This window comes from Eretmochelys imbricata, chromosome 13, assembly GCF_965152235.1.
Source record: "Eretmochelys imbricata isolate rEreImb1 chromosome 13, rEreImb1.hap1, whole genome shotgun sequence".
NCBI lineage: Eukaryota > Metazoa > Chordata > Testudines > Cheloniidae > Eretmochelys > Eretmochelys imbricata.
The window spans coordinates 8,232,575-8,519,881 of NC_135584.1; the positions used below are offsets into that span (position 1 = coordinate 8,232,575).

Sequence of the window (287,307 nt, forward strand, 5' to 3'; positions counted from 1 at the left end):
TGTAAAAAGTCATTGCTCTTTGAAAGGAAGAAGCAGACAAAAATGTGCTCAGTGCTGAGATTGGGGTGAGTGGTGGGTCAGATAGCAACCCTCCTCACCAGGCTGGCCTGTGCTTCTGACATAAACACGGAGCCTGCGATCTTCCTTTCAAGTGGTCCCAGAGTCGTGTAATACAAAGTCCGCTGTGATATGCTGAGCTTCCTACCCGGTATCAAAACACACTGTGGGAAGAGAAGAAGAGGGGGTGTGCTATGGCTGGATATAGCCCTTTTTGCAGCCAGAAAGGGGCAGGAGCATAATAGTACACAAGAGAGGTGAGATGTGAAGAGATGTGGCCCAGTAGATGGGTAGAGGCCGGAGGCCTAATCCCCCTTGTGCTGCTGACTTGCTGCATGTCCTTGGACAAGTCACTTAACCAATCTGTGCCTCGGTTTCTCTATCTGTGACTTGAGAGATGATGCTCCACTTTTGTAGAAGTAGAAAAGCAGCAAAGATGGAAACATGCTTGCAGGCTAGTTTCTGGAGTGGAGGGGGAGGGGCGGTGATCTGTAGCATTGGAAACAGCTGTAGGCTAATTTCCAAGGAAGGCTATGCTGGGATCGGAGAGATGAATTGTTGCCTGCTGAAAGAGAGCCTGCCTATTGTGGGGAGTCCCTGGGAGGTGATGGAAGCTAGTTGGGAGAGTAGACTGGGGTGTAGGGGAATATAAGGACAGATGGAATGAGTTCATGGAGACTTTCAGAACCCTGTCAAGAAGGCAATTTTGAACATGGTTTGACTGTCACATCGCCACCCATCCCTGCGGGGAATCACCCCCGCAGTCCATCCCTGCTGTGATGATAGATTTGGAGGCTTGTAGGGACTGTTCTCTCCTCCCTCCTATTTCGTCCAGTTATCTCCTGGTCCCGAATGCAGTGAAAATGCCAGCTGTCTTGCCCAAGGCTGGCTGCCACTGATGGGGAGAATGCACCCTGGGTTTCCCAGCCATGGAGTACAGAGGGAGAAGGATGCTAGCCAGCTTTACAGACTGGCTGATGTTAAAGTGATCTCCATAGCTGCGTCCTCTGAAACCTGTCTTATGAAAGCTTTAGGTGTTTCCTACGCCAGTAGAATATTTATACTCTGTGGCCCAGACTTTTAGAACAGTGTGCAGGCAATTATGCAAGCACCAAGAGACGTGCACTTCCACCTGTAAATTGTAAATGCCACGCAATCATCATGAATGCGCATGAAATTCTGAACATCAGGGCCATCCTATTTCTTAATCTGAGCTCTCCAGCCGCAGTAGATTTCAAAGAACAAATCTCAGACTTAATGCATGAACTAAACCAACACAAAAGCCAAAGCAGCTGCTCTCAATGGATGTTGGAATCCCTTGGGTCAGATCTCCCATTCGGGACAACTGCCTATGGAGGTTAGTTTTAAGGCTTAACAGCCGAGCTAGTCAGAAAATGTCCAGTGCAGTGAAATGTCACTGCAAAACAGGGAGACAAGTTTTGTAAAATGATTATTGTTTTGGTTTGTTTTTTTCCAAGCAGCTCTAATTGGGCGTCTCTGTTAATAATGCAGGGAGCTCCTGAGGGACTGGCAGGCACAGACAGGAAGGAAAAGGAGTCATTCGGAGTCATCACAGCACTTTTTAATCTCCTCTCCTTTGTTGGAAAGGTTGGTTTTGTTTAATTGGCCCTAATAAACCCTAGTCACGGGAGTCCCTTCCCCAGGCATATTCTGATGTGATAAATCACCCAGTACGTGCCCCACAGCAGCAGTGGTGGGGAGAAGACCATTCCACAGTCTCCATGGGACCAGGAAACGTACGGGGGTCAGGAAGCGTTCCCTGGGATTAGGAATGGGCTGAACAACTCTGGAGGCAATTGGGGGAGAGAGGGGGTATGCTTCAACGTTATTTGGGCTGGACCCAAGCCTTTAGGTTTGCAAAAGTAACTCTGTTCCTCTAGCTGCCTCCCATCCACCCCTGCAAATCTTTCTTCCCTCCTCTGCTGAGATTTATCTTGGGGTCTTCACAGGCGTGACTATTTATGCCGGGCTTTTATCAAATGCTACAGGTTCTAGACCTGTCAGGGTTCCTTCCCCACTCTGATCTCTAGGGTACAGATGTGGGGACCTGCATGAAAGACCCCCTAAGCTTATTCTTACCAGCTTAGGTTAAAAACTTCCCCACGGTACAGACTTTGCCTTGTCCTTGAACAGTATGCTGCCACCACCAAGCGTTCTAAACAAACAGGGAAAAAGCCCACTTGAAGACATCTTCCCCCAAAATATCCCCCTAAGCCCTACACACCCCCTTTCCTGGGGAGGCTTGAGAATAATATCCTAACCATTTGGTTACAAAATCATCAAAGACCCAAACCCCTGGATCTTGGAACAATGGAAAAATCATTCAGGTTCTTAAAAGAAGGATTTTATTAAAAAAAAAAAAGAAGAAGAAAGAAAGGTAAAAATCATCTCTGTAAAATCAGGATGGAAAATACTTTACAGGGTATTCAGATTCAAAACAGAGAGGATCCCTCTCTGGGCAAAACCTTAAAGTTACAGAAAACAGGAATAAACCTCTCTCTTAACACAGGGAAAATTCACATAAAACAAAAGATAAACTAATCCGGCTTGCCTGGCTTACTTATACTGGTTGCAATATTGGAGACTTGGATTAGGATGGGTTGGAGAAGATGGATTTCTGTCTGGCCTCTCTCAGTCCCAAGAGAGAACAACCATGTAAACAAGGTTTCAGAGTAACAGCCGTGTTAGTCTGTATTCGCAAAAAGAAAAGGAGTACTTGTGGCACCTTAGAGACTAACCAATTTATTTGAGCATAAGCTTTTGTGAGCTACAGCTCACTTCATCGGATGCATACTGTGGAAAGTGTAGAAGATCTTATTATATACACACAAAGCATGAAAAAATACCTCCTCCCACCCCACTCTCCTGCTGGTAATAGCTTATCCAAAGTGACCACTCTCCTTACAATGTGTATGATAATCAAGGTGGGCCATTTCCAGCACAAATCCAGGGTTTAACAAGAACATCTGGGGCGGGGTAGGAAAGAACAAGGGGAAATAGGCTACCTTGCATAATGACTAAGCCACTCCCAGTCTCTATTCAAGCCTCAGTTAATTGTATCCAATTTGCAAATGAATTCCAGTTCAGCAGTTTCTCGCTGGAGTCTGGATTTGAAGTTTTTTTGCTGTAAAATAGCGACTTTCATGTCTGTAATCGCGTGACCAGAGAGATTGAAGTGTTCTCCGACTAGTTTATGAATGTTATAATTCTTGACATCTGATTTGTGTCCATTTACTCTTTTACGTAGAGACTGTCCAGTTTGACCAATGTACATGGCAGAGGGGCATTGCTGGCACATGATGACATATATCACATTGGTGGATGTGATATATGCCACACATCCACCAATGTGATATATGCCATCATGTGCCAGCTATGCCCCTCTGCCATGTACATTGGTCAAACTGGACAGTCTCTACGTAAAAGAATAAATGGACACAAATCAGATGTCAAGAATTATAACATTCATAAACCAGTCGGAGAACACTTCAATCTCTCTGGTCACGCAATCACAGACATGAAAGTCGCTATTTTACAACAAAAAAACTTCAAATCCAGACTCCAGCGAGAAACTGCTGAATTGGAATTCATTTGCAAATTGGATACAATTAACTGAGGCTTGAATAGAGACTGGGAGTGGCTTAGTCATTATGCAAGGTAGCCTATTTCCCCTTGTTTTTTCCTACCGCCCCCCCAGACGTTCTTGTTAAACCCTGGATTTGTGCTGGAAATGGCCCACCTTGATTATCATACACAGTGTAAGGAGAGTGGTCACTTTGGATAAGCTATTACCAGCAGGAGAGTGAGTTTGTGTGTGGGGGGGGGGAGGGTGAGAAAACCTGGATTATTTGTGTGTATATAATAAGATCTTCTACACTTTCCACAGTATGCATCCGATGAAGTGAGCTGTAGCTCACGAAAGCTTATGCTCAAATAAATTGGTTAGTCTCTAAGGTGCCACAAGTACTCCTTTTCTTCATGTAAAGAAAGAGCACAAACAAACCCCCCCACCCACCCACCAAGATTTGAAAGTATCTTGTCCCCTTATTGGTCCTTTGGGTCAGGGGCCAGCCAGGTTAGCTGAGCTTCTTAACCCTTTAAAGGTAACAGGATGTTGCCTCTGGCCAGGAGGGATTTTATAGCACTGTATACAGAAAGGTGGTTACCCTTCCCTTTATATTTATGACAAGGCCTTTTGCTAGCAATGTGTTCTGGGGCCTGCCATCCAGCCAGGGACCTGAAGTTGTGCAATTTGAAAATGACAAGTCAGAGTCCAGTGGAGATAGCACCAGCAATGAGATTCCCGCTGCTTGCTGGAGGTGTGACTGAGAAGGGGGTGTTTGATAGGGGCTCAGACCACCTGTAATATGTTAGGATGGTTACAGGTTACTGGCCGGTTCCCAGAAACCAACAGGGCCCATGAGGCATCCTGGGGCAGTGGATCTGTTGGGTCCCTGGGAGCAGAACTCCTGAAGGGTGGCTGGGTAGGAAGGAGTTCCTCCCTTGCCAGCTTTTCAGGGAAAATGGCTGAGTTTTTTGGGCAATTCATTTATGCTGGGCAGCGGGCCTTATTAGATGTCAATGTACGTACAATGTAAAGGAGACTTGACTGGATTTGGTAACAAGCAGAACACGGCCTCGTCTGAGAGGCTCCTAGAAGCTTGAGGAGGAAGCTCTGTGATTTATGGGGAACATTCTGGCAGTGTAGATGGTTGGGCTCAGGCTGGAGCCTGGGCTTTGAGACCCTGGAAGTGGGGAGGGTCCCAGAGCTTGGGGACCAGCCCAAGCCTGCTCATCTACACTGCAGTTTTATAGCCCTGCAGCTTCAGTCAGCTCACATGGGCCAGCCATGGGTGTTTTATTGCCGTGTAGGCATACCCTAAATGATTTGAGAAGCCAGTCCTGTGATGATAATTCTGGGTACAGTAACCTCTTCTCCATTAACCCCTGTAGTGGGTACACAGTAACACCTCTCCCTTTAGTCACCAGAAATGTCTTTCATCTCAGCCGAGCTCGGTGTGCCAGGAGCTCTTTGTTTATCCCATGTTGTGGAGTGCAGGGGTGGATTTCAATCTGAATCCAAAATTCCCCAGCACTGGGCTGTGTTCAGACACCTCGTTCTGGTTCAAGGCCTTTTGAGAGAGAAGTCTGAGCTTCAGAGCCTAACTTTCCCAAAGGTGGGGCTGTGAGGGGGATTGGCTCTGGTGACCCTGTGCGGACCATCTCCAGCTGAAGGGCTCTTTACCTGATAGTGTTAACAGCCAGCTAGCAGAGATCTCCATAATCCCTAGTACCGGGAAGGGAAGTGCTGCCAAGGTGGGTGTTATGGGAGCTGGAGGTAGCAGCCTGGGGGATGACTGTGGAGTGGAGGCCAGGCAGCTTCGGAACTGAGACAGAGAGGCTGAAAACTGGGCTGGGAAGCAGCCTCCTGCAGCAAGGTGATAGCTGGGAATGGCCTGCAAATAGGGGGACCATGTGGGTTGGCCTGAAGGAGATGGGTGCCAGCCAAAGGGACTGGACTCCTAGCCATGGGTCTGCACGCAGGCATGCTATGGCCTCTGGGGATGGGGTGGCTTAGTGTTTTTATCCCTGGCCCTAGGCCTGAAAAGCTCCACCTTCACAGGGGCTGCCCATAAATTACATCACACACTTTAGGGTGATATTCAAGACCCACCTCCCCTGGTAACACTGAAACAAATGCACAGAATTAAGGACCCACCGACCCCCTACTGCACAGTGTAATTTAGGAACAGCCCCTGCCTGGGCCTGCCCATAGGTTTGTTTATCCCTTCGATTAGTACCTTTGAAGCCACCCTGCTGAGGGTAATTCCAACCGTTAGTCAGTCATCCCCTTGAGAGCATTGCTGGGACCCCACTCAGGGCTAGCAGCAGAAGGGCCTAATGTATGGAGCACGCACAGCACAGCTTCTGAGCGTATGGTACGGCCAGCCCCATACCAGCCATCTAGGGGCCCAGTGTCCCATAGCCCTCGCAGCCTGTCCCTGCCGTGGGGTCGCTTACTCTATCAGCTCCTCAGATAGCACTATGGCACCTGCCCGGGACTCAGCCTAGACCCCAAAATCATGGGCTTTCCTATTGTTAGGGCCCTACCAAATTCACAGCCATGAAAAACGCACCATGGATTGTGAAATCTGGTCTTTTGTGTGCTTTTACCCTATACTATACGGATTTCATGGGGGAGACCAGCATTTCTCAAATTGGGGGTCCTGACCCAAAGGGGAGTTTCGGGGGGGTCACAAGGTTATTTTAGGGGGTCACGATATTGCCACCCTTACCTCTGCGCTGCCTTCAGAGCTGGGTGGCCGGAGAGCAGCGGCTGTTGGCCGGGCGCCCAGCTCTGAAGGCTCCACTGCCGCAGCAGCAGTGCAGAAGTAAGGGTCGCCGTACCGCAACCCCTGCCGCAATAACCTTGTGACCTGCCCAGAGCTGCTTTTTGGGTCAAGACCCCTAAAATTACAACACCATGACATTTCAGGTTTAAAGAGCTGAAATAGTGTAATTTACGAATTTTTTAATCCTATGACCGTGAAATTGACCAAAATGGACCATAAATTTGGTAGGGCCCTACCCATTGTATCCAAATATCAATTCCCCCTCTTCCCCCACCCTCCAAGTCCTTGCCAGGCTAATCTTGCTTCTCATGTCTCAACCGAACAAAGCACCTTAAAATGTCCCTCCCCACCCCAGCCATCCCTGCTCTCTTAAATAATTTGTACTTTTCTCTGATCCCTAAGGCCACAGTGTAACAACTTGAAAGAAGATGATTGTAATCAGTTAAAATCTAGAATTAAAAGAAAAAAGAAACAGACGGCTCTCCCTGAGGGGAGGGAAACAGAGAAAGGAAGAGTGAATGAAGGAGAAACACTATATATGTCCTGGCCAGGAGCCAAAGGCCCTATGGCCAAATCGGGTTTAATTTTTGGTGTGAGAGACCACTAGAGTGAATCCGTAGTGGGAAAAAAAGCTAATTCACAAGGAGGCTTAGCCTCAACTGATGAGCAGGGGAAGAGGGAGCAGCCTCCCAGGGGTGCCAATGCTCGTGATTTTATCACACATCTTGTGATATTTGGGATTTGTCTTTTTTTTTTTTTAAGCCCCAGCTCCTGGAGCCCCATGATTATATGAGATTCTCAGCTTCCATTTTTTAAAAGTAAGTTTCATGTCCTCACAGTTGTGGAGAAAAGCTTGAAAACGCGATCAGAGTGCACCCTAAAGCTCAAAACCCAAAAGGTAAATAAAAAGGCTCCAGAGTTTGTTTGTTTTTAATCTCATGATTCTTAAACCAATCTGATGACTTTTTGGGACTCAAGTCATGATTTTTTTAAACATTTTGGGGTGGCAGTTCTATGGGTTAGAGTGTGGTCCTGCACCTCGGACGTCATTTTTGAAGGGGTCCTATGATAATATTCACATTGTGTTCACCAACACCCCAGCTGCAAGGTTCTGCTAGAGACCATGACACCCACCTAGGATTGCCAGAGCAGAGCACTCCCTTCCATCCCCAGCCTGACAGGAATGCCCCGTAGGTGCTTACATAGACCAGGAGGGAACCAGATGATACAAAACCAGCTTTGGCAGCCTTACTTCACCCAGGGATTCCCCTACATGCAGGGGACTTGAGTGTTGCCAAGTACACATACCCAGTGCTAAGGACTCACCCACCCCTCCAAGGTCTCCTTTTGGCCATGTCAACAGGAGAGAGATTACTTCACAACTCCCAATGTTTCCAATAGAGGACATGGTTAGAATAGAGGCTTTCGAAGATCTAAAGGTGTTAGCTACTTGTTGCAATTGCGAAGGAGTGCTGTGGGCTAATTAAACAGGTTAGTGCATATTTATTGATGATTAGGATTTGTGTAATATGTTGCATTGTTATGGTCAACGAATGCTTAAACATTTCACAGCCTCAGTAATTAAGTATCTTCGGTACAAATGAAGGTGTCCTTTGAGATACTTCTAAGTGGGATGAATCTGTTCTGTGCCTCCTGCTAGGGACATGAGCTCACTATTCCCACAGGGCTCGGTGGTGTATTTTCCCATGATATTAACTGATTTTGAGTGTGGTTGTGTGTTTTGGAATTCTGCCCCTGTGCTGATATAGATCTCCATTGTGGGTTTTGGGATGCTGGTGATTCAGCCCACTCTGGGTTGCCTGAGGCCATTTGTAAAGCCAAGCCGAGGTTCAGAACCTGCTCCTCCAATCCCTGCTGCTTGAACTAAGATGATAAATCCTTTCTTTAAGTCTTGCCAAGAACTGGCCTGGGTCTGAGGAGCCATTGATATGTTTTGATGCTGGTGGCCTTTAATAGAGATTTGACAAGATGGCTGAATAAAATCATATAAAATTGTCTGTAGCACTTACGTAGAGCCCTTCATCTGCACATCTCAAAGCACATCCCAAAGGTGAGTAAGCATCAGATGGCAAAACTGAGGTGCAGGGAGCTGCAGTGACTTGCCCAAGAACTCTGCTTGGTTCGGTCTCCTCTGGACTGGAAGCTTTTTGGGTTCGGAGTGTACAGGACTGAGCCCACTGTAAGTGCTTAACAAATAATAAAGGCCTCCAGGCTCCTAGTATAGCGCTTAATCTGCAGGACTCCATGCCCCTGCTGTCATGGGCATATATTAGAGCAGGCATACAGAAGAAGGGTGGTTCACTGATTAGGGTACCAAAGTGTGACTCCGGAGTCCCAGGTTCAGTACCCTTCTTTGCCACAGACACCTTGTGTTGCCTTGGGCAGCTCAGTTCTCCCTGTGACTCCACACCCCATCTCTAAAATGGATCTAATAGCGCTTCCTTGGCATTTGACTACATTAAAGGCTATGAGACGTTACAGTAGTGTGGGCCATCTAAGTACTTTGGGTATCTGCAGCTTTTCTTAATAGCTCACGGTATAAGGGGCTCGACTTCACTGAAGTGAATGGAGCTGCAGCTTTGTCCCTTCACCAGGGAATGTGGCCTGGTACATGTGTCTGGAAGTGGGACAAGACACAGCTGCCAATAATGTATGCTGAGGGCCAAGTTATTCTCTCAGTTACACTGGTCTGGTGCAACTCTAATTGGAAGTAAATGAGAGGGGAGTTGGGCCCTAATTAGAGCACAGTAAATGCAAGTAGTGTTCACAGGGTGCCTGAATAATCTCTTCTACTTGCAGGGCTTCAGCAAAGGGGTTTGGTTTGCTTCTTATCTATGATTAACTAAATGCTGTGTCAAAGGAGTAACTAGCTGCATGGGGAGTGGAGAATAGGCTCTTTGCAGGACACTCTGCCCACAGCTACAGGACATGTGACTAGGGAATACTTTTTCTGTATTTGCACATGACAACGGTGCTCCCGGGATGCTTTTTTTTTGGACCCATTTTCATCCTGTCCTTGGATGTGGGACCTTCTGACACACACTTAAATTTTAAAAAGCCCCTTTGCTCAGACTCCTAGAAACCCTGTTAGGATGAATGTTCTAGGCTGGAGGATAATTATATTTTGAGGTATGACTGAAATATCTCCCACCACCTATTATTTGCAAGACCCATGTCTGAAGGAGCTGGTGTCGAAGAGAGAAGAGACTGATTTGTGAGTAATGGGAGGTGCTCAGGTACTACGCAAATGAGGGCTGCCTTTATCTGGAGGAGGCCAACTCTTTGCATGACCCATAGTGTAGAGACCCACCGAGCCTGGATAAAATAAGAGCTTCTCTTCGCCTGTATAAAAAACAAACAAACAAACCTTTGCCAAATTTTTAGACCTGAACTTATTCATATCAGTTACTTTTTCACTCTCCATGTTCTTTCGTCTCTGATCTCCTGGGGCCAGGACCAGATCTGCTAAAATATTACACGTAGCCATTCTTGCAGGATTGCCGGCCCAGCTTTGCAGGATGAAGAGGAATAGATAAGGACCCCAGAGTTTGTCATCTTAGCCATCTGAGCTGTTCTTTACTGTTCACCCTCCAAAGCTATTTTCATTACTTTAAATAAATAAATAAATAAACCCTAACAGCAAAGCAATCTGGGGCAGTCTCATTCCAACTGCCAAAGCTTTTGAAGATTTACAGGAGTGACACTTTGTCACATTCCAGTGCAGCATACCTCTCTTCTCAGCAGTTTGCATAAAAATGATATATCATGCTGAGTGCAGGTTTTATTTCACCTATGTCTGTATACTCAGAGTGGCAGCAGTCATTAGGAATGAACGATGCCAAAACTAGACAGATCCTGTGCTCTTAATTGTAGGGGTCCTTTGCTCTGCTGATGACAGATAGAGGCTGCCGGAGTACACCCACTTTATTCCCATTCACATGCCTGTGTGTTCATGCTGCAGTGACACGCACTCGGCACTAAGGCAAGTGGAAACATCCTGTTTGCAACATCTGTGATCATTTCAGTCCTGCCTTCTCAAAGACAACCCTGGGTGTTCTCTCTGTTTGAATACAAGTTACTGTCACAGAGCTAACCTGGGATGAAGGTACCCCCAAGAATTCCTGTCCAGATCAGTCCAATCTGGGGGACACCATTTTCAACTATCTGGGGTTCTCACACTCTCTTTCCAGTATAGGCCACAGCTTATTTGAGAGACTGTTGCCCAATGCACTATCCCTCCCTTTTGCAATTGCTTGTAGGAACTGCATATGCAGAAAAGCAACCATATGGTACAGATTCTTACACAGCTTATTGCTCAAGTACAATTCCACCGAAAAAGCTTGAAGTGATTCTAGTAGCAACAATGCTCTTTATTGCTTCATGGGCCTGATTCTGCACTTGCTTACACTAGTGTAAACCTGGAGGGACTGCACTGAAGCCAATGGACTTATACTGTAAAAGCAGCATCGCTGAGAGGAAAAATCAGGTCCATTATTTGTAACAGTTCTATTAAAGCATAATCAGGACAGTGGTGTTTATCTATTTCTTCATTGTTCTACATGCATATGATGGGTCATTATTTGCTTGCTGGTTGTTTTGCTTTGTTAAAGATGTTACTGTGTATGGCATCTGGCTTTTCCTGATTTCCTCCACTCCTAGATATTGCCCTAATAATCCTATGTAAAGTCATTCTGGTAGCTGTCTGACTAATCGTCCCCATTCATAAATGTCTCATAATACCTAATCCTCACAACCACTGCCAGCCAGGCAGATTCATTGTTGAAAAGATTAAACCAGGATCCTGTGGGGACAGAAACTCATTTTTAAACCTTGGGATAGAACTTCTCCAGTGGTGGGAGGTAACCAAGATCCTCTAATGCAAGCTGTGTTGTTCTTTGGGTTTTAGCCTCTTACGCATGTTTAAAACTGTTTGAAATAACTATAACTCACTCTATAAAGTGTCTCATTCTTTATTACTGCAGTGACATTTATAAAATGACCAAACTCATCTGGAACAAGCAGAGAACCAGGGTTTTTCCAAGACTATAAAGGACTTTGTTAAAATAACTACTCTTTACATAATCCCTGACCATATAATCCCTACTCAGGCAAAACTCCCTCCGTCTGCGTAAAGGACCTTTGAATAGGACCTATCCTTTGCCACGTTGACAATCAGTAAACAAGGCAAGCTTTCTTTATTCACTGCCACTGGGTTAACATAATCCAACCCTATTAGTTAACAAAACGGATACGTGTGTGATGGAATTATTTCCCATTTTGTGCTGTATTTTTATTTAAAGGGTAAAATGAGGTAAAAATCACAATTTTTTGCAAAATTCCTTGCCTATTCCTAGGAATACATTGAAAGTATTAAAATGGAAAGGCCTAAAAACCTAACTTCCTTTTCACTATTTATTCTGGAGATTTTGTTTGGATTGTGCTTCCCTCCATTTGGAGAGGAAAAAATAGACCAGTCAGTGTAATCTTCTGGTTCTCATGCCCTAACCAAAGGCTTTAATGTCTGGATGGGGGAATGTTTATATCCTAACAAGGGGGCAGATCCCCAGTTTTCACCAGTATCTCAACTGGAATCAGTGGAGCTACACCATTTATACCAGCTGAGCCTCTGGCCCTCTGTTTCAAGTTAAAACCTCCCAGGCTCTGAAAAGTTTATATAACAAAATCCAAATTAGCTGGTTCTTAAAATTATAATTTCAGGTCTAAAACTTGATTGCAGAAGACAAGTGTCTTGGTCATCAATGTATCTGAGCAGGACAGAGCAAATGCCACAATGACTCCCGTTAGCTTGCTTGCTCTTGAAGGGATTTAGGAGAACTTGTGTTTTCTCAGCAGCTGATAGAACTTGGCACAGGGTTCAGCCCTTCTCCGTTCCTATTCGTGTCACATACCTAAGGCATGAAAGCTCAGGATGAGGTACTAATGTACACAATTATGTATTTATATATACAGTACTTCAAGATGTTGACTCAATGGGTTTTTTCCCCCAATTAATTTTCATCTGTGCCCTAATGTGATGTCTTCCCAAGTGATGTCTCATTACACTCTTCTGTTTCCTGGAACCATCACAAAAACCCATGAATGCCAGGGAATCTGCTCTGTCCTGTATTTGTCTTATGGCGCCAGCTGTTATCTAAGCATACAGAATGCTGTTTTCTATAGGAAAACTTCTCTTTTCAATAACACTTTAAACTTTACTTAGTTAATCTAAAAGTGCTATCTCTACTTTATCAGCCATGACATTAAAACCTCTTATTTTATTATTTTTTAAAGTAATCCTAAAATTCTGCTTGAGTCATGAGCTAAAATTGTAGCCAGTTAGCATTCTCCTTACAACATGAGGGATTTTTATTGTGAGGGTTCACTGAAAACTGGCAGCACATTCAAATATCTTTGCCACTCTGTTTTGGAATGATTTAAACCCTTTCCCAAGAAGCACGATCAGAGATGTGATCTACACTAGCTGTGTTTTTGAATCCTATTTCCAGTGTCTTGCATGGTGGTTTCTTGCATTTAAGATAAACTGCCATGTACATAAGCAGTGGAAGAGGAGCAGAAGGACAATGGTTTCTATTCTCAGTATTTTTCGAAAGCCAAAGGTGGGCTTAGGCCCATCCAAGACCTGGGAGAACTCAACAAGTTCTTGAAGAAGATCAAATTCCACATGGTCTCTTCGGTTATCCCTTCATTGCATCCAGGAGACTGGTATGCTGCCCTCGTACTTTCACAAAGCAATAACTCTGTCCCACAGAAAATACCTTAGGTTTGTGGTGAACAACACCCACTACCAGTTCACAGTCCTCCCGTTCAGCCTGTCAGCAGCATCTCGAGTATTCACCAAGTGCATGGCAGTCGTGGCCGCATTCCTGCGCAGGTGACAGGTACAGGCTGATCAAGGGCCAATCCAGGACTCAAGTAGACCTGCAAGTTGCCTTCATAAGAGCTTCTTTCGATGAACTGGGCCTGCTACTGAACGAGGGGAAATCAATGGTGTCCCCGGTTCAGAGGATAGAATTTGTAGGGGCGGTACTCGACTCAACACATGACAGGGCATTCCTTCCCGAAGCGAGATTTCGAGCCCTGGATGACACTATTCGAGGTCTCAAACAGTTCCCTACCACCACAGCATGGAACTGCCTGAAACTTCTAGGACACATGGCAACTTGTACCTACATAGTACAGCATGCCAGACTCAGACTTTGACCTCTTCAATCATGGCTGGCGCATATCGACCAGCCCAGGACAGTTTGGACAGGATTGTAACCCTGTCTCGCTAGGTACTCAGCTCCCTCCTGTGGTGGCTTGACCCCCAGATAGTATGTGCAGGAGTCCCTTTCACCAACCCTCAGCCATCCCTCTCGCTAGTGACAGATGTGTCAGACTTGGGCTGCGGGGGCACATTTGGGAGACCTCAGAACACAAGGCCTCTGGTCTCAGTCAGATCTCGCTCTCCACGTCCATGTCAGAGAGCTGAGAGCGGTGCGCCTGGCATGCCAGACTTTCTGAGCACACCTAGCAGGGAGATGTGTATGACAGACGCCACCACGGTGATGTTTTATATCAACGGGGGGGGTGGACCCTCCTCTCTCCTGTGCCAGGAAGCCCTCATGCTGTGGGACTTCTGTGTAGAGCACTTGATACACCTGCAAGCATCGTACCTCCCTGGAGTATGGACCGAGCTGGTGGACCATCTCAGCAGGTCGTTCCACAGCCACAAGTGGTCCCTTCACCCAGACATCACAAACTCAGCCTTCTGTCAGTGTGGTTTTCCCCAGATAGACCTGTTCGCCACGCAACGCAACAGGAAGTGTGAGCAGTTTTGCTCCTTCCTGAATCACAGCCCGGGCTCCATCGCAGACGCATTCCTCCTCCCAGGGGGAGGCCATCTCCTATACACGTTTCCGCCCATCCAGGTTGTTCACAAGGTGCTCCTCAAGATTCAGAAGGAAGCAGCTTTGGTGAGTGATAGCTCGAGTCTGGCCCTGCCAGCGCTGGTACACATCACTCCTGGAAAAGTCCATGGAAGCTCCAGTCACCTTGACGCTCTTCCTGGACATACTAACTCAGGATCACGGCCGTCTCCAACACCTGAACCTCGAGTCGCTGCACCTCACAGCATGGAAGCTCCATGGCTGAACCCAATGGAGCTCTCCTACTCAAACTCGGTTAGGCAAGTCCTTCTGGGCAGTAGAAAGCCCTCCACCAGGGCTATCTACCTTGCTAAGTGGAAGAGATTTTCAGTCTGGTCAGTGCAGCATCATTTATCCCCGACGCTCACCTCTGTACCACTTATATTAGACTGTCTCCTCCATCTCAAGCAGCAGGGGCTGTCCATGTCAATAAGGGTTCACTTGGCCACTGTCTCTGCCTTTCATTCAGGTGCAGAGGGCCAGTCAGTCTTCGCCAGCCTTGTGGTCAGTCTTTTCCTTAAAGGGCTCAACAGGCTATACCCGCATGTCTGGCAGCCAGTTCTGACTTGGGACCTCAATCTGGTCCTTTCCAGACTCATGGGACCGCCCTTTGAACCTTTGGTGACATGCTCCCTGCTCCATCTCTCATACAAGGTGGCATTTCTGGTAATGATAACTTCAGCCAGGAAGGTGTCTGAGCTCAAGGCCCTGACTTAAGAGCCCCGGTACGCAGTGTTCCAAAGGGACAAGGTCCAACTCAAACCTCACCTGGCGTTTCTCCCGAAAGTTGTCTCCCAGTTTCACATCAAACAGGACATCTTCCTCCCTGTGCTCTGTCCTAAGTCGCACTCGAGCGGCAGAGACCAAAGGCTTCACTCATTGGATGTCTGCAGAGCACTAGCCTTCTACAGCGAGAGAACGAAACTGTTCTGAGTTCTGAAACTCGGAGCACTTATTCGTGGCTGTGGCAGACAGAATGAAAGGTCTTCCTGTCTCTTCTCAATGGATTTAGTTGTGTATCACGTCCTGCATCCGTGAGAGCTACAGCCTGTCAGGGGTGCCTGCTCCTTTGATCACTGCGCATTCCACCAGGGCTCAGACCTCTTCAACGGCATTCCTGGCACAGGTTCCCACCCAGGAAATCTGCAGAGTGGCCACGTGGTCCTCCATACACACTTTCACCATGCACTATGCAATCAGCAGGCCAGAGACGATGCAGCCTTCAGAGGAGCAGTGCTCCAAACAGTGGACGACTCCGAACCTGCCTCCTGAACTGGGGCTTGGGCGTCACCTGATTGGAATGGACATGAACAAGCACTCGAAGAAGAAAAAACGGTCACTCACCTGCTCGTAACTGTTGCTTTTCAAGATGTGTCGTTCATGTCCATTCTAATACCCACCCTCCTTCCCCTCTGTCGGAGCAGGCGGCAAGAAGGAACTGAAGGGGTGGCGGGTCGGCAGGGCTCTATATGGAGCGCCATGGAGGTGCGACTCCAGGGGGTGCCCAGACCGCCCCGACGGATGCTGCTAGGGGAAAATCTTCCGGCTCCCGTGCACACGGTGCGCGCACCTGATTGGAATGGACGCGAACAGCACATCTCGAAGAACAACCGTTATGAGACGGTTTGCTCAGGTTTAAAATAAGAATAATTCTGTGCCTCTGGGCCATATCTGCCCATTTTTCATCAAAAAGGGGCGCTCGGGGTGCTTAGCTCGTGAGGGGCTTCAGGATGGAAGATGACTGCAGACCAGCCGTTTGGGCCGAAGCCAAAAGCCACTGTGAAGTTATTGGAAGGACTCCTGCCGACATCAGTGGGCTCTGGATCAGGCCCCCTTCATTTTAAGCAAAGGGTACTTTACAATCTACAAATAGGCTCAGACGGGAGGTGACTCAGTGGTTCAGCCCTGCACGAGGTATGGGAATGTCTTCGCTGCAGTTTATGCTGGCATCCTTTACGCCACTCAAGGGGGTGAATAAACCACCCCCCAGAGCAACATGAATGATGCTGGCATACGCCCTTGTGTGAGCAGCGTGATGTCAGCAGGAGAGCGTCTCCTGCCGACATACCTTCTGCCACTTGCGGAGGGGCTGGAAAACTCTCTCCCTCGGCACAGAGCATCGTCACCACACGCACTGCAGCAGCATAGTACGTATAGACATGGCCTTGGGCTTTTGCAGCTCAGCTGTGCCAGGTGCTGACCCCTCCCTCTGCCTTTTTTGGGGACTGGAGGGTGCTCAGCAACCTGCAGGACTGAGTCCTCTGAGGTGTGTTTGAGGCAAAAAGAAAAGCTGTTTTCTCAGCTTTGCACAGGATCTGAAGGAAATGATTGTAGCGGTGACTAATTCTAGGGGCTCCTACTCCTACTTGACAAATTTAGTCCTTCTCCTGAATGACTATCTCATACTGCCATGAAATAGCTGGGAAAAGTGCCAGTCATCTGGGTGGGAAATAAGAAATTCCATGGTGAGTCTGATGCACCTTATCTTGGAGATATACCGAAAGCGAGGGCGGGAGGAGGTGTCCTTTCCTGATACCCCCGTCTTTACAATCTGGTTTATTAGGAAAACCTGAGTTCCAGGGCTATCAGTGGCAGCCAGGTTGGGGGAGTGATTTCAGAGCACAAAAATGCATGTGATTTTCATTGCTGCCCCCCAGGCAAAGGATCTGCCAGCCCTGATGGGGCAAGTCATTCATCAGTCTGTCACCTGAGGGCCTGGAGGCCTTTTTTGCTGACATCAGCTCTCGCGCTGGGAGGGGCGGAGGGGGAATATCAGGGCACACCTGTAACCTTTACACTGGAGAATTGTTTGCAGCTGTCCCCATTGCTTTCTTGCTACAAATGAAACAATAGCCTTTGGGGGGACTGGAGAGGGCTTTGTGGGCTGTAATAGCTGCTTATACCTGGAGGGGGGGGGGAGAAAATTTGGAAAAGAAAGCATGCTCTGAAATTTCTGTTCCCCTTTCTCTTCTCCATTGCCGCAGCTTTAATATCTAAGCAGCAGGGGTTGAAGACGGCGGCCTGTCTACACTGGGGCTCCTAGCACTGATTGAGCAGGACCTGTGTTACCAATGGCAGGAAATAGTTGAGAAATATACCTACTGTAGATACCTTCACCACGAGCAATTAATGCTAACCTGTTTGTTCTCAGCATTTGATTGGCCGAGCCATCCTAACCCACTGCTTTTAGACCGTAGAACACCTGAAGCTGACTGTATTATAAACAAACAGCTCTTGCCTAGTAGACATTGGACTGTTCAGTTTTATTTTAGTTTAACACTGTCCCCGTCAAACCAAGGAGCACTGTCTGATAAATCCAGAGATACAGGGTCTGATGTTTTAAAAATTAGTGTTTTTTCTATACACCACCCCAACTGTTTGAATGGCTTACGCAGTTATGTGGTGCAGCAAGGAAGAACAAAAGAAAAGCCTCCATAAGAGAGCACAGAGCATGTCTCCTCTCTAACATGCTGCATTCATTGTGCCTCACAAAATGGTAGCTGTCTCCAGCAGACTCCAAGCACTGGAAAGACGCTCTACATGGAGAGTACAGCCATATCAATTGTACCGTCATGGCAACTGTGCATCTGACTTCTTAAAACGCTGTAACTTAGCCCCCCTACATGCATGTAGAAAGTCTGTTCCTTAAGACTTCTCTCATCCATGGCACCAGATTACTCTTCAATGGCCCTGTTCCAGAAGAGTCAAGCTGGGACAATCCAAGACGTAATAAACACAGAGGGATCAGTGTGTGATGTTTTACAGTGTCCATCAGGAGCAGGTAGGATTCCAGGAGTCCTTTGATGTCATGTTAACAGTAGATTTACTGAGAGAATTCTCTTTAAAATCAAGGTCAAGACGTAACATAAACCAGTTTCAGAACAGGCCAAGGCCATATAACCAGCCAGACCCCCACCTTTTGTGGTTACTGTATAATTTATATACTGCTCTCAGCACTGTAGGGTGCTTTACAAACAGACATCAGGCCAGGATCCCCTGGTCTGGAAAGTTTAACCATATAAACTGGTTAATTTTAAATCCTACTTCCTGCCTTTTCACCATATCCTGGATTCCCCTCCTCTTCCAGAAAGTCGCCTGAACTCCTTTACATTCACTGCAGCAATTGCTTTGTTCACATTAAATGTATTTACAACTTTTTCTAGGCAGTTGTGCTGGGGTCTCTTCTCTCTGATCTTCAGCAAAATGCTTTGCTTTGCTTCTTGCACATTACCAGGAATGTACCCTTATACCTTTGTTACTGTCATGCATGCACTGCATTTTCTTACTTGGCAGCATTTTTTTTTCCCCCTAACAGAGGATCCAAAATGAACTGATTGCCTCCTTTGGGATGTCGCCCTTAGTATTTGTGGTTAATGAGACTCTCTCATTTGAGAGAGGAGCTGTAATATTTCTCTGAGAGCGCACGTTTCATCCTGGAGGATCCCAGTGGGCATTTTGGACTGTGTCATCTCACCACCACTGAACCATAGCTACCTCTAAATATATATTGCATCCAGTGTAACCTGCGAGGCAGATTAGGTAAACCAGATTAAATGATTTAAGATTATTGTGCCGTTAGTTAATCACTGGATGGGATGAGTAATGAAGAATCGGAAAACACTTCGAACTTAAGTGTAATTTAGAGCAGCCTTGTGGCTTCACTAAATGAGGCCTGCCAGGGATGACTGGGGCCTGGGGCTCTCTGGGCACTGCACGCCACACCCTGCAGCAGGGAAGGAGGAGAAGGGGGTATGATAGAACAGTGGTTCTCAAACTTTTGGGGCTCAGGACCTATTTGTAAATGTTGATGGCCTGTTACAACCCAGTAGAGAGGTCGGGGGGAGGGTCAAGAGGGGGAAAACACACAGGAAGAGGGGGTTGGGACCTGCCCCTAGGGTGGGGGATGGCCTGTTGCAATCCAGTAAATAGGTGGGATGGAGGTTTTGGGCCTGCATCCAGGGTAGTGGGAGATCCTGGAGTGGGAGTCGGGTCCCTCCCTGCCCCTTGGGAATGGGACGCCCTGGAGGCACTGCAGAGTCTGCCCCACACTCATCCCACAGTGGTGGCTCTGATCCCATGGGGCTGGCTGGGCTCTGCACCCTGCTCTGGGCGTGGTAACCTCCAGGGTTGCAGTGCTGCTCTGGTTTGGCTCCGTCCTCCTCACTGGGGGCAGCTGGGCCACATTTGTGTGAGTGGTGGTGCGACCTGTCACGTGGGATCGCCGGGCCACTCACTCAAATTGGGCCCGGTCGCCCCCATTGTCATGATGGAGGAGCAGCTGGGCCAAACCTGAGGTCGCAACACCTGGAGCAGGGACCGGAGCTGAGACACAACCCTTGGCAACATTCTGACAACGCAATTTTGGGTCACAACCCTGAGAAACCTTCTGTCAGAGCCACCAATGCAAATGAGAACATTAAGTACCAGGAAGAATGAAAGGGGTGGAGAAGTGAACTTATAGAAATATGTTTGCTGCCATAACTGCTCTTGGTTAATGATCTTCTTAATGGTGCTCTTAGTTTGAGGCTTCTTGTGACGTGAAGGACAGCACATAAATGCATTTTAGCGCAGGGCCATGCACTGACTTCCAGCATGCATGGTAAATGGTAGCGTGGGTGCCTGGGCTACAGCAGTTATGTGGTCACAGTGGGGGAGTGGCTCTGTTAGCTCAGATAAGCATAGGCCTTGTGTGAATAGCTCACAAACCTGGTTCTAATCCCCGCCTGATCTCTGGTCATAAATATGATATAGGGAATGTAAACTCCATAAAGATTAGTGAGCACCAGGGGGAGTGGGAAAATATTGGTAAGAATTGTAAAGATTTTCTGCATTCCTCAGGAACGCTGTGGGGTGCCTTTTATACCCTGTGGCTTGCACTGTTCCATAGTTCATCTCCTTTCTCGCTTATTGTCTGACTGTAAAGACAGCAGAGACGTTCACAGAGGACTGGCAATTATTTGAAGGGAGTACCTTATGTAAATGACACAGCTGCCCTTTGCCTCAGTTTCCCCAGTTGTAAACTGAGGACAATGAGCCTTGCCTACCTCTCAGGGAGTATGAAGGCTTTAGGGGTGGTTTGTAAGATGCTTGCGATCCTCTGATAGAAGGCAGCGTACAGGTAAAGTTAATTTGTTACACACAAAGAATGCCATCAGTGTGTGCAATAGACAAAGCAGCCACTTTTCACTCCTGCCATGTCTGATCCATTCTGTCCAGCTCTCTGTACAGCCTTTAATTTTTCAAAAGCAACCAGTGAGTTTGGGTGCCCAGCTTGACACAGCTTTAAAGGAGGCTGATTTTCAAAGGGTGGATGCTCAGCCCTTTTAAGGTGTCCCAAGCTAGGCACCCAGATCTTGAGGCTTCCCAAATCACTGCCACTCTTGGCACGTTTTATCTGTTACATAGTTAGTGACATCCTCTGGAATGGAAGGCAGGGGGCTAGATCTTCAAAAGAGCTGAGCATTCCTGGAAATCTGGTGCCAGTTGCGGATGCTAGGGACCTTTGAAAATCCGGCCCACAACATACATGACAAACGTTATTTGACAAAGGCTTCCCTCAAATATGACAATCGTAACAGCATCTGAGGAAGGGAAAGGGGACATGCTTACAAATTCTGTTGTTTTGCCCCAAACCTCCAGATCGGGACATTCCAAAGCTTGAGCTCCGTATTAGTAGGTTTATGTCTAACCATTAATGCAACAGCAGATGGTAGAGTGGGAGAGCTAAACTCCCATCTGGACCCTGGGCATGTCAGAGGCCAAGCAGCGCAGAGGTATTTGGCGAGTCGCCAGCACTAATTCACAAGGCTTGTCACTCCACAGCCCCCATTACCAGGAAGTGTGTTCAACAGCTCAACAAGAGAGCCATGCGTTCACCCTCCAGGATGGAGGGGGAGGTGAGTGCCAGGTCCCGATTACTAGGGGATTCCAGAGGTACAGCCGGGCAGGAAAGTCCCACTTGGAAAGAATAAATCGGTTAAGAGCTCTTCCCTGAAAACTGTCCTCCCTGCAAAACAATGGCCCGAATCTGCACTGACGTACTGCCCGTGCAACACCACAGAAGTCAGGGTCGAACTTGGCCCACAGTTGTAAAAATGCCTTCGCTCCTGTGGAGTGGCTTTGTCCATGCTTCGTCTTAGCACTTAAAGGATCCCACATAGCCTTTTGAGTCAATGCCTGTCTTGATGTGAACGAGATAGTGGGAGGTGGACATTTCAGGTTCGCTGTTGCAATTGTTTAACTGGACCCTATTTCCTTTATGCCGGGTTAGCCAAGCAGCCATACTTGGATCAGACTCTGAAGGCTCTTTGCGAAAAAAAAGTTGGAAACTTACTTTCTTCGGGGGCGGGGAAGAGGCCTTAAAATTACAGCCTCTGCAACTTTTCCTTTGTGCCTGTAATTTTTCCAGCACCCCTGGTAAATCGCTCAGAACAGCCGTGTCAGATAGTGCAACAAGCCGGACGGGTGAGGTTGAGCTTCATTCAGTAGGAAGGCGCTCGTGGTATGCTGTGGCTGCGGTGTTTTATTGCAGCGTTAACAGTACGAGCTGTATCCCAGACCACCCTGCTCTCTCTCTGGGAATGTAAACTGTACAGCCAGAATCTATCCCAACAATCCCCTTAATGTCCGTGTGTCCGTGATACTGCTTCCAGGGTGCTGCTCGTCAGGTGAGGCCTTAGCTCTTTTTGTCCAGGAGTTCACTCTCCACAGCAGGGCCATTAATTCTCTGATGCCTTAGGCACATGCTGGGCTGTCCTGTCCTTTCTGCATTTCTTCCCACCTGCAAAGCTGCACTGTGCACTCAGCAGGGGAAAGGTACTGCTGGGGTAATCTCTTCAATGAGCTGCCTGCACCCCAGCAATTCCAGGAGCAGGGTTCAGTCCGAACGGCATGTTTTGGATTCCCAGTAGGGTTCACCCATCTTCTCTATCCAAGATACCACACACCTCACAGTGTTTGTATTCATGCTCATGTCACCCTGGTGAGGTAGTGCAGGGCTATTAGTCCCATTTGACAGATGGGAACTGGGGCCCAGAGAGGCTAAATGACTTGCCCAGGATCACAAAGGAAGTCTGTGGCAGAGAAGGGAGTTGAATCCTGTCTCCCCATATGCCAGGCTAGCAGCCTACCCACTCATCATCTTGCCTCTCCTCTCTCTGCTGGTGCCTGAATAAAACAGGTTCAGCTTTTGAAAGGCCAAACCTACTGTCTATTAAGCAAAACTCCAGCTGAACTGGACTGGAAGCTCACTTTCGCAACCCTTCAGGATGCTGCCCTATTGAAGATGGCCAAGATTTTCAAGGTCTTGTTACTGTGGATGTTTTTTTCCAGGAAACGGGGGCTGTTAGCACACAGATGTGCAAGAAAGGTTCAGTTTCCTCTGCCTTTACCTAAGACACGTGTTCTACCCTTCCTCTGAAGTAGCTGGTACTGGTGGAGACAAGGATAGTGGGCAAGATGAACCACTGGAGTCTGGAAATATTCCACTCCTCAGTATGGCTCTTTATATTCGGAACAGCCTTTCTCTCCTAGTGTAACGAGAGCCAACCCTCTTCTCTTTCAGGTAGCTTCTGCTTACCTGTGTTCCAACCGCCCAAAAAGAAACAGCTGTGCACTTATATATCTGCCTCACATGCTCTCTCAGTGTTTTGTCTTGTGAGCCAGTACAGGCTCTGGGTTAAAGGGCTGTGAGTTGGGAGACCTGGGTTTCATTCCCAGCTCTTCCACTGACTCAGTCTGTAACTTGGAGCCAGTTGCTTACCCTTTGTGTGCCTCAGTTTCCCCACATGTAAAATGAGGATAATACCCACCTCTGTGAAGGGCTTTGAGAGCCTTGGCTGACAAGGGGTATGTAAAGACAAAATACTATTTTTCCCCATCGTCTTAGTCATCCCTTTGTGGGAGGGCGTATGTCTCCTCAGGTCCTGTACCGCACTAAGCGTGGGCAACACATAGGGAACAATCACTGTATGTTTCTTCTTACACATCAATCAAGTGCGTGGAGTAGGGAGAGTTTGGTAAAGACCTGATCTTTACTGCAGAATGTGGAAAAGCCTGCAAAACATAGTAAACACCCAAAACACAACAGATTGAAATTAACTGCAGAGCCTTGTGGTGCTGTGTATGGCAGGTTTATAGTGGAACAAAGTTCTGATCTTGGGTCGAGTCCATTCTTGTCCAAAGAAAAAGATCATGTGTCTTTATTAGCAAGCCAATCACATACCCCCTTTATTACACTCTTTCTCCTGTCCCTCCCTCTAAAGCGGTTTAATAGAAGCAAGCTGGAACTAATTAAATTCCTTTATGCCTCCCTCAGCCTTGCAGTGTAAAGCTCCAGGCAAGAATGCCAATGGGCACACACCCATTCCCTCTCTGCTTCCAGAAGGAGAGCAGCGTGTCTGACCTTCACCTCACTCGGGAAGAAATAAATCCCAAAGCATGAAGTTGAGGATGCCAGTCACTTTATATATAAAATCACTCAGGAATTTTCCAAATGGCTTTCATCTTCAGAATCCTTAAAGTTACGGGTTATGGATCAGTCCAGAGTGGATTCCTTTCATCATCTAATTCTGCATACATTGACGTGAATGGCTTTAATTACTGTAAAATTACTAGACAATGAATCCTTAATTTTAATCTTCCAATCCCCAAAGTACCTATTTCCCCCACTCCGCCTCTCTGAAGTAGGTAAAGTAGCTTTTGTTCCTTGCCAACTTTTCAATTAACTTTTATAATGTGGGTGGGGAACCTCCCACGAACAGCTCAACTGTAGTTCTGGGTATTTTAAGTGTAAATATTATTCTTCACGTTCACGCACAGTAATTAAATGCAGTAACAACATCAAGTAGGGGCAGATCAGTCATTTCAGGCTTTAAGAAGGGGTTGGGGTTTTTTTGGTTACGTGGTGGGAGATATCGTACGAGGTAATAAACCTTTCTTAAAGGCGCTAGGGAAACTGCAGGCTAAGGTAGGCAGAGATGAAATCCCAGGAGGAGAATCAAAGAATAAACTCCAGAGCTGGTCCCAGTGCACTGCCAGCTACCATAATGGAAGCCATATGTGCATACAGCACTGCCCTGGTTTTGTATAACACCTTTCACACCAAAGGATCCCAAAGTGTATAAACAGGGGTTGCTGTCCTCCAGCACTGCAACACACCAGCCATTTTGCAACACCACACAGTGGGGAGAGGAAGTGAAGAAGGATTTACCAGCTTGAAATGGCAGGGTTACATTTGGCAACAACCTGCCTTTAGCTACATGGATAAGACACAAGACTGGAAGACAGAAACAGGTGGGTTTTAATCTAGGCTTTGCCTCTGGCTCAGGTAAGCCATCCCACCATGCTGTGTCTGGCTTTCCCAGGTAATTACCCGATCTGTTATTGGGTCAGGACATACTTGAAAAGTGCTATTGGCCCCAAATGGCCAGTGGCTTGGTTTGATTTCTAATCAAAAGAACTGCACCTTGGGTAACACGGTGCCCTCCAGCACTATGGGAGGGCATTGGTTTTGAGCCAGATAGCCGGGAAGAGTGTCTCCTGGCTCAGTCATCAACACCACTTCTGGAGCACGTGGGATTTCCTTGTAGGGCTCATCCAGCTACAAGCCAGGTCTGGTCTTTTTTTATCTGCTGAAACCACAGCCTGAGGTTGCACTGCTGCAGACATGACAGCAGCACGTTGCATCCCCCAGGGGTGAGACAACTGAACACATCACTGATGTTCATGCAAAATGTACAGGATCATTTTTGTTGCTGTGTTCCCTCAGAGAACTGTATTGCAGTAATGGCCCTACACTCGCCAACTCACAGCTCTGACATTGCGCTGCTTAGTGCTAGGCCTGTGGAATACTGCAGTATTTTTTTTAAAACATTATCTCTATATACATATGGGTTCGAATCTCACACTCACTATGAAATATTCTTTTTGCATAAGAACTGATGATTTCATTGGACCGCATCTGAAATTGAGAGATCCCAACATCTCTGAACTCATCCAGATGCTGACAAACCAGTCAGTTTTGTGCCGGCCAAGAGTGGAAAGTACATCTGAGAGGCTGATGTGGACTGAGGTTTATTTGATTTACTGTCTAGGTCAGGGGTCGGCAACCTTTCAGAAGTGGCGTGCTGAGTCTTCATTTATTCACTCTAATTTAAGGGTTCATGTGCCAGTAATACATTTTAATGTTTTTAGAAGGTCTCTTTCTATAAATCTATAATATATAACTAAACCCTTATTGTATGTAAAGTAAATAAGGTTTTTAAAATGTTTAAGAAGCTTCATTTAAAATTAAATTAAAATGCAGATCTTATCAGTTTAGTGCGATCCTTGCCCTTGCTTTTCCTTGCTGAGTTTTCCAATGTCTGGCGCGTATTTGGATACTTTAAGTTGCCAACAGGCTTCTGAGTGATCTGTTGTTAACTGGCTCTGAGAGGGACAGAGGACAGATTTCATGTGTGAAAATTGCTGTTCACCCAGGTATGTGGATCCAAATGCTGAAAGCATTGCAAACGCAATGTTTTTCTGACAGTTAAATTTCACTGGCAGGGACGTCCAGCAGGTCAGAATAGAGGCCCCATGATCTCTCTCCGTAGCTTCAAAAGCACTCCGCAGATCTCCAAACTTTGATGCACACAATTCTGAGCTTTTTAACTGAATGAGCTGCATTTCGAAATCTTCAACACCCATCCACTGAAATACAGACAAATCCAAGTCACTTTCATTGAACTTTTCAGGTTTAATTAGAAAAGAAAGCACTGGGCCAAATTGCTGGAAATCTTGAAATCTGTCAGAAAATCCTGATTCCAGTTCTTGCGTGTGCATTCTAATCAGGACTTAAAAATATCCCAGCACACTGGCACTGGAACAATTTTTAAGGTGGGGGTGCTGAGCTCTTGCCCCTGTCTGCACCCTGTCTGCACCCCTCACTGCCCCAGGCTGGGGCCAGTGGGCCACAGCTGGGGGAGGCTGCAGAGCCCCGGGCTGGCAGCCAGGACCCCAGGCTGGCAGCAGAGCCCTCTCCCCGCCCCCCCGGACCGGTGGCTGGGACCCGGGGCTGGCAGCGGGCTGAGCGGGGCCAGCGGCCGGCACCCCAGCCGGCAGGGGGCCAGTGGCCTGTACCCCAGGCCAGCAGCGGAGCCCCTGGGACCAGTGGCCAGGACCCAGGCAGCGTGAGTGCCACTGAAAATCAGCTTGCTTGCTGCCTTTGGCACTTGTGCCATAGGTTGCCTACCCCTGGTCTAGGTTGAAGAGAACTGGGACTAGTTTCCATTCTGTTGAGATCTATTTTTGAACAGATTACGAATCTAGCTTAGGTCCTTACGTAACTCATTGTAGTATCTGAGCACCTCATAACCTCTAATGCATTTATTTTCACAAACCCCTGTGAGGCAGGGGAGTGCTGTTGTCTCCATTGTGTAAGTGGGAAACTGAGGCACAGGACGACTGATTTGGGGGTCTGTGGCGGAGCAGGGAATTGAATCCCAGTCCCAGGCTAGTGTTCTAACACTGGACCTTCCTTTCTCTTCATGTTCTCCTCTTGTAGCCACTGACCAATATCTCTTCTGCCCTAGGCAAAGATTCTATTTTCCAATTTTCTCTGGGTTTGTTTGTTCATTTATTTGGGTTATTTTTCCATACAGAACAGCTCTGCTGCTTCCCCAGGTAGGAAGTGATTTAGATTCACTTTAACTTTGTTGACACTAGAAATAAGTAAAATCCTTTCCTATTATGGAGACCAAATGCAGCTGGGGCTTATCACTTGACCAATACAAGGGAAAACTATGATGGCTCGACTCCTGGTGAATCTGGGAGAATGATGCTAATGGAGGGTGTAAGTCTTCATCCACCCAGAGGAGCCCCAAACTGTGCCAGAATTTAGTGGGCAGGTCACTTCAGGCTGGTCATGCTCTGAAATGAGGAGACTAAATGTGTGCTGCCTTCCTATGCCATTTGGAATAGACTGGGGTCTTGTCTACACTATCAGTGGTGCATCTGTGCCTCTGTAGCACTTAGTGAAGATGCTGCCTACCTGTTGGCATAAGTACTCCACCTCCCCGAGAGGCAGTAGCTGTGTCAACAGGCGAAGCCCTCCCATTGATACAGCGCTGTCTACACAGGAGTGAGGTCAGTATAATTGCATTGCTCAGGGGTGTAAATTTTCCACACATCTGAGCGACGCAATTATACTGACATAAGCTGGTAGTGTCGACCAAGCCTCCGGGGTGCAGTTGATGCGTCTGCTCAGCGGAGAGAGGGATATTCTCTTCTGTGATGTGGTATTTTTCCCGGGAGACTTACTGCAGTATAGAACCAAACTATCCAGCAAACTCTCCAACCTCAGAACCTGCTCTTGTTTTGTGGTCTGTGTTTGTTTCCTGGCCAAACAGCTTTGTTTCCTCATGACCCAAAAATCCCCAGCAGACTACAGGCAATGTGGTGTAGTCATGGATAGCACACTGGATGGGAGACAGGAGGCCTGGCTTCTGATCCCAGTTTTACCACTGACCTACTGTGTGAACTGGGGCAAGGTGCTTCCTCTCTCTGTGGCTTTTTTTTTTTCCATCTGTCCAATGGGGATCATGTTACTTACCTGCCTTTTGTAAAGCACTTTGAGATCTATGGCGAAGAGCGAAGGCTATTATTACAGTCCAGTCTGGGAAGGATTCACCAGGAAGGCAAGAAGTATCATGTTATGCATGTAATGTGTGACCTGTGCACTGCTAAGCCATGAGCTCAGCAGCATTGTCAGTAAGGTAAAGGCACTGACTGCCTTTGCCTCGCTCGGGACTATTGGCTAGTAGTGTTGGTGAGCTGCTGCTAGTGCAAACCAGTATTGCCAAGTGCAAATATTCAAAAATCACGTCGGACTCCCCAGAAATCATGAGATTGGCTTTCATATCGGGAGACTGTGTCAAAATAATAGATTGGGTGTTCTTTTTATTTGCCTTCTACTTTGTGAGCCTTTAGGGTGCACTGGGGTCCCATTTTGAAGCGCTCTCCACAGCCACGCAGGCTAGAAACTTACTTTTTCTTCAAGAATGAAGGCTGAAGTCATCACATCTCCACTTGACTCCAGGAGCTGGGACTTTAAGGAAAACAATGATCATGAGACTCAGGACAAAATCACGAGAACTGGAAACCTGGGATCCCTCTCTCCAGTCTGGCTCCCGGCTCCGTGGCTGGCAGGGATCAGAATGCCAGTCCTGAAATGAGAGCGTGCTTCACATCACGCCGCAGCTGCCCCACCTGCGGATTGAAGAGTAGTGGGAACGGGCTGCAAAGGGAGACCTGCTCAGTTCATTTCCCCCTCTGCTGGCAGCATCGGGGGGAGGATAGCAGGGAGGTTGAGGGAAGAGTCCTTTGGCCTCAGGGACACTAAGGATTGACCATTCCCCTTTGAATTTCCCCTTTCTTAAATTAAGCCACATGACAAAGTCTGAAGCAAATAAACTTAAAACAGGCTGAGATTTGCCTAAGGGATATATATGGACACCCAACCCTATTAAAATGAATGGGAACTGGGCATCCATATCTGGGAGATGGCTTTGAAAATCCCAGGCTGAATCTTGTCCCTTTCCATTACGATGCCACCGTGTGGATTCAACAAGAACAAGAACCCCTGGCGTGGATTCAGCAAGCACCACTTGGTACGAGAGAGGGTCCCAAGCCCTGCTGCTCCGAGGAGGATCTGAATGCTTCCCAAAGTTTGAGGGGGTTCAAACTTGGTGAGCTGCTTCAGCCCCATCTCTGCTTGGGATGAAGATATAAAAAACACCCACAGTATCTTTGCCCATGGTATCTTCAGCCTCTTTTATTACTTGCCAAGCTACAAAAAGACCTGTTCCTGAAGCACTTGGAGTCATGCAGATAACCCTGCAGTCTTGTAAATGTTGCATCACATTCCTCAGTATCTAGGAAGGAAGCAAATGACTGGAGGTGATGACTTTCCACATAGTGTCAGGAAATCCATCAAGCATTGCCCCAGCCTGATCCTTATCCTGGAACTTAGCACTGGAGATGAAGACAGGGTCCTTCTGGAAATAAACTTGGTGTTAGGTAGGAGGGTAGGACCAAGATGAAATGTGGTGTCTAGCTACAACGAGGAATGTGATAGCACCTGCTTATTAGCGACAGGGCTCATTTCAGGTAAGCAAGGGTTGATTACTCAGTATGTGTCAAGAGCAATGTCCCAGTTTTGAGAGAGGCAACCCTAAGGAGACAGAGAGCATCCAATTAGGAGTGCTGTGCCATTTTGCTTATGTCCACAAAGCAGGTGGATGCCACTGATGCACAAACAGCCATTTGCGTGGACTCCGTTCTGCTGGCTCAGTCAGTAAAATGGATGCTGGTTTCAGTTCCAGGCTGCACCATTGCCCCGAAAGAGGATATCTAATTCAAAGCCATAGGGCCAAACTCACCCTTAGGGGCACTCCATTGGGTTTCAGTGGAGTTGCAGTAGGGAATGGGTCAAACTGACTGATTATCTCTTCGATGTGGAGGACTACGGTTGCGACATACTCCTGAGACACTCACATCTAAGTATCTGCCTCTGGAAATGGAAGAAGGAAGTACATATTAACTCCTCACAGGAAGATGGCATGGCAGTGTTGGCAGTTCCAAATATTAAGTTGTATTCTCAGCTATGCCAGCCTGAAGCTCTAATTGACTGCGTGTGTTGGAAAGCACTGGCTCCAAACAGAGCAGCTAATATGTCCTGGCATTTGCCTGAAGATAATATGAATGCGCGTTCACACACACACACACACACACACACACACACAAAATGCAGACCACCTTAGATTTCCAAGCACCCTTTTACACAGCTTGCTTGACCGCTCTGAGACAAGAGGCCTTGTAAACCAAGCTCTTTCCCATCACTGATGACCCCAATATTAGAAAAACCCCTATTCTGATCCAAACAGAAGTCTCTGGAGCCTGGAGATCTGGGCTGAAAGAGGAGTTTGAATTATGAGCCAATTCTTTTTTTAAAGGAAATAATGTTATGAGTTTCCAAGAAGTTAAAAATAAACGTCCAATGTCTGATGTTGCCAGTAGTCCCATACTTGTGGGAACTATGCCATGCACCCCATCCAGAGGGAAGTGCTAAGTAGAAATCATACACCACTGGAAACAAGAGCTGGAGCGGGGAGAGTCTGGGGGACAGGGTCACTATCTCAGGGATCTATAAATCCTTAATCCTGGCAGTGATGAAAGAGAACTATGCTTTATAGGGGAGTAATGGGAACAGAACTTGTCTGGCCAAGCAGTGGGAGGCAGGGATTGGGACACAACATTATGAGTGATCTTGAGTTTGGAGCAATACTTAGCCCTTTTCATCTACAGATTCACGGATTCAAGGCCAGATGGGACAATGTGATCAGCTAGTCTGACCACCTGTATAACACAGGCCAGAGACCTGCCTTGAATTAACTCCTGTTTGAACTAGTGCAGATCTGTTAGAAAAACATCCAATCTTGATTTTACAATAGCAAATAATGAAGACTCCACCACAACCCTTGGTAAGTTGTTCCAATAGTTAATTACCCTTACTGTTAAAAATGTCTACCTTATTTCCAGTCTGAATTTGTCAAGCTTCAACTTATAGCCATTGGATCTTGTTATACCTTTGTCAGCTATACTGAAGAGACCATTATCAAATATGTGTTCCCCGGATAGGTATGTAACAAAGAAAAGATTAAGGGGTGTCTTGATCAGCATTTGAGCAGAAAGGCAATTTCTATTCTCTGTTAGCCTTAAACAGTAGGGGGCCTATGACACACACTTAAGCAATTCATATTCCATGCAGTAGAGGGCAGGCAGTCTCACACCACACACACACACATGGATGATTTAGTTGGGGATTGGTCCTGCTTTGAGCAGGGGTTGGACTAGATGACCTCCTGAGGTCCCTTCCAACCCTGATATTCTATGATCAGTTAATTTATTGCCATTTATATTAGAATAGCTAAGTAATGCTACTCATCTTGATCTCCTGGCTGCTTAAGATCATAATAGAATCTATGCCAACAGCCTTCCTTTTATCCTAATTCTGTACTTTTTCTGTTGTACAATGCTCCTTCAAGCTATTTTTTTTAGTTGCCCAGTTTGGATGTTGCTGTGGAGGAGCAGGTGGGACCTGCACATGGGAAGCCCTTTGCTTTGCATTATATAAGGGCCCTCAGCATTTCCCACCTGTTGCATTCACTGATGTGGTTAATAGGGTAAAGAAAATGTTGTCAAATGCATTTTAACAGATGACGCAGTTTGCGCTCAGCTGTTAGGCAGCCTTCTCCTTTGTCTTCTTTTTTTTTTAATGACTAGGAAATCTAGAATGTAAAATATTAACATGAATTATTGAGGGATCCAGGATGAAAGTAAACCAAGTGGTTGCAAAGTGGAAACTCTGTAGGTTTTTCTTCCCTCGGTCAATCTGTGAGATAATCAGATTAAGCCATAGCTGTATAAATGGAGCTTGAGTTTATTTGCCATGTTGGATTGGTCATGTATTCAGGACCTTCCGAGTGGTGTAACTATAGCCCAGGAGGTATTAGTCACGCTGGGAGGACCTCAGTGAAAATGAGAGGGCTTCATCTGTGCAGTTGCCAGGGCAACTCTCGCTAATATTTCACTACAAAGCTTTCACCCTCCCTTCACATCCCCGAGCTCAGAAGGAGCAGAAAGAGGAAAGAGGAGTTTATTGTCGTAAGGCACCTGGGTCGAGTGTGTCCCCGCAGACACAATCGGGCCTACTCCAAACCCCTGCTGCTATGAACTCAGGATATCATCCACCTTGCCGGAGTGCATCAAGGAGGGGCAGGCTTGGTTGGCAAACATTGTCTGTTTTTCCATCGGATGCAGATAACTGGAAGGTGACGCTTTCCCCAGTATAAAAAAAACAGGACAACTCTTAGAACTGAGTTTGTAACAGGTTACTGGCATGGATGGCTCTGAGTGACTTTGGAGCAGGCCTAACTAAGAAGCCAGCTCCCTCCCCACACTCGAATGCTGTGGTTGGGATCATTGCAGATACTGGCACAAGAGTCGCTATTTGTTTGTGTTAGGAAGGTGGCAGCTGGCTGGGTGTTCTCCCTGGGAGTCCCGACGATTTCCCCCTCCTTCTCAGGACACTTCAGGGGACACAGCAAAGCCTGCCTCTTTGAGAGAGGGTTCGAGGAGGGCTGAAGTGTTGCAGGGCTGTGGATTTCTTCGGGGTTGGAGACTTTTGTGGGCATGTTTTGTTTGTCTTTGCTGGCCTATTTTCTATGGGTCGGGGTGGGAAGGGAATGGCTGCTGGGCTGCAGTGGCATTGAAATGGACTGTGATTATCTGTCAGCTGAGAGGTGCTTTCATGTCTTCGAATGTGTTTGAACAGAAATAAACAATACCATCCACGCACAACCCAGTGACTATGGCAGCCAGCAGCGTGGTCACCCCTGCCAGAGACCTAGTCCTTAAGAAGCCACTTCCTCCATCTCCTTTCCTTGCATCAGCTCGCATTTGCCTTTGTTAAGCAGCTGTAGCTTATTCACGACCCAGAGGTCGAGCCCGGGTATAAAATTGCCTGCCTAGCATTTCCTGGCCAAGTCCCATTTCTGTGGCTCATAGAGTCTCCTGATCCAGATGAGCCAACCATACCTGAATTCACAACGCAATCTAAGACCCCATGGCATAACTACTATATGCCAACTCTAAACCAAACCCAATCACACAACCTTCTCTAGTCCTAGAGGATTTCCAAGCCGTGAGAGCTCGTGTCTGATCTGAGGAGACTTCCCTTCCTCCTCCCCATCCGCATCAGTGTTGGGTTTTCAACTGTGTTTAACCTCAGCAGCTTCCAGACTACTTTCTGCACCACGTCATGATAGGGCTGTGTGTTTAAGACTAAGACTCTTATTTACACATGGCCAAAACCAGCAACGCCTAGAGCATCCCACAGCTCTGCACTTGAGGTCACTTGTATCCAGCTACATTGCTCCCAGTGGGGGACTCTTTAAGTCTAAGAAATGTGGGCACAGGGATCTGGGTAACGTAATAATGGCACCATCTACCGAACATCACCTTCTATCAAAGCCTCCCTGAAACAAACATATCAACCAAAAAATACACAACCCGCAAACCCTAAGGTGAATGCCTAAGTTGAATGTTTATCTCCAAGGTTGAAAAGAGCCATAGGCTCAAGGAATAGGCCTTTGCTATTGATTTGTACAGGGAAAATACACACTCGGGTGGTTGGGAGGATATCCTAAGATAGATACGGGTAAAATGCTAGATGTGCTTGATATCTGCCTACCCTACTCCACCAGCTTTGTCAGCTGGAATCTCTTATGGGTGCCCTGTGTTCCTAACTCCTCCCATTTCTGCTGGCTGGAGAACATTTTCAGGCAGTGGGCCCTAGACATTCGTGTAGCAGTTCAGCCCAGGTCTCTGCCGCTCATCGTACATGTCCCGTACACGGGGAGCGAGTTATTTCCCACACTCACAGCCTACTCTGAAAGGGACGAGGGGGAAAAGCCTTCATTTTTAACATTGTTTAAACATTGCATCTAAGCTCTTTAGCAGCTGGAACGCTTCCTAAACCCCACAGCTCTCACTTCAACTGGGAAACATGTGCAGCACCCCAGAGAAGCTGCAGGGGAGCGGTAAACACTGACACTTTATATTTAGAACATGCGTATGCTTCATTTGCTGTTTCGCCCAATGATTTTTAAAAAAATAAAGCAAACCAGACTCCACATCAATGGCTACAAGCAAATTCCAACTGAAATATTCCTCCCATTGAGATCGACAGAGCGACTTGGCCAGGCTGCCGGATCTTTGAACCTCTCCCTCACTGAAATCCTTACGATTAGTTAGGGATTCATATTTTTTATTAATTAAAAAAAGATCTTTCCATTAAAACAAATGTTATATGGCTGTAAAACCATTTAAAAACTCAAAACCCCAAGAGAATCATCCCATTTTCTTTTGGTTGTTGGATTAGTTGCTGATGTGACTTTTAAGGATTTTTTTTTTTTCATAATTGCAAACAAACAGGACTGTCAGAACTACTTTTTCAAATGCAGTCTCTTAAAATTGGCCCTGCAATTTGTTGTACTCAAGCTTTGCATCCATGGTTGCATGCAGTCCACTTGAATTTGCACGCTCATGCTGTATTTTTACACACAATCTGAATTGTGTGAAGATTTGGGCATGGAAAAACTGCATAAGCACAAAATCGCAGGTCCAAGTTTAGAAGCCTGGTACCTTTAAAGAGGTGATTCTCCATTTATTTTTATTTGGTATTCAATTGGCAGACCCCACTTCAGCCATTGATAGGTTTCCTACTGTAGACAAAGCTAGTGTACGTGATGCATATACACATTGCCCCCAACTTGCAACAATTCACTTGCAAACTGAAGAACATGATTAGTCTGGAGCATTTCTGATAGGGTGGTAATGACTTTGTAGGTAGGGTTAGTTTTACCTTTGTAATGTTAGCCAGGTCAAGCAATAGACCCTAGTATGAGGAGTACAGTTGGTAGTAGACTCTATTCACAATTTTCTTACTTTAAAGAAACAGAAATTAAACCTTGATAGGAGTGCTGCAAATAGTCAGTCATATGCTGTGTGGAATATAAGCCAATGTCTGTATCAATGCCCATATAATGAAGGTTAGTTGTGAGATGACTGAAATCCATAACTCATTCCTGGTCTACACTTAAAAGTTTTGCCCGCTTCACTTTGGTAGTTAGGGAGTGTGAAAAAACATCACACCCATATCTGACATAGTTGTGCAGGCAAAAGCCCTAGTGATGATGCAGTTAGTGGCAAAAAAGACCTTTTGGTTATATAGCTTATTTTCTTTAGGCAACTAGTATAAACTATCCTGCCAAAAGAATTATTTTGCTAATATAAGCCGTGTCTCCATTAAAAGAGTTTGCTGGTATAGTTACACAGGTATAATGACAACTCAAGCAAACCTTTTCTAGTGTAGACAAGGCCTTAAGTCCTGGCCAGACAAGGGAAATTGGCACTGGAAACTAGTTTCACTGGGGCAAGCCACAATGCACCAATGGGAAGTGGTGCTTCCATCCGTATGATTTACTCCAGCAATTTACCAACCACAATAGTACAAGCCCCATTTTGCACCAGTGTAACTCCATCGATCTAAGGCCTAGTCTACACAAGGCCTTAGATTGCAAGCTGAACAGATTCATTTGCTGATGAAAATGCAGTGACAGACAGGATGTGTCGAGGGGACAGGGGACTGTATCACAGTCAATGTAGTCTCCTGACCTGTTGATGTAGAAGAGTTTGTTGTTTCAAGACTGGCTACTAGTTTCCTGTAGGACCTGCTATCTCTAGATTAGAGGTGATTGTGAACTTGATGCTTATGAATGACAAAAAGAAAACAAATTCTCCTAGGATGGAAATGGAATGGATAATTTTACCCAGAGCAGTCACTGTTTGCATGAATCACTAGAAACATAAGGTTTGTAGCAAAAAAACACTAACCCAGCTTTACGGGATTCCATTGTAAAATATCTGAACATTAATGCAATAAATCTTTGCTCTTGGATTTTGGATTATAGGATCTGGTCCAAAGTCCACAGAAGCCAATGGGAGTTTACATGAGCCAGAGGCCAAAGTGTGTGCGTGTGTGTGTACACCCCAGGGTGTGTGTGCAAATAGACACCTCCAGGGTGGAGCAAGTACTTTTGAAATCCCGCATAAGCAATTTATATAGGAACGTGGGTACCACAGTATTGAAAGGAGTGGATGATACATTCTGAGTCAGACTTGAGGCAGTCCGGAGCACGGTACTGCTGGATATATCACCTTTCAGACAAGATGTAAAAGCACAGCCCATCCACTTGTCATTAGCTATCCCATGGCACTTTACATGTAAAATGGTGCATTAACTCCAGTCTCCAGGCTAAATTCCAGCTATGGTAATTACATTCTCCCTTCCTCCGTGCTCTCTGTAGTTTCAATTTGATATGGTATTCTTCATTTTCTAGCCATGTTAAATGACTGCCATGCTTCACCCTAGAGGTGGCTGCACTTCACTGACAATTGAAGTGATCTCTACATATTGTTTATGTATCATCTTGTTAAATTTTGTGAGGCTATTTGTGATCCTTCAGCCAGAAGAGAGTTATATGGCATAAATGTAAATTATGATTATTAACATGAAAACAGCTGTTCCTGTTTGATTTGAGCAAAGAAAAACATGCCGCTAATGATGAGTGAGCTTTAAACATGCCTAGGAGACAGCACATGTGTACATTCTCAGTGTGTCTCAGAATAATATGAAGTTTAGGCTTTAAAGGAAAGTCTTTGGGTCCTTGCCAGGTAGACAGACAGCATGAATGAAACACCTGTTCTGGCTTTGTGGCGGTTTTGAAACCATTTGCTTATAGGGAAGGTACAGTCTGACCTTAAAGTTAACTGAATTCTCTGAAGTAGATAACATGTACTGCTCCTGCTGGATTACAAAAACTTGCAAAACTTTTGGTAAAAACGTCTTCCAAAAGCCAAAACAGGAGCTGATGTCTTTATAATTAAAAAAGTGCCGCCCAGGCATTGCAAACCCACCAGGAATTGCTGGACTAAATGGTCTTATTTTTATTGGAATGTACATTCAAGAAAGAAATTTATAGACTAAATAAAACCAAGATGTCTTTCAAAATAATCTTATAAAAAGAAAATCTAACAATTAATTTGTGACGATTTCTCCTTATTCTGCTTTCTGCACTGGCGCCCTGGGACTTGTGAATTAGGGGGAGTGCATTTCCAGGAACTGACGTGTGGTTCAACTCTGAAACATGTAAAAATGGCACCTTCTTACCTAGCAGGTCTACCTGTGGGTATTAGTATCACAGCTCCTTATGCTTTAGTGACTATATCTCTATTTATCTATCTATTACTCTATTCTTATTAACCCTGCAGACCCACTGCAGCTCTGAGAAAGTGAGGCAGATTCTGTTCAGACTCCTCAAGCCTTCAGCAAAATTCTTGTCAGTTCTGTTTATCTATATCCATACACTAGGTCCATCACCATGATGCCAGAGTAGGGTGGTACTCTGCCCTGAAGTACTGCAAGCTAATACAATAGCTTTTTTCACTGGACTCCCACTGGCTTTTTCTGTGTGAGGCCCATCCATCCCTCTCTCTCATATATAAATAAATAAAATATAGGCACCAATTCAGATCGACGACGTCAACACTATTATAATATGAAAATGGACAGAGATGTTGTTCATGGCAGGTCGCCTTCCAGAACTTGTCAGCACTATTGCTGAAATAGTTGATAGACACAATTTCTGCTTCTGAGAGTCGGAAGCTTCCTCTTCCCACCATGTTAAAGAGGGAAGGGGAGGGAAAGCGTTGACATTGTTTCTTGACTCTATGCCTAGATAAACTAGCTAGTGGCCATGCCAACTGGGGGAAAATACCAAGAAGCCCAAATGTCCAAATATTAAACCAAGGCTTCACCAGAGTCTCTCAGATTTCTGTAAAGCTAGAGAGCACATCATTATTTTGTTGCTGTCTAAATCTCGTTTATTAACAGTTTATTAAGACTTCAATGGGAGTAAAATGCATTTAAAGGCAGCAGGCTTAAGGAGGAGTAGATGGTGGTATGATTGAAAACCCAATTGTTGTTGTATATAGATTCAGAGACTGGATTTGAGCAAGACCACCAGAGGAGGGATTTTGCAGCACTTGACTACCTTTCTAGTAGTGGCATAGGTTCTAAACTGGAAGGCCCATCCTGCTTCAAGACCTCCTATCTAAGATAACGCCTGACCCCATGCTTCAGCTAATAGTTTCGTTAAGCCAAGAGGTGGTGTCATCCTAGTCAGAAACCTAGTAAAATTCAAAGAGGGATTAGATGTTTATATGAATAATGACCATATCCAGAGTTGTTATATCGAATGTTAAAAATGGAGTTTTGGAAGGGATATAAAACCTCAGGTTTCAAGGTTTAAACCTCTCTCTGTTATGGATTAGGATGAGACCTTCATGGGGGCAGATTATCCCATATCTGCCCTGTTTGGGGTTTCTTGCACCGTCCTCTGAAGCTTCTGGTACTGCCCACTCTCAGCAATGGGACAGTGGTGGACTCAATGGACCATGGGTCTGACCCAGTCTGGCAGTTCTTAAGTGTGGCTCACTGGGTAGGGTATCAAAGTGGGAGTCAGGAGACTCTGTCTCTATTCTTGGTCCTGCCACTGAATCTCTGTGTAGCCTGAGGCAAGTCATTTCACCTCCCTCTGCCTCAGCTTCATTGTTTGTAAAGTGGAGATTGTGATATTTACCCATAGTTATAAAGTACGCTGAAATCCTCAGATGAAATCTGCTGCGTATTGTAATAAATATAATGTGCATGTGGTGAAGAGGAATTCAGATCATAGAATATCAGGGTTGGAAGGGACCTCAGGAGGTTATCTAGTCCAACCCCCTGCTCAAAGCAGGACCAATCCCCAATTTTTGCCCCAGATCCCTAAATGGCCCCCTACAAGGATTGAATTCACAACCCTGGGTTTAGCAGGCCAATGCTCAAACCACTGAGCTATCATGCTTGTATCACACTTGGAGATGCTCAAATGAAAGGCATTATATAAGTGTGAAGTATACTGTCTTCATAGGCTGGGCAGCTGGGAATAATGTTCTGTACTAGTGCCTAATCCTACACATTGCTGAACTAGAACTGGACCATATAAGAGGCGGTCACCAGTTGCTAGGATTGGGCCCTTAGTGCAGAATTTTCAAAATCAGTATCTAATCTGGGTGCCTTTATTCTTCACCATCAAGATAAAGAGTGACCCAAAATTAGTTACTGCTCATGAAAATGTTTGGTCTTAGTGTATAGCATTTTCTTTTTTCTTGATGAAGAATAAGTAAAAAGCATTGGTTTACTTCTGTTTAATCTCAAAATAAAATGATCAACACTGTTATAAATCCTCTGCCTCTTACTACTACTTATACTTTCTGCAAATGGAAACTTTTCTTTAGCATAGTCTATTCCCATTGCTCAACTGTAAGCATTAGATATCCTATTTTTTGTCCTTAAATGTGCACTGCACGTCCTTACACAAAGCAGTTCCACAGTTAAATTGAAACTGTTCAAATTCAAGCATCACAGTTATCGTTGTACCCTATCCCGCTGCTCATGGAAACCTTGCAGCTAATACTACCATTACTAAATGTGTTAACTCTGATTTCACTCTTAATAAATAGTTCCTATTCTTAATTGCATTTTGGAGGGATGATTAATTATGTGACAGGAGGCTACCACTAGAGGGATTAAAATGATTGGATTTGCTATTGCTGTTTTGCCTCTAATTCCCCTGCGGGAGAAAGAGGTTATTTGCTAATCCATGCCCTGCTTTCACTATTAAATTTTTTATGTTCACAGATAATTAATTGTTTGAGTCCCATAACGAATGGGGCATTTAATATTGTTTAAGGAAGCTCATTTTAATTTTCCTGTCCATTGCAGTATTGGATTTCTCTACATAGGCTATGTTAATTAACTATTACTAAAAAAACAAAACAAAACATTTCAAACACTGCTATTAAACCTTACCAATGGGAAATGATCCTTTTTAGTGTTAATTTTAAGGAACAAACCCTGCTTCTTAGTCAGCTGAGTTAGAGTTAAATGGAGCTACTCCTGTAAGTAAGGTGAGCAGAATTTGGCCCGAAATGGGGGAAGCAGGGGAAAAAGGTTTCTGAATGCAACTACTACTTAGGGGATTTTCAAATCTTAATAAAGCTCCCTAAAGAGGAGGGGGTTAAAAGAAACTTGAAAGCATTACAGGAAGTCCCTGCTAATTGAATGGGCTTGGCTGCTGTGGTCTAATAATGCTTCCTTGCCAGGTAGAACTAGGCAGACTAAAGCACCCTTAGCCACTGTACCTTCACAAGTCATGATGTCATGCTAATACAATCTCATGATATGCAGTGCCAGCAGAGGAACAGCTGGCAGTGTAACAGTTTCCGGCTTGTGGTGGCGTGCCAGTTTGGATCTGCATGGTGAGTTTTCTAGTGACCTACCAGCTCTTCCAAGTGGCACACTAGTTAATCCAAGTGGAATGTCGGGGCTTCTAATGTCACACCAGTTGTAGCAAGGTGTCTTGCAGGGTCCTTGGAGTCATTCTGGCTTCCTCCAAGCACCATTTTCCGGTAGTTCCAATGGCATGCCATTGTTCCCATCCTGCTACGACTGGTGCTGCAATATAAATATTATTGTATTGTGCATTATTGTGTCAGACCTTTTACAAAAATTAGATCAAGTAAAAGTACAAAAGGCAAGGTGCACAAATGCACACTTGATCTGCATGCACAACTGCAGTAGCTAAATAGTCAAATTAAGCACATAGCTGTGTGGGCATTTAAAAAATTTAAGCCTAAAGCATGAATTTAGATTAAAAAACAAAGAAACAAACAAACAAATAAAAAAAAAAAAACCTGTCCAGAGGAATATCTCCTGATAGGCTATTCCACAAAGGAGGGGAAGGGGATAATGCGTGATAATTGGAAACTGCAAATGAAAGAGGAGAAACTTCCTAACAGTCTGTTAGTAGAGTGCAAGGGCTTAAGAAACAGAACCACTATGGCACAGTTAAGATCTTCTATTGCTTATGGCAAAATCAGATAGGGTGAGCAGACAACAAATGTGAAAAATCAGGACGGGGTGGAGCCTATATAAGAAAAAGATCCCAAAATCGGGACATCTGATCACCTTAAAGTCAGATCAAGTCTAGAGCAATGCAGCGGGCCCAGCATTCTAGACTTACCAGCATGAAACATAAAATGAGGGTATTAAATTTACTGTTATAGTTACAACCTTGCAAATGAGTCTGCCCGTGAGTACGTGACATCAATAGTACTACTTTGTACTTCAAGATAAATACATGCATAAGTGTTTGCAGGATCCAGGTCTTAGCGCCCCTGGGTCCTGCAAACATCATCAGTTAAATATGCTTAAATTAAAGAGACACCACCATGTAGTTTAGGCATAACTTTTATTTTATAAAAATATAAAATCTCCTGTTAGTATTTTTTGCTTGCATTTAAATTCCTGCCCCGCAGTGCTGGAGAGGCAAATACAACAGCATTTTGCTAAATCAATGCAGGAGAACCGGGAAATGAAATGACTCGAATAAGGTGACCATTCTGTTTTCAGTGTTTAAACTGAGTGAAATGGCGAAAAAGAAACGAACAAACAGGATGACTAGTGACAAGAAAAGTAGATTTTGCTTTTCCCCCCTCAGTGTTGTCAACCTAAGGCAATTAAACTTTTTAATCTGATTTTTAGTTACTAACTTTTTATTGAAGATTTTAAAATTGCGCTAATCCACGATGTTGTTTAACAAGTATCAAAAGAGGATGACAATACAAAAGGGGGCAGCTGAGTGCAGCAGGGCAGGACTTCCAGGAAGCAGACATATGGGGTCGGTAAAGGTTATATCAATCATTAAAAAAAAAAATTAGTACACCCCATTGGGCCCCTTCTCCTTCCAGTAGTTCAGCTGCTGACCTAATAGGGGCAGGTGATTTTTATCATGGCATTTAAATAGATTTGTCAGAAAATAGCTGTAAAAGGAAATATGATCCTGTACTAACTTTTCACATGCTATACTATATATTCTGCTTACTTTATTTGTCACTCCATGCATCTGATGAAGTGCATTTTGCCCAGGAAAGCTTAAAGCTCAAATAAATGTGTTAGTCTCTAAGACAAAAGAAAAGGAGTACTTGTAGCACCTTAGAGATGAAGTGAAGCGAGCTGCAGCTCAGGAAAGCTTATGCTGGAATACATTTGTTAGTCTCTAAGGTGCCACAAATCCTCCTGTTCTTTTTAGGGACACAGACTAACAGGGCTGCTCCTCTGAAATTAGTCTCTAAGGTGCCACAAGGACTCCTCCTTGTTTTTGCTGATACAGACTAACAGGGCTACCGCTCTGAAACCTGTACTAACTTTGTTTCTTGAGCGGGAGCACTGCTCTGCAGACATCTTTTTAACCTGGACGTTGGGTGGCTCCGGGGTCTCTCTGCAAAGAGAATTCTTCCTCTGGCAAGCGCGCGGGGGACCCGCTCCGGCGTAGGAAGGGGTTAAGCCAACCGCGCCAGGGCTGCCCAGACAATCCGCAGAACCGCATGAATACCCCCGCGGCCACTCCCCTCCCCTCGTCCCGGGGGGCGGCCGCCGCCGCCGCCGCCGAAGGAGTTTGCAAAGCCGCGGCGGGCGCGTTGGCGGGGCAGCAGCCGGCCCCGGGGAGGGGCAGGGAGGGCAGAGATTGATGTCTCATCACTTGACTAGGCAGCCCTGCCTCTGCGGCTGCAAACACCCAGCCTCGGCGGCGGCGTGCAGCCCGCTCCCCCGGCATCCCTCCCGGCAGCGATGAGCCCCGGCGGGCAGCGGCGCTAGGCTCGTCCCCGCCAACTTCCTCTCCCCCCCCCCCCCTTCTCCGTCCCTCTCGCTCGCAGCATCGGTGAAAATGGCGAGGAGGGAGATGGATGCGGACAGGCTCCCGGGGACGCTGGTGTCTCTGCAACTCCTGCTGCTGGCGGCGGCGCTGCCGGCCGGCGCGGCTCGCCCGCGGGTCCCCCTGCCCGGGGACGTGAACGGCCACAGCCTGCACCCGCCCTACTTCAACCTGGCCGAGAGCACCCGGATCTCCGCCTCCGCCACCTGCGGGGAAGAGCGCGGCGCGGCCGGCGGCCGCAGGAGCCCCCGCGCCGTGGAGGATCTCTACTGCAAGCTGGTCGGCGGGCCGGTGGCAGGAGGGGACCCCAACCAGACCATCCAGGTAGGGGGCAGCCCGGCGCGGGGCTCGGCGGCGCCGCTTGTCCCGGGGGCACCTGCCCCGAGCCCCCTCGCGCATCCCCCGGGCCGCTCCCGGGCTCCTGCCGCTCCTCCCTTGAGCCGAGGCGCTCGCCGGCCGGTGAATGGGGCCAGCCGCGCACAAAGCGAGCTGGGAAATGCCTGCTCAGGGCCGTGCCTGCTTCGCCCCAGGCGCCCTCGCCTCTGCCCTTCTCGCCACCCAGCGAAGGGGGGACGGGGACGGGGACATGTGGGTTTAGGAAACTTCTTCTTCTTGTTTTTGAGCCGCTGCATTGAATGGCCCGGGTCGCCTCCCAGCGGGATGGTTTGGAGCAGCCCCCTGGGCAGTTTTCGTCCTGTGCTTTAGCAGAGCGGAGCTGCACTAAATTCCCCTAGGAATACGCCTGGCCCTGGTGGGATTGTGTGATGCGTTTATTCTCCAGAATAGCTTTACTTCCCCCCCCCGTGTAAATCAAGATCTTGTTTTTCTTCCATCAGCGTGTGTTTGCAAAGGTAGATTTCAGCTCTACTGGCTGTGTGGAATTAGCTCAGAGGTTCCTTTTAGACAAGAAGGGTGCGAGCGAGGGAAATCCTGCAACACATTAGCTGGCCCATTTTAGGCCACCAGCTACCAGGAGAGCAATTCAGTGTTTCAGAAAACAGCAGGGCGACAATCTTTTCATTAGTACTTTCCCAGGTGTGGACCCCTGTGCTTGCACCCTGCAAATAGCAGTTGCACTTTTGCAGAGTGTTCATTTTCTTTAGCTCCACTAAAGGGTTGATTGTGGAAGATCATTTTTGAAGGGATGGTGAGGGGTGATTTGCTCCCCCCTCACTTTTCTTAAAAGCTTGTCACTTGGCTAGTTTTTTGGAGGCATCTTCTCTGAATTCTCCAAACGTGGTTTCTCTTGCAAAGGCTGCAGGGGAAAGGGAACACGTGTTCCTTTTCGAGGGTTGCTAGAAATGCTCCAGGGTTGCCAGAAAATTGCACAAACTAAACACAGCCTGTTAGGTTCCTATGGCATTATTTTTAAAGGTGTTGGTTTCTGTGCTGATGAAATCCAGGGCAAGTGGAGACTGCTGAATTGGTCTGAAAGAAAAGATCAGACATTGGTGATCATGCTAATATTTAATAATATGGGTGTGTAAGCCAGATACTGCTTGTGTTGAGATATTTTTTTTTGAGGGGGGGTATTGGTAATATTCACCTGACATCAGCTTGTAAAAACAGTTTACCTGTATCCCATGTGTCCCAGTGTAACCTGACAATAGGAACCTGTAGCCAGGAATCCCCTTGGAATGCAGACTGCAAAAATGCTGTAATACTCAAACAGGCTGCTACACAGGGATGACTAACAGCTATGGACATCTTGGAAGGCAGGGAGACCAATTGCAAGAGGATTTGTAAAATGGGAGCTTTAGTTCCATGAATCCCAGATCCGCTGTAATCCCATGAGAACAGCCAAAGTAGTGGGAAGCAAATAGAAGAATCTGAAACCCTCATGAGAAAAAAGCAATGACAAATCTAAGCAACACTATGTGCTGTTGGCCAGTAGCTTCTCCTGGGTAATTTAAGAGAGATGGTGCTATGTCACCTGGAGCAATAGGACCCTACTCAGCCTGTTAATAAGCAGAGGGAGAGTTTGGAAAACTGCTAGTGTGACATTGCTGTCCTCAAACAGGTCAGATAGGTTTTTTTAAAAGCAGTTATTCCATTTGGGCCACGTTCTCCTAAGTCTCCAATGCTTTAGCTGCTTGGAATTTTCTGGCTACGAAAGGGCAGAGTTCGATGTCAATATCCCACTCTGTCTTCCTTCCATTTTATTGCTTTACAGTTGTTAGCAGACGTGTGCGTCAGACCTGTATACTGCAACAGTCTAAAATAAAACACGACTGGGCAAATATTGCCTTATTCTGTCGTTGATGGATGTGGGTAAGGATTCCATGAATCCTGAACATAGCAGTTGTTGGAACTTCAGGGCTGCGCTTTTATTGTCAATGTAATGCTCAGGGAGGAAGATAACTGAGAAGTGTGTGCTGTTCTGTGTTCAGTTGCCACCAACATCTAAATACCTGATCAGTAAATCCAGTATAATGAGACTTATAAAAAATAAAGGTTAGCAACATGGAGGCTTATTACACACATTAAGGGCTGTGCATTTGACATGAAGTCAGTGGCCATTCTTGATGCTTCTGTGTGACTAGCCTGATTTATAACAGACTGCATTAAATAGTAGCTAAAATAAAGCATTTGGAGTCTAATGACTTGTGTGGAGCTCTCTGCAGTTGTGACTCATGCCCTTGCAAATACAGCCTTGCCCTAGCACTGTAGTTTCCTTACATCTTACCAGTTATTTCCAGTTAAACAAACATGGTTTCTTAGACTTTGAGATGCTATAGTGACCCCCTCCCGCTCCTTCGTGCAGCTTTGATAAGGGAGTGCTTTGATCTGAGCTCTACTTCCTAGGCTAAGATTCTTTGGTCAATCTGAAAGATTTAGAACAATCCTTTGTGGTGGCTCCTTTCCATGACTACAGGCAGCACCTGAAAGGAAGGGAAAAAAGAGGTATTAGTGCAAAGGTCAGAGTTCCCAATTCATCCCTGTTAAGGATTTCAACACCACCCAGTGACTAAAGCAGTGAGGGGGGAGGTGGGGGTGGTTTGGGGTGGGCGGGAAGTGTTCAATTTAAGCAGATTGAAGTGACCCTAATGAACTACAAATGTATGTCACTAGAAGAAAAGGAGGACTTGTGGCACCTTAGAGACTAACAAATTTATTAGAGCATAAGCTTTCGTGAGCTACAGCTCACTTCACTGGATGCATCCAATGAAGTGAGCTGTAGCTCACGAAAGCTTATGCTCTAATAAATTTTAGTCTCTAAGGTGCCACAAGTACTCCTTTTTCTTTTTGCGAATACAGACTAACACAGCTGCTACTCTGAAACCTGTCCATATGTCACTAGGATGCTCCACGTTTCACCAGTTACTCGCCTGACCCCTTCACCTGCTCTCTTGTACACTGTTCCACACAAAGTGCAGCCACTGTCAGGAGGGTTTTTGGGTGGGAGCTCTGCAAGATTCAGTTTTGATGGCTACTCAAGAAGTTTCAATGGGGCATGGTCGTTAAGAGGACAGACATTCGCTGGATTGGCTGCCTAACAAATATTGTAGCTTGTCAATCTAATGGGTTCAATCAATTCTCCCACCACTAACTGTTTTAGTTAATTAACACTGTAATAGAATTTTGGGGAAAGGGAAATCAACTTTTTTTGCCTCAGCGAATTCCTAAAAAACCCTGTTCTGTTTAATAATACTAGCTTTGAAACTCGCATAGTTTTAAACACCAGGCTCCAGACCTGTTTGGAATATGATGAAGTCAGAGTTCATTCTAGCCTCACAGATGGCTGCCAGCATTTTAACTGTGGTCGCTTTTGCGATCTGCAGGAGTTACACAGGTCAGAACTGAGTGGAAAGAACTGCATGGAGAAGTTTGTACAGTGCTTGCTACTATTCCAGTAGCTCTACCCACTGCTAGCGATCTCACTTTAATGAGCCGTGAATTTGCCCACTGGACTAAAGATGGGACAGAAGATGAACCACATTAGGTTTTTATCAGTAAAAAGCGACTTTCTGATTAAACTTCAGATGAAGACATGGCTGTCTGGGTTCCAAGACAGTGCGCTGCAAACATGTAATAAAATGCAGTGAGGGAAATGTTCTACCCTCACGCTTGCATTGAGTCCTGCTCCTAAGTAATTAGCTGCAGTGTTCCAAAAGCTTGCTCCCTAGAGAGCAATTTGGGGTGTAGAGATGTTGGCCTTCCCTGGGTAATTCGATTGCCCACTACTAGTTGCAATTTACGTGTATTTTGGGAATCACGTTCATTCTCAAAACAAAAGTAATACTTGATCAAATCCCGCCAACTTCACGTCTATTTAGGAGCCTGTATCTGTAGCCCCACTCACCCCCGTTTTGCCTTCACTTGACATACCTCTTCATTTAGGCCATGTCTATACGTACAGCGGCACATCTGCATCTGGTACAGCTGTGCTGCTACAGCACATGTGGTGAAGTCACTGTATGACGACTGGAGGGAGGTCTCCTATGGGCATAAAAAACCCACCTCCGTGACTGGTGTAAGCAAAGCTACGTCGGCAGGAGGAGCTCTCCTGCCAACATAGCTCTGTGCACATGACCGCTTCTGTCTGTGTAAGTTATGTCGGTAAGGGGGTGGAATACTCACGCTCCTGAGCGACACAAAGTTTTTGCCGACATAAACTGTAGCGTAGCTATAGGCCCCCTTCATGCAGACGCTTGCGCGTGTGTGTAAGGTTATTCGCGTAAGTGTTTGCAGGATCAGTGCTTGAGATTATAAACTCACGGGGTAGGATTTATGGGGCTGATTCTCTGCTCACGCTGGTGTAAGTGTGAGGTGAACCAGGCTCCTTACATGTCTGAACCTGGGAGTCTGATTCTCCATTTTACATCTGTACATCTCCATTGAATTAAGTGGAGTTTACTCCTGATTTATACTTCTGTCCAGTGGAAGCAGACTTGGCCCCTTTGTCTTGTTATCTGCTAAAAGAAAAGGAGTACTTGTGGCACCTTAGAGACTAACTTTAGAGACTAGCTTATGCTCAAATAAGTTGGTTAGTCTCTAAGGTGCCACAAGTACTCCTTTTCTTTTTGCGAATACAGACTAACACGGCTGCTACTCTGAAACCTGTTGTTATCTGCTATGTCTGTAAAGTGCCTATCGTGCTTTGTGTGTTATACAAATTATAAGTGGGAGATGGCTAATGTCAAAGACCTGTCCCTGGAAGTTTGGATGTTAGACTAAAATGGAAGGTTTCAGAGTAGCAGCCGTGTTAGTCTGTATTCGCAAAAAGAAAAGGAGTACTAGTGGCACCTTAGAGACTAACCAATTTATTTGAGCATAAGCTTTCGTGAGCTACAGCTCACTTCATCGGATGCATTCAGTGGAAAATACAGTGAGGAGATTTATATACATACAGAACATGAAAAAATGGGTGTTATCTGAATGTATCCGATGAAGTGAGCTGTAGCTCACGAAAGCTTATGCTCAAATAAATTGGTTAGTCTCTAAGGTGCCACTAGTCCTCCTTTTCTTTTTGTAAAATGGAAGGACTACTACTGTACTGTATTATTTCTACCTATGTCTTTTCCATGTTTCCTTTTATTAAGACACCAACATTTTAATGACTTAATTGGAATTGAAAACAAACCCTGTAATTTTGGGCAACAGGTTAGAGCTGCCTGCAAAACCAGACACCTGTTGCAACAACAGCCAAGCATGTGCCAATTTAGTGTGTGCAGTTACCAGATTTGTATGCACAGTTAATTGTGCAGCTGACTCATTTGAAAATGTCACCCAGGGCTTCCCTAGCCCCCCCAGTTTCTTATCCAAAGCCCTGGGATCTTGTCCCTCAGGGTTTCTGATAAATTAGGTGAGGATCACTGAGAATGGCAAAGCCAGATAAGCCAGGACAAAGCCAGTTGCCTTAAGGCTGCCAAGCTCAGCAGGGCTTCAGGGCTTGTTTCTGTGCTCTGAGGAGATTTGAGATTTCCCGTGTACTTCATTGGGAGCAGGAGCAGGCCAGTGATTCTTTGAAGGCTCCTCTTCCATTCAGTCGCTCTCCTTATCACTCCCCTTTGTTCTGATAGCAGCATTATTATGTTCCTTAAACCCTCTTGCAACTTCTGTCTTTCTTCCTCCATTTCAATAGTTCTTTCACCTTGTTGCTTATCTTGATAGGCATCTTCCTCCCTTTTGCTCTTGAGCTGAGAAAACTGCTGTCTGTTGTAGTTTCCACAAGTCACAGGGTTACACTTCTCAGACCTGCATTTTTCTTTTTAAAACAAAATCTTCAGATTCTGAGGTCCGAGCTCAGCTCTTTTTTATCTGAATCTCCAATGTAAGTGTGTAATCTGCCCTAAAATATGTTTGACTCCCTGAGTAGCTAGAAATGATCAATTTTGCTTGTGAGTCAGGTCATCTCTCTAGACAAATGAGCTATAAACTTTTGGGAATGGTAATATCAGGGGCCCAATTACACCATTTAATAGCAAGCTCAAGTAAGCCACTGAGATGTTTGCCTTTAATAGTGGCACTTGGCACCAGTAACAGAGAGAGGAACATCTGTAGCATCAATAAAGTACAGTAGCCTTTGTTAATTTTCAGTCCTATGGAAACTTCAGGTGGTGTCTGCATGTCATTCACACATGTCATTGTGTGAAACACTTGAAACAAAATTCAAGAACATCAGAGTTTGAGGATTTTGCATTTTGTTCCAAGTTTCTTTAACATCCCACTTTTGTGACAAGCTTCTGAATTTTGGGCTTGGCACTAGAAATCTAATTCTCCACACAGCCTGTTGCACAGGTTTCTTCTAGCAGGTCTGTTCTTTAATAGGTCAGTTTTGTTACCTGTTAGATGTTCACTGGGTGAACGAGTGTTCTTTGCTTGTCTGTGCCCTTGTTAGAAGTTTGTTTAAAAGGTCCTTGTTCTGACTCCCTGTGTTACAGCAAGGTCTCGGTGCACAGCAAACAGTGTTACACTGAGCAGCTCTGGCTGTCTCCATTCCTTGGCTTTGTACTTCACTGTCTGGTATTTTCATATCTCTAGCCGAGTTAATTAAAAGGTGGACTTGTTTGGAACAAGTTGTGTTGCACAATTGCCTGCAAATAACATACCACATGTCTGCAGGGAAGAATGCTGGGAATTTTCTGTTTCCTTTTTGGCTTGGAGTCTCATCCAGTCCTTTGAGTTTGTGGAAATGACAATGGCTATTCTGTGGGATGACTGTTTTACTGCAGCCCTGAAGGGGAGAGGGTTTGAAGTGCGAGGAAGCTGGAGGTTGTTCCTGGAGATCTGTACCACACCTGAACATAACCATTCTATGAACAACATACCCCCATATCTCAATGTCTGTACTTTGACCCATTAACCTTTTACCCCCAATCGGGGATATTGCAGATTATGTATTCCTTATGCCGCCTGATCCTAAACCAAACTTCGCACCTTATTCCCTGATAACCAGAAACTTCTCTGCTTAAACGCTATACCATTTTCTTTTTATTTTAACATCACCTTATTAAAACTACAAGGAGCCAGGACAGATGAGGCTGACGCACTATGCCCAGAGATAACCATCCCTTTTAAAGGGGAACTGTCAGATAAGTGAACTCCTTTGTGGGCTGTTCATAGCAGGGTGATTCAAGTGACAGGACAGAGGGACTAAGCTAATAACTCACCAATTCCCTGGACTATTTTCAGGACCCCTCAACATGGCCCAAATCCCTCCTTTTGGTGTAACCCGCCTTGCTGTTCTACAGAATAGAAGTGTCTTAAGCAGCTGGGCCCCTGCCCACCCCATGAGTTGCAGGGTTCTCCCCCTCCCTGGCTGCATGCCCAGGGGTCTGTTGGTACCATAGCAACCCACGCTGCACCAAGGAGACCATGAGTGACTCACAGCTAGAGGCCCTGTTGCTGCTGAAGAGATCACAAAGCTGGCTGGTCTGGCCAGGTATTGGATGTTGTTGGCTATTACTTTCAAGCAGGGCCATAGCTGAAAGGGTTTTACTTGTAAATTTCCTCTTCTGCCCCTGTTTTGTTTTGGGGTTTGATTTTCTGGTCCCTATTAGGATTATACATGTACAGAAGGGGAAGGGAACACATTTGCTTATTGGAAAAAACCCTCAGGTTTGGACCCCAAGCAATCCCCTCCTCCAGTGCTGTAGAATTTCCTGTTGTAAATGTGCTTCATATACCCTCAGTTTGGGGATGGTCCCAACGCAACAGCACAACTGTGTTGCCCGCAATAATGGCACTTGTGACATCCTGTCCGGCGAGATCCCCATTAAAAATGCTTGATGTGGGTTTAAAGAGAACACGTGTGGAGAGAATATGCATCTTTGAAGGGATACAGGTCGTCTTTGAGGAGAGGGTGGTGGTGCGGTTGCTAAACCACTTAGGTGCTGCATCCACTTCTTGATTGTTCTTTGCCTCTCCTTTTACGTGGCAAGCATATCCTCCCTCCCTGGTGTCTGGGCTTCTTATGAACCAAAAAAGTCTGCTGCTTGGAATGTGCCAGCCACTCTGGGATCGTGTTAATCTCTCCTGTTTGTGTCTTCCGGCAGGGGCAGTACTGTGACATTTGCACATCGATGAACAGCAACAAGGCTCACCCCATAACCAACGCCATTGATGGAACAGAGCGCTGGTGGCAGAGTCCGCCCCTCTCTCGCGGGCTGGAGTTCAACCAGGTCAACGTGACCTTGGACCTCGGACAGGTAACGGAAAAGTGGTGGTTTAGGTTGCAAACTGCTCTGGTCGGGGACCTGTCCTCTTGGGTGTCTTTAAAGAGCTTCAGTTATCCCCATGGTAGAGGTGAGACCGAAAGCTGCTGTGATGGCTGGCCGGGGAATTCTCCACTAAGGTCCCAGGGTGCAGATATGATCTTCTAGTTCTATCCAGCTCTCAAACAAAACCTAAATGCAATTTGTGCTGCGTAGCGTTACCCACCACACCATCTCCCTAAGCATTGGCTGCGGCAGTCACATGAGTCACGAAAACCTGTGGCACTGACTAAATAATAGTAGTGCCCACTTTGAAACTGTTCCCCTGAAGAGTGTTTGGCTAACTTGGCTACCATGTTGTATGTAAACTTCACCCCGGAATTCCTTGTTGCCTTGTCCAAAACATGAGCCATGGCTGGCCCAGAGTTGCTGAGATGTGTGCTGCAAAACATTAACTAGTGCATTTAAACCGTGGAGTTTTAAAACATGAAATCAACTTTAAAGGTCTTGTGACAAAACTGCCAATAGATCCTTGGTCTTTAATACTGTCCAGTGAAAAGAATTAGCAGTGTAGAAATGCTAGCTACCAACCCTCATGGCCGCTCATGTCTGTAGCACTGGTTCATTTGGAGAAAAATTCTTCTGGAAATGTCGGGTTATTTTATCAAACTTTCCTCAGTGGAGGGGAGGGGACCCCCCAGGAATAGACTGTTTCTAAAAACAACACTCGGCCATGTTGTAAACAAGAAACCACAAACTCGGCTTAGTGCTCCTGGGTTTTCTGCAGGCCGCCTCTTTTGTGTATAGACAGCACCTTGGCTGCGTGGCCAGTGTCTGCTGTATCCAGAGAACCCGTCAGTCTGCAGAAGCTTCCAAATAGGAGAGTGTGCAGGGGGCACGAGGGAAGACTCCTGCTTCCAGATGCCTCGTTCCTTGGTGTGCTGTATAGATAGTCTTTTACCTCAGGGTGCTAGTGATGCAGTAGAAGGGCTTTGCTTGTCTCAGGTCTCCCTTCTGAAAGGGACTGTTTGAGGGTCTCATAGGGGCCTGTTGCTTAGGCAGAAGGGAAGCATTTTTTAAGCAATCGCCTCATTTTGAAACCCGCCCTGTTCAATATTTAAATATCCCCAGTACATTAGGGAAGCAGCAGGGTAATAGCACACTCTTCTGAAGGGTCTGACGTGAAGCTACTTCCAGGCTTTTCATTTCAAGAGAGCGCCTGCAGTCTGCTGGGAGATCTCCTGGCTAATAGCCCTGGCTTCCCAGTTGCTTGAATAGAACAGGGGAAGGAGGCAGTCTGTGCTCTAAGCAGTTTACTCTTCAGAATTCAGTGAGCCGGGCATTCGCTCCAGAGCTTGTTTGTGATGAAGTAGCACTTCTAACTGGTGCAGCGCCCCAGTGGGCTGGCTGGGTGCAGACTTTCATCGCCAGCATTGGGATTTCTCTGGCCCTGCTAGTGGAAAAATGTGGTTTCCAAGCAGGTTGAGGGTGGGCTTGAGCAATGGGCCTTCTGCTAACAAAAGGTGGAGAGAGTGTTTGAAGCCTGTGTGACGGGTGAGCTGCACAATGTAAGCCTCTCACCTTATTTGTAGGCACATTGCTTTTTTGCTTGTGCAGATATGGGGCTTGGTGAATGAGGCCTTTGCATGGTTCCACTATTGTGTGGCTTTGATAGCATGGCCATTATGACGGCAATGGAGGAGTTATGTTGAGTGGGCAGAATTTCAGGTGTATGGACGGACTGTCACGTTATTTGTAGTCTGCTTGGTTTGGAGTTAAATAAAGTCGGGGGAGGGGCTGAGCATGCCCTAAAGATGTGTGCCTGAAGGGGGTTCTCTGCACTGAGATCTTTCCTCCTACATGGCTGTAGGGATCTAGTCAGTCTGTACCTCCGGATTTCTAGTAACACTCAAATATGTTAATTTCTGCTCATCCATTTGAGCTAAGTCTCCAGGATCCCCTATAAACATGTCCCTGCCATGTAACAGTGTTAGATTAGCTTTTCTGCGTGCTGTGGACAGAGATCTTTTTTTTTTCCGGAGACCCTTGATAACTAAGCTGTGCAATCCACGTTTTCCCCCCAAACATCCCCATAATGCCTTGATCAGAATCTCTAAAACAGATTTATAATCTGGCTCTTGGGAGGGTGAGAATCCTCACCCATGCTGGCCAAGGATGTTGTAGTATCTGGTAGCTGGTATCCACTGGGTCCCTCTGAAACGCTTCAAATGCAGGGGTTTTGTGAGGTGAGGAGAATACCAGAGCTTTGTCTCCTGACCCTGAGGATGTGGGTGGAACTTTGCTTGCTCCAACTGCTGTCTTTACCTGTGGGAGGGAGGGAAAGGAGAGAGGGTTCCAAAGCCCATCGAGGGAAAGGAGAGAGGGTTCCAAAGCCCATCAAGTCAAAGCAGACATTCTTCTCCCACCTTCATTCTCCAAGCAGCACCTTTGGCCCTAGGCAGGGATGCAGTCTGCAGAGCACACTGCTGGCAAGCTACTGAAGCTTTGATGGCTCAAATCTGCATCTGCCTCCTTCAGTTCCTTTCTAGACTGTAACACTGGGAGTGCGGGAGCGAAGATCCAGGGGGAAAGTTGGGACATTGGTAGGAAAAAATTCTGCCATGGTGAAATTTTTGGTCTTTGGGTTTTCTCTTTCTCACCCTGCACTCCCATGTTTCCTTGTTCATTTCCCACTCCCTCATTCTTTTGCTAGTGGGTGGGATTTCATCATTGTACCTGCTAGGTCATGAGCAAAATCCAATGTGACCACTGATAGTGACTGTTACTCCTCCTCGCCTTGTCCAAAGTTTGCATTCACTGGTTCTCCACAAATATCCAATGTAGGCCACTGCAAGAGCACATAGTCTGTTCTCAAACTAGCAGCCCATTTCTGACAGTTTCCTCATAACAGTAATTCTGTATTGGATGGACAAATGGACATTCCTTTCATGTATACTCTGGATATTGGCCCCCAGTTCTCGTCCCCCATTTGTTGGGGGTAGGTGATGGCAAGTGTTGGTGAAGGGTTACAGAATCCCACATAATTTCTTTCTGTTGACCTGGGGCTGTGGCTGAGGGAGAGGAAGGTAAAGAAAGGCCTGTCTGGGGTCCTGTTGTACCTGCAGGGCATGTGCCAGAAGAGCCTAATGTAATTGGCAGAGAAGTGTTGGAAATTCCTTGAATGCTTGTGGGACTGTGCAGGTAACCGCCTGAAAGGCAGGCTGAGCAATTTTACAGGCTGGAAAATAAGGCCTTTTATGCCTCCCAATGCCCTGCAGGGAGCCCTTTGTCCAGTTTAAATTTAATTGAGTGGATTGGCCAACGTCTGCCTCAGAAAATGTCTTACTCATTTTAGATGGTAACCAGCACTGTTTCCTTTTGAGCTGTGATGTTGGGGTACAGGGTGGATGTGTTTAGACGCATCGAAGGTTCTGGGATCACCGACACTTGATTTGCTGCAGAGATACTGGAGTGTCATAGGGTGGTTAGGGTCAGGAAAGGGGTTCTTTACAACACTGCCCTTTTGTCATGGCTCTTCTTTGCTGCCAATGTCTCTTCTGAGGCTTGGCCTTCACTTAAACCTTAGGTCGACATAGCTACCTCAGTCAGGGCTGTGGAGGGTGGGGGGGAAACACACACCTGGTTGACACAGCTATGCCGACCGCCCAGTGTAGATACAGCTGTGTTGATGGAAGAGGGCTTCCCTCAACAGAGCTACTGTCATTCAGGGAGGGAGCTGTTCCTACGCTGATGGGAAATACCGCATTCATTGCTGTAGATGGTGTCTTCACTGTGGGGGTATGCCAGCATAGCTGCATTGCCATAGCTATGCTGGTATAGCCTCTGCGTAGACCTACCCTGAGTCATGCCTGCTTAATTACTAACCAGAACCAAGTTTCTCCAGCACTTAACAGCACTATGGGGATAGGGGAGATGGTGGTGATTAATTTGTTCGTCAGCCTGTTGATCTCTGCTTTCAGTGGCTGTGTCCAGAGAACTTGCTCTCTTTCTTCACTGAGATGGTGAAATTGGAAGGGAAGAGGGAGAATATTCTTTGCAGACAACGAACAACGGTTTATAAAACGCAGATTGGCCACCCAGCTGGAATTATTATATTAAAGGCCCACATCATGTTGTCTTAGAGCCAGCAGCTGCTTAAACATTATGGTTTCATTGGTAGGGTAGATCAGAGAGGTCTCCTCCTAGAATGGGCAAAAGGTAATCAGATGCATAATCTGCTTGGGAGACATTGTTCCAGCCCCTTTGTATCTGCTCCCTCCTTGTCTGTGATACTAGAGCTCTGGTTTCGGAACTGCCATTGGCTGTTGATGCTGATAAAGCAGGGAAGAGGGAGGAGAAAAGCTATCTAGAATTCCGATACTTGGCTGAGATCTGGCAGCTAGAAACAAAAGAAGTTGCTCTATTTACAACTGGAAAAAAGAGAGCTGACTGGCACTGGAAGCTGCTGGTGGAGAATAAATAGAGAACAGGCTTTTTGTTGTTGTTTTTTTGTTTGCTGCTGTTGATCATAAACTCACTCTTAAAGCTTCCAAATGTTTTGACACTGGGGTACGTAGTCTGGTGACTCCTTGGGAGTGTCATGTTACAAAATGTAATGCTACAGAACCATGCTAGAACAAGGATTGGCTTTCCTGCGTGGATGGGGCTGGAGTGCATTAGCACTAAGTTTACAGCATCATTGCACAGTTTGGTCCCATCCACAGGTTGGACCAAGCCACGTGATCACGTTTCTGATGCTGAGGCTCCATGTTATAGTGCAGATGTGGGTGTTAGTGACGCTCCCCTATACTGTGTGGAAGACCATGATTCTCTTAAGTGAAAGGAAACTGAGCCTTGCTAGTAAAACTGCTTTGTCTGTGAGGGCATCTTTGCTGTAGAGTCAGCCTAGGTGCAAGGTGCCTGGGTGAGCAGGCACCCTGCCAAGCCCGTCCTGAGTTACTGTGTGCTGCGCTCGTCCGTGTGTGTCACCAGGGAGGCCCGTCTCATGGGTGGTTGCGCTGCAGTAAGCTGACCCACTCTGATTCTTGACTTGTCTGTCCTTCTGGGCACACGGGGGAGGAATTTTGGGAAAGCACTGGAGAATTGTCAGCACTCGAGTGGTTTAGCCTGGATCCTCACTGCAAAGTGGGTGGGTCACCAGCCTGGGTGAAAGCAGAACCTGGGCTCCAACCCTTTTCCCCCAGCTATGCCAGCTAGCCCATGTTCACAGCACCCCAGTGAAGTTTTTGCATGTGGACAGGAGCGGCACTGGGGTAGAAGCGTGGGCTAACTCTTCAGTGAAAGCCTCCGGAATGGGAGGGAGTCCAGGCCAGTATTCACCCGAGTGATGGTTGGAAAGGCAGCTTGCTGTAAGTGTACTGCAGTTGCCAATGGAAGTCAGTGGGTGCAGGGACACATTGGCTTTACCCAGTGAAATAATAGGGAACTGCTCCAAGGCACGTGCAGATTGATCTTCTTACTCAATGCACTGGGGAAGTGAAGGCTCGGTACGAGCACTGAGCAGGTCAGCTGGGGAAGGGGAAAGAGTCCAGCAGAAAAAGCTTTGGAGCCTTTGCCAGAACCAGCAGGTTACAAGAACAGAGCACAGGGAGGAGTGACTGTGAATCTACATGGTGTTTGCCTGCCATAGTTCTGCTGATTGCTACTTGCAGCAGGTGGAGGGAGGGACAGGGCGCGATAGAAGGTGTTTTAGTTGAGCAGACTCTTGGCGCGAGAGCCGTAATAAATCAGGTGGCTTTTTCAAGCAATATGAACGGCTGGCTCCCTGCCAGAGCCTGACATCTTCCTGACATGAAGGTGAACCAGGCTAAGCCTCTCCAGAGTGTGTTCTGTATTGTCCGTGTTTCATGGTACGTTGCGTGGGGAAGAACGCTTGCAGCCATGAAATGGAAGTACCTTCATGCCGGCGCTTGCCTAAGGTTAATTACTACACCACTGGTGGAGGTGGAGTGCCTAGCGTCCCTGGTTCCACAGAGCTGTTGCCAACCCTGGCTGATGCTGAAGTTGCCTTGACTCCCCCCCCCCCCCCGCCCCCCCCAACAGACAGTAGGTAAAACTTCAAATTGAAATTTTGCAGTGTGTCTTGATTCACACCCTCTCAGGGATTTATTTCCTTCTCTGAAGCCCACATTTCTTCCTATCTGGCAGCCTCCACTTGGGGGAAAAAATCCCAGGCCTGGAAGAGAAGGGTCTGACAGTGCCTCATACCTTCCGGCCACTATCTTATAGATTCCAAGGCCAAAAGTGACCATTATGATTAAGGCTACAATGTAATCACAGGTATTTTTAGTAAAAGTCATGAACAGGTCATGGGCAAGGAACAAAAAATCCCGGCCTGTGACCTATCCATGACTTACACCATAAATACCCATAATTGAATCTTGGGGGAAGCCCTGGCGGGGGGGAGAGTCCATGGCACCAGCTCCTTTCCTCTCCACTCCCCTTCCCCCCCCCCCAGGCTTCCAGCTGCTGCCCCCGGCACCACCTACTGGGAGCTGCCAAGCTGTGACAGCTCCTGCTGCCCCTGGCACCACTGCTCAGGCTGTCCCCAGGGCCAGCTGCATCCGCTGCTGCTGGGTGGTCCCTGGGACCGCTGCCAGGAGCCGTCGAGCTGCGGCTGCTCCCACCACCCCGGGACAGCTGCTCAAGCGGTCCCCGGGGCCACCAGAGCAGCAGCTGGTGTGGCTGGCTGCAGAGCCGCTCCAGCAGTGGCCCAGTGTGGCTGTCTCCAGGGCCCCCTGAACAGTGGGCTCTGGGGCCAGCTGTTTGGGCAGCCCTGGGTTCAGCCACACTGGCTGCTGCAGAAGTCACCGAGGTCGCAGGAAGTCATGGGATCCGTGACCTCAGAGACAAATACAGAGCCCTAATTATGATGCTCTAGTCTGACCTCGTGGATACCATAGGCCATAGAACAGGGTTTCCCATACTTTTGCCGGCATGACCCAAATTTAATTAAATCTTTCCTGCCAGGACCCCAGAGAGCATGGAGGACACAATTTAGAAGAGCAAAGTGGTGTACTCCACACAGCATGTGTGAGGAGTGGAGGATGCTTTTGTAGAGCAAAATGATGTCCTCCAGGTATCGTGACCTTGCATGTACAGTGCATGCGAGGTTACCCTGTGTGGCTCAAAATGGTGCCCTCGGCACAGCAGGGATCACTGCAACCCCATCTCCTGATAGCGTAACCCCGTTTGGGAACCACTGTCATAAAACTTCCCCAAAATAATTCCTAGAACACATCTTTTAGACAGGCATTCAATCTCAATATAAAAATTGTCAGGCTTGGAGAATGCACCATGACCCTTGGTAAATTGTCCAGTGGTTAATTACCCTTGCTGTTAAAAAAATTTACACCTTATTTCCAGTTTGACTTTGTCTATCTTCAACTTCCAGCCATTGCGTCACATTATACCTTTCTGAGCTAGACTGAAGGGCCTATTATCAAATATTTGTTCCCCACCTAGGTACTTACAGGCTGTAATCAATCACCCCTTAGTCTGGTGTGTTGTGGGACACTGCTCTAGGAGAAGAATGCTGCCTTCTCCATCTTTGACCTTCTGTACTGACAGTCCTATCCATTTGCCTCGGTCTCTTTAGAGGTGACAGTGTGCTTCATCCTTCTGAGAGCTCCAGGTAGTAACTTCTACCAGATGCACACACTCCAAATCCAGTTCAGCTTATTCAAAAGCTGCACACTGTAATAATTTACAGAAGACGGAGGAAAAGGATAGATGAACGCTAGGACTAGTTTGAAGGTCCTTTTGTTACGGATACTAAAAAAAAAAAAAGTGCATAAGCTACAGAACATGTGGACATAGGTGCTAGGGATGTAAATATCAATAAAGTTAACCGGTTAAACGATTATTTTGTTTAACTGGTTAACCGTTAACTGAGGTAGCTGGGGTGCCTGGCACAGTGGGGGGCTGGGGGCCCATCTTGTAGGGTCCAGTGTGCACGGCCGGGGCCTAGTGTGGCTGGGGCCAGCTCGCAGGTGTCTGGTGCCGGGGCTTGGTGGACGCGTCGGGCGGGGCTGTGGGCATGTCAGAGGCCCTGTACAGCCCTGGCTGGCCTGGCACAGCCGGGACTGAGGGCCTGCTCCGGCCAGGACTAGGATCCCACTGGCTCAGCTGGCATGGCTGGGGCTGGGGCCGCTTCACCCTGGTTGGGGCTGGAGTCCTTTCTGCCAACCCTCTACGGGTCTGCCGGGGTTAATGGTTAACTTTGGTTAACTGATAAGCAACTGTTTAACCTTTTACATCCCTAATAAGTGCTAGAAATAGGGGTGCTGCTGCACCCCCAGCCTGAAGTGGTTTCCATGAGATACAGGGTTTACAGTTGGTTCATTGGCTCTCAGCACTCCTGCTGTACAAATTGTTTCAGCACCATTGCAGGTGGATCACTGACCTTTTTCCTTGTGACGTAGATGTTTGCTGTGCTTTCGAAGAGCTGAAGTGGTGGGTCAAAGTTGCAGGCTCTGCAGAAAAGAGCCTCCTTAGAGTCTCAGTGGCCCAGCTAATTAAGCTTATTTTCTGAGCCCCTTTAGTTTAGAACTGAAGGTGTCAGTCATCGCAATACACAGTGGTTGCCTTTATCCCTGGATCAGACTAATTCTTATTAAGTGGGAAACTCATTCCAAAAGGAGGTGTGTTTTTTCCTGGAGTCTATTTCCTGTTCACAAGTCTCACTTCCTCTTTCTTATTGTACAGTGTAGACTGCTACTTGGGGCCTGTATTATTATGTAAAGGTTAACCATGCAGGGGGCGGACATAGAAGAGATGTCCTTGTGAGCCAGGCATGCAGTTGTGGACATAAGGCTTTGGCATGTGTTCTGCTTTTAACAAGCAGCCCTTAAGTGAACAATTAAATCCCTAGTCTCCATTGGCATCTGTGCATTCAGAGAAAGTTTTTAACATTTTCCATGGGTATGTAAACCACCTGGCCTTGTGCATTGTTAAAGGAGAGATGTGAAGGAAGAGCACAATTCACAGCTCTCTTTCTATCACCTCTGTCCAGTCCTCTCTAATTTTCCTTTAGAAATATCAGTTTATCCTTTAACCTGGTGGTTGTTAAAGGACTTCGGAGGACCTGCGCAGTAATAGCCAGTCTGCACTCCTCCCATCTCCAGTGAGACGTGGGTGGGTGGGTGGGGACTAGCATGCAGCCAAGTCCTAGTTATTCTAAAACAACAACAAAACCTGCCTTAATACACCCTGAGAGAAATGAGTAATAAAAGAAGCCCAGTCTGCTGGTGGTTGGCACAGTTCTCTGTTGCATTGCTGATGCTTGCTTGCTTGGGATGGGAACTGAGGTCCTCATTCCTTAGAACAAAACAGTGGTCTCCATAGTGATCCTAGAACAGAGTGTATCCACCCAAGCAAAAGAACCAAAGACCACAGGGATACAGACAAATGTAAGGCAATTCACCGTACCTGGTCACACTGAGGTACGTCTGGTGCTGCAGCTACGAAGGAGCCATAGCTATCAATTTAATGGTGCTCTGCAAAATATTTAATTAAAATAAATTAGGTTTGTGGGATTTTGAGCTCCTCTGATTATTTTGGATTTTTGACTAGGTCCTAGGGTGATGTAGCTGCTGCCTTGGTTTCCCGTTAGGGTGAACAGGTGTTTTAGCAACCCTGCCAAACTGAATTTCACCCCTGCTGGGTTAACAGACATCCATCATAAATGGACAACCTGGCCATAATACTTCAAGATACATCGCCTCCTCATTGGGATCTGTCTTTGCAGGCATTTGTCCCAAGGGCCTGATCTGTCCTAGGGGCTGGTGTACAAGATGTAAACGATAGAAGGTCCAGCTTAAATTGTAGCTGGCTGGATCGTCTGCTCTTCTAATCTGTGGTCTGGGTTATAGCAAGCTCATCACCCAGCTATGCTGGGGGTGGATGAAGGGGAGCACTCCTTCCCTCTACTGGGAACTCCAAACCTGGGCTTCTGAGAGGAAGCAGATTGTTGCCTCCTGCTTTCTGCAAGCTCCGCTTCCATGCATGCAGTCACTTCCTGCACCCAGAGAGAAGCTCTTTACACAAATTCTGCTGTCCGGGGTTTCTCCTTACCCACCTTCTCAGCTCTCTGCCAAGAAATCCTTAGTCCTCCCCAATGCTCTTTCTCAAGCCTGTTTTGGAGAAACCCAACAGCAGCTGAAAGGGAGGGGTTTCTATATCCCTGCCACCTCCCCCAGCATGCGTTGTTGCCATGGCTACAGTTCCGTCCCTCCTTCCTAAAGTACTAGTCACAAAATGCCTTGCTGCTTGAACAGGCTTATGAGCCAAGTGATCCCTTGCCTTAAAGGGCCCAGTATATCCTGCTACCGCGAGAGAAACAGAAGTCAGGACTTCTTTATACAATTTGTGTTTTGTTTTTTTACCTTTTAGAAATATCAGGACCATCAATAATCAATTATCTCTCTTCTTGTTGGAGGACCTCTGTGGGGAGGAGTAGTGGGGCTTAGGGATGTTTATTGTGAGCTCTTGCACCTCATTTGAAGGGGTGAGGGGTAAAACCCTTTAACAAAGGCATTCTTTCTCCAAAGTATGTGTTAGCCATTGGAGCTTGAGAAGAGTTAACACAAATAAAGCCTACTAAACAGCCTGATGAAACATCCCTTCCTCTCTTAAGTTGCTGAGGCTACAGTCTCTTGACTCTCATGATACGGTCACTGGCTCTTCAGCCACATAGTAGCTTTCAGAGTAGACAGGTCATGAATTTTGAATGCTTAAAAAAGACAAGCAAACCATCCCCCAATCTGAGCACTTCTGACAGCTTTTCCCTATTCCTAGGAAGGATGTCTTTGTCCATGGGATGGGGATTATTTATTTTTTGTTGTGGGTGGTTTTTTAAATATGGCAGCTGCTAAGCAGGTGGGAACATTTTTTTCACTTTTCTTGTTGCTCCAAAAACAAAGGAAGAAGGTGGGTGCGTGTGCGTGTGGCTGTGTGAGAGATTGGGGCGGGAGAGATCAAATGCTGATGTTTAGTTGGCACAATACCCTGTAATGAATATTCCTTTCTCTGCAAGTATTTGTGGTTTTTTTTTTCCCTGTTTGTTTTAAACATTGAAATACTTCTGCTTTTGAAGAACCCATTGAGTATTTCAAAGCTGCCATTCCCAATTCTTGTGCTGGCAGCTCTCCCTTTCTGCTGATAAGGAGAGAGGGGTTTTTTTTGGTCTGGAAGATCTAACACTCCACTTGCACCTTTGACCCATTAGTATGTACTGCCAACTCCTCCAGATTCCTAGCGCTGCAGCAGAGTGAGAGCTGGCTGGGCCTTAGATTGTGTATGTTGCCTCATTTTATCCCTTTTCTATTTCATTCTGGAATCCAGTTTCCATTTTTTTTTTCCTCGTGTCCATTGAATGTGGTGTTGTCTTCTGCTCTGCTCTCCATCTCTCTTCCTATCCTCTCCCACTCTCAATCTCTATAGCCCTTTTACGGGATGATGTGCCAAACCTATTCTGATCACCTCATGACAGTGTAAAAAAAAAGCAGAATTCCACTCCTTGAAGCAAAGCGGACCAATCAGGAGTTGTGGTTTTCTCTTTTTCTTTCCACCCTCATTATCCAATTATCATTATGATTGGTTGTTTGCTATAGGAAAAAGAATGCAAAGACTAGAATTTAAGTAAAACATGGCACATGTGGTTGTAATTTGTATGAAGTTTATTTACCATCTGAAGCGTGTTTAAGTAGCTGTCACTTAAAGCTTATAGCCTTATCCAGTGCTGACTGAGTTTTTCCACAAGCTTCAATGGGCTTTGCATCAGGCCATGAAAAGCATATCAAGATAGCAAATCACCAATAAAAAGAAACCCCCACGATAGAAGCTAAACGTGTCCTAGTTCATAGAAGCGTCTTCTCAGTAGTAGGTAGCCTAGGGTGAAATAGAGCATTCTGAGTTTTCAGGCTGAGGATGGAGGTAGGGGAGCTTCTAATATTCAGGGTTTGGAGAGATTTTTTTGCTTCAAAATTAGAGCAATAGCCAATATAAAACTTTGCCCATTATCACATGTGGCACCATTGCTAAGGCACTGCCTGTCTTTCCAATCAGAACCTTGCTTATCTGGAGGGTGATGTTTTACGCTTACCATAGTGCTTATCACCCTGAAGGGATTCCAAAGCACTTTACTACATCTAGTGTTGCTGAAATGCAGTCACCTCTGGGGTGGAAGGGTGGCAGCCCGCAGTGGAGGTGAAGTTCAGTTTTGGCTGAAGAAACTGAGGCAAGCCCTCTCTAAGGTGCTATGTTGTTGTCTGACAATAGACAAGATTTTGCTGTTGCTTTTGGTCTTTATTCAAAAGAGCCCCTGCTCAAAAACTGCCTAGTATTCAGAAAGGCTGAGTTGACCTTGCCTGGAGTTGACCCATGGTTCCAGGAAACCAGGCTGGCTTATACCATGCCCGATGGCAGCACTGTCTGTGCCACTGAAATGCTGGTGAATGTGCAATTTATTTTTTTTTTCACCAGAATTTTGCAAATTATATCTAGCTGCTTATTTTAGTTGCAGCCTGTGGAGAGAAATGAAGAGAAACTAGAAGCGTACCTGAGCCTCCTGCATAGCCATGTTACTCTACCGCCTCAGGCCAGCCACTTCTATTATGCTTACTGGGATTCTTCAGAGATCAGGAGAAAGCCCTAGGGTGAGCTCTAGCCAGAGAGGTCAGGCTGCTAGGAGCTGGGAATATCAGCAGGTTTGGCTTGTAATTAATAGCTGGAAGGCAGGCACTGTCATTTTCTTGCTGTTCTCCTGGAAAGTGCCTGATGGGAAGGGCAGCAGGTAAACAAGAGCTTCAGTTGAACTGGGTGCGAACATTTGTGCACCGGGGAGGGGGGCTGGATGCATTTGGTCTGTCTGAACAATTGCTAGTACTAGGCAAGTTAAAACAAACCGTAACTGTGCGGGTCACAGTTGCTGTTTACGAGAGAGATCTGTACTTTCCTAGCTCAAACAGATGGGAAGTGTGCCCTTGTAGTTAGCATGTAAGACTATGAGCCTGGAGAGAGTGGTTCTATTCCCAGTTCTGCCACTGACATGCTGTCTGATCTTGGACAAGTTGCTTAGCTTTTTCTGTGCCTCCATTTCCCTGTCTGTAAAATGGCAATAATACTCCCCTGCCTGACAGGGATCTTTGTGTGGCTTATAACGTAGGTCCTTGAACAAACTAGGTCCTTGAACAAACGTAGGTCCTTGAACAAAAGGCACCTTAAACTTGCAAAAGTATTACAATGATAAGAGAACAATGGCCATTCGTTTCACATGAATGTCATGTACTCTAGAACAGTTCTTGCCAGTGCTGCGTGCGCCTCTTCCTTTGCCTGGTGGCCGGGTTTTGTGGAGGTTTTTTTTTAATTCTTCTTTCTGCATGCTAACCGTGACACTCCCTGGTGAGTCACATTACCTTTCTCTGGCTCATGCGTTTGTTGGGTGTCCTTAGGATCATCCATTTGCGATGACCTCTGAGTGGGTTGTCAGTAGGAATCAAATTAGGAGCCTGAGTAAATACAGTAAAACTCACCCCAAAGATTGTGTGTTTGCTTCATTTCATCCCTTTTCTATTTCATTCTGGAATCCAGTTTCCATTTTTTTTCTCGTGTCCATTGAATGTGGTGTTGTCTTCTGCTCTGCTCTGCTCTCCATCTCTCTTCCTATCCTCTCCCACTCTCATTTCTCTACCCCTTCCCCATACTCTGGTCTCTCTTACATGTTCCTAATCTGTTCCATTCCCCTTTCCCTCCACCCCCTCTTTTTGCAACCCATTCTACCTGTACCTGAGCTCCTCTCAAGGGCTGCAGCATGTAGTTTATAAGCATGCTATGGGGCGGGGGGCTGGTCTGTGCTTGACCATCACATGCCCCTTACATCTTCCCCTGCCAATATTTAAATACTGAAGAGAGAGTTCTGATGAGTTTAGAGACTGTAAAATACATCTTCACTTGGAGTTAGATGTTGCCTTCCTAAAATATCTCCTGGAATTCCATTCTTCACTCCCTGTCTTGAATTGTTGTGTGGAGTGGCTGCTTACAGAGAGCTGCTATGTTCCACGCCAAAGGTGGCAGCATTTCAAAGTGGAGGAAGTGGGTCTTATGTATAGCCGTATGTCACTTTGTGAAGTGCTTCAGGATGAAGAATGCCATGCCAAGTAAGATGCTGGATGAGATTGGCAAAGGATTTTTAGGCGCACATCTGTGTGGCCCAAAAATGCACCTAAGGTGCTGGTCCAGTTAGTGTCATTGCAGGAGCAGATGGGGTAGCTGGGCATGCAAATCCCCTGAGTCCGATACCTGGGCACACAACGGCGATAATTGCACATTCATGTTGGGAGCATAGTCCTGTGCCCACCCTTTCAGCAAAGCAAGCTCATTGTTTCCAGCACTTACCTGTCACTTGTGAACATCAAAGGGCCTTTATTAACACGGCATTGTTGCCAATAGGGAGTGTGCTGCAGTATGCAAGCCTTCAGTTCACAAAGCAATTGCAGTTCTGGAAGCAGCAGTGCATGCTTCCTCCCAGTGTCCTGCTAGCTACTGTATCCAACCCTGATCTGGAGAAACTGCTTCTCTTCTTAGCCCTCTGCTGTGACTGCCCATTGTAATCGCGTAGGGTGCTGTGACGTGGACACCCGCTTACTAGGAAGGAGACTGAGACACCTCTCACCCAGGGAGAGAGCGTGCCTCCTGGTGCCTACCCAGATTGCCGGGAAATGCCTAGGGGTGCCTGATGCCAGGTTGCTACTTCCCCTTCTGCGCTCGTGGGTGGGTGGGTGGAGGGGCAGGAGTGAGCAGAGCTGGCCACTGTATCCTGCCATGCACTGGTCAGTGCAGCTGATGTGGCACAGAGGAGGAAGTAACCTGTGTCTGGGACGGGGCTGGTGTACAGTACCTCTCTCTGTCTCTCTCCTCTCCCAGAGTAAGGGGGAATCGAGGACCAGATTGTAGTTGTCCTCACTGAAAACAAGGTGACTAATGCCTGTTAGCCGTCCCTCTGTAAAGTCCCAGCCGAGGGAGACCAGGCACCTGTCCCTTTTACCACTATGTCCCCAGCCCCATGGCAGACCTCCCCGACTTGCCTTGTAAATTACTTAGTAGTAGAACGTCTGTGCCTGGCCTCCCCTAGGATTTATAGGGGACGTGTGTCAGTAATCCCATGGCAAAACTGCACTTTCTGTTGGCAGGGAAGACTCCCGGTCTCGTCCGTGGTTTGCTCTTGGGGCAGTGCAAGTACCCGTTACCCTTTGGCAAAGCCACGGTAGTGGAGCCCATCGTTAATGTGATCGCTGAGCAGCCAGACAGGAACGACTTACTCAGTTGGTCTCAAATGGAATCGTACAAACCTCTCCGTATGCGTGATGTGCCGGTGAGGTAGTTCCTTCACTGTAAGTGTGGTCCCTGCTACCAGGGCCTGCAGCCATTTGGGAACCTGTGTAAGGCACCTTTTATACAGTATAATTGCATCCACACGCTAGGGCTTTTACCTGCATAACTGGGAGCAAAAAAAAAAAAAAAAATCCACACCTCTGTCTAAGTAGTTATACTGCTAAACTTTAAGTGTACACCAGTTTGTATGCATTAAATCCTGCAGTCCCTTCCTCAAATTCAAGACACTTTGATTGAAAACATATTTACGTCTCCTGCTAGTGTGTTTGCTGCTGTGGTATTTGCACCATTCCTAGTCTGTGCAGTGATTAGTATCATTGCAGCAGAGCAGGTCATAAAAGAACCTAATTTGGTGGGTCACCACAATTTTTGACATAAGAATTAGTACCTGCCCTTTCCCCGTCTTTGTTTGCCTGCTTTGACATAAATCACTAGGGTCCCAGCGTATCGAAGCTCTGCTCAGATCTGTCAATTTAGATCCTTATGTGGCCCCATCATTGTGATATCAGTGTGCGGATATGGCCAAAAGCAACCAGCTTGCTGCTGTAGGCATCTCTTGGATTTGGTTAAATGTGTAACAGTGCTGAGCATTGATGGGGAAAGGCGCAAAGAATGGCTTTTTGGTATTTGCACATGGCCTCGAATTGTAAATACAAACTCAAGACTGCAAACATAGCTCTGTACCTCTGGCTTCATCATCACTTCACTGTTGTTGCTCCAACTGTTTGCAAAAGCTGTTGCTTAATGCTTTTTCAGTCTTTCAGAAAGCCTGCACCCACTCAGACTTGGTGAGTACTGAGGTCTTGGCTAAGCTCCAACATGGCTTTTAAGAACCATTTTACAGGTAGTTTTGTTCTGTCTACATTGCCAGCCAAACTACCCCGGAAAACATTTGATCTCTGATTGTGCTTCAGAGTTTAAAATCTTGGTTTTCTTGGTTCAGAGCCCTGTGTAGATGGGGCTATATAGAGAGGAGCTCTCTTTGCTTTGTGTGCTTGTGAAGACTTTTTGTGTTCTTGTGAGTCCCATTAGGCCCCGTCTACGCCATTGTTCAAATGTTAGCACCCAGTACCCAGGATTGTGTCTACGCTAGCAAAACTTTTGTAGCTGCAGTTTGCCGCTGCCTCTAGCAATGGGGGTGGGAGTGCGAATGCAGACCGTGCACAGGTATTTCTACCGCTGTCGGCTGAGCCTGCTCTGAAGGGTAATATAATAGTGGGGAAACTTGTTGAAAAATGCTATTGTAGAAACGGCCTGTGTCTGTCTGTAGCACAGTGTTTTAGAAGGATGTACTTGCCTACACATGTTGGGACTATGTCCTAGAAATCTAACAGCAGCTATGGCTTCAAACATAACATAGTCGGGGCCTTGACTGGCTGAGAGAAGAGAACTGCTTGTAAATTATTTATAGTACTCTAGCATCTAGAGGCTCAATTTAAACCAAGGTCCCATTGTGCTATGTACCATATATACCCATAATAAGTGACAGTCCCTGTCCTGAAGAGCTTAGTCTCTAACTAGACAAGACAGACAAAGGGTAGGGGAAAGGACGCAATATTCTTTCTTTTACAGCTGGGGAAATGAGGCACAGAGGGATTAAATGACTTGCCCAGGGTCATGCAGGAAGCCTGTTGCAGAGCTGGAATTTGAACTCAGATTTTTAGTCCTAGTCTAGTGCCTTAATAGCAAGACCCTCTCGTAAAACCCATGATGGCGAGGATTTGCTGACAGGTGTGTGGTTCATGGTACCTGTGAATACAAGATTCTTCTAAAGTTCAGGAGAGTTGCACAGCTCTTACCTTTGATCACCTGAAAACCTTGTATGGGTTTGGGGCATGCTGAGATCTCATATTGTGCCAGTTATTAGGTAATCTGTCAACCCTCCCTTTCCTTCCTCTTCCCCATCCTCCTACATTTGCAGGATAGCCACTCAGTTTAAGCAAGGGAGAGAAATATTTATGTTCTAGCTGTGGCCAATTGCCAAGGTTGCTTTGTTCTTCCAGGCTTCAAAAGGGCAGTCCAAGGAAACACTTGTAACTGATGTTGGCATCAGAATTTGCATGGATTTCCTGCAGCTCTGGAAGTGAAGCCCGACCAGCAGTATTTGGAGTTTTCCTTTGGCCCACTCCACACACGGAGAAGAACTGTGCTAGCTACAATCAGACAGGTTCCAAAGTCTTGTTGCTCCCAGAATTGCTGTGTTTGGGGGGTTGGTGTATACCCATAGTGCCCTAGCATAGATTCAGTTTTCAATGTGTAGATGTGGCTCAACTGTTATTAAATATGTTCCACGCCTGGACTTTCCAGCATGACTCAATAACTTGGTTCCAACACATTTCAGTTCCATCTGCACAAGTTTAACTGTGATAGTTGGGGACCCTCCTCACACGATAACTTTAAGCCTTTCCTACACTACAAAAGGTAGTCTTATCGGCTGTATCTACAGCGGTGAATTCAGACCTGTAAATCACTGTTAGTGGTAGCAACAGTGGTGCATTTGCATGTCTGATTTTTAACTAGTGCAGACAGGGCCATAGAGAGTGCAGTCCATGGCTTGGTTGTGATCAGCTGGTGACTGCCTACATAGAAAGCGCTAGAGAGAGCTGAATAACAAAGCAATGCTGTCAGCCTGTGGGCAGCAGCCTAGTGTGCTAATGCTGAGGGGAGCCAGGTTGACACATTTAACTTGCCATTTTGCCGACTGACTGAGAATGCCATAGCAAAAGACAGCATCCAACCCACCCTGCCAGAGGAGTGGCTCTTGTTGTCTGAGAGCTCTTCCAGGGGGAGTAGTGAGAAGTACCTTGGAGCCACATCACAGCTGGCTATGGTCTTGAGAGCTCTCTGGGCTGATCAGGATTGGATGGGGTCAGTGCTACCATGGGAAATGCAGCTTGCTGCAGGAAGAGGCATTGATTCAGCGGGTGGCATTTGTCTCTCACTCTGTCACTGCCAAGCTAGTACCCCAGACTGATGAGGGGGCATCCTACTTCGGGGAACTGCTGTCTTTGAGATGACATGTAAAACAGAAGTCTTGGCCATTGATGGTTAGGAATGATCCTGTGGCACTATTTGCAAGTATACGGATGTTAGCCCTGGTGTCCTAGCCGAATTCCAGCTAGGATAATCTCTATTCTGTTTCCTAAATTCTCCTGCAGTTTCACTTGAAGCAAATTCCTCTTCTCTTCCAATTACAGACCCCAGGCTTCATGCTGTAGTTGCCACGCTGCACCTGAGAGAGGGCAGCATTTTAGCCGGGGGGCAGGGAGGAGGCGGAGTATAGTGATTTTCCTGCATGGCTTGAGGGCCTTGGGATGAAAGGTGCTAATAAAAGGATGATTCATTATTCATTTAATGGAATGTCTTATGGTCAGGCAATAACTTAACGTAACTTCTGAACTACACCCTCTTTCTCACTGACTGTGGCTGCCTTCTCTCTCACGTATATAGTGAATGTGTGCAGAGACAGGGAGGATGGATGAAAGATCTTGTGGTTAAGGCAGTGGACTGGGATTCAGGAGATTTCTGTTCAGTTCCTGGCTCTGCCACAGACTTACTGTGTGACTCTGGGCAAGTCACTTAGCCCTTGCCTACACTAGAAAGGGTTTGCTGGTATAGATAAACTTAATGAAGATGCAGCTTACACTGGCAAAAGCACACTTTTGCTGGTATATCTTATACCAGTTCCCTCTTTTGCCAGCAGTGCCACCCAGAGGATGCAGGGGGCCTCGAGCAAAGCAATTTCGGGGGCCCCTTCCATAAAAAAAAGTTGCAATACAATAGTATAGTGTATTGCCTTGGGGCCTGGGGCAAATTGCACCCCCCCACCCCCACCCCCCGGCGGCTCTGTTTGCCAGTATAAATGCACTAGGACTATTTTTATTTTCTTTATTTGGTTGTCAATTTGTATTACCATAGTGCTTAGGATTCCTTGTCAAGGACCAGGACCCCATTGTGCTAGGTGCTGTGCAAACACAAGACAGAAAGCTGGGCCCTGCCCCAAGCGGCTTACGGTCCCGAACTGACATAGTTGTGCTGGCAAAACTTCTAAGTGTAGGCTAGGCCTTAATCTCTTTGCCTTCGTTCCTTAGCTGTAAAATGGAGACACTTCCTTTGTTTATTTTATCTATTTAGATTATAATCTGTTGGCTCCAAGGACTGTATTTCACTCTGTGTATTTGTTGCCTTATCGACCAGCCTTGATCAGCACTATTGTCACTTAAATAACACACACAAAATGTACAGTAAAGAAATGTTCTTTGTTCTGGGGCAGACGATAGGAATGTCCCATTGAATACGTCCCATAGTTCTGTGTGCATACTTCGCGGAGCAGAGCTTTTCCTCTGGATTTCGAAGGCCAACGTGTTGGAGCCACTTAAAACTGCCACGAGCACTATGCTGATAAGATACGCCAAAAATGTGTTTGAGTTACCATAGAAACCGAAGGAAAAATGTTTAAACTGCTTGCTTGCCCCCTGACAGTGAGAAAAATTAATATGCCTTGTTATGGAGCCTGGGGAGCTCTCTGTGCAGAATTAGTGCTAGAGTGGAATAGTTATTATTCCTGGCTTCATTTGTCTCCTAGGGTAGCAGCTGAAATGCCCACTTAGGAGCCCTGTTTCTTTGGATGATAAATTGCAGTTGGCCCTTGTTAGATGCCCGTCCTTATTATCCCTTTCTGGCAGGCCCCAGATTTCTACGGGTGTGCAGTAGACCTGGGATTCGTTCTATGTGAATGCAGTAACTCCCTTACTGTTTGGAGAGCTGAGGCTTTAAAGAAAAACGTGAAATGTCGTGAGACGAAGGATAAAATTGCGAGACTTGGCAATGCCGTACCAGAAGAAGTAGTTAGATGCTAGCCTTGGACTCTGGACATTTGAGTTCAGATCCCTGCGTTGCCACAGACTGCCTGTATGACCTTGGGCAAGTCACAGTGGCCCAGATTTTTAAAGGTATTTAACGCCTATGGGTGTAAGGTGCCAAAATACCTTTTTAAAAATTTGGGCCTTTGTGTTTCTGTGCTACAACAACACTGCATACGTATCTAGATAGATGTTTAACTAAGTCTATTTAAAAACACACCGTTAAGCCAGTGCATGTTGGTGCGTAGTGAAGGCATTAATTAATTCACAAGGTCAAGGAATTCCCAGTGGTTCTCAAGCCTTGGTGCAAATCCATTCCATGGTGTCCCACGTTGCATGGGGATTCCAGTGGGGTCCCCTGCTTTGGTTGCATTTGGCAACACTTCCTAATGCATTAGGCTGGAATTCCTCTGCCCTTCTCCAGCATGCCTCATAAAGACCACCCACGCTAATCAGGATTAATGGTATTACTCCAGCATACCAATGTGAACTGCCCAAATGCTGTTGGGGAGCGCGCAGTGGCTCTTTCAGATAAGAAGCAATTTGCTTCCAATCTTCCCCTGTTGTCTCATCTCCTCTCCTCTCGTCTCTTCTCTTCTCCCCCCTCCCCTCTCCACCAATATTTTAAATACTTGAGGGTTTTCTCTGAGGGGCCCTTTAGAGCATGCTGCTGTGCGGCCCCTCTGCCTGCTGTGCTGCAGCTGCCTTTACATGAGCTCATCAGCTCTCAGAGCCAGCTCCCTTATGTGTTCAGCTAGCAGCTTTTGAAATTCCGATTACACCTATTTTATCAGATTGCAGCCCGGATAAGGAAGCCAGTTCAGCTCTTGCTGCCCTGCTCCTCCTAGCACACTGCACGCTTTTTCTAACCACACCTTTCCTGAAGTTCTGGCTTTGTTCTTCCTGTGGGATCCCCTTCTCTGGGCTGAAGGGCTGGGCAGGGGGGTGGCAGGGGAGGACAGGTGTGCTAGTAAGTGTGTGCCCTTGTAAGGCACTATGTGCCTCTACAGTGGTGGTGTCAGAGAGCACTGAGAACAGTGATGGACAGGTCAGTCCCTCCCAGGGGCCTGGGCAGTTAGGTTCTTTGGAAGACAGCTCCTGTTTTCAAGCTGTTACATGCAACTGGGGAGGCCAAGTGCAGAGAGGGTGGCCTGAGGGATAAATCTGAGATTCCTACTGAATGCACCAACAAATGTAAAACACTGTGCATAAAGAACATGAGCAATAGAACCCTTCCATTTTGTCTCTACCCTCTCTCCTTTGCTCTTCATCTCTCCATTGGGGGTAAGGTTAGGAGGTGTCCTCATTATCACACCTTTCTTCTGGCGACCTCTGTGCACTTGGGCAAACATGCATTCAGTAACCTACTCAGCAGCACTGTGGGCTGGGTAGGTTCTCTGCTTCCTTTTGCACTGAGGTCATGACATACTCAGGGCTCAGCAAGTTCTGATTAAATGAAGGTTTCCATTGGCCTTGACAGGGAGGAGGTATCAAGTGCGGCCCAATGAGCAATAGGAGGCAACAAACTCTGCCCAACGAAGTGTGTGACTCCTTCCCCCTTTCCCCATTTATGGTTTTCTGAAGCACTGTTGCTGTACCGCTGGCTACATGCGGTGGTGGTGTCGGCCTCTCTCACCAACAGAGGTTGGTCCAGTAAAAGATATTACTTTACCCACCATGTCTCTCTAATTACCTCTTGCTAGGCAGGTTATAAATTAGGCTGTTTAAGGTCATGCTTTTTGGTTGGGCCAAGAGCTACTTGGTCTGTGTATTTAATACAACTGCTTTGGGGTATTGAATAAGTGTGTGTATGAAAGCGTCCCTGAGTTCTTCATGTGACAGATACTTTCTCCGCTCTGCCCTCCCCCACCAGAAATATAGTTTTCCTCTATATTGCTAGGTCAGGTTTTGCCGAAGACCACTAAAAGGCCGTCTTACTTTTTTCACCAAATAAGAGATTGTCTTTTCCCCCCAGGTATTTGCTGAGAATAATAAATTTGCTCTTCTCCAATGCCTTTTAATCTGAGAATCAGTGTGTACCTTGCAAACATTTAGCCTCTCAGCTCTTGTGTTACCTATGCTTGCTGGTGGAAGTATGCAGGAGAAAGTGAGGCACAAGGGAGTTTGTGATTTACCAAGGTTCAATCTTTGGGTAGGAGAGTCAGGACTAGAACCCAGATCTCAGGCTAGTGTGCTAACTGCTAGATTACACTCCTTCTTAACATGCCTTGTGGTCCCATACTTACCTCTGTGGCCCTATTTTCATCCTGCTGCTAGCACCTGCTTTAATGGGGAGTGCGGGTGTGTCTTTCATATTCATGTGGGTAAAATACCTGAATGTTGCTGGTGTACACAAACAGCAAGGAGCGCAAACCTGGGCTCCGGGCTCTATGGCATGCACATGATGATGTTTGCTCAGTTCTACTTGACGCTGCCTCTGAAGAAGGCATAGATGGATCTCCTGCCCTAGTAACTGAATGATTGTTTCTGCTTAGAAACACTACAGACCCCTCCCTGGGGCTTCCTCCTCCCTTCCTTTCCCTGTCCCCCCCTACATTAAACATTCAGTAGTCACTTTGCAGAAGTTTACACAAGATCCATGCTGCAGTGCACTGCCATTGTGTATGTGTCAGTGATTTTTGCCCTATAATGGTCAGGCTGCTGAAAGGAATATGGGTCCTGTTACTAGCCCCAGCAAAAAGGGGTGGAAGCCTGATTTTTGAGGTGCTAAAGGCCCAGGGTTCCAGTCTGACCTCCCTACTGTCTTTTCGGGTCAGTCACTGTGTGTGCGCGTTGTCTGTAGTGCTTTTGATTTGACCGTGACCAGCTCAACACTTCCGACCCACTCTGCAGGGGTGAGTTCCCCAGTGCAAGATTTGCAGCTCAAAGCTAGGGGAGTTCCCAGTTGTTTACTGAAAGGCTTGTGTGTTTGTGATCTACTGGTGGGAAATCCGGACTGCGGGGCTGCACCACGGTTTGGGCTGGTGCCCTGTGTACTGCAGGTAGACGTACTAGTGCACATCCCATTTGATGTGGTGGTATCACTCGTGCTTAGGTCAGAAGATGCCTTATAAACTTTCTTTTGCCAAGGCTTTCAAGAAGCCAATTACAATGGAGGCATGGACCACCCGGAGTCTAGGTTCCTGGCCAGCTCTGGGCGGGCAGGGGACGACGACTCTTCAGAGGTGAGGAGGTGAAGTTATTTCCCTGGCAGTGGATTCATTTAATGTACCGAGAGGTTCAGAGGCAGATTCCGGTCTGCTTTGCTCTGATCTTAGCAGAATCTGAGCCCTGTCCCTCAACAGCAGAGGCACAGAGACGATCTAATTTCTCAAAGCAGATTTGATTTCTGGCGGTTGTATGTGTGGTGGACCCTGAGACTGTAAATGGAGCTAGGGGGTGGGGGATTGGCTGCCTTTGTAAAACTGTAAATGTCCCCCTCCCCCCCGCCAACAACATTCAAAGGAGACTGGGGCCCCGGGGGCTAGTGTTGATTCAATGCAGCTCACCTGTTCTCCAGGTTCATGGGTTTGCCCTCCTGCTTTGAAGAAGATTCTGTCTAGAAATGGGACAGCAGGAACCTGGGCTCTGAAGAAAGGAGAGACAATGATTTTCTGTTTGCAGATTTAATGCTGGAAAATCTTTCAAGTATGCACACTGGTTTGCAGCATTATTGGAAGCAGGAGCTCCATCGTGGGGTGATCGCCTGCTGGCCATATGCTGTAATGTTACCGCCAGCCAACCAGAAATCCAGTATCCTCAGTATTGGGGGGTGAATTATTATTATTTTTTAAACTCTCTAAGGGTTATGTTTTCTGCTGGTCTCATAATAGCTGGCAAAGGGAGAAGGGGTTAGTTTTCCTTATGGACCCTCTACGTGTATGTCTGATGTCCATACATGTGCTGTATCTAGGCTAATTTACACTGCAAGCTCCTTGGGACAGGGCCCATGCCTACAACAGTTATACAGTACAACGCATGCACATGGTGCTCAGTGAATGATGGTGCAAGTCTGGCCTTGCAGCCTTCGTAAAGAGCAGCAACGGCTTGGTATAAATGCTGCCTAGCTCTTGCTAAGGGTGCTGGATCCCATTGCTGTCAATCTCATGCTTGCGCTGTTCCCAAAGTGACTGGCAATACCACGCCTGGTAAAGATGAATAATATGGATACAATAGCAGTTGTGCTGGGGAAACTCTTCTGTAGAGCTGGTCTCCCTAAATAAAGTTGGGTACTACACTGCCCTCTTGTCCTTGTCTAGGTGGTGGAGTGAAATACTGGAGCGCTCAGGAGGTGGGATGGACAATGTAGGTCACGAAGTGGGCTGCTCGCTGCTGTGCTGGTGGTCTCCCCGGTCTGTCCATTGAGGACACAGGCCAGCTGCTCCTGGCATGCTGAGTTTCTAATCCACCACTTACACTATATCCACAAGTGCTTGAATTGCTGTCCATTTTTCTTGTGTTTGAAGGGTAATAAATCCCCTGGTGTTGCCCTCCTCTGGGGAGGGGCAGGAGCTTGAATTTCCATTCTGCTAGGACGGATGCGTGGATCTGCTACCACGTACCTACTAAGCAGGGAATAGGAAGGCAGACCTGTCAGTTCTGTGCAGCACAGCCAGTTTGACCAGCTCTGTCTGTCCTGGTTTCGGTCAAGATGTTCGTATCCGCCCCGCTCCGATCTGTTCTTATCAGGAGACCCTATGCTGTTTAAATTTTGCATTCCACGTATTTCGGCCTCCTCTGGGGTTCAGAACCAGCTGAGCTACTGGACAGGATGTGAATGAATTCATGGCATAACTGCTAAAGATAAGGTTACTGAAAGGGAGAGTGGGTAACAGGTGCATTGTAAAAAGGATGGACACCCCAGCCGCCCTGAATCTGAACCCTGTGGTCCTCTGTGATTAGAAACTGGCTGCATTTAAAACTAGGTCAGAGACCTGAAACACTCTCCTCTGTCTGTTGACCGGGAGTTCACGGTATACCTGCTCTCAAAGTCTTAGAATATCAGGTTGGAAGGGACGTCAGAAGGTCACGTAGTCCAACTCCCTGCTCAAAGCAGGACCAATCCCCAATTTTTGCCCCAGATCCCTAAATGGCCCCCTCAAGGATTGAACTCGCAACCCTTGGTTTAGCAGGCAGCTATCCCTCCACTCCCCAGTCCCTGGGGTCTGGTGCCTTCTGCACTCCTTGTTATCCACTAATAGTCTTGAACCAAAACTAAAAACAGGCCTTTTATCATCCTCCTCCTTCATTTGGTTGCATGTGAGCTGCAAAACCAGTGTGAATGGAGCAGATGGCAAGATGCACTTTGCAGTCTGACCCTTCCCAGAGTGGTAACTGTGATTGACTGGCATGTGTAGGAGAGACACTGAAATTATTGGCCCTCTTATTTTAAGGAGATTTTCTCCTCCAGGCATTTGGGTTCTGTTCCGGTACAAAATAAAGTAGTGTCTGTCGGACAGTAACCGTATATATGCTTTAGAATGAAGTACTCAGCAGCGTGTGGCATAGATGACAGAAAAAAGTGGTTTAAAGAAATAGTTGGTGAATAAAGGCAAAGCTGCCAGTCATGGTTATCAGAGCTTTTGGAATGAAATGACTTGGCAAGGTACACAGTGCATTTTATCCTAGTGTGTGTCTTTATTTACGGTAAACCCAGATCACAGCTTTGCAATTCCTCCAGTTAGAACTCCTGGAAACAACCCAAACTGCTGGTTAACAGATACACTGTGACATCTGCTGGGTCGCCACCCTGCCCCTAAAACAGAGGATCTGGGGACTCCACAGTCATGTTCTATGGCTGTAAGCAAAGGGGCTAACCTTCGCACCCCTGCCTTCATCTGTAACAGGGAGATAGCGACCTGCAAAGGTGTAACGTGGCTTAGTTTGGAAACTGCTTTGAGATTGTGGAATAAAAAGAACTACGAAGGACATAATATTCTGTAAGGAAACTGGGGCCTTAAGCTGTAGAGGTGGAGGTAGGAGTGAATATAGGAAATCTGTCCCTGATGGCAGGAGTTGCAAAGCTTAGTTTGGGGATTTGTGCAGGGGGATGGTCCATACTTTCGGCAGCCCTCTGTCTGTCTATTTATTTTTGCAGGCTTTGGGCCCCAAGTCAGAGTTCTGCTGATGGTAGTCAGCAGCCTGCCCTAAGGGATTGATCTGCCTGACCGCTTACTTAGATGCTTCCTGTTATTAGTTACAATAACATGGGGCGTATTTAAAAAACAAAAAAAAAAACTAGCCCTGATTCTCCCTTTGAGGAATTTGAAGCTTGTCATAAAATTTAGGGGGAGAAAATGTTTTCTCGGGCTTTTTTTTTTTTTTTTTTTTTTTTTAAGTGGAGACTTCCTGTTGTTGTCAGCTCTTTGGATTTCTGGGAACAGCAAACTGCATGTGTATAGGCCGAAATTTCCGGGGAGTGCTGGAGAGTCGGTAGAGAGATGGCACCGTCCTGGAGAACACGGAGCTGGGGAGGGCTGCAGAGTCCTTCCCCATGGAAGGCACTTTAGTGCAGAGGGTTGGCACCTGCTGGGCTAAGCTTGGGGGGGCTGTAGCAGGTGGATGATGTGAGGTGCTGCCGCAGCTGTTGTGCTTATGAAGAGCCCTGATCTCAGCTGGGATTGCTGGGTGCTACTGGAATACAAATAATCCTAAAGGCTAGAAGTAAAAGATGTTTAAGAAAAGCCCACGAATACAAAGCCTGCAGTGGCTTCCTACCCATTCACAACTATACCCACATATAGGCATTGGTCACTAACAAGACTCTGAGCAACGGGCAGGTAAATTTTACAAGACTCCCTTTCTGCATTAGATCCTCCGTGGTCCTAAATGTACCTGAACACAGTTTTTAGATTACAGTGGCAGGTAGCAGTGCTCCCTTGTTAATGGCCTGCCTGGGAAGTGTTGGTAGGCTGTTCTGTCACAACTATGTATACACAGGCTGCGTGACAGTATAGACGTGTACTGGTGTCTAGGCAACGCTGCCCCTTGAATGGGTTTCTTCCCCCCACCCACACCCCACCCCATTGAACTAGGCTGTGTGCTGCCCTGAGCCAGCCAAGAGGATTTCTTTTGTACCCAAGACACTGAATTGGACCAAGCTAGGGGTTTGTATCATCTTCCCCAAGGGCAGTTGAATGAAATCCTGTTTAGTTCCCAGCTCCCCTGCAGGGTTAGGATCTGCAAGGATCTGTAGAAAGAGAGAGGTGTAGAGAAGCTCCGCATAAACCCTCTAGTGGCACAGGGAGGGGGGCAGTGGGGGATTCCTCTCTGTTGTTACACTCACTCCTGCACACAGAGTCCTTAGTGAGCCAGGCAGGTTGAATGGGGTGAGATGTGGTCCTGTGTCCTTAACACCTCCCAGGGGAGGTGTCCTCTTGGCCTGGCAGGTCATACCATGTGATCTTAAATTGGTTCCCATTCCCGTCATATCACATTATTAATATCTGAACTGGGACAGGTGCTAAAACTGCACCTCTGACACCCTGGACTCAGGGGAGAGTCCAGGTCAGACCCAAACACTGCAGCTTGGCACCATCTGTAATGCAGTGTGATTTGGACATGTCACGGTGCCTTCCAAGGTGAAACTTACTAAAGCCAACATAAGAAGCTCCATCTCCCAGGTATTAAACCATCCTGTCTAGCTCCTGGTTTGTGAGAGTACTGTAAGAGGAGAGGGGAAGTGTGTGGTGGGCTGAAGGTGTGGGCTTGGGCTCCTGCACAGACCTACCTTACTCCAACCTCCCTATACCTGTCTGGGATGGGTGTCCCACCTCCCCGTGATGTCCACATCCCCCTCCCCCTCTTCCTCATGCTAAAGAGAAACTGGGTGGGCAGAAGGGTGGAATGGGCATGGAGCGCCGAGTGGCTCCATGTTGAGGACAGCTGGTGGCTGAGGGCTCCTTTCTTTGCTTTCTGTGCAGAAGGTAGAGAAATTCTTCAGCAGCTGGGGGAGGGGTGTGTGGAGGAAGATCAGGGAGTGATGCAAGTAGGGTTGCCAATTGTCTAATCACACAAACACCCTGCTCACTCCACCGCCACCCCTCTGTTGCTCACTCTTCCTCACCCTCACTGGGCTGGGGCAGAGGATTGGGGTGCAGCCAGTAGTGCAGGCTCTGGGCTGAGGCTGAGGGGTTTGGAGTGTGGGAGGGGGCTCCGGGCTGAGCCTGTGGCAAGGGATTGGGATGCAGGAGGGGGTGAGGGGTGTGGGCTCTGGGAGGGAGTTCGGGTGCAGGACGGGGGTTCAGGACTGGGGCAGGGGATTGGAGTCTGGGCTCTGGCCAGGCGGCATGTACCTTGGGCAGCTCCCGGTCGGCGGTGCAGCAGGGCTAAAGCAGGCTCCCTGCCTGCTCTAGCCCCTTGCCGCTCCTGGAAGCGACTGGCATGATCTTGCGCACCCGCGGGGTGGGGTGGGGTGGGGGAGAGAGGGGGGTCTCCACATGCTGCCTGATCGCAGATTCCGCAGCTTCATTGGCTGGGAACTGTGGTTAATGGGAGCTGGGGGGGCAGAGCCTGTCTTAGCCCTGCTGTGCCACCGTCTGAGGTAAGCGGGGCCAGGGGGCTCCATGCGCCACTCCGAGAAGCAGCCAGCATATCCTTGTGGCCCTTGGGGGAAGGGGCAGGGGGCTTTGCGTACTGCCCCTGCCTGCAGGCACGGCCCCCATAACTCCCATTGGCTGCATTTCCCGACCAATGGGAGCTTCAGAGTTGGCGCTGGGGCGCGGTAGCACACGGAGACACCTGCCCCCACAGGGGCCGCAGGGATGTCAGCCAGGAGCAGCGTGCGGCCAGGGCAGGTAGGCCAGCCTGCCTTAGCCCCGCTGCGCTACCATACTTTTAGCGACCTAAAATCTCCTGGTTTGTCTTCAGTAGCCTCTGGGAGATAGGGCCTGATTCCGGGAGCCTCACGGCAAAACCCTAGAAGCAAGACCAGTTCTGGGGAGACAAGGTGAGAAATGGGATGGGAATCAAGGCATGGACATTGCAGTACAGTTCAGGGCAGGAGGTGAGGAATGCCAGATCCATTTAGAGAGCTGGAATGTGACTATTAGTCAAAATTTGGTCCGGACAAGTCAGCATCTTGTGTGCACACTTAACATTTGGGACTAGTGTTCTGTCCTTATCAACATCCATCTCAGGCTGTGTCTACACTACAGACCTTACAGTGGCACAGCTGTACCGCTGCAGCTGCATTGCTGTAAGGTCTCCCGTGTAGCTGCTCTATGCCGATGGGAGGGAGCTCTCTTGCCAGCATAATTAAACCACCCGCCACAACGAGCGGCGGTAGCTATGTCTGTCGGAGAGTGACTCCTGCCGACATAGCGCTGTCCACGCTGGTGCTTTGTTGGTGAAACTTATGTCGGTTGGAGGCGTGTATCTTTCTTCCCACCCTTGACTGACAAAAGTTTTGCTGACAAAAGTGCAAGTGTAGACATAGCCGGAGTGACCTGTGCAGGAGAGCTTGGCCCTCTGGAGAGCATTAAACTTGTATGATTGCTTCTGGTATGGAGGGTGAGCGAGTCAGCAGCTGGAATGTGCTGGGTATCTCGGTTAGAGAGGAGATGTGAGGCTGAGATTAGCGAAGCCCTATTATTCAAGTGGCTGACAGAAACCCTAATAAAACTCTGCCTGTGGGAGTTACTGGGTTTCATTAAATGAAAACAGCTTCTTTTCATCCTTATAAAGTCAAGCTGCCAGGACCAGATAGAAAACATGCTGTTGATATCACACCCATGATGTGATCTTATCAGCTCCTGCCCGCAAATTGTGACAGAGCATAATTGAAATTTTCCTTGTGTTGATTTGGAAAGGTTTACTTTCCACCTCTGAACGAGCTCTCCAGATGTTGACTTCTTATACTTTAGAAGTTTTCTTTGGCCATCCTTCCAGCTTCCAGCTGTTAAATACCAAAAATGTGGTATTCATTATGTCCAAGACAGAAATGTTTCATTCTTCCCATCGGGGCTGCAGTAAATATCTCCAAACATAATGTGCCATAGACAAGTGTGTCCATATCGTTTATCTCCATGGCTGTTCTGTGACACATTGAGCCTGCTGGCTGGAGCCACTGGTAGGCAGTGTGTGTAATACAGCCAAGATGGACTGGCGACTGAGCAATCATAGCCTTGCTCTGATTCCTGTCAGTGGTACCCATTCCACTTATAGATATTAAGGTCAGAAGGGACCATTATGATCATCTAGTCTGACCTCCTGCACAATGCAGGCCACCGAATCTCACCCACCCACTCCTGCAATAAACCTCTCACCTATGTCTGAGCTATTGAAGTCCTCAAATCATGGTTTAAAGACTTCAAGGTGCAGCGAATCCGCCAGCCGTGCCCCATGCTACAGAGGAAGGTGAAAAACCCCCAGGGCCTGTTCCAGTCTGCCCTGGAGGAAAATTTCTTCCGACCCCAAATATGGCGATCAGCTGAACCTTGAGCATGTGGGCAAGATTCACCAGCCAGATATCCAGGAAAGAATTCTCTATAGTAACTCAGATCCCACCCCATCTAACATCCCATTGGGCCTATTTACCATGAATAGTTAAAGATCAATTAATTGCCAAAATCATGTTATCCCATCATACCATCTCCTCCATAAACTTATCGAGTTTAATCTTGAAGCCAGATAAGTCTTTTGCCCCCACTGCTTCCTTTGGAAGGCTATTCCAGAACTTCACTCCTCTGATGGTTAGCAACCTTCATCTAATTTCAAGTCTAAACTTCCCGATGGCCAGCAGTACCCATTACACTTGCAGGAAGAGTCATCCTCCTTAGTAGTATGTAAATATAATAATGTAACCAAATGTCTCTCTTGGGTTCCAGGCAGCCTCACCAGGGTAGTACAACATAGTACAGGGTGGGAGGCAGTTCTGCAGATAGCAAGGTGCCAGGACATTTAGGGCTTTTTAGGTAAAAGTTAACCCCTTAAACTTTACCTAGAAGTAGTAAGCAGCCAGTGTGGATCCTTGAGCCCTGGAATAAAGTTTTCATGGCAAGATTAAACAGGTGGGTTACTGCATTCTGTTCTGGCTTCCAAATGGAGCCCCATGTACAGCAGCTTGCAGTAAAGGGGACAGATATGGATCACAATTAGGGTGACCAGATGTCCTGATAAAATCAGACTGTCCCGATTTTTAGTTCTTTGTCCCGTGTCCTAATATTGCAGCTTTGGCAGCTCTGGCCGCTTTTTTTTTTTTTTTTTTTTGCTTCGGCATCACCACTCCAGCTGCTTTTTGCTTCCCCCATGTGTCCCGATATTTTGTCCATTTCATCTGGTCACCCTAATCACACTAGCAAAGTCTGTTGCCTGCTCTAAACTTAAAACTTGCCTCATGTAGCTATGCGAGTTAGGGATGTGAGGTTTTTTTGTTTTGTTTTTAGCTGACACAGCTATTCCAGTCTGCAGTGTAGTTGTAGCTGTGTCGGTCCCAGGATATTAGAGACACAAAGTGTGTTGCTCGAAACCTTCTCTCTCCCACAGAAGTTGGCCCAATAAAAAATATTGCCTCACCCACCTTGCGTCTCTCATAGCTATGCCCATCTGAGCTCTAGTGTGGACACAATTTTAAAAGCACTTGGAAGCTGGTATAAACTGCATCCTCACTGGAAGGTTTGTAACAGTATAGTGAGAGTGGTATAGCTATTCTAGTGTAGGGGAGGCCTTTATCTGAGAGGAATGGTAACAACTTGCAGGCCAGATGCAGATTTGCGGGGGGGAGAGGAAGCTGTCATAGATAACCAAATAGCACCAGTGTCCAACAGCAGATGGCCATTGAACCACACACCCAAGTTGTGGACCATGATACAAGTGATTGATATTTATTCTCAGTCAGAGAAACTGATGTTACCATGACAATCTCCTTTGGTTACTGCAGCAGCCCCCCAGGCCATCATAGTCACCATGGTCTTCTCTTGATAGTCTTTGTCAACTTGCTCTCATTTGTGTCCCAGTTTTGGCCAGACACTGGACTGCAGTGGAGAAGCTGGAGAGAGGAAATTTAGGTGACATTAGCTTACTGAAATCATTTTGGCCCATTTAGCTGTCCTGACAGCCTCACTCATGCTTTGATTGAGAGTGAGGCGTATGGTACCCCATGTGAGAGAGCTCCCAGGGCAGAAGAGCAGTTTCCCAGTACTACCGTCTGGGATGATATTTCAGTGAGAAAGAAATAAAGCCATTAAGAGCAGCCTGGTCCATTTCCACCGTGACCTGCAGGTAGAATTTCCTAATCTCACAGGGGTGTTGTGAGGATAAATACATTGAATATTGTGAGATGCTCCGATACTGTGGTACTGGGGACCGAATTAAGTACCTGAAATAAGAATAGAAATGGGTGCAGTGCACATAGAGCCAAGGTAAATTTTGTAGGGCTGTGAAGCAATGAAAAAAATTAATCACGATTAATTCGCTATTAATAATAGAACACCATTTATTTAAATATTTTGGATGTTTTCTACATTTTCAAATATATTGACTTCAATTACAACACAGAATACGAAGTGTACAGTGCTCACTTTATATTTTTCATTACAAGTATTTGCACTGTAAAAAAACAAAAATAGTATTTTTCAGTTCACCTAATACAAGTACTGTAGTGCAATCTCTTTATCATGAAAGTTGAACTTACAAATGTAGAATTATGTACCAAAAAAAGGCATTCAAAAATAAAAAGTAAAATTTTAGAGCCTGCAAGTCCACTCAGTCCTACTTCTTGTTCAGCCAATTGCTCAGACAAGCAAGTTTGTTTACATTTTCAGGAGATAATGCTGTCTGCTTCTTGTCTACAATGTCACCTGAAAGTGAGAACAGGCATTCGCATGGCACTGTTGTAGCCGGCATCACAAGATATTTACATGCCATGAGTGTGAAAGATTCATATATCCCTTCATGCTTCAACCACCATTTCAGGGGACATGCATCCATGCTGGTGACTGGTTCTGCTCGATAACAGTCCAAAGCAGTGTGGACCAACGTGTTTTCATTATCTGAGTCAGATGCCACCAGCAGAAGGTTGATTTTCTTTTTTGATTCGGGTTCTGTAGTTTCCGCATTGGAGTGTTGCTCTTTTTAAGACTTCTGAAAGCATGCTCCACACCTCGTCCCTCTCGGATTTTTGGAAGGCACTTCAGATTCTTAAACTTTGGGTCGGGTGCTGTAGCTATTTTTGGAAATCTCACATTGGTACCTTCTTTGCATTTTGTCAAATCTGCAATGAAAATGTTCTTAAAATTAATGACATGTGCTTGGGTCATCATTCGAAACTGCTATAACATGAAATATATGGCAGAATGTGAGTAAAACAGTGCAGGGCACATACAATTCTCCCCCAAAGAGTTCAGTCACAAATTTAATTACATTATTTTTTTTAATGAGTTCTCATCAGCATGGAAGCATGTCCTCTGGACTGGTGGCCGAAGCATGAAGGGGCATATGAATGTTTAGCATATCTGGCACGTAAATACCTTGCAATGCCGGCTACAAAAGTGCCATGCAAAAGCCTGTTCTCGCTTTCTGGTGACATTGTAAATAAGAAGAGGGCAAGTTATCTCTTGTAAATGTAAACAAACTCGTTTGAGCAATTGGCTGAACAAGAAGTAGGACTAAGTGAACTTGTAGGCTCTCAAGCTTTACATTCTGTATGAGTGCAGTTGTGTAATAAAAAAAAAAAATCTACATTTGTAAATTGCACTTTCCTGACAGATTGCACTACAGTACTTGTATGAGGTGAACTGAAAAATACTATTTCCTTTGTTTATCATTTTTACAGTGCCAATATTTGTAATAAAAATAATATACACTTTGATTTCAATTACAACTCAGGATACAATATATATGAAAATGTGGGAAAACATGTAAAATATTTAATACATTTCATAGATACTAAGGTCAGAAGGGACCATTATGATCATCTAGTCCGACCTCCTGCACAACGCAGGCCACAGAATCTCACCCACCCACTCCTGTGAAAAACCTCTCGCCTATTTCAGTTGGTATTCTATTGTTTAACAGTGCAATTAAAACTGCAATTAATTGTGATTAACTTTTTTGAGTTAATTGCGTGAGTTAACTGTGATTAATCGGCAGCCCTAAAATTTTGCCTAAAATGCTGACAGAGAACTGCCTCTGCTAAAAACTTTAAAAGTGAGGCATAAATCCCATTTCACATTACCCCAAGAATATACAGTATTACTTTATGGACACTTATAATTTTATCCTTTCTTCCCTTCTCTTCCTTACAACCCCCCCAGTGCCAAGCACAGGGATTTGAATGAGCTTTCGGAAGCTCTAGAACTGAATTTTAGGAGCTGTTTCCTTGATGTGGAGTGAGACGTTACGTGGAGATAACCTTATTAACCAAGAAAGAACAGAGCTTAATAGTTTTTGCTTTGCTTTTAATCCTCTTTGCTTAGCAAAACACAAACAGAAAAGGCCCAAAATAAGACCCTGCAGGATATAAGGAGCCAATCTAATCTCTTGTGTTATGAGTAATTTGGTCTTGAACACTGGGGGGGAATTGAACTTGACTCGTAAGTCTTCCCGGATGTCCCTCCAGTATTTGGAGTCCTAAAAATAACACACAACTCCAATGGCCTTGACAACCTCTGAGTTGCTTTGCAAGAGATTGTAATGAAGCCAAAGTAGGTGAGTGGCCTGCAGTGCACTTACATTTCAGAATCCCCTGATGAAAACTGGGGATGGCTAATTAGCTCTTCGCCTTTGTTAATGTCGCGGTTTGATGGCTAAGACTCTCAAGTGTTCTTCTAGAACAAGTAAATAGCTAGGGAGGACAGTAGCCCCTTATGGCAATCTGAAATGAGTCAAAAGGGGCCAATTAACTGGGGTCCAGGGACAGCTATTTTCACAATAGCTGACTAAAGAAAAGTCTGTGCTCTATGGTTGGCCGAGTGCCCTAGGTAGTGATATATTCCTGGTCTCTGCCCTTAAATTGGCCTCTGGTCTGATGCAGAGGGTTTATGCAGTGTTCTTGTAGTCGCTTCAGTCCCAGGATATTAGAGAGACAAGGTGAGTGAGGTAATATCTTTTATTGGACCAACTTCTGTTTGAGAGAGAGACAGGCTTTCAAGCTACACAGAGCTAACTGTCTGTTCAACCTTGTATTTAGCTGTGACCCTCTGCAGAGTCACTTTACCAGACCTGAGGAAGAGCTCTGTGTAGTTGGTCCAGTAAAAGATATTACCACCCTCATGTTGTCCCTCTAACACCGTGTGTAGATTCTTAAAGGACCCAGGCCTATGCAGAATGGTGCTTACAGTGAAGACCGTTTGAGACAAAGGAGCTAACTTCCTATAGCTCCAGTCATCTCTTCATTGTGAAACTTCTATTTCTGTCCAGGATGGAACCTCTGCTGTCCTAACCACTTTTTTCCTCTATAGATAGATGCCTTTGTAGAAATCCTATAGCTGGAGCTTGAATCACGTGCGCTGCGGATAACACACACTGTGTGGAGGGGACCAGAGAATCTTGGGGGGGCATTAATACCTCTGAGAAGGTGTCACTGGTCAGCTGAATTCTGACAAGCCAGGGAGCCAGCTTTGGAGCCTTTTAAAGGCTTCAGCACCAGCAGAACTCAGTGTTATTTCACAGGTGCGGGTGATTTACTTGTCTTTTTGCCACAGCCTGAATAGCTCCTCAGGGCTTCCATTCCCACCTGCCCGTCCATATACACCCACCTCTCTCTGTGCCTTCATCTAGAGGGCATGGACTGTTCTGTCATGTAGGAATTCACCTGCCTCCAGATCACATTGTAGGATGACGTGGCTCAGGAGATGGTTGGAGCCTGTGTGAAGAACCTGAAAGGACAGTGTCTGGAAAATATTTCTGTAGGGGCATTTTAATTTGGGCCTAAAGAAGAAGGATACCAGCTCCAACTAGCAGGAATGAGTTTGGAAACCTGTGGCCTGGTCACTACCACAGATATGGCCAACTCAGGGAGCCCACTCACAGCACAGGTGTTAAAATACACTTGGAATATGTAATGCAGACAGGATGTTGATCATGTTCCATCACCAAGCTAAGTCCGGGTCATATATGTTGCAAACTGGAATTGATGTTGAATAAGATCCTAAACTTGGATATATCTGGAGTGTAAATGGGGCCTTAATTTGCCTTTCCTGCATTCCTTTCCACCAACCTGAGCTTATAGTCACCTGGTTTGAGATGCATGATGGGGAGTCAGCAAGTAAACTCTGGCTTTGGCTGACTTGAACAAGCTGCTTTAGGTACCTGGGGTCTGTGTGTAGCTAAAACAGGCACAAAAGTCCAGAAAGTGGCGCCAGATTCAAACAACCCAGCAGCCATCGCAGTTCTTCCTGTCCCCACCTTCTTCCCCACTGAGCCTTTGCAATGAATAACCAGGCTGGGTGGAGCCTAGGTCCTGGGCCTTTTCCACTTTGCACCATAATCACTGTTGCTAAATGAGCTTTTAGAGCTGAGGCAGAAAGGGGCTTGGAGCGAAGAGAATAAAAGCCTGAAGCTGCTCTGGTGCAAACTAGCAGGCTAGTTCAAGGAAGTCTTAACTTCCCCTTGAGCAGGGCACTTAAGTCTCCACCCCTCGCCATACAGCCAAGTTGGCTTGTGGCATACCTGAAATAACTTCCAATGTGTTTAGCTTGGAGCCGTGCTTTGTTGGATACAAATTCAGTAAGGTCAAAACCTTATGACATAATTCATATTACATCACTCTTTTTGGTTTTTAATTAAACTTCAGTCCATTTAAATTGATCCATCTCCACCCAGCCTTGGGTTAGTCACAAGGGCTCTCCTGTAACCTTCTTTGCCTTCTCTCCCCTGCGTTCTCATTCCACTAATCAGTCTTGTGATGTCTGATGTTGGATTCTTTCCCTTTGAAGAATTGATCAGTCTTCTGCTGTGCATTTCATCTTGATTTTTTTTCCCCCCTTCACTTGTTAGGAAGTTGGCTTTCTATCATTACGGGGATGTTAACCTGAAGGGAGAGGATTTTCATGCACGTTTGGACTGCAGTCTTCTCCTTCAATGTTACCACAATTCAGAAACTTTTAAAGAATGCAGGGTGGTGATGAGATGGAGGGAAGGGCTAAAGGGAGATTCATGGGTCAGTCTGGCTTTGGGGAGTTGCTTTAACAAACAGTCTCTAAACAAGTCTGTTGGGTGGGCTTAAGAAACATGCAAAACTGTAGTTACACTTCCCAGGTATTTCTGCGGATGCTTTCTTTGGATTTGAATGGGCCTGAGTTCATGAGCCATCTGAGAGCCCTTAACTGGGCATTCAGTTTGTAATGAAATCCAAACCCGGGCAGGCTTCATGTTCTCTCTGCCAATCTCTTGCCTGGCTTGTGGGGTTTCCCCTTTCTTCTATTGGGATGTTTTATGCACAGTGCTCCCATGGTGATCACTTCCCAATGCATGGGTGAGGGTGTGTGTTTTCCCCTTAAAGGTGTGACAGTTGTTCCTCTTAACTGCTCCCTTTCCCAAATCATTGCAGTCTGTGGCTTGCTCTTGCTTATCTCCTTCTCTTCAATGCTTCTCCTCTTCCCTTTTTCTTCTGGCCTGTTTTTAAACACTAACCTGATAACCTGGACTCCCTACAGCAAAACTCAGATATGCTGTGTTTGCTTAGCGTTGAGCGTGTACTCAGGGACTTTACAAGGTACACAAAAGACCCAGTCTCTGCCCCTCTAAGCTGAAGGACTAGATCCTCAGCTAGTGCTAATCAATGTTGATTGGCTGAGGATGTAGATAACCAGGCAGGGTGCCTGCAAGTTATTTTTGTTTTCCAATAGAAATAAAAGCCTGCTGGGAAATTGTCCAAGTATGTCTATATAGTTTATGAATACACTTTAAGTGCCAGTAGTTATACCAACTCACTTATTGGTTCTGCCATGCTGAGGAGACTGTTTAGCAGGCTGTGTTGTCTCCAGACTGGAGCTCTGCAAAAATAGATGACCATTATGTGTTTGTGGTGTGGGGTTTTTTTTTTTTATTGCAGTACAGAAAAATGGAACAGTATTAAAGGTCAGGCCAAATTTCTTCATTTGGGACCTTTTTATATTTGAAGGAAGCCCTGGAATTTTGGCCCTCTGCATTCTGAAATTCCTGCCTGATAATGTGGGAGCACTTAGCTTAGGGAAAACAGCTCTGTTTGTTTACATACCCATTGGGATGCTTTGAGATTTCCCCTGAACTTTATAAAACAGTTTGCATCTTGTGAATTACAGTAGTGTTTAGACCCTGGTCCTGCAAATTATGGTGCAAGCTGAAGTTAGTGGAGTTGTGTGCGAACCTGTGTGTTGTATATTGCCAGGTTGGGGCCTTAATCACCCCCACTAAAAATCCAGCTGTGGCTTCTTGAAATGGCCTGGCTGAAACACACATGAGGCTTGGATAATATAATGCAATGAAGTCCAGAACTCTGGCTGTTCAGGAAATGCAGGTCTGCAGCTTCAGACCTCCCGACAGTGCTGGGTTTTGCAAGACTGTCCTGCTTTGATCCACAAAACCCCCTGTCCTGGTTGAACTGGGACTGGCTGATCTCTGCTGCCTGCTCCAGGCATTGTAACCTGGCACTTAGGGTTGCAGCACTGCTTGCTCAAATTTGACCAGGCCACTCCCGCAATAGAGGGCCAGGCCACATCTAAGCGGCATTGGAACCTCGAGCATCAGAAGTCAGATTGCAGGGCCCACAGTGGGGAGCCGAACCCAGCCAAGCCCATGGGCCAGGAGCTGGCACTGCAGGGTGAATGCAGGGTGGGCTCGGGCTTGCTCTGTAGCTCCCCCTGGGTGAGCACCTGACTCCCCTCACCAACCACCCTCCTCCCGCCCACCCCCCCAGCAGCGTCTCACCCTCTGGGGGCAGAACCCCTCCTCCTTTACTAGCTAGAAATGTTGGGAGGTGTGCAGCTTATCGTGCCCACCTGTCTGCATTTTGAAATGCAAGATGTTTTAATGACAGGCTTTGTCATGGATGTGTAACGGATTCTATTATAAAAATCAGTGACTATTAACACCATATTCTCTGCCTGCCAGTGCACAGGCAGCTAGATATAAACAGCTGACCAAACACAATGGAGAGCTACTAAAATAAACTCCTGAGAAGTTAATAAAGAGCAGGAACAGCACTAAAGTCTGACCAGTGCACTCTGAGTGATACCCTCTTTTGGGGGATTGTATCCTTTGCTTGCAGGGAGATGGACTCAGTGATGTAACAGACGGTCTCTAGATTTGATTCTTGCTCCTATCCCAGGTCACTCTGTGCAATCTGTATAGCTTAATACTGTCGAGACCGGTTAGGTTCACAAAGGTTACTGCAGCTCCAATCTCAGTGGGGCTCAAACTTTTTTACTGGCGACCCCTTTCACACAGCAAGCCTTTGAGTGTGACCCCCTAATAAATTTAACACACTTTTTAATACATTTAACACCATTATAAATGCTGGAGGCAAGTGGGGTTTGGGGTGGAGGTTGACAGTTTGCAACCCCCCATGTAATAACCTTGCGACCCCCTGAGGGATCCCAGCCCCCAGTTTGAGAACCCCTGTCCTATCTTCAAAACTGCTTCTCTGTTCATGGGGTTTGTCCTAGGAATGGAGAAGTTAAAAAAATGTTTTATACCTTGATTTTCAGCTGCCATGACAATGTGCCAATGGCCGGGGCACTGGACTGTAAGACCCTGGTTCTATTCCTAGCTCTGCACTGACCTGCTGTTTAGAGCTGGTCAAAAAGTAGGGAAAATGTTCACAACTCGTGTGTGTGTGCGCTTTATTTTCCCCCAATCAAAAATGTTTAAAACTGGAGCCTTTCTGCCAGCTCTGCAGTTGTGTGATCCAGGACAAGTCACTTCATTTCTCTGTCCTCTGCCTCCCGTCACATGCTTTGTCTGTATGCGTTTGTGCAGTGCATAGCACAATGGGCACCCATCTCAGTTGGGGCTTCCAGGTGCTTCTGAAATAGAAAAAAATTATAATGTGTAATGCTGATAGACCCTGGTCATCGGTGGGCAGGATTGAACCTGGGACCTCTGGAGCTTAGTGTATGAGCCTCTACTGCAGTGGTCTCCAAACTGGAGTGCGCGAGATGATCCCAGGGGGTGCACGGCGGCAGGAGTGCCGCTGGATGGCATTCTGCCCTTTTCTTTTCTTCTTTGGCGGCAACTCTGCATGTCCACTGCAGGTGTTCCCCTCGGCGGCTTGTCTGCGGCAGGTCTTCCGGTCTTCACCCTGGGGGTGCGCGAGCCAAAAAGTATGGAGCCCACTGCTCTACTGCATGAGCTAAAAGCTACATGGCCCTTAGCTAAGACTGTAGCAGACTCATTAATCTCTAAGTGGTCTCTGTGCCACTAGAGGGGACAGAACACCACACCCAAGAGGTGTGTGGGTTACAAATGTATAGATCTTTGTGAGGATTTTGTTCTTATGGGAGGATTAGCTTGCAGTTTTATACTGTTTGTGACCTCTTCCTTTGCTAAGCAAAATGGGCCCAAGTCCTTTAATTGGGCGTGGGGGGGGAAGGACTGTTCCCTGGTCAGTGTTGGGATTCACATGAGCTCATTCTGAAGCTAGTTTGCATTTTGCATTGTAGTGTTGGGACCATCATGGACCTAGGGCCTCGTGGGCTTAAGGGCAGAACTGGTTTGTTTCCAGCTAGTGCCATCCTGAGGTTTGTTGGGAAGGGGTCTAAACCCTCATCCTGGAAATGGAGAATGTCCATCTGTGTCCTTCCAGTTCAGGGTTGTTCATCAGGCATTGAGCTCATGCTCTAAAATAAGCCAGCGTAGGCTGGAGCAGTTCAAGAAGCTAATGGAAAATCTACTTACAATCAAGTTGGCATTAAAATTGAGTCAATCCACTCTCAGTGGGAAAACTAGTCTCTGAAGCTTGCGGAGTCCAGATAAAACAGGATCTGCCCATAGAGCACTCAGCTGCTTTTCTTTCCTTGGATTATAAATTGTTTTTGGCTTCCAGTTGTTGCAGCAATATGGAAATAAATAAAATGGGTAGTTATCTATTAATAACCATTTTGAAGTAATAACTATAAAAGGATTTCCCTAGTGGAAATCTAATAAACCTTTAGAGTTCTTATCTTAGTCCCTAGTCTACATTTATTCTTACAAGTTCTGTGTGTAACATAAATAGCTGCCTTGAATTTTAACAGAACACCTTTTGGGTGCAAGGTGTCATTTTTGAAACAACTCTAAAAATCCTGTTTGCTCTTCTCCAGCCTGTTCTTTGTATAGCCAGTCATCAATTTGCAGAGTTCCTAGTTGGCTTTTGAACAAGATTGTCCACCAAAACTCAGTCCCATAGACAGGAGACTAACTGCTTGTTAAAAAAAGATGTAATCCTCTTGCTACTTCATATAATAGTTGCTATCGGATTGCAAATCCCAAGATATAAATTGACTGACACTTTAAACCATCCTTTCTGTTCTGTGGATGCAGGAGCTCCAGCTATAGTGGGCTGCTATAAACTTCCCGATGTGCCACTCAGAGGGATACATAGAGGGTTTTTTTTTTTTTTTAATGCTTTTGAAAATCCTGCCCAAAAAGTACTGGCTTATTTCTGCGTCTTCTGAAGTCAGTGGTAAACGTCCCATTGACTTCAAAGGGAGCAGAGTTAGGCCAATGCTGAAAGCTTTTGAAAATCTCACCTTTTGGCTCAAGAAAACAGCAAGTTTCTAACAAAAGCTTGATCTGGGCAGGTTGCACGGCAGTCCGGACTTCAGGGAGTTCTATTTAAACCTCTTATTTTATTCAGACTTTCTGTGGCACCAACTCATCTGTCTGTCCAAACGAAGATGCCTGTCTACTGCACTTCAGCAACCATTGCACTAACCGGATATTGGTCCATGGTGGTGAGCAGTTAGGTTAGGCTCGGTCTTATTTTTATGCCTCTTCTCTTACTAGGTAATGAAACTGATGTGTCCAAGCAAAATTCCTTCTCTTTCAGTTCCGTGCTTTCCCCAGGGGCATGTTTGAGTAGCTTCTTGGCCCTTTCTCTACGCTTGCCAGCAATGCTGTTCACACCTGTTTGCAGGGATGCCATCCGGAATGTTCCAAGCAAAAACAATCCTGTCAGAGACTACTGCTATGCAGTGTGCCCTAGAATATGAGAGTCCAAAAAGACGCAATGCTTCCTAGCAGACTTAAGGGTTAAAGGAAGCTGACAGCTCCAAGTGAAAGGCCGGAGAACTTGAAATTCCTTCTGCAGTCTCGGAGGAGTTACCTTAGTAAGTCGTCATCTGTGGCTTTAATTATGTCTGGAGGAGGAAGGGTTACTGCAGCTGCTGTTCTGGGGTAATGCTGATGTTTGCAAGAGGATTAAAGCAGCTGTTTCGTGTTGGGTGGGGAGGGGAGAGGAAGAGAAAAGGGGTCATGCCCTTTTAAAAGGGCTAGAGGTGCTTTGGGCTGGTGAGTGCAGCCATTGGAGAAATTGAAGGTTGTCCATTAGCAGTTGAAAAGCATTGTTCAGATTACAGCCTTTTCCAAACAGGGCTGACTCTGTCAGCAGAGACCACTGTCACCTGACATTCCTGGATTTGTAAATTGAACCTCTCATTTCCCTTTCAGACAGTTTAGACATAACACTTGGGAGCAGGAAGATTAGCAAGTCCCATTAACCCCTCCTGAGACGGAGGCCAGGAACTACAGTTTGAACAGCCTGTATTTAGCCTGCCCTGTTGCACTTGTGCGTGTAACACTATGACTGATAGCATAATCCACGATCTTCCTTAATTCAAAGGAACATGCATCCTCCTTAAAGGACACCTTTTAAGATGGAGCTCTGTGACACCCATGGAGAGCCATGTGTCACAGGTGTTGGTGTGACCATTATTTTTGCTATAAGTCGATTCGATGGTTGCACACTTGAGGTTCTGAACGGAGTGGCAGTTGCACCCCATAGCCTTTGGGGTCCCAACAGACCCCACATGTCAAAGCAAACCTCAGCTGTAACTGCATTTCACCCAGTTTCTTATGAAAACCACAGATTTCATGTTTTTGACATTCGATCCTGTTTAGTCTGTCTGGTTTGCTTTGATCTGGTCCCAGCTTCTACCTGGTATGCATTCCGAATGTATGGCAAACCTCCCGAGTTAGGGGGATTTCTGGTTTTGCTGTGAATCAGTTGAGCCCTGCCAGGGGTCTGGTCATGAGGCTTGGATTGAGCATGGCATGGGTGCTGTGGACTCGAGTTCTAATCCTGACTCTCCTGTGTTCTCAAGCAACTCACTTCATTGCTCTGCTCTTTCTCTCCATCTGTAAAATGGAGACATCACCACATACCTACTGGGGTGTGAGGAAACCTGATTCTATGTTGGGTTGTACATTGCGATACCACTGACACCTGTGCAAAGTGAGGGTAGAAAAGCTACCGCTTATGGGAGTAAGTGGAGTATGCTGACTGGTAGCATTTTAGCCCCACCTGGCACAAGTGTGACTATTTGCATAGGGTGCAGGGCAGTGGAGCGTCAGGCCTAGAATGTGCTCAGTGAGCCAAATTCCATCCTGGTGCATGGGTGTAAGTCCAGTGGACTCAAGTCAATGTGGCCTGCCCTTGTACAATGACTTACACCAGTGCAAAGTGTGTGTATAATGCTACCACATCAGACTGGTAACCCACTTCCGCACCAGTGTCTCTGTAGAAGATTAGACAGGATAGTTTCAGCCTAGCACCATGGGGTTACATTTTCCCTAGGTGACTGGTCAGCCCATGGGCTCTGGCTTCTAGACTGATATTACCTCTCAGACCAAGCTGCAGTCGGTGGATTTCTCCAGCAGTGGCCTATTCAGTATAAAAAGGGAGGAAGCAGCCAGCGCAGTGTTCTCCATGAGGAATTCTCAATTTTGCAGCTGTTTGATGTGATACAGCTTGAATTGGCAGGTTTAGGATACACCTAGGGCCCATCTCTTTTATGCTCCAGCCTTCTCCTTGGGCTGGGCTGCTCCTACGGCTCCTCCTTCTGACACCTCCGCCTGCACCCTAGATCCTCACTAGAGATCCTCCCTTATATCCTAGTGAGGTAAGGAGTCACCTGCCACAGCAAGTGAACAGGACCCACTTCGCCTTTCCACAGCGAGATGAAAACTTGTGTACATGTTTCAGGCTTACAGTGCCAATCTGATAAGGGATAGATATTGCTTGATTTTTGTCTTTACTCAGCTGTTTTCTGGCTTGAGGCTGGTAGGTGCAGTTTTGGTTCAGTCCATTTACGTGATTATATTGTTTATTTACAATGAAAGGCCCCTTGGGATAGGCATGTTTTTATGTATCTAAATAAATAAATAGGACATCTCACTACTGCCCTCCTTCTAAGTTGCATTGAAATAAACAATGTTTCTGAGCAGTGTATTTTTTTTTTCCGGAGTCCTGTTTAAAAGTGACTAGTTGTTTATGCCTCTGCCTTTGGTGCACACTTGCTTGGCTGCTGTCAGAGACTGACGTGGCCAGTGTTTGCCAAACAAAGACCATTTAATTTTGAGCTCAGCATAAGGCCTCCTGTATGTCAAGTTATGCACATGCTTCAGTGTCTGCAAGATCAGGGCATCCACCTCCCCTCCAGCTGGTGACTGTATAATAGACATGTAATTAAGCACCCATACGACACTCATTGCAACCTTACTCTTCGTGTGACAGCCACAAATCTAACCTATGCACTCCACTGGAGGTAGCAGCCTGTGTGGAGGCTATTCAGTGTTTTACACCTCCCTGTGTTCTCACAAGGGTCATCTGATTGACTGCACATCAAACACCCCTGCCAAACGTAGCCTGGGAAACTAAGCTTCCTACGGACTTGGAATGACTTAATGCTGTCCAGGCTTGCCCAGCCGAACTATGATGGCACCGATCTGTCCCAGCTCAGTCAGGTGCTGCAGATCTAGTTTTCAGACTATTTTTGGCCGGAAATGTACACTGCACTAATCTGTAGAAGAACGACTCTTATGGAGAGAAGCTGCTGTGAAGAACAGAAGCCTGTGTATGAAATCCACCATTCTCTTTGGAATTAATATATATATGCTCTTGCTGGGAAATGCTTTACCTTGTCTTAGGCTGGGTTCAGCTATTTATAGAAAAGGAATGGATCATTTTTTATGGCAAATGCTGTCCAGGCTTGCCCAGCCGAACTATGATGGCACCGATCTGTCCCAGCTCAGTCAGGTGCTGCAGATCTAGTTTTCAGACTATTTTTGGCCGGAAATGTACACTGCACTAATCTGTAGAAGAACGACTCTTATGGAGAGAAGCTGCTGTGAAGAACAGAAGCCTGTGTATGAAATCCACCATTCTCTTTGGAATTAATATATATATGCTCTTGCTGGGAAATGCTTTACCTTGTCTTAGGCTGGGTTCAGCTATTTATAGAAAAGGAATGGATCATTTTTTATGGCATAGGAAAATTAAAATACGGTATTCAGATCTGTGCTGCCAACTTGTGGTTTTTAGGCACACAAGTCTCGTGCTCTTAAGTGTTTTTCTTTTAAAGCCTCGGCTCCTAAAGCCATTTGGTTATGGGATAATCTCAATTTTCATTTTAAGAAAGAAAAAAGCTTCTAGGCCTCTGGGTGTTGAGGAAAGCTTGAAAATGGGATCCCTATAGGTTCGTTAACCAGAAGGCCAATAAAAACAGAACAGAAAAGGTTATTTGAAGCTTTGCAGAGTGGTCCCAACTCTATTCCCAGTTTATCCCAGACTCGGCATTGGTTAAGTACCTCACTTTTTCAGCTCCCAGGAGGGATCCTGCCCAATACTGACAAGGCTTTTGCCTGTGCTCTTTTCCCATCTCTTATCTGCTTCCCTCTTTCAGGCACTGGAGAGAAGCTTCTCACTTCAGAGCTCCCTGAGGACCAGGTGTTTGCGCTAATTAATTTTAAATTACAGAGCATGTATCTCCTGAATTTCTGCAAAGGCCATTACACCCCACTGTCCCTTCTCCCTGCTTGTGGTGCTTAAAAGACCATATTGTTAAGAGCACATGAAGCGTTCTTAAATTTCTGCAGGAGCAATAAAGGCTTCTTATTAAATATTAATTGCGGAAACAAAGTAAGTGCCTTGGGGCTCGTGGGCTGGGAAGAGCCTGGTACGGGTGCTGGGACCATTGTTCATATCACACCCTCTTCCCACTAATTTTAGGCAAAAGGCCTTGTTCCATTCGAGTGAAACAGTCCTTGTTAAACTGTGGACGTCTTTCCTCCCTGATCTGAGTGCTCTGTTTCTCTTGGGGAAGTGGCCATATCCCATTGTGCTCAAGAGGGAAAAGGAGCCATTGACTGCAGGGGGGTGATGGATTATACACGGTTTTGCCCCTGAACATGGCAGTAGCCTTGTATTTTTATGGAAGGGATTTTTGTCCCTATGGCATGTCGAATGAGCCCTAACCAAAACCCTAGCAGTAAAAAGACTCCTCTGCTCATGCTGAGCCATGGAAACAGTGACAGCAATATTCAGTATCGATAGGATCCCTAGCGCTCTCCTGGAAATAGAGGAAAAGAGATTTGACTGTATTTCAGTCCGGCTAGATTCCTCCATAATTAACCTACCATAGAAAGATAAGAAGTAGCTCACCTTCTCAGGAATGTTGTTCTGGTTTCTGTCTGGGAGGGATATGAGGTACATTAAAGGGTTTTGTGTGTATGGGCAGAAGGCAGGGCGAGCTACAGTGGACTTTGTAACCACCTTTAAAGAGTGTTTGTTGTTGCTTTGAAAAGTTTGCTCCTAAAAATCATTTAACTGGGGATAAATTTCTTTTACCTAAAAGCAAGCTACATATGCCACATCCTGTAACTGCTGTGCACTGATCCCTGCCTTCCAGATGGCAGAAGCCTCATTTTTTTCCTATCATGAGATTTGGACACACCTATAAATTTGAGAGGGACCATGTGTTCTGGGTAAGAGAAAGAAACAGTAGTGAGCGAGAGTGTGTGCACACGTGTGTTTACACAATAGGGTCCCGACCTTTCAAATACACACCTGAGTAGTCCTAATGGAACCATTTGCATGCACAAAGTTATTTGTGAGCAAGTGTTTGGTTGCGGGAACAGAGCCTAAATGTTTTCTCTTAAAAAGGACAAAAGCAAAAAATGACAAGGGGGAAAATGAGTTTTCACTAACCTGGAAAAACACACAATCTAGCCCTTCAGAAATATTTTCCTGTGTCAACGGAAACCATCTATGTGTATCTATCAGCAACAACTCCAGAAAATATTTTGAAAAAGGTCTGAGTCCTCTGGGGCAAAGAATAAATGAGGCTGCCTCTTGATGGTCCAATGACTGCAGGAAGTCAAGCAGATTGGTAAGGAGACTTTGCTGTGACAGATATGTAAACTGATCAATGAGAAGAAAGGATAAAAGGCCCAGGTACAAAGAGAGGGAGGAAGGGGGCACATTACTGAGCTAGAGAAAGTCAAATATAAAAAGAAAGGCAAATACGCTATGGCTTCACAGTACCTCTGCACCTGACCAATATATTTGTCTATGAGAGAAAGCTCAAGATCAGGCCAGTTTGGTTATGAATTGTTTGTATTTGCTACTATTTCTGTTGGAGGGTATATGTGCTGCAGCCTCTTTCCAGTGTTTTGGGGCCTGAAGAACCCCTCTTTGTCTGGGGTGCAGCCCCTTATAAGGCCGTAGCTGCAGGCTGCTGCTTCTCCTCCTCCCCCCAGTGGGTATGCACTTTGTGGACTCTCCAACCATGGTGTGGGCCTCTTCCTGCTGCGAGTGTCCGAGCTTGGTCTGTGTGGCCCTGTGCCCCATTATGGCTCTTCAGGGGGCCTTCTGCAGTCCCCATGGTGTTGCTGTGAGTGTAGAACAGGGTGGCTGAACTCTACTTTCTGTGGGCCTTTAAACAGGAGATGGGCCCTTTAAATAAGGAGGGGACAAAAGCCTCAGTCATTTTTTTTAAACACCCTTTAAGTGGCTCATTCTCTGTTGTGGCTCTTCAGAGGCTCTGGTCTGTAACAGTGTACGTCTGTGCATACCCCAAGAAGATCTAGCAACAGCAAGGCAGAAACCAGCCTGTTTTTTCCTGCAGGATGCTATTCTGTTAATTCATGGTAACAAATTCAGGTGCTGTGGAAAAACATACACAGCTACTACATAATCACAAGCAGTCGGAAGCTGGGATTAGAACCCTAATCTAGCTTCAGAACCAGAGCTCCTCTGGCAGTGATTTCTAGTAGTAGGTCTCTTGTCCTGTTTCTGAGCCAGCCATTAAAGTAAGTCTCTCTCAATTCCTCCCCTTTTGTGAGATGGTTTATGTGTAATAAGTGCAACTGAATAGATCTTTTGCTAATGCAAGTGCAGTATGGGTGTGTATTCAGGTCATTAATAAAACCAAATGTCACAAAAGAATTTCATTGTGTTTCTTGTTCCAGTTCATTGTGGCATTTTCCCATTCATCTTCAATGGCCGGGAAACTGAAGTCATGTTTTCGGGCTTGTCTACGCATGGAGATTAATCTGCAATAAGGCATTGGGTGAATTTAAAGGAGATTAACTGTTCCTGATGAACGCAGTGTGCAGATGCTCGTATTCTAGAATAAGAGCATTTTATTTTTAATTAGCTTAATCAGGAATAGCTATTACAAAATAACTCCCCATGTAGAGGCGAGGGGAATAAAAAGCAGTACAGACTTCTTATTAACGATTGCTATTTCTGAACACTCCTGTGCCTCTCCCTCATTTGAGGGACAAACAGGAAGTTGCTAATTCAGACCCAAGAATTTATGGTTCCAAAGTGGGTGGATTTGCTGCTGATTCATGGTGTGCTGGTTTCACTCATCAAAACCTCAGAGCTGTCAGGTGGAGGAGTAATTAGTTGGAATTATATTTCAGAGGGGTTCTAATCGCGGACAAGGCTGCTTGGCTCCTCCTCATCAGTATCTCATCCTCTGTAGGATGTTGAACTTGTTCCATCTTTTCAAGTATTTGAATGGCCTGTAAATGACTGTGATGCAGAGCTGATAACTGCAATCTCAGTCAGAGATAAAAATGTTACTATTTGGAAAGAGAATTGGTTGCTAATTAAAGTGCACCAGTGTCTGTCATGATTTCCTGGTCAAAGATTTCACAGAACTTCCCTTCCACCTACCAAACCTACGTAATGCTGCTCTTAATGATAACTTCATTGCTCTTAAAAAAAAATCTGTGCCATCCATCAAGAAGAAGCCCATCGGTGACAAATGTAGCGGGCACAACAGAGCATGAAAATGTCCCGCAGAAGTGTACTGCAGCTAGCCCAAGTGAGGTAGATCTACAGTAGAAATCTAAGGCTACCCTGAGTCAGTTGGTTCTATCATCACCTTATCCCATTTTCAATTTAGAGTTTCCTTGGGTGCAGCCTCTTCTTGAGTTCCCAGTTCCTATGGATTGAGCATCTTCCACCTCATTCACATCTTTCCTTAAAAACCAGCTGTTCATTTAGCCGTCCGTTGCTGATAGGAGCAGATAAGTCATAGTCTATCCTGAAGGCTACTCCTTTGGTCATATTGATTCTGTCCAATTTAGCTGGTAGTTTCTTTAGGTCAGGGACTAGTCTGAGCTGTGTTCTGCTAAGGACTGTGCACATGTCTGATGTGATCTAAATAACAATCTAACATTGTCCGGCATACTTGAATGGTCTGTCTCTAATAGACTTACCTGCTGCCGCAGCTGTATAGCACTGCATACAGACCCTTGCATTCTGTCTTGTTAGTAAATTAGCTGCTCCATCCAATAAGAGCCCCTCATCCATGCTACACATGATGCTCAGGCTTCATCCTGCACTCTGCCAGTAAACCTCCCATCCTCACCACTACTATCCTGGTCTGGGCACCTCACTGAGCAAAGACATCCATATAGTGTCAAGGTATATAGTGACTCTGTATTATGGACAAGTTGGTGGCCGCCTCCTAGTCCAAAAATATAATTCTTGCCTATGAACCCAAGCCAGATCTCCAGTGTGATTTTTCCAGACTGTACCCCATAGACTTCCTTCATCCTCCTTAAGGATTGTCCCAGTATTTTGGGGGTTAATCTTTAGCCAAGCTGTGATGAGACCAACTTCCTGAGCAGTGAGGTGCTTGAATAGGTGCATAATGTGACTGCATTTCAGTATTACTCATTTTGTTCTTTTTTTCCCTTGCTCCACCCCATGAGCAGAGCTGAGCGTAGAATTGTTTTCCTGGTTTGGAGCTGAACTGAAAAATCAGGGGGATGGTTCGTTTCAAACCAAAGCAGTTTTTTTTTTTTTTTCTCACTGAACTGAAAAACAAAAATTATCCTTTTTGGATTGAAAAGCACGCAAGACATTTCATCTTGAAAGGGTTGAAATGAACAGCTACAATTATTTTGGAAGAAAAATCTTTTTTTAAAAGCTAAACTATTTGCCCCGAACTTGCCAATAGTTTGTGTCTGAAAAATGCATTTTTTTAAAGCAAATTTAATATTTTCTGAAAAAAATGCACCCAGCTCTTCCCACAACAGCACCAATCGCCTAAGGGAGAGGATTGTGTGGATCAGTGTTTGCTATTGCTTGGACCACTGCTCTGCTGCTAACCTCATTCCGGTGTTGCAGGTCACCAAAGCTTCTACTCTAGGGTTGAATCTTTCCCCCCGACTCCATAAAACATGTGCCAGAATCAATGAGATCAGTGTGTGTGGGTTTTTTTGAGCATATGCACTAAACTTGGCACGGCAACCCCTTTCTCTATGGAGGAAAAAAATTGGCCAGGACTCTGGGAGTATAGAGGTTTTTATTCATCTGACTGATAATATGAGCTAAATAAAGCTTCTTGGAAAAACACTACTGAGTTTCTCTTTCTGTGGTGGTTGGGCAGAAATGTATTGGGACTAAATATGGAATTAAAAGGATTTTCTTGCCAGCTTTCTCTCTCCATTTTTAGGGCTACTGCACCATCTTTATAACTTTCTCAACATACGTACTTGATACAGTCATTTTGCCTTTCTTTTTCTCGGCAGCCTGTCATGTTCAGAAAAATAGGAGGGCCGAAATCCACCAGATTTAACAAGATGTCCCACCATTGCACTGAGCTGCATGTCACAGTTTAGTGTCTGGGTTTGCCAAGGTCACAGAATCCTGTAAGTTTTCTGTAACATGAGCAAGAATGGCTCCTGCAAGAGAGAGAGCTCTGATGATGAAGATGTTTAGAGATACTCAGATGCAAAATGTGCTATAAAAATTCAGTTAGCTTAATAAATGCTGATTAAGCCTCATAACACCTTGGGGTTGGTGAGGATTGGATATACAGCATAGGGACCACTACATCCTGCCACTAAAGTGCAGCCACTTCTGGTGGGGGAAAGCAGCAGTTTAATAGTGCACAACACTGCTACGCAATTGTTTAACTTGAGCAGTGGAAGAATGCTGTCATTTTGAAAGTGCAGGGGGGAACTTAGAGGTGGAATGTCAATACATGAACTGGGATTTTGCTAGGACACCATGGCTCATACTAAAAGAGGATCTTAGTGTTAGGACCTCAGTCTTACGTTTCATGTTTTGTTTTGTTTTTTAAAAATGTCAGGGGAGGCATAAGACATTATATGGTAAAATTCCCCTCGCCATAACAGCAGGTCCAGGCTCTGCTATATTGCTCTTCCTACGTGAGTGGGATTCTTGCTGGCATCTGAAAAAATTTGCCAGCAGTGTGGGCACAATAGTCCCAAATCTGTTTCTGTAGAAGAGAGAAATCGAGTGGTGGGTTTGTGCGTCATGCATGCAAAACTGCTGAGATGGCTTTTAATTGACTGAGACTAGTAAACCTTTTCCCCCACAAATGTAAGGGGTTGCTGTCAGAGATCACGGACCTCCTGACTTACTTACTTGTGACAGCTCCCATACTTCTGGAACAATACAGCTTGCAGCCAGGAGTGTTCTTTCATTTTCTGCTGTCATTTTCACTTTAAACAGGGCGTGGGATTGAGGGAGAGGGTGTTCTGAGTCAAGCTGTGTAACATTTGTGCGTAGTCACACACACAGAGACAGATTAGATTGCAGTGTAATCAACACCATCCAGGAGTGCGGAGCTTCGCATCTGTAACACTGGAGCAGGGAACAAGGATGACTTGTGAGTCAAGGATGGGTCTCTTGTGCCTGTAATTGCAAATTTTACTTTCCCAGTGTGAAACTGGAGAGCAGTGAATTGGCTTCTGTGGGGTGCTTGCAGGGTTCTGCTGCCTGTCACTGGCCACCTCTGGGGGTGGGAAGATAAATACCAAAGATACCAACATTGTCTGTTTTTAAAGTTTTGCTTCGGACCATTCTCCTTGAATGGAAGGACAGAAACACATACCTTGGTCTCAGAAAGACTATGCCTAGATAGTAAAAACAGCTGGCCCTTCGATAGCACCTTTCCTGGAAGGATCTCAAAGCAATTTGCAAACGCTCTGGGTGTGTCTATACTGCAGCATGTGGAGGCATATGCAAGGTAGCTTTGATTGCATCCTCACTTCCACTAGCAGCATGGCTTCAGCAGAACAGGCTTGCTGCTCCCAGGCTCCTGCTTGCAATACCAAGTCTCCTAAGAGTGAAACGTGTCAGCATCCCTGTGAGATGGATATTCTCTCTGTTTTACAAAGGGGGAAACTGAGGCAGGGAAAGGTTAAGGGAAGCTAAGCCTACATTTTCAAAAGTGGCCAGTGTTTTTGGGTGTCCCACAGGAGATACAGTGGATAATATACCTCAGGATTTCTAGGCCCGGTCTTTCAGACGGACACCCTTCTGAAAATGTGTGCTTTAAGCTAAAGCACGTTACTGAGCTAGTGCTCTGAGACCAGTGCCTGTCATGCTGATTGGTATCGTCTCGTTTCCTCGGGCTGCCCTGTCTGCCTGTATCCACCTATTGTCCCTCGTTGTTAATATGATGTACTATTTGTAGTATGTAGCACCTCGGAGCCCTGGTCATGGCCCAGGACCCCATTGTACTAGGGGCCATGCAGACATGGAACAAAAAGACAGTCCCTGCCCCAAGCGCTGACAGTCTGTGTCAGACAACAGGTGGCTACAGGTGGACTTGTACTTAAATCTTATCCTTACCTTGTTGTAAGCTATTTGAGGCAGGGACTCTTAGTTCTCTGTGTGCATAGCACCTATCACAATGGGGCTCACAGGTGCTACTATCAGAGAAATAACAGACTAATCCCTGTCATACCCCCAGTGAGGTGGGTATTATCCCCATTGGGTACATGTGGAAGCTAGTGCATTAGGAAGTTAAGGCTGTTATTTTTCACAGGCCGTGAGTATTTGCACCTCTCGTTGACCTCAGAGCTGTGGGTGCTCGCTAGCTGAAAATGAGACCCTGAGTGACTTGCCAAAGCTATGGCAATTCAGTATGAGATCTGGGTTTAGACCTGGGGAGTTCCTAGTTTCCAGCCTCAGGGCCAGGCTGCTACGTCACGCCTGTCTCACTTGCAGGAGGATACCGACTAAAGAGAACTTGGGCCCGTCTGTCTCTCTGAATTGCGAGGTGCACAGCTGCTTTCCTAGTGCTGCCGTCCAGCATGCTTCTGGATACCTTGGAACTCTACAGCCGATCTGGTCAAGCCAAAAGCCATGTTGCATTCCAGTGGGAACATTTAATTTATCCCCCGAAGAATAAAGCTGGAGACGGATTTATAACAGAGGGGAATGCATAACTTCATTGGCTGGTACTCAGCCATGTTTCCCATGCCAAGAAACAGATGTCAACCTGTGAGAACTGATCCTGGAGGGAAAGCAGCTGACTGAAAGCCTGGCCTTTGGGGCTTCACTAATAAATAACAGCTTGGTTACAAGAATTAGTGGTCAGAAAACGCTGTCCCTCGGTGCGATCTTAGTCTCACATACCCTCGAAATGCATGAACCACAGAGAGGAACTTGGGCCTGTATCTAAGTGAGGTTTTTGCTTTAGCCATGTGAAAAGTGTGTTTCATCTTTCAGCTTTGGCGCTGTTTTCACAGAGGTAACGTGCACCTGCGCTGGGTGGCCATTTATAAATCTTAGTTTGTCTGAGTCGTAACTTTGATTTAATTGGTGTGCGTTTCCCATGGGCCATTCCCTCAGCTCCCTCTGCTATTTGGGCTTTAGGGAGAACTTGGAGGGGTTTGTCTTAAACGAGGAGATACCAAGTTATGTTAGAGGTTTGTGGGGGAATGAGCTGGAGATTGCCATTGGGCTGTAGAGGGGCAGACACTCAGCTGGTATAAATTGTCTTCAGCAGAGGTGTAACGCTCTGTGCCAGCCGAGGATCTGCCCCAGAGTTTTTTACTTGTAGGCAGCAAGCTCAAATCCTGCCATGGGAAATGGATACGGTCCTCAGTCCGGTTGTCAGTGAGCAGGTATCCTTGTCCTCCAAAAGCACCATGGCAAGTATAGGGCTTGTTGGCCATCACCATGAGGGGACCTAGGACTGAAGGAACGTCAAGAGATGATGGGAGTATCCTCTTACCCATAGCAGCAGGCCGTCCAGGAGGCGGTCTAGGCAAGGGACAGAATGGCAAACCTTGTATATAGGAATGCAGGGCTCTTCTGAGGAGTAATCTGAAATTCAGGTGCTACCAGCCTACATTAAGGTTGCTGCGGTGGGTGGGGAGCAGTCATTCTCTGAGTCAGCGGGGGATCTTGACTGGAGCCCTAGGAAGAGGCAGGTTCAGGTGGAAGTTTATTTTGTGGTGATCTTTCCAAGCTCTCAATAAAGCCCAACCCCCAGGGAGGGGGCAAGCTTGGATGCTAACTCTAGCTTTGTGTGCTCAGTTGGGGGCAGGCTAGGGACTTGGCCAGCCCCAAGACCCGTTGCTGCGGAAGCTGGCACTGCCATGGCCCATGCTTCAATTTCCAGGGCTGTCTGTTAAGACCTGCATTACATTCCCGTTGTCATAAGGATGGTCGCGCCAGATCCCACCAAACCCTGGTCTCTCCCGAGGAAGTGTGTTTTATGAACAGCTTGGGAGACTTGGTTGCCTCTTCCCTGGCTCTGGTCTTTTTCTTTTCTCCCTTAAGAAACTACCTGTGGCAGGCTACTGCTGTTTTCAAAGCACGTGATGCTTGATACCAAGTGGCTGCTATGTGGCTTGGGGATGTGACTGGTGCTGGGACTTACCAGTGCACAGAAAATCGCAACTCGCTGGCTACCCCTTTGGGCCCCTTGCTGGTAGTCTCAGGAGAAGGACTAAATGGGTATGGAGTCTTCATTCTTCTCTCAGTCCTAGAGGAGGTGCCTCCTAGTCAAGTAGACACAGATTGGCATTGGCAGGTCAGCTTCCCATATTGTGCCAGCTCTCTGCCTGGAGGGACCCCAGAGCTGCAAATCAGCACCTCTTGCAAGCATGAGATGCCCTTTGTGGTGTGTTTGATGCTAAGAATTTTGCCTGACAAGAGATTTTCATCTGCCCGTAAATATCACCATTTGACAGGGTGATAGAGTGGGGATTCTTGGAGTGAGCTGGTGCCAGCTGGGGAGGGGAATTTCTACTTGAGCTTTTGTTTCTTTCTAGCACTGACATTTTAGCTGTCCAAAGAGTATATTTATTTCATTCTTGGCAAGGACGCAGCTGCATAAATCAGTGTCCGGACTAATTGGGAGTAGCCCAGTGCAATTAGGCAAGCTGAAACCAGAAAGGTCTTCTCTGCCTGCTCTCCTGAACCTGGTGTATGTGGAAGAGAAGCTGTTCTGGGCTTCGCTTGTACCCAGCTGTCTCTCTGGTTGGGTGGATGTAGGACTGACCGGAACGGTACAAGTCTCAAGGGCAGGGTTTTATGATATGGTCTCTGTCTAAGAAGCAGCTAAAAGGAATGATACTTACCAGATCGATATTTCCTAGCAGCCTGTGACAGCATCATGGATAGGGTAGAAGCTTCCCAGTCCCCCACAACCTTTCTTGAGCACATCTCAAAGCTCGTCTCTCATGGCCAAGCATTTGCCGGGCTCCAGGTTCAAGCCAAGATGGGCTTTCTCGGTGGGAGGTACAGGTGACCATGACTGTTAGCACTGCCTGTTTGTGAGCAGTACGGATTGGGGAGCTAAACGTCAGCCCAGTACTACCTTAGCTATGATTCAGCTCCTTTCGTCCCATGCCCCAGAGGCCTTTGCTCCATTTGTGCTCCGTTCACATTGAGTTGGGTGGGAGTTGTATGTGATTTAAGGACTGAGGGAAGATAAGTACTCAGGTCAATCCTCTAAATCTCTTTAGAGGATCTTTTGGTATCACAGGGTAGACTTGAGGAGCAACAGAGGGAAGAGAGATGTTCGTTTTTTTCTTTTCTTTTCTTTTTTTTTTTTGGAGGCTCTTTCTCACAGGGAAGGGAGTTGAATATTATGATCTCCTTTCATACTGAACATTATCAGACCCTCCGCCCCCAAGTAAATTCCAGCTGATTTATCAGACTGGGGAACATACGCTTTGCTGGAGTGTGTCCCTGTGGGTTTTTTTTATATATATTTTTTTATTTTTTATTATTTATGAGGATAATTACTGATTTAAGCCCCTGGGCTTTCCATCTTTGAGTTTTTGCCATTGTGAACTGCAGGAAACCCAATGAGAGCGCTAAGCATTCAATCAGGCTTGTAAAAGGTGGTGATTTGCAGCCCTGGAGAAGAAAGTCCTCTGAGCACTGAGCTGATACAGTATGGGTGGCTGTCCTGCTCATGCCTGTGTGTAATGCAGAAGCTGCCTTGGAGTGGTTATTTTGACAGGCAGATCTTTGAATTTTGATGGGGTGAATTTGGACTTTCTGAACTGTGTGCAGGATACTGCCCTGCTGCATTCAGTCCCATGTCCTTGAATGCTCCCCAGTGATAAATATAACCAGAATCTGACCCGTCCAATCTTGAGAACGTCTTGCCCTCGCCATGGCTCTGTCCAGCATCCACGTTGCATAGTGATCCACGTGGGAGCAGAGAGTTTTGCTCCACTCTTTATTTCCAAGGTGGGAAGGGATCAGGTGCCACCATGGGTCACACCAGTCCTCTCTTCTTTTAGTGCTGCCTTGAGCACCAACCTAACCACATGTTCGTCTCTTTCAGCTGTTCCACGTGGCATACGTCCTGATCAAATTTGCCAATTCCCCTCGTCCGGACCTCTGGGTGCTGGAGCGATCTACTGATTTTGGACTTACCTATGAGCCGTGGCAGTACTTTGCCTGTAAGTATGGCAATAGCAGCCACTGGAGGAGTTGGGTCTTAATTCATGCTGGCTTCGCTGTATGGGGCAATGAAGGACCAGGAGGAAAGTTTTTTGCATTGTTGAGTTGCTGTTTATATGGGAATTCACTCTGAACCTGGGTTTGGAGGAGCTGAATAAGTGGTATGCTCTAATACAGCAGGTGACCTGTAATTCTGCCTTTCCACAGAGAACTTATTGCTGCCAGAACTAAAGGTTGGATCGGAGCAGCGGGAAGTTTACCCAGTGGAACAGATGCTATTTTGGGTTATGGTAGATCTTTAATGCCAGTGAGAAGTTACCTCGCTCCTGCAGGCTGCCTTTCCTTCCCCTATCCCTGTCCACCACCACACCCTCACCAGCATGGCTGCTATTTAGAAATGCCCTGTTCAGCGCAGCACCAGCAAGGAACAAACATGTAGATCCCTGACAGAGGGCAAGAGAGCAAAGCCTTTAGCTACTCCATTTTGTAATGGCAGGCCTGACTCGCTTATCAGTGGCTGCCACAGCAGCGAGGTGTGAGGGTGGAGGATAATCACTGCTCCATTGTATCTAATCCAGTCTACGCCTGGAAGAAGAACCTGGTCTCTGCTGTTATGAGTAGGGCCTTGTCAAATTCATGGTCCATTTTGGTCAATTTCATAGAGGATTTTTTAAATGGTTAATTTCACAGTTTCAGGTATTTCAATCGGAAACTTCATGGTGTTGTAATCGTGGGGATCCCAACCCAAAAGGGGGTGGGGGCGATAGAGCATCTGGAGCAAGGCTATTGTGTGTGGGGTGGGGTTGTATTGCCACCCTTACTTTTATGCTGCTGCTGGCCGCGGCGCTCTGCAGGTGCGGGAGGTTCCCGGAGGTGGGTCTGACCCAGCTCTGGGAGTGCCCCATGCAGGGGAAGAGGGAGTCCCGTCCCTCCCCAACTCAGCCAGGACTAGCATCTGGAGTCTGGCGCATGGTAGAAACCCCCAGCTAGGGTGGCACTAGCCCTGCCTCTCCCCTACAATAGCCAGATTTCTCGGGGAGGCCAGATTTCATGGGGAACATCAGATTTCACAGTCTGTGACGTGCTTTTCACGGTCCATGAATTTGGTAGAGCCCTAGTTATGAGAGTACATGGGAAACAATTCTATCATCCTAAAACACATGCAGCTCGGCCAAGTCACCGGGAGTGCGATAACAGCTGGCCCCTCCTGAGAGCACTGGCAGTAATTGGTAAAAGATGTGAGCTAAGATCTACAGCTAGCGTTTAAAACCAATCCACATACCTGGTGAGAAAAGGTGCTTTTAAGTACACAGATGCCTGCCCCTGGGATTTCCTAGCGAGGCTCGCTGCCCTGGCATTTACTGGTCAGCGCGTGGGTTTCCCTCTCAGAGCAGAAGAGAGAAAAGCTTTATCCTAGGGTTTTTGTTTTGTTTTTTTAACATAGTAGATAAAACGGCCTGAAATTTCCTCCCTCGCTTGTCCTAGTTTTGTAAATACTCTGTAGTCCTGATTCACCTTCATGCTGTGCACAGTGGAGGAGACGCTCCTGTCAAATTGCCCTGTGTTTCACTCGGCGCGTTCTTTCCTAGCTACCATTTTTCTTGAGATCCCCTCTCCTCCCAAAGGCCTCTACCTGCTCCTCCGTTATGCGATGGTGGCAGCCAGTGCAACCAGTAGGAGTACAGGCTCCCGACCCGCTGCCCCCGGCTAGCCTGAGCCGCCACTGGAGCCCCAACATCCACGCTGCTATTTTTTAGCATGCTAGCTCGAGCCCCTACTAGTGCAAGTCTGTCTACCTAGCTTGGGATGCTTGCTCCCAGCTGGAGTGTAGACAGACCCTCAGAGCCTGGGCCCTAATTCTGGGCTGCGGCTTGCCCCTTTCTGCTGCTCTGGTTGTGTAAGGGGGCTGGAAACCAGCTTAATCTCCCCAGCAGAACTGGCAAAGGAGCCCTGTAGACTCCACACAAGGGCCTGCCTGGCAAAGGGAAGGTGTGGCCACATCGCTCTTCCCTCTGAATATTCTGGGTTACTAGAGGGTCTTTTGGGGTCCATTGCTGTCAGGATGTAAGTTAGAGCAGTCCTTGCCATCCCCAAATCAGCCCCTAGCACCCCCAGAATCCAGGGGTGAAAGGTGACAGAAAGCCACTATTGCTGTCTTGATGTCCGTGGAGCGCTGTGCTCACCCGCTTGCCCATCCAGCTTGCAGGAGCGAGGGCCGTGTGCTGTTCCCTCTCACTCAAGTGCTGCCTAAATCCCCGTTTGCTGAGAAGCTGGGGTGCCTCCGGCTGCTGGCAATAGAACAAGCTGCTAACCTGTGGAAAATTCCTGTAGAACGTAAGAGGGTTGACACACTAAACCTGATGGAATTCGATAGCAATTGAGATTCTTTCCACAGGCTTATTTTTGACCTAATCTGTGCAATTCCCTAAAAGAGAGACAAAATTTGGTATTAAATTCTATAGGATGATTAAAAAAGCCTGTAGAAAGATACTCATTTTCTGAGCAGGGGTTCTCCACCTTTTTCTTTCTGAGGTCCTCTCCCCCACCCCCCCCCCCACCCCCCGCCGTAGGCTATAAAAACTCCACGGCCCAGCTGTGTCACAACAACTGCTTTTCTGCATATAAAAGCCAAGTCCGCGTTAAGGGGTAACAAGCAGGGCAATTAATGGGACCCTTGCCACTGGGGATCCACGCCACAGGGGTCACCACAAAGCTAAAGTTGCTCAGGCTTTGGCTTCAGCCCTGGGTGGTGGGGCTCGGGGCCCCGGGGTGCAGTGCTGCATGCCGGGGCTTTGGCTTTCTGCCCTGGGCTTAGTGAGTCTAAGGCTGGGCATGCTTGGTGGACCCCCCTGAAACCTGCTCGCAGCCCCCCCCGGGGCCCTGGACCCCTGGTTGATAACCACTGCTCTATAGGACCTTTCCAAAGGGGACACCGATCTCCTCAAAGAGTTAACGGTGCAAATTGGCTCCTGCTTCCAAAAAGAGGAGCATCCAGATCTGGAGCTTGTTCCACCTTGCCAAGCCTGCACTCCCCACGAGGGGTTAAATTTCCCAGACTCTCTGGTGTCCCTGCAATACATTCCACTGAAATGCCAGGGAGGCTGATGGGTTTATCTCTCAAAGGGGAGGGAAAAAATGACTCAGTTGTAGAAAACTTCACTCAAGTAGGAAGAAGAGCACTGCAGGTTATGGCCAAAAGACACCATAGAAATGACAATTTTTCTCCTCTCCGTTGTGGGTCTGAGTGAGGAGCATGGAGAAAACTTTTTCCAGGCCAGTGGAGAAGTAAAATGAGAGCAGGATGGGGGCAAAGGGGATCTGTGGGGTGGTTGTAGTGTGAAGCTAGGTAAAAGGTTCATCGTTCGGTTTTTTTTAAACCCTGCGTTTGATGTAAGGACAGGACATCAAAGATGTGGGTGTGTTCTGGATTGGGATGTTAATCCAGACACACATTGTGCTACCCTGGCTGGCTAGCCATGTTATATGGAATCAGAATGAGGATTTAATCTGCTTCTCTCACTAGTAAAGGGAAGGGTGGGTGCAATACAGCACATGGCCTGCAGCATTGACTCTTCGGTCCCTCTGGTTGTCTTTAATCTGTCTGGGTTTTTTTTCTGTCCATCTGTGTCCCACAGGGCTGTGCTTTAAGAAGCATCAGTGGACAATGGGTTAAACTTGACCATGATGGACTCAGGTTGCCACAGGACCAGAGGAAGCTTTAAACAGCAGTGGCTATCCTAGGACATATGACTGCATGTACGCTTATAACCAGTTAGCCTCAGCCCACAATGCAATGAATATAAACAGCATTGATCCTTTCAACCCTGTGAAGCGGGAAAACAGTATTCTTCTCAAGTAACAGATGGGTTAACAGAGGCACAGAGAGAGTAAGTGACTTGCCTGAGGACACAGGGACAGCCAGTGTCAGAGCAGAACTGCGCAGTGGCTGTCTTCTAGCCCACACTTCCTTCCCTCTTCTCTGGTTCAAGCAGTTAGGGGTGGGACTGTCGGAGAGGAGGGGTACCAACGTTTAGGTGTTTGTGTAGCCCAAGTGGGTTTAATATCTTCCAGATAAACACCAATATTAGACTTGTGTTGCGGAGGGTCCCCCTTCCATTAGGTGTATCACAGTAATTGTTAAGTGTTATCTTCTGCTCCAGTCTCTCCCCCCACCACCAGAACACCCAACAAAATGGAGCCTTGGTTTTCCGCTAACCTTGCTGCAGCCCCTGCTGCTTTGGGTCCCTCTGGAAAATCTCTAGGTCCAGAGTCCAAGGCACTCACTTTATTCTGCCAGTGTGTTTCTTTCTCCCTACCACCAAAATATTCCCAGAGTGGCGGTGTCCTGAAATGGATCGGCGCCGACCTGCAGTGATGACAGGCCGCTGCCTGGGGTTCCAAGGGAAAGCAGCCTTTAATCAAAGTGGTGGGTTATTAAATCCAGTGCCGATACTGGAGACTTGACATTACACTTTGCAGCCCCATTCCTCCCATTGCTACTGCTGTGCTTCAGCTCGTTCCCTTGCCCAGGCGTTGTTTATAGACCAGGGCCACATTGTCAGGTGCTAGGTATCTCTGGGCACACACCAACATGGCTGCCGTGGATCAGAAGCGGGTGTGGGGTGAGGTTGGTTGAGTCTCTTCCCTCCTCTGACTATCCAGCCTGACTTAGTTTTCAAGGCTGCACGTGCTGTAAAGGGGGCACCTTCACACCAGGCACATGGTAACGAATTTCTGAGGATTATTCCGGTGAACTATGCTAACATTTCTCGGTTGAGTCTGAATTTGAGCTGAGCAGCCCTGCCAGGAACAGCTGAGAGGATCTGCCTTGCTCGTTTGCCTGGCTTTAACCCTTGTTTCTCCTGGTTAATCTCTGGATCAGGCCTTAGTTGCATTCTTGCGTGCACATTTACGTGTGTTGCTGAGTGCTTGGCACGTGTAGAACATGTGATGAGGAAACAATCAGTGACAGTAAACTTAAAGTTTAGAGAATGAGAGGCAGGGTGGTCCTGGATTGGACTTGGGAAACCTGGGATCTACTCCCACCTCTGCTACTGGCTTGCGGTGTGACTTTGGGTGATTTCTCCAGTCTGGGTGTCAGTTTGCCCATCTTTAAAATGGAGAGTATTGTGTTAAGTGGAGGAATGGATAAATAGATAAAAATGTGGGTGAGAATTTTTGCCCCCCCCCCCTTTTTTTTTTTTTTTGGACAAACTCTAATAACAATACTTCCTGTTCCCTGGCTAAACACTTTGAAACCATCAGATGAGATTCCCTGTGTAAGTGCTAAATATTATCAGATTAGTCAAATGCAAATGACCACCCTTCCATGAACAGAGGAACTGCCAGACTGGACCAGACCCAAGGTCCCTCTAGGCCAACATCCTGCTTCTGACAGTAGTCAGTGCGAGATGCTTCAGAGGAATGGGCAAGAAAGTTTCATGGTTCTTCCTCTATGGAGGTGGTTGGCTTGAGGGTGGTGTCATTTGATGTTTTATAGTAAATGGAAGATGACATAGTCAGCCCCTTAGTCACTGTATAGAACAAGTCTCCTGTAGCTTACTTGGTTTGAGATCTGATGAGCTGCCTGATCCTGAGTGTCCATGTTGGCGGAGTCTCTGCTACCGGAGCATTCAGGTACGTGACTAATTCCAAGGGAGTCCGAGGAAATGACCGTCTTGTTAATGGCAATAGTAAACAGTGTGGCTCTCTTCCCACTTACTCTGCAGACGATGGAATGTCAAGCGTCCCCTGGAGGACGCGAGGGCAGAAGACCTTCAGGAATGTATGCAGGACTTCTCCAGTCTGTGGCACGTGCTTGTTCAGTCGTGCAGTGGGAGGTTTGACGCTCCTACAGCTGCAAGGAAACGCTTGGCATCCTAGAGTTGTATCCTGGCTCCTGTAAACCCCATGCAAGGCTGTTGGCTTCCGTTCCAAAAGCATGTTCCATGACTGTGCGCGGCAATTGACCAGTTAATTTAATGACCAACTATGATTGTCCTCTAGCTTTTGGCCAGCCTTGCATTGCCACTTAGTGGCAGGAGCTCTGGATTGCTGTCACCAAGTGGGTTGTTCTGCATGATTTAAGTTTTCTGGTTTATTTACCAATAATCACAAGATTTAGGAATGGAAGATAAAACCACTGTGTGCAGTCATTTTTCTATTCATGGTATAGTTTAGTGCTTTGTACAGTCCTGTTTGAAGTGTATCCAGTGTTGAGGCTTCCACCATTTTCCTGGGAGGCTGTTCCACATGCTAGTCGTTTCATTAAGATTTTTTATTATATTTTTCTGTTCATCCTAAATACTTTTCGTCTTGATTTTTATCTCATTCCTCTTAGTTATGCCCCTTTGTAAACTGTTTGCCACCTTCTTTGCTATTTAAACAAACTCCAGGATTATTGTATTTCAGTGTTTTGTATAAAGGTGGTCTGCTGATGCATGAGCAGGAGGAATATCCGGTAGTAGCAGGGAGATGGTATTACCTCTATATATGGTAGAGATGATACCGTTGCTAGAATTCTGTGCCCAGTTCTGGCATCCTTGCTTCTAAAAAGTGTCAAAAATTGGAAAGGGTTGGTGAAAGAGCTACAAGAATGATATAAGGTCTGAAAAACATGCCTTATAGTGAGAGACTTAAGAAGCTTGATCTATTTAGTTTATCCAAGAGAAGGTTATGACATGACTTGATCCCAGCTTGCAAATACCTACAGGAGGTATTTCTGATAGTAACCAGCTCTTTAATCTGGCAGAAAAAGACCTCACAAGATCCAGTGGCTAGAAGCTGAAGCCAGACCAATTCAGATGAGAAATAAGATGTACGTTTTAAGTGAGGGTAATGAATCACTGGAACAATTAACCTAGGGATGTAGCAGATTCTTCATCACTTAAAGTCTTTAAATCATGACTGGGTATATTTCTAAACGGACTCCTGTAGCTCAAAAAGAAGTTATGGGCTTGATGCAGAAATTACTGGTGAGTTTTCCTGGCTTGTGTTATGCAGGTGGTCAGACTAGGTAATCATAATGGTAGTTCTCACCATAAAATCAATGAAACTATGAAACTCTGACTAGAATACACCGCAACGGGACTTTTCTCTGGTGATTTCTGGCATGACTTCAGTGTTTGTTCTCAAATTATGGCCCCATTCACTTCTCATTGTCTCTGCAGTTTTGACGAGGGGAGTAGTGTGGAGGAGTAGGGTCTAAGTGATGCAGAGCTGATGGCAGGAGAGGCAGTAGCTCAACTGTAATGAATTTTTAATGCAGAGTTAATTCTGTGTAGAGGTGACTCCCACCAGCATTTATTGGGAAGTGCTGGTTTAAACATCATCTGGGCCATACCTCTCACCTTACCTTATTGCTCTGGTCTCTCTTTGGTAAACAGCGTCCAAGAGGGACTGTATCGAGAAGTTTGGCCCGAATACTGTGGAACGTATTACCAAGGATGATGACGCCATCTGCACTACTGAATATTCCAGGATTGTACCTTTAGAAAACGGAGAGGTGAGCTATTGCTCTAGGCCTTTATTTCCCTGAGGAGCTGTCTTTCTCACGGTGGGGGAGGAATCAGGTGGCTGAAATAAATGAAAGGATCTCTGAGGAGCTCCAGGTACTCTTCTGGGGCTGGAAATGCTTCCACTTGTGTAGGGTGGGGAAAGAGCCTCGTGTAAGGCTCAGAGGATGCTCCTCACTCTTTCCTCAGGCGGAGGAGGACTGGCTGGGACTTGGTTGCTGACTGTCTCTGTATTACACTGCCAGGCACTTCTTCCTCCTATGGGCTAAGCAAGCATTTGGCCCTCCAGGGAACCAGACATCACGAGCAGAGCTGGACTTTTCTCTGTTGCAAGGGTCACCAGGCTGGCTTCAGACATCTGAGGATGATAATGCATCTTCCCTAGTGGTGGGGGAAACTGCATGACTTGTAGCCTGGTGATCCTTCAGAGCACATGTCAGTGTTGATAAATGGCTATGAGATGTGGTGGCCTGGGGAATCTGGTGCACCCTGTTGTCAAATTCTGTTGTACACATGGGGATCTGTTTCAGCTGTTCAGATACTACCGTAGTCTGTGTATCCACCCCCAGACTGTGCTGGAACCAGCAAGGGTCATAACAAAATGCAAGGAGTTCAGCAAACCGCAGACATTCTTGTTTATAAAACACACTGTTCTGCCCAGTTGGAGGACTTTGAGCTTGGCAGCAAGGGCTTAGATTTCAGAGAAAGGCAAAGTGGAATGGGTGGGCTGTCAAAACCCTGCCCTTTCACATGTAAACTTGGGATCTGTGGCCACGATGCAGGTGGTTTTTTGTAGGAGCATCTTGTTAATCCCCATTTAAGAATTCGGCTCCGAAGGCATCTGCATGACTTGGAGGCTGTGTTTGCTTAGGCTCTGCCAGTGCTATGTTTCTCCAACTTCACATGTGCTCTGCTGTAGTTAAAGTCTTTCTCCTGCCTTAGAGTTGCAGAAGAAAAACCTAAGTGAATATGGGCAGTTACTTGCACTGGAATGGACCCTTCAGAAGAACTGACCATAAAAGGGTCTGAGTTTAGAGGGGGAGAAACGTCTTCCATACAAATCCTGACTTGGTCATTGTCAAAGCCTGGGCCGACTGGCTTATGCTGTGTTTAATGTCTACCTATTAGTTTGGCCACAAGATTGGGTTGAAGGGGAGAGGATCTGTTTGTTTTTATGCTGCTGCCCATCGCTGTAGTATCTGAGCAGCTTCCATGTAAAATCTGTGGTGTTAGCCAAGTTCCTAGTGGACTTCATAGACTTTCTGGCACCTCTCCCTTTTTGGGATCAAAACTCTGGGGAGGGTTTTTTAGTGGGCGGTCTCTAGGAGCTAGGAATCAAAGGGGCTGTGAGGGTGGTATCATTCTTAAGGTTTTCTGGATGCTGGTAGGTGCTCTTCAGAAGTGGCTCCTTTTTGCAAGTTGTGTCCATGGACTGCAGTTGAATGTCAGCCATTTTTGGAAACACAACGTGTAACTAGTTGATTGAATCTACTGGGGTCGGAAAGAATTTGCGGTTATCAGAGGGAGGCGTTAATTTTCTGTCCGCCTGAAGGTTTGTGCTGTGTGTTTCTCATTCTGGATCTGCAGATTGTCGTCTCACTGGTAAACGGGCGCCCGGGAGCCATGAACTTCTCGTATTCACCTCTCCTGCGGAATTTCACCAAAGCCACTAACATCAGACTGCGCTTCCTGCAGACCAACACGCTGCTTGGGCACCTGATGGGCAAAGCCCTAAGGGACCCGACTGTGACCAGGAGGGTGAGATGCTTCGAGATGCTAATGAGGAAGGAGTAGGTTTGGTACCATGTGTCTTGGAAAATAGTTCATTTGTGATGTAGAACATGCGGCTCTGGTAACAAGTCAGTGCCTTGAGTCAAGGTTTTTTGTTAAGGGCTGCTGGGTAGGATTCAGCACAATGGGGAAACTATTTTGCAAGTGTTGTCCAAAAGGCAGACCTTTGTATGTTCTCCTTTTACAGTCTCTTTCAAACAGACTGATATACTTTGTCTGAATGAAAACAATGTGGAGTCCTTGTGGCACCTTAGAGACTAACAAATTTATTTGGGCATAAGCTCGTTACCACTACAAAAGTGACCTTTTTCTCCCTTGGTATTCTACTGTTAATTGAATTGTCTCGTTAGACTGACTCCCCCACTTGTAAGGCAGCTCCCATCTTTTCATGTACTATGTATATATACCTGCTACTGTATTTTCCACTCCATGCATCTGATGAAGTGGGTTCTAGCCCACGAAAGCTTATGCCCAAATAAATTTGTTAGTCTCTAAGGTGCCACAAGGACTCCGTGATCACTAACAGGTGTTACTGCAGCCCAGGGAAATGTTGGCCAGGAGTCTGAGAACATGCAGTGTAGTTTGCCAGTGGGAGGGTGAAAGCACCCGTGTGGCTTCTGCCTAATGATCTAAGGCCAGCTCTTTCTGTGCTCTCCCAGTATTACTACAGCATCAAAGATATCAGCATTGGAGGGCGCTGCGTCTGCCATGGCCATGCGGACGTCTGTGATGCCAAGGACCCTACTGACCCCTATAGGTAAGACCTTCAAAATTCCGTAATTCTGGTGTTTGTGTCGAGATATTAAAACTGACTGTGCTAGGAAAGAGGGAAGGCTTCTGCAATTAAGGAACTGGATCAGGAGCCAAGAGACCTGTATTCCAATACCAGTTCTGTCACAAATGTCCTGAGATAACCTCATACCACAGATCAGTCGCCGTGCGATATGCCAGTAACTTTCTTGTTCTTGCCTGTGTGATGGGGTAGTGGTTCTGCAATTGCATACAGCTGAGTCATTCAAAAGAGCGAGATTATTAGTGGACCCACATTGCCTTAGCTAGACCCCACTGTCTGGTTTTCAAAATGTTTCATTCTGCAGACACCCGAGAAGGCGTCTGTGGACCCACTGCCACAGGGAAATTTCTGCTACTTGGAGTCAAGTCAGGGTGTTGGATCTCTCAGTGATGTTCCCTAGAGCAATGGTTCTCAAACTTTTGTATTGGTGATCCCTTTCACACAGCAAGCTTCTGAGTGTGACCCCCCCCCCCATATAAATTAAAATGCATTTAAAAATATTTAACACTATTATAAATGCTGGAGGTGAAGCAGGATTTGGGGGTGGAGGCTGACAGCTCATGATAACCTCGCAACCCCCAATTTGGGAATCCCTGCCCTAGAGCTGTGGATTTCTGTTCTACAAATCAAACTTTGCACAAACTGTTTTTGTGGGATGCATATGAGGCAGCTAGGGAGAAGCCTTTTTTTAAACATTCTCAGCCTTACGTTTTTTCCTGAATTAAAGCCCTAAAATGTAAGCACATACTTAAAGCATGTGCTCAAGTGCTTTCCTGAATTGGGTCCTAGAGATGTCACAGGAGAAGTTCTCTTGTCCAGATCGTTTGACACACTGGTGGGATAAGAGGCTGTCTTCAGAGAAAGCACTCAAATAGCTATCTCCGTAATCTGTGGGAAGTTAGCTTGAACCAACAGTTTTGTCCTCTGCCCTCTTACTCGTCTTTAAAGAGGGGGGTGGGAAAACATTCTGCCGTGGCAATGCTAAAATCTTGCCAACCTATCTGTTTGTTTTGTGGTTGGTTCTTATCCCAAAAATAATTGAGATCTCTCTCTCATATCTCCTTTGCACAGCTGTCTATTGTCTAGTTGGGTATAACAAACAATTTACCTCATTACAGAAGAAGGCAAAAGTACAAGATTAAAAACTTAAAAAAACAAACAAAAAAAAACCAATCCAATCTTTGTGTTGGCAGGTTACTTATGTGTAGCAATTGCACAACTAAATAAATCCTTGACACCTGATGTTTAGATATAAGCATCAGAGATTCACTTAGTTGGGTTGCAACAGACAAAACATCATTTGGATCCAAAGTGTAGGTGGAAGGCAAAGCTCTCCAGTTTTGCGGGGAACATGTATGGTCCGTGTTCCAATATAATACAGTGTCAGGTTTTAAACAAAACATTCCATTGTCAAAGGGGGAGAAAAAGGCAAAATAAAAAGCAAGGCCTCGAAGTGCAAAGCGAGTAATGAACATGTGTGAGCTAGCAGGGGGAGGAGTTGGAGACTATTGCTTTAATTTAAAGAAAAAACTCTCACTAAACTGAGATTAAGAAACATGCCCCTTTAAAACTGGGCAACTTCAGTGCGTGAAGTCCAGTTCCTAGCAGACTGTGATCCATTACGCAAACCAGAGCCACCACAGTGGACACCCCAGTTTAGCAGCCTTAGCAGAGTGGCTGAGGACTGAACTCTCCCTCACTTCTAGCACTGGTCTCTCCCCATTAGGCTCAGAGCAGTTTGTTGGGGTCATGTAGGTAGGTGAGCAGACACAGTGCTGAGGCCTTCATTGTATCCTGGCACTTGCGTAGCCCCCATTGCTATAATATCCAAGTGCTAAACAGCTTTTCATACATTTATCCTCACAACACGCTGGTGAGGTGGGGATTGTGCTGATGGGAAACTGAGGGACAGTGGAGATGAAGGGTCTTTCCCAAGCTCACGCAAGAAACTTGTGGTCAAGCTGCGAATTTACCCCCTCGTCTCTGTAGTTCCAGACCAGGGGCTTATCCACGAGACCATCCTTCCATTCAGGATCATTGCCAAGAGTCTTTCATGAGTGGAAAATTCGCTACGAGCCCAGCGCCAACTCTTTGATGCACACTGAGAAATGCTTGACTCTATATTTGTCTCATAAAATCAGTGGGACTGCTCATGGGAATAAGGGGCTCACTGCTGGCCCCACTCATTGGTAGCACTGGCTATGCCAAATTCATCTTCTTCTTCTCCTTTTTTTTTTTTTTCCCTTCAATGAAATTGATATGAAGGCGTAAATGGCCAATCTTTACGAACCAGCAAGAACCACAAAGCTGTTACATTTCTGGCCTGCAGGACCCTCCTTGTCTGCGTTTCCAGCTAGAAACTCCACATAGTTCCTGATAACCATGAAAGCATTGAGTCTTAGCCATCTGTTTGCAGCCTGTGTTGCTGTCATGAATGGGCTGGGTAGGTTCAGCTGGACCTGATGAAGCTTGAGTTTCTTTCTCATACGGATCATGTAATGGTTTTGGATCTTGTAAAGTGAAATTCCAGCAGGTCCCAGCCAAGGTTAAAATCCGCTAAGAATTAAAACAAAGGAGGTATTGAAAAGCAAGTCTGCGTTGGGGTACTCGTCTCTCTCCTAACAAATAGTTCAGTAAAGATGTGAACTGGATAATTCCTTGATTTCATTTGAAAACTAGGTGTTGCTAGATGTGTTTGTTGTCTTCTGTCAGTGCTGCAAGAATAAAGCAGATGCACCAGTGCAGAGTGGTTGTTTAGCATAGAGCGACCTTGGTGTGTGTGACTACGTAGCTGGGGATGCTCCCGAGAGGAGGCTAAAGTGAGGGGAGGACAGACCTGCTGGATCCTGGCCAAACACCAGCTCTGCTCATTATTATATTCTGATTTCCAGAATCCCACTTTGGTTTCATTTGGATGCATTTGTTGTCTTCACTCCTTGTCCCAAATGGCTGGATAGCGTTGCAGCACGCTGTTTAAACAGCTGCCACATTTCACTCCAGAGTTGGCTGCTCTTGCCTAGTGGGGAAAGTGTTTCCTAGTTGTGTTCTTTGTATAGTCCGCGAGTAACGTCTGCAAGGCCCTTTGGGATATGTCTGCACTGTGTAAACGGAAGAATATAAAATGGAACCACTGTAAACTGATAGCAAACCAGACGATATAAACGCGGCACTGGAAGTGCAGCGAGAGAGGCAGCCAGCTGTAATTCAGCAGTAATTCTAGCATGGTTTAGCTTCCAGGGAGGAAGACATAGTCAGAATTGCAACCGCAAAGAAGAGATGGGAAGCAAGCTCCTCCTGCTTGCCTTGTCTGAGCTCCATGGGAATTGAGTTGGGTGGTTGGAGAGAAATAGGATTAATTTGAATTTTCAGTGGAGGAATAATCCCATTTTTCAAAGGCTTTGACAGCAGCAGTTCGTAGCCTCCCAGCAGAGCGGGTATGCAGAGATAATTAGGCTCAATAATGCAACGTCTCTGTGGCATGAAGACGTGGAGCTGGTGCACTGAGATACCTAGCTTGACGTTGCATGACGGGAGAGTGGTGAGGCTGTCAGCAGATGCAGCTGTGGGCTTTGAGCCTGACGGGGTTATCGTGTCATCTACGGCAGCTGTTAGGGCCTCATTGTTCCCTCATAAATCTGTGTGTAACCCTCCTGGCTGGGAAGCACAGTGTATCTGGCTGCATGTGTCCTACATCTTCAAATGCCAGGGCTTTGACAGCAGCAAGACAAGAAGATACAAATAGAGGGAAGCCTGGAATTTTCTTTTTGTTCTGGATGAATTAAAATCCTGATGGTATCTCAGCATTTACTATGCTGAACGTTGGGAGGTGGCTGTCTGGACAGGTTGTATTGATTTCCCAATTGGTTGGAATATACAAAAGTTTTGTGAAAACCACTCTCTGATGCTGTCCGGTGAGGATCCCTCTGGCACCGATTGGACTTGTAAATCTCCCACATGAAATCTGGGACCTTTGCGCTTAGTTAGGAGAACTGTTTCCTGCTCCCATAAGACTCCTGACCGTCTTGTGGTCTGAGAGCAGTGGAATCAAGGCTCACTTCGATTACAAGCCCTCTGGGGCAGGGATTGTCCTTTGTTCTGTATTTGTACAGCACCTTGCACAACGGCATTTGGTCTGTGACTGAGGGTTCAAGGTATCACCGCAATACAAATAATCACAGAAATATAGGGCTGGAAGGGACTTCAAGAGCTATCTAGTTCCTCCCTCCATGCTGAGACAGGATTAATTATACCTGGATTCAGTATAGTAAATGGTAAGTGTCCATTTCCTTCAGATACGAAGGCAATATAAAATCACATTGTTGGGATGTGGCATTTTGTTGGCTTTTGTCAACTGTTGGGCAGAAAGGCAGTTCGTGATTGAAATGCAAGCAGTCTGTTTTCAAGACGGTTTGGAGGGAAGAATTGTGCATTTCTGTCAATCTGCAGAAATCCCGTTTAGACTGGATTTGCTAGGTGGGACAGTCTAGTGGTTTTAGCACAGGGCATGATGGGGAAACGTTTGTTTTGGAAAGTTTCAGCAGAGACATGGGTGCATTTGGGGAGCTGTTGGTGAAGATTGAGACTGTATGTGGGAAGCCTGTATCACCCATGCCTGCACACAGTCTGTCACACAAAAGAGGGGTGGTAGGGTCTGGTCCAACTTCCACTGAAATCACTGTGGGAGTTGAGTGAGAATTGGTTTCTGGCTCTAAGTCTCCTAGCTTGATAGTTAGCAAGTATTTCAACCCCTTCTAAGGCGGCTGTCCCATTTGCACCATAAGGCGGCTGCTGCTGCCAGAATGCTCACATGCTCTTCAGTTTTCTTCCTGTTTCCATCTCGCTCCCCTCAGATGTGAATATGGGCCTTTCTTGGCTGCTAATGCTCCCCTTTCCTAGTGGACATGTATGGGGCCTTGGCTCCACGGTACCTGCCACTGGGCTTGTCCCTAGTGCGCACACCCATGCTTGCATGGCCTGGGCCAGCCCACCCCCCAGAATTTCAAAAGTGAAGTTGGGTGAGTTAAAGAGTTTGGCAAAGCTCCCATGTGTGATGAAGCACGTCTCCAATGCCAATCGTCGGTCTATAAATGGGAGTAGATGACATTGTTTATCTAGCTTACGTGGGTTTTCATTGAAGTCCCAAGATGCAGGGACAGCATCTTCCTCCTCACAAATTGGCACTACATAAATGTCTGAGCAGCGTGTTTTTCACAGGGCTTGGATTTAGTGTGTATGGAGTGTGGGAGGGGGAAGGCACAATTCCCTTTTTTCCCAGGGGTTCTGATCCTGCCCTTATTGAAGTCAATGGCAAAACTCCCAATTAGCTTCAGTGGGACCCAGCTGAAGCCCAAAGGCTCATACCAAATGGAATTGCACTGCATTAGGGACGTTCCTCTGGCTAAGGGTAACCTTCTCCTTCCACGTGCTGGAATGCAGCAGGGCCAGAAATAGTCCCTTCACCTGACAGAAGACAGGAGAGAAAAGATGAGCATCTCTGGGGCTCTGGCATGCTTCAGAGTGGGCCAGGCATGCAGACAAAGATTCCCAGGCAGGGATTCCCTGCTAACAAGCAGATACCAGGCCAGGATCAGAGGGCAGCAGCTCATTTACAATGGCAGATAGTCTTGTTGAAATGGCTTTGGAAGGACCCCAAGTATTGTCTGTATCTGTCTGATAAGAGCAACTGTTTTCTTTCAGGTCCCTGCCCCTGTCACAGATGCCGAAGCATTGGAGCGGGGTATGGGGGGGGGGACAGTGAGCCATCGGAAGGGCATCCCATCTGCTGCTGCTATAGAATAGCCAGCAAAATTCACTAGTCTTTTGGAGGCCTGGTCAGTCAGAAAACGATTGTGCCAGGGGATGAATTGTATGGGCGTTGCTACTATCAGGAGGTTCTGAAGGATAGTTTGTTCTGTCCCAGGCTGATTTCAGAAGGGAGGCCAACATTGTGTGGTGGCAGCTTTGTTCGGGCTGAGCTTTGGCTCCTTCAGTTGGCTGGCTCTCCCCTGGCACCCCCAGGGTCAGCAGAGTTTCGTGCAGCAATCAGGGCTCTTGACCGTTTCAGTTACCTGGGCTCCAGCCCAATCCAGATGCACCAGCACTTGAAGGTTTCAGACTGCATCCGGCCGCAGCTGCTCAGACTCCCCTTTGGCAATGTCACTGCCAAGGGAAAGGCTGTGGTTTTATTTCATGGCAGAACAACCAGGAAATGCGGGTGTGATAGGAGCACACCCCCAGCTCCCTCTCCTCCTTTGTATAGTCTTGATCAATGAAGTATGTAACTATTGTAACTCAAGTCCATTTGTCCATAATTCATTAGCAGAGCATATTCTGCCCAAGGTGCTGCTGAGCTTCAGTAACAAGTGAAGGTTTGCCAGCCTTAAACAGCAGGGCAAAATAGATATCTAGTTCTTACTCTGAAATACGCATTTTATGGGCAAGGGACCCCATCTTGGCTGACCCGGGAGTTGAACTAGGGACTTGTAGACGTATAAGCACAAGTCTCCAGAGCTTGAACTGAAGAGCCTGACTCTGTGGCTGGGGCTATAGCAGATTTTGGGTACGGGGGGGATGCAATATACCCATCCACCAGCAGGTTATGCAAGTTCTTTCACACAGGGATCATGTTTTCCTTGTGTGTGTTTTTGAATAGCTCCGAACCACAGTGGGGAGATGGGGCCTCTAGGTGTTACCTGAATACATGTAACAAATCGTGTCTTCTTTTAAGCAAATTGTAGGCAGGGGCCAGAAGGTTTGGAGTCTTGGGGTTGGTTCCTTGTGGAAAAGCACCCAAAAGATGGGGTATTTATATGATTTCGCTTCTGAGTCTGCAAAAGCTGATAAGAACAAGCTTTCTGGTGATGTCATTGCAGATGAGTTACCGCTGCTGTGCAGTGGGACAAGATTCCTCGCTTGACTAGTCGAGAATTCTTGCCTGGCGCCTTCTGGGCTGCCTGTCTAGTCAGCGCAAAGCTACTTATGCTAGCTACTAAAACCAGGAAATGCATTTCTTAGCATTGGTGGTTAGCCTCTAAGACTGAAAGATGCTGCTTTAATTTCAAGCTGCTCGCCCAGTATGTGTTCCTCTCTTCTTAGCGATCCATGTCTCTCCCGCAGTCCTGACTTCATGCTTTTTTTGTCAGCATTGCCCCTTATGCTCTAGGGGACAAGTTTCCACTCCCCATGCATCAAGAAACCTCACCCAGGCCAATTTCAGATCCCTCTGTTAATTCTTTAACTCCACCTTCCAGCACTGCATCCCTGTCATACGTGCTATCTTCTCCCTGCTGCCGTATTTCACCTCAGTCATTTTTGTAGAAATGGGTAGGAAAGGGGCAGTTCTGTTATTTATTTAAATTTTTGAAATTTTCTGGGGGGGGGGGGTTGGATGAAAAAAAGAGTTTGTGTTTTGTTTTTCTTCCCTTCTTTCTCCCCTTCCCCCCCCCCCCTCCCCGCTCCAGGGCAAAATGGGTCGGGAGGGAAGGAAATGAGAGAGAAAAATGTGATGGTGGGAGTGTTTTGTATTTGTCCAGAAATCAGTAAATTTAAAATACACAAAAACTTTTGTGTTTGAAAAAGGCCTTTTTTTGTTTTGAAAAGCTGTCTTGAATGAAAAGTGTTGATCATTTGTTTTGTGCCTGTCTAAATTGCAAAATCCTCCAGGCAGGGACCTAGTCCGGTGTGTTTGCAGAGAGCCCTGGGCATCAATAGCCTGGCATAAATGACCTGTTCTCACTTGTCCTCCCAAACCCGAACGCTTGCACAAAGAAGCATCTGTCCCCTAATCTGTGAATGCTGCCTGAAGAGAAGCAGCCCCTCTTGTGCTGTTACTTCTAGGGCTGGTCAGGAATTTTTCATCTGAATGAATAAAGTGTTTTCCCAAAATTGAAATTTTTTGTGGGAAAATTTCAGTTTTGCGGAAAATTTCATTTTCCACTGGGAAAATCGAAATGACAGCTCCCGATCTACCTGCCTGGAAGGCTCTTGTCGGTTTCGCTTTCAGTCTGAAGGATGTGGGCAGATGCTGAACACCATGGCTCTCTGCCTTCCCACCTCTCCCCCAGCTCTGGGGCCGGAGATGCAGAGAGCCCAGGCTGCTGTGTGGGTCTCCCAAAGTGGAATTGTTCTTGAAGTTGCTTCCCAGTAAAATTTTTGTGATTTTTAACTTTTCATTACAGTTCAAGACTTTTCACATTGTTGGGGGGAAAAAAATTATTTTTTCCTGGGAAGGCATTTCTGTTTTCTGGCCAGCTCTCATTATTTCCCCAGCCAAGTCCTGCCGTCAGTGGATTCCTCGGCATTCAGTGACCTGGCTTGGAAGTTACTCTGCTCACTCACCTTTCATTTTCCAGGCTGCAGTGCGATTGTCAACACAACACCTGTGGTGGCTCATGTGATCGTTGCTGCCCGGGCTTCAACCAGTTACCCTGGAAACCAGCTATGACTGACAGCGCTAATGAATGTCAACGTAGGTGGATGTGGGCTGGGTTTTTTCCTTTTTTTCCCTTTTTCCAGTTGTTTAGGTGGTTGCAAAACATGGAATGAACAAACTCCACTGCCCCCAGGCATGGGAAGCTTTGCAGTCGGCCCCAAAGCTCTGCCCTAGAATCCCATTCCTAAAGCTTTGTGGGCTTGAACTGGTTTTCTGGGGAGTGAGTTAAAATGTTACCTTTTCTGTGCTGGCTGGCCGTGGACGTGGTGCACCCAGCAAATATGCCTTAATGTAGCTTGCTCCCCCAGTGTTTCCCCATGCCTCTTGTCTACTGAGCTGCAGAGCTGACCAGCCACAGCAGGGGGAGCAGCATGCAGAGCCCCCTGCACTCCAGGGTGCTTGAGGAAGGAATCCATGGCACAGTCCCTCTTGGAGCCCCTGATGGGGCCTTGCATTAAATCTCCCTCTCCAGGCATTATGGGCAGTCTCTCTGTTGGTCCTTGGTGGGAATTCAATGTTCCTGTAAATGGCTGGATTGTCAGCGTTGGAAGGTAAAGTCCTTTATCCATAGAACGTCTAGCATGGCCAGGGAAGCTTCTAGTGACCCGTACGCTGCTCCACCAATGAACCACAATCCTGACCGGGAAGGATCCCCTGTAGAGGGGTGAGATTGCATTTCTTCTGGGGTGACTGGTAGCAAAGCTATTGATTGTAGTGTTGTTTTTTGTGACTTGTTCCTCTCTCCACTGGGGACTGGACTGAGCTCACTAAGCCACTTCAGACAAGCCCCTGGGTGGTGGTAACTTTTGCTCACTGCAGACCCTGATTGGGACTTGAATCGGTGATTTAGAAGTGAAAGTGGCCATAATTCCATTGAAAGGCTGTCTTGTACTGTTGCTGGGTTTTACAATCTCATTACCAGTCCTTCAGACCACCCCTATGGGCACCCTGCATTTTAGTACCAGACTTAGTGAACGTAACTAGAAGTATAGGAAGAGGAGCGGTCTGTGTTCTGGATTATTCTGTTCTGTGAAGGCTTCTACAATGATATCCGCTTAATCTGTACTGAGTGCTAATTCTGGTCCCCTTCCTGCCTCTGTCCTAAACTTTGTGCATCATCCTGATTGCTCAGTCCTGCTCTGAAGATAAATTGCATTCAGATCTACTTACATATTTATTTGTGTAGCCAGAACCCTTCAGTAGATGCCAACCCTGGAATTCATGCTGGGCTGGGAAAGTGAAGCATGAAGCTCAGTTAAATCACATGATCTCATAAATATAGGGACTCTGCAATGGGCTGTTGGATCTTGCTCCCATGGATTTAAAAAAAAAACCCACCCAACACTTTCTCACCATGTGTTTGAACTTCACAGCTCAGCCCCTCTCTAATTGGATAACATTGAGAACTGGCCTGTATGTATGCTCCAAACCAATTTGGGGGCCCAAAAGTTTGAATAACTTCCCTTTCTCCCCTCCCACCATGTTCGGGCTTGCCTCTTTTCAATTTGTGCCTCTGTGCTTTCTGGTTGCAGAAAATGCCAAAGCCCTGCTATAATGCCTGTTCTCCCTAGGTGTCCAGCCTTGATCTGCAGACTGGAGACATCTGAAAGCTTGAGTGATTAACTGGCCCTTCATCCCCTTTTGAGCTTCATTCCTCATTTGAATGCAATCCCCATGCAATACAGACTTATTCAACCCCTCTCAACCTTCATCAGGGAGTGGAGAAGAGGGAGCTGAAATACATCAGTTAACTGTTTCATCGGAGAATAGTGATCAGTAACCCAGAGGAGCATACCCACTGAGCTCCTGTCTCTTTATACTTTCAGCTTGCAATTGCAATGGTCATGCCTACGACTGCTACTATGATCCAGAGGTCGATCGACACAAGGCCAGCAAAAATTACGATGACCAGTATAAAGGGGGAGGTGTCTGCATAGAATGTCAGGTATGCCGGGGGCGGGGGGGGATTGCACATTGTTGCTGTAACATGATGGACTGTCAGGTGTCCTGTTTTCTGTGGCTGTATTGTTAACCTGAATTGTAGTTCTGCATGGTGGGCAACAAGCAAATCAGGAGTTCTCATGTTTTCTGTTAGTTTCCCAGGAAATCTGGGCTCTTGGCATCAGGATAAAGGATCATGCACCAGTGGCAGGAGTGGTGGGATAGTTCGTGGGCACCTGTCTGTTAGCGTAACCTTGGACATGCATGGCTAATGCATTAAGGGTGGGTGGGATCTTCATACGCCCTGGGCATCGGCCTTACTCCACTTCCATTGAACTCAATGGGAGTTTGACCACTGACTTCAAATGGGAGCAGAATTAGGCCAATTCTAGTGCTTTTGAAAAATCCCACCCTGATTTACAGGGCCCAAATACTATCACTTGTCTGTCACTTCTTAAGCATTAGTACCATGCTGCTCTTCCTACTCTCTCAGCACCTAACTAAAGTCTTACCATGGCGATGCAAAAGCCCTTTGACGGGTTAATTTCAGAGCAAGTACCATATAGGGGCATGGGACCTGTGTAGTACAGTACTAGCCGTGCTTTTACGAAATGGGTTACTTTTGTCTTCCTGAATGCAAGGCAACTGGGAAACTTTAATAACAAGCCCTGAAGCCAAAGTTTGCCTGGGTTCTGATATAGAGCTAAAACCCAGACCAGGCTTGTTTGGAAGATTCACAAGGACTGAGTTTCAACCCATCATGAGTGGAGTTTTGAGCAATCTTTGTTCTTTCCTTTATTTGCTTTCCTAATGTTACCCTGTCGTGAAGCTACCTGGTACTATAGTCTGGTCGATGACCATGGTTTCCTTCCTGATGGCAGAGTAACTGATGCCCTTCTACTCAACTGTTTTTCAGCATCATACAACTGGCATCAACTGTGAGAGGTGCATCCCTGGATACTATAAATCCCCTGACCATTCGATAGACTCGCCCTACATTTGCTACCGTGAGTATGGGCTGCCTTTCATTTAATAGCTAGAGGAGAGCAGCCCACACTGTCGAACGGTGGGGTGTTTGGTGCTGTGGACCATCAGGGGCTGATTGTCCAGCCAGCCTTAAAATGTGCATGGCCACCTGTCTTGCATGCACAAACTGCATGATCTCATAAAGGCTCATGCAGAAGGAGTGTGTGTCTGTTGTTGCAATCCGCTGTGGATGCACGTTCAAAGGCCTGAAAGGGGTGGAAATGTCTGACCCAATAGAGGATGACTTTCTGAAGCAGGAGATGCTTATGCATGTCTCTGTGGGAAATCCAGATCATTCTGGCAGTCTTGGTGGGTTTGGTTCTGCCACTTGGTTTGGTGGCTTTTTCCATCCTCAGCAGAGCCTGCCCTAGCTGTAATGCAGCCAGAATTGCCACCCTTTCAGAAGCAAGATCCTGAGGGGCAGAGCCCAGCTGTTCGCAGCCTCCCCTCAGATCCTGCAATGCAGCGATTCCAAGATGACTGCAGCAGCTCCACCAAGCTTGAACCGTTTTAAAGAGACAGACGCACCTTTTATTTTTGAAAGGGACTGCGCTGTATGTATCTCAAACTTTTTAGTTATGCTGCTAGCCTGGTTGTTGCTATTAGAAATCTCTTGTGTTGTGTGAACACAGACTGGGAAATGAGGGTCTCTCTCGGTAATGGGAGCTCCAAGTGACTTCTCCCTCTCCCTGTCCCTCTCCAGGTTGTAACTGTGACTTGGAGTTCACCGATGGCACCTGTGAGGACCTCACAGGTCGCTGTTACTGCAAGCCGAATTACACCGGGGAGCTCTGCAATGCATGTGCAGAGGGATACACCGACTTCCCACACTGCTATCGTAAGTGCCTTGTTCGCAAGGGAGGGCTGTATCAGCGGCACCTGCAATTGCAGACCAACCTGGCGCCTTGCTTTGGCAGGGAAGCTGGGAGTTAGTGGGCGGTGGAGTCCTTGGGCTAAATCGTGGATCTTCACCCCCGTTTTTCAAGTTGGGAAGAAGGTGACCTTTCGGGATCCAGAAGGAATGTTGCTCATGTGTTGATTATTTTTTTTTAAGTCGGTTTGGTTTTGGGCCAGATCCAATGTGGGGCTCGAACTGAGCACAGATGTAATGTTTGCAATGGCTCTGTCTCCCCACAGCTGTTCCAGCTTTCTCTCACAATGATACTGGAGAACAGGTGCTTCCGGCTGGACAGATAATACGTAAGTCCTACTGTTTTCCTTATCTCTTTTTGAGCTCATTCCATATACTGCAATTATTATTATTATTATTATTATTATTATTATTAGTGTTCATTATCATTGTAGCACATAGGCCCCAGCTGACATCAGGGTCCCTCTCTGGTAAGCCCCAAAGAGTCATGTTGGAAGAGACCATCCCTGGCTCAAAGAGTTTACAGTTGCCAATGACACAGCAAAGGGAGGGAGAAGGGAAATGATATTATTCCTATCTTACAGGCGGGTGAACAGAGGCACAGAACGGTTTTGGGCTTCATGCAGGAGTCTCTGGGGGGAAGTTCTTTGGCCTGTGTTACGCAGGAGGTCAGATCACACGTTTGCAATGGTCTCCTCTGGTCTTAAAATCTGTGATTGAGGGACCTGTCCAAGATCACAGGGAATCTGTGGCAGGGCTGGAAACTGAGCCAGGTGCTCCTTAGTCCCAGTCTCATGCCTTAGCCACGAGACCATCCTTTTCCCACATCTGCATGTACTCATTTTCTTAGGCATTGGGGGAACTTCTAAACCCTCTGCCAACACCTTCCACTGCTGCAAATCTGCCTTGCGGGGCATGTGCTTCTAGTCTGAATGTGACCATGGTAGTTTAATGCTTGGCAGCAAACTTTGTGTAAAATCACTTGCTGTCTCTCTCCCGTCCTTTCCCTTCCTCTCCCTCCAGCCTCTCTCTCATAGAATTCTAACCCTGCAAGCTCATGACTCATCTCCCCAGTCTTTTTGGGTCTCTTTGCTTTTCCCACAGACTTCTCCATTGTTTCACGTTTACTACAGATAACCTTTTTCTTCCCTCTGATATTTTAATCTCTGTTATTTTCCAGGCAGGTTTTTCTTTGCTGAGCTGGAATCTCTCTTTCCCTCTGTTTCCCACCCCTTCTGCCTTCCTCTCCCCATCTCTTCTCTTGCCCCACCCCCTTTTCATGGACCAGGGAGACCAAGGTGCCAAGAGAATCCAACTTGCCTGAGCTCTGCTGGGTTCGCGCTCTCGTGCATCCCAGCTCTGTGGATCTCTGAAGTGCTGTTCAGCCTTGGGGTAACCAGAGTACACCGTGTAACTGGGGGATGCTGCTGTGAGCCAGCCCTTGAGACCTGATGGAGCAGCTGCCTTGATTATCTGAAGGTTTAAGGTCTCCTCACAAGACCCTTGGGCAATGGGGCTGTCCTATAAGGAATCATCACAGCATCCTGTGAACAAAGCTTCATCCCCATTTACAGAAGGCATTCTAGCCAGAGCTCCTGCTGAGAGACATAGAGAGAGGAACTGACAGAGAGTTATTGGCAGAACTAGGGTTTGAAGCTAGGAGTTTCTGGTTCCCTGTCCTGTGCTTTGCCCATGGGCCCAGGCTGTCAGCTGGCGGAGATTTGTTAAGTGCCTTTTGTTCATGTCGCCCCCTTTGCAGACTGCGATTGCAACGCTGCCGGGACGGAAGGGAATGCCTGCCGCAAAGACTCTCGAAGGGGAATGTGTGTGTGCAAACCCAACTTTCAGGGAGCTCAGTGTGATCAGTGTGCACCTGGGCACTACGGACCTGGCTGTCAGCGTGAGTGACTGGGGCCTATCATGCCGGTTTTCTTGATGTTCTTGCAAATGTCTCTGGCGGCTGCTCTGAACCGCACTGCTAGAAGCACACACCCCTCTCCTTGCTGGAAAAGGAGAATTCCTCAGTCCTGCTTCAAGTGACAAATTCCCTTGACTTTAGCTGAGATTTGCCAGAACAGCCTTGACCCGGCTGGATTCCCTTCCCCTGGCTGGGGTACTCTGCAGGAATTCCCCATCAGTTCAACAGCGGGCTCGGATGCTCCGGCAGTACAGTGCATTACGGCCATTCCCACATGGTTTCTTCAACTGCTCAATGGATGAGGGGTCACTTTGGGTTACATTTCTCTCTCTCTCTCCCCTCCCCCCCCAATATTCCCCCATTCAAATGTCAGTTTATTTTATATCTGCTTCTCCTGCATCCTGAGAGGCACTGGGGCTGCTCGGGGTTTAACACTGTTAGCAAAGGCCTCTGGAGTCGACACCTAGTGAGCTCCCAGGACTAAAATCTTGGGCAGGGAGGGGGGCCTTTTAGCTGTAATTCTCGCACAGATGAGACTTTATTATTCTGGCCCAATCTTGGGAGATGAGTCCAATGAGGCCCCCAGGGCAGCCCTGCTCATCCAGTAGGCCGGTATACAGGACTTGGGTTCAGCCTGCACAGGGCTCCCTCGTCTCTGTCTGAGCCTCTGAGAAAGCACCTTGATCTCTCCCCACCCCCCCATGCGCACCTGAAGCTCCTGATCCTTTTCTTTCCATCCCCCAACCCCTATTGCCAGCCCGCTGCCTCCTCCGGATCCATGGGGGTCCTTCCACATGGTCCCTCTGTCACTGACCTTTCTGCTTCCACCCAGGCTGATGGCCTGTTAATGAGGAGGCAGGATGCCTGAGAGAGCACAGGCAGGCTGGGGAGGAAAAGTAGCTAAAGGCCTGGGCTTCCTTTCACTGCAGTGAGGAGATGCTTTCTGCTGGTTCCTAAAGGGGCTGAGAGTTTTAAGCCCAAGGATGGTGAATCTGGGGGCTTATTCCAGTGCAGAGCCCACAGCTGCTCCAGGCCGTGCCCACCCTGCAGAACTCCTCCTTGGGCTTTGGGGAACAGGCAGGCATTTCAGCTTCAGATTCTAATAAACCAGAGCTTTGGCCCCATGGCTTCACTGCTCTTCCTTGAAACACCCCCTCTCCCCCCAATTTCTGACCTTCCCCTGCCTGGCAAAGTGCCCCAGGATGGAGACGCACACACAGACACCCCTCTACCTCCCCGCCAGTTGCATTCGTCTCATGAAAACTCGGCTTGCTACCCCAAAGAGTTTGAATCTGGGTAGCCTCTAATAGGAGGCCTGATGCTGTGTTGGGATTAGCCAGGGCTGTGAAACAGCAAAGGTGCCTCCTGATTCCTCCAGCGCCGCAGGGACTAGCAGGCGCAGCAGGTCACGGGGCTCCATTATTCTTTTCCAGCTTGCCAGTGTTCAGGCTCTGGCCAGTACGATGGCACCTGCGACAGCGAGACCGGCCAGTGCCTGTGCCGAACTGGATTCGAAGGGTATTCATGTAACCAGTGTGCACCCGGCTACTTCAACTACCCTCTCTGCCAATGTGCGTAACTCTTCTTCCTTCTCAGATGGGCAGGATTCCCTGCTGTGGGGAGAGGTGGATGTTTACCCTCTGGACTTAGTATTATTTATTTGTGTTGTGGCAGAAAGCACAATATCTGTTTCTGCAATTGAGGGACCCCCCCACTGTCACAGGAGAGCAGGTGGGCAGTCTACTGAGAGCAAATCACTCCTGTCTAGTCACTTACTGTTAGTTATTATTTGTATTCCCAGAGTGCGTAGCAGCCCAGTCATAGCCCAGGACCTGTTGTGCTAGGCGCTTTGCAGATGCAGAACAACAACAACAACAACAACAAAAAAACCAGTCCCTGCCCTGAGGAGCTTACAGTCTAGGTATAAGACAGGACCAGTAGGTGGATACTGACAAAGTGGGGAGAACAAGGAAACAGAGACAATATTAGTGCAGTCATCTCAGCCCACCAGCGGCCTAACCGTGTAGGGATCACAGCACAGGAGGGTTTTGGAGAAGGCAAATGCATTAGTTGTACGGCAGTTTATGTCGAATTCCTCCCAAGGCTTGGGCAGCTGGGTGAAAATGTAACAAATGGGCAATGGATACATCGGGGGCCAACGGGGAGGTGGGAGTTGACATCTCACTAGGCTGTGCGAGATGGTAGATAGGGTGGGGAGAGGCCATAAAGGACCTTGAAAGTGAAGAGAAACAGTTTGCTGTGATGGAGAAAAGGGAGCTAGTGAAGGGATGCAAACACTCAGTATTCAAGCACTGAGCAGTGCACCCAACACTCGTCTTGGGCACTTAGTGCCAACGTTCTCACTCTGGCTTAAAAATTTCCTCCCTGTTGTACCTTGAGCTTTGCTCCGTGCTCTGGGTGACGTAGCTCCAGACCCCTTCCCCACGGGCTTTTCTCTGCTTTGCAGTGTGCGGATGCAGTGCTGTTGGGACGCTGCCAGGAGGCTGCGACTCAGGTGGGAGATGTTTCTGTAGGCCTGAGTTTGATGGGCCTCGCTGTGATCAGTGCAGCATGGGATATCATTCCTACCCTCGTTGCCAAGGTATGGTGGAAACGATGGGTTGCGGGGGCGGGGAAGAGATGCGGATGGGATTGAGTGTCAGCAGATGATTTTGAGGGCCTCGTTTTTTGGGTACTCGCCTTGAGACCCCTTAGTGGGACCTGACTTACAGGAAGTGCTGAGCTCCCACCCTCTGAAAGTCACGACCCTTTAGAGGTGCTGTAAAGTGGGCACCCAAAATCACTAGTCACTTTTAAAATCTCAGCTCAAACCCCCTTGATTTGCCTTATAAATGGTGCAGACTTGGATGTCCTTAATGGTGTCAGTGTTTGGAGCACAAAGCTGTCATTATCAGTCCGTCTTTCTCGATGGAACTCCTGTTCTGATACTGTTTCCAAGCATGTTTTTTTTTTTTTTTTTGTATTTACACATTAACCTACTGAACTTCCTCCTGTTGGTGAGCTTTGAATGGACTGTAAAATCCTGGAGGCTTTTTTCCTGGTTTGGATGTGACTTCAGGGAGAAGTGTCCCATGGTACTGTGATGGTTTTTTAAAAGGAAATTTAGTTCTGGGGAACAATACCGAAGAGATCCCTCGGAGCGGAATGACAGGTCTGCACAGATAATGCCAGTTACAAGTTTTACACTCTCGCCCTGCGCCATCTCTCAATCTCCGACTCTGCTCTAAAAGGACCGTTTCTGTGAGTGGTCAGCTTCCAGGTCCCACTGCAGATGCTAACAATGGGGCCAAATAAATGAAAACGGCAGTGAATTTTGTGTGTGTTTGTGAAGTGGGGATTTGTCCACTGAGAACTGAAGAGCGAGAACTGTCACTCGGTTCACCTTGATCGCTGAATAGCCATCCAGTGGGAATGCTTTGGGTTGCTACAAATCTGTGCTTGATTGACACAACTAGTGATGCAGAGATGAAAAGACTCGGGTCTGATTATTTGTCTCTGTGCTCGCTAGTCCCCCTTCTCAAACCTCTCTTTATTCGTGTGCCCTTCTTTTGCAGCTTGCTCCTGTGATCCCCGGGGCTCAGTGGATAACAACTGTAGCCCAGCTGGTCAGTGCCGGTGCCATTCTAACTACGCCGGGCACACCTGTAGCCAGTGTGCACCAGGATTCTATGGGTACCCCAGCTGCACACGTGAGTAACTCCCTTCACATGGAAGATTTTTCTTATGGTCTTGCAGAGTAGAAGCAGTGTGTTCCAGACAGGGAATGATACATGCTGCTACATGCTTTGCATTGCTTTGGCTTGACCCCACCCTGTTCTCTCATCTCCCCAGGGCCCAGCTTTATATTAGAATCCAGACTGGGTCTTTATTACTGGAGGAGTCAATTTTTATTACTTACTCTTCTCCTATTGGAATAAATACGTTCTCCCACAAAAGCGTTTTCTCTTGCAGTTTGTCTCAATTGCTAATGCTAATCCAAAGGCCATGGTGTCTGTCCCATAGAGTTCATTGGTAATTGTTAATTACAAGGGCCCAGGTCCGCCCATTCTGGTGTCCCAGCCCCCAGATACATGGAGTGTTTTAGGATTGGATTTGCAAAATACAGATCTGAATTTCCATGGGACATACCAAAAGCCAGAATTATAGCCCTCTCCCCCCAAAACCAGCACAGACTGAAGGAGAAATGCACACTGAATTACTCCAGTTTGTTCCAGTGTTTGACCATCTCTAGTCAAGTATCTTATTCAAGTAACATGTTTTGAGCTGTGCTGTGCTTTCAGAATAAAATGCCAAACTGTATGTTCAGATTTCACTTCAGAACCAAAGATTTAAGGCGGGATTCGCAAATATATATCACTCCACCTGGGCCAGGTTTCAGGTGCTGAGGAGGGATTTCTGGCCTCAAGCAGAAGCTGTGTAAAGCTCTGAGGTCTTGCATAATTTTGAGGTAAAGCCACCATTGCGGCTGAGTTCCCTGAGCAAAACTCGAGGGCGCAAACCCCAGCAGAATCAAAACACAGGGCCGTTCTGACAGAGCCAGCCTGATAGTTCTCATGGCTCGAGCGCATCAAAGCTGTTCTTAGCTGCTGACTGTGAATGCTGGAAAACCAAGAGACCGAACCCACCAGCCCAGTTGAGGAAACATAGGCCTCCCTGGGGATTGTACTGAACCGCCTCCAGCTTCAGACAGGCCAGGAAACGACCGGCTTGTAAAGCGTTTATAAAATGCGATGAAGATCTTCTTTTTAATTGCTCTGAAGGCAAAATGTTAATACTTGGTTTTTATCCCTTAGCCAAAAGGTTTAGTTGCAGCAAGTTTTAAATGCACACCTCTCATTAACACCCTGCTCTCCGGATTCCCCAGCTGTGACATCACTCGGATAGATCCTCTGCCAGGATCAGAATGCCCTCTGTGGGTACGTGTACACTGTGATAAAAGACCGAGGGCATGGCTGTGGCTAGCCTGGGTCAGCTGGCTTGGGCTCACAGGGCTTGGGCAGCGGAGCTATAAAATTGCAGTGTAAACGTTCAGAGCCTGAACTTCTACACTGCAATTTGTAACCCTCCTGCCTGAGCCCCATGAGCCTGAGTCAGCTGACCTGGGCTCTGAGGCAGTGCTGTGGGCTTTTTATTGCAGTGTAGATGTACCCAGAAAGCCCAGTGCTGCTGCCTGTACTCCACGAGTAGCCCCTTACTGTCTGTGCGAGCCCACTGTGTCTCACTCTGCTCTCAGTTACACCAGCCTAAATCCGCAGGAAGTCTGCTGAAGCCAGTGGGGCTACAGTAAGGGAAAAGAGGTGAGAATTAAATGAGAATCAGGCCTGTTAATTTCATGTAACTCCCCCATCCAACCCTGATTTTCAGTGGGTCTACTTGCGTGGGGCCCCATCCAAAGCCAATTGAAGTCTTTCCATTGACTTCAAAGGGCTTTGGATCAAGCACGTAGGGCGGTGCTATTCATATGAATCATGCCCCTGCATTAGTGCAGGTGGCTGCAGTGCAGTGTGTATTATTAACTATCCCTGTCATGCCCTGGGCAGAATCTCCCTCTCTGCCCCCGCCACCAATCAGACTGGAAAGCCAGATGTACACTTGTGCCTCCCAGCAAGAATTTACCGCTCATTAAAAAGATGTTCTGTGATACAATTTCCCTGAAGCAACAAAACAGCAGCATCGCGCCTTTTGCATGGTGCTAAATGTAGAAGCCTGGGTGGCAGCCAGCTGGCTTAGCGTTCGCAGCAAAAAGTGATGCCGGCACTATGCCCTTGAAGAGGCTGGAGGCTGGGATCAAATTGTGTCTCTGGGGTGCAGCAGCCTCTTTATTTCTTTAGATGAAAGAAATAACAGCTGAAGTGCAAATGGGATTTAAAAAATAGACGAACTGAGAGAGGGCAGTAAGCCGGAATTTGAAAATCCTCCATTGTTTTTCCAATACTAAGGATGTTTTGCTGTTGGAGGAGGCCAGTTAGGTGTCAAAGACATTGGCACACTTACTAGAAATACGTCCACAAGCATCTGAGAGGTGACTGGAAGCGAGAGGGCTGAATCTGTCTGGGACCAGGCTAGTTGACGACGGCTACACGTCTGCTGGGTGACATTTAAGTTGAAAGGGCAGTGAGATTTCGATATGCATTAGACAGAAGCAGGTTGTCCAGGAGCGTAAGAATGGCCCTACTGGGTCAGACCAATGGTCCATCTAGCCCCACAGTGCCCGGTGCCAGATGCTTCAGAGGGGACGAACAGGACAAGGGCAATTGTGAAGTGATCCATCTCCCTTTATCCAGTCCCAGCTCTTGGCAGGAAGCAGCACAATCATTTCCCAGCTCTTTTCCAGGACTTTTTGTTCTAAATTAGCAAATATTTTTGCATCTGTGCTACTAGCTCATTACTACACGCTGGCCCATCCCGGTGCGTCATGTTCCACGGGTGCTATTTGAGAACTCGTGGCCCCAGGCCTTGACAACTGAATGCTGCTCTCAGATGTTGGGTGTAATTGGCCCTCACCATGTATGTGATAAACTACATGGTTTTTGTTGTTCTCACTAGCCTGTGTGCTTTTGATTTTAATTGTCAAACGTTGAATGTGAGAGACATGTGTCCGCTGAAGTAAAACATTTGTTGTAATTAAACTTTATACGTCATGTCTGAGGAGGTTTATTAATTGGCTGGTCTAGCTATAGAGAGAGTCAGGCAGAGAGGGTAGCTTAGTGCCCCTGTTTTTCTTCTATGGGCCAGGTTCCCAGCAGGACTACATCTCCCAGGATGCACCATGGTGGGTCAGCAAGAGGGGGAGACTGGTGACTCATGGGAAATGTAGTCTAGCTGGGGAGCATAGCCCATAGAGGTGAGACTGGTAGCGTGAGGCAGTCTGAACTACAGTTTCCAGGAGGCGCTGTGGTGGCATTTCCTAATCAAGGGTTTCTGGAAAATAAATAAATAAATAAATGTTTGGTTTTTCACTGGAAAGTGGAAATTGGGAAATGTTGACAAATTATTTAAAAAAAAAAAAAAAGGAAAGAAAGATTGGGTAAAAATGTTATTGAGGGAGAGGAGGGAACATTTTCCGAGCCATTCTATGGACCACATATAAGTCACTTACCACCTTTGAGCTAACAGGGCTCAGTCTGGCTCTGGCAGTGGACCCTCATGCTTTCAGATTACTAGTCCTGAGTTCAGTTTCCGAGGCTGCTGACTCTGCGGGAAACTGCATTATGTTATCCCCACTTTGCGCCCTCTAGCCGAAATGCACCAAGCATGGTGGGGATGGGAGTGTTTAAAGAACTACGTTCCTGCTTTGTTTTCTGTTTAAAACAAATGCTTTTATTTTAATCTGGGCCGTGAGTCCCTGTTGCCTTGCAGCTCTCAGCCTGACTGCCCACCTTTCCCTGTTCACCTGCAGCTTGCCAGTGCTCCCCAGAGGGCTCTCTCCACGGCACATGTGATCAGGAAACTGGACAGTGCAGCTGTCGCCCCAAAGTGGCTGGACTGCGCTGTGACACCTGCATGCCAGGGGCATATGGATTTCCACATTGTGAAGGTAGCATTGTCTTCCTCCTCTTCCTGCATGACTTGGTACAGCACATTCGTCCAGGGCTTCTCACTACACCCTCAAGCCCAGCTGACTGTACCAGCCAACACTCGGAGCACTGTGTTTAAAAACACGCTAATAAATACGCAGGCCAGTCATCAACCCAGCGAAAGCTTAAACACAAAAGAAACCCCCCCCCCCCCAACAATCTGCTCCATGAACAGTTTCTCCGTGTACGCACAGGATGACTTGGAGCATTAAGGGATCTATTTTAAACCTGCTACAAGCTGTGCTTTTTCTTGCAGTGGGCTCCTGTAACCCAGCAGGGTTAGCAACTGCAGACCCTTCCCTGTCTCCGGTGAGTACTTCATGTGCCCCTCAGTCTCTGTGGGCTGCTTTGGGTTTCCTTTCCTGCAAACCTCACTTGTTTTTCTTCTCTGGTCTCAGAATTTCCTACTGTGTCACAGGCTCTGCTCCAGGTGCAATGCAGAGAACGGCAGCTTCCTGCTCTGCAGAGTAGTAGACCTCTCATTTGTCCCCTGAGCTGCAGGTTCTGTGATGCTGCTTGAGCCCCTGGCGTTCTCGCCTAATCCTTGTTTTTCCCCTCTTTTTTCAGGGTTCCTGTGCGTGTCGGGCATATGTCGAAGGTCCAGCTTGTGACCGGTGCAAACCGCTCTACTGGAACCTGACTCCAGATAACCCCCATGGATGCACAAGTAAGGAACTTACGTATAAGAGGAGTCTTTGGGAGGCAGTCTGTTCCTCTAGAGGTTTAAGGCCCAAACCTAGGCCTTGGGAGGCCATCTCCGAGTAGATATGATTCCCTTTTCTCCATTCCCATCATTTCCACCTTCAGTAATGACACGAAGAGTTAGCATCCCAAGTGACGGGACTGATTTTGTGATCCACATTTAACAGGGGGGATGGGCCCAACCTGGGACCCTTTAGAAAAGAATGGATCCAAGGATTTGTTTTGCCAGCTCTCTGCCAGGATCAGACTCAGCCTTTCCCTCAGACTTCACACCAATACAGGTTTTACGTGCGTAAAACAGGAATGTGCGCTTACAAACGTCCATGTGCAACATCCAGGGCAAGCTTGAGGCTGTCTGAAAATCCAGCCCTTAGTCTGTCCTACTCTGGTTAGTTTCCATCCATAGCAGAAGCCAAGAGCTGGTTTATTTCCTCTCTCCATCCTCTTGGCTTCTATCATGTCTGGTTTCCTCTGCTGCAAGGAACGTTGGTGTCAATCTGAGAGTTTTTAATAGTGTCTCTCTCTCTCTCTTCAGGCTGTCAGTGTGATACCAAGGGCACCATCAGTGGAGTTGCAGAATGTCAGCAAGTAAGATCACCCCCAAAGTTCCCTGTGTAGAACTAGATTCCCTCCCATTCCTTCTCCCCCACATGCTCCCTTTAGAGTTAGAAAAAAGCCCTTCATGTGTGTAACAGCTGGAGCTCTCCAAACCTGGCTCCCGCAGAACCACTCTCGGTTTACACAGTGTCCTGTCCTGACGCTGTCTGCTCAGAGGTTGCACCGGTGAGTTCTGGGTGCCCTTTGTCAAGCTGAAACTAGAGATCATTTATCCACATTGACCCCCTCGATCTTCTCCATCCTGTTGATGTGGTGCAGCAGCCTGGACTTGCATGAGGACCTGGGTTTAGAGCAGAGGTGGGCAAACTACAGCCCGTGGGCCACATCCGGCCCGCAGGACCGTCTTGCCCGGACCCTGACCTCCTGGCCGGGGAGGCTAGCCCCCGGGCCCTCCCCTGCTGTTCCCCCTCCCCCACAGCCTCACCTCGCAGTGCCGCTAACACTCTGCAGGGCAGCATGTCTGGCTCCGGCCGGGTGGCATGGCTGCCAGGCATGCTGCTCTGAGTAGCATGGTAAGGGGGCCGGGGGGTTGGATAAGGAGCAGGGAGCCCTGGGGGGCAGACAGGGAGCAGAGGGCATTTGCATGGGGCGGAGGTTTGTGGGGGGCGGGGGGCAGTCAGGGGAGGGAGCAAGGGGGCTGGATAGGCATGGGAGTCCTGGCGGGTATGGATAGGGGTTGAGGCAGTCAGGGGACAGGGAGCAGGGCAGGTTGGATGGAGGTGGGGTCCTGGGGGGGCGGTTAGGGCGTGGGGGTGTGGATAGGGATCGGGGCAGTCAGGAGACAGGGTGGGAGGTCCCGGGAGGGGGTGATCAGGGGACAAGGAGCAGGGGGGTTGGATGGGTCAGGGGTTCTGAGGGGGGCAGTCGGGGGGCGGGAAGTGGGAGGGGGTCGGATAGGGGGCAGGGGCCAGGCTGTTTGGGTAGGCACAGCCCTCCATACAGTTTTGCAACCCCTATGTGGCCCTTGGGCCAAAAAGTTTGCCCACCCCTGGTTTAGAGCCTACATCAGGATTGAGGGAAGAAGACATACGGTCATTCAGAGTTTGTGCTTTGGCCTACGAGAAATGGAAGAGTCCTATTATTGTGTGTGTATTGCAGTAGCACCTAAGGACCAGGGCCCTCTTGTGTTAGGTGCTGTACAACAAAAAGACAGTCTCTACCCCAAAGAATTTGCAATCTTACTATGTAGTAACCCACTCAGAGCCCAAGCTAGCTGGAAAATCTTTGGCAGAAGCCTTGGAGGGAGACTGCAGAGTTATTTGACAGGGGTGGCAGACGTGCAGTCTTCTCAGTAGCCATCACGGTCTTTGTTGTATCTGTGGGGCTGGGGAAAGATAAAGGTCTCTGAATAATATGGTGGACCTCAGCTACATCCTGCTGCCCATGGACTTGATGAAGACTGTGGTTTTCCTAAGGAATGTTCCATGGTAGCTTGTGTTAAGGGATTGTCACTAAAGTCTTGTCGAGAGTGGGAGTTATAGCCAGTGGTGGTGGTGCCCCGAGACAGCTCTACTAGTGCAAACCCCGGTGTAGACATGCTGCGCTTGTGTAAATCGTGATTTTGCTCTGGCCCCAGCCCCCTTTTACACCAGGGCAGTGCATCTGCATTGGGGGAAGGCCCCAGGGCAGTTACAATGGTGTAGCTGTAACAGCACAGACACTCCTCAGTGAGGCAAGGCCGAATTATCTCCCCAAGGCAGCTCGCATAGAATCGTAGAATATCAGGGTTGGAAGGGACCTCAGGAGGTCATCTAGTCCAACTCCCTGCTCAAAGCAGGACCCATCACCAATTTTTGCCCCAGATCCCTAAATGGCCCCCTCAGGGATTGAACTCACAACCCTGAGTTTAGCAGGCCAGTGCTCAAACCACTGATCTATCCCTCCCTACCCCATACTGCTTGCCTATCCTAGGTAAAATGGTATTGCTCTCCATTAAGTCTGTGGCAGTGGGCACATTATAACAAGGATTTAGCTGTTTGTAAGGGGAGTCAAGTGCTTCCTTTCTTGTATGTTCACCATGCTGTTAAATAGTCTAACCTTAGGTATTGATCTGGCCCCAGTACAGTATCATTTATTGGTTGCATTACGGGAGTGCTTACGAGCCCTACTCATGGACCAGGACCCACCCCATTGTGTTAGCGTCTGAGCACCCCGCAGTCGTTACTGGATTTCTCTTCACAACACCCGGTGAGGTAGGGCAGTGCTGTTAGCTCAGTGTACAAGCAGGGAACTTAGTCTCACGTTTTCCTAGGGAAGCTCTGACAGACCTGGGGATTGAACCTGGGTCTCCAGAGTGCCAGGCCTGTGCCTTGACTACTGCACCATCCTTCCTCTCTCGAATGCTGGCTTGGTTGTGCTGAGTGTTGAGGAGGGGCAGAGCCATGCCCATGGGGCGCTGACTAACCTGGTTGTCTCCTAGGACAATGGGCAGTGTTTCTGCAAACCCAGCGTCTGCGGCCAGTTGTGTTCTACGTGTAAGGATGGATCCTTCAACCTGGACCATGCAAATTACTTTGGCTGTCAAGGTGCGTACCCTTCTCTCTTTCATGAGGTGCTAGATCTGCCAGCTGGTGGAAAACCGAGCAGAGGAGCTACATGTCTGGGTTCTGTGGGACAGAGTACGGAGGCCTGGAAAACAAAGTGGGTGAGAGCAGAGGATTGGGCTGTTCTACCAGAAGTGATAGAATTTGAGCACCTGATTTTGACCGGAGTGGATCAAATGATCCACTCGTTCACTCACCTCCCACTAAGGATGGGAGGGGAACCAGATGAAGGTGGATGCCTGGACTTTACTACTTGCCTTACAAGCTTGTACTTCTGTTTCCCTGTGTGCACATTAATGCCGGTGATGAGGGGCGAAGCAGCAGAGGCTGCCGCTGCCTGTCGCCCTGCGCGATGCCGTCCCCCTCAGTGATGCGCTACAGCGGTGGCGATGCTGGGGGATCGGCGGTGAGCAGGGCTGCTGAAGGGGTTTGGGTTTAGAGGCCAGGTCGGAGCTTGGAGGGCTCACTGAGAGGATTGGCAGGCCTGTGTTCTTCTCAGCAGCCACCAGCAGTCTTGAAATAGCTCAGCGCTGCGCTGGAAGAGAAGCTGATCCAAGCAGGGTCCGAGCCAACATGAAAATGGATACAATGGAATAAAAATAGAGACCTCGGTGGCCCCACCCTTTGGCGTGCGACTTTGATTAGTGCTATTCGGAGCTCATTAATGTCTGTGGAATGTAAACACGTGTTTCCTGTCCACAGGCTGCCGGTGCGACGTTGGTGGGTCCATCGGGACGGCGTGCGAGGCGAGGACCGGAGCCTGTCACTGCAGGCAGAATACACAAGGCCCGACATGCACCCTGTAAGAGGCTGGCTGTCACTACAGAGCTGCTTGGTGTGTTCGCTCCTTGTTCCTTCAGCTGGAGACTTCTCCAGCGCCCCCTCCCCAGCTAGCGGGCCATGGCCTTGGAACTCTGGAGGCTGCGCACGCCTCCCACCCTCTGTCACCACAACTGCTGCCACACATCTACACCCTAGCGTGTTCACCCCTTGTTGGGGACCCTCCTTTCCTGCCCCTTCCATCCCTGAACAGCTGGAAAGAAGTAAACTCCACTCCAGCTTCTCTCCCCATTATTGGGAAGAGGGAGTCCCATACAGCATTGATATGGAGCTGACAGGTGCAGACACCATCCCATTTGCTGGCTTCTTGGGGGCCCTCCAGGATGCAGCCAATCGTGGGAGTAGTGTGAAGTGAGTTCCCTGGACTGTGGAAACCAGGCTTGTAATTATACCTATTGACTCTCTTTCTCCAGGCCTGCAAGGGACCATTATTTCCCTGATCTCCACCATCTGAAATTAGAGTTGGAAGAAGGCACCACGCTGGACGGCCGGGCCGTTCGCTTTGGCTACAACCCCCTGGAGTTTGAGAATTTCAGCTGGAGAGGATATGCTCAGATGTCTCCCATTCAGGTATGATTTACGGGCCTAGCCCCAGCCTGGGCTCCCTACCGGGAGAGGACGCAGAAGGCTAACCATTTGAAGCGCTGTAGACGTGCGTCTTATTTTAACCCAAAGAGCTGCTCTAAACCCAAGGTCATGTGGTGGCCAGAACAAACAGTGCAGTGTAAATATAGTCTGTTTGTGCAGATATTTCCTGTAGCATTAGAGACGGAATAGACTGATGAGAGGAGATATCCTAATTCAGGAAGCCCTGCTCAGGAGGTCAGACTAGAGGATCACAGTGGTCCCTTCTGGCTGTATGATCTATGTATCCTAATCCAGTTACTGGGAAGCCTCCTATGGGGCTTTCTCTATACAATGCCCGCAGGTTTCCTTAGGGCCCTTTCACCTGCTCTTCTCTTTCCTGCCACGCTCTACGTAACTCCCTCTCCCCGACCCCAAGAAGGAAGCCACTCCTTCCCTATTACCCTACGCAGCTTATGCCCTTTGTGGCTGCTTTGCCTGGACAGTTGTTGAGTGTAGATGATTTTCTACATGGTCCCTAGGGGCGAGGCTGTAACAGCCACTCACATTGCTCCCTCCAGCTTTTCCCTCTGCGAACCTTCCATCTGCACCGCCCCTATCAGAATGTTGAGTGTGTGTCGGAGGAGGGACAGGGCGGTTATATAGCAGCCATACAGGGTTGTCCTGTGTAGCAGGTTCTTTATCCTGACCCTTGCTCTCTCTCCACCTGCAGCTAGAAAATTCTTTGCTTTGCTTTGTTGCTAGGCTAGGCTGGGTTTTCAAAGGGGCTGAAGGGAGTTAGGCTCCAGATTCCCACAGAAGTCTGGTGGGGGCTGGACACCTAACTCCTCTGGGCTCCTTTTGAAAATCCCAGGCCGAGCAACCAAAGACTGTTAAGTGAGTTGTTCACTTTGCTGCTGGCTTTGTTTGGTATCCACTGGCTGCATTAGAGACTCCACTGGCGTTAAGTCAGGCAGGTGTGTGGCTTTTGCCCCTCTTCCGTGCAAGCTCATTCCAATGTGCCCTTGAGCAAGAAGCTCAGGCTGTGACCGTGGAGCTTTAACCCTAAAACCTAGTCTTTAGCGTCCCTTGCCAGTATATTTTCTCAAGGGAACAGCCCTCCTTTATCACAGCCAGTTTATCATGCCCATGGAGGGTTTGATTGGCAAACCTCCTCTTGGTCCCTTGAGCCCTGGCACAGGAAAGCACTTAAGCATGTGCTTAGAACCTGCGAAAGTCCATAGGACTTTAGCATGTGCTTAATGTTAAGCACATGCTTAAGTGTTTTCCGAGACAGGGATGCTTTTCTGAATCAAGGCCACGTGGCAGCTCTTGAATAAGTGGACACATCTCTCGGGGGTGTCTTCAGTCGGCATTGCTGGTTGGTAGTATTTCAAGTGTAGGAGAGAACTCTGTGATTTCCATTTGCAGCCTCTCTGCAGACATTTGGGTGGCGAACCCATGAGCACAGAGACAGATGGCCTTGGAGCCGCCTGTGGGCTGACTGTAGTACAAAGCACCAAACCCATGTTACGTTAAAAATGGAGTCAAACCTTTTGTTAAAGTAACCTCTTTCCCTAGCTTGGAATATGCCCCCCAAAATAGCCCCTCCACCAAACAGCACCCATCAGTGCTAGCCAGCTTCCATTCCAAAGCTGACAGCTAGGAACGCTCTCCAGTTAAACACTGTGGCCAAGCAACCTAAACGCTAGCGTGTGAGAGTGTCTCATAGGTGGAGCTGCTCTCCTGGTGCATGCCCCCTGCTCCGCCTCTCCCGCCCACCCACCCGTGAAAAGCATGGAGAGGGAGGAGGATAGGTAGGTGCTTGTAAAGTGCACTTTGTAGCACGTGTGCAACGCGTTCTCTTGCTGCCCTTTTCACCCTGTTAGGCTGCGTGGCTGCTTGACTCCTCCTGCGCTGTGGCATGTTGCTTAGGGAGCAGTCCCCCGAGCTGCTGCACTGGGGCTGGTGGCTGTTGGCGGTGGAGGTGATTTAAGGTGTTGCTCTGCTTCTCTCCCCTTTCTCTCTCCCACCAGCCCAAGGTAGTGGTGACTCTCAATGTGACCTCCCCTGACCTGTTCCGCATCGTCTTCCGCTACGTCAACCGGGGGCCGGCCGGTGTGGAAGGGAGGGTCTCGGTCCTTGAGGAAGGAAAGTTTAATGTTTGTGGCAACTGTAAGTGCGTTTCTCACTCTGAGACTAACCAAAACAACCCCGCTTTCTGCAACCCCTCCGAAACGCCGCCCATTGGGACTTCCTGAGCTCCTCCAGCGTGCCAGCCCTAGGCGACTTGGCAGCTGCTCCCCTGTGTCATGCAGAGGGGAGGGGGACTAGAGAGAGAAGCAGGCAGGCAGGCAGGCAGGCAGGTACCGCTCTCCCACAGGACGGGTGATGGGCCCAGTGCCGGCCCCACAGTGATGTGTGCCCAATGTGCTTGTGCTTTTTGCAGAGTAAAGTCAGAATCACGGTAGACGTGAAGGAGGCAGAGCTCTATCTATTCCATGTCATCCTGAGGTATATTAATTCAGGAGGTGCCACTGTGTATGGCAAAATTACAGCTTATCAGCCACGAAGGAGAGGTAAGGGTCCCGCACTGCTTCCCCACGCCACTGCTGCTTCCTCCCCTCCCCCCGCAGTCTCCTGTGGACATCACCGTATGGCTTCACTCTGGAACTCCTGCCCTCCAGAGCCGAGGGCTGGACTGAGGCGGCACTTCCCCCATTTAACAAGCCGGCTCCGCAGCAGCCACGGCCCCAAGGGGCGCGTGCTTGTCGACTTGGCCGGAGGCAGCATAACGTTCAGATGAGGCTTCCCTGCCTGGTGCCCCCGAAGAGACAGGATGGCCCGGAAGGCCCTTGCAGAGCCTGAGAGGAGTAGCTACGTGTCCAAGATGGGCCACACAGGTGGAACCAGGTCCGAACATCAGCATTCGGACCCGGGGTTTATTTTTTCGGTTCCATGTTTCACTGGCGGTTGGTGAATGAAGTACCAGGACATGCAGGAGAGGGGTGCGCTTCACCTGTCCGTACACTCCCTACAGCCGCCTTCTACCATCAGAGCACGTCGCCTTGCATTTTAAAGCCAGAGGCAGTAGCGGGAGACCAGACCCCCACTTTCTGATTCATAAGGACATGGCGGAAGAACCTGTTTTTTGGCCTTTGGGAAGTGCCAGGTGGCCTGGCCTGGCTGGTGTTTAACAGGGTTTCCCATTTGCATTTTGGCAGTGGCTCTAAGCTGGCTGCACAGGCTCCGATAACCCATCCTGTGCAGGCAGGGAAAGGAAGAGCCAGCAAAGACGGCTTGAAAGGCAGAGACCTACGTTTTGTATGTACCAGGAATCAGCAACGTGTAGGCAAGAGCACACGGGGACAGATGGTTTTGTTTTTTTGCGGAAGAGGATAAAAGGGCTTTACCTCCCTGCTAACTAACATGCACAGACGCGCACACAGCCTACTGCTAATGCCTCCTCTCAGCTAGGCCAGGAGATGGGATCTGGGGTTCGCGCCTGTCATTGGCTTTCTCTTTTCTGGCAGCTCAGAGCCCGTCTGCTTCTCCCCTGGGCTGTTACCCAAGCAGCAGCTTTCTCTTTTCTGGAGCTCACGCCCCAGGAATGAGCATTGCCATGCTTGACCTGAGTGCCAGTCCTCCTGGAGCTCTTTGCTTCACCAGAGCTGCCCTCTCTGTGAGACCTCACTGTCTGAGCCCCTGTGCTGCTCTCCCTTCTCCACAATGCACGATTTTGCTGGGTGGCTCCTCTCCCTCAGGCAGGGTGATTTGGCAGGTGCCTCGGAAGGGCTGCTAGCACTAGGCTGTCAGTGACAGCAGGAGACTGTAGGAGAGTAGCTGGGCATTGCCTCTGGCCCCCCTGCACTCCCAAGCTTGGCGTTTGAAACCTGCTGTCATACCCTCATGGCAGCATGCAACACTGCCACCAAGGTATTCCAGGCGGCCAGTGACTGATTGTGTCCCTTCTGGAACAGTCCCATAGGATGGCATAGACAAGGACTACTTTTTATAGGCTGGCTCAATAAACCCTATAGAAAAGTTGTCCCTTTCTATTAAATTCTGTCAGATTTTTAAGGGATTCCTATAGACCCATATTGGCATGGCCCCTATTAAACCCTATAGGTTGGTTTTCCACAAGGAATGACTTGGAACTGAGTCAAGCTTATCCCTGCCCACTCTACCCATGCCAGGATGGCGAAGTGACTCCTGGTTTCTGCAGCGTGGCAAGCGCTCAGCTTGGTGAGGAAAAGGAACAGTAAAATTATGCTCCAGTCTTCGTGCACAGCCACCTTTTGCATTTACTTTTCTGAAGAGCGAGTCTCTGCAACCACTTGATGCCACGTGTTTTTCTGGCAAAATTGTGTCTGCAGGTTTTTTTCCCATATGTGGGAACTCCAGTGTCCATTTGCAAAGTGCATTTGCTGGCAGAGGTTAGCTAAACTGTCTCTGCAGAGAAGTTCTTGAATTGCCACGTACGTAGAAAATTGCAGTCACTGTAGAGGGTGGTGTGAGGCCCCTTCGACAATCTGTACCATGAAAGCCAGCAAGTTTCAAAGCCAGCTGCAGCGATTTCTTCCTCAGGAGAACTAGCCCAGTGGGGCAGTTCTCACAGAGACCCTGCAAGAGAACGTCACTGCACCCACCCTAGCATGTCTTCCCATCTGCTACATTCAACCTCTACTCATTCATCGTCAGCTGAGTGCTGTTTCAAGGAGCTAGGTTGAGGATGGCTGGTGCTGAACAGTTTGGTACCTCCATGAGGATTTCCAGTCTAATGGATTAAAAAACAGGGCTGGGAGATACAAAACTGGTGTTCCCTGCCACTGACTCGCCAAGTGACCTGGAACAAATCACTTGACCTCTGTATCTCAGTTTCACAATCTGTACATAATAATGCTCCCGGCAAGGGAGGAGGTTCCTTAATTCTCTAATGTTGATGTCATGGTCTGAGATCCTGGGATGAAAGGTGACACTGAGTAGAAAATATTGTTGTTTATTTGGAACTACTGGGCTGGCACAGAAGAAAATGTTGCTTTACCTTGTAAAGTGAGCAGCTGGAGGATATATACAGGGCCTGACATGCCCAGATCTTGCTTTAAAAAAAGGAAGAAAGCAGCTGGATAATTATACGACCAGTTACGTTTCTACACAGGAAAGTTAAAAGAAGGGTCATCCACTCACATGCTGCTGGGCGTAATCTGATCACAACATAGGTCAGGAAGGATTACAGCTGGCTTGCTGTATAACGCTGTGGCTTTTTCCCCTTGGATGCTTCAAGTATTTGCTAGTGCAGGAGGCATATTCCCAGCCTGGTGGACCGATGAGTGGACCCAGCACAGCAGCCCTTTTGCTAAGCCATGTAATCTCCAAAACATCGAGCCATCCTCATTTCTGTGTGGAAGGGGCTGCCAGTGTTAAGACCAGGGGCCTAGAAGCAAGTTAGTCCCTTGCAGCGTTCGGTTTAGCAAGCTTTTAGCCCTTTCACTCCCTGACAGCTCCGAATGTAGGGCACGCTTTTCAAAAGGGACACGGCCTCTCTTTTGTGGGTATAATTTTCTCACACCATTTTGCTCCTGCTCTTTGGGGTGGTTTGTTTTTTTTGTTTGGGGTTTTTTTGCACCCGAAATAATTCCTATGGTTAGAGGTGCAAATTCTCTGAGCTGCCCCTTCACAAAGGCATCCAACACACATGCCTCCTTGTCCTCATTTTCAATGGTGCTGCACTCAAGTGCTATGGTTCAGGAATCTAGGGTCCAATCTTGAGTTAATTGCACTGTCCACACACTGGATGTGGCTAAACAGTCGTCATAGTAGCATGCTCCTTCGCCCTACCCTCGCTCGCCCCTGCTGCGTGCCATGCTATAAATGAACCACACAAAGACAGTCAGAGGAACACGTGTGTGAAATTCGCAGTCTCCTGCCTCAGCTCATCTGTGTTTTTTAAAAAAAACCCTGAACCTGCAAACTAGCCGGTGGCCATTCTGACACTAGGTGCTGTACTGTGATCACACTCGTAGTTAATTGATTTAAAACATCTATGGACGGTCAGTTTAGCCAAAAATATTTCAGTGGGAGAAGGATGGGGCCTGAAGTCTAGGGGAAGGCTGTTGCATTAAATTGCCCTCTTAAGTTCCAGCTGTGGAATGTCGGTAGGTGGGGAAAGGAAGGAGGCTCTCAGAGTTTGCAGCAAAACATTCTCCATTGTGTATGGTGTATCTGATTGATTCTTGTCACTCGTCTTTGAATAATTTCATAGTAAATAAGTTCTCTTTGTCTCTAGCTGGTGGGATGCTGGTGGGTATGGGCTATTCAGCGTTGGATGAGAGCTACAGATTAGCAATAGCAGTAGGGAAGTTAGTGTTGTTTTTTTTTCACTGAGCAGATTCTGCTCGGGGGTTATTTCTATCATTGTCTGATGTGGGACCCCAGCACATCCGCCGTGGACGCTGCTTGAGAGACTAAACCAGGTTCCCCCCAAGCCACGTTTACAGTCACTTCCCCGACTGTATCCTCCGCGCTTGCTGCCCATTGTGCGGTATCCCCTCAGGGCCGCCCTGAGCTTGTGCCCTCTCACGGTCTCCTGTCCTTCCCACCCCAGGTACTGAGCAGACCAAGCAGATCATCTTCGCTCCCAGCACTGAACCGGCTTTTGTCACCGTCCCTCAGAACAGCTTCGGGGAGCCCTTTGTGCTGAACCCCACTGTGTGGTCTCTAATCGTAGAGGCAGAGGGCATACTGCTGGTAAGGCCCTTTCCCTTCTCCCTCCTCCAAGGAAGACTCTGGCAGTTTCCCGAGGAACAGAGTCACACTCAACTTGTCCCCCTCCTTCTCCGCCCCCATTCCAGGACTATCTGGTTTTGCTCCCCAGTTCGTACTACGAAGCGCCTATCCTGCAGCTGAAGGTCACAGAGGCGTGTACCTACAGCCCAGCCCCTGAACAAGCCAGTCAGAAGTAAGGAACTCCATTCCTCTCTTTGTGATCTGTGTTATTTGGGGTCTGCCCAGCCCTCTTAACCCTCTGGTACTAATGAACCCGTAGACTGCCCCCTTCTGTGCAGGGCTGCATTCCCATTCAGTCAGCAGCTGCTCTCTGTGGGGGAGGCACCAGGGATCTCCCTTCACTAGGGGAGCCTGGGCAAACGGGGGTGGGCTTAGGCTCTTGGAAGAAGTCAGCCACAGCAGCTAACTACCCCGGGACCCTTGTGGTGCCTCTCGCCTGCCATTCAGGCCAATGGAGGAGTGTTGTGTTCGCAAGAGTCTGCAGGGCTCGGGGGTGAGGGTGGCTGGGTGGGGAGAGGTTTTGATTGTGGCAATGGAACATAACGAACAGGAGCAGCTAAAGTTTGAGGCTGAATGGCTTCCTCTACCTAATGGCAGGGCCCCACCCAATCTCACTGGGGACACAATAGGATTTTGGAGCCGGTGTTGCACTGGAGGGAGGGATGCCTAGGTCACTGGATTGCTCAAAGGGTTAGTACTGGGGGTGCTGCCCCGTTCCCCTCTAGCCTTGGTCGATAGCCCGGGAACGTTGTTAGCAATAAGCAGCGTTTGCTGGCCAACATGAAATGAACTGCCAGCCTCTTCAACTCCTAATGGGCAGGTGTCCATTTCTCATACACCACCGTCCCCCATGGTCCCCCTGCAGAGACTGCCAGCCAGGGCTGAACGGGCTGTGGAGACTGATTTCCCGGTGTGCCCCTAGAAGTGAACCCTCCCAGAGAGATCTGAGGCACTTGTAACAGCACAGCATGCGAGCGGGGGGGCTGCCGTGGCCAGTGAAACACAAACTCTTGCTCCGTCCAAGGCCAGGATGTTCTCGAGAGCAGCGGAGCCCTTGCTTTGCTCCCTGAGACCTGGACTCAATGCTCACAACAGAACTTCACAAATTCTTTCCTAACGCTTCTAGCTGCCTCTTGTACAAGTACCTGTCTGTGGACAGCTTCCCCTCTGCGGCTGGAGGAGACATGGTGTGCCGGCTGGACAACAGCTTACCCAGGCCCTGTCCCACTGTGCACATCACCCCATCGCACCCACAGATGGCGCTGTGCAGCGGCGGTGACGTGAGTAGCTTGTTTATTTCACCCTTCAGCCCTGTGAGACCAAAGGTGCCGGCTGTCCCCTTGAGAGAGCTTGTACTTTAAATATCTTGGGATGGCTATTCCAGAAACTTGCCCACACGTCCTTCTATTCCTCCTGCAGCTCATTAAGCTGCTCGTGTGAGTGTGTGTTTAGGTGCTGCTCACCCATGTAGTCACCCTGCAAACTCTGCCCTGGACGTGTAAATGGGCTGGGGGGTGGGGTATGTGCTCATTGTGCTGGGATTTTAAAACTTGGCCCACTGCCTTCTTAGCCTGTCCATACAGTAATATGTTGAAGCCTGTGCACCTAAGAACCTCACTGATGTAGCCCCCAGCGGGAAGATATGGTGTGGCTGGGGGGGGGGGGGGGAGGGTGGTATGCACCCACTGAGAGCTATCGCAATGCATCATTTTGGTCCCTGGAGTGTATTGGGTCAGGAAGAGGAAAGCTGGTACATAGCACTGGTAAGCTGTGTGTGTAGTAGAGGGAGGTGAGATGCAGTGTATCTCTGTCATATTTTCATTTCCCACCCAGGTGGAGGTCCAGCTGCAGCTTGCTGTTCCCCAGCCTGGGAGATACGTACTGCTGGTGGAGTATGCCAACAAGGATGCTGTGCAGAGGGCCAGCGTAGCAATGAGCTCCCTGCAGTTAGCCACCCAGCAGGGGTCACTCACCTTCCACACATGTGACTACAGGTACGAAGCCAGATCTGAACAAGAGGCTGAGTGAAGGGGCAGCTGTAGTGAATATGGTAACATCCCTCTCCTGCATTGCACAGTGAGGGGACAAGCTTCTCTGTTCAGTTGCTTCCTACTTTGTTGCACTAATAGAACGTTCAGCCTTGTGTCTCAGAATGAGAATATTGTATCTGGGCACATATGTTAGTGCAGTACCCACCGTGGGATCTTGGTAACAGCTTGAATCTCGCAACTCCCCATCACCCAAGGGTAGGCACATTGTCACTCCCATTTGATAGTGGGGAAAGTGGGACGCAGGCAGCCCAGATCTTCAGAACCCCTTTTCTGCGTGCTTGCTGCAGCTAGGGCCGATGCACTTGCAAATTTGATGCTTGCTTATCTCACATGCATTCCCAGTTCTGAAAATCTGGGCCTAAGTGACTTGACGGAATCCCAGCAAGAGAGAGCGGCTGGAAATAGAAGACGAATCCTGTACTTGAGTCACCTGCTCCAAGCACTAGACAATATTTATGTAATCCACAGACTGAGTGCCTTGTCTGGGAGCTGCTCTCATATTTGACTTCAAACTGTGACCTTAGCAGTAGGAAACAAAGGCTTGGGATATCCTTAGGAAATGCGCTCTTGTGACTACCCCAAGCGGGCATTCAAAGACTTACCTCAGCTCTATATAAATAACTTCAAGAATGTATATCTGGCAAGACAAGAAATAAATTATGGCTCTGCCCAGGGCCATCCTTGAATTCTGTTTTTGTCTTGCAGTTTCCTTTGCCGTGGGATGGTCTTAGATTCACAGAATCGCTTGGCAGCTTTTGAACTTACCACAGAGGGAACCGTTCGGTTCACTGCAGATCAAGCCCACTTCTTCCTGGTAAGACCTCACTACAAAGGACAGCTGTGTGGCTTCCCTCAGCTCCAGGTGGTGTGGAAGGAGGAGGCCGAGAACCAGTAGATTCAGGACTTAACCTGGAGAATAGGGTGATGTTCCTATGTTAGATCAGTCACGGTGTGTAACTCTGTCTATAACATGAGTGAGGCTGCGAGTCTGTCATGGAGGTCATAGAAGTAACGGAGTCCGTGATTTTCCAGGACCTCCGTGACTTCTGCAGCCTGCTGGCGCTCCTGCCCCAAGGCCGCTGGAGCAGCTGAGCTGGCTCCGGGGCCAGCCCCCACAGCAATAGTGGCGGTGTCTCCACCCAGTAGTGGCGGTGTCTCCTTCCCACCGCCCCCAGGCAGCAGTGGTGGTCCCGGTGTCTCCACCCAGCAACAGTGGAGGCCCCAAGCACCAGCAGGTGCCCTGGAGCGCTCACACACACACCCACGAACACCCAAGATGTAGTCAGGGGTATATAGTACAATTCATGGACAGGTCACCAGGCCATGAATTTTTGTTTGTTGCTCATGTGTCCGTGACTTTTACTAAAAATACCTATGACTAAATCTTAGCCTTAATCATGAGCAATCAGATATGGTCGGCTGCCAGCTGGGAGAAGAGGTGACAGGTCAACGATGTGGTAAAAAATGTGTCATGGGCATTTGGGACTGAAGGAGCGAGAGCAAAAGGAGTTCTCTTGCGGAACTCTCTTATGGGGTCTTCCAGTATGATAGTATGTCTCCTCCATTCTGTCTCATCAGAGCCTGTAGGCTCACTTTGCAGATCATAGAGGAATTCAATGTAGATGTTAGGTCCTAAGTGACCCTAAGGGATTGTCCACACAGTTAGTGAGTGCACAGCAAGCTGGAGTGTAAACCTCCAGGGTACTAGCTTGCCGTGCACTAACTGGCTGTGTGGACCCTCCTGCCGCTCACTGAAAGTTCTCTGTGTGCTTTGACAGCAATAGGTCAAAGTGCACTGCAGAATTTGTAATGCACAGCAGCAGGGTCCACACGCAACTTAGTGCATGGCTGGCTAGTGCGCTGTGGAGTCACGCTGGCTTGCTGTGCATTAAGGCTCTATATGGACAACCCTGAGACCCGTTTTCAGAAGAGATTTAAGCACTTGAGTCCCACTGATGTTCAGTAACAGTCCCATTTTCAAAAGAGGAGCCTAAGTGTCATTTCAAGTCAGTAGGACTCAGTGCCTTCTGAAAATGGGACTTAGTCACTTAGGAGCTAAAAGTTTACATTGAATTCCCCTATACTCTGCAAAGTGGGCCAACATGCTCTGATGAGATACCATGGAAGGGGACATACTGCCAAAGTCACTTCTGAAAATGGGATGTAAGCTCTGAATCACTGGTTCTCAACCAGGGGTACGCGAACCCGTGGGGGTTTGCAGAGGCCTTCCAGTGGGTACATCAGGTCATCTAGATATTTGCCTAGTTTTACAACAGGCTACATAAAAAGCACTAGCAAAGTCAGTACAAACTAAAATTTCATACAGGCAATGACTTGTCTATACTGCTCTATATACTATACACTGAAATGTAAGTACAATATTTACATTCCAATCGATTTATTTTAGAATATGGTAAAATTGAGAAAGTCAGCCATTTTTCTGTAATAGTGCACTGTGACACTTCTGTATTTTTATGTCTGGTTTTGTAAGCAAGTAGTTTTTAAATGAGGTGAAACTTGGGGGGTACGCAAGAAAATCAGACTCCTGAAAGGGGTACAGTAATCTGGAAAGGTTGAGAGCCACTGCTCTAAATCACTTTGAGGCATATACAAATCTTGCCTTAGAGCAGAGGTGGGCAAACTATGGCCCATGGGCCACATCTGGCTGGCGGGACTGTCCTGCCCGGCCCCTGAGCTCCTGGCCCGGGAGGCTTGCCCCTCCCCCGCTGTCCTCCCTCCCCCGTATCGTTGCCGCCATGCGGGCAGCAGGGCTGCGAGCTCCTGCTGCACTGAGCAGCATGGTAAGGGCCGGCGGTGGGAGGGTTGGGTAGGAGGTCCCAGCAGGCAGTCAGGGGACAGGGAGCAGTTGGATGGGGCGGAGGTTCTGGGGGGGTCAGGGAACAGGAGGGGTTGGATATGGGGTGGGAGTCCTGGGGGGGCCTGTTGGGGAGGTGTGAATATGGGGCTGGGGGGCAGTCAGGGGACAGGGAGCAGGCAGGGTTGGATGGGGGTGGGATCCCTGGGGGGGCAGTTTGGGGCGGGGGTCCTGGGAGGGAGTGGTGAGGGGAGAAGGAGCAGGGGGGTTGGATGGGTCGGGGGTTCTGAGGGGGGCAGTCAGGGGGCAGGAAGTGGGAGGGGATGGATGGGGACGGGGGCCAGGCTGTTTGGGGAGGCACAGCCTTCCCTACCCAGCCCTCCATACAGTTTCACACCCCAATGTGACCCTCGGGCCAAAAAGTTTACCCACCCCTGCCTTAGAGCAATTGAATTCAGACACATTTGGCTTCTGCCCTCCACCAAACACAGGGCCCTACAGCACTGGTCTGCAGCTACAGTAAAGTGTCTATGAGGGGGTCTTTAGAGTATTCAGCCTGATCTTTAGGGATCAGGGGTGAGGGTAAAGGAGCAAATCTAGGCTTCAAGTAGCAGAAGGTTTCATTTTACCACTCTTCTCTTTCCTTCCTGGTGCTGTAGTATAAAGTGTACCTGATACCTTATGGACAATTCACCATGGAATATGTTGAGCCAAAGGTTCATTGCATCAGCCTCCATGGAACCTTCTCACCCTCCAGGTAACGGAGTGCATGATTTCTCTAAGCACTTTACCTACGAGAGTGAATATTATCCCCATTTTAAAGATGGAGGCACAGAGAGGTGAAGTGACCTGCCCACTTGAGCCAGTAGCAGAGTTGGGATTAGAACCCAGCTCTCCAGCCCTGTGTTCTCACAACTAGACTAGATGGTCTCCCTTATGGGATGTACTCCGTGCATCACTCCAGTGAAATAGCCTTCCTGAGACTTGCTCACATTCTGTAACAGCAATTCAGTGTGTCCGAATTCCTACTCTGGTTCATCACTTACCACTAAGTTAGCCATACAGCATTTTTCTCCCTCCCTCAGTGCTACATATGGTAAAGGCCCCAAGGAATCCCTGTAAAGGCTCCTTCCTCGCCATGGGGTAATCTGGATTGATATTATAGGCAAGTCTCTCTCATGCCAGAGCTTATAGTTCTCTTTCCACTGCCAGTGATCCCATGTGTTGTGTTTTCTCCCTCTGGTGCAGTAGTTCTTGCATCCCATCAAGGTTTCTGAAGCTTTCTCAGTCCATTGTCCTGGAAGCAGGCCAGGCTCTGTCAATCCCTCCAGACTTTCCCCTGACTCACATCTTCACAGTGGCTCCAGCTGGCACTCCCACTGAGCCATCACCTCGGCCTCCGACTGCAGTGGACTCCTCAGCAGAGTTCATTCTCCTGCAGCCTTCCCAGGTAATGAGGACAGACTGCAGCTGGGCTGGGCTTTTCCTCTCAGTGGCAATGGGATTGTTGTGTCAGGTGGCTGCACCGTAGGCATGCACTTGCTCTGTGCAAGTCTTGGCAAAGTAGCAGAATGACTCACACGTGCACCTGTGGCCTTCCCTTCCATCTTCATTAACCACGACACAGTTGTGCTTTCATCTGGGCTTCTCCAGTATTTTATTCTGTGGATTGCTTCATAATCCACATGGACCCTCCTTGCCGCCCAATCCTGCTCTGATTGGTTCTCAAAGTCCCCTTCTGCAGGCTCCCAGCAAGGGCTCTGCAGGCTGGGCCCCATGGACTACAGCCTGAGAGCTTCTGCCTTAGAGTAACTGAGCTTGGTGGTTCCGGGAAGATGGAGGGGCTAACTGTGAATGTCACATACACAAGGGAGACGGAGTCCCCAGCGGTGCAAAGCAGAGAAACCACTCTCCTGCTGGCGTGTTGAAAGGGATGTGATACTGGTGCATTGGAGAGGGATGGGGATTGCACTGGAAGAGGAAAGTGTATGTCAACCCTGATTTCTTTACTCTTTGCTCCTGCCAGGCTGCTGCTGTGTTTAACAGCCGGATCCAGACGCTGGGTCGCTATGCTTTCGTTGTGCACTATTACCAGCCCAACCATCCCACGTTCCCTGTGGAAGTGTTAATCAATGGTGGGCGGATTTGGCAAGGTGAGCAGAGCTGGGAGTTAGGGATAGGCTCCTGGGACTGAGGGACATGGGGAAAGTGATCTGTAAACTCCTTTTGAACCCAGATCACTCGTAGGAAGTTCCTGGAGGAAGGCAGAGAGTCAAGGGCACCCAATCTGCCTCTTCCTCCTACCCAGGACCCTGGCAGCAGCTGTGTGAGAAATGTCCCAAAGGGGATAGAGATCTGATCTGGGTACTAAAGGGCTCTTTAATCTGGTGGAAACAGGTAGAATAAGAACCAGCGTCTGGAAGTTAAAGCCAGATACATTCAAATTAGAAGTGAGGCACAAACTTTTTAACAGTGAGGGTGATTAACCATTAAAACTAACTACCCAGGGGAGTGGTGGATTCTCCATCTCTTGAAGCCTTCAGATCCACCCTGGATGCCTTTCTGGAAAGTATGCTTTGGCCAAACTCAGGTTATTGGGCTCAGTACAGGAGTAACTGGGTGAAATTCTGTGATGGCCTGTGATACACAGGTCAGATTAGATAATCTAATGGTCCCTTTTGTCCTGAAAATCTGTAAATCTATGAATCTAGCTTTTCCATTGGACCGCCTGTAGAATTTATCTGTTTTCCCATATACGAGCTGGCTGCAGCAAAGGTAGAACCAATGGGCACTGGTGCTTTCAGTTACTGCAGCAGACTCTAGGAAGGTGAAACGAAGGCCCAACTGTTGAAACTTGGGTGTATAAAGTGAGGCACCTAAATCCACAGTTAGACACATCATTACAGTGGCCTGCCTTTCAGAGGTGCCGAGCTCCTGAAGGTCCCATTCACTTCAGTGGGAGCCATATGGGCTCAGCTATTTAGGGACCTAACTGTGAATTGACCTTGACCTTACACAGTGGGCCCCTGGGGAAGGAGATGGCTTCCAGCTGCGCACTGTTTCCATTTCCACCACCGAAAAGGATCGATTTCACAAAGTCCAGTGCAGAGGGGAAGATTTGCACTAGGTTTTGCACGATGCTTTACCTAGCAATGGAATGGCAAGCGAATGGCGCTCACACCAACACACACATCACACACTGGGCAGGCTCTTATGAAACTCAACCCCTTCCCTGCTGGCTGCCTTTATTCATCTTCCTCAGGGTCTTCACTCAGACCACAAAGCCCTGAAGCTGGACCCTGGAAGCTTTGACTTGGCTTGGGTTGCCTCCCAAGCTGGCCGAGTCAATGTCTGAGACATGAGGATCACAAAATGGGCCATTCGGGGGAGAGTTGGTGTGTGCTGCAGCTCACAGCTGGCTGCCTTGGCTTTGCTTTGGATGAACTTGAGTGGAGCAGGTTGGGGGTGGGATAGAGGCGGCTGAGGGGCTGACGTCTCTTTTGGCCTTTCAGGCGAGGCCAAGGCTGCTTTCTGCCCACATGGATACGGTTGTCGGAGTGTGGTGGTTGCCGAGAACCAGATCATCCTGGACCTTACGGATAACGAGCTGACGGTGATTGTTCGTGTGCCAGCAGGCCGGCAGCTGTGGCTGGTAAGTGTATAGCTGAAAGGCTCCCTCACCGCAAGACCTGGTTCCATCCCTGTGACAGCAATAGGAGCAGGGTTGTAACTGGATTTCTAGGGCATTTTCAGTAGGGTAGTGGCAGGGAATGTTTCACACCATTTCCCCCTTTCTGAGCCATCCTGCTAAGTTGCATCCACTGTCGGGAAATGTGGCATTGTAGCTTAGAGGGTAGGCTCTGTGGAACCCACCACTAATGGGCAACAGCCACCAGGAACTATGTTATGATATTACCCCTCTCTATGATAGTAGAGAGGGGAGGAGACTGAGCTTAGTCAAGCTGCTTCAGACAGTCCGATGACAGCCTGTGAAGGCCAGGAAGAAATTCCCTTCCTACCATGGATGCACATGTGCTGTCATGATCATATTTTGCACTTTTGCACAATCGGTTTCATGCACTATTGTGAAAATACTTTGGACTTGCACTGCCTCTTTCTTCCAAGGATCTCTAGAGACAGAGGCAGGTAAGCATTATTATCCCAATCGTCCAGATTGGGGAAACTAAGGCCCAGGGCTCTTAAAGGATTCACCAGAGGCCACAATGCCAGTCAGCAGCTGAGCTGGAAACAGAAATCCGGTGTCCTGACTCCGAGTCCTATAGGCTTACTGCCCTTGGTGGGTCTTTTGCTAGCCTCAATCACATGGGGTATTGGCTGTTGGCTGTGGCAGCATACTGGGCCACATGGACCAATTGTCTTTTCAAAAGACAAGCACTTGGAAGTGTTGCACCATATCCCAGTTGGTGAGACATCAATCATTTGTAAATACATGCTCAGGCAGCTGAGTGAGCTGACTGGCTGCATGTGCTTCTTGTGGTTCTCTTTGGTTTACCTAAGCCATTGCAGGGAGGAAGCACTGAACACCAGGGTGTGGCTGGTTGCTTTGTGTCTTGCTGCAGGATTACATCCTGGTGGTGCCTGAAGACAGCTACAGCTCCCATTATCTGCTGGAGGAACCCCTGGACAAATCCTACGAGTTTATCAGCAGCTGTGGGGTCAATAGTTTCTACATCAAGTGAGAACCTTGGTTTTAAAGTGACCCTGTTCTGCTGCCCAATGGCTTTGCAGTCTCTATGGAACAGAAATAGTAGAGTATAGGCCATTGCTGGGGAAATGCATCCACCTAGGATGCTGGAATTGTTTGCTTTAATTGCTTCCCTTCTCTTGGCCATGCCCAGTTAATTAATAAATTAATAAATCTGCTGGATTTTTCAGTACCTGGGTTTTGTTTTGCTCTGATTCACGCTGATTTGGGGTGGTTTGACTCCAGGGACCCTGGGGGACTTAAATGACACAACACCCAAGTTAATATTGGTTAAAATCTTGGTTTTAGCTTAAGCAGATGAGTCTCCTTGGCTGGTATCTAAAGGAGCATTCAGAGGTCCTTAATGTCCTAATATCGAACCTGAACCTGCACAGTATTGAGTGCCCTTGACTCCCACTGACTTCAGTAGTGGTTGAGGGTGCCCGGCACCTCTTGTGAGCAGCCTGTAGACCATCTGGGAAGGTAGCGGTGAGGTTGGGAGTGCCCTGGTGTTGAGGCATCTCATTTAAAGCAAGTCTGTCTTATGGAGATTTGTCATCACTTGGGAACCTAACCTTGCCTTGGAGAAAGTACCTGCAGGGGAAATCAGCCCTGAGGATGCTCTGAGGGGAGCGTGGTCTAAGAAAGCCCAGCCCAGGAATCTCTTCCTCCTTTCTTTGCAGTCCCACCACAGCATCCAAGTTCTGCAGGGACTCTGCCATCTCGCTCTCTCTGTTCTACAACAATGGAGCACAGCCCTGTCGTTGCCACGAGGCAGGGGCTGTCAGGGGCCAGTGCGAGCTCTTCGGTGGGCAGTGTGCTTGCAAATCCAACGTCATCGGCCGAGAGTGTTCCCGGTGTGCCACCGGTTACTGGGGCTTCCCCAACTGCAGGCGTGAGTTACCTGTTCTGTGTTTTGGGAGGAAGGCTCTGCTCCTCTCAGCTCTGAGGGCTTTGATGGCTGCTGGGGGCCAGATGCCTGTTCTGTAGGCCTTGAAAATGGCCGACGAGGATAACCCTGTTTTCTGCCTCCTTATGGGAGTTGAAGGTTCCAGGAGATTTTCCCTATGAAGTTTGTACTGGTGGGGGTGGGGGTGGGGGGGATGTTAAACAGCAGTGCAGCTCATATCATTGTGTACGTGCTCTGGAAGTGTGTGTGCTAAAGATCCTTTCCAGCAGGCACTTCCCCATCACCATTCCTCTCAAGTAACCTGAGGTTCCCAGTGTATTTGTGGTGTTTAAAGATTCACCTCATCCAGGACACCACTTCTTTGCTTGTCCCATGGGTTGTTAAGCTGGGTTTCACCGGGTTGTTTATGGACACTTTTACTGCCAGCCTCAAACCTGACTTAATGGTTTTCCATGCCCGCTTCTGCAGTTAGCAAATACAGATCAGCGTGCACATGCAAACTCCAAGTCTGGGGCTAAATGTGGTCCTAATTCTCTGCCCATCACTGGTGATTGTCAATATTTAGTTAAACAAAACAAAACCAGACTCCCCTGTGTCTTCTAGCTTTGCGTTTCAGTCAGTACCCTCCCAGTCCGTTCTCTGGGCAACAGCGGAACAAGCATCGCTGTCAATTTTGCCAAGTTCATTGGTGGGGCATATAATCCCCTGGTCGGGCACCCTGTGCAATGCAGACCAGTTGTCGTGAGATGGAAGAGCCGCCTGCTCTGCCACGCTGTCCCTCATGTGCAGGGTTCCTCTTAGACTCCAGAGCAGAAGAATCCGACTCCTCTCTGCACGCTGCCTTCCTTCCCTTCAATAAATTTGTAGTCGGGAAATGCCTCCCACTGCCACCCTATAACAGGCCTGAATGGTTCACCTTGCAGATGTCTGTTCAGAACTGATGACCTTGGCTTTTGTTGGCCCACTTAAATCCCTGTTCATAAACTCTATGACAAACACAGGGAAGCCCTGGCGCCAGTCACTTGATTGCCCTGGTGGATCCTACTGGGATTGGACATTGGTGTCTGAACAGGCAATGCCAAGGTGCTGTTCTGAGGCTGGTTCCAATGCCAGCCTTTCAGACAGTCTGGCATGCAGATGGGCAGAGCACAAGCTCCTCTGCACCCGCTTTTGTCGATTTGCAACCTTGGTGTTGCTTGGGCTTTGTTTTATCCCAGGGTTCTTACTGCTTCCACAGCGAACTCAGCTGCTTCCTTTCTCTTGCAGCTTGTGACTGTGGGACCCGCCTGTGCGATGAAGTGACGGGACAGTGCATCTGCCCACCGCATACCATCAAGCCTGAGTGTGTCGTCTGTGAACCCCAGACCTTTGGCTGCCACGCCTTGATTGGCTGTGAGGACTGCAATTGTTCTCGTACAGGAGTCCAAGAACTGGCGGAGCCAGGATGCGATGCGGACAGTGGACAGTGCAGGTGAGGAACAATGATGGGACCATGGTCGCATGGAGGAGATGTGCCAGGAGCAGCACTGGGATCATTAGCTTAGACATCTGGCTTTATGGAGCGCCATGGAGTATGTGAGCAGGTTGGGAAGGGAGGGTAAATTAATAACCCACTGGTGTCAGTGTTGTGTTCTTCGCATTGGGGCTGGTTAGGAATTAGAGATCAGCAGAAGGCCAAGTACCTTCATTCCATTGCTGCTGTGTCCCATGTAGGTGCAAACCCAATATAATAGGACGACGGTGTGATGTCTGCTCCCCTGGCTACTACCATTATCCGCACTGCCGGAGGTGTGACTGTCATCAGGCAGGGACGGAAGTGAGCGTGTGTGATCCGGTCACTGGGCAATGTCACTGCAAGGTCAGTCTAGTTACCACACTCCGGTGATGCTTGTCTGGCCAGTTTAATTCCCCTGCTCCGACAACGTGACCTGGCTGGCCCGTGGGAGAGAGGGCATGGAGAGATGGAGAACAGGTAGTGCCTAGCATGTGGCATCCTGTGTGCTCTGTAGGGAATGCCCCTCGGCTTCATGGCACACTTGGGTCATTCTCACCTTTGATTCCCAAGAGGCTCTGTCAACAGCAGAAATTGGATTGAAAGTGTCAGTGACGAGAAGGCCTTTTGCTGCAGCACCACTGGAGAATAACTCAGCTCTTCAGTGGCCAGATGGCAACCCGCTCCTCTGGGTGGTGATCCCAGCCCCGGCTGGGCACAGGAAAGCTTTGGCAAATGCGGGGGAGTTACATTTGGACAGTGAGCAGAGGTTAATGGCTGATGAGGGGTTTACCGAGCAAACCTGCTCATTAATTGAATAACAGCATCGTTTTACAGCCCCTCGGCAGCGTTTTGATAACTGCTGGCGCAGTCTGCCATCCTTTTCCATACTTCTGTAGCAATTGTAGGGGAAACTCGGCACACCCCATGGTTCATTTTTCTTCCAGGAAAACGTGGAGGGTGTGAGGTGTGACCAGTGCCGCCTGGGGACCTTCTCTTTGGATGCAAACAACCCCAAGGGCTGCACCAGGTGTTTCTGCTTTGGAGCAACCGATCGCTGCCACAGTGCTGAGAAATACCGAATGGAGGTGAATGGAGGGCTGGGGTTTGGGGACCTCGGTGGTCCTTTCCTCTCTGTTCAGTGGGATTCTGTTCCTCCCAGACCCCAGGTGGTTTCTTTCTCCTGCTCTGTGCTACGTCTGTGGGATATCCCGGAGCGCTGGGGGGTGACTTTAACCATTTTCATGCTTGTACATTCAGCCTCCTCAGCTGAGCCCCAGGATCCTTCGCCTTTGGGAGGTCTTGGTGCTTTACAGAAGGTGCCACAGGAATCCCTATGGGTTGGGAGTTCATGGGGGCAGTTCTGAGGTTGCAAATAACTTGAGCAAATCCACTTCTCTAGAAGCGAAGGAACAGGATTGGAGCATGATTGGGATCCCACTGGCCTCTTCTCAGTGCCCCGTTTTATAGAGCGTGAGCCCTGTATTGAGACTCTCTGTGTCCTGGAGTAACAGTAACCGAAATTCCAAGGACCGTTCCGCAGCCCCCACCCTGTCCCACGTGCCTGAAGGAGCACGAATGCAGAGACATTCCCTGCGCCGCACGTGAGGTGCTCTCGGAAAACAGGCATACAGCTCTCTTTCGCTCTCTCCTAGTTCCTCAACATGAAGGGGTGGGTGTTACTGAGCGGAGACCGCCAAGAAGTGGCCACCTCCCTGAGACTAGAGGAGGAACTTATTCACGCTGACCTGAAGAACATTCCCGAGGCCTATCAGGAGCTCTCCTGGCACGCACCCAGCTCTTACCTTGGAGACCGGGTAAGAGAGAACGCACCCGGCCAAAGTCCCTGCATGCTCGTCCCTCACATTTGTCAAGGTGATGAAGCAAACACTTGTCACATGCAGCCCTGATCTTCACTGAGCCTCAGCCCAATGGCCTGCTTTGTGCCATTGCCGGGCAATCTGATTTAGTGGGGGTGTGTCTGATTATGCTCACCAGCCATGAAGACCATAGTAGGTCACTTAGCTTAGTGGTGATAACAGCGTCTTCTGCCTGTGTTGTTTGGCTCTCCCTTAGGTGTCCTCCTATGGCGGATACCTGCGGTATGAGCTTCACTCAGACACCAGAAGGGGTGATGTGTTCATTCCCATGGATCCCCGCCCGGATGTCATCCTCAAGGTACAACCTCAGAAACCCCTTCTGATAGGGCATCAGGGATAAATGGTGCTTCCAGCCAGTGACTTACAGGACACCTTTGTACCTTCCCCAGGGAAACCAAATGAGCATCATGTTTCTGGAAGGCACTTACCCTTCCCCTGGAGATGTACATGAAGGCCGGCTGCAGCTCGTGGAGGTGAGTTTGGACACACTGTGCGCGTTCCCTGGAGTTTGAAGGAACAGACAGCGCTAGGCATAGAGCCTCGAGAACCGAATGTTGTTCCTCTGTACTGTGGCCTGCAGTCTTGGCAACTTTTTAACATGTCCTAGGAATTTGGTGCAGTCTGTGACTGCCTCAGAACCTGGAACACTTGTGTGTCGCTAGGGTCATCCCAGAGAGAGTGTCTCTGTGGAGATGTGTTGGAGAAACATTAGGGTGTGTGCTCCGGGAAAGCAGGAAGAGTAGCAAGATGGTCTAGAGGATGGGGCATCAGCCTAGGACTTGAGACTGGGGTTCAATTCCTAGCTCAGCCGCAGACTCCTAATGTGACCTTGGGTGAGTCACTTACTGAACCCTGAGCCTTGGTTCCCAAGGGGGATAGTACTTCCTGGTGGTGTGGTGAGGACAAATCCACTTATCCTTGTTTGGTGCTCAGATGCTACAGCTGGTAGAGGCCATTCAGACAGAAGAGAGGGTTGCCCTGAGTGCAGATGCTACAGGGCTAGTAGCTTTAAATGCTGCCTATTGCTGGTAATTTTCACTCTTAACACTTTCATTTTGTTTGAACGCTCAGAAGTTTCTGTTATAAATTCCATACAGTTCTGGGGCTTTCGTCTGAGACTTTAAGAGCCAGGTCCTGTCTGCCTTGTGGGGACGTTAAAGGGTTAAGTGTTCAGCCTATCATCCGTGTTTGCAGGTGCATTTTTTTGTGCCAACGTATTTGCATCCATATCTTTGAGCAGGAGGTGAATCACAGGAGTGCATGTTGGCCCTTGAATGCCAAAATGGGAGCACGAGTACAAACTGAGTTGGCAGTAGGGAGATGGACCTTGTGAAAATTCAGGCCTATTGCTCCCACGGCAGCCTTTGTTATGCTAAGCATTTGCATTGACATCCTGGACCAAACGTTCCCCTGCACAGATGCTGTTGTATTGTGCATCAAGTGGCTTCTGCCCTGCACCCAAGAGAAGCTGCATGTATGTGGCTTGTGAGGTTTGTGTGCATCTCTGGAGATGGAAGGCACTGTGTGAATGGGAGCTCTTCCTAATGGTGTGAAAGCATCACTCGGGCACATGGACAGATTTTTCACTATGCTTTTTGGGAATGGGCCATGGGCAGAGAATTGGCTTTGAATTTTCAGACAAACTTCCAGTGGAGATGGAAGGAGGAGGTCTCATAGCTGCAGACAAGTGAAGAGTTTTTGGGATATTGTATGGATAAGCCCCCCCCAGGGATGAGAGGGTTCATTTAGCTGGATGATTGACTGAAATATCTCCAAAGGGGCAGAATCAGCAACCCAGGGCTTGCACTTACTGCATGGTAACACTAGAGTTTCTCTCTTCACCAGGGTAACTTCAGACACACTCAGACGCACAACCCAGTGTCCAGGGAAGAGTTGATGATGGTGCTGGCTAACCTAGAGCAGCTGCAGATCAGAGCACTCTTCTCCCAGCTTGCCTCATCAGTATCTCTGCGTCGGGTGGTCCTAGAGACTCTGACGGAGACCAGCGTGGGCAACCGAGCCAGCAACGTCGAACTGTGCTTGTGTCCGGCAAATTACAGGGGAGATTCCTGCCAGGTAGGGGGAAGAGGTGAAGTGCTTTTGCCAGGCTCAAGTGAAATTATAGGAGCTCTGCTCATATGATGCACATGAGAGGCGAGCACTCCCCCTACGGCCGTTGCACTCAGCAGTTAGGTTTGGATGTGCCTCATTGTATGTTAGAATGCAGGGAAGATTCTCGAGTGCAAGTTTCCTCAGCCAATCCCTGGCGTGCGGCTCTTTAATGACAACTTGACTTGCACCTGCCGGTTTTGTAATGACGTCCCAAAATCGCAGCAAACTATACAGTACATGTGCTCCATCTCCTGCTATTGCCCACGTGCTCTGCTTTGTTTGCTGTGAGATTTGCATGAGCTAGAATTTTGGATAGTGGTAGTGGGCTACTGTGGGGCTTGCTCAGGGGTCCAATGCCAGCATTAGGTAAATATCTGAAAGCCTTAAATAAGTCCTTGTGCCTGTCTAGTTGGCTCATGTTGATTGTGGGGGGAAGATTTTAACTAAAAAAATCTTGACATTGTCCCTTTTAATCTATTCTGTGTCTTGAAACCCAGTGTCATTTATGGAAGGTAGTTACGCTAGTATACTAGCTCTGTCTAAGCATGTTTGGCTCATGTGTCACCACTACTTCTTCTCCTCTCATTAGGAATGTGCTCCAGGTTATTACAGAGACACCAAGGGCCTCTTCTTGGGAAAATGTGTTCCGTGTCATTGCAACGGCCACTCAGATCAGTGCCTCCCAGGGTCTGGAATATGCATCGTAAGTAGCTACCCATAAGTACAATGTGTGCTCGTCCTCACCAGCTGACTAAGAGGTTCCCTCCAAAACACAGTGACTGGGTTTAGTGGTTACCAAATTACTGTCTTGATCGCTGAAAATCTTCATGTGCCATTTCAAGGGGATTTATTGTCTTCAAGTCAGTTTAGGATGAGGAGACAGGGTGTGCTGGGGAAGAGGAAAGGATTTAGGCATCCAGATGTGTAATGGGGCATCGTCTGTTCTAACCCACCCCGTTGGAACAACAATCCATCGTAATCCTCCAGAAAACGGTGGTTTGAACGCTTCCCTGGAGAAATACCAAACGTGTTTTCTGTCTTGTCCTTGCAGAACTGCCAACACAACACGGAGGGAGATCGTTGTGAGCGATGCAAAGATGGTTATGTAGGCAACTTTTCCGTCGAGGGGCCACTGCAGTGCATGGGATGTCCATGTCCTCTTTCCGTTGCTTCCAACAAGTAAGCATCTTCTGTGAAGTTCTTTCTCCTGTTTTTTCTCATCCACAGAGTAGTCTGATTTCTTCCCCTGATCCTGATCCTGATTTCTTCCCCTGATCCTGATCTTCTGGCTGCCAGGAGAGATGCGCTGCCATGTCATTCCCAGTTCGTTCATTCCTGTTTTGGCTGTTTACCAAGGAAAGAGGACACTGCTCCCCTTTTTATTAATGCTAATAATGATGGGGTAGGCCATGGAGGGAGGAGAAAGGCCCACAGCTCTGATGTGACTAGTGCAGCCAGCAAGAGTTTTTTCTTTCTGAAGGAAATATTAGTAATTTCTACAGGTGTGAAAATATTAGCGACAAAATGTAAACATTGTTTTGTATTGATTTAGCAAATTTTGTACCTAAACCAGTTCAAAGTTCCGATATTAGCACCATTGCCCCCAAGTCAGCGTAGCTCATGTTGAGATTTCAAAATATCAAGTTTCAAGGTGATTTTGCGATTCCATTCTTGTGTGATTCTCTCAAGGGCTGGACGTTCTGCACTGGCATTTCACTCCTATAAACCAGGCTGTCCTTAGCCCCTGACTCTAACCGCATCTAACTTAACACTAGCCCGAGGGCAGTACCGACGCTAACTCTAGCCAAGGGCCACCTGCCAGGCCATATGCTGGAATCCCCCACGCCTGGTCCCAAGGCTAACCCTGCACCAATGCTTCCTACATCCCAGCCTTTGACCCTTCTGTAGGGACGAGAACTGGCCACCTCACTGACACTAGCCTGGGGGTACACACCAGTGAAACAATTACACATATCCCGAAGGCCACAACCCTAACTCGGGGAGCTCCACTGGTCCTAAACCTACCCTGTGGGGCCCTGTTAGCCTGAGGCCTAACTCTAGCCTGTGGAGGCCTATTGGCCTCAACCTGAACCCAAGCCAGGGGTGCATTATACACCCCAACCTTCACCTGGTACCTACTGCCAGCCCCAACCCTAACCTTCTACCATGGGGGTCCCTACTGGCCCCACCCTTCTGCCTATCCTGGAGAACCAGACCCGCCACAACCCTTGCCCTGTCCTTGCACCTGTTGCCGACACCAGCACTAAACATTTCCATAGCCTGTGTCACAAATCACTGTTGACACCAGCCCTTGCCCTGCTGCAGATCCAAACCCTGACAATAGCCCATGCCCATGAGCTGATCCCGACCCCATTCCCTTTTCTATGGCCACAAACCACTCCCAGCCCTCACACAACCCCTAAGTGAATGACAAGAGCCCCCTTTGCCCTGGTACCTTCAGAGTAAAATAACCTTTGACGTTTGCCCCGTGTTATTTCAGCTTTGCCATTGGATGTGTCCACAAGGGCTCCACCATGCAGTGTCTCTGCAAGCCAGGCTATGCTGGAGCCATGTGTGAACGGTAAGGGCCTGGTAATTACGGGAGGGCAGGACCATGGGGGTTTTTCTTCGTCAGAGTGCAGCTGTTGCTTTGACAGAAGAGAAGTTTCCATAGTGACGAAAATAAAATTAGAAGCCCCAGCTACGTTGGCACAGGAGACTGAGGAGAAAGCGATTGATTTGAGCTGTGAATCCTCTCTGTTGTGGGTTTGGCTTCCGTTATTTTGTGGAAGGGGCATAAAATTCCAGCTGCGATTGCAAGGCAACACCTCTACGAATCCAGCAGCGGGGCCTGGTGGCTCCCAGGACCAGCAGGAGTTGGGCCCACTTGATTGCTTATATGCTGTTCCTTTGTGCATCAGTGTGGGCTCAGCGTACCGCTGGGATGTGCCCTATTACTGTCTCCATTACTGGCATAGGGTGTCATCTTGGCCAAGTTCCCGCAGCATTCTTTGCCTTGATTACCCACCTGTAGAGCAAGAACAGGGACACTTCCTATGAGGCTTGATTAGTGACCATGATGTGCTTTGAGTGGAAGGTGCTGTGGGAGTCCAAAACATGAGGCTAATTAATAGCTGTAACTGCCCTGTAGTCAGTAGTTGTGCAGCGCTTCAGTGGGAGCTGGGGGGAGTGCGCGCGTGCACGGCTGTTGCTTTCGCTCCCTTTTAACCGGCTACATTTTTAAAGGTGTGCCCCAGGTTACTATGGCAACCCCTTAGTGATTGGCAGTTCCTGCCAGCCGTGCGACTGCAGCGAGAACACGGATCCCAACATGCTGTTCAGCGACTGCGACTCTCTGACGGGCACCTGCACAGGATGCATGCACAACACGGCCGGGCCCCGGTGCGAAGTGTGCGCCCCAGGGTACCATGGAGACGCGGTGGCAGCAAAGAACTGCACGAGTAAGTGCGGTACCGAGGCGGGGCCGGCTTGCAAATGCATTTCGGGGGTAGTGTGTCACGGGCACGTGCAGTTAGCCAGCCTGCGGGCACAGCTGTGGTCATCACCTGGGTAGGTTCTTACAAAGCCGCTAGCTTGGTCTCCTGGCTTTCAAAGGGTACGCTGGTTAAAAATAAGAGTGACAAAACAACCCTCTTTAGCAGGCATTTAAAAATTGCACCCAGGTGGTAAAGCTCTGACACTGTAGCAGCCTCGTCAGTAATAACCACTAGTGATATTAACCAAATTATTATTTCTGTGCTTGGGTGGGTTTGCATAGTACATTTCTAACCTTACAGGGCCCTGCCATGAGGAGCAAATGGTAAAATCCAAGGCGCTGGTCCTGCAAACTGCTGCTCACAGAGATAGGTCTTACTCCGGCAGATAATCATGTGAATAAGGGATGGCAGGATCAGTCCCCGTATATGAGAGAATGAAGACGACCAGTGAACTCCCACAGTTGACAGGATTTCCTCCCAACAAATTATCAAATCGCATTAAATCCACCAGAAACAGGATGGGTCAGAGTGCCTGGCTGATCTTTTTAAGTTGTCGGGTAAATGGGTGTGTTTCTTCCTGGCAGGATGTAACTGTTTGCCGTGCGGGACTGAGTCGTGTGACCCTAGAACTGGCCGATGTCTCTGTAAACCTGGAGTGACAGGTCAGCACTGCGACTGCTGTCAGGTAAAATGAATCGTGGGTTCCCCCCACACGCACTGTGAAGCCTCCATCACTATACGCTTGGCTGGTGCTGAGTCACTGCACGCCAGCTCCACTCTTCTGTAGCCTGCCCTCCCATTATGAGCGCACTGCGGTTCCTGGGCAGAGACAGGAGGATAATGGCTGCTGTGCCAGCAGATGGCTGAGCGATATGGATGCAGTTCCTGCCTACACCAGGCAGATACCTAACAATAAAGGTCAATGTCTAAAGAACCTGGTTCCGAAATGATGGGAGGAGGGGTGCTAACTGCAGCTTTGATGCTTGTAGGAAAAAGGCACTTAACCCTAGGGTGGATTTCGGGGATCCTAACTCCCCATCTGGAGTAAGCAGACACCAGGTGAGCTTACGGACACAATGCTGCCAGTGCATTTCTATCTCAGTCCTATTGTGCAACCTGCCCATTGGTCCAGCATTTTGCCGTATTGTGTGTTAATTTTATGCTCTGAAGAAATGCCTCTGGGAATTAAGTTCAGACTATGGATCACATTTCAGCGCTGGCCAGAGTGACTGTGGAGCTGTGTGTCTCTGGAGATGAAAGGCTAGCGTGTCCTCCCAATTGCCTCCCCTTCCTGTGTGTGATAGCATGCTAATTACCCACGTCTTTCCCTAGGATGGGTACTATGGCTACCATGGCTGCTCTGGCTGTCGAAAGTGTGACTGCGACATTGGATCCATAGACACAAGCTGCCACACTGAGACTGGTCAGTGTAGCTGCCAGCCCGGGGTGACTGGTCTTCGATGCCAGCAGTGCGCACCAGGCTACTGGGGGCTCAGCGGGCATGGCTGCACAAGTGAGTTTCTTCCCTGCTAGTAAATCTCCTAGAACAAATATCTGGACATCTCTGGGCTGCTTTGCTGCAGTGCCAAAGGGCTGTGTTAGTCACTTAGCATGAACCCGGTCCCTTCTCACCACAGATATGGGGATGTTGTGTTTTACGTCATCCCTGTGGTGCTACAACTGGAGAGCCCCCCAATAGCGTTCCAGTTTTGAGATCAAAGAAACCATCCTAATTCCATGGAGGCTTTTAATCGTTGTTTGGCATAGTTTATCTTTATTGTTATGATCTAAATGACAAAGTGTTGCGTGGGCACTTGGCATCACCTAGCAAAGGGCCTGATTTAAAAAAAAAAAAAAAAGTTAGGCTTCAAAAGCGCATTTGCCCTTTCCACCCCTTCCGTGTGCACCAGCAGTGATCACAGCTACTTGAGCAAAGCAGGTAAGTGCTCGAGTTGCTAACTAAAACCGCTTGCCTGTGAAGCAACCCATCCAGCTGAAGAAAACTCCCAGCGATTCCTGATGCAAGCTGGGTGTGCAATTGCAATCTGAAGGTTTTTTTTAAAACAAACCGTGACTCTAATGTACAGAACAACATGAAACTTCACTAGTCAAAGGGGAGGATTGACTCAGCTAATCTCGCCTGCCATTAAAAAAAGCATGTTCACAGACCCACGCATTGGCCCTTGTTCGTTCATTGATTCTTTTCTGTGGTGGTGGTTTGCCCTGTGATGGAATCCCAGCGTTCCCTCTTTCAGGGGGCTCACTAGGTCAGGGCAAACCTCCCTCAGCTGCCTCCTTTTCATTGGCAGAGTGTCAGTGTAAGGGGGGCTCCTGCGACCCCCGGACTGGGGAGTGCACCTGCTCCAATGGCCTGACGGGGAAGCAATGCGATACCTGCATAGAGAAGTATGAGATCCCTGTAGCAAACGGCCCGGACAGCATGAGGTGTGAAGGTTAGTAGCATCATGTTGTCTCTCCTCCCACTCTTCCTGCCCCCCCTCCCCCCCCCCCCCGGCTTTATTGCAGGAGTGAGGTAGAGCCGGCTGAAAAATGGGGGGTGGGAGGGTTTCACAGAAAATTTGACCTCTAAAACATTTGTTTTCATCTAAAAAAATTTCTATTTTTGGTGGAAATTCAAAAACTGAAAATGTTTTGGCCAGAACAAGAAATTGGCCATAACCCAAAATATTTTGATTTGGAAATGCTGCTGCAATGCACTGGGAATTGTAGTTAAGCTGCTTCATGTGCCAATTCTCCTCTATAAGCCGAGCTCCCTGGTAACCCTACAATCTCCTTTGAGTCACCCCAGGTTCCCCTCTTGGAGAGGGGAGAAGGTGCATCATGGGAGTCTCCTGGCCATGGTGCATTGTGGGAGATGTAGTCTGATCAGTACTTGCTAGAGAGTAACCTCTAGGAGGCAGATCCTAATTGTCAGTCAGATCCCTGCAGCGTGGTGGCCCCTGGCAATAATTAAAACATTGACGGTAAGCTTGGCAGATAGCACCCTGCCTTTTGGCTGGTTTCCTTTGTGCCCCTAGGGCAGATAACAGAGGAACAGTGTTAATCAGCCTAATAGTGGGCATGGCTCTGATCTCACCAATCAGGAGTAACTTCATCAGAGTTATGTGGGGTATGCTGGTGGGAAGCTGCTGTGAGACCAAGAGCAGGTCAGCTGACAGTTTACACTCCTTGGCACACCCCTAAAAGCACTTGGAAATCCTGACCCTTTGTGCAAAGGGATTGAAAGGTGACCAGGGGACCCCAAGTTAACACCTTCTTCAGAGGGGAATCCAATTCAAGAGGCAGGAATTTGGAGACGTGGTTCCCCCTTTGGGTGAAAAAACTGTCCTTACTATGGTCGTAAGGAAGGGGGAAATGGAAGGAGAAGCCCTGGGTGCTGAATAGCTGGTGTCGCATCAGAGCCATTTACTCACCACCCCTTGCTCTTGGCAGTCTGTGACAGCTGTGTGCTGCTTCTGCTGGAAGACCTCCAGAAGATCGAGGCCTCTTTCCCCATCATCAGGAACCAGTTGATCAACCTGAACGCCAGCTCCATCGCTTGGGCCCGACTGCATGGTCTGAACAGCTCTGTGAAAAACGTGTCTGTATGTGGAGGGCTTAACATGTTCTTCCCCCTGGCTTAGTCTCTACATGGGACTCTGGTCCTATTGCCTGATTTCCACCCCCACCTCTCTCTTTCAGAACCACCTGCGCGAATACCAGAGATCCATGAACAGGGTCAAGCAAAAGGCAGATGAGTTGGAAGACGAGAATGTGGAACTCACTCAGGATTTGAATGCACTGCAGCACAAGGCAGGGTGTTTCTCCTCCCCCTGCTGATAACACTGCACGCACAGAATCCCTTCCCTTGTTCATTTTCATAACAGTGAGTGTTAGGTGCCCATGGGAGGAGCCAACGGTGCTAGTTAGGGCCAGGCCCAGTTTGAGCAGCTGCTGGACACTTGACTCCTGCAGCACCCACTGCTAACCCAGTCCTGGGGTCACCCACCATGCATTCTGCCAGGGAACCTGATCCCCGATCTTCAACACCCCGCTTATCCAGGCAGGTTCCTTTCTCTGAGCCGAAACGGCCCATTGTGTGCATGTTAAGGAGACTTTTAGATGTGGTCAAATATCCAGCCCTCCTCCCCCCAAACCACCATTTCATTCTTCTGCAGTATTTAAACCCTACCCTTCGGAGGGGAAAGGTATCCCCTCTTGATTTAAGACGGTCCTGCCCCAAAGCGCCTATAGTTTACACAAGATTCAGGGGCTGATTTTTAATTGGGTACATAAAATGTGTGTACACTTGCATGTGCAAGTGATTTCTACACATTGGATAACTACCTGTGCAAATGGCCAGCATTTTCGTATGTGTGTAGTTACATGACCTGACTGCATTTTTGTACATCCACTTGCAAACTTTCAGAACCTCAAAGCTTGTACGTCTTCTGCATTCTCCCGATTAATATGCAGGCTGTGTTGGCACAAGTCATAATGTGTAACTGTGTTATGAGCATGAAAGATTTTTGTCGACGATGGATTTGTGATTTTTTTCCTCATCCATTTCATTATGAACACAATTGTTCACTAACTTCTGTGCACACATGAAGATAAATCTTAGCAGAGTACAGTACCCGTGCAAATCCCTGCAAAAAAGCTGACACTTTCAGCTCTGTGGTCCCAAAAGCTGCCCAATGCCCAACCTTGCATTACGGCTTATGTTGTATCTCACCAAATGCTTCAGCTAAACCAGTGATTTGTTTTGTAGGCAACAATGACTCATAGAAAAGCAAACCATCTGCAGGAGCAGACAAAAGAGACCTACCAGAGGGCAGAGCACCTGCCAATGAGTATCCAAGGTACCCTGGATAGCATTGCGGGTAAGTGACCAGGTGTAAGTGTAACTGTTGTGTTGATTTTTCTCCTGCCCCAAATCCCACGCTCTCGCTGTTTCAAGTTGCTCAGTGTTACCTTTGATAGTGTCTGTCAGGGGAGAAAGTAACTTAAGGGACTTACCGGTATACCAGAGTCCTGAGCAGGGGGTGGGCCTTTAAATGCCCAGGCCCTTTATATCGAGAGGCTCCGGCTGTGGTGGCGGCGGCTGGGAGCCCCGAGCCCTTTAAATCACCACAGGAGTGGTAGCTGTGGCAGCGGCTAGGAGCCCCGGGGCTCCGGCAGCGATTTAAAGCCCCGGGGCTCCCAGCCACTGCTACCACAGCGGAGCCTCTGGCCCTTTAAATAGCAGTCAGAGCCCCGCTGCCAGAGCCCTGGGGTAGCAACAGTGCCCCAGGGTTCCGACAGCAATTTAAATGGCCCGGTTAGTGTTAGTGGCGGCCGGGAGCGCCAGGCCCTTTAAATCACTGCCAGAGCCCCGGGGCTCCCAGCCACTGCTGCTACCCCGGGGCTCTGGCAGCGGGGCTCTGTGGCAATTTAAAAGACCCAGGGCTCCGGCCGCTGCCGGGAGCCCTGAGCCCTTTAAATCACCGGCCTGGGGAAGCTGCCCCCTGCCGGTGCAGTTGGCGGTATTACAGAGAATTCTGTGGCCAGTGAATCTCAGCTGTTTGGATAAATGCCATATTTGGTGAAGCACATTATATTTACACTTATGTGAGAAATAGGGGCTATCTGCAGTGCTTTTCCCAAGAGTGATTGAGCTACATGGAATCTTCCTTGCCCACACTGTCTGAAGTTTGCCCCAGTAAATCTAGAGGAGAAGGCAACCTACAAGATGGATTATTTGGGAAATAGTCCAGTCTAGTGGTTACAGCAGAGGGTCTAGAAACTTGTCTGAATTCCAGCTGGGTCATTCCCCCACTTCACGACTTGAAGCAAGTCACTCCATCTATCATTGGCCATCAGGACTCCAACAAAAACCAGATGCTGTTTTAGCTGAGTGGGAGCTTTTCGAAGTACTGGGGGAGGAGAGATGGCTTTCACAGCTGAGTACGGGGAGACTATGTGCTCAGCTGGTGGAGAACCACGGGTCGTGGCTTTCCCTGCAGATTTGGTGCACCAGATGGACAAGTTGGGGACTGCAGACATCAGCATGGCCTCCTCTGAGGAGTTCTGGCAAAAGATGGCTGAGGTGGAAAGGATGCTGAAGGAGATGAAGGAACGGGATTTCCTCAGCCAGAAAGGGGTGGCGGATCGTGAACATGAGAAGGCTCAGAAATGTAAGTCTAGCTCAGCAGACACAAGGGATGGGCAATGCCAAGGTGCAGGCTCAGTCTAGTGCTCCTTGGGCTCTTTTTCCACACTGTCCCAGCTTGAGGGCATTACTGCAAACATTATTTATTGGGCATGCCATTGCTGTTATCCAGTTGCTGTCACCAACAGTTGGAGAGTTACACTGTTGAACAGATTTCAGAGTAACAGCCGTGTTAGTCTGTCTTTGCAAAAAGAAAAGGAGTACTTGCGGCACCTTAGAGACTAACCAATTTATTTGAGCACGAGCTTTCGTGAGCTACAGCTCACTTGAACAGAATATGCCCATCTAGATTTTACAGGCTAGGAGTGTCCAGTACTGACCTCCTCAGCAGTCCAGCAATGAGGGGACAGTAATTGATAGTCCCGTTTTAGTCTCTTTTGCAAATTGCAAAGGTGCTAATATTTTTATTATAAATATAATTATATATATAATAAATATAATTATTTGCAAAGGTCCTAATAAGCGCCAGTGATTTTTAATGTTCATCCCAACAGAATTTAGCTCCTTTGTACAAGCAAGTTCATGTACAATCAGAAGGCTTAGTATTTGTTTAAGTGCATTTGAATTTCATTAACTTAATGGTTCTGTATGACAACACTTAAAAATGTAGTTAGTGTTTTAAGTGTGTGTGTGTGTGTATTTTTTTTCTCACATGCACCTATATATGCTCATAAGTCTTGTGTTCAGTTGGTTGAGTAAATTGTCCCAAATGGTGACAACAGAAGTGTGTCGTTCCTTGCTCAGAGAGACATGGAGCCTGTGATTCCCCAGGGAACCTCCATTGCAGTGCACCGCTCTAACCAAACGATACTCTGTTGCAAGAACCTCAGGGCCAAATTCTTCTCTCCGCTGGCATCACTGGAGTTACTCCAGAAGTGCACTACTGTAACTGTGGGAAGAGATTTCGGATAGCAAATGGATCTTTAATCTAGCAGAAAACAGCACAGTGAGATCCGATGACTGGAAGCTGGAACTAGATGCATCCAGATAAGGTGCAAATTTTTAACAGGGATGGTAATTAACCATTGGAACAACTTACCTCGGGATGTGGTGGATTCTCCATTACTTGGCAGCTTTAAATCAAGAGGGAATGTCTTTGTCTTTCTAAAAGATTTGCTGTAACTCAAACAGAAATTATGGGCTTCATGCAAAAATTACTGGATGAGGTTCTTTGGCTTGTGTGGTCAGAGGAGATAGTGATAACGGTCCCCTTCTAGCCTTAAAATCTGTGCTTTGAGACCAGAATTGGGCCCTAAGCCTTTCGAGCAGTTTCCACTGTGTACTCAGAACTCTTAAATGTTGGGGAAACAAGAGTTTCCAGGCAATCTCCTTGTGCTCTCTGTCGTCAGTGCTCCATCGTGTGAGGAGCGAGCTGTACAGCAAGTGGGAATCCAACCACGACCTGGTGAAGAGCATCAAAGACTTACTGGCTCAATATAGCTCAGAGCTGATGGATCTCCGAGATGCTCTCAATGAGGCTGTGAATAAAACCAGGCAGACAGAGGACTTGAACAGCCTAAATCGGAACAACCTTGAGGAGATCCAGGTACAAAGAGGGGTTTATTTGCATATAGGAATGCAAAGGAGCTGATGCCATTGGGTGGACGTGCATGGCTTTGGCAGCGGCTAAGAAATGTCTAGTATAATCTAGGTCTTGTGTCTGTTGCTTGATCCTGTGGCTCCTAACTAACGCTATCCATCTGTGTCTCAAGCGAAAGAGTGAGGAGTTGCAGAAGCAGTACGGGGTGGTGCAGGACACGCTGCAGATGGCTGAGGACTCCCTGGTCCAGGTCTCGGATCTTCTACAGATAATAGAGAATGCAAAGGAGGTGAGTGATGAAAACGCTCAGGCTTGTCTGGTGGATTCTGGGTTGAGGTGTGTCAGATGGGCTAAAATGTGCCACCAGTATCAAGAGGGACAAGGCAGTGGGGGTGGGGAAGGGTGTTGGTGGAGTTGGCAATAGCTGTGGGGAAGGGTGGAGGAAGAATGGTGGTGTGGATGAAGGGCATGGTGCTAGCAATGGAAAATCAGCCATGTGCTGGTCACCTGCCAGCCCCCCGAAATGTGTCTCTCCCTTCTGAGTGTGTGTCCAGCTGCAGAAGTGAGGAGCTGGCAAGGTTGGTGAATGCCCCTTGTGGGCGTGTCCTTCTGCAGGAGTACGAGAAGCTAGCTGCCCGGCTGGATGGAGCCAGATACCCCCTGACAGAGCGGGTGAAGAAGTTTTCTCCTGCCAGCAGTAAGATCCCAGTCGTCGAAGCCGCTGAGGAGCACGCTAGGCTCCTGGATGAACTCGCTCGGAACCTTTCCAGGTAACATCCCTCGCTGCCCCAGCTTCACCCCGGCCTGTGTGGGCCCGGAACTCTCGTAGTCTGCTCCACTTCTCCTTCCTGCCTGGATCAAGGATGCTGAGCCAGCCATCGGGTAACTCCACTGACTCTGCTCAGCATCCTGCTCTCCAGCACATTTGCTAGAGGGACTCCTGCTGCTTGTGTAAACAAGTGGTGATGTGTGGTCGATGGACCTCTCCGGGGCACTTGGAGGGATCTGAAGATTGCTGAAGTCCCTGCTTTGAAATTCATCTTGGGATAATGTTTACATGTAAGAATTGATGGATTACCTGTAGCCCAGCACTCGCCAACATCCCTCTGGTAGCAAACCAGTGTGTGATGGAGAAAGTATATGGGTAAGGACAGTGCTGGTACAGGATGTGGCGGTGACACCCATTAATGGGACGAATTTGAGTCTAGAACACGTCACGTCTTCAGGATGACCTCAGACCCAATCGATGTCCGAATGCTGCTTGTCATTCATTATTAGTGCTGTTTCATTGGTTCTCTATCTCTTCCACTCTGCACAGCAATAAGCAGAAGAGTGATCCTCCCTCACTCCCACCCCACTGTTTCCTGCTATGGATCATGGAAGGGCTTCTCTCTCAGAGCTGGTGTCAGCACTGACGGGGATTCAAAATGGACTGGGCACTGCAGATCTCTGGACCCAGGGGTGGGGCGGGCGGGAGCGGGAAATTTGGACCCCAAGATGGGGAAGCCAGTTGTGAGTGCATGCTGCTGTGAAAACCCCACATACAGGGGGTCTCCAAGTGGGGAGCCCAGGAGAGTGATGTGTGTTGCCTGTGCCTGGATCTGGCCCCTGGTGCTCTGCTGGGCTTCTGGCAGTGAACTTTATTTATTTGTCTTCAAATGCAGCAGTATCCAGGGCGCAAACCAGGATGGGTTTATCCAGCGAGCAATCAATGCCTCCAACGCATATGCCAGCATCATCAAGGCTGTGAAGAATGCTGAGAGGGCAGCCAAAGACGCCGATGAGGCAGCCGGTGAAGCTTTGACAGTATGCAATTTCCCTTCAGGGCCACACAAACCCTTGCAAAATCCTGGCTCCAATAAGCTGGCCCAGTGCCCTTTGCTTCCCTGGCCACACTGCAGCTCTTTCTGCTGATATACGACACTCCTGTCACCCCTTCCATCTGAGATCTTGGTGTTTTGCAAACACTAATGGGCTCAGCCTGACCTTACTGCAGTGAGACAGCTGTTGCTATCTCTACCTTGCCAGATGGGGAAACTGAGGCAGTGAGCCGTTAAGTGATGTGCCTTAATGACTTTGGCATCTGGTGTCTCAATTTCTCTTCTCTGTTACCCCTCCCCATGCATACGCACAAACACATGCCTCTTCCCAGCAAAATGCTTGCCTGAAGGTGGTGCAGATGCTTTCTGACCAACATTGGCTATTTGCCTATCATTTAGCCTTTGCTGAGACTGAGGAATGGGGACTTGAAGTCCTCTTCCAACTCTAGGGCTCAGCTGCTGAACCGCTTTGTGCCAGGCCCCCGACAGTTAGTGAGGAGGTGTCCTGTGTGTTTGTAGAGTGTTGTATCGGGAGATCTTGGTACCCTATCTAAAGAGCTGAAGAAGAACAGCAGTGCCCTGGAGCAAGCCGTGAAGAGGGAGCAGAGGAAACTCAATGAGGGTAAGAGAGGGGCCAGCAGTGGACACAAGTGTTCCAGGGAAATTCTTCTGTGTGGGAAAGATAGAAAGCACTCTGTGTGTCTGTGTGGGGGTGGGGGCGGAGGGGAGGGGGTTTTGGGTGGAAGTGATGGTGTGTGATGCGCTTTGGAGGAGTGATAGATGTACAAACATCTAACATGTTATATACATCTAATTCCAGTTATTAAAGGGACATTGCAGGCAGTCAAGGACAAACTGACCGATCTCCGAGAGAAGAAGGAGCAGCTCCTGAACCAGCTGCGATCTGTACAGAACATGCTGGACAAGGACCAAGGTTTGTCTGTAGGCAGTTTCTTCTAGACAAGAGCTCTGCACATCACAAGAGAAAAGCTTAGCTGTAGTCCCTTCTAACCCACAGGGCAGTCTATGATCATGGTAGGTAGCCAGTGGTTTGCCCATCCAGTGACCTTGCAGGTATATACCAGACCCTATATATTGGTTAAGTTTTTCTGACTCCAGCCATAAGCTAGTAGCTCTGCCCTCCCTCATGCTCTTTGCTGAGTTTACGAGACTTGTCTCCTTTCCTCTCAAAGATAACACCACGGCAATTATTCAGAATGCCAAGGCTGCAGCCGCAGCAGCCAACGACACGGTTGCCAGGGTGGAAGATGCATTGAGCAACATGAAGAAGAACCTGGATGAGTGGAAAGACCAGTATGGAGGCCTTAAAAATGAAGAGTTAAACCAGGCAGTTCAAGACGCCAAGAAGTCTGGTATGTAAAGAGGGGGGTTAGCTGTGGAAAGTGTGCTGGAGATAAGGGACAGGGACACTGCTGTCATCATGAAGCACTTCACTGTGGTATCTAAGTGCTGCTCTGTCTCTGTTGTTCCCTGCTGACAAGTTTAAAGGGAGGCTGTTGTGTGTCCCCCTCTTATTTCCTCTCTTCACAAAGTCCAGGTCATCCACTGAGGCAGGCTGTGGATGTTCTTACAAAGTGCTTGGATGCACTTTTCAGCTGTGTTTTTAAAAGCCACTTTTGTTAATGCTGCCAGCAAGTCCTGCAAGAGAGGTGTGCGCATCAGCCGCTGCTTCACTCCCTGTGACGGCTGCGCTGTGTCTGTTTCTTTGGCTTGCGCCCCCTGATAGCTGAGTGTTGGATCCCTTTGCACCCCGCTGATCATTGTCCCCTGCTCCCCTTTGCCTCCCTGAAACACGCCCGCCAGTGTCGAACCTGGAAAGCACCATTCCGCTGCTGCTGGGGAAGCTGAGTGGCCTGGAGAGCAGGAGGAATAAGAACTCCACTGTGTCCGAGAACATCGTGCGAATCCGCCAGCTGATCACGCAGGCCAGAAATGCTGCTAGCAAGGTAGGGGCTTGCGGGAGAGGGCTGTATATGTGAGAGTGCTGGCCTGCGGCGGCTCTAAAGGTGAACCCCTCGTGGCTCTAATTAGCACAGGCAGGCACTGAACAAACCTCCCTTAGGCTGCTTTTTGCAAGGCTTCATGGGAGCCCCTGAGTTTGGTTTGGGTCTTGATTGGCCAAAATAGGTTGACTGATTTTGTAGGAAGGCAAAGCATGCTGAAACTTTGTTCCTCTTTTGGCATCACGTAGGGCAGTTTTAAAAACTGATTTTCAAGGCTGTGGAAATGGGGGTTGAGCAGGGATTGCTCTGAAGTCCAGATATTGCGGGGGATCCATTTGAGGGGGTAGGGAAGAATGATTCAGAGTCTTGATTGTACACTTTGTGCTCTCCCCGGGCCCCTCCAAATCTGCAGCAGGCTCCACATGGTCTTTATGGATCTCCCCTTCAGAGCCTCCATAAAAGTACTTTGTCATGGTTAAATCTCGGCTTTCTAAGTACAGCTGGGCAAAAGATTTCAGGCAAAGCGCTTTTTTTTTATTTGCCAAACAATACAGATTCAGGTCGACTGAAACATTTTGCGAACTTGTCAAATTCACTGATCTAGTTCTGGGCCAAAGAGAAACAAACAAAAACAATCCCTCCAAAATCAAAATGTTTCATTTTGACAGTTTTGAAAGAAAACATTTCAATTTTTTTGTCTGACATTTGCATCAAAAAATCTCAAATGATTTTTAAATAAAATTTAAAAAGAAAAGTTTTGTTCTAATCTACATACAGGGGTCTTTTTCAACTTTTTGGTTCACCCAAAAATTCAACAATTTTTAGTTTTAGGTTGACTCAAAGTGAATTTTTTTTTCTTGATCTGTTCTGCAAGTGAACCAAAAAAATCACCTGCCCTCTGCATCTAAGCATCAGTCTACAGTGCAAGAAAAGACCCGTGGTTGGCCCGGGCTCGCAGGGCTTGGGCTGAGGGGGGCTGTAAAATTGCAGTGTAGATGTTTGGGCTCGGGCTGGAGCCCAGCGTTTGAGACCCCGCAACGAGGAAGGGTCTCAGAGTGCAGGCTCTCACCTGCCCATCTCCACTGAAGTTTTCAGCCCTGCTCCCTGAGGCCCGCAAGCCCAAGTCAGCTGACCTGGGCTCTGAGACTTGATGCTGCAGGTTTTTCATTGCAGTGCAGACATACCCTAAACGTGACTCTGCCTGGACCGGTAGCAAATACAGCCATCGTAAATGAGGGGTCAGGCTGCATGAGCTGCTTCTGTCAGCCTGGCTTTGATTTCTCCACCTCTAGGTGAAGGTACCAGTGAAGTTCAACGGCACCTCGGGCATCCAGGTCCGGACTCCCAGCGACCTGCAGGATTTGGCCGCCTACACCTCCCTCAAGTTCTACATCCAGAACCCGGAGCCCAAACCCAGGCAGCGGCGTCAGGATGGGGCCGACGCGGGACAGTTTGTCTTGTACCTGGGCAATAAAGAGGTAAGAGCTGCCCGTCCAAGCACAGGAGTGGGAGAGGGACCTGTGCAGCAGGCAGAGCTTGGGCTGAGTGATCCAGATGGGGAACAAGCGTGCGATGGATGGCCGTGCAGAGCTCTGGATGGGGTGGGAAAGTCTCGTATCAGGAAGGTCTTATATGCTGCATTCAGCCAGTGACTATCTAAGCCAGCTGTCTCCGTTCACCCAGCTTCTCCCTACTGCTTGTAAAGGTTTCAGGCACTGATAGTGGGAGCAGGGTGTCCACTGTTACTGTCAAACATTATTGAATTCAAACTGAGAGGCGAGGGGACAAAACCCTCCTCAGGGCAGAGCACGGGGGCTGCTGTCCCCTCACAGAGGCCCTGGCAGAGTATGGTAGGAGACAGCAATCGCCTGGGCCACGCCACCCCCAGGGCTAGATGCTGCTCATTTACAGGAGAGCCACTGGACTGTGTATGAAGGTAACAGTGAGCCTCCAGCCCACGCATGTTCCCGCTGCGACGTGAACACCACATTGCTTTGATCCTAGCCCTTGCAATGGCGCATCCCTCTGATGTGCAGGTGCTGGGCTCTGCACGCACTTGAGTGTTTGTTTTTTAAGGGATGAGAGTATCTGGTTTGTATGTTGTGTCCTTTGGTTGGAGCTAGGCCTCCAATAATCCCCTGGAAGACTTTGCACTCAGCTGTAAAACTCCTGAGAACTGACTTGCCCCTAGAGCATCACTTTAAATTCCCTCAGTGATTTCCCCTTTTTTGGATGGGTTCGCTGCAAACCCTTTGGATTGTTTGCTCTGTGCATTCAGGCCAAAGGAGACTACATGGGTATCGTGCTCAAAGACCGCAAGGTGCAGTGGATCTATAAACTTGGGGACGAAGAACCTACCTATTTAACAGTTGATGAAGAGATCGGAGAGCAGTTTGCTGCAATCAGCATCAACAGGTACAAAATCCACACAAGCCACTCGCATAGCCGGCTGAGCTAGAGAAGAAACTAAAGCAGCAGAGGGAGACTTTGCAAAGTGGAAGCGAGAGGGCGAGAGAGAGTAATTTTGCATTCGCATCTGTGACAGTTCTCGAAGTGAATCACCTTGTTACCCGCTCCGCCATCCCGGGCTCCAGCAAGAGGGACACTTCCTAGTGCTTAACTGGGTGCCAACTCCCTGACACCTCCTGTCCGTTGGCCATCCAAACAATCTTCCAACTATGCCAGCCTTTACTTTGCCTTCCAGGTTAACAATAGGTGCACCCCAGTCCCTGAGCCCCTTTGACGTGTTCCTCTGTAGTCCAGTCCCTTCTCCACTGAACACACTCAGAAATACCACTGAACAGCGTACACACCAGCTTGTATGATTCAGCTCAGGATCAACCCCGTGTACAGCCCCACAACACTGAAATATATTTGTAGTGAAAACAAGAATAAGTTTATTAACCGAGATTCAAATATTCCAGTGAGGAAGGTTAATGGAAACAGAAGTGTTACATGTAAAACAAAATCAACACACTCTTTCTAGAGACTAAATTTAACTTAACAGGTTAACCTCCTGTCTAAAGCAGTCTTCATCCCACCCAAAGCCTTGTGCAGCATTTCCAACCAAGGCTGGTTGTGGTCCCATTTTAATAAATGTAAATGCACTGTCTGTTTACTTCCTAGGTGCAGGATAAGAGGGTGTTCTCCTTTTCCCCCAGTTACAATCCAGTAAACCTTGGAAGTGCACCCCGAGAAAAGGCTCTCTTCTCCCTGCTGTTCTTCTCTTCCTGTTAAATCTCAGTCTTTCATCTGCATTTAGCTCAGGCTGGGGATTGGGAATGAGGCAATACTCGGTTTACATTTCAATGAATAGATGGGTAAACATCTCTGGTCTGACGGGACACCAGTTTCTCACCTGTGGTTGGTGACAGCCTGTCACAGTACATATACACAACTCCTTAAGTATCATCCACACATTCATGTCGCAACAGTTATGGGGATCAGTATGATACAAGCTTTTATTAGAGACCTCACATGGCCCTCTTTGGTGAACTAGAATGTATGAGCTGGACTCGGCAGATACCTGTAACCTCTCTGCATCCTCTCTCTGCCCCTTTGCCGGCGGACATTAGGAAGTTTTGGGTCACAGTATCTTTCACCCTTACAGTCACACATTACTTAAACTTCTCCTCTCCCTGGTGAGATGAGTAAAGGATACCGCAGGGCTCCCTTCATTAAAACGCAGCCATCTCCAGGGCGAAATGCAGCAGCTGGTTAGCAGCGTGCAGGAAGAGAAGAACAACCCCACATCCAGTGGACACAGAGGAAATGTTGGCGTGTGGCATTTAATGCAGAGTCAGGATTTAATCAGAGGGCAGGGTCCCAGTCTGCAGGTAACACTGTTACATACACGGCCTAGCAGTGCCATGGGACTTTGAAAGGTGGCCAGGACTTCAGGATAAAATCTCACCCGAAAGAACCAAAATGCAACCCCCCCATCTCTCTTCTCCCCCCACGTACACATGCCTAAGGGAGTGCTTGGCACTAATCAGATCCTGCAGGTGCTGGGGAAGGGAGAGCAGAGAAAGGCCTTCCTGGGCAGTGAGGCAACTCTTGTGCCTAGCTCCACTACGGGAGTCTGCCTCCCCCAGATGAGCATTTCACCTCATGGGTACAGGCTTTAAAGCCCATTGGAGCTGCTGTGATTTGCTGATTATGCTGAGATGCTCCAATTTAAGTGCACTGCAGTCCCTGGGCTCACCCAGGGAGAATTTAGCCCATTCTCTGTAGGGGCTCAGTATGGTGAGTCTCATGCTGTTGGATAGAGCTGCGGGGGAGGTTTGGGTGTGGAGAGGGACTCCCCGTCTGCCTGGCTCTCTCGTCCCCTTGTACTGACTGTGTGATCTGGGGGGGCAGGATCCTGCAGTATGGACACATGTCTGTGACCGTGGAGAAGCAAACCTTGCACGAGACGAAAGGAGACAGCATAGCCAAAGGAGAGCAGGGGCTGCTCAACCTCGAGCCGCACAACGTGGTCTTCTATGTGGGGGGCTACCCCGCCGGCTTCACGGTGAGATGGGCTAATGCAGCAGAGCGGGCGGAGACGGGGTTCCTGGATTCTTTGATCCTCAGTTGACTCAGTTTACACCTGTGGGCACATTTGTGTCTCCACTGGACCAGGATTTGCGATACCACAAAGAGCCTTTTCCCTCTGTTCCTCCCCCTTGCTCCCTGGCTTCACAGGCCTGGGTCTGTGTGGGTTTGTCCCCACTGAGCACTTGTTCCCTGGATCAGACACAGCTCTGGCTCCCTCTCCACCCCTTGTGAGTGGCACAAACCGCAGGGGGCTGCACTCATGTTTGGAAGGTAGCTATCAAATAAATGAACAGAGGTGGCCCTGCTGTACCGTTCTGTCCCGAGCCGCTCTGTGCCTGTCCTCTGTTGTGAAGTCCATCAGATTTCTTTCTCTAAATACAGTTGGATGGGGGGATTCTTTTGGCCAGCCCCTTGTACATGTTCCCCCAGCTGACCAGAAGCACATCTGCCATGGCAGGGCCTCTGGCTTCATCCTTATCACATGACCCAGGTGTTTCCATCTTTTCTGGATAATATTAGAGATAAGGGGTTGTTGAGCTCTCTGCTGAATCTTGGCATTTGTTATAAGCTCATTCCATTTAATACCTAGCATTGTTTGGAGGCATTTGCTTTCTTTGCCTGTTAGTTATTTGGTTCCCCTGCGTTTAAAGTGAGAGCTGAATGCTCAGGAAAGCAGGATCTGCCCCGCTGGATTAAACTAACCCTAAAAACGTGTAGCCGTAGACAGTGACATTCTTCTTCAGCCTCCAGGGACACTGCGCTACCCCAGCTACCGGGGCTGCATCGAGATGGATACACTGAATGAGGAGGTGGTGAGTCTATACAACTTCCAGCGCACCTTCCACCTGGACACAGCTGCTGACAAACCCTGTGCAAGGTACGAGAACTCACTGCACTGCCTTCAGCATGGTGGGAAAGTCTCCTGTCCCTCCAGAGCTTAGAAGGGTACCGAGATAGTCACCGGGAAGGGAATGACTTTCAGTTAAACCTTCGACTGTAGTAATTTTTGTTGAAAGTTCTTCCCCACCCCTAAAAGCCTGTAACCCCTTTTCTTTCTCTCGCCTTGTTCAGGTCCAAATCCACAGGAGATCCCTGGCTGACAGATGGCTCCTACTTTGATGGTACTGGCTACGCAGAAATCAAATTTGAGAGCCAGATCGGCTCGACCAAGCGCTTTGAACAGGAAATTCGTGTGGTCTCTTACAACGGGATTCTCTTCTTCTTGGAGCATCAGGCAGGTCCCCCTCCCGCATTTGTCCCTTTGTTCATCTCTGGGGGGTTTACATACACTGAGTGAGTCAATGGAACGGGGGTGGGCATCTGAATCTTATTATTCTGTCTAAGGCACGAGCCGATTCACTCTGTAGTCCACATGGTTTAGGAGCCCAGAAATGGTGCTAAAAAGACAAAGCCCTTGCTTGAAGGAGTCTGCAGCTCTGGCAGAAGTGACGTCATAGGACAGGCACTCGGCACAAGAAGGTGCAAAAGCACTGCAAGAGGACGAGGGTTTTCACAGGATTCGGAGTGAGGCAAAGGGCTTTTGGGGAGCCGTATGCTCGCAACGTGCTTCAAAAGCCACCGGAGGTTCCAGGCCCAACGCAGCCAGCTGGCAAAGGGGATGTTCTCATTTCAATCATAAAAAAAGCTGCTTTTAGGAGCAGAAAGCCTCTGGGAGCCCTGCCCAGGGAGCACTGAGCCCTGCCGCCCGTCTGTGCGCTGTACTGGACGGACTCCCCTTCTGAAGAGCCGGACCGTGTTTCCTCCTAGCCAGAGGCGGGGCTGGCTTTGCCGCTGGGAGGTGGGTGTTGCCAGCCCCGCCTGCCTTTCCGTTCTGTGCTTTGTGGGGACAAGGGTTGCTATGTGACGACAAAGTCCCTGAGATTCTGCTGCAGTTGCACAGTTACCTGCCCAACTCCCGACACACCCAAACGGATTTTTGGTGCAGACTCTGGCTATGGTGGTTTTCTCCCACAAATCCCAGGTGCTGAAAGGGAGGTTGGGCTCAGGATCGGGTCCTGGATCATTCCTGTCCTATCCGCACGGAGTGATGATGGCGCTCTGGTTCCAAACACTGTGATCCCTTGCTGGGGGAACTGTCACCTCGGTGCACCAAGAGACTGAGTTGGACTTGTCTTACCCTCCCCACAGGGCCAGTTCCTGTGTCTGGCTGTTCGGGATGGAAAGCTGGTGCTTTACTATGACTTCAAGGAGGGCCTTGAGATGGCAGCATCCAGCAGTGACCCCATGTCTCTCACCGTCAGCAGCACCACGAACAAAGCGGTAATTCAGGGCCGGAGATGCTCCACCCCAGGGTTGGTGTTTCCCTGGGCTCCTAGACGAGCGATCTCCGCTTGGGATCTAGAAGTGGGGGGGCCTGGCAGCAGCAGGAGGTGCCTGTCCTGATCTAGCTGGTACCACACCTGGCCGTTTGGAGGAGACCTTCTCAGTTCCACGGTGTCTGCTCACAGCAGAGCCTGCCGCTTGCTTTTCTCCCTCAGCGTTCACTGATGGTGCAGCGCTGGACAAGGGCTTGCGTGGGCTGCTCGTCCAGCCTCCTTGTATGAGGACGAGGGATGTAATCACAGGCTCCAGAAGGGGTAAACATGGTGAAGCTCGGGCTAGGGGATGCCCAAGGCACTGTCTGTCTCAGTGCAGACACTGCCTGCATTTGCAACCTTGTTGCAGGAAAGGCTGCAGCAGTGCAAAGCAGCTGGGTAGTGCAGCACAGGCTGGCTGTGCTAATCCATCCCCTTAGCAGGCATCTGGGAGCTCTGCTTGCCAGAGATTCTCTGCACCTTCCTGGGGCTGTCTCTCTCCGAGGGACTTGTCCCCGCCTTGCTGGCCAGCGCTTCACTATGGAAACCCAAAGCGTAAGCGTGGCACTTGTAGGCACTGTTTCTCCCATGGCGTGGACGGGGCTCCTGGTACATAGATGCTCGGTGCAGGACAGACCAAGTCCTGCAGGCTCTGGGACGCTGTCCTGGCGCTGTGGGGCTGACTCATTCTCATGCGCTGCTCCACTGGGGATAAACCCGTACCCCGAGGGTGCAGGAGTTTATTTATCATTTTCCTCTTCGACTCCAGATCCAGATTTTCCTCCTCACCATGAGTTCCAAGAAGCGCATCTTAGTGCGGCTGGAGCGACACACCATCTTCATGGTGGAGCATGAGAACTCCCTGGAGAATGCCGTTTCCTACTACCTGGGGGGCATGCCTGTGCTCCTGCTGCCCGAGAGGTGACAGTCCTAGCCTGCCGGGGGAGAGTCATTGAAGGGGGCAGGGTTGCTTTCTGAAGGGAGGAAAAGGTCTTTCTCCTGATTTGCTTCAGCATCCTTCCATGAAGATTCATGTGATGGGTACCATAATCTCCCCTGCCCCCTCCCCAAATACATATAACTGCTCAGCCCCACAGCCTAGGTGACTGCCTGCCCTGTCCGAGCCGTCAAGCCAGTGCTAAACCCAGGGTTGTGAGTTCAATCCTTGAGGGGGCCATTTAGGGATCTGGGGCAAAAAAAATTGGGGATGGTGCCTGCTTTGAGCAGGGGGTTGGACTAGATGATCTCCTGAGGTCCCTTCCAACTCTGATAGTCTATGAGCTCAGAGATTTGTATTCTTCTCCTGTAAATGAGGCAGAAGTCTCTTCCTGGTAATAGACAGGACCAGGGCTCCTTGCAGAGGGGAAGCAGGTTGGGCTCTTAGTTGCATCCTATTTATTTCCAGTGACTTAACTTCCCTGTTGCCCTTTGCACGAGGTCATCCATGGACATCTGGTCACCCTACTTGGAGCTGACACATGCTCCAGGCGCCATTTATCTCCCCGGCCCCAGAGTAAAACATTTCCCCTTGGAGCCAGGTCTGTTTGGTCATAGATATCAAGGCCGGAAGGAGCCATTAGTCTGAGCTCCTGCGTGACACAGGCCTGTTAACACAGCCCCTTCCCCCCTTTCAGCTTGAAGGCCATCTTCCCCAAAGGAGGTTCGATCCGGGGCTGCATGAAGGGCCTGAAGGCACTCGGCAAATACGTTGACCTAAAACGCATGAATACGGTTGGAGTGAGCTATGGCTGCACCTCGGACCTCCTGGTAAGTGGGGCACTTCTGTCCTGGTACTGCGCTGGGTAATTCTCTCCACTGCCCCTAGGGGTCAGGTGCGAGGCAGTGTGCGTCAATGCGTGCTGCCTGACCCTCTGACCCGGTATCTCCAGGAGGAGATACAGCCTGCAGCTGTAGAAAGGATCCAAAGGAAACGCTGCGGAGCCGTGATCTCAGAGCTGTCTGCCTCGCGGCATTAAAGGCCCAATTCTCCTCTCGCTTACATTGCCATAAAACAAGTACCCCACTGAGCGTTCAGTGCAGAGACCCAGCCCGGAGGCGAGTCAGAGCAGCTCTTTGCAGCTAGTACCAGTGCTGAGTAAACCATTAGGAAATGCACACCGCCATGTGTGACATACACACATCCCCCCCGTATCTGTGGTACTTGCCTGGCCCCCAGTGTCAGGAACACCACCTCCCAGAATGACGGATGCTATGCAATGGAAGGGTTCCATTGTCAACAGAGCTGTGTCTGCACTGGGGGTTAGGCCGGCATAGCTACGTCGGTGAGAGAGAGAAGGTTCTTCGCACCCCTGACTAGCGTAGCCAAGTCAAATAATGTTTACATGTAGACCAGGCCTGAGCACTGCACAGCCGTTACTGTATTTATCCTCACAACCCCCTTGGGAGGTAGGGCAGTGCTGTTATCCCCATTTTACTTAGTGGGAAACTGAGGCACGGATCGACTTGCTGTGGCTGCCTGGCTCACTTGTAAAATGGGGAAACGCCCTGTGATTGCGTTTTCCTTCTCTGCCTCCTGCAGGTGGCCCGCTCGGTTAAATTCCACGGCCATGGCTACCTGACGCTGTCTCTGAAGAATGTGCCCTCGTTGCAGGACTTCTACACAGGCTTCAGCTTCCGAACGAGCCAGAGCAACAGCCTGCTCTACTCCCACAGCACAGCGGTAGGACTGCAGTGCACTTCTGCTGCCCCCCTGCCCCCCATCACAGTGCGGCCTGTGCTTCACCTCGAAGGGGGCTGCACGTTTCTGAGCCCCAAGCTGCTTCTGTTTGAGGCTGTGGTTCGGCTGGCTCTTGCAAGCAGGGTTCATTGAGCAGGGCTGAGGAGGGGAGGGGGACGCTCTTGTGACAACAAAGCCTTCGGCATCCTGCTCACCCCAAAAGCCCCACCCTCAGCCCCAATTGCTGCCTCACCGGAGAGGCGTGACTGTAACAGGAATCCCAGCAGGGAGCAGGTGAGCTCTTGCATGAGTTCAAAGGTCTTTGGCTCGTAGTAACAGCTGAAGCAGGGAGTTCAGAATGGCGGATCATGTGAGCCGTATCTCCTGGGTGTACGGCAGGAGGTTTCTATTACTCTCTCAAAGAAAGAGAGGAGTTTGTTCCAGTGGTGAGTGAACAGTAAAGGGAAGGGGGCGGGGAAGGGTCTCTGTTTAGAAAAGCAATGTTAGTAGATCCTCTCTTGCCCCTTCCCGGTGCATCTTTGGGAGCCGCAAAATCCTCTCCAATCCCTTAGCATGGAAAGCTGGATTCTGGCACTTCTCCTGGAAATAGATCTCCCCAGGCATGAGGAACCCTCACTTCCCATTCTGCCTGGGGCCACGTCTTCCTGACTGGATGGAGGATCCCCCTTGCTGTGACATCACCCTGATAACTCTGAGCCTGGCTGGGTGTCCTGGGAGGGAAGTCACGCCAGGAGGGCAAATGGCCGTTGGTTTCCTTGTAGTCGTTCAGCTATGCCCAGCTCTTGTGCGAGGGGTTATTTTTACCTTTTCAGGAAGGGAGTTGTCAGGTGTCTCTGAAGAATGGCCGAGTAGCCGTGACAGTTCTGAAAACCGAACTCACCACAAAACATGCCTACGCGGATGATGCCAGCCACTACGTCGCCATCTACAGCGACGCCACGGGGTACGTTCCAGTCATCCGGTAGAGCAGCGCACTCGCCGCTGGTAGGCATTGCCTCGTCGCAGGGGGCACCTGGGCCGAACGAATCACTAGCCATGCTCCCATTGCAGGGTTCGGCTTTACATAGATGACCAGCTCCAAGGGCCCAAGCAAGGGGCCCATCGCTACAGGAGGCATAGGCGCCAGGAGGAGCAGATGCTGTTTCAACTGGGCGGTTTGCCAGGGGCTGGCGCTCTTAGCAACCTGACGGGCTGCATCGGGAATGTCTTTGTGAAGCGGTGAGTGCAGTGTGCTGCCAGGGTTGGTTAATTTGCACCTTTGGTCCCTTCCCCTCCCAAATCAATCTGCTCATTTAGCCTTTCCCCCAGTCCGTCTGTAACCCTGGTTCCCCCTGCGCCTTCCTGATGTGCTGAGGTGCCTGACGCACCTGGCGTTTGCTCACCTGCTCTGGATGTGCCACCCCAGGGCTCCCCCACAGTAATGGATGGAGACCTGTTTCCTTTGTGCAATAGGAAGTTGGACCCGCAGATGGTTGTGGACCTGCAGCAGAACACAGAGAGCTTCAACGTGACCATGAGTTGCCCATGGGACCGGCAGCCGCAGCAGTTGAGAGCGTCTCTGAAGGAGGACAGGCGGAAACTAAAGGTGTTGGATTCTCTTCCCACTCTTCAGCTCCCATCTCCTAGCCAAACTGTGGACTGGTGGCTTAAGGGTGCAGTCAGTTGATGGCTGGAAATGGGGCAGGGCCGGGGATAAGGAACCTCCCAACTCCTGCCTGCCATTGTAGTTGTGGTTGCTGTGGGTGAAACGTGACGCCGTACTCTGAGCTGACATTAACCGCCTGGGTGTGGACAGCAGAGGAGCTGCCTTGGAGCTGCACTCCCCGACCCATTCAGTCCATCTCCGCTCTTCCCTGCTCCTGGCTGTGTCCTCCAGCCCCGGGCACTGCACCCCCTGGCACTTGGGCTGCATGATGACTGGTGGGGCTCTGCATTCCCAGGAGCCCACTCTGCCTTCCCAGGCCCCAGTGTGTCCCATGGTCACCCAACGAGGGACACTGGTGTGGGGGACACTTCCAACTGGTCTGGGACTGTGCCCTGCAGAGTCAGTGCCACTCCGGGATTGGTGATTCTGTGTTCCCCAGGGGGACGCTCCCCAGCTGTGAGTTGGGTGACAGCAGTTTTAGGAAAGGGAGAGGGGGTAATTTGGGGTCTGCTATGAAGAGGCAGTAGAGAGACACTCAATGCACCTTTGGGCAAAACAGAAAAAAGCAAACCAGCTCTTCCCACTGTGAGCCCAGATAATCCTGAGCAGGGGTGGCTTTGGCCTATATGGGCACTAGATACAATGGTGGCAGGCACAGGGTCGATGCATTGGTCTTGTGTGTGTTGACAGACAGTGCCCAAGTCCTCCACAATGCAGCCGTAGCTTTTCTTACCCAGACCCTTTCTTTTCCAAATTGTTCTCTTGTAGGTGCCAAGCAAGGCTGCATTGAAAGACCACAGGCATTACCAGGACAGGACCTGCCAGTTACCTAGGCACCCCAAAGCTGCTAAAGGTGCCTTCTGGTTTGGAGGATCCTCCACGAGCCGTGTGGAATTCGATGACATCCCAGCGTCCTTCCGCGAAAGGTGTGTGTGCTGTGTCTGCCCTGTCTCCGTACACCCAAACCCTGCTCTACCAGCCGTTGCGGAGGAGCACGGGCTGGTGATGAAGACACCAGGCTAGGAGTCAGGAGTTCTGGGGGCTGGCCCTGGGTCCGCCATAGACTCCCTGAAGGGAATCAGTGGCAAGTCACTTTGGCCCAGATTGTTAAAGGTATTTAGGGGCCTAGGCACTTTTGAAAATGGCACTCGACAGTGGCACCCATCTGCATCTTTAGGCACCTAAATCCCTTTAATAATCGGGCCCTTAAACTCTCTGTGCCTCAGTTCTCTTGATAACAGGGATAATTCTTTACCCGCTCTGTGGGGTGTGTGAGGGTCGGGAAGCTCCTGGCAATCTCAGTTGGAAGGTGCTGTAGCAGGGGGCATGTTGGTGGTAAGCTCTAGTTGCAGAGGTGGGGTGGGGGGGACTGTGCCCCTGAACAGCCCCTCTTGTTCTGCAGGTCCCACTTCTCCATGGACGTCAGGCTGAACTCATCCAGTGGGCTGCTGTTCTACGTAGCCAGCAAACTGCAGGGCTCCTTCATGGCCCTCTTCGTCTCCAGTGGCCGCTTCGTGTTCCTGGCAGATCTCAATGGGAATAAACTGAGAATCCGGAGCAAAGACAAGTACCATGATGGCAGGTGGCACACAGTAAGCAGAGGGACAGCTGGGCGGGTACTTGGGAGGGCGAAATGCATGGCACGCAAAGCTCCCTTTTCTAGCCCTAAACTTTTCACTTGTTGCCCATTCTGCATCTCGGAGCAGTGCCACGGAGGGGCAGGAATTCCACCCATGATAGGGTGGCCAGCGGGAACGTATTTGTGGCAGCTTCTTTTTCTTGCGTTGTTGAAGCTAATGTTCTTTTTCAGGTGGCAGCTGTTTTGAGGCTGCCCATGTGGTTCTAATCCCCACCCGTCTGGCAGAGGCGTGGGGTGTCTGAAGAGAGCAAAGTGGGTGACGGGAGGGGTCATGTTTTCAAATAGACAGTCTCCCTTCCATCGCTGCGATTGGTGGCTATGGTCGTGCACCTCTGACGACCTGATGGGGGTGATAATCAGAGCCCTTCGGAATCATGGACCCCCATCGATTCTGAGGCCAGAAGGGTTTCATTGCCTGACCATTACATCCTCCAGCATGTCGGAGCCTTCCCTCCCTTCCCAAATTTAGTCTGATTCTTCTCCCTCGCCAGAGCTGGGTTCTCCAGCTGGACCATGGGCTTAGTAAACCATGTGTATGGGTAGAAACAAGCGGTTATTGCTCTGGACCCAGCTTACCACGCAGTGTGTAACTCTTGCTTGTTGCAGGTCTTCTTCGGCAGAGATGGGAGCAGGGCTCAACTGGTCATCGATGGCCTGAGAGCTCAGAACGGCGTGGTGGCTACTGCTGGAGACTTTCTGGTTCAAAGCCCGTTTTATGTGGGGGGAGCTCCTGCTGCGAAAGCCAAGGCTCACGTTCCAGTAAGGACTCCTGGACCCTGGTCACACCATCCCAGCTCACTGCAGGAATAGTTTTTATACCGGGTGTCCTCCCTCGTCTGGCAAGGGCAGGGGACCCCTGTTACACACCACTGCCTTCCCAGATGAGTCTGGCTGGCAGCCCTTGGAGTCTCTTGGCTTGTCTCGGCCTCTTCCCACTGCGACCGCATTGTGCAAAGTGGTAAAAGTTACCAGGCAAAAATTAAGCTAATGCAGCTGTGGGGAGAGTTGCCCAGATTCTCATTTGCACCCAGGCCCTGCTGCCCTGCTAGGGGCCAGACGGCGGGCACAGCACACACACCTGGAATCCCCAAACGAGCCCTTGTGCATCCAGATCTCCCACTGAGCCACCCGCACGCAGATTGCCCCACACCTGGATCCCCTCCACACTTGGATCCTGCTGGGCTGAGCCTGTCCACCCACACCCTAGTGCACCTGGTGCAGAGGGACAGGGCCTCAGGACCCCTTAGCTTAAGTCCCCTCTTCCCTGCCAGAACGGCATAAAGGGGCCTTAGTGCCAAGGAGTACCAGCCCAAGTGATGCCCAGGCATCCATGCTGTGCTGTTAGATTTGCCAGCTGCCTTCAGTGCCATGAATCACACACTGCTGAGTTTCCTGGAGACGCTCTTAGGTGCTGATGGAGCTGTTCTCTGGTGGCTTTGTTCCCCGCTCCAAGAGGTTGCAGAGGACAGTAGTGGGCTCTCTGTCCGCACGACTCAGTCTTACCACTGTTCCCTCCCCTCATTCCCCAGGCATAAGGGGCTCTTGGGAGGGCTGGGGCCTGACCAAAGCCAGGGCAGTCAGTAGAAGGGCTTCTCTGAGCATCACTGGGTGCTGGCTCCAGTCCTTAGCCAGGAGACCTGGGCTGTAGGGAATGGCCGACTGCTGTGATGGGGCGGGGGTCTCTGTCCAGCTGTGGGGTTGTTCCTTTGTCCTGTCAGGGAGCCTAGAGCTGCAGAAGAGGAGGCCGCAATAAAACTAATCCCAGGAGTGGCTGGTGGGTTGGAGGAGAAGCCCACCAGCCCATTTATTGGCCACATGCGTTTCCCACCCATGCCCTGTGCCGACAGGTAACGGGCCAGGCCCGCGAGCGCTCGTCAATCCTGGCCCTCTCCCTCTCTCTCCAGGATACTTCTGTCCCCAGCTTTAGCGGCTGCCTGAAGAACTTGAAACTGGATGGGAAACCCCTGGACTCCCCCTCTCGTGTCTTCGGAGTGACGCCCTGCTACGAGGGGCCTCTGGAGAGTGGCATCTTCTTTGCTGCAGAGGGTGGATACATGACTTTAGGTATCAGACTAGCTGGCTCCCTGATCCCTTGAACCCTCCCTCCCCATGATATGGCCCGGATGGGTGCTTTCCCAAGCAGTTTGGCCCTTCACCTTGGGAGGCACCCATAGCCTCTTCTTCCAGAATGGCACTGGGCACTCCCCATCCCTGATGGCTCCCGTTTCCCCTTCCAGCAGACTCTGTGGCGATGGGGCAGGACCTGGAGCTGAGACTGGATATCCGGCCCCGGAGTGCCTCTGCCTTGATTTTCCACATGGGCACACAGAGAAAGCACTACCTCACTCTGTACACAGATGACACAAAGGTACGTCAGCAGGGCGCGGCTGGCTGGTGGTGAGTGCTGGGGGCTGGTTGGTGCAGAGTCCCAAGGGCTGCAGATGTTCAGAGTGGCCCTTTGGTGCAGGGGGTGAGCCTAGATGCAGCTGATGGAAATCCTGCCCGACCGGCCAGTTCCTCCTGCCCATTTCTAGCTCAGATCCTCTGGTGCTGCCTGGAGGAGGCAGCCCGTTTGGCGCTGTCAGCGCACACGTGGAACGAGGGCTGGCTGATCACACCGCGGGGCCTTAAAACCTGAGCAGTTGATGCATTCCTCCCTTTGCCTGCCCCCGGCTGCGTCCCACTGCCCTCCTGACTGGGAAGCTTCTTGAGCAGGTCTCTTGTTGCTCTCATATCTCAGGAGAGATGTCCTGGGGCTCGTCTTCGGAAAAGCTTGTCCCCAGGAGAGCTCCTTAGCTGGGGTAAGGAATAAAATCAGCACTTAGCCTTCATCCCAGGGAGAGGGAGCCAGAGGGGAGATGTTCCAGTCACATTACTTAATGTCCTTCTGGAAGGTGCTCAGATACCACGGGGATGGGCCCTTCCCCCATCCCTCACATTCCACCGTTAAGCCCAAAACCGTCTAAACTTGGCTCTGTTGTTTCATTAGGTCACAGTGAAAGCAAACACTGGGGCTGGGGAGTTTTCCACGTCGGTGGCCCGTCCATCACTCTGTGATGGCCAGTGGCACAGCATAGCAGGTGAGATGGCAACCAGTAATCAGCCACTATTACTGTTGGGAGGGATTTTGCATTCCACGGGGCCGTAGGAATCTCTGATTTCCCTCTGCTGCCCCCCTGCAGGGTTGACTGCGGTCAAGGCTGCAGGTGCAGCTGGAAAGAGCTGTGTTCAAAACTTGCGACTGCTCCCTGTATTAAGAAATCGGTGGCTTTTTTAAGGCCTCTGACAACCGTTTCCGCTTCGCTAGTGCCCTTTATCTGAGGATCTCAAAGCCCTGTACAAACAGTAATTAAGGCTGTCGCTGGGAGGGAGGGATTAATTATTTGATATTATTAGCTCCATTTAACAGGTGAGGAAATAATGAGTTACAGCAAGTTCAGTGCTTTGCACCGTACACATTAATAACAGACTTGCATAGAAGAGAAGCAGGTGTCCGGATTCCCAGCTTCCTGCTCTAACCACTAGCTACACTGCCTGCCTTAGCAGTTAGCACTTCTAAACCCTCTCTTTTGTTATGGGGAGTTGCATGTAAACTGAGTCTCCGAATGCTGCAGTGAGACTCCATGGCCGGGGTTTTCAGAGGGGCTCAGAACTGGGGCCAGGTTTCCAGGGATCTCTGCTCCTCTTTAGCACTGTTCTGAGTGGTCAGAAGAGTTCAGCATGCCGGGCGGCTACAAGGAGCTGAAAATCTGGCCCTGTGTCTTGGTAGCCAGGGAGTGAGGCCGTCCAGAGCCATGTTGGTTCTCAGCTGATGGCACTCTGTGCACAGTCCTGGAGCATCTCTTCTCGGTGCCTCTCCTCTGCCCGTCAGCACGCCAGAGCGGGAGATGAATGCTGCACGTCTCATGAGTCCCATTGCATTTTGAGCTAAGAACTGCTCTCTGGAGCCTCGGCTGTCTCCTGTAGATAGGCCACTTGCTCCGAAGGCGGTGTGCCTGCTGGCCGGGGGCAGCACTGTTCTCTGCAGTGCTCTCGGTTCAGTCTCCCCACCTCTCCTGGCTGGCTCGAGTTGCAAGTAGAGCCGGTTGGAGCCTTTTTGGTGGAAATATGCTGCTTGGCTGGAGCCGGTGTGTTTTGCCGCCATGTATCCATTTCAATGATATTTTTGATGGGAGGGGCTCGCCAGTCACTTCCACGGAGGGGCGCTGACCCTTTTGAGCCAAAATCAGACCTTGCAGCACAATTCGGTGTCGCAAAATCATTTGAAAAGTTTTGGTTTCGTTTGGAACAAAAGCACGTTTCAAACCCTGAAAGCTGCTGCGACACAGCAGTGCCGCCCTCTGGCCAGCTCTAATGGGGAGATCGCGCCGCTGACTTTGGTTTCTCTCTAAGTCATCAAAGGCAAAAACGTGATCCAGCTGGACGTGGACACAGATCGAAACTACACAGTGGGACCCAGCCAGACTCGCTCAGCGGATACCAAAGAGACGCTCCATCTCGGGGGCGTGCCAGGTGAGTCAGGGGAGAATGGGAGAGCCGGCGGTGAGTCACTGGGGCTATAGAGTTCCTGTTGTCAGATCTTGGTCCTGAATTTCTCAATGCCCAGGGGCACGTACTCTGTTCCCGCCGTCGCCACGGGGCTGGTCGCTCCCCTACTGCGATGCACTTAGTTTGAGTTTGTCTGTTAGGCAATCTCCCAAAGAAGCGTCTGGTCCTCATAGAGCACTTGGCTGGGAGCTGCTAACCCCTCAAGCGCTCAGCTTGGGAGGAGGTAGCTATGTCTAGCTGTCCCCTCCCCGTGTTTAAGGCTGCAGGGGTGTATTCGGAGCCCCCACTCTTGGTATTTTGTGGGATTGAAGATTGTTACCCGTAGAGCTCCCAACAGCCTCACGATGAGAGCATGGGGCTTGCTTGGCCCCCAGCTGCTTTGGTTTACTCCAGAGGGAATTCTGCACGAAAAAATTAAAAATTATGTGGACAATATTTTAAAATTCTGCAAATTTTATTGGTCAATAAATAAATGTGGCTCCAGCATGGCAGTGGGGAGCACAGGCCACTGGCTGCATTGAGGTGGGAGATCACTCTGAAGACCCCACCTCCCCCAGGACAGAGACTCGGCAGTGAGGCTGCACCTGACCCTGACACAGAATAAGGGCTGAGCCTGCCCCAGAAACACCCTGGGGCCCTGTCCCTCTGTGCCAGGTGCACCAGGGTGTGGGTGGGCAGGCCCAGCCCAGCAGGATCCAAGTGTGGAAGGGGTTAGTGTGGAGGGGATCCAGGTGTGGGGCAATCTGGGTGCGGGTGGCTCAGTGGGAGATCTGGCTGTACAGGGGCTCGTTTGGTGGTTCCAGGTGCAGGGGCAAGGGGACCCTGCAAGGGATGCAGGTGAAGGTGGTTGGGGCTCGGAGGAGCTTAGTGGGGGCGGGTGGGGAGAGGTCCAGGTGCTGGGGAAGTGGGGCTTGGTGGGGTGGGGGTCCAGGTGCAGCTGGGTGGGGGTCTGGGTGTGGGGGGCTTGTCAGAGGGGTCTAGGTGTAGGAGGGTAGGGCTTGTCAGGGTGCGGGTTTGATGGGCCTGCTTAACGGGGGAGCCCCAGCTGCTGCCGAGGGGATCCCGCATGTCGGGCTCCTGCTTTGCCACGTGATTCCCCTATCCCCTTTTCTTCTCCATCCCCCTCCCCTCACTCTCACATTCCCCTTCCCTATTCCACCCCCACTGCCTCTTCCCCCCCACCCCCTTTCCTCAGTTCCCCCACACACCCTTTACCTAGCCTCACTCCGGGCACTCACTGTTTCACAGAATAGCAAACGGGAAGTCTCCCAGCACGCAGAAGGGGAGGGCAACTGGCACTAGGACCCAGAAGGCGGCATTCGGCTGCCTCACCGGGAGCCAGAGACACAGCCTCCTTCAGCTGGACAGCTCTGCGCTTGCAGAGTGAGGGGGAGCAGTGGCATGTAACCCCATGTGTGCCCCCCAAGGCCTTGCCTCTCTTTGGAGCGGGGCAATCCCCCCAAAACCTGTGCCCATGTTCACCCCTCCTCCTTCACCCCACCCGGCTTCCCTTTGCTTCGCTGCCGTCTTCTGCGGGGAAACACAGGAAATCTGCGGGGGGCTGTTTTCTGCGGGCACACAGTCCCGCAGAATCCCCCCAGGAGCATTTGGTTGCAATTAGGCACTGCTCTTGTTGCTGAGAACTTCCTGGGAGGGGACTTTCTGTTGGAGTCTGGGGAATAGCCCCTCTTGACAGCTGTGGTTAATTGGACCCAATTCATTTTAGGCTCCATCCCAATAGAAGCCAGTTAGACTGTGCCAGCAGCCTCTGGCAGTGAAGGTTTACTTCAGGGAAGAGGTGGGGCAGCACAGCTTCCCCCTCACCTTCAGGGTCCTGCCTCAGGTGACACGGGCGTGCATTGGTCCAGCACATCCTCTGAATAGACTCTACCCTTCAGGACTTCTACAAAGTCCCTTTCCAGGCCCACAACCTGCACAGAAGCAGGGCGATGCCACTCACATCAGCAGGCACGAATCTGGGCCCGGACGCTTGTTACTTATTTCATCTTGCTGTGGGGTTGGTTTGCTTTAAGTTCTTTGCTGGCCAAGGTTTGTGTTCAGGCTTAACTGGGCCTGCGTCCCACAGCTCCTGCCCCCTTTCTGCATTGCATTGCAACTAGGAGAAGCTGATCATGAAGACCCACTCTCTCTTCCTCCCCACCGCCACCCCAGAGAGAGCAAAATATGCCTCCCCCGATTACAGAGCCAAACCAGGCTCGCTCGTTGGCATCTCATCTCAGAGGAGATACCAGCCACTTCTGTGTGTTGAGCCAGGAGCGAGTCTGTTTCAAGTTGCCACTTGCCAGTGACTGAGCCTCGAGCCCTTCCCTCCTCGGTGACGGCGCTTCCCTTGCTAACCAGCCCCTTTGTGCCTCTCTGCAGGAACTGCCACGCTGGGGGCTGTTTCGCCGTCCCTGCTGACTCCTCTTCCCCATTACGTCGGCTGCGTAAGGAATCTGGTGATAAACCGGAACCCCGTGGACCTGCCACAAGCTGGGACTGTCGGGGGCTCAGTTGGCCTTACGGGTTGCCCCGTGATTTAAAGAGCGTAAAGCCTGAAGTATGAAAAGCTGCACTACCCGCCAGGTGCCTTGCTGGGACTAGACACTGAGCCTGCGCTCTCTTGTAGCCTTGCCTAACAGTTGCTAGAGACACATGAGCTCCAGCAACTACGGGGAAGCCATGGAGGTCCAAACCCAGAGAGGGGCCAAGCCTGCAGCTCCCCACTCTCCCTGTTGTCATCTTTTTATCTTCGATTGGTTTTGATTATTTGTGCCTCTAAGGATGCAGCCCTCCGTAAACCCCATCTCCAGCACGTAAGTGTTAGAGACAAACCCCTGTTGTCTGTGAACCATGGCTCTTGCTGCTTAGAAGAGCAGTGTAGAAGGAGAATGAGTAGAGTGCACAGCAGCTGTACATCACACCCAAACCCCCACCTCTGTTCATGTCACCTGACGCTTACGGGGCTTCCCTGCTGTGGGGGTGGGCTGGAGAGTTTAAGTTACAAACTCTCTTGTCAGAGAAATAAGAACAGCCTTTCCTAAACCTGGCTCTCAGCATAGTAGTTGGGCATGCTGTTATACTGTCTCTTTGCTGGAGTAAGGCGATTGGGATATGCTTCAAGAAAACACCCCTGAGAACTGGAAGTACACCAGTGTGTGTTGCCAACTTCAAACAGATAATGAACAATACAAAGATTTCTTTAGAGATAAGTATGAACAAGCTAAAGCTGACAGGTGTTCAACCCATAGTCACAGAGCATTATAAAACTCCTGGATCAAAGGCAAAACAGTCTTCTCATTCAAGGAAGAGAATCTTATGGTGTCCCAAAGTTTAAGAAGAGAATCAAGATTTGTATGCACACAGCCAGGGGAGGAGGAAATAGTGAGCTACTTCCACCCTCTCTGGCTCTGGACGTGATCCTGCAAAGTACTGATCACTATCAAATCCCTTTGCCTTCAGTCGGCGTGGAGGGCACACAGCACCTTGCAGGATCAAGTCTTCTGTGTGCAACTCCGAAAACTCCTCACTTGCCCCCAACCAAACCCTATCCTGCTCCTCTTCATCTGCTCCCTTGTGAGGGATCAGTAGCGGTGCAGCCCCTGTGGTCTTCACAGGATCCAGAGGGTAAGCCTAACATGAACATATGGGGATCTAAGGGGGTTTAAGGTCTTGTAGTGCTAAGATTGTGCCTGGGCATACCATCAGAAGAGACAAAATAAATACATTTTCGGTACTCCCCCTGTTTTCCTACAGAGTTCAACAATTCCTGGGTTTGCTTTGGATTGACTTGTTTGAATCTAATTGCTTGACATTCTACAACTAAGTTAGGAATTCTGCTTAGGGATTGGTTCATCTTTGCAAGTACAAGCTGTCTCTCTACATTTGTGAATAACACTGCCAAAATACCTACATGATAAAGCAATTGTCCTTTAAGGTGAGATGGGGGGGGTCAGTCCCCCTGTGCCATAATTAATTAGCCCTACCCTGTCAAGCTGGGAAGCAGCTAAGGGGTGAGCTGATGCTTTAATGCACGCTTGTGCCTTTTAGAAGAACAGAGAGAACTGAGTCTGAGGAAGGAGCAGCCGTGTAGACAGACAGACTGGGGTGGAAGGGAGCAGCGGATAGGCTTTGGCCATGCAGCTGAGAAGGGCTCTGTGTGTTTGGTAGGAAATGCAGTGAGGCTGAATGCTATGATTTGTCTGGTACCAAACAGATCCTGCAGAGCTTGACAGCTGAGGACCTTACAAAAAGGTACATGAGTAGAGTGTGATGCTAGCTTGTTTTACAGTGAATTAAATACTTGAGCAGACAATAGAGGCTATAAGACATTTTTCTGAGCCTAAGAGACAGAAAGGCCTGAAGCCATCAACCACTGCCTGACCAATCAATGCTGCTTACAGTTAGAGGCTGTTGGTGGGTTGTTCTGAATCATGTGGATTGGCCAAGTGAAAACACAACCGTGAGCCCTTCCAAGGTTAACAAGTCTATCTAAAAAGTCCCAGCAAACAAAAGGTTATGAAAGACGTGGTGTTCATGCCCATTCCACAACACCTCTTCCTGCCCCTCTAGGCATTAGCCAGCAAGGAGGAGCTCAGAGGGAGCTAGAGCCTGCCCAACAGATACCACTGAGGGAAAAAAAATCTCTGGCCACAACTTGTGCATGCACCTAATGTGGAATGGATGTGAGCAAACACTTGAAGAAAACTTCTGACTCTGAACCACTTTAAATGCCCCTTCTCCAAACATGCTTCATCGTGCCTGAACGGGACTGAGAACAGAGGCCAGGCAGAACACGTTACCGAAAGGTTAGTGCTTGCTCATGTCCATTCCCTTACAGGGCACACACACCTTGAGCTGCCCTGGCTTTAAGCCTTTCAGCTGGAGATGAGACAGCACAATCTCTCCCCCTGAGAGATGCACATGGCCTCTATAGCAAAACATCTCTGTGCATTTAGCTTGCTGCAGTGTTCTCAGTGCTGCCTGGGATTTCAGGAGGAAAACCCACCTCACACTAGTTGAAAGGAAGATGTCAGGTTTGAGGATCTCTGATTTTGGGGAAGGAGGGAAGCCCCAGGGATATGATATTCCTAGAAACTTTTAACCCTGTCCCCCAATGAAGACCTGTTGTATGACAACATTGTGTTTATTTCAGAAAAAAAGATTGGTCATAACCCTGCCAAGCTTTGCTGTATTTGTTACTTTGCCCTCTGACACTTCTCACCTGTGGCATCTTTATTTCTAACGTCCACTCTAGTGCAGCTTTCATTTAAGAACAAAACCATTTTTCCCCACTCCACCTATAGTTCACTTATATACGTCATATATATTTGTGTGTATATATCTAGTCACATGGGGACAAAATCTTGTTTCTGAAATGGATTTATAACTTATATCTGATTTTTTATGATGGGTAAATATTGTAAAATGGGCTTTTAACATGTCTTTATTATCTTTCAACAAATATGATTATGACCCATTTTTAAATTGTAGTATTAAAGATGGTCTTTGTAAATCACTGGTACATATTTTTGAGTCAAATAAAAGTTTATCTACTGTGTTTGAAGAGGAAGGATGAGATTTAAGCAGCAGCTGGATTCTTTTGAAGGGATTAGTCAGCAGGTGAAACAATCCTGTTGGTCTCACTAACCTAGAAGTAGGTGACTGCTGTGCTGTGGCATTTGTGCAACACTTGGGATAGCAGTCCCCAACTTGGACCCTGAATCAAGTTAGCTCCTAGGAAGATTCTTTAGTTGCTAAAATGGATCAGCAACCTTTGGCACACAGTCCATCAGTGAAATCCGCTGGCTGGCTGGGATGGTTTATTTACCTGTAGTGGCCACAAGTTTGCCCAATTGCAGCTGCCGCCAAATATCCCACAGCTATTTGACATTTTTGTTTTCTTCTAGGTCATTGATAAACTATCAATCCCCCAATTTTTGTGTAATCTACAATGAAGAGAACAAGTTACCAAGCAATCCAGTTGCTCTGAATCAGTAATGGGTACAAAGAATATAGGCCACACTGAGACACTCTCTCCTAGGAAGCAGTCATCCTGAGAAACAGGTGGTGGGGCATGGTGGATAAACATAGGCTCCCCACTGTGCTGCTGGGATGCAGAAACAGGAAATCTCAACTAGGAATACAGAGGTTATGTTACTTCTATATTTGGCAGACATATGAGCACCAGAACTGAGCACAGTACTTGAAGGATGTAAATAAATAATTCTCCTAGCTCTTCTCACAACCCTCCCCAATTCAAGGATTAAAATAATTGCTGAATAGGCTCAAGGAGCTCACTCTATTTAGCTTAATTAAGCAAAGGTTAAGGGGTGATTTCAAGTACTTACATGGGGAACAAATATTTCATAATGGGCTCTTCAGCCTAGCAGAGAAGGGTATAACACGGAGCTAGACAAATTCAGGCTTGTGAGTTGAATGGTAATTTACTACAGGGCATGATCTCTTCTTAATCGAGATTCGATTTTCTCCCCTAAAAGCTCTGCTCTAAGAATTTTGGGGATGTTCTCTGGCCTGTCCAATGCAAGCCATCAGACAAGATGATCACAATGCTCCCTTCAGGCCTGGGAATCAGAGAACCATGGCTCCTGCCAGGTGCTGTAATTTTGGACATACTTGCTGTAACTATGAGTTGTCTACTTTTAAAAAAAAACAAACAAAAACAAACAAACGGGAATTTTTCAAAGGCAAACATGGGTATCATTTGGTGCCTTTGAAGATCCCCCCCAAGCCCTATTCCAATCCAGAAGATTAGATGAGCTCTTTGCTTTTAAGTGATACCAATTTACCACTGTCTTTGACTGAAGAGTCAAAAGCACATAGTCAGCTGACTCACTGGCAAATAGACTAGCCTAATTACTTAAGGCTCTATGACTCCATGACCACAAAGTGATTTGGCAGATAAAAATCCTTTATTTGTAGATTTAGTGTAAGGATAATATGAAGTTAGCTAGTAATCCTACTAAAGTTGCTTAAATTAATGTCTAGGACTATTTGTAAGGGAGAGCAGATAATTTAATCTAAACTCATATCTTCCTCTTCATCTTTCTTTTCCTTTGATTCTCCCTCCTTTTGGTCTGACTTGACATTGTTCTGCATTGCTTTAGCAAATGCTTCTACATCTGAAAAGTAAAAGAAATGTATTAGTTAGGTTAGCTTTGCACCAAGAACATGATCATAAATTAGACTGAAGTTAAAACACAGGTCATTTAGCAGAGGAAACAGGGTTGAAAGTTTGAATAATGTTCCTAAACATACAAGCAGATTTTGACAATCAGTGGAACTTTACTACCTTACATATACACACTCTGCTCATAACAGATTTACCATACCAACATTTCCAGGCTTAGCAGAGTGGATAACGGTGCCTCTGACAGTGGGAGGACCTAAGAATTACTGATAACTTCATTTATTGCAGCCATGCCTTCAATTAAATATTCCCCCTAGAAAAACATTAGCAGCTGAGTGACTGCAACAGGAAAAATATTTTTAAGTCCCAACTGTCACTGCATGCTCTGCTGCATTTGGGTATTGTGCATAACTCCAGTACTCTCTCAGACTCTGGCCTCTAAATCAAGAAAGCAGCCTCAAAGCTACTTAGGCATCAATACTGTGCAATCTTAGATTAATAGAAACCTCAGGAGAGGTTGAGCAAACACAACATTTAGACTGTGTGTTGTGGAGAGGAGTTTAGTGATTTTATTTACTAAGTACATTTTTTCCAAAAGAGCCCAAAAGCTCTTAATCCCCTTGACTTTCAATGAGTTTAAGCACTTAAGTGATTTTTGAAAACATTACCCAGCATCTATTCCTATAACAGATTCAGACACTGCAGTCAGTCAGTTACAGGGCAACAGTGATGTAAATCCATGCTCTTTTAAGAGAAAAAAAACAACAACAAAAAAAACTTACCACCTTTATTTGCTGCATCTACTGCCTCAGCTGGTAAGCCAAACTGACTCATTAGTGGACCAAGTTGTCCTGAAGCTAAAGCAGCACTGAACATGCTCAATGCCTGTGAAACAGAGTCAACAATACCAAATAAAACTTGCTTTTTGTTTCTGCAATACTGTGTGGCCACTTTGAATAAATTACTCTTCACCTTGGTTTTGACATCGAATTCTATGTAATAGAATATGCTGACTACATCTGATCTATTGGGAGAGCAGAACTCACCAAAATCAAAGTAACACCTGCTGTGCAGCAGGTTTTAAAGAGTCACTCCTCAGGCCCCTGGTTCTTGGTGTACTGCACATCTCTCCTTAAGGCCTGGTCTGTGCGCACACGGTGTTAATGTAAACCACAGACTGTATGCACTGACTCTTTTCAATCAATTTAAATAGTGCAAACTAAACTGCTCTAAATCTAAACTGGTGCAACTTTGTCTTCAGACATGCCCAACGAGGAAGAGTGCAGTAGGAAAATCTCTCTTTCCTGCCAACTTAAACTTCAAGTGACTGGACATCTGCTAGCTTTAAGGAGGTTGCCTACCAGCCCTCCTATGAAGGGAGGTCCTGAGATTCAGTCATGAATACTATCCTTTCTGAGAGACTTCATTACAAAGAGAAGGGGGAAGCCCAGATCAAGGAAGTGAGGGGTCTTTAGACCGTATGTGGGACTAAGTCACTGCCATGGAAAAGTGAGCTCTTGGCATTTACTGAGTCCATCAATGGGGGAAAGCACAGAGACAAACAGACTTGGGGCACGTGTGTAGCTATTTTATACACAGAAAAAAATATAGTATGTCTAAAGAGAAATTTGATGCTAACACTTCCATAAAAAACCAACAGATGCCCGGTATTTGTTAGTTGCATGAAGCACAGTGAATTGAAGTAGTTTCTTAGGACTGGTCCACACTGAAAAGATAGGTCAACCAACCTGTGCTGCTCAGCGGTGCGAAAAATCCACACCCTTGAGTGCCACAATTAAACTGGACTAATCGCCCAGTGTAGACAGCGCTAGGTCGGTGGAAGAATGTGTTGTCAAATTGTGACATCTACCTGCTGAAACTGGGGAGATGTCAGAGTGTTCTGAATCTCTTCTGCTGTCTGCGGCAGTGATTCCCCAGATGGAAGATAAGGCAGCAACCGCTCTTGAACTTCAGCATTTGCCAGAATGGGAGCCATGATCTCAGGAGTCAGCACACTGGCCAAGTCAACTAGGATAGAACAAAGCTTTGTTAGACTGAACACAAAGCAAACTGGTTTACTTTAACTAGAGCCACTGGTGGTTGGAGTGAATACTGAGATGTGATACCACTGATTTCAGGGCACTCTTTGGGGCAGTCACAAGTACATCATTTATCTAAGTAGGTTAGGGCTCTAACAGAAAGGCTTCCAAACAGATTTAAAATTATACAGGTCAGTAAAACAGCTTTAAGGCACATCTGGTATCTAACAGCTGTCTGGTCAGAGTACTGTTACCTTGCTGTCCTCCTGCTCCAGCTGGCACATTCATAGTAGCTAAAATGTTCTGAAGGTCACTCAGCTGAATGGGTTGAGTTGGGCTTGTTGCTGTGCTGGTTCCATTGCCTGAACTCGGTGCAGGGCTGGGACTAGTTGCAGATGCAGCCGCAGGAGCAGACGGGGCTGGTGTTACACGTGTAGAGGAAGTAGTGGAAGATGGGGTTACAGCAGCTGATTGGCTGCGAGAACTGGAAGTGTAATAAATATAATTAACTCACTGCAGAAGCAGTTACTTTGCACTTTTATAAGCAGCTTTCAACCAACTTTGGCACCCCTGTGAGCATATATTACCCCCATTTTAAGAGGCAAGGAAGAGTCCTGATTCCTACCGTTCTGTTCTATTCACTAGACCAGTGGCTTTCAAACCGCAGGTCATGACCCAGGACTGGGTTGCAGCAGCTCTGGTCAGCACCACCGACCAGGCCATTAGAAGAGCCGGGCAGCACAGCCGACGGGAAAGGCAGGCTAGTCCGCCCTGGAAGCGGTGGCCAGCAGCAGGTCCATCTCCTAGGTGGTGGTGGGGGAGGCCTGCACCAACCACAGGGTCCACACTCCCAAGCGGGGGGGGTGGGGGGGGGTGTGCTTGTGGGCGAGAGCAACGCCGAGGCACATGCATGCTTCCACCTAGGAGCCGGACCTGCTGCTGGCTGTTTCCAGGGCGCAGTGCAGTCCGCAGTGCCAGGACAGGCAGGAAGCCCGCCTTAGCAGCACCGCTGTGCCGCTGACCGGGAGCTGCCTGAGGTAAGCCCGCGCCTCAACCCCACGCCCCAATCCACTGCCCCAGCCCTGAGCCCCACCCCAAACCTGGAGCCCCCTCCCTGTACCCCAAATCCCTTGTCCCTGGCTCCACCCCAGAGCCTGCACCCCCAACCAAGAGCCCTGACCGCTTCCTGCGCCCACCCCCCTGCCCCAGCCCAGAGCCCCCTCCCACACCCTGAACCCCTCATTCCCAGCCCCATCCCGCAGCCCTCACCCCTGAGCCCCTCCCACACCCCAAAGCCCTCATCCCTACCTCCGTTAGGTCACAGGCATCAATAATTTTCTTCAACTGGGTCACAGGAAAAAAAAGTTTGAAAACCACAGAACTAGACCCAGTTCCTCATAGTTCAATGGAACAATCACGCTAAGTGGGTGTATTTATATCTTACCTTGACGATGAGCTGCTGGTCGGGGGTCCCCCACTTCCCAGTAAGCTAGCCAGGCCAGGCCCTGTCAGTGCACCAAGCCCACCTTCCACAAATGATGGAAAGACATCTGTTTAGAAACTATTGTGTGTTCATTCCCTTTATAAAAGATATAGCTATTCAGGTTTGACTCAACTGCACTTACAGGCAGCATTCTTTTTGCTGTCTAGAAGAGAAGTCATTTTTACACCTGCAAGTTTTATTTCCTAAAATAATGGGGCGAGAAGAGGAGGTGGAAGAAAACAAGGCCATTCCTTTTTATGAAAATGCAGGTATTTTTCATTTTATAATTTTAAACCCCCATTAGAATAATTCCTGTCCAACAGATGCTTGTGCTTATTAAAAACTGCTCAGCTCCTAGCTATATCAAAAGATGAAGTGGCGTTGGTTTGTATAATACAAACAAAATCCCTTCACACAGCAAAACCCATTTTCTTGGATGAGAGGATGTGTGTCCCCCGATAGCCCTGCACTCCCTTCAGTTTCAACTCTAGTGCAGGCATACAGCACTAGACAGACAGCTCTGTGGTCAAACGCTCTATAGGCGGAGCAAAAGCAAGTAGGATGGTCCACTACTTCCAGCAGAAAACACAGCAAGGCATTAATGCATGGCAAAAGGCCAAAAAAATGATGAGGTAACTGTCTTGTACACAAGAATTTACAATCAAAGAATCCTCCACCCTGTTCCTAGTCATAGCTTCTCTAAGCTGGCAGCAGGAACAAGCTACACAGAACTAGAGGATGGTTTAAGAACTTTCAGTGATTTCTCCTTGTGATTCTTCTCCTGACCCATGTGATAACCACTTGCTCCATTTAGTACATATTCCCCTTGCAGCTGCTTCTTATTCCAAGTCTAATTGCTGTATGCCTGTCCACATGACCATCTGCATTCTGTTGTGCAGTCTTTTGGAAACTAATTCTGCCCTCTTGAGTTTGCAGCTAGAGTGCCCCATCAGCCTGTGCACAATGGACTGAAACTACAGAGGGAAAACATAGGAGAGGAATGAGCAAGTAACCAGCTACTTGTTTCTCTGTTCTTCTGTTCCCTCTTTTCTGCAGAGTTCCCCCATGTGGATCATGCCACATCCCTCAATAGCACATTACCTCCACTGCTCCCTGATCATTACCACTTCCACAGTAGGAGCAGGAGAGGTAAACTACAAGGCTAGTGTCACTTTTTACTATACTGCAGCAGTCCCTGCTGGGAAGCTCATGTATGAGCAGCAGTAAAAGGACACACCCCTTCAGGATCTGAGACATGCCATCCAAGGTCTGTCACTCCTAGTACTTGCAAAGGCCCAAGACCAGTGCAGAGACAGTATGATCAGCACCCACAGAAGGAAGCGCCTTGTTTCACTGAGCAGTAAGTTAACTGGTATCCCAAGGCCAGGACACTAAGGGAATGTGCACCTCGAATAATCTCAAGATGCCCTATGGCTCAATAAAAAAAAAGCCAGTGAGATACATATCATTGTCAATTTTTTGAGGAGATGAAGAAATCTGGAATCTCAGAAATCAACTACTGCCCTCAGAAGAAAGGAGAATGCTCTCCTCCAACTCCCTCCTAAGAGGTTAGACAGGTCTTCCACTCATTAGCCATCCTCCTGCTCCTTCAATCCTGGAATATAGCTCAATGCAAAATTACCACCACTAAATTTGTGGAGGAAAACCTACACACAACCAACATATGCCAAGCTGAACTACTGATCACTCTGCTTGCTGCATTCCTTTTTTCCAGTTTAGTTTCCCCATCTATTTATGGTTTTGTCTTTGAGAAAGGGACTGCCTTCTCACATGAAGGAAATGTCATTCAAATCAATAAGAAAATAAATCAACGTAAGGTAAGTTTTAACCCAGAAGGAAACACACCATTGTGGCATAAAGATATGAAAGCATTTTACCAAGTCCTCCTAAGCCCGTTGGTCCGATCAGCTGCATGAGCTGGTTATGGCTCATATTTCCAAGAAGACTTTGCAAGCCACCCTCACCTAAAAAGAAAAACAAAACATTCTGAAAAACAACATTCACAATTTTCATAACACTCTGTCTCAAGCAGCAGGAGATGAATTGACATATACTGCAAGGAAAAACTGTTTCAAGTGTTTTTTGGGGTTTTTTTTTGGCATCTTAAAATAGTAAAGTAGCTTAGCTTTAGAAAAAGGGAGGACACCAGAAAACCTAACAGATACAACAAAGTTTCTTCTCAGACTCATTTTTTAGCCTGCTCCTTCCTATTATAGCAACACAATTTATTTTGTTAAGAGTCTACATTTCTAGTATAATCCTTCTCCCCAGGTCACTCTCCAAAATAAGCAGGGATCTGGTTCCTAGAAAACTGCAAAGTATGTATAAAAAAAACCTCTCAAACTGAGAAGGAGTAGAGAATAGACTATACCTCCTAATGCTGAGAGCTCATGGCCGCCACTTCCACTCCCACCCAAAGCACCAGGTATTGGAGGATTGTTGAGATACTCATTCACTTTACGACAGTGCTCCTCATCTTTATCAGTCTTCGGTTCCTGTAAGAGAGTTGTTCTTAAGCCTCCAAGCATCTTCAAAACAGATTAGAAGTTGGATAATTCTTTAAAGTGTAGACCCCCGTCCATCCCCTCCTTGATTATTCCTCGCACATGTCTTGAAACAATGGAGTTCTAAATGTTATCATTTACTTGTCACAAACCTGCATCCAGAAGAAAAGTCGCTTTGATCCTGCCTTGAACTTCAGCACATACACACGACCAGTAGTACACTGAGGTACCCTCTTAAATTCACAGTCATCAGGAAAGATAATCAAGTCCTGGAAAAAAAAGAGAGGGGGGATAAAAAAAATATTAAGAAACACTTGGATACTTCTTTGATTACTCCTCACAAAAACAACTCTCTATGCCTGCTTCCATGTTGCCCCTTACACCAAGCATGTACTTCCAAAGCCTATTTGTAAAGACACCACCCGTCTTATTCAAATCTCTTCTTAAAAAGTCTTTCACTGTGGTTCACAATGCAGAGTACAAAAGAGCCATTACAAAATTCTTAAGATTGAAATAATGAAGTTATACTCACATCTTCAACATTTCCAGAAGTCCTGTCCTTCCAACAAAAGTGAATGAGGGAATCATCAGTTTGCTGGATGTAAACAAGGCCTTTTCGTTTATCTGGAGTTACAGTACTGCCTTTCAGAGACATCTTTCCTGCCCGAAATTCCACCAAATATTTGCTGGATGAACCACGGGAGCCTGGCACCAGGCTTGGAAACAACGCACCTGAAGACATCCTGAAAAGAGACAATGGACTAGAAAATATGACTATATAAATATCCCATTATTTCTCTCTTCTACACAATCTCATTAGAACCCCAACGAAGAACTCCACAAGAAAAAGTTGTCCACTGTTTCTAGAATTTGCAATGCACTGCCGAAGAGCTGGCATGCTAACTAAGCCCTAGCAATTACATGGAGGGGGCGCTAACCTTCCCAACTCCATTACTCTCTTGGCACTGATCCATTAAGATACTCAAAATGAAAATGACTTCTTCCTGAAACTCATTCTTTGATCCTAAGAAGCATGATACAGGCCAGACCAATTCCGTATGCTTCAGAGTACTACTGTCATTGACCCTCTCTTTCAAATACTGACAACATGGCTTACAAGGTTGGCTTACAGGGAATTAAAATCAACAAAGGGGGTGGCTTTGTGAGAAACAGAATGGCCCCCTCAAGGATAGAATTCAAAACCTCAAGGATAGAACTCAAAACTGGGTTTAGCAGGCCGTTGATTTCACGGAGGGAGGGAGGAGAAAATGAATACAAAACATATCTGGTCTATTTCTTGTTTTGAGCCATTTCATCTATCTTTATACATCTTGCTGGCAGCAGACTGTGCAGTACGACGGCTAGCCATCGTCATCTCCTGGGTGCTCGGCAGAAGACGGTGCAGTATGACCGCTGGCCATCGTCTTCTGCTGGCTGCAGATTAAAAGACAGAGCACTGCCAGTAGGACTGAATCGCCATGAAACGAAACTTAAAAGGGAAATGACTTGGCTGAATCACTCCCATGTTTGCCCAGGCACCCCGACCTCATCGAGGTCGGTTAAAAGAGCACCCTGGACTACGTCGATGACAGCTACCAGACACACTGCACTGTCTGCTGCCAAAAGGCAATAAACTGTTGCTGTGTAGCAATGCAGTACCGCATCTGCCAGCACCCAGGAGACATACTGTGATGGTTAACTGAGCAGGCTCCATGCTTGCCTTAGTATGGCGTCTGCACAGGTAACTCAAGAAAAAAGGCGCAAAATGATTGTCTGCTCTTGCTTTCACGGAGGGAAGGAGACAAGGAAGGGGGGCCTGACAATACGTACGCAGAACCACCCGCGACAATGTTTTAGCCCCATCAGGCACTGGGATTTCTACCCAGAATTCAAATGGGCGGTGGAGACTGCAGGAACTGTGGGATAGCTACCCACGGTGCAACGCTCCGGAAGTCGATGGTTGCCTCGGTACTGTGGACACACTCCGTCGACTACATGCACTTAGAGCGTTTGTGGGGACACACACACAATTGACTGTATAAAAACGCTTTCTACAAAACCGACTTCTATAAATTCGACCTAATTTCATAGTGTAGACGCACCCATAGAGAAGTTAAAAGATAAGACTGTGATAAACCTTGTCACACTGGCAAGCAGATGACTTTGCATTTGCTTCTGAGAAGCAGGTGCCATTGTTTGAACCAGTCATTCCACTACTTGTTCCAAGTTTAAGTGCCGTTAGCATTTGCACAGAACTTTACATCTTCAAAGTACTTCAAAAATTAATTCTCATATCATCCATGTAAGCTAAGAAACCATCTTCATTCTACAGAGGCACATAAACACAAGAGTTCTGTCACTGCCCTCAAGTTGCATATCAAAGTAATCAGTAGAAGTAGAACTCCCTGTCACATGCACTGGACCGGGGTAGGCAACCTATGACACACGTGTCAGAGGCAGTGTGTGAGCGGATTTTCAGTGGCACTCACACTGCCTGGGTCCTGGCCACCGGTACATTAGGCTCTGCATTTTAATTTAATTTTAAATGAAGCTTCTTGAACATTTTAAAAAAACCTTACTTACTTTATAATATATAACTAAACTATTGTTGTATGTAAACTTATAGAAAGAGACCTTCTAAAAACGTTAAAATGTATTACTGGCATGCAAAACCTTAAATTAGAGTGAACAAATGAAGACTCAGCACACCACTTCTGAAAGGTTGCCAACCCCAGCACTAGACCCAGCTGCCTGTTATATACACTGCATATGCATTCAGGAAATAGAGCAATGATCTTGAGCTATGTTTACTCAGGAGGCAGTGTCTATGCAGGACAGCTTTGGAAAGAAATTTTATGTAATTCACTCCACATGAACCATGTGACAGCATGCCTGAAGCCTGCCCAAGTCTCCAGACAGCCTGAAACAGCACCACCCAGGCATGAGGCACCCCCAATTCATCTCACATGCTAATGCTTGAACTGAATGATGAAAACTTAGGAAAGATAGCGTTAGCTAGTGGACAGAAGACTGGGCTGGGACTCAGGAGATCTGGCCCTATTTCCAGCTCCGCCACTGGGCTAGTAGGTGACCTTGGGCAAGTCCCTTCATCTCCCTGGTCCTCAGTTTCCCCACCTGTAAGACAGGAGTGATACTGACCTCCTTTGCAAGGCGCTTTCGCGGCTACTACGGAAGCGAGCCCGGTATTACCGGGAGCGCTACTTGACATAACTTAAGGGCGTGAGTTGCGCATCTAATTTGCGCCGACACGAAGTCAGGCGGCTGGACACACAAATGGCACCGAGCGCCACCGCATCGGCCAGCGCGCGAAGCCCAGAGCGACGGCGACGAGGTCAGTGAGCGGCTGAGTCGCTCCCGAGGGGCCCCAGGCCTGCGCTCGCTGTGCGGCCCCCAGGCCGTCCCCGGGCTGGGCGGCCCGCAGCAGGCCGCGGGGCCTGACTCCCAGCTGGGGGCGGGAGCCGGCGGAGAGCACGCCAGGCCCAGCGGCGCCTCCCACGGAGCAGAGCGCTCCCGCCGCCCAACGGCTCTTTCTCTCGGGGCCCAGCCCCGGCCCCCCGAGCCACCCCCCTGGCGTGGGGCCCATGCCCAGCCCCGAGTCCCCGCACTTACCTGCCGCCTTTCCTCAGTCACCTCACACACAACTCTTCCGGCTCCCTGTCCCCAGAGGAAACCCACCGGCCCCGCCCCTCTCCCCGCCAGCCATTGGGGCCGGCCTTCGCCGACGCACCCCGACGGGCTCTTATGCCCTTTCCATTGGCCGGCTCGTATGTCACTCAACGCCAGCCGGACCGACATGCACCGCGCCGGCCTTGCAGGGTTCGGTTGAGAGCGAGCTCCCCCGCCCACTCCGGCTATTGTGCTGTGTCATAACGGCCGAACCACCCACAAGCGATGGGGGGAGGCCTAAAGCGACCAACGGGACTGTGGAGCCGCTCATCTGTCCCTGCGGGTGGGGGCGGAATACATCAGCGCCCAATATGGAACTGACACTTGTGGCGCGGCCTATTCACCCGGTCCCTGGGGGGTTTGGGGACGCGGCCCCTAGTGACACCCAATGGAACAGTCTGGAGCGGTCTATCGATCCGAGGGGTGCGCGGAGGAGCAGCCCCTACTGGCACCGAATGGAACTGAGTGTGGAGTGGTTCATCTGCCCCTGGGGAAGACGGGGGGGAAGATCAGCCCCTAATACCACCCCATAGAAGTGTCTGTGGAGCAGCCTACTCACCCCTGCGGGGTTGGGGGAGCCCCCTCCCCCTAATGGAACTGCTTGGAGCAGCCCCTGCTGCCTGTGGACTGGCCCATCTGCCCTGGGGGACACGGTGGGGGCCCAAGGGAGAAGCTAGGGCCAGGCTGTCCTGCCCAGCTCCCCACTGGGCGAGAGTCGCCCCCCGGGACAGGGCAGGCCCTGGCTCTCACCCTGCCTCCACCTCCAGGCCTGGCGCCTCACCCGCAGGGGGCAGAGCCCAGCCACCAGCTGCCCGGGGGAGGAGCAGGCCCCTTGCCACGCGCGGCCGAGGCTGGGCGCTGGTTCCCGGCCAGGATCGCCCACAAGGAGGGCGGATGCTCTGGCCGCGATGGACGCGCAGCCAAGAGCAATGGAGTGCTCCAGCGCCGCGCGAGCACGCTCAGGCCCAGCACGACGGGCCCCCCGGGCGTCGACCAAGTGCCTTGACGGGGTGGCCTAGCCAAAGGCCTGCTTAGATTGTAAACGCTTTGGGCCTAGCACTCTGAGGCCTTGGGGCCTCGAGGCATTATCACAATACAACCACTAAACCACCGAGCAACATTTGTTAAAAGAAAAAAACACAGGCGCTTTGGACTAAGGCCCACATCATCTTCTTCCATCTGTTTGGTTTATCTCTGTGTCCATTAGAGGTAGGGATGCTAGGTTTTTTGACGCCTAAAGGAACATTTTACGCAGAAACTGCAACATCATTTGCTAACAGAACAGAGCCTTTGTACGTTACTCCTGCAGACGGTGCCCAACAAGGACTTGCGGCAAGGGAAGACATTACTGTGCAGGCAGTTCTGGGAGCTGTCTCCCTTCGCTCGTAGCCAACGCTGTTAATGGAGCAAGAGAACACACAATAAACTAGGCAATATTTGTTCCAGTGCAGAAAAGGAGAAGCCTGAGGAAGGGTGTGAAGAATCTCACCTAATAGGACTGAGTGCCCCAATTCCTGTTTTACTCCACCTCCAGGCTAAGTGCAGTTAACCATTATGGCCAAGATGAAGCATGAGGCACAGCTATCACTATGGCTAAGCTAGAGACAAGGTGGGTGAGGTGATGTTTTTACATAATACCTCACCTATTGATCTCCTTTACATTTCCTTTACTCGATCTTCCCATGCTCCTCAAGTATTTAAATGCTTATCCACTCCTTCAGGGTATTTCTCCATAAAAAGGCACTTTAAACTGAGGGTCAGAATTTCATGAAGCCAAAAAACAATTGAGTCAAATTGATTAGGAGGAGAATTTAAACAAAACAATGTGAATACAAATTGAGAGTTTTTAAAGAATATTTTGGTTCTGGAGGTGGGAGATCTGTAACAATACGAAATCACAAAGCAGGGTCATTCCATTTTTTAAAAAATGGTCCTGGTTAAGAGACATGAAAGCAGCAATAAAATAATAAGTGGAAAGGGAGAAAGTGATGGCAGTTTCACGATTGCTAACTTATAATCAATTGGGAACAATGACAAGGAAAGCTAAAGATATTGAAATCTATAGGCAACAGGCTTAAGAACAGGCCTCTTACTATTTCAGGAATAAGAAATACCTAGCATAGTATAGATTTGTCACTAGACAGGGACGGTAAAATTGTCAGTTATGATACACAAATGGCAGAAGTGTTAAATATTTCTGTTCTGTATTTGGAAAGGAGTAGATGTTTGCATGAAGTTTACAGTGATTAAATACTTTCTACTACAACTTGGGGGATGTTAATCAGTCCTGCAGGCGCTGCTAATATTTTGCCAATATTTTAAAAAGGGTAAACAGGACTACTTGCTGAATTATGGACCTGTTAACCTGACAGATCCCAGGCAAAAAAAAAAAAAAAAAAATCACAAAAAGGCTCATCTAGGACAGTTTTTAAAGGGTGGCCACATAATTAGTGACCTTCATTGTTTTATTGAACATAGGTCTCAAACTATTTTTTTTATGAGAAACATTTGCTTTGTAAAGGCAATTGTGATATATTAGACTTCTATAAAACATTTGATTTAGTACTGCATGCCATTTTGATTAAAAGTTTGATTTTTTTATGCTATGTAGCACATTTTAAGTGGATTTAAAAACTAGCTGATCAACCTCAAAGTAATTGTAAATGGGCAGTCATCATTGCGGGAGGGAGGCAGGGGTTTCTAGTGGACTCCTGCAGTGATCTGTTCCTGATTCATCTTAAGAGCACTAACATTTCTCCTATCAAAGCATCCATTTAACTCACTGAGAACTCAGTGAACAATACAAGGCAGCATGGGTTTGTGAAATATCTATGTGATACAAACAGTAGCTGTAATCAAGAGAAGAATGGAGACTTAAATCAAAGATGATGCAGTTGGAAACTCTTCCAGTGGGACAGTGCAGTTCCCTGCCCTGAGAAGTTCTCTGGTGAGACCTCCTGGGCTAAGACATAGTCACTCTTGCCACTACACAGATTTCAGGCATATTCTCAGCATATAAAACTATAGAAGGAAACAAACAATTTGCTAGGCAATAATTCTTGGGACAGTGTCACACTGCAGGTCAATTACTTGCACTAAATCAAGATTTTTTTGCTGACAGAAAAACATTTCAGACACTGAAAAAATATTTAATACCAAACATTGCATGTCTTCTTCAAAATGACCTTTATTCAAATTTACAGTTTAACATTTATGTCCACAAATCTGTACAGACTTCTCTGAAAAGCTAAATAGGATTGATTGTTATAGATGGGTATTGACTGTTATTAAATATTATAAAAATAAATCCATTTCACTAAATTATTTTTATTTGATATTTTCATGCAACATGGATAAGGCAAACACAGTGTGTAGATATTTAATCAATAGGAATACAGCAATTGAGTAACGCAAAAGAAAAGCAGCTTCGTAAAAGTATAGTCAAAGTATAAGCAAGTTTTAATTTTTTCATGCTACAAAACATACCAAAAATGAATTTTCTACGATAGAACCATTTAGATTTACATAAATTTAAATATTGCTTTATTATACAATTGACCCAAACTACAGGTGTGTTTTCAGAGAGGCAAAGTTACAGTATATTATCAAATTATGTAGTGTTTAGTCCACATATACTAAACAAACATGTTTATTTGTAACATTAAGATATATTGAGTACAGTGAACATGAGATGAAGACTACATTTATGAGGAAATACATCAGGCATATGTACTGTACAGATGGTTACAAATACACAGACTATTAGTATGTAAAAATCAGTGATCTGAAGTCTTTTATAACCATTCTAAATTTAGGAAAAATCCATGAAAAGAAAAAAGGAAAACCACCCCCCGATTTCAAAGCGTGGAGGCAGAAGAAAATATACCTCAGAGCCTTCGCCTCTTAATTTATAGAGAATTTTAAACTGTGTTCAAATGGGAAACCATTGCTAATCATTTCTGTGGTTTTTCTACTTAATTTGGAGTATAATTCCCCTCCCTATATAATCTGGGCCCCAGGAATTACAAGGGTCCACTATCCCAGTTGTCACAATCTACAGTATGGTGTATCGTCAAAATGACCAAGTTAGATGCTATGCAGTGGCTATAAACTTAGAGTTTCACTTCTGTTGGAATTTAAAATTTTACCAAAAGATTAATTTACCTTTTACTGAGAGTTCCATCCTGTCCATTCCACTTAGTGTTTGGGTTTTTTAAAACATGTAGTGGTGGGACTTCCACTGTGGAGAATAACATTCAAAACATATCTGATAGACCCACATCCTTTTTGGGGGGGTTGGGGGAGGAAGGGTTCCTGTTTGAGTTTCAAAAAAGTGTTTAAATAACTCATTTGTTCTTTTTCAGATCATTTCTTCCTACAGTAGCTTTCAGTATATTTGTGATAACTACATTATTGCCATCTATGTATTTTTCTAGCAAGAGCCTGATGTCAAAGAATTGAGTCTACTGCATGCTCAAGCAGAAGAAAAGCTGTGTTTATAAGGATGAAAGTTCTAATTCAAATCATATGTCTCCAATAAGTATCAAGGTAGATACAAAGGAAAATGACAAGCCAAGATAACGTGTAACTTTTCCTCCCCACAAAAATAGTTGCTCGATTGTGAAAGTCACACTTCAGACATCTTTTATACCATGTATAGGCCTGAAGTGTGTTTAGCATCTATTGTGGTTTCTTTAAAAAAAAAAAAATTCTATGTAAATGTATGAACACATACTAACACACAATTATTTTACATACAGTCAGTGTTTAATCAAGTTATAAAAGTGACATTCTTTTTAAAAGGTGCAAAGTTTAGTTAATGTGTCTTAAGAAGTAAAACTATATAGGTGCGGTTTTTTCATTTAAAAAGAGACATTAATGTTTTTCACTTGAGACAAATAATCAAACTGTAACATTAGGTATCAGATGGCTAGTGAAATGTACGCTAGCCGTGAGTAGCGAGGAAGCATTTTGTAAATACTTTTGATACAGCCTTAATAAGCCAAACAAAGAACAAAGAAAAAAGGGGAAAAAAGAAGTTTTTGGACTTTGCTTTAAAAGTAGGGAAAATGCCAAAGTAACAGATCTATGCAATGTAGGCAATAGTAATGGATAACATTTTGCTGGAGTCTTTTATTCTATAATGCAATTAAGTGTGCCTCCATAGCCTTTTTCAAATAAAAAACTGATTTTTGCATAATGGAAATATTTTTAGACCTACTGAACTTAGGCTGTGATTCAGAATTAAAAGATTTCCCACCTGTACACCTTATTTATAAATAGGATTTTTAAAAATCAGTTATAGCATTTTTTCATTCTAGTGCCTTTCTATTTATATGTATGTGTATTAAAGCAGCACTGTAACAATGAACAAACTTAAGTATTTAGTTTAAACAAGATTTATTCATGAAACATTACAAATATGGCTTAAAACTTGAATCCCTTCACTGTTTTCACTGATACCTTTGTACAGTGCTCCTTATGTTAACATCTACGAGCAAGAAAATTGAAGGGGCTTAAAGTATGTGAAATATTAATCTTTTAGGTTTAATTTTACAAAATAGCAGATCGAAAGTAGTTTAAGTTGCCATATGCATTAGTTATGCCTTATAAAAATCAGAATTGCCAATGTACTTAAATCAGGAGTAAATATTTTTTTCTCTAACTCACCAATATAAACAAGATCATCAAAACTAGCCTGGATGTCCAAGAGACTTGAAGGTCAACAAAGTTGATTGCTGACAACAGGATACAGTGACATGAATTTATTTCAGAGTTGTGCCTTAACTGCCTTGAACCTTCACAGCTTACCTTCTTCACTGGAAAGATGAACAAAATGTAACTAAAATGTAACAAATATCAAATATCTCCCATCTTTGGGTGCATAATTTCACATGAAAGAAATAGGTTTCTCTTGGATTTTGTTTATTTTTCATTTTTCTTCTGGCTGGTAAATGCACTTCAAAACCTAGTCTTTGGATGAAGTCACAATTACACATCCTCAAATGAATTTGGAAATCAGACTGATTCTTTCATGAATACGCAAAGAAATGCTGGTGTTTAATATCAGTAGCCTCTGAATTACTGTAAATTTATCAGCAACATAGCCAGTTTCTATTGGTTATTAAATTGAGGGCTTTCATAAAAGAATGAGCAACTATTAAAATTGGTTTAATTTCTAAACCTAATTGTTTAAGCCCCCTCCCATTCTCAGAAATGTACCACTTTGACAATTAACTCCATACATTTATAGATACCGTCAATGGATTCGCAGTTCAAATCGTTCCAACATTATATGGTTTGACAACAAAAATAAATCCATTTTCTATGACTGCAAGTGGTTACAGAGATTATACCTAATACCATTTTTAAAATAACTTTAGTTATGCCACTTAGCTTTAAACGGATTGGGGGTTTGTTTTTTTTTACAACATACAACCAGATGTTACCAGTAATGTTTCAGAACATGCACAAAAAACAAAATAAAAACACAAATAAGACCATCTGTGGATATATATTGAGTGCTTCCAAAGAAAAGTCAGTTTAGAAGCTTAAATAGTGCCTAAGATGCTTAAAGTAGTGCTGGAGACCCAAGCCTCCTAGTGGTAGCAAGCAATATCCTATATCTTATGCTGTAACCACAACGTCCATGTTTCTACAAATCTCTCTGAAGCTTTCTGTATTTTAAGAGTAATGTTTTACTTTAGAAAAGCAGATGTTTGTTAATGCACCCTTCTCATCCCCCAACACACACGGTGTTATGTAATTGTCATCATAGGTATATAGTTTAAGTAATGCTCACAGTGCCCAAAGACAGAGAATTCAGAATAGCAGTTTTTCAAACTGCAGTAAGCCTAATGTTTTTTTTCAATCTTTTAAATTACCGAATTGTACTGAGATAGACCAGGAGCGCCAATCTCTTCAGCTCTGCTTACCATTTGAAAACGTTGCATACATCTCTTCACAGGGAACGCTGACTCTGCCCGATTTGATCATGTTTGTACCGTACTAATTTACCATTGTTCCAAGTTCTGGACAGTTAGATTCTTTAATACTGTACTAAGTGAAGTAACAAGGATATCACTGCTATTTTTTTCTCAGTTATATAATTAAAAGGGTGCTGTAAACCCTATGGCTACAGCATACCTTTGACAGACCCAAAAAAGGACAAAAAAAGGCAACCAAAGTCCCTTTTAAAACTTAGAGAAAACATGATGATTTCAGATGAAAGCTTTATGGAAAGAATGTAATAGCATTTAAATATTTGGCAATCAAAATTAATTACAAATCCTTGATTGGTGAATGATACAATTTTCATTAAAATTTACTTTAGAAAAGCTGTTTTTTGCTATTAACAAAACCAGAATAACTGGCATAGATTGAAATTTAACAACTAGATGTCCAGATGAGATGGAGTGATGAGTTCAGAGATTTCAATATATATCTGGACAGTCTGAGAAATTTCTATCAAAGTATCCGCCTGAATATAACCAGTCTGACGTTCCAGTGTATGGGTTATTGCCTTGATGAAACCATCTGTGAAAAGCAAATGAAGTGGGTAAGGAAACATATATTAAAGGGAAAACATTTTTTTGCTTCTTTTACAAACAAGTGTAAAAAGGCACGTGAATTTTTCAATCTAACCTATTCTTTCCCGTTAGATATCTAGGGGGAAAAATCAAGTTCTTAAGTTACGTTTAGCAAAGACCTTACTCCATCCTTGTTTATATACCCCTTTCTTCTTGACCTTACAGTACTGGTTTTATCATTCCTGTCCCAGTTCATCAAAGGGAAAAAAATCTACACATCAACGTTCTTTATATTTTAAATTGGCAAGTCAGTTTTTGTCATAAAATGTTCTTCCTCTTAAACGTGTCCCCACACAGAGGAAAAACAGTTCTGTTCTGTATAGCTGCATTTTGTACTGCACATCAGTAGAAGCTCAAGTTTAAGCTGTTCTGTGTATTAACTGGTAGCAATAGTTGAAATCAATTGTATGTTCTCTAGAACAGTGGTTCTCAACCTGTGGTGTGCGGAGCTCAGGGGGGGTCCGCAGACTATGTCGAAGCGGTCCATCAAAGGTTGTCGTTACCAAGAACAGTGGTTTTCAACCTGTAGTCCAAGATTTCCGAAGGAGTCCGCACCGCCATTTGAACTTTTTTAGGGGTCTGCAAATGAATAGAGGTTGAGAACCACTGCTCTAGAGGAGATTTTCTAAGGTATGAATGGGAATTAGCCGCCCATTTCCCACTGAGTTTCAATGGGAGTTGGGTGCTTAACTACTCTTTCTGCCTTTGAGAATCTCCTCCTGTTGCTTCAGAATTTAATTTTATCTGCTTACTACAAAAACAAAACAAAAAATCATCATGTGCAAGAATAGCCCGGTTTCTTTTTCTGACGTGCCTGTAAGGCAAGATTGTGAATCAGACCAATGTTATAACAGATACACTGTATTTCAAAATGCTTCTATTTTTTGTTGTAATTTTTGACAAGTGTTCTTTTACTGAACAAGAACAAGGTGGTGCTGCACTTTCAATAGTTAGGTAAATCATTTTCCAATCTGAAAAGTAATACCTTTCCACAACTAAGACTTGATTGCGGGTTAACAGTAGGAAAAGTAAATACCACTGAAATCTTTCAGTGCTTATGCCTGTTACTACACTAATACATGCCTAAATAGTGATAAACATAATCCAAATGTTTCTTTTCTTCCTTACATAGATGTATTCTTAACCTTCGCGATCAGCTTCTTTTCTGTGACCATATAAAATCGTGGTTCTTTTTCAATTAAAGATTTTCCAGTGATTTTTGTTTAATATTTAAAAAGGTAACTGAAGTGTTTATGTATTACAAGGACATTAACAGTGTGAATTCATGAGTTGGAGCCAGGAGATCTCCATTCTGTTCCCAAGGACACCACAGACTCACTGTGTGACCTTCAGCAAGTTACTTAACCTCTCTGAGCCCTACTTACCCCACCTTTATAAAGTACTTTAAAGTTACCTAGGGATGAACACTGCTTCAGGAGTTTAAAAGAATTGTATTAGTATTTCTTAGGATTTGGTTATTTTAAGAGATAACCATTTGGGTTACATGTTCTTTAAAGCAATTTGTTTCCCCGTAACAATCTGCACCATTGGGTGATGTGTTGGACGCCATTTGGTTGGCCCCTTCTATCCTTGAGATGGCTGCTTTTTTTGGTGCTGGCAGTACTACACAGGGAAATATCCACTGAAGGCCACTTTCCACAAGAATCTCCCTCTATTAAAACAACTACTTTGGGATACTCCCAAGGTTTTATTTGTCCTGTAGTAAAAAGGCCAGCCCCTGGAGGCAAAATACTTCGGCACTCCCTTGGTGTTCCTACTACAAGTTTCAGCCTCAACTTATTTACAGCAGTATGGGTACTTTGGGATGAAATAATCTACAATTTTGGCTTCATGTTGCATTTTTCAAATGTTCCTTCCCCACAAGGGCTTTAAGTGACACTATAAAATTGTTCCATAGTGCAAAGAGGAATCAAACAGTAAAAACAAACTGTTCGCTAACCTTAACTACATGCCCAACTTTCTTCCCCACCTCTAAAAGTTACCTTGTCCTCCATTCCACTTCATCTTTTGCACGTTCCTTACGAGTGGCTCTTTGTTTCTCTTCTAGTCTCTCTTTTTCTTTACTAGCCAGGTCTAATAAACATTTAAATAGGAATTGGTTACATTGCAAAATAAAAGACAAAAAGAACAAAACATGGGAAAGGCTGGAGAAATAAAATTGAATTCACTTTAAGCACAGGAAAGCATTTGTTGTACACATTCTCTTTAAACCAAAACAGCCACCCCTTCTAGGCAGCAGCACACCAGAGGAGTGGATGATCCAAGCAAACATACTGGGAATCCTAAACTTGGTACTTCATTTGTCAGAAGGACTGTACTGGATGGGGTAAGGACTCAAAGTGGATACAGTCGGAAGTAGAACAGGATGCTTCCTTGTTATTCCACCCTACATATTTTTCCAAGCAAACTCCAGAGCAACAAAGAATCTTTCTGACCCGTTTCCCAATATGTGCTTCCAATTGTTCTGTAACATAGGATATCCATATTCAGAATCGACCTTGGCCTCTTACACAGCCAGACTCTGCTGGCAAGAACAGTCATGTACATTGTTCCGGAGGGAGTAACATTCATGATCGATCACACTGTGGTGATAAAGAAAAAGTTACCCTGGAAATACAGTTATTGCCCAGAATTAAGAAGTGGGTAAAAATCTGAGGACAGCCACCTCACCCCAAACCAGTTCTCTTCCATCTTCCCTATGGTCAGGGAAGTGGATGGGTGTCAAGAGACAGAATTAACAAATACCAAATCTCTAGCAAATACACGTACCCAGCTCTCCATTTTCCATGCCTCTGATATCTGGACGTAGACGACAATCAGTGGGAGCTAAAACTGCTTCCGTGCCCGTTTCCAGCTCATTGAGACTCACAGCAAAACTGGTGAAATTGTACATCTTAAGGCAGAATAAAGATATAGTATATAGTAAAGTTTTGGTTTTTTTTAAAAATCAGTGACATTTGATTCCCTTTCCTGGGCTGTCACAATGCGATTTTCAAAAGCACTTATTGAACCAAATCTGCTCTCACTGACTGTAGTAAGAGCAGGGTTGGCTAATGCTGAGCACTTTTGAAAATACCATTTTTAATTATGCTGTGGACTCTGGCAAATAAAAACATGATACTGCAGTGACTGAAGAGTCCTTGCTACAGAGGATCAAGAAAGCTTGTTGCTCATAGGTTCTCTGATTCTGAGCTGTCTCAAGGGGTTATCGTTTTTATAATTTATTGAAAAGGACACACAAAACAGACATGCTCTCTAAAAAAAACTGGCCTATTTTCCCCTGATATCAAAGGATGACACTCTGGGCGTTTTTCAAATCTACCTATAAGTAGGGCCCTACCAAATTCTCGGCCATAAAGAACATGTCATGGGCCATGAAATCTGGTCTTTTGTATGCTTTTACCCTACACTACAGGGATTTCATGGGGGAGACCAGTGTTTTTCAAATTGGGAGTCTTGACCCAAAAGGGAATTGCAGGGAGGGTCACAGAATTATTTTAGGGGGGGGGTCGTGGTATTGCCCCTCTTACTTTTGCGCTGCCTTCAGAGCTGGGTGGCTGGAGAGTGGCTGCTGCTGCTGACTGAGGGTAGTAAGGGTAGCAGTACCGCAACCCTCCCTGCTAACCCTGCAACCCTCCTCCCCACAACTCGTTTTTGGGTCAGGATTCCTACAATCACAACTCCCTGAAATTTCAGATTTAAATAGCTGAAATCATACAACTTATGATTTTTAAAATCTTATGATTGTGAAATTAATCAAAAACGGACCGTGAATTGGGTAGGGCCCTACCTATAAGATTACCATGTATCTAAGATGAGTTACCCTTGTCCAGTATGATAATGTTCTTGGCCAAGCCATTATGACCAGAGAGTTCTAATTTATTGAACTAGTCACCTGTGATGAGTTTGGTGGTCTAGAATTTATTCTCCAAAGCAGCTTACTGCCTGGTATGACTTGCACAGTCTCTTGGATCTCTGGCATATCATCAGCCTCATCGTTCCCAGCATCTTCGCTCTGAAACGAAAACACAATAATTGATAGTGGAATAGAGGGAAATGACATACAGCTCTTCTGCCTAGAGTTCTCTGGAGAGGACATTAAAAATCCTATCCAATTCAAGACATTCCATTATTTCACCCCACCTGTATCTCTGCTCTCCTTTCCTCCTCCTCTTCCTCATTTATGCTCTTCTTCATTATCCATACTTCATGCCTTCTTCCACACTACCTACTACGTTTGGAACAACTCCTAGTTTCTATCTAGAAAAAGCACCTTCTGTCATCATTCATGTCTTCCAGAAATCTTTTCTTTCTTGTTTACTTCACCCTCCCTTTTCTTGACTCATATCCTATTTTTCCTGTCTTCGATCAGTAGCTCTTCTGCTGTGGTAATGCGTCGATACCTATATCCACAATATACACCACTTTTGGCAGCATGTAGGGTATGTGTAGCTACAGGCCACAGTGATAAACTGCCTTCACACCACGGTGTGTAGCTACATGTGTCAGTGAAAGGCTCTAGCACAGGCGAGAGCGGTGGTGGGGGGGGCGGGCAGGGAGAGGCACCTAGGGTGACCAGATGTCCTGATTTTATAGGGACAGTCCTGATATTTGGGACTTTTTCTTACATAGGTGCCTATTACCCCCCACCCTCTGTCCTGATTTTTCACGCTTGCTATCTGGTCACCCTAGAGGCAGCAGAGAAAAGCTTCAGCAGCTACCACCTACCAGAACCTTTCACCACAGTGAGGAAAACTCTGGCAGCAGGAAGGCAGCAGCTGCCACAGTTCTTCCCTACGGTGTGGAAAGGCTCCAGCAGCAGGGAATTGGCAGAGCCCTTCCTCACACAAGAGCCTTTTCCTGCAGCAGGAAAAGGCTCCAGCCGCTGGGAGGCAGCAGGAATATGTCTACTACACTTGCTATTTAAAGCGCAAAATGTCCCTTTCTTCCGCTAAACCCGTGGGAGCGTCTACACTTGTTAATGACTTTTTGTGGTTAAACTCAGAAGTTTCACTGCAAAAAGAAAACCACCTTCACAAGAGGCTCTTTCCGCTGTTCTTTTTGTGCTGTTGTGAAAGTGAAGACACATTCTACCCGTTTAAACGCCTTTTTCCAAATTCCACAATTCCAAAAGTGACCACTCCGGCCAGCATCTCCGCTGCTCTGACGCCCCAGGTAAACAGACATCCACCCCACCACCTGAGAGCCCCAGGAAGTTTGAAATTCCCTTTCCTGTTGCGAGTGCTCATCTGCCCAGGTGACCATGGCTGCTCCACATAGCAAACAATCCCCTGCTTGGAGCAATGCCGAGCTACTGGACCTGATCAGTGTTTGGGGAAAGGAGGCCATGCCATGCCAGATGCGTTCCAGCCATAGGAATTTCCATACCTAGGAGCAGACTGCACGCAGCTTGCAGGAGAAGGGGCACAACAGAGACACCCTGCAGTGCAGAGCAAAGGTGAAGGAGCTGAGGAACGCATACCACAAGGCAAGGAAGGCAAACTGTCAGTCTGGTGCTGCACCCCAAAGCTGCTGTTTTTACAGTGAGTTGGATGCAATCCTAAGTGGTGACCCCACCTCCATTGCAAAGAGCCCACTGGATACTTCTTCATGTCTGGAGTCAGTGGAAAGTGGCCCTAGCCAGGAGGAGGAGGTCCCAGATGAAGAGGCAGCAGCTGAGAAAACTGTGGAGCCCGTTGCTGCGTGCACTCAGGACCCCTTCTCCGCTATGTGACTAAAAACAGCAGTGTAGACAGGATGACATGGCCTGGGCGAAGAGAGAACCATGCAGGGCATGTACCTGGGTACATACCCACACCCTCAGGCATGTTTGTACTCTATTTACCTAAGCCGGGCCTCACCATCTACATTAAATCCACGCATGGGGGCTACCTGAGTACCTACTGTACATGCCGCCAAAAGACGCGCGCCATGTAGATATAGCCTTACACTGTTATGTAAAGTGCTACATACATTGGCAGCACTAGGTAAGCAATAAGTCATAAGACATCTGTACTCCTGAATCTTGTGTAGTCACATACCAGATTCTGAGGGCTGGTTAGCAAGCTGATATGCTCATGTTCCTTAGGCTTCAGTGAAGCACACCAAGCACATAATTTCAAGAGTCAAACATTTTAGATCCTCTGATTGCTTCTTTACCTAAATCAATCCAAAATAAGCCATCATTTTACACCAGGACTCATGCCCCAGTACAGTGCAATACTGGTTCTTTCTGCCATCTTTGCTGGCTGCCTAGAGGTCATTAAAGATTTCATGATGCTTTTACAAAAAGGTTGAGAACTTTTCCAGGATTCTGACCAACATTCCCACTCTCCACACTAGTAAAATAGGTCCTGCTGAGGTGCATATAGCTGTCGCATATGCCTACACAGCCACTGCACTACCAGTATAAAACTGATTGAAGGGGTCCCTTCATCTCTTATGTTCTACAAAGAGGTGGTAAAAAAAATTAATACCAGTACCTTATTCCAGCAGAATTAAGGAACCTAATTTCAGATATTCTAGGAACAAAATGTAACAGTTCCCCTCAGGACGAGATTAGACAGACTGAAAAAAGAACCAGTCTTCACGAAGTGTAAAATACAGCAGAAAAGAAAAATTTTCTTAGTCTAAAGTGAAGCCGGAGCATCAGTTTTTCAATCGTTAAAAAACAGGGTGTACTGTATGTGCTGCTTGTGCATAAGCCCTACCAAATCTGGTAGCTTGATGGCTCCTAACAGTGACGATCCTTAAAGGATCCTTTCCTTTGGAGAAGGTGACATTGCATGGAATTTTGTTTCATTACCATAAAATACTTTTTTTTTTTTTTTTTAAAGCGAGAGTAAAATACAGAAAGACAGGTTGTTTCCTCCTTCCTTTGTCCAGATATTTTATTTTTTTCCATTTAAAATTGGAAATGGTATGATTGCAGGTTCCGGGAAACCACCAATCAGACAGACCTCATCTGCTGGCCAAACTGGAATTCAAATGCTCTACTGCCTTATAACATGAGAGAGGGGATAAGTTTGTGCTGTCAGAGGTAGTGCCATTATTTCAGTGTCCAACACTTGGAAATTGGAAACAGAGGAAATGCAAGAGGTATTTCAGAATCACTACAGTGAACTTTGGTACTACTGCTTAATGCTTTACTCTCAAGACATACAGAGGACAAAGACATTCAGGAATGGTATTATAAATTTTCACCCATTTTAAAAACTGTACGTAAGCCTCACAAGCCACCAGCGACAGTCAACCAAAAATTTACCACCAAGAAGAATCTGGCTACAAAAAATGTAACATTACAGCACTGCATCTTTCACACAATATGAGTGAAATTCACACTCCCAGGGTGACGTCTGAATAAATGGGCTTTGCAATCTGAGGTGAGGAAATATTCTTCCTCCCAAACCTGAAAACAGGATGTGTGCAATTTAACCACAGTCTCTGCCACCACCATCTTTTAGCCATAGATATAGCTCACCCAGTGTGACCTCGCCCCAGATACGGTCTGTATCCAGTAGATTTGCACAAGCCATTGATCATTTGGTCACCCTCCCTGCCATTCCTCCCCTGGCCCACCTTCAACCCTGCAACTCTGAACTCTCACTTCTTGCCACCAATCCCCTCTATAGGTGAATCACTGTGAATTGGGCCTTCCACAGTTAAATTGCAGAGAGGACAAGAGGATTTCATCCCTGAGAGACTACCTGAAAAATAATAATGACCATCAATAGGGAAGTCCAATACATTGACAACCTAGCTGAAAATGTCACACAATTAAAAAAAGAAACTGGGATAAGATAGATGATGTACATGTATTTAATCCAATTATGTCCTGTTTGGCTTGGTATGCTTTGTTTGTGGAATAGATGAGTAGTACTGTATTCTGAATTCAAATCAAGCTCAAGCTTACTTTTCAAGCTTCCTCTCAAAAAAAAAAAAAAATCCTTGTGAATGCTTTCCATTGGCTTCCTGTTAGGCAACTCCCCTTCTAAATGCAACTTTGTCAGAAAGGGAAGATTAATTTGATTTTTTAAAAAGCTTATAGCCCTCATTTTTAAGCTCTTCTCTGCAACATGAACCCTAAAGGCTCAAAACACTGAAGGGAAATAAAAAGCCAAACTTTTAAAATCTCATATTTTTAAGACAATCACATGATTTTTCGTGCACATTTTTAAAATGCCTGAGGTTGGCAATACTGCCATTTTCCTTACTAACAGACAGCAAGATGTAACCCAATCTCTGTAACAGTAGTCACCAAATATCAACTCCAATCTCCATGACCAATCCCTGTGAGATGCTGAATGCCCTCAACTTTCACTGAAGTCAATGGGAGTTCAGAGCAGTCATCAGTTCCTGGTATCAGGGCCCTAACTATGAAAAATATCCACTATTATAGCTATCAGTTCACCACAACCACATCAACAGATGTTCCTCTAACAAGTAATTTTTCCATTTCTGAAGATGCTTCCTTCAAATGGGAGAGAAACAGCAACACCAGCTCTCTCCTGAACAATTATACTAAAACCTTACCGGTTTCATTTTCTTCTGGTCACCACCTCTCTTTTCATTCTTTTTAGAAGTATCATATGTGGCAGGATTGATACACCACAAGCATTCTGTCCATTTGCCATAGATCACAGAGAGCTTCTTCTTGCTATTTATAGAGGAAAGGAGACTTATTTTTGCTGCCCAATTTCTATAACTTCCTAGCCTAAATTAAAATCAGCATGATTTACTGGTAATCCAGATTATATTCAGGTTTTCCAGTTTCTTTTTTTCCCTGATTACTACAAACTTCAGGGAAGCCATTTTATCAGAACCATTTATAAATGCAAAGATGAATATTTCAGTCTATCCCAACATTTATGGTATTCAGTCCTGTGCTTTGAATGCTCCCTCACTATTTAGCCATCAGCTGTGTGCTTGTTAAATGGATTATAGAAGCAATGAAGCTGATATTGTAGTGTATAAAGACCAAGAGCTATATAACAGGTTGCATTTGGGGAATACACCTGTTAGCATTTTTTGGTAAATATTTTAAAATGAAGACTAGAAGTCCAAGGAAAGGACACAGTTAACAATTGTCTTATTCTCTATGTTTTCTCTGGATACCTCTCCTTTAAATCCAGATTGCTGCACTTAAGTCCAAGGTGCAAATGGCACTAAAGTTTTGCTAATAGCGAATGAAATGCTCACTCTAAAACCTGTAAGTGTAATACTGACCCAGAAAATAGAAATGAATGAGAATGGGATGACTCTGTAGGAATGTAAAAAATTAGCAGTCACGTTGAGCATGTGTCAGTCCAACAAGCTAGCACTATACAGAAAGTACTAGGTGCCCATATAGTATAAGACAGACAGACAGACTTTCCACTTACTTTTTGTCCTGAACGTGACCCTCTACTCTGTGAAGCTCTTTCCCAAACAGTCCACATGGTTTAAAATTAAGGATACATTTATCTCCAGTACTGCAAAGGGAACAAGCGTACCATTTAGAAAGCCAGCATCTAAATGTCTGAAGTGCAGTGTTCACTAATGTATTTACTTTGCTAAAACGAAACTAACACTATTTAATGAAATCACTTAGACCTGTGTTTAATATTAGAAATCGGGTAGTAAAAGCCACTGGATTATTGGAAGTCCTTGTTGCTCTTTTTTATTCTAAGACAGGCATAAACGGTAACACCGAGAGCTTGTTAAAACCAAATGAAGACTTTAATGGGTGATTTCTGCAAAAAGTGTGCATATAAAACTCACTGGAGTCATTGGGAGTTAAAAGGAAAAGGAATATAGGACTGTCCCCTACCCAGGGTATTTCTTATTATATCACTATCAATACCTTTATGGTGAGCTAATCACATGAAGTTGACAAAGCTGCTAACGGTAGCTCACACTGTAAACGTGCACTCAAGTGCTACTGCCAAACTACGTTACAGCCAGACGTCAAGCCAGGATTCCTGGACTAAATTCAGAAAACTGAAATAAGCGTGCCCATTATTGACTAGCGTGATGGTGATTTATGCTGTGTTGCACATTACACATAATTCACTGCAGAGCCATTAAATGGCAATTCACTATCGACTGGGCGGGGTTTGAACGGGTGACCTGGAGTTGAAAGATTCTGTATCCCATCCAGTCTTCTACATAATCATATGTACTGTTAACACTGTTTTTGATATTTGTTTCAAACACAAAAAACTATTTAACCAGTTCAGAAGAAGAAATAATTTAAACAGAGTTTTCAGCAGATCAACAGGAAATAACATTTTGGACCTACAAGATCCATTACAAAGGGGAAAGCTTTTGGATCTGTGATTACCATTTATCAGTCTCTATAACGACCAATGCTCGTAGCTCCATAATTAGCAATATTACCTGTGATTTACAATTTCTATTGTTCCATACTGTTCTATCCACAGTTTACCTATAATTATGTTATGTACACAACAGGTTGGGTTTGTCCACGTGTAAGCTTCATTGTGTCTGTGAAAGAAGCCAGAAAAGTGAAGTCAGATGCCAGGAAACTAAATCCACTTCTTGAACTAAAGACAGAAGGTGAAACAGCATTAAACTCTAATTGCTCTGAATTTTGTAGTGGGGTGGAACACATAGTACCCTGCTGAACAGTATCTACCTCACTTAAAACAAAAACAAACAAACAAAAAACCACTTATGGATTTTCTTTATAACCAAGGCAGTGTGTTCTATCTGAATCTTACTAGACATTAATAGTGATTTAAAAAAAAAGAAAGAGAGGAAATTGCTTATGGAATCATCTACAAACGTGTGCCCTTTGATAACTTGAGCTCTGGAGCAGGGCATCAGTAGCAATCAAGACATTTTAACTATTTTAATTTGTCCTTTTAAAGTTGTGAGAGAATCTGATGCTCACAAGAGGATTTTGACTGACAGCCCTAGAGAATGAAGTCTTCTGTTCAGCCACAGGAAACTGCACTGTAACCTTCCCCAAGTAGTCCCACCACAGGCCACAACCATGACCCAGAGAGACCACTTTGAAAGAAAAGAAAGTAGTCCACTCTTCATGACTATTTCATATGAACATCTCTGCTGAGGCTGCCATCAAGGATGCTGGTCACGACCAGTTTTGATAGAGACATGGATGCCTCTCCACTAGGAACTAGGCAGACCAACCCACTCAGATAGGTTTTCACACAAGCATCTGATAGTAAATGCTTTTGGACCTTGTTTCAGAGATGTGGAAGTCAATGGGATCTGCGGTGCAGAGTACTGGGGGGCAAATCAGGCCCTTAATCTTAAGTGAGTTCTGGGGGAATGAACTGAAAAAAAAATTGTAATCTTCCCCCTAAAAAATAAATAAATAAATAAATAAATAAATAAGTCTTCACAACATGTAGGGACCCTTGAGACCTGCACTGCTTTCACAGAAGTCAGCAGGAGTTTTGTCATTAGTCACTAGAGTTCGTACCTCCCTGATTCTACAAGCTATGCAATTACTGACACCAGAAAAATAACCTTCTTGTGTAAGGTTTATACTTGAATAGAATGCCAGCTCTTTATCTGAAAAAAAAGATTTTTGTCACTGAATCCATGACACTATTTTCAGTCTTTTAAAAATATGTTCACAATCTAATTTAATCCTTAATTCCATCTTTCCACTTCATCCCTATTTTTTTTTTACTACGAGTTACTCTGAAGAAAAAAATCCTAGCACTAACATGCTCTGTAGCACCAACTTTACAGAGACAGTGTTTGTTGACAGTATGCATCCGATGAAGTGAGCTGTAGCTCACGAAAGCTTATGCTCAAATAAATTGGTTAGACTCTAAGGTGCCACAAGTACTCCTTTTCTTTTTGAGAATACCGACTAACACGGCTGTTACTCTGAAACCTGTTTGTTGACTGGAGTCCTCAAAAAAAATGTTTCTAAAAATGGTCAAACTGTTAATCTGTCAACAAACAGGATTCCTAATTTCACTGGTTTGGCCAAGTCATATTTCTGCCATGAAGTCATCTTTTATCCCTCTTTCAACGCTGATGAAGCAAATACTGTCTGGATTTAGCACACTAAGCAACTAAGACATTTTAGTAATACTGTAAATCAAACTTTTCTCTCTCAATTCTGATTACACAGAGAACACAAGAAAAAAATAAATATTTTGATATAATGGCAGGAAGAACAAACAATTAAAGCACCAACCACTTTCTAACCTTCACCTTATATCAAGAAGTGACTGAACGAAACTTTGCTTAATGTATCTGACTGGTCTGTCATTTTCCAGTACTGCATAGACACAGCCTTAAAGTTTGAATCCTTTAGTGACAAACTGTCTCACACTGAACTTTAGAACAATAGTTGCATTTTCATACAAGGCTCATGTGGCGTAAGAAATTAGAGCACTTTAATATTTCTATTCATCCTGCAGTTTTGGGGATGGCAACATTTGTATGGCCCACAAATATAACAAGTTGAAGCAGCACCCACCTGTCCTAGTTTACCACTTGAAATGTAATTTAATATTTCAGTTGGCGAAAGGTGGCTAGTAATCAAACTACGGATGTTTTGAAAGTGCAGTCATGACAAACACAAAAGCAGCACGTGTATTCACTTACAGCCTAGCTTATTAAACACATTTGTTTCTAATCAATTCTTGCCCAATACTGCTAGTATACTTACAGGTCTAGTTAGATCAATAGAGAGCCTAGTGTGTTCACAAGAGAACTACAGCACTGAACAGTTCAGAACCCTAACACACCTTGAAGTGAATAGCACAAAACCTCAACTTGCTCTTTTCTGAATAATCTCTTGTGGCTTGATCAGTCAAAAGTGTTTCATTAAAGGCAATTTTTCCATTACTAACTTTTATTTTGGTTGAATGTTTGTAGTCTATATTTAAAAATGTATTAAAATAATTTATCTACATACCAAGGAATTGGGGCATAGAGGCAAGCTGCCCAATTACTCTGTTTTCATCACAACACAGTTCAGATACCAAGCAGCTCATGTTTTATATTCCCCAGAAAGATCAGATATCATGGTGTATATCAGAAATTCAACTAAGAGCATCAAGTTACTTGTATAAGTATCTCCAATAGAAGTTAACCCGTTATAAGGTAAGCAAGTCACCACCTTATTGAAACCAAATGTCTATTTAAAGGTTTCACAAAAGCAGGAGATTTCAGAACCACTTCTCTAAATCTACATCTGTTTAAGAGCTCTTATGAAACCACCTCAAAGTGCTCAATTCCAGAATGACTTACTTCACTATCATCCTGAGTGCACTCATTAATTCCTTACAGAAAAGTCTAGGGAGGCTTTTTAATTTGATTATAGCTCGGCCATGCTACAAAACAATTTATGAAATCACTTTCTTCGTAAAATATGCTCTCAGTCAGACATGAGCCTGCGAATAACCTGGAAATAGAGATTTGGTTTCAACGAAGAGGCCTCTGTACACAAGTAGGTGAGTCATGTCTAACTGTAGGTAGAAATTTATCTGAATTCCTGGGGTTTACCATGGCATACAGTACCTGTCCTGGAGAAGTTATATATAGTTTACACATACACATGTTTAACATTATCAAAACCACCTGTGGGATTTAGAGGCAAAATTCCCAATGAAATTAATGTGGCACCGATTATCTCAGCCAAAGTATTTTTAGTTCTCTCTTTTTTAAAATTTATTTATTAAAGGCACCTAACAAAACGTAAAGAACAAGTAATTTTAAATAGCATTTGGTTTCAAGAAATGCCAGTTGCCTTTGCAGTAAAATCAGGCCAAATTGTTACAGCTGCAAGACCATGGCATCCTTCCAACAAAACCCTGGAATTAACCGATGAGCAATAGTCCATGCTTAAATCCCGAGTATCTCTTCCTTCCACCCACTCCAAGAAAAGTTTCATTATTAGTTGAATGATTCTTCAAGGTAGTCGTGGCCCAGATATATATATATATATTATGGTCCTTTACCTTTTTTTTAATATAGTTAAGGGATATATGTCCAATAGAGAAAAAAGTTTTTTGGTTATACTTACTTTAGAAGCTCCAAAGTAATTGTTCCACGGGGCTCTGCTTCTATACTCTTCCCCCAGAACTTTAATTTGGGGTAGATTGATCCATGAAAAACAAAGTCCTTATTGAGGCCTTCAGAATAAAATGCACTAACAGGTGGGTGGTGACTGACCTGTTCAGATATAAACCTAAAGCCTAAATCTTCCCTAGAGGGGGGGAAAAAAAAAGTCAGGTAGTCAACCTTTATCAAAAAGGGACTTTTATTAAAATTGCAATAAAAGTCAGATCACACATTTTTTAAAACATGTCTGAGGATTTTTAGACCAAACCTGAACTCAGATCCCATGGTCTCCGTAGTTAATGTATGGCGATCAATAAATGCTTATACACGTCCCCCACCATAAAAACTGCATCACAAACTGAACACTACCAATCCGGGAATGCATATGAAGTAATTTCAACTGGGCAACTCCTGGCAATTCCAAAGCTTGCTGGGCAATAGTAGTCCACCTCTGGGAAACTGGGTTCAAATATGATTTACAGGACAAGTGACCAGATGAAAGGGTCTCAATCTACTCTGACACTAGGTCATCAATAAGGTACTTGCTACAGTAATTACGAGTCTCTAGTTAGAAGTGGCTCTTCGGAAGAATATAATATACACTTCGCTGCCCTTGTACAATGCAGAAAATATGAGTCAACAGGTAGAAATAAAGTTCTTCTAAAATCAGTATCTTCTCAGATTTCATATTGATCACTGGGGTTTTCAGCTAATTGTGGCTATAGCGTTTAGATATATGACTGATCAGAGTGAACCGATTTTATCTTGGGGAATAAACTATTTTCCAGTTTGCCATGAAGTCAGTTTAATTCACTGACCATCAACCACCCTCCTCTTCAACGACATTTAAAAGAATTCAGTGTCACCTGATTAATTCATAGGTTTCTCCTAGTAGAGGGTTAAATGGTTTGCCAGTTCTCTCCCACTGAGAAGCTACTGCAGAAACTGCAAAAGCAGCTACAGCCTGTAAACAAACACAGCAGGATGTAGTCTTCAGAGAGAGCTCCACTGAAACAGCAGTATCTTACAATACATTTGCATGTGCTATAGCAATTTTTAAAAACCCTCTATGTCCAGGAACTCTACCAACTTCTTGTACCCCTGAGATTCCCCCCTTTCTCCACATGCACCCAAACACACCAACACTCTGGAGAGTGTGACATTTTTTAAATCAGCCAGAGAAGTTGCTGTGTTTAAGGTTAACACATTCACAGATCCTGACAGACCCAAACTAGGAATAATGATCCATGATAAGTAATACATATATGTGTGTGAGATGAAGAATATTTCACTTCCAAAAAGCAATCATTTTTTCTGGCAAACTTTGCCAGATCACACTGACTACTCTCCGTTCCTCTTCAGTCCCGGTCTTTCTTAGACCTGCGTGTTCTTTTCTGCCCATCTTCCCCTTCTTTTGCCCAGTGACTGTGCAGTGGAATCTAGTTTAACATAACAGCAGTCAGGTATTATTTCCAGTGTCACTATGGAGAGGTCACTTTCACCAGTGTTCCTTGCAAAGCAGCAGAGTTTTTATTTTGTTATATTTCATACATCCTGCTGCCAGGAATAAAGGACAACTGTAGCATCACACAGATTGAGCCTAAACTGCATGTATTTGTCATACACAGTTTACCATGTGCTTCTTGTTCTCTATATTTCTTTTAAGTAGAAATAGAGTTCCAGAGGAACACTTAAACCCGGATGTACACTAGTTTAGGCCCACCATCAACAAGTCTTTGAGCATGTGACTAACCAGATACTTACTCTGCTCTCTCCAAGGTACGTAGGGTTTGGGGTGAGAGGGAAGAATTGGAAATAAAGTCTGGCTCTACCAGACCATTCTTAAAAACTCTCAAAATGCCAGTTAGCAAATGGATTTGTTTGAGGCAGTTCAAAGCCATAATCTGATCTTCACTAAAAATAATGGGTTTGTGCAATTTTAAAAACAGTGATTAAAAAGATGATGGGCCTGGAATTGTTCAGCTCCTGACTGTACTCTCCTCCTCTTCCTCCCACTGCAGTGACCCCTTCAACCATCTCAAGGTGATGTATATACCTACTGCTGGGGTGTTTTCATCCTCCTCCATCGCATGTGGTACTGGCCACTGTCAGAGACAAGAGACTGGACTAGATGGACCACAAGTCTGATCCTGTATGGCAATTCTTGTGTTTCCTATAACCAGTCCACAGAGTGCCATACCCATCTCTCATCAGATAGGATGTCATCTTAAAGAGAGAGTTTGAGGACACGAGGAATCCTTTCTAAAGCCAAAGCGGAGGTGGAAAGTGTCACTTGCCTGCATTCTTTCCAGGGGGTTCGCATGACTGCTAGCTTTATGAATGAGGTATATGTGTTCCATGTATTCGGTTATCCGCTGGAGGAAGCTCAGTGGCTCATTGAAGACAATAGGCATTGTAATTTTAGACAGCTCCTAGATGATAAAAGGAGAAGTCATTCCCTTTGACACACTTCTAGGTTACCAACAGGCCAGAACAAGTTTCCAAGATGATCTCTCGGGTGGGTTGGCAACAGTAGTCTTCACTGACACACGATATGGCCAGCTCAGACCCCTGGTTCTGGTCACTAACTACCATGGCTGGAAGGGATTAGAAGCAGAGCAAAGGCCTAAAAAGGAGTGTTGATAAAGGGCTCCAAATGGAATCTTATCTAGCACTGCAGCCAAGAAAAGATGGTAACTGCAACTCAGTGGCTTGTGATGGTGCAGAATAGATTAAACTTTCCTTCCAACAGATGACGCATTAGCCAGTCATTCACAGCATAATGAACTGGATCCCTTGAAAAATCATCCCTGATCATCTAAACAGTATTATTGCTGTAACCACCAACACATTCTTTACTGTACTTTGAAACACCTTCAAGTTTGTGACGGGAACAGGATTTAAGATGTTTTCACAGATTTTAAGTGACCCTATTTGTATCCATGCCCTACAAACAAAGCTAAACAGTGTTTCTTATTCTACCACCTAGTTAGAGCTGAGCAAACCATTGATTTTTCTCTTCAGTGGCCAAATTTTTTTGGTTCCGCTTATTTCAAACCAAAAAAAATTTTTTTCCTGTTTTTTCCTCAATGAAACTAAAATGAAAAAAAAATGGTTTAGAAAATGTTCAGTCAAAACGTTGAAACAGACTATTCTAACATTTTTGCAAAATTTTCAGGGTGGTTTTTTTTTTTTGACCGAAACGATTCAATAAATTTGAGCTGAATTCGCAAATAGTTTCGATACCCTGAAAAATGCATTTTTCAGATCATTTAGTATTCGCCAAATAAGTTTCACCCTGCTCTACTGCTGATATGAAGAGAACCATTGCTTGAGCTTCAAACAAGCGGATGTATCAAGCCTCAGACTCTTTTGCTGTCCAAAGCTTCTTTCTAGCCAAACAAACACAGGCCATTTTTGAAAAAAAGGTACATCGATAAGACAGGGATTCTCTCCTCCCATTAAGATACAAGCACTGCAATAGGTGACTGCAAATTTTTGAAAGGATTAAAGAAAATGTTAGTGACTGACCATTAAGATTGGAGACCAAGTGTCCTTTACGTTGGTATCTACTGCTAATGAGAGTTCTTTAATTCTTGGTGTCATGAATAATCAGGTGACCTAATTCAGATCATGCCCACTAGCCTGAGTTTACACCATGAACTCTCTCAATAGAGAAACAGGGCATAGGATAGATTACAAATTCCCTTATTCCATCATTCAGTTGAAAGTGAAATTTCCTGGTGTATCACATCCCTTTAAGCTATGTGAAAGCCAAAATAAAGCCCCAAATTATATTTTGACAACTATGTAATTTTATATTCTTCAACCCACGTTTGAAGAATGTAAGTTTGAAGAAGTCTTTTAGGGCATTACTTGTAAAATAGTAAGAAATTATCAGTTCGACATACGCAACTACTGGGTCAGATAATGAAAATAATTCTTTAATCAATCTATTCAAGCCAGTATGAATAGCTCTGACAAAATGTCAAATACTATATTATTCAGAAATTGTGTTTATCAATCCTCAGTTTACTAAAGGACCCTAAGATTAAAAGTTAGAAGTTAAAAAGAGTTCTGAAATAAGTTGTTAACACCATCTTACTTTACAGAGAATTATAAATTTGTAATTTATGCCGCTTACTTTTGGCATTTCTCAGCTTGAGCAATAAAACTAGTCAATTTCACTTTTGTCTACCATCACTTTCAAGTTCTTCAGCACCAGCAGAATACTCCATTGTCTGGGTGCCTTTGGTTTTGCATTTTTGTACTTCCAAACTTAATCTTCCTCCCTTTAAGATAAACATTTTGCTAAGAACACTGGGGAATCAAAGCTGGGTCTCCTCTGACTGCAGAGAGTGACTTACCAGTCCAATGCATTTTTTTAATATACTCCACACACTGAAATCACTCCTAGAAAACATTGGTGCAGGTAACGATGTTCTGTAGGGGGAAAAGGCCATTAGAATAATTAACAAAGACCCTGTATATAGCAAATTTTTCATCTACAGATCTCAAAGCATCTTACAAAGGAAGGTAAGCCTCATCTTGCAGAAGATGCAAGGGAGGCAGCAAGGTGTAGTGACTTACCAAAGGTCACAAAGTGACTGAGCTGGGAGTAGAAATCAGGTATCCTGCCTTGCAGCACATTGAACTATTCAGTGGACTAAATAGCCTCCTTAGCTAGTATATTGAATTTGTAGCATGTATACACATGCAAACAGAATCCTCCTTTCAAACACAAAGGACAGACTGTGTTCCCTTAAAGTTCCTCCCCTTAAATCAGGATGATCCAGGCAGAAGAGAAAGGGAAGGGATGGGACCCAATGATAATGCGTTCAGTTACCAGGTTAATGAACATGATACAAATACCAGGAAGCTATGCCCTGATTAAAATAATAAATTAGATTCCATCTTTCACTGGCCAGGTCATCCCCACCCCCTTCCATAGAAAAGACCTGCAGGATATCTCGGAGAGTCTCCATGAAGATCCCCAGATCCTTCATATTGTCCTGCAGCCCCCCCATATAATCCCCAGAGATCAACAGGATGCCCCACAACTCCGCAATGGTTAAGTTCCGGACTCACCTCCCCAAATCCTGGCAACACAACTCCACTATCAGAGACACCTCAAGATCACAGCAACCTCCACATCAGGAGAGAATCTGCGAAAGCACTACGATCTAGGACTGTAGCATATTTTCTAGGTATTCCTGACTGGGCCAGCTAAAAGGTAACATACATCCTCCCTAGCCCACACAGCTGCCACCCCCTTGCCCAGAACGGATCCTGAAGTGGGGAGCGACCGGGGGGAGGGGGGTGCGGGGGGGATGGAATGATGCTGCAGGCACATCTGACCTGACTTCCAGAAAGGAGCATACATGGCTCAAGCATGGACCTTGGGAAGGGGACAATCAAAGCCATTATTATATGGGCTGAAGTGTACTCTGAAAAAGCTCTGGAGTCTGTCAATTTTTATTTTCTTTTAAGGGATGATGAGTAAGAGGGACGCACACTGAGGATCCAGTCTGCCTAATGGAAAGGCTCTTGTACCAGCTGGTTACATTCAGGCAAGGTGCTCTGTGAAATGCTGCACTTGAGCCAAGAAGTTAAGCTTTCGAAAGGCAGCTATTTAACATGATCAAAGGACTTCCTTCTCCTTCCTTAACCACCTCCTGCAGGATGGGGAATGCAAATGTTTGCCAATACCTATTGTGTCTATTTATTTTCAGAAGGCTACTTGGGGCAAATAGGAATGGGAAGTGGTCCAGGATAATCAATTTGAACACAGGAGAGCAAACTTGTTTCCAGAGCCATGAGAGAAAAGGGAGATCTCTCTCTGGACAAAAAAGGAAGGCGGGGGGGGGACCAGGAAATGGTCAGAGATGGGACTGGTTTCAAGAAATGCAAGACTTTCTTTTCTCTGTAACTCAGCTAAGGGGCACCCCTACCTTATTGGGCTTTGCAAGATATTCAGATGAGGTATGTTATATAAACAGTTTATTTTGTTTTATTAAATTTAAAGACTGACTTATGGATAATTTCACACAGACCACCCCAAAGATACCTATCAGCACTTCTACACAGAGGTTCTGATAACTAAGGCCTGGTCTACACTGAGAAATCAATCTAAGTTACACAACTTTAGCTACGTGAATAATGTAGCTGAAGTCGGCATACTTAGATCTACTCACCGCGGCATCTTCATTGCGTTGAGTGGACTGCTGATGCTCCCTCATCAACTCCACCTGCGCCTCTCACTCCGGTGGAGTACAGGAGTCGAAGGGAGAGAGCTCGGGGGTCGATTTACCCTGCCTAGACTAGACCCGATACATCGACCCCCGCTGGATCAATCGCTGCCCACCAATCCCGCGGGTAGTATAGACAAGCCCTTAGTGCCTAACATTCCACTCAGTCTTGAGCAACAGGCATGGCCAGAGGTGTCCTCTTTCACTGAAGTGTGTTGCAAAGGGCTGGAGGTCAGATGCACGCAAGGGGAGAAAACCAAAGATGCCAAGAGTTGGCAGGGGTGCAGGTGACAGGTTCTCTGGGAGAGTTCTCAACAACAGCAGACACTGTGATTAGCATCTGTCAGAGATACTGTATGGCAAAGTCCTACAATATCATTGAAAAACCTTACTGTATTAAATTTATATATTACTGTGGGCTTGGATTGTATGTAACTTCTCTAGGTGGGAGATGTGACAGATGTAAGACCTGGGAGTTGAAAAGTCTATACTGAAGATGTGCCAGACAAGTATGGACTTTTGGAACAATAAGGGTTAAGTGGATTTCTTGGGGAATCCCTAGGGAGAAGTTAATGCAAAGTCCATAACTCTGGTGATGCAAAAAGCTAGCTTTTTGAAACTATATACTAAGGAAAGAGCCATTGTCTGCTGATTACCTATTACAGAAGGCCAAGGTCAAAGACTGGAGCTGTATAAAGCAGCAGCTGACCTATCCAATCTGAGTTCTTGTTCTGGATCTAAGACGGATATGAACTTGTAACAATGGGAAAACCCAGCTGTGGGTTTTGAAGAACTAACCTATCAGGCCCTATGTTGGACTTGGGGGTGACCTCTGGTAAGTTTTTTAGCATGCTTGTAGGAATTTTTGTTTTATTAGGTTTTCTCTGTAATGCTTAAGAATAGAAGTGCTTGCTTAGAAGGAGCTGAGTGGTAACTTGTAAGTGCAGGCAAAACACTGGTCATAGCCTTCACAGAGAAAGAAACACCCAGGCATAGGCCTGTTTAGGCAGTCTGGCTTACTGGGGATATCACAGTGTAAGGCAGGGAGCTGTACAGCCTTAAAATCCCCAGTGAGAAGGGAGTGAGATGCAGGTCTCCGCACAAGCGAGGTGACAGCTGGGAGCCAGGAACCTTTAAGTGGGTGCCCTAAAGCAACCACATAAGGGGAAAATACAGGTACAGTTACCCTGAAATTGTGACTGCATCTACTGGATAGGTTTCCTTTACTGGTTAGCATGCACGTGGACATGCCTACCTGTGTTTCTTAATTCCATTCTCTTGGAGCTGCCTCTCTCCATTATGTCTTCCAGTCCTATTGCTTTGGGGTGGATCCAGATCAAGCATTTCTGCAACTTTATGATTGGTTTCTGAAAAGTCTCCTGAAGAATTGTCGGAATCGAAGCCTGTATACAACAAGTACAAGTCAGTAACTTTCTCAAGAACTTTATGACTCTACATACAGCACCTGCTTACACTGCACACCTGTTAGTAATATCCTAGCAGTATATACACTTACCTTAAAAATGGAGACCTACACAATGCAGTTTACTATGAAATATCACCGAGTCCAGAACCTTGGTTATATGACCTAGTTTCCAAGAGCACATAGAGCCAAGTGTGACTTTAGTATAGGTCCCCTTCAACCAATTTTTTCATCCTACCAAACATGTGACATTAATTTGTAATACTGTGAATTGCTCAATAGTGTCTAATCTGATTAAGTCTACCGTCTTCTCTACTTCAGAGCTGAAATTTAAATGCAATTATAATAATTGTGTTCAACTGCATGATCCATTGATCCACACTCTACAAACATAAGTCAGATAAAAATACCCAAAATGGAACTCCTGAATTTGTATGACAGCCTGTTCGACAAGAAGTTTGCCAGCAGAAATGCTTCACTTATCAAGACTTTTACTTCCTTCAACTCACTAACCGATATTTAGGGGATCAGTATTAACAGAACCTCTCACACGAGCCAAATGCTTTCAAGATTAAAGCATCTGTCTTTTTCAGTGACTAGAAAAGCACACTTAACTGATCAAGTGCCCTTCACCAGTTAGGGCCACCAGAACAGGAGCTCACTGGGGATGAAAACAAATCATGAAAACTAGAACCTGTCTCCTTTCACCTGCCATGCTGTCTAGGATATAAAACCTGCATGGAGGAGTCAGCCAGAGACAGAATTTGGCAGGAGCAGCTGCAGAAGCAGCGCACTGATGCCAGAGTACTTTCTGCAGGTTTCCCCCTTGGCCCACTCTCCCCTATGCCGAATGGCTATTCATTCCTAGCCTCTCTCATGTTCCCCTCCCACATTTGTCTCTTTTAGGTAGTCATATCCTAACACAATTCCACCCACAAAATTTAAAAACAACAACAACAAGGGAACTAATATGACATTGGCAAGTTTCACTCTGCTTGCATGAAAAAGAGTCCCATTAACTTTAGATCAGGTTTTTGGAGTAAGAATCAGGTTCTGATGAGAGTAATTCAGCTTTTAACTTGATCTGAGTTTAGTCCAACATTAAAGGGTTTTAATACTAATAAACTACGGGAGAGCTATTATTTTGATATTATTAAAAGCAGAAATTGTATTTTTAGCTCCCAGGAAGTGCCTTTGTTCTATTAGTGCAATTCCTTTCAGAAAGCTATACAATTCTGACACAAAAAATTACATTCCCAGCATGATAATTTTAAGCAATCTCAGAAGCAGAGGGAAGTATTAGTGGTGTGATATTATTTTATTATTTTAAAATTAGCATAAGGCACAGAGGATGAGGTCACTCATTAATCCCTTCTGCTACACCCCAAACTCCCAGGTGTGCAATTATGTAATGACAAACACATCCCAATGGGATTTAACACTTAACTGGGAACAATAACAGACGTAACACATAGATGATTAAAATAAACACTACTTTGAAACACCTGTCTCAAACACATGCTTATCATTAACCAATCCACAGTAAAAGGGACATTCATTTAGAATAAAAAAAGTGTAGTTAAATCTCATGGAATACTATCATTCTTACCAGCTACTTCCAATGGAGTTAAACATGCCTTTAAAAAAAAAACAACCTGAAAGTTCCATAAAAGGCCAAGTCAGTCGACAAGGGCATGATTCTCAGACAAGCATCTCACTGTGGAATTATAACCCTTTGATTGTGCCTAGAACCTTGCAATTTCTTTGAGGGAATAATTATTTCAGAATAACTGAAAAAGTGTCCCAGTGTCTACATACCAGTCATTCTGTTTCACCTCAGTAAATGAGTCACTCATGCTGTTCTCATACGTCAACATGTATTTAGTTCAGATGGAAAGGGTGATTACACACAGAACAAAACATAATTTCATCCGGTCATCATCAATGACTATACAATTCCAAAACAAATATATTCAAATTTTGAGGACAGGCAAAAAACCTTGAACCCCAACTCCGGTAGAACCTATCTTAAATACATCAGAAATAGGCAAATCTGCTCTGTCAGAGTTTATTTTCACTGAATTTTATCTACATTTTAAAATAGGAAGCACAGATAGGTAATCACTAACTATGGCAACAACTCCACGTGCTCACTCTAAGCCAGTTCTCAGAGCTGTTAAGCTTATCTACTGCCAAGTCAGCTGAGAAAGTTTTAAAATTGTTAGTTGGCCAAATTTTGTCTCTGCATGTAATTCTGAATTTTAAAAAGGGAGAAGACGACTCTGTAGGACTGCTTAGAAAAGCTAAAAGAAGTGGCTTTTAAAAAAAATCCAGAACATGTTACTGAGAGGGTGATGATAACACTGGAGTGGGACTTTTTGAAAGAATACAGTCTTCTAGGAAATCTTTCTTCTTTGGACATCACTAATTAACGCCTCCAAAATACAGAGGCATTCACCAGATAAACATTAGTTACAGGATAGTCACACTGTAGTAAAAAGGTGTGAGGTATAACCAGGTGTGGGCTTTTGGAGGCGGGGAAAATAATAAGATTGTGAAGGCAGCAATGGCAAAGGATCAACTTAATCCTCTCACACAACTCCCAAACTATACGTTTTAAAGGTGAACCAAAATGCTTTTAAAAAAGTGTAGATCCAAAATCATTCAAACAACATACATTTAGACGTGGTCATAAATTAATCCATTTCAAGAGTTTAAAGAAAAATGACTTACCAGTAATTCTGTTTTTCATAGTTTTCTTCTTCCCCATCCTGCAAAGGAAAATCAGCCCATTCAAACGATGTTATACCTCTACCTACCAGGAAGCAAGGAGGCAAAGTATTCCATGAGTCAGAGTACATACGACATAAGACCTCCCCTTTTATCAGTCATCAGCTTCCTAAGCTTAAACTCCAGGTACTAGTCACTAGACAGGAAGAAAATCAAATTCATGATGTAACCTATCAAGAGCCTTCAGACCCGGAGAGGGCTGGTGGGAGAGAACCCGAATGGTAAACCATGATAAATACAATTTATGGTAATTGTATTTAGTCAGAGGTCACCACTCCCCCATCCTTTGAAAATAAACCAGTTTTGGTTTGGTTTGGTTTGTTGTTTTTTTTTGTTTTGTTTTGTTTTTTTAAACAGACTGCAGTTATATTGAGCCACTTTCAACAGAAGGCAGGGCTTACCTTTCACAAGACAATTTGAAGGCAAAATCAGAAGCAGAAAGTGCTGATAGAGTCAGATCCAGATGGTAAAAACAAACAGTCATGAATTAACCAGCAACTGAACAGCTGATGCTTCAGTCTCTCCCGCCCCCAAAGAGAAATGACCTAAGTTGAACAAAAATTAATAGTAAGAGGGGAAGAGCAACCTGCTCAGGTACATGCCAGGTTGAGAGGTTAGTACTTGCATGACAGCTGAAGGAGATTTCATGGTATTCAGGGTTAACCTTTGGAACAAAGGTAAGAGGACATCAACAAGACCATTCTTTTTGGCAAAGATGGAATCACTGCAGCAACTAGCCAGGAACTCTCCTCTTTCTGTGGCAGTTCTTCCACTCAACACATCTGATCCATTCACCTGAAGTCTGGCAGAACTGATGAAGGAAACAGAGTCTCACCACATCAGGTCCAGATGGCACAGAAGTCTTTAATGAGTACAAGACAAGCTTGACAGAGCCAAGCAGCGCAGTAACCTGGGCAAGAAGTGAGCGATCAAAGTAACCTGTTCCCTGATCTGCATAATTTTCCTGAAGAATCTCTGGGGTTGCTTTAGTTTGCACGAGCAGGAGTGTAAATTCTAATGCGCACCAGTGTGTTGTGCACTAACTTTCCCACGTACATCCTACTGGTAAGCATAAAAGTTCCCTAATGTAGTCCCTGAATGCAAGGAAACTAGTCGCCACCCAGAAACACAAGATAGAAGATTTGTGCCTCAAGTAACAAGCTCTGGGTTCCTTGATGCTTGCTCACATGTGCAATAACCATTCACTTAGTGAGGATGAATCAGGACACAGGTGCCACGAAGAGGAATTCTCAAAATATGCAAGGACAAGTGAGCAACACGCAGGTCTATCACACAGGTCCTTGGTGAAGTGTCTGTTCCACACTGAAAAAGCCTAGACAGAGAAGTAGATTCCCCACCCCAGCAGATTGGCATCCATTCTTGCACAGAACAAGTGTCCACAGGGGAGAGAGTCGGATACAAGCACAGGCAGGATGTCACAGTAACCACTGCTTCCTGTGAGTTTGGAACTATAAGGAGGACAGACAACATAACTTGGGCTATTGAGGAACTCAAGTGTATCCTGGTCCTCACAGACAGCACAGTGGTCTACAAGATGGGCACCTGTACGTTTGAAGGTCACATCTGCCCTTTCAGTGGAAAGATCAGTAGAGAAAGAGAGCATATCCATGGAAAGAGCAAACTGCTGGTTCTGCTAAGAGCATCCAGCTTTGATTCAAGATTTGGGGGCCTCAGGTCCTACAGAATCCAGAAGTGATTATTTTGAACTCCTCTCAGACTGGACACTCCACAGAATGATCAAGATCCAGAGTCTGACCATGCACTCCTTGGAATATAGATCTAAATCAGCGACACGTGGACCAACCAAGAACGTAGATAGGTTGGCTAGAATCAGGACCCACCAGAACCTAGAGGCCCAACAAGAGAAGTCTGTGGCAGGTGCATACTCTGCAGGGCTGGGAGCAGCAAAAAGAAGAGCACAAACAACAAGGTGAGGTAGACAACTGCAGAAAGACCTTAGGGCCTGTTCCAAACACTGGTGAGACACCACCACACCAGCAGGTGGGTCTAAATAGAAGTTCTGGGATTCACTCCAATGCGCTACAGCAGTGGTTCTCAACCTATTTACCATTGTGGGTCACATATGCAGATCTTGATGTGTTATGGGGACCGCATCCACCCAATATACATACAATCTGTATGGTCCCGAGGATGTCACTTGGGCCACAGCTCTGTGCTGATTGGGCCACAAATGGCCTGCAGGCTGAGAACCACTGCTCTACAGGGTTTGGACAGGTAGTCCAGACTAGCAAGCTGGAAGGTTGCCCTTAGAGGGCAGCAGGCTACAAACCACATGGCTAGATAGGAGAGAGGACAGCAAGGGGAGGACAGTCTCTACTGGTAAGATAACACAGTGGAGGAGATGGAGCAGGAAAACCTACCACAGAAAGTCAACACTGAACGTGGCTCCCCATCTAAACCATGCCAGAAGTCTAAGGACAGGGAACTTACACCAGAACAGTGTGCTGGAGGGAAAGACAGCAGCCAGTGGGAGAAGAGGTCTGGGAGCAGCAAAACCCACAATAGGAAAAGTGATGCAGCCCCAGCTCCCTAAATCAAGAGAGGCCAACTTTGAAAGCACTATGATTCAAAGTCCACACAAAAAAGTAGTTGGATTTGGAATGGGATCTCATCCCTTTAAAGGACCTAGGCCTGGCCTTCGCTTAAAAATTAGATTGACCTAGCTATATCACTCAGGGCTGTGAAAAGTTTCATGACCTGTACAATGCAGTTGGGTCGACCTAATTCCTGGTGCAGACATGGCTAGGTCAACAGAAAAATTATTCCGTTGATTTAGCTACCATTCCTCAGAGAGATGGATTAACTACATAGATGGAAAAACCCTTTTGACTGATGTAGGCAGCATCTACACCACAGCTGTGTTGCTGTATTGTAGACATATCCTAAGACCTGGAGCTTCCTTTGCCGAGACTTTTTCCTTTTCCTCCCTCCCATCATCTTTCTTTTTGCATAAGAATAAGAGAAGCACAGGGTTCGAGGGGTTCTCAGGTCCAATACATGACTCCACACTTCCAGCAAGGAGGGAGCAAATCACCTGAGTCAGCCAGCTTCTAATATTTCCCATTCCTAACATTTGAAAAACCATTCAGGAAGTAGGAGGTTAATAACTTGGGATCTTTAAAAGTTTTTTTTAAACATAAATTTATTTTTGAAAAGCATTTCAGTTCACCTTTAAAACCATGTAAGGCTATTACAAGCAACCAGTGTTCCTCATTAGTTCAAAGGAAAGTACTGTGACAATACTCAGGTCTCAAGAGGTTTATGTTTGCTTTTCTGAGGGCAACACAGGACAGCAAAGATTTTGGCTCCTTACACAGAAGCGTTGTTTTATATTAATGAATTTCTAACTAGAAAATACTTTCCACTTCAAACACCACGGAGAAAGTTCTCGACTGAAGTTAAAACAACACTCAGCAATTATGTAACAGTTTTCATTTTCAAAATGCTTTACAAACATTAAGCCTCACCAGTCTAGTGAGTTTATCCCCATTTTAAAGATCATGAAGCTGAGGCAGAGGGGCTAAACGATTTATTCAAGGCTATAGGGAGAACCAGCATTAAGGAGTTCCTGGCCCAGGCTCAAACCAGCAATAAAAGTATTCCCTTTTCTTCAAAAGGTTTTCATCACAGATTGTAATAATGGTGCTTGATTTCCTAACAGATTTTACATTCTGGCTCGCCACAAGCACATACAAACTGTAATTTTATTTTGCAGTTTGGCTTTTACTCACCCGTAACGGCATCAAAGAACTCCTCTTCACTATTCATCCTTCAGTATGAAATCTTTGAACCGCCAACTTGGCTTCCTCTAATGCATCATTTTGCTGGATTTAAAGATTAAACATTTTTGTGGAATGCAATCTTCCCTCATAAATACCAAGTCACTTTAGGTGATCTATTTGAGAAGATGGGGGGGAAGAGGGGGAACAGAATATTAGTGCTTTCACGTTGCTTATTTTGGGGGAAAAAACCTTTAAAAACCCATATCCTCCAGTTTCCCCATCCCTGACAAGTGAAAACCTAGGCACTTGAATCCTTATGTTTATATCCACTGGCATTTAATAACACTATTGGTGGGAGGGGGGCGAAGAGTTAATTAATATAAATTCAAAATAGGTTTCTTTAATAAAAAAATAAATTCTGAAGATGGGCAATACAGCATCATCTACTACTGTAAGGAATGGCAGAACTATTTATCCACACTATCATTTTCTCTATATTTATACCATATACTGCCCACTGGCTTTAATTTTTAAAGCTCTTGGGGATTACAGTCTATACTGGAGACTTTATACTAAAAAAAAATAATTGTGAAACACTATTTTTGAATTTACTTATATTTAAAATGAGGCTAACAGCAAAGGTAGCTCTCATACAGCAGATGGAAGCCAGGGCAGTCAAGTAGCAGCAAATGGAGAAAGTGTTTGGTAGAGGAAAACTTGCCTTCTTAGAGGGCAAAACAGATTACCAGCACATTTACCACCCAGGATCAACTCTGTATGGAGCCAGGGAGGGAAAGTGACTATCAACCCCGAATGTCACCTCTGCAGAAAAGCATGGCACCACGTAGCTATTTTTATTCTGGGGACCTGGAAAGTCATTTGCAGTGCAGGCAGTCAGTTGTGTCAGCCACTGCCAGACTCAACTCTTGCACCAACTGGCTGCAAGTCCAGATAAAGCCAGCTGGTGGTTTTGTTTTTGGCAAGAGTGAATTAGGAAGAGAGAGAGTGCAGCTTTCTCACATACACTGCAGCTAAATGCACTGTAAACAAGCCACAGGTGCATGAAATCCACCAGGTAAGCTTGATGCACAGGCTAGATTTGATTTATTTCAGTTGCTTGGCATTTATGTATCCAAAACATTTACACTTGGCTCAGTTTCAATTTAGCCAAAGCAGAAAAATCAGATACTTAGTACTATATGCAGTTTTCATAATACTGAAGGCTTAAAGATTCAATAATTAATCAACCATGCACTAAGTTAATACATTACATTAGCATTGAACAACAACAACATAATACAAGTAAGACAGAACTAGAAGTCCTGACTATTCACAGTCACTAAAGATCCCACTTCACCTGCAAGAGGAGCAGTTTTCTGGGGGGAAACTAACTCTGGTACTTCTACGTGGATTAACGAAAACCACTGCCATTCTAGCCTTGACCTGTAATGCCTTGGGATAGCTCTGTTTTTCTCATCCAGTTTAGCTTCTTGCTGAAGTGACTCCAGCTGTATTTCAAACCCCTTTAATTTTTCCTCCAGAACAAAAACCACGCGACTCCCGATACAAATGAAACCTTCCTGCTCTTCATTCAGACAGAGGAACTTGAACAGTGGAACATTTCAGTTCTTTTAGTACCATTCTATAGCCCACTTAAGTTATTACTTCAAGGCAGGCAGCTAAGTCACAATCGGTCAAGTACATCTACACAGCCAATGGCTGCCCACGATAGCAAGCCTCCGAGCCCACGTCCACAGACGCAGGCTTGCACTACCATGCTGAACACAGGTGTGTATACAGCACTTTTCAGTTATGGCTCAGGCTGGAGCACAGGCTGTGACACCCACCCCTAGGCTTCAGAACCTGAACGGCAAGATTGACAGCACTATTTTTAGAGCCCTAGACAAGACCGGCAATGCAAGTCTATTGACCTGGGCTTGGAGGCTCAGTGCTGCGGGTTGTGTAGGCATGCCCTCAAAGACCAGGAACTTAAGTCTCTCCCTCCCAGAACTCCCTCAGAACTCCCCTTCTTTTTGCTGAGTTATTTGCCTTGGTATTGGTCTCAGCACCACCCCTTGTTTATAATCATTGCTCAGAGCCTCCGCTCAGAGCCTCCACTCAGCCCTTAAGAGTAACACACCTATAGCAACAGTTCTTATTTACAGTCCCTCACCCCTAAGTCTAGAATTATTTGCCGCTGCTGCTCTTGATATGTTGCTACATTCCTGTAGACCAGTGGTTCCCAAACTTGTTCCGCCGCTTGTGCAGGGGAAGCCCCTGGCGGGCTGGGCCAGTTTGTTTACCTGCCGTGTCCACAGGTTCGGCCGATCGCGGCTCCCAGTGGCCGCGGTTCGCTGCTCCAGGCCAATGGGAGTGGCTGGAGGCGGCGCCGGCCGAGGGACTTACTGGCCGCCACTGGGAGCCGCGATCAGCCAAACCTGCAGACGTGGCAGGGGCTTTCCCCACACAAGCGGCGGAACAAGTTTGGGAACCACTGCTGTAGACAAACTCAGTTGGTTAATGTTTCCTTCCTTTTTTCATGTGCGCTACTCAGAATCTGTGCAGTTATAGACTTTATACCTGATTCAGCTCCACTAGTTATCAATTGCTCACAGCTGCCAGCTTGCTCACCTGCCTCACACACTTTTCAAACAAAGACACCCCACCACCAGCAACTGTTCCCACTTTCAGTGTGGTAGAGGTGCAAGAAGGTACATGGAGGAACAAGACAGCTAGAAATATTAACATAAAAAAATCATTAATAAGTGCTCTGCCCTAGAGGAGGGGACAAATGAGTAGCAGGCTAGCATAAGCCAAATATGGGCATTTGTCCCTGATACCATTCAGGATTACTTTCTAGTGTAACTTCATGGGTCAAGATGAAGAACCAGTTCAGCTATTTTTGGCCCAGCTAATGAAAACAGGATCGTATGCTCCCCCTCCTGAGCCCATGGCAGAGCTACCACAATTTCAGGAATACCCTGGCCACAATTCACTACCAGCAGAAGCAAGATGGGAAGCAGTAGCACAAACAGTGCCACACAGTTCAGGGCAACTGCACCTGAATTTCCCCTCTATGGTCCAGCAAAGGCACTCACTCCAGGCTCCCAGCTTCTCAGCCCACAGCTCTCCTGGGTGGAGACCCGCATCTCTCTCCCCCCTCTGAGCAGGGTATTTCTAGGCAACATAGTTCCCCGACTATACTGTGATAGTCTCAGCGAAAGATTGTCTGCCTAAAAGCAGGCCTTGCTTCATTTCTCTCCTCAAAGATGGTACACATTATTACAGCCACAGTCACAAATTACCACACAGTTCTTTCTAAGGAAGAACTTTTATTCTTAAGATAAAAACATTACAAAGAAAATATATTAAAAACAATAAAATAACCTACATGCATGCTAATAAGCTTAACAGAGATCACTCCCCTACTCCAACAAGGGCTTTGGTTCATGATTAGTCCTTCAAACTCCACACAGGGTTTTCTCCTGTGGTCAAGTTCACCACTGCTTCAGCTCAGAACCTGAGATTAAAAAAAAAAAATCTAGGCATGTTTAGTCTTGAGACAAGACCACCAAGGGGGGACATGCTAACAGTTTACACAGAAATTAAGGGCTGTTATAAAAAGGAAGTGATTAGTTGGTCTCCATGTCCACTGAAGGCAGGACAATAAATTATGGTTTTAATCTGCAGCAAGAGAGATTTAGGGTCCATATTAGGAAAAACTTCCTAATATAAGGGAGTTAAGATCTGGAATAGGCTTCCAAGGAAGAAAGGGATGAGGAATCCCCGTCATTGGCCAACGTGTTTTTAAAAACCTCCAAACACCTAACAGGGGAGGTCTAGATTTCCTTGGTCCTGGCAGAACACAAAGGGCTTAACTTGATGACTTTGAGGTCCCTTCCAGGCCCATATTTCTAAGATTTGCATTTTGAATGCAATGAATGCCTAAAAATACAAGATTTAACTTAATTCAATAAAGTTTGTCCAGCATGTTGTAGGATATTGTCACATCTGTCACAGCCAGGTGTCAACGTATTTACCATTGTCATCTAACCCTTAGACAACCCAACTGAAAACATGCCTTGAGTCTACTAATGAAACACACAACCACATTGCATCAAGGCAGCCTGCAACACAGGAGTTTTTCTGAACTGTTCAACACCGACTGTTGACATAGTCATATCTGCAAGTAACAACTTCTGCCATCTCCAGCTGGCTAGAATGCCCTTGTGAATGACCCACCATCTGTCCTCTGTGAAACATGCCTTTGTTGCTTCGCACCTAGTCTGCAGCAATGTAGGCCACTTGAACTTGAAAGCATCTGCCTTGAATCACAACTGGTTAAAAGAAGAAAAGGAGGACTTGTGGCACCTTAGAGACTAACAAATTTATCTGAGCATAAGCTTTTGTGAGCTACAGCTCACTTCAACTGGTTGAGCCACCCCTCAGGGTCCTAGAGCCTGAGCTGCAGCCCCAAAGTGGAAGTCTACACAGTAATGAAACAGTCCCACAGCCCGAACCCAGCAAGCCCGTCAGCTGGCATGGGCCCACTGCAGGTTTTTCTTTGCTGTGTAGTCATACCCAATCAATCACCCTAAGGGTTCCTTTGGTTTTTCTGAGGGTAAGGGGATGCGCTAAGAGAGAATATATTTCTTTGCTGTAAACCTAGCAGTCTGTTATTTAGTGTGGTTTACACTGAATAATCTTTCTCTGTAGCTGAATATATAGTGTTTGCAGAAGATATATCTCATAGACCACGGGTTGGCACCCTTTCAGAAGTGGTGTGCCGAGACTTCATTTATTCACTCAGAATTTAAGGTTTTGCGTGCCAGTAATACATTTTAACGTTTTTAGAAGGTCACTTTCTATAAGTCTATAATATATAACTAAACTATTGTTGTATGTAAAGTAAATAAGTTTTTTAAAATGTTTAAGAAGCTTCATTTAAAATTAAATTAAAATGTAGAGCCCCCCGTACCGGGGGCCAGGACCCAGGCAGTGTGAATCAGCTTGCCATAGGTTGCCTACCCCATCATAGACTATTCTCCTGCTTTTCCATGTTGACAATATCTAAAAAAGTTTTGCATTACATTCCTAACTTAAGAAGTTACCTACATTCATTAAACACAGAAATATTCAAAAGGCCAAAAAGATTTTATAAAAAACACTGTTAAGAAAGTTTATTGAATTAGTTATTTCACACTGTGTGGCCTACTCAGGTTTCACTAAAACCAATGTTTATTATATATATGCACACACCAGGGGGGCCAAGAGCAGAAAAGAAAGGAAAAAAAAATCTGAATTTCAAACTAAATATTCTGTATGTCATGTCCACACCTTGTTTATGATGACCTACTGAAAGCAGAGTTGTACATGTCATTGTGCTAAACACATTAAAAGTATGTGCTGGTTTACACAGAAACAAAATCTGCGTACCGAGAACGGTGATTGCAAACACACAGTATAATATGCCAGTTCTAAATAGCATGCAGTTGTGCATCTAAATTGTGCTCATTTTCACGTGCAAGACAGGGCTTCTACCCACTAAAAACACGGCACGTCCACCTCTTCCCTTTACCCACTCCCAGTTTGTGTTCTGTTGAAGGGGCAAGAAGGCGAATTCTATTATTTAGAGCCAATATAGAAGTTGTAGTGATGTGTATTTCAACATAAATGTCAGTGTGTAAAAAAATCGTGAGCCATCAAAGTTTTTTCCATCTTGTTGCATTCATAAGCAGGAGCAACGGTTGGACCAGTTTTCACTCATTGTTCAAGTAACGGACTGAAGTTTTATGTAACACTTTATGAAAAGCAGACTCACTTTAAAAAGCAGTCTTGTGTATTAACAATGTTGAAAGTCTGAAGTATCCCTCAGTTGTAAGCTTGAGACAAAATTACTGTTTACCTGGAATAAAACAAGATAGAGAGATCATCATTTGCACTTCATACAGGACTTTCAAGTACAGCAAGCTCTCCTACTGTGCAACCAAAAACAAAGACTTTAATAAAAAGAGCTGCAAAAGAAAAATACAAAAATGTTGTGAGAAAGGACTGGATGGCTCAAGATACTGGTTTAGTACCTTTTAACTCCAGGTCAAAAGTATGCATCCAGTTCAGAGGTATAATCACTGGAAGTTGTGGTCATTGGATTTATTTGCGATCAATTATTAGCAATTTAGACAACTGTCCACTAAGAACCAGAGTGAGATCACAATCCTTGCTGACAATCAAGCATGGAATGGAAACAAAGGGTGAGCTACATGCCACAGAGGAAACAGAAAGGCCAAGACTTTGACAGGAAGCAGTGTATGCAAGTTTGCACAGCCTGTGCTCTACCTGTTCTGAGTAGATAGGATCTCAGCCCCCAGGGCTGTCCAACTAAAACTTAAAAGTAGCAAGAAAGTTTTTGGTTTCACTACTCCACTGCATTCTCTCATCCACTGAACTCTAGGACATTTTGAATTGTTCTGCCCAGGCTCCCTCTTGACAGTGTTCTGCAGGGTCTTAACCTTATGTTTAATCTTGATTATACAAAGCAAAAGAAGATTAAGCAACTTGTCCAGGGTCACACAAGAAGCCATTCAAATCCCTGTTCTCCTCAGCTCCCAGCGGTCTCATTTTTGTGATGCCATAATTAACAGTCAAATGTGTTGTTGGGGTTAAACTGGTGAAAACAAATTTCTGGGATACAGCTTGATAACGAGTAAGTGAACTGGAGCCCAGATATGTAGGAAAGAGGTTTGGTCAGTTTTGAAATAGAAAACAGATAAGACAAGACAACAAGGCCATTTGGGCACTAATGGTTTGATACAGTGTTACTCTCTCAAAAATCAAAAGGTGATCCTTCAGAACAAAGCCTGCAAGCTGAAGCCAAAGCACAGTGTAATGTAGCCTCTTATTCAGATACAACATGTAAAGGAGAGGTAACCCCTAATGAGGTCAACGGAATTACATCAGGACAAATGAGGAGCAGGTCCAAGAATAGGGCAAAACACGAATGTTAACCTGATAAAAGTTATTTAAGAAAAAAAAAAAAAGAGAAAAGAAAAGTTCAGAGCCCAAAGAGCTAGAACTACCCATGGCTGGACTGAAGTTACAAATCCTTTTGGAAGGCATTGCCCTCTTCGGTTACCTGCCAAAGCCAAATCCTGGGTTCTGCTTCCCATGCAGCAGCTAGTGACATCACAAACACCTATACAGTGCTGGAATGTGCTTCCTGTTCTATTACAGGAAGCAGACTTTACCTAGTGCAAGGCTAAAGGCTGCAAAAACTAAAACTATTCAGAGCCAAAAGCTGAAGCTAAGCAGGTTGGCAACTGGTGATTGGAAGGACCTCACAAAAGAATTTAGAGACACTTTAGAAACAAAGGTTTTAAACATAGGGTTTTCACCAGTATCATATGTTAATATTTCCCCTCCCCCACTGTGTTCAGTGACTGAGCTTATTTCTGCTGTCTACTCCCAATAGTGGCTGAATGAGGTAGCATAAGTATGTACCGTAGTTCTAAAACACTTTGGGAGCCTTTCAATTGAAAGGTTCAATAGCAATATTAAATATTGCATGTTCCAATAACCCATATGTAGCAGCGAATTTTGGCCTTTCGGCACCTTTGTGCATTTAGCTGAGACTCTTACTACTTTTAAATGATCTGTGATTTAGTTCCTCTTTGTTCCTATCCTCATTACATTGTGATGGGCTAGTTGTTCAGAACATCTCAACGGTATATTTCCCAAATCAGCGTGGGAATAATTTGATGCTGGTGTCACTTTTTACAAGACCAGGCTAGCAACAGTCATGTGGTCTCTCCCATAGAAACCATCATAGTATAGAATGGATTCCATCTCTGTTTGCCAGAAGTTGACAGGATGTTACAGTTATCTTCTGATCAGAAGATTACCATTTTGGTCCCACTTAAATAAGCCTTGTGCTTTGATGGTGTTGTAAAACCAACTACAAACAAGTTAAACAAGGTATCACAAATATCAAACTGCCCTAGAGCACGGTTTAGTAATGCAAACACCAATCTTGAAATAAGAATTCTAGTGCCAAGTGACTAAAAAAAATTAGAACACTTAAGGGACTGAAATCAAATTCCAAACACCAGTCATGTGATCACAAACTCCACTCAGTATTAAATTTTCAAAGGTTGACACAGGGTTTAAGCTACCCAACCCCACTGATCAAAGCAAGTTACACAACTGAAATGACAATGCAACTCCAGCAATTTATCTGGGAGTTTGTACACTTTAGCATAGCCAGGCAACTGTGGACGTTCCTCTGGGAAAAGCAGTGTAAAGCCATTAAACAACATGTAGCAATGTTCACAATAGAGTGGACATTTCAAATTATTTGTTGCAGTATGCGCTGCACAAAAGCACCAATAGGTACCCGAGCCAAAAAGGCACACGCAGAAATTTACTCAACAGAAACTACAGATACTAATACTTCCATATCTCCTGTAAGGAAGGAAAGTTTTAAAAAGAAAAAAACACCTCATCAGTAGAATAAGCGATATGACTGGAAGGAAAGCCTTTGAAAGGCTTGTTTACAAAAGTAAAACGACAAAAAAAAAGCAAATAATATCTGAATATGGTACTCAACTTTTACTATTGCTATTGTACAATAGGAGACTTCCAGCTTTAATTTAGTTTCTTTAAACACTGCAAGGCAAAGGATCTGGAGAAGAAGACATCCTGATTTTTACTTAAAACACTTGATATGGCAAATAATAGTTTATAATCAGCAGGACAGAAACAGTAAGACGCAGCAATAGGTACAGTACTGTATGCATTAGTTATTCTATCTGTATATTCTTTTGTGCATTAGACTACTATGTATTCTGTCTCAATCATACAAAAGGCTTGGCTCCTTGGCTTTCTAATTTCATCCTCAGGTTTTCAGATTACCATAACTGTCTCCCAATTTTCCCCTTTTCATGGTAAACTCAAGGCATTGGGTTTCCCCCACTCTACCAGTAGCACTCTACTTGAATTCTTAGCCAAAGCATGAATATCTAGCAGATAGAACCTAAAAAAGCAGTGCAAACACTGCAACTTGTTCCAAGAGGCCAGGCCACTGAAATCAACTGGCATAAGTGAACGTGCAGGGCTCTGCCCATGCAAAAGAAGTTGCGAGATCAGGGCCTTACTCTTTTCTAGGGGATAGCGTCACATTTATTTAATCCCAAATTTGGTTAATGTACTTTTTTCCTTTTTAGAAAAAAGGATCAAACCACTTTTAAAGAAAATAAAAAAGTTTAAAAAGTCACATTAAATCCTAGACAGGTATTTTTTCTTATTCAACTTTTTGAGTTAGAACATAATCGTGGTGTGCTCTTTGTAGAGCATATCACATAAGGAAAACAGACCCCTAAAAAAAACCCTAAAGACACTCTACATACCAGAAACACAATATTTAAGAAGTTAATTTTGTACTTCATAGATGTACCAAAGTTAGCTAAAAAGAAGTAGAAACAGAACTGTCAACACTTCTCCCAAGTGTCCACACACTGAATAGTTTTCCCCCACATACATCTTACATTTCATTTGTTATTGAAACTTACTGCATATTTAATTCTTCATAGAACCAACGGCCATTTTCCACCTATCTTACCCACGAGCGTTTAAATAAATCCCACTTTACAGCCAAGTTAAAATCCTAAAAACAAGGTCTCAGTGTTTTCTTTTTGCTACACTAGCAGCACTATTGTTCCTGTACATACTTGCACATACCCCTTGCACTTGCAAACACTTCCACATATGTGTTCGCATTAGCACTCAAACGGCCAACTGTTTTTAAACTTCTTTCTCCCTTTGTTAATGCAGCAAAAAGCCACCACGGTAACAAACTGATAATTTAACAGAAATAGTTTGGTCAGGTTTTAAAGTTACACATAGCTTTGGCCAAACTAAACATGCCACGAGAGTTACACTGCTCTTTAAAAGCATCTTTTCCACCACAGACAGACAACCCATATTTATAAAGTGCAACTGCAAGGGACATTTTTCGTGTTAATATAAAGGCTGCCAGGAGAACAAAGAATACGAGTCATTCAAGAGGATTCCTGGAAAGACAGCCAGGGTTCAAATTCCTGCAGATTCCACTTCAACCAAAGCATACCAGTTGCATTTCAAGGAACAGAAATAAATATTCATGTCTGTTTCTTACAGCTCTCCTGAAAGTGTCAATACCTAGTGTTTTCTTCTCTAAATGAAAGCTTCAATAACTATTACTCTTAGTTAACTGATTTACGAAATTAGGTTATCAACAATAGGTCTAAAACAGCATTACAGATTTACCAATTAAAACTGCCTATTTCAATACCTGCTGCTATCATCATGCACTCATTCCTTCAACCAGAAAACAGCAATGCAGATATCTAGAGAAACACAAAAGAGGAATTATTCAGCAAGTTAGACTTGTTTCCTCTCAAAGTCTGACTGCAACAACATTCCCAATCAAAATCTGCACTGGAGAAACTAAACTCCCTCAACAGGAAAGTCCAACATGGAGAGCAATGCAGAGTGCTTCTCTGTGTTCTCTATGTGTGCTGCAGAAAAGAAAGGTTTAGGTGAAGCCCAGCTGAAATTTTGGCCCTCTGCCATTTTTTAATCTTTTCTGAAGGCTGCATTTATTTCTATTATAAAACCTAATCTTCAAATCGGATTTGTTATGATTTTTGATTAGGTGCTCCAGGCCCTTCATTTTTGAATGCCATACAAATGGAGCATGTTATTAAACTGATAATTTAGTTCACAATCTCCTCATTTCTTGAATGATTGATGTGGTAGGTGGCGGTGACACTGCTAATACATCTCTGAAAGTTTGGCTTACAACATGTCAGCCAAATATCTCTACAAACACACACATTACCAAATTCTCCTTGCAAATATCCTTCCTCCAACCATCTGGTGAGAGATGGCTACAATGCACAAGCGCAAGAAAGCTCTTGCTAACCAAAAGCTCCCACTCCACAATAACCTTGTTCACCCATGTCACGCTCATCTTAAGTCCCGCTGACCATTCTGAGCAGCTAGAGAAGCTCTTCTTCAACCCAGAAGACACCTGGGAGATACTATGGGCAGGCTCTGATGTAAACAAGCACCTCATGGGTTTCAGAGTAGCAGCTGTGTTAGTCTGTGTTTGCAAAAAAAAAAAAAAAGGAGTACTTGTGACACCTTAGAGACTAACAAATTTATTTGAGCATAAGCTTTCGTGAGCTACAGCTCAATTCGTCGGATGATGACCCCTCTGTCGAACTAGCTGGTTTCTTGCACCATCAAAGACAGCCGACAACCATCAACCATGTTAGGACGTTACATGGAAGATGCATGCACTCGATCCACAAATGGAGAATCAAGGATTTGCCACAGTGCAAAAGCAGAGACCTCCAAACCATAAAACACACTGACCAAGCTTTTCATTTCCAGAAGGTATACCAAAGGTGCACTTCTGCATCCCCTGAAGCCCTCCAATGCATTTCAAATCTTTCTATCAACTTTTAAATGTTGCTATTTCCATACAAAAGATGATCAAATTTTCCTCTCCTAGGTATGCAGACCTTCAGTAATGTTTCATCAGAAGACGCTGCTGTCCTGTTGCTTTTGAACATTACATTCACCTTTATTCCTTTGCCATTTGAGTTCATCTGAAGCCATGCTGGTTTAGGATTATGCTAACTTTAACCTTACCCTATGGGTTTCCCTTGAGAAATAATCTAGTGTTGTACTGCCCTCCTCAATAAACGTTAAAGCCCATGAAGTTACTTTATTTCTTTTTTATATTCACAAGACCCCAGTGAACATTATTTTCAAGGTATACAATGCTACACTTATAGCAACAAGACAGATAAACCAATCCATCATTACTGATCCTGTAAAAAAAGAAATTCACATTTTTTCTCTAAATTGTAAAATTCATTGTCCCTTATTGGTTCCTAGAGGAAATTATCTTGTTCATCACCCTTTAGGGGAAAATTGTTGCTAATGGGTTAATAGTAAAATGAGAGTTGGCTAGTAAATTTCATTAGAACAAGCCTAGTGTCTGTACATGTGGCGTTATCTTTGAGCCACTTGCAGGTCATATTAATAAAGAATTTCCCTAGTATGGCAGTAGTGAATCTTAATTTGATATCTTTTCTTCCCAGTTCTACTGACAAAACTTGTAATTTAGATTTGTTTTATCCTGTGGCAAATCATGCAATTCTTTGGTTGAAGGTAAATACCTAGGAAAATCTTGTAATGAATGTATTTAGTTCACAAATCCATAGCCAAATTACTCCCCCACATAACCTTTACAGCAAGAAATGTTCATTTGTTCCTTATAAAGCAATGAATAGAGTCCATGATCTTTATCTTGAAGGCTTTGCATGGTCTAGTGCTAGCTCTTGTCTGACTGCCTTACTTATGAAAGCATTCATACTACCCTTCCCCTTTGTAGAGACTCTTTAGGAAACACTAGAAATGTTGTTGGCATTGTTATACAATGCCTTCCTCCCATTCCCACCTCATCAAGGGGATTTAAATGCTGGAAGATCTGTTTAAAAGCAATGGCTATAATTAAGGTTAAGATTTCGTCACAGTTTCTTTCAGCAAAAGTCACGGACAGGTCGCAGGCAATAAACAAGAGGTGACCTGTATGACTTTTACTAAAAATAATTTGGAGGAGGAGAACGACAGCTGGAGCCCCATGGAAGGCGGGGGAGGAGAAATGACAGCCCCATCACTGGGGAGCAGCAGAGACCCAGCTCCAGCGGCACACAGCCCCAGCCACAGCTGCTGACAGCCGAAGCTGAAGAAGTCACGGAGGTCTGGTAAAGTCACGGAATCCGTGACTTCCATGGATCGTATCCTTAACTATAATATTATCCTACAGCCTGAAATGAGCCCTGATCATGGTCTTTTCCCCAAATAGTTGTTTAAGAAAAAAACAGAAATAGAATTAATTCACTGACTGTCAAGGATTCTGGATTGTTGTGAACAGAGATGGAAGCAAGTGACAAAGCACAGTCAGTGGCACTGAAAGTTTCACCAACACACTCGTGATGTCATCAGTGTGATTCAACGCTGATTTGCAGAGACCATATCTGATGTGAGAGAGCAGTTCAGTCTCAATGCCATCCTGCCCTAGATTTACATACCTTTACTAATCTCATATGCCATTGAGTCCCTCCTTTAAGATTTTTTTAAACACACTGCAACACAATATTTTTAAATGCACCAAAATGTACAAAAAAACCCTCCAAGTTTGCCAACCCCTCCTCCGCATCAACTAAAACTCCCTAAGAGTCATATAAATAAATAAAATAAATAAAGCAAGCTATATTTTCATAATGACCATTTTGGGGGCAATTTGTTTATAGAGTTTATTAAAAAAAGAAAAAAAAGAAAAAAGAAAACAAATCTTTTATCCTAAACAGAACAGCATTAAGCAATTGGTGCATAAGGTACAGTGACAGGATTACCCACCCATTTTGCTGCAGTACGTAAGCACCACACTGTAAGCCTAAAGAATCCTGAGCTCTTAGCAACAGGCAAATAATCCACGGGATGGTTTTGAATTCTGATCGCTTGCCTACCACTCACTCTAGCATGTTCAGTAAAAGAGAAAAGCAACATATCCACTTGCTCACATATTTTGCTAGCATGGTACCATGCCTAATCATACTTAACATTTTGTGACCAATGCCATTAAGTTTAAGGATTATAGGAACAGGTACTGTATATAACAGCAAGGCAGAAAACAACACAGAACAGTAAAGGACAGTTACAGGTTAAATTTATAGAAATCTTACCAAGCATAATGCCACTACTCATCAATTCCCTTCATACATATCCAATCATACATTTGCTCTGTACAAGTTACCCCACTATCAGCCATTTCTATGGAGACCTACTCTTGAAGTGTCATGAAAATAGCCACGATACAAAAAAGTCAGCTGTTGTAGCCCTAGCAACTTATCAACTTAGTGCAAAGTGCTACCAGTAAACAACCATGCCTCTATATACACATCAGCAATTAATGGGACAGAACCCAATTGTGCAGCACTAACACATGCAAATAGTCCCACGGACTACTTACGTAGGGCTTCATGATGAGAAATTACTGAAAATTAGTAAAATCAGAGTTTCTACTATGGTGCCATCTCTTCAAAGGCAATATTCATAGCACAGATGTTTACGTAAACGGGAATCAGTCTAACACGTTTGTGGTCTTCAAGAATTAAAGTATTAAGAAAATTTAACTTCTTTACCTAGCATATCTATTTCTATTTATAATAAAATTTTAATAAAAAAGTTGTACCTCTTATTGTTAGTCCACTTTATTGGCTAACCAGTTTGCAACAGTGTCAATAACCCTAACACTCATTCACTAACAAACGGATTGTAGTTTCATTTGTAACTCTAGAAGTACAGTAGACGACATTCTTATTTTACTATAAACAATTGTTTAGTAACATTTGGTTTCTGAAAATTTCTAGAAAAACCTCAGGAAAACATCTTAAGAGGAAATCACATTGTTAAAAACAAAACTCTCCTTTCAATATATATCTTTACCAACACTACTGAATTAACAACACAATTACCATCAAAAAAGATTTCTAACATCTGAAACTTTGATTCCCAGATTTATAATATTGATAATGATAATATGGAAAGGGCCAAATTTAGAAGTGCACGCCCATTTCTGCAACTGTATGCACTGTTAGCCACATGTGCATGCAACTGCTGTATCTACAAACACGACAACAACAAAATGGAGGTACTCAAACTCATGTACATTTTGTGGGTGAAAGTGGTCTTCTACCAGCTAAAAATTTGGGATAAAAAATAAATAAGCTTACTAACACCATAAGGTTTTTAGACAACTTTAGAATTCCTAGTGATCTTACCTCCTACTGTAGTACTTATAGCAGGTGATAAAATGAAATGCTTGTACACAGTAAAATATATTGAAATACTTCACAGAATGTTGCCAAGGCCAGAGATTTGTTTTCTAAAATAAAGGAAAAATAAAAGTACGATTAAACAAATTTAAAAAACAAGCTCAGTTTATTCTTATACCTCATTAATCCTGAAAATTAAGACATTAGTTTTGTACAGCTGGCTCAGTGTATTTTTAACAGCATATCTGAGGCCAATATTAAATCTCATTTGACACATTCTAATTGTTTAGTGTCTCAATACAATTTGCTATGTTCAGTCTTTTAGAATATAAAGAAAAACTATTCTGTTCTCACACTTGCTTTCTGGAAGTGAATTATTTAAAAGAGTGAAGGTTGAGGGCAATATCCTACACTGCTGAATCCAAAGCAATACATGCCAGAAGATTTTAAACGAAATATGTTTGTATAAAATCCTACATTCATTTGCAATCAATTCTTTTACATTATGCTGCAGGAAAGCACTCAAAATACTGCATCTTCCAATAAACTCTGTCTATAAGCAGATTTACCAATTCTCTCATTGCTCACATTTCTTTCATCCAGATGAAGAAGTTCCTGTGACAAGCTTGTCATCAACCCATTTAATTTAGAAAAAAAATCTTGGCTGTTCTGAATTACAAATGTAAGGCACATTTCTAAGTACACTTACTACATATTTTGGACAAATTTTAATACTTCATGTAAAAATACATAATGCAGAATCACACATACTAGTTATTTTGCAGAGAATATGACAAGAACTGTAAACATAAGCATACTAAGAATCTGTGACACTGTGGCAGGGGTGGCCAACCTGAGCCTGAGAAGGAGTCAGAATTTACCAATGTACATTGCCAAAGAGCCACAGTAATACGTCAGCAGCCCACCATCAGCTCCTTCCCCCTCCCCCACTTCCAGCGCCTCCCACCCACTGGCAGCCCCACCAATCAGCGCCTCCCCATCCCTCCCAATCAGCTGTTTCGTGGCATGCAGGAGGCTGTGGGGAAGGGAGGAGAGAGCAAGGGCATTGCAGGCTCTGGGAAGGAGTGGAGTGGGTGCAGGACCTGTGGCAGAGCCAGGGGTTGAGCAGTGAGCAACCCCCAGCACATTGGAAAGTTGGCACCTGTAGCTTCAGCCCCCGGTGCCTATAAAAGGAGCTGCATATTAACATCTGAAGGGCAGCATGCGGCTCCGGAGAAACAGGGTGGCCACCCCTGCACTATGGTGTCTAAGTATCTAGAGTAGAAAAGTCTTTTCAAGAGGTATTTTAATAAGTCAGGTGACAAAAACAATATCGATTGAAGGACAAGAAAAGAATGCTGACGTATAAGAGGAAGTCTTAAATAACAAGGAGTTTGATGTAACACTGGAATGTTCAAGGGCAAATTGCCTTACAAGATGAACACAAATGAGTTATTCACTTAAAACTTCAGAGTACTTATGTGCAAATCCTGGTTTCAAGCAGTTATCTGTATGGAATATATTTATATCTGTGCAAAACTACTTACATACTATACAGTATCTTAAAGGCTAAAAAGATTGCTGAGTGTGCTTTGAGACACTAAACGGAAGATATTGGGAAGCTTATTTTGTATTTAGTTTGATGAGTATGAAGTGGACAGTTACATTCATTTGGAAAAAAAAAAAAAAGACAGACCCACAGAAGTAGCATTATAGTTATATTTATAAAAGCTGCCAGCTAAGGTAAGAAATTATTTTTAACTGCTGTGGAAAGCTACTGACAGCATGGTAATTGTTCTTAAATATAAATATCCATCAACGAAAGTGACCCCGAATGGCTACAATTAATCCAAGCACATTTTTGTAGACAGTAATGCACACAATTAAGCTTTTGGATCAGTCTCAAGTCTCTCATCCTTAACGACTGTTTTTCAACTATTCGCAGGGATGGAATCTGTAATCTAACTAACTTTTTGTGCCTTTAACTTCTGTGATCTGTTTATGAAACTGCACTGTCATGTCCAAGGAACTAATTTTGGAAAAAAGCATATCTTCTGCTTCATTAAATACATGCCATATATTGAGAGCTGCTGTTTCAATATTTCCTTTTCAGAATTCATCATCAGATTGCCTTTTTAAATTAAGTCAACTCAGGTGTGCTGATGGGCAGCTTCCCTGAAACTTCCCTCAAGAGTCAAAAGGCAACTACAAGTCCATTTCTCCTCAACTCTCCCACTGTACAGCCCGGAGAACAACTCATCAGTCTTCCCAGATTCATTGTCCATTATGTTCAGCACACCTTTATTTAAAACTTGAGTGTTATAAAACTTTATTTTGTTTCAAGTGAACAAGAAGATACAAATTTTAATACATTTCCTATTAGACCATTACAAAGAGTCACTCACACAACTTGAGTGAATAATTATTTTGAAGAAGGCTCCGTCTACACTAAATGAAAAGGCACTGTAAGAAACAACAGCTTGTAATGCCTTGTACTTCAGTGCTACTTCAACCAGTTCTCCTATCACTATCCCTGCCTCACAATGCCTCAAATTTGGAAATTGCCAAAAACTCCTGCTTCCAGAAAGTGCACTGTGGAGTTTCAGGAGTCCCAGAACAGTTGTAAGATGTGATGCATGTGGCTGCCCTCAGGTATCAATGTGAATGCCACAATGTAGATGTGCTCAGCCTTTGCAAAGATCAGTAAAAGAAACAGCCATTCAAGCAATCAGTATCCCTGAAACATTTTCCTTGGGGATGTAGACAATGCTGAAGAAAGAGAGACGTGTGAGCAAGACAGATGGGGAAAAGATGAAACAGTGATACTCTGATCCTAAATACACTGCAAATCAATGTCCCTTTCACTTCTGATACTTGAAAGTTTACACAAAACATGTTTTAATCAAGAAAACTGATAAGGATGTAAGGGAAATATCTATTTGCATTGTACGTACATTTGCAGATATTCATTGGTGGAGCTGCAAGCCTCACACAGACACACACAAAACCATATATGCTTTTAGGCAACAGTTTTCAAGTTCTGGCCCTTAAGTGTTGCAGGAAGACAGACCATACCCTCAAGGAATTCACAGGCTAAATGAATAGACAGCATAAATAAGATTAAAACCCATATTAGACAAATGGCTACATACTTTACTTTTTTATTAACATGACACATAAACCTCTGTGAAGTATAAAAATGGCCTTTTCCCACTATTTTCCAAGTTGCTTGCTACTTTTCAGAAGCTCTGCAAGAGGGGGATGCTGGGGACAGCTGGAAGAATAGAGAATCAAGGGGTATCTACTGACAAGGACTGTCAGTGGCAGCTGGGGGGAAAGACATCTTCAAGTAGGAGGCAATCTGCACCCCAGTGCTCCTAAATCATGCTGAAACCAAGCTCCACTTCTGCATATTTTAGGAGCATAGCAGATCTCTTTTCCTTGCCTTACTTTCCTTCCCTTAAGTCACACAGGAACAGAGCTCTGCTCTGACTAGACATAGGATGCCAGCTGTTCTCCTTACGAAAGGTTCTTCAGTACCTTCTGCCAGTTCTTGTTCCCAACTCCTCCAGATCAGAAGCCTTCCAGTTTAAAGAATAATTTGTAATGAAAAACATTGCCCCAGATGGCGGTAAGATTCGGTGCATCTCTGCAATGTAAATTAGGGGCAAAAGGGTCTGGCCATTCGATTTAAATCTAATGTTATTCGTTCGGCTTTACTGCCTTCTTATACATGAGACAACAACCAATAAGCGGCTATATGAAGCCCCTTCTACCAGGGAAGGGAAAGCAGCGACCCATCATACCGAAGCATGCAGACTACCTCCATTTCTCCTGCATGACGAATAAGCTCTCCAGGAAGTGCAACTTGCTCTTTCCCCTCAGCCCCTGACCTACCTTTCAGGATCTTTTGTACTCATTTGTTTGCAATAGAAAGTGGCCCCACGCAGACTGACTCATCAGTGCTCCTCCCCGACATTCTGGGGATGGGGTCCCAGTCTGGAGGTCGCCTTCCCAGGGTAGCAGGTCTGATTTGGGAGGCAGGTCTGATTTGGGGCTTCTCAGGGAGAGGGTGTCGTGGTTTGGGGGAGCCTACTCTGCAATTTGGGGGCTACCCGCAAAGTTTGGGCATCTCTCTCATCTGTGCCCCTGACTGGGATGATGGGTCTCGCTTGGGGTGAGGGAATCAGTTCTCGGGGGGTTCCCTTCAGGTTGCGGGGGGGGCTCCCGCACTTCCCCCTGCCCCTCTAGGGCTGCAGGTCCCAGTTTGGGGGTCCCCGTCCCCCGTGTCCTACCCCAGCGCGGGGGCTGGCTCCAGGGGCGGGTGGCCCGCCGCTTCCCCACCTCAGGTCTGGGGTCCCTCCCCCGCCAGGCGGCGAGCTCAGGGACGAGGGGCCGGACGGCGGAGGGTCTCTGCCCCGGGACGAAGGAGCCCAGAGCGGGGCCCAGTTTTCCCCGGGCGGGAGCCTCAGTGACCTCCCCCTCCCCCTCCCCCGCCGCCGCTCCCCGGGGTCCACCTGTGCCCCGGCGGCAGCCTCGGCTGCGGTGGCCCCGCCAGGGCGCAGGCCGCGGGCGAGTTGTCTCACCTGGTCCCGCAGCAGCCGCGGGCCCAGACCCGCTGACACCAAGGCGGAAGTGCGGCCCTCAATGTTCGCCGACTGACAGCCCAGGCCGCCAACCGGAAAGCCGGGCGAGGCTATGGCAACCCCAAACTGCCTAATCAGTTGCCTGCGGGGCGGGGCACATGCTAATGAGATGCCAGGGCCGGGACGCAGAGGCCGACCAGCGCTGGCGAACCTGCTGACCAATGGCGTTCAAGGAGGGCGCGTCTATGCAAATAAGGGAGGAGAAAACTGGTCTAGGCTTGGTTGCTGCTGGTACGCTCGTAGGAACTGAAACACCCTATTGTATATGTAAGACTGCTTATATTGCACTGGTGTGTATTTTACCTGTAGTGCTGCATATCACTGCATCTATTATCTTTTCTGCACTTTGCACATAGTGGCATGGATTATGCTTGCAATGTGTGTGTTTCTTGTGAACTTTCTGTAGTTTTGCATACTCCACGTATTTGGATGCACTGTATAATATTTTGCATATATAAAATCTCTTGCCTAATTGTATACGATGACCCTTTGTACATTATGCCTTTCATGTGTCAAATATATGTTCTTGCATATTCTTGCAATTGTGTACATTACATAAAACTTGCATATTTTGTCGATATATAGATATATTCTTGCATTACCCACTTACAAATATTCAATATAACATTCTAACTTTCTTATGGGTGCTAAATGCTCAAACTGCATATACTGTATATACTTACATTTGTTATATATTCTTCCAAATATATACTTACATACATATTGTACATTCTTGTATATGTCATATTTCCTGTTTTAGATATACATGCACATAGAGACACAGGTTTTTATATTGTTTGTCTCTTCAGGCCCTAATATTGCAATTCCATATGCATGTGCTTAACTTTGTGCAGGTAACTCACTTCAAAAGAACTACTCCTGTTCTTTAAAAGAAAAGGAGTACTTGTGGCACCTTATTTGTTAGTCTCTGAGGTGCCACAAGTACTCCTTTTCTTTTTGCGAATACAGACTAACACAGCTGCTACTCTGAATCTTTAAGTAATTGGAACTGTATAGAGTATTGCCAACCCCTAATATTCAAAATCATGAGTCAGCACTCAAAAATCACTTGTTTGGCTTAATAATCATGAGCTTTCTTTAAAATAATAAGTGTTAGGTTCATTGTATTTGCCTTCTGATTTCTGAACCCTTAGGGTGCACTTGGCTTCATATTTTCAAGCTTTTCTCCACCCCCATGAGGACTAGGAACTTAGTTTTTTCGTAAGGAAAGCTGATTCTCATGCATTTCATAAATCCAGCATCTAAGGAAAACCGCAAATATCACATGACTTGCAATAAAATCACAAGAATGAGCAACATTGCTTTATATAGCACCATAACTGTACACAGAGCTATATGGTACCTTAACTGTGCCAAACAGATAACGTCTCTGTCCTGAAGAGCAGACAGCTAGACTAGTGATTAAATCCAGTCAGGGAACAGGTTTCAGAGTAACAGCCGTGTTAGTCTGTATTCGCAAAAAGAAAAGGAGTACTTGTGGCACCTTAGAGACTCTTTTACTACAGAAAAACTGCAACAATATAAGTGGGTGCAAGGAGGAAGAGCAAGAAATCCACAGCTTAACCCAGTGACCTACCTTTAATGTGCCTAAAAATGTGGCATGTTACAACAAACAGATAGTGATCTTCTGTCACCAGGTTTGATACATGCTGAGACAAGTTATGCTCACAATCAAGCTTTAGTTGCAAACATGGCAGCTTTGAGCGTGTCCTGTGGGGGCAAACTTTAGCACCTGCCAGCCAGACATTCTTTTCAGATGGGAGAGCTAAGCAAGCCAAAGACATTTCCGCTTATCCGCGAGGTGCTCCTCCAGTTGCTGCCTGCAATTACTCTGCTGCATTCTCCACCTATGGCACTTCCCTCTCCTGCACTGGGTACAGCTGCAGAGCAAGTACAGTCTTTCCCTTACACTGAGGGTATATCTACATTGCGAGCGGGGGATGTCAGTGCCAGCTTGAGGAGACATACTTACACTAGCTCTGGGTGAGCCAGGGCACTAAAAAGAGAGTAGCTGAGCCATGGGTGGGGCTAGACACCCTGAATACATAGCCCATCCGAGACACTAGGCACGGCGTCAGGGATGCTAGCCCGTCCCACCACTCAGGATTCGGCAGCTACATGCTATGACACTAGGGTGACCATAGGTCCTGTTTTGGCCAGGGCAGACCCTTTTTTTAAGCCCTGTCCCGGCAGTCCCGACTTTTTGGCAAAAGTGGGCATTTGTCCTTTTTGTTCTTGGCAAGTTGATCAGCTGGGAAGAGCAAACGCCCACTTTTGTCAAAAAAGTGGGGTGTGGTGCAGTCGGAGGAACGTGCAGAGATGCCAGCCCTGCACAGGGGGCGACACACCGCTGGGGGATGCTGCCAGGTTTCCAGCAGGGTTCGAGAGACCAGTGACAGCCTGGCACAGGGGGCCGGCAGGGTTTGAGTGAGCAGCCGGTGCCAGCTCGGGGAGGGGCCAGGGCCAACCCTCTGTGGGGGAGGGTGTGAGTGGCTGGGAGTGTTGGGGGGGAGGGGCTTTGGGCCAACCCCATGCAATGCCCCCTGTTTTCCCTTTGGGAAATATGAGCTATACTCCATACTCAATCAGAGCTAGTGTGGGTATATTGCCTCAAGTTGGGAACAACACCCCTAGCTCAAAATGTTGGTGTAGCCTGAGATCCTTTGGAATTGCCTGATGGCTTGAAGTGTTGTAGCAAACAATGGGAAAAATCCAGGGAAGGACCAAGCACCTGCATCTCCCCTTCATGTCCATGAGAACTGCCAGTACATAGCATCCCACAGAATCTGGGCTGAATGCGCTGGGTAACATAGATTGGCCCTCCCTCATTAAGCCATGTTAACAAGCCCTCTGTTGTTTCCAAACAGTATTGCCGCATAGGAACTTAAGGACCAGATCTCCAAAGGTATTTAGGCACCTCACTCCCACTGATGTCAATAACAGCTAGACTTAGACCACAGGCTCATGCTGCCCTGCCCTGCCTGGCTGTGCAATCCTCTTCGTTCCTGTACTTGCTGTCTAGTTCACTTCTCCACTCAATAGATATCAGGTGACCTCTATTTTCTGTTGCAGTCTGGAGAGGCTATAACATACCACTGACATGCCACCACAGTGCCTTCTAATGTATCTGCTGACCATTGGTGATACTTTATATTCTATTCATTTTTTATTTGGCAAACTTGGCAGTAAGAGTGTCTGATTTAGAATTAATAAGAATGTCTGGACTCTAGCTGAGAAGAATACTGCCGCCTGGTAAGTTATCATTGGACTCCCTGGACAAAATTCATCTCCACTGAAGTCAATAGAGACAAACCAGGGATTGATTCAATCCCTTATCTGATCCTGTCTTTTTGGAGACTAAAGTCAATGGAGGCTAATTGCAGTTGAGGGAAAATGCAGGTAAAAAGATTACCCACTTCTCATCTGGGAATTACAGAGTTTACTAATCATAGACTCATAGACTTTAAGGTCAGAAGGGACCATTATGATCATCTAGTCTGACCTCCTGCACAACGCAGGCCACAGAATCTCACTCACCAACTGGTTAGTTTGCCCACTTCTTCTTTTTTTTAAACCACTGCACCACTGGCTAATTAGACACATTAGATCAAGTTCAGATATCTTGTAAAGTGGTCAAAGTTACACATCAGGTTACATATGGGTCAAAGTTACACATCAGTTACACATGGGTCTGAGAAAGCCTGACTGAGTGTATGAGAGTTTAAATTGGAATAATTTACATGCTGGGGGGGCTGGAAGAAGGTGAAAGTTAAAATAGACTCCCACCCACACTACTTTATCCAGGCTATATAGGTTATACAGGCTAAGATAGGGTATACAAATCTCATGCTTCAGGGTATTAAGTGGTCAGTTTAGGGGTCAGGAAGGAATGTTGCCCTCATTTAGAGCATTGCACATTTGGCTAGGTACGCTGTGGCAGAGAACAGGAGAGGCAGTTTCACTTCCACTGCGGTATCAATTCATCATTGCTGGATAGAGAATATTAGACTTGATGGAGCAAAGACTTGCTTCAATATGGCAAATCTTGCATTCCATAAAGGAAGGAGCAGTTAGAGCAAGGGAGAAAAAGTGGGGGGATGGGAGGAAGAGTGCAATAGATTTTAAAGTAAAAATAAAAACATGAAGAGTAGGGTTGCCAGGTGTCCAGTTTTTGACTGGAGTGCCCAGTCGAAAAGGGACCCTGGCAGCTCCAGTCAGCACCACCGACCGGACCATTAAAAGTCAAGTCAGCAGCACAGTGGAACTAAGGCAGGCTAGTCCCTACTTGTCCTGGCACCGTGCTGCACCCCGGAAGTAGCCAGCAGGTCCGACTTCTGGGGACGGGCGCCCTGGGGCCCCGCCCGCTGCCCCCACCCCAAGCACCGGCTCCGCACTCCCATTGGCCAAGAACCTGCGGACAAGAGCAGTGCACGGAGCCTCCTGTCCCCCCTGCCTAGGAGCGAGACCTGCTGGCCACATCCAGGGTGCAGCGTGGAGCCAGGACAGGCAGGGAGCCTGCCTTAGTCCTGCTGCGCCTCTGACTGGGAGCCACCCAAGGTAAGCCCACTCCCCAACCCGGCACCCCAACCCTCTGCCCCAGTCCTGAGCCCCTCCAAACCCAGAGCCCTCCACCCCAAACCCCTTATCCCCAGCCCCACCCCAGAGCCCGCACCCCCAGACAGATCCCTCACCTCCTCCCACACCCTAACTCCCTCCTGCAGCCTGGAGCCCCCTCCCGCACTCTGAACCCCTCATTTCTGGACCTGCCCTTGAGCCCGCACCCCCAGTTAGAGTCCTCATCCCCTCCCACACCCCAAGCCTTTGCCCCAGCCCAGTGAAAGTGAGTGAGGGTGGGGGAAAGCACACCACCAAGGGAGGGGGAAATGTAGTGAGCAGGGGCAGGACCATGGGGAAGGGGTGGGGCAGGGGGCAGTGCCTTGGAGTAGGGGCAGGGCTATGATGTTCAATTTGTAGGATTAGAAAGTTGGCAACTTTAATGGAGAGCTATTAAAGCCTACTGATTAATCATAAATTATTTTAAATTCCATTTGTCAACACATGGTGAGAGTTGTTCCGACAATTTCCCTGCAGAGGAAAACTACCAGATTCTGCAGAGATTTCACAATGTGGCAAAATTTCCTGAGGGGTTTAAAATGTGACTATCAATCCATTTTCACGGCTGATGTCAGGCAGAATTTGAAGCTCAAGCTCCAGGTGAAATGCTTGTGTACTAACCTACTATAAAGACCCCATCATGCCAGTTGTATCTAAAAGATCCTAGGGAAAAAATTGACACAATCCTAATTTGAGAAGGGATTAAGCACTGGACAAGTCTTTCAGGGGTTTGTAAAATATCCAGCATCAAACTAGTGCATTAAGTAGACTGCATTTGTTCTCTGAGTGCTTCTGAAGTGGCTGCTTTCGAACACCCATGAATCCTGGGAAGCAGATTACACAAAATGACTAATAATATTCTCTGCTGCCACTGCACCATTCATATGAAGATCACAATTTACATTACAAACATTAATTAAGCCTCACAACACCATTGAGAGGTAGGTGGGTGCCATTATCCCTGTTTATACAAATAGGGGAAGTGAGGCAGGAAGATGTCAAGGCCAAAAGTTTCTAAGCTGGCTGCCTAAAGCTTGTCACCTAAAAAAATCCATAGTTAAGCACCTAAATTAAAGTGGTCACATTTTTAGGGGTGCTGTGCACACTCCACTCCCACTGGGTTTCAGTGAAGGAGACGTCAGTGGAAATTGCAGATCCTCAAAAACTCTCAAAACCAGGTCTGTTATTTAGGTACCTACGTTCAGGCACCCAAGTTTTAAAATTTTGGCTCCCTGACTTGCCCAGGATCATGGAATATAACCCAGGAGTCCTGCTGACTCCTACCTATGTCCTCTACAAAGATGGGGCGGGGCGGTGATATTTCCAGCTGGGCCCAATTAGGGCTTGGCTACACTTGCGAGTTAGAGCACATTAAAGCAGCCCCGGGTGCCCTAGCTCACTACCCGTCCACATTGGCAAGGCACATAGAGCACTCTGACTCCGCGGCTAGAATGCTTCTGGTACTCCACCTCGTCAAGAAGATTAACGCTTGTTGTGCCTTGGCTGAAACACCCGTGCGTCCGTGTGAACGAGGTGTTGCATTACTGCGCTCTGATCAGCCTCCGGAAACGTCCCATAATCCCCTTAAGTCAAGTGGCCACTCTTGTCATTGTTTTGCTGCAGGAATGTGGATATGCCCTTTGAAAGCTCTATTTCTGACAGCTGGCATGGTTATCTGCTCCGAGACAAAGCAACCATTACTGTGGAATGCTGTGTGTGAGAGAGAGGAGGCGGGGTGGGGGGGTGTCTGCTGCTGTCTGAACTTACAAGGCAGCATGGTGACATGCTCTGAGCCCCCCAAAAAACCCACTCTCTCTCCCCGCACATACACACAACACTCCCTGTCACAATCCACCCCACCCCCACCCCCCATTTGAAAAGCACGTTGCAGCCACTTGCATGCTGGGATAGCTGCCACAATGCACTGCTCTCTGTGGCCGTTGCAAGAGCTGCTAATGTGGCCATGCCAGTGCGCTTGTAACTGTCAGTGTGGACAGATTGCAGCGCTTTCCCTACTGAGCTCTACAAAGGCTGGTTTCACTCAAAGCGCTCTACATTTGCAAATGTAGCCATGCCCTTAAGCTAGGAGTGGGTTCAAGGTTGGACTCAACCGCACCAAAGTCTAGCAAGCTGCTCTTCTGAGATTTTGGCTAGATACACTAGATATCCCATCAGAACCATTCTAACAGTATTTCTGCAAGCTCAACGTTCCAACCACTTCTGAGCCAGAATTGGAAAATAGGCATCTTTGGTTTGGGGCACAACCTGGAGCTAAAATTACACAAACAGGGGCAGCTGTGGAGATTTGAGTCAGAAAAAGCACACACACATGCACACGTACCCCCAAAGGGGTTTGGAGTCAAGGTTCCAGTTTCAATCCATCTCTCGTCCCCAAGACCCTCTTTAGGGCAGGAGTCCCTGAAGTTGCTCCTATCCTACCACAGGAGAATAATGCTTCTGTAGCGAAACATGCATTCTGGGGCGTGGCTATGCCTACCAGGCCGGTAATCAGCATTACCAGTGGAAATGTGGTTTTGCTTGGGTGTCAAATGATTCAAACCAATATACCATTAATGTAGCATCTTTGACCACATGCCAGGTTTACCTACAGTAAACAACTCTCTGCCCACCAAGTGGTTCCCTGTGTTACTTTCTATGGGGTATCATGGTGAGGGGCATTTCCCTTTACCACACACCTGTCCTTTGAATGACAACCTCTCTGCTTGCTGCACAGCTCCTTTCTTATCCCGTGGTTACTCGCTGAAGCATCTGGGAGCTTGCCTTGGATTAATTAGTAATTGAAGAAGCATGGTTCTATTATATTCCTACAATCCCAGTTGTGCAGTGGGACCTGGCCTGGAAAGTTTAGAAGGCACGGGGCTGTTTATTGATGCTGCGCCAGTTAAATGTCTTTAGTCAGCGAGGTTATAGAAGGCACGTTGTGAGCAAGGAATTTGTTAACTATTTTTTCACCTTGTTCCACAGACTGGGGCTGGAGCCCAGAAGTCAGGATTCCTGGTTCTATTCCCAGCTGTGCCACAACTCTCAGGGTGCAAAGTTCAACCCTGAATTCAGTTCTAAACTTCTCAGAAGTTCAGGGTCAGAGGTTTTGGCCTTTTATAGATACAGACCTGTTGCAAATTTAAGATCCAGATGCAAACTACTCCAGAGTGCTTAAATATAGGGGTCCAATCGTTCCCCTGCAGAATACAGTAACTCCTATGGGAGTAACTAAAGTAATATCCGGGGGTGAGGGGGAAGGGCCTTTGTACTTCATTCATCAACACTGCATATTACCCTGCTCAGTGTGTATAACATCCCATGCAGTGCAGAATGTGGAACTTAAACATTGCAACATAAGAGTCAAATACAGCTGCTAAAGGCTGTGCCCTTGGTTAGTTGGCAAATAGATTTCTTCTTCATCCTGTTTCAGATATTTCATCACTGTGACTCCCTAGGAAAACATCATGATTATGAAAATAAGAGGGGAGACACATAGATGGATTATCGTAAAGAGGACAAGCGGAAGAGACCAGTGGCAGAGCTAAAACTCAGCTGGCTTCCAGTCACTGTCATTGTCCCCAAAGGGTATGTCTAGACTGAAGTCACTGGCTGTGATTGCAGTTCAAGACAAGTTGATATACCTGAGCTAACTTTAACCTAGCTAGCTTGAGTCCTGGAGCAGCAAAGCCATGATAGGGCAAACTTCAGAATGGATTAGCCTCAAGAGTGATTAGCAAGGGTTCTGGGCAGGTTTGTATAGCCTAACACAGAAGCTCATGCAGTCAGCTTCACTGGTCCAGGACTCAAGATAGCTTTATAATCGAGCTAGCTCAAATAGGTTAGTTCAAGCTGCAACCACACCCAGTGATTGCTGTCGAGATACATCCAAAGCCTTTGGAACAGATAAATCACAGAGCTGAATGCTGCAGGAAACAGGGTGATAGTTTCTTTGTGCATCGGCTCTTCCTGCTGGCTGGCTTGTGCAAAGACCATGTGGCCAAATGATTCACACTGAAATCAGCAAAGTTACACTGGGGTGAATTTAGTTTATGATGTCATTCTCCCAGAGGGCAGCTTGTCCACCCTACTTCTTGGAGAACAAGTGACCATTGTTCATCTCTTGAACAGACAAAGAGGGATTTATGGGTGTGGGGGAGTCATGTATTCTAAGTAGAGTTGCCAACTTTCTAATTATAGAAAACCAAACACCCTTGCCCCTTCTCCGAAACCCCACCATGTCTCTGAAGCCCTTGCTCTGATCACTCCATCTCCCCTCCCTCCGTCACTCACTTTCCTCCATCCTCGCTCACTTTCACCAGGCTCGGGCAGGAGGTTGGGGTGCAGGAGGGGGTGAGGGCTCCAGCTGGAGGTATGGGCTCTGGGGTGGAGACAGGGATGAAGGGTTTGGGGTGCAAGAGGGGGCTCTAGGCTGGGGCATGGGATAGGGTTGGGATGTGGGAGGGGACCTTCGGCAGCTTCCAGGAAGTGGCCAGCATGTCCCTCTGACTCCTAGGTGGAGGGGTAGCCAGGGGGATCTGCGCACTGCCCGGGAGCCATGCAGAGCCAGGTACAGAGCCTGCCTGCCCTGCTGAGGCCAACCGAACTTTTAGCAGCCCAGGCAGCTGGGCTGACCAGAGCTACCAGGCTCCCTTGTCAACTGAGCATTCCAAAGTGGGGTTCAGGATGGGGTTCAGGGATGGGGCAGTGGTTTGGGCTGTGGAAGGCAGTGTGGCTCTGGGCAGTGCTGACCTCAGGCAGCTCCTGGAACAAGGCCAGCACGTCCACCCAGCTCCTAGGTGGAGGGGTGGCCAGGGGCTCCAACGCTGCCCCCACCCGCAGGTGTCACCCCTGCAGCTCCCATTGGCCAGAGTTTCTGGCCAATGGGAGCTGCCAAGCTAGTGCTCGGGGCAGCACCTGTGGGCAGGGGCAGCATGTGGAGCCCCCTGGCTGCCCCTCCGCCTAGGAGCTGGAGAGACATGCCGGCTGCTTCCCAGGAGCCAGACACGGAGTCTGCCTGCCCTGCTGTGATCAACCAGACTTTTAGTGGCACAGTCAGCTGTGCTGACCGGAGCTACCAGGGTTCCTTTTTGACCAGTATTCCGGTCAAAAACTGGACACCTGGCAACCCTAATTCTAGGGTCTCTTTAGAACTTCTCAATGGGATTTTAGCTTCTAATTCACAGTTGTCCTTGTTTATTCTAGGTACCTGTAACTGGGCCAGAGCCCTCCTGAGCACTCCCACATGGCCAGAGGTCACTCTGCAGTACCCTGACTCTTTAGTAAGCAGGTTGGCAAGGCCCAGGCCCACTATCCAGTAAGCAGCAAAGTTCCCCTGTTGCAGTACCTTATGGAAAAATCCTATAGACTGAATAGGGATAAAACCAATTCAGTTATATAAAAATTTAATAGGGTTTCAGAGAAGTTAATTGGAGTTTTATAGAAATTAACATAGAAAGGTATAGTGCTCTATAATTTTTCTAATAGTTCAAGATTTATTTAAAAAAAAATCAGTGGGTCAGAGCTTGCCTTAGCCAACTCCTTAAAAACTCTTGGGTACATGATTTAAAATGTTTATCCCTGATAGAGGCAGTCTAACACCTTGCTCAGTTACTAATGAGCTATAAAGTACTTTATCATCCCCATGAGATATGAGTCCAACATCCCCCTTTCCAGATACAGAACAGAAATATTTATTGAATATTTCTGCCTTTTCTGCATTATTAACAAGTTTACTATCTCAATTTAGTAATGGGCCTACACCATTGCCAAGATTTCTTTGGTTCCTAATATACTTAAACTCCTTATTGTCTTTAGCTCTACTAGCTACCGATTTTTCCCTGAACTCTTCAGCTATCCTTATCAGTATTTTGTCCTTCACAAATTCTAATTTATTTTGATTGCTATTTCCACCTTTTTCTATTTATTATATACTGTTTTTCTGTTTTGAATTTCTGCCTTCCCTTCCTCTCTGAACCATAATGGGCTTTTAGCTAAAGTTGTCCTCTTTTTTTATGTGGCATTATGGCTTTTTGGCTACCTAAAACTTTTCCTAAAGAACTCCCAATTTGCATTCCCATTTTTCTGTCTACATTTTTTCTCCTAATCAGTTTCGCTTAAAATTTTCCTCATCTTGGGGAAATTAGCACTTTAGAAGCACCAAGTATATTTACTGCTGGTTGGGATTGTCTTCTGTTTGCCCATATTGCATCTAATGAGGTCATGATCAATGATCTCGGGGCAACCAGTGACTTCCAGTCCAATGATTAACTCATCTTTATTCATCAAAATGAGGTCCAAAATAGAGTTACCTTGTGTTGCGTGCACTACTCTTTGTGTTAGAAAATTATCTAGAATTTTTAGAAATTCTAATGATAATAATTCTACAGGCTGATTTTTTTAAAAAAAAAACCTCAAGGAAAGTTCTCATTGTTAAATTCTACAGGATTTTTTTCATGAGAGCAGGTAGAACAATAGACAGGAAATATGAGCGTGAACAAAAATCCCAGATTCAGTCTCTCTCTTACTTGAAGTTTGGATCCAGATCTGAAGTTTGGTGCATGCACCAATTATTCTTCTTCAATTAGTTTCTGTGTTACAGCGGACTGTATTTACTTTTAGCCCAACGAGGAAGTTTGGAGCAGAAGGAAAAGAAAAACCTTCATTGATATTCACAATGATGTCTCACAAGGCCAGTATTATTTTTGTCTAAGTGAGTTGCTTTTAGAAAATGTGAGAAAACAAGTTATTAGGTAGAAGAATGGCTGTCAGAAGTGAAGAAACAACTCTTTGGAGAGGGGGTATTACTGTTTTAGTTAAACTATCAGGAGCCATTTAGATTGCCATGTGTGTATCTGGTGACTGAAAAGTGAAATTGACTGAGCCAGGTCACCATAGGAAAATGTAATTTGGAATCTTAGCTACATTAAATGCAGAATTAAATCTTTAGTAATCAAGGCAGGTAGATTGATTTTGCAGTTGACAAATATGTAACAGCTTCCTTTATACTGACACTGAATGAACAATCAAATCCTCTTTGTCCTCCATTTTCAAGCCAACTAAAACTTCCCCCTGCACCTGAATGCCCCAATAAAATCCCTTGATCCCCTAAACTCTATTTTTGAAAATGCATTCAACATTCATTAAGCTACGGTCACCAGGCTTTACAAGGATATCATCACCCTAGTGTCTACATGGCTGGATTCAAAGCAAAAATATTTCCTCAAGTTTTGGGTACAAATACACCATCATTCCAGGCAGCATCACTGTCCCAACTTTAAAAGCTGAGACAGGAGAATGCCTTGCCAGTTGGCTGTGCGCTAGGGGTATCCAGTAGCGAAAAGCCTGAACAAAGGTGTGTTTTACAACACTGTCTGAATGTGGCCAGCTTCAGGTTTAGAAATATTCTTGGTAGGAGCTAACTCAACAGGGTGGGGGGAGATTAGATTTGTTTTTTGTTTTTTAAATCAAACAAAGCCAGAGTTTTTTCTCACCTCAGCCTCTATGGTGGCATAACATGCATACATTTATCACACATACAGTTCTGGAAGCTCATTTTGAAAGTATATGCTCCTCAGTTACAGAGAGTAGGGATTCTTCCTGGAGGATGGAGGTCGAGATTTTGGCTTAAAGCGTGTTGTTTATGTGAAAGTGATTAATGTTTGACAATACACAATTCACAGCAAGCCACTAATTGACCACAATGTGATTCAGTTTCAGGCCTGCATTCTCTGAATTAAAACATCATTAAACAAAATAAAAGATTTGGAAAGCAAATTTCTTGGTGACCAACCTCCCACTAGGGAGAAGGCTGGCGCTTAGGTTGCAGACAGCAGCATTTTCAATGCTCTTACAGCTACATTGTGCTTGTGTGATAGCAATGAACTGACGTAGGCCTTTACCTGGGCTTAGAGGAAACAACACCATGGGCTACTACTGCATTCTGTATACTACTACTCAGCCTGGGGGGCGGACTGTCAAAACTCATTTTTCAAGTAAATGGTCTCTAGTTGGGAAAATCAGTGACTGATGAGGAAGTGACTCCACAATGCAGTCAGTGAGGATTTCCAGCAACGGGGAGACAAGTCAGGGATTGCTCCATTGAGGGGAACCCCTTCCCCCCTCTCTCCCCTGAAAATAAATACTTTGTAAACAGCTAGAGCTAGATCCAGCACAGCTTAGGGATGCAGAACCCAGGAGGAGCCATGGCTTATGCCATCTGTCCTTTTCATCTTCAGGTTTCTGGGCTGGTCCAGGGGCCAGTGCAGTCCCCAGCACAAGTGGAGCATTTGTCAAACATGTAACAGCTTCCCACTGCTACCAATGTGCTTCACTGCAAGTCAGAAAAGCTGGAGTACAAAATATTCTGGCTGCTCCCATTCCTATTCTTGGATGCCCCCAGCTGGTGACTGCATGATAATGGTGGAGGGCTATCTATACCTGCCTTGTGCCACTCCATATGCCAGGCGTTATTCCCCAGGGACCAGTCAAGCCAAGTCTGAGACCTCTTTACTGTGAGATCACAGTACTCAGATGTTATTTACCTGTGACTCTTCCTTTAAGATTTAGTGGATCACTCTTGTAGTTTGTCTGACAGACACTAATACTGTTTGTTCAAACTGCGGATTAAACTACTGTTCTGATCTAGTCTAGGTTCTTATCTCTTAGGCTCATCTCCCCGGGATCTGTATTTCCATGCTTTGACAAGGTGCCTGGACACCTGTACTGAGAAATCAAGCCTGCTTTTTTAGTTATATAAACAACACATGGATTTAAGCACGTATCAGTCACACAGTATAATGTAGAACTGAGAGCAGTAACTAGAATCCATTTAATTTTTATAGGCAAGAGCCTCAAGGCCAGGCTTGCCCTCAATTGGATGCCAAGTTTTTCTGTGCCAGTCTCAGACAGAGACAGGACTACCTCAGTCAGCTTCTCCTGAGGAATAAATCATTAAAGGACAATCACAAGCAGACCCCAGAGTGGGAGTTCCAGTCTAGGCTAATTGAAATCTAGTTATTCCCCTACATGTTATTTTAGTGGTTGTTGTTGTTGTAAAGAGATCTGACACCATCAGGCTTTGAAGGTGATCAGAGATCAAAGCTTGCAGAAAGACTTTGTTTGCTATGTGTTTGCCGGACCTGAACTTTACTGGCAT

At 46.7% G+C, this 287,307-nt stretch overlaps 3 protein-coding genes across 17 annotated transcripts; 1 reads left to right on the forward strand and 2 right to left on the reverse strand.

Moving 5' to 3' along the window:
• The first annotated feature begins 42,870 nt into the window (after positions 1-42,870).
• Positions 42,871-203,753, forward strand: LAMA5 (laminin subunit alpha 5). The gene is made up of 80 exons (XM_077831882.1): positions 42,871-43,182; positions 51,357-51,509; positions 108,775-108,892; positions 116,279-116,397; positions 117,995-118,165; positions 118,858-118,955; positions 127,343-127,458; positions 129,249-129,367; positions 130,280-130,370; positions 131,093-131,227; positions 131,527-131,589; positions 133,020-133,160; positions 134,612-134,749; positions 135,646-135,780; positions 136,754-136,888; positions 140,599-140,736; positions 141,033-141,085; positions 141,344-141,443; positions 142,014-142,066; positions 144,516-144,621; positions 145,342-145,441; positions 145,893-146,049; positions 148,080-148,218; positions 152,648-152,790; positions 152,895-153,001; positions 153,956-154,109; positions 154,663-154,823; positions 155,586-155,694; positions 158,355-158,452; positions 158,944-159,145; positions 159,722-159,848; positions 161,208-161,347; positions 162,276-162,391; positions 163,084-163,295; positions 164,577-164,781; positions 165,024-165,168; positions 165,750-165,890; positions 166,458-166,619; positions 166,879-166,980; positions 167,072-167,155; positions 168,528-168,758; positions 169,384-169,497; positions 169,846-169,973; positions 171,295-171,375; positions 172,041-172,255; positions 172,876-172,976; positions 173,624-173,804; positions 174,601-174,744; positions 175,745-175,896; positions 175,994-176,104; positions 177,063-177,174; positions 178,297-178,467; positions 179,852-180,048; positions 180,215-180,331; positions 180,658-180,812; positions 181,707-181,848; positions 182,382-182,484; positions 182,683-182,796; positions 183,056-183,235; positions 183,687-183,829; positions 185,119-185,304; positions 186,105-186,241; positions 188,186-188,339; positions 189,109-189,242; positions 189,437-189,599; positions 190,514-190,645; positions 191,450-191,601; positions 192,315-192,447; positions 193,220-193,360; positions 194,191-194,321; positions 194,429-194,596; positions 194,831-194,963; positions 195,792-195,949; positions 196,426-196,615; positions 197,269-197,421; positions 198,567-198,726; positions 198,900-199,030; positions 199,652-199,742; positions 201,055-201,174; positions 203,593-203,753. The coding sequence occupies exons 1-80, from the start codon at positions 42,871-42,873 to the stop codon at positions 203,751-203,753; spliced, it is 11,118 nt and encodes a 3,705-aa protein (XP_077688008.1).
• Positions 203,754-208,120: 4,367 nt separating this feature from the next.
• Positions 208,121-218,171, reverse strand: ADRM1 (ADRM1 26S proteasome ubiquitin receptor). Of its 6 annotated transcripts, XM_077831950.1 has the most exons (11): positions 218,038-218,056; positions 216,545-216,733; positions 214,940-215,150; positions 214,560-214,676; positions 214,275-214,398; positions 213,781-213,867; positions 211,844-211,925; positions 210,654-210,883; positions 210,231-210,388; positions 209,143-209,245; positions 208,121-208,352 (listed from the first exon to the last, which is right to left on the reverse strand). In XM_077831950.1, the coding sequence occupies exons 2-11, from the start codon at positions 216,598-216,600 to the stop codon at positions 208,246-208,248; spliced, it is 1,275 nt and encodes a 424-aa protein (XP_077688076.1). In that variant the 5' UTR covers positions 216,601-216,733; positions 218,038-218,056; the 3' UTR covers positions 208,121-208,245. The 6 variants fall into 6 exon arrangements, with proteins under 6 accessions (XP_077688076.1, XP_077688077.1, XP_077688080.1 ...); XM_077831951.1 differs by lacking the exon at positions 216,545-216,733 and having other exon boundaries at positions 218,038-218,171; XM_077831954.1 differs by lacking the exon at positions 209,143-209,245 and having other exon boundaries at positions 218,038-218,062.
• A 3,092-nt stretch (positions 218,172-221,263) lies between these two features.
• Positions 221,264-273,559, reverse strand: OSBPL2 (oxysterol binding protein like 2). Of its 10 annotated transcripts, none has more exons than XM_077831942.1 (18): positions 273,456-273,559; positions 271,824-271,962; positions 268,876-268,979; positions 259,806-259,889; positions 253,994-254,157; positions 250,164-250,201; positions 247,263-247,410; positions 244,127-244,202; positions 242,057-242,191; positions 240,626-240,723; positions 239,722-239,904; positions 236,082-236,189; positions 235,085-235,174; positions 234,237-234,360; positions 229,600-229,719; positions 228,474-228,597; positions 227,687-227,777; positions 221,264-225,630 (listed from the first exon to the last, which is right to left on the reverse strand). In XM_077831942.1, the coding sequence occupies exons 6-18, from the start codon at positions 250,198-250,200 to the stop codon at positions 225,528-225,530; spliced, it is 1,437 nt and encodes a 478-aa protein (XP_077688068.1). In that variant the 5' UTR covers position 250,201; positions 253,994-254,157; positions 259,806-259,889; positions 268,876-268,979; positions 271,824-271,962; positions 273,456-273,559; the 3' UTR covers positions 221,264-225,527. The 10 variants fall into 10 exon arrangements, with proteins under 10 accessions (XP_077688068.1, XP_077688071.1, XP_077688070.1 ...); XM_077831945.1 differs by having other exon boundaries at positions 250,164-250,245; XM_077831944.1 differs by lacking the exon at positions 250,164-250,201 and adding an exon at positions 264,309-264,363.
• Positions 273,560-287,307: the final 13,748 nt, after the last annotated feature.

Excerpts from the sequence above, each read along its gene's own strand:
- LAMA5 (XM_077831882.1), top strand. The coding sequence starts at position 42,871 with ATGGCGAGGAGGGAGATGGATGCGGACAGGCTCCCGGGGACGCTGGTG. Across the intron at positions 177,175-178,296 it reads TACCCTGGATAGCATTGCGG|ATTTGGTGCACCAGATGGAC; the intron begins GTAAGTGACCAG and ends CTTTCCCTGCAG. Across the intron at positions 178,468-179,851 it reads ACATGAGAAGGCTCAGAAAT|TGCTCCATCGTGTGAGGAGC; the intron begins GTAAGTCTAGCT and ends CTCTGTCGTCAG.
- ADRM1 (XM_077831955.1), bottom strand. The coding sequence starts at position 217,636 with ATGTCAAGTAGCGCTCCCGGTAATACCGGGCTCGCTTCCGTAGTAGCC. Across the intron at positions 214,677-214,939 it reads CTTCTGGAAATGTTGAAGAT|GACTTGATTATCTTTCCTGA; the intron begins GTGAGTATAACT and ends TTTTTTTTCCAG. Across the intron at positions 213,868-214,274 it reads TGAGCTCTCAGCATTAGGAG|GTGAGGGTGGCTTGCAAAGT; the intron begins GTATAGTCTATT and ends TTTTCTTTTTAG.
- OSBPL2 (XM_077831946.1), bottom strand. The coding sequence starts at position 254,030 with ATGAATAGTGAAGAGGAGTTCTTTGATGCCGTTACGG. Across the intron at positions 236,190-239,721 it reads ATTACTTTGGAGCTTCTAAA|ACACAATGAAGCTTACACGT; the intron begins GTAAGTATAACC and ends CTTCTTTCACAG. Across the intron at positions 229,720-234,236 it reads ACCAGAAGAAAATGAAACCG|AGCGAAGATGCTGGGAACGA; the intron begins GTAAGGTTTTAG and ends TTTTCGTTTCAG.